Below are 243,793 nucleotides of genomic sequence, written 5' to 3'. Positions count from 1 at the left end.
TCAATCACCTTCGCTTACGCTCGCGAATAAGATTTAAAGAACGATTCTTGTCTCGTAGGAAATTATAAAGTCAACTCGGCTTCTGCCATCCTGTAATCGCTATCGCGCATTCCAACAATGCAAACTACGCCGTGATAATCCGCGATTCACCTCGACGCGTTCTTTAACCTCTCTCTTTCTCTCTCTCTCTTTTTAACTTTGATCGCGTCATCTCTATCTCTGTCACTTATTCTCTTTCATACTTGCGCGCATTCATAAAAAAGTACTCTTTCTCTGTTATATTTAGATCCATCGTATTTTCATGTTTCCCCCTTTTGATTTCTCTTTCTTTCTGCTCAACGATCGAAGCGAATTCAAATTAAAAAAATCTCTCTGATTAACCTTATATAATCATTTATAATTATATTATTGTTAAATAAATAATGATTATTCTGTGAAAAAAAAGGAATTGATAATAATTCGAGCTTCTTCAAAAATTCGCGCCTCCGAGAAATCTCGGTTGTCGAATTGAAGATTCCTACCCTACCGACAGCGTTGAAATCCGTGGTAAAGAAAAATACAAGAATTTGTTGGAAGTCTCGACAGGGTGCGTCGAATACGTCCGCCAACATGGCCACGTGCTAACGAGGGACGTGTTTACGCGAGCTAGTGTAAAAGAGAGAAAGAGAAAGAGATCGAATGAGCGTGAGTGAGAAAGAGATATAAAGAAAAAGAGGGAAGAGGATAGGCGTCACCGTTGTACTTAGATTTTAAACGGCACATCGTATAAATCGTCTATGGTGATTGGTTCGTGTTCCTAGTCGTGACGACGACAAAGAAAGAAATAAAGAAAGATAAAAAGATGTTCTTGTACCATTCTTAATCGTGTCTTTAAAAAAATACGTCCTCATCGTTGTCGCCGAGGTCGTCGTGTTGTCGTTGCAGTTTCTCGTCGTTGTGTTCGTGTTGATGTTGAATATGGCGAAGAACACCGACGTACCTAATCGCCTACAACAATTCAGCCCTACCTGCAAGGATAAAACTAAGGAAAATGAATTTGAAGATGAGCAATCAACAACGCGTTTCGTTCATTCTTGTACGACTTCATCATCGATTGCAACTACCACAAGTACAACTACGACGACTACGACGACAACAACAACGATTTCAAGAAATTATCGTCCACGTGGAAGCTTGGCAAGAATTCTTTATGATAAACAAAGAGCCGACGAGAGATTAGATGCCTATGACAAAAGACAGGTTAGTTTTTATTATTTAATAATAATGATATTAATTGATTTCAATCAGAGACGAGAAATGTAGGTTATACCGTGAAACTAGCTAATGTAAGACAGAGTCATCTGCTTTTCGTCCTTTATCAGAGACGTTCAATGTGAAACTCCTCTGATGCGATTGCGCCTGCGTTTTATGATTCCCGCCGCCTGAGGTCACGTCTGTCCTTCCAGGAACGTACTCGACAAATTTCAGTACCCTTTCTTATTTTTTCTCCCCCATTTCAATAATATTTTCTTTTTAAACATTATTTTGAAAACAAAAAAATGTATATAAAATAATTTATATCTATGATAATAGAACATTATTTTAACAATAAACGTACCGCAATCGGTCGAGTTAATAAATTTTTAATTTTCAATTCAAAAAGGGACAATTGTCATCCATTTAATTTTACGAATATTGTTTTACTTTATTGTTTAAAAGTTAGTAATTAATTATATTAATTATCTTTAATACGTTTAATCTTAAAAGCTCCAATTATAAATTATAAAATAATATTTGTAACAAAATAATCATATGGAAAATCATGAAAAACACTATGGAATCGAACAATCGAATCTCTGATTACATCAGACACGCATATCGAACTTATCAACCCAACAAAATCTCTTACAATTAGATTTAATCGTCCAACGCAACAAGCTTATAAAATTTATTTGCTTGTATTTCACACACACACACGATGTTTATTAAAATACGAGTCGCGTATTACGCACGCTATCGCTTATATTTAAGTACTCGTGTGAATCATCCATAAAGATAAATTATATTTATCCTTCTCGACAAAAATATTTTATAGCCTGCTAAGCAAATAAAAAAAAAAAGTAAAGGAACGAAATTTTACTTCAAAAGTAAAAATTATGTATGACGATAAAATTTCTGTATGAATTCTCAGTCTCGTACATTTTTCTTTTTTTTTTCTTCTCTTTTTCTTTTTTTTTTTTCTTGAGAATTTTAACGAAGGTCGATACCTTAATTTTATCCTATTTTTTTTTTACAAAGAAACGAGCTCTCTTTGAAATCTGACACACAACGAACGCATAAACATACACACACACAATTTTAACCAAACAGTAGATAATTGTTGTCGAAGAGGGTGGGTCGAGAGGAGAGGAATATAAGAAGGGGGAGGAGGAGGAGGAGGGAAATGCGAGATCCGTGTCGAGGTAGAGGAAAGAGGAAAGAGGAGATAGTAATAATTAGTACAATTACCGCACAAGGCCGACCACCGAGTCTATCCTCGCTTTTCTCAGACGATCCTGCTCGAGAGTCAAGACCGTGCTCGGTAATTATGGGATAATTACGTCCTCGATATTCCTGAAACATCTCCGAAAGCGCCTCCAGCATCTTGTCGAAGTCTGGTTCCGCGTGAACCAAACATGAAATCACCCCACCCTATTTACAATTGTAACGTCTTTTCTACGCCTTCTATTTTTCGAATCTATCATTCGATGAATATTTTTTAGCAGAAAAGTTCATATTAACTATAAAATTAATTTATTACTATTCCATTAACATAGTAATCTTAATTGATTTTCTTATACGTTGGTGTGTTAAAAAATTTTAAATCTTCCACAAAAACAATTTTGTTCATTCAAATGTATGCTCATTTTTCGACATGATTTTAATAGGTTTTGTAAAGAATAGGCTTGAATTTTTTCATCCGACTCTCTCGTACAAATCTTGATTATATTAATTCGAGAATATTTCTGAAACATCTTCGAAAGAGCCTCCAGCATCTTGTCGGAGTCTGGTCCCGCGTGAACCAAACACGGGTTCAACATATATATTTAGAATTGTAGTATCTTTTTTATACTTTTTATCTATCATCAGTAATTCTCTCATACATAATTTTGTTGTTATCGATATTATTAAAAAAAACACATGATTTTAAAAATTTAATTGTTTTCAATGTTGATAAAATTTAATTATTTGTATATGTCATATGAGGAAGTTTTTTGTAAAATGAAACACGTTAATTTAAAACTTGCATAATATACTCTATCATTTTATAATACGATAAATATCAAAATTATATTTTAATGAAACAAGACCATCCGATAGAAACATTTGGATTTTATAGAAACGATCTTATCAGAAATATTTAAGTGAGAACAACTAAAATAAAAAAATTTATACATGTACTCGGTAGGATATTTTTACGCGAACTGTTATCTTTGCAACGACCTAAAAACGAGTGAAATGATAAACAAATGGAAGAAAGTATAATGTGAACGCAATCAAAACACAACGGTCGCATTTAGAAGACAACAACAACCAAGTATAAACGTTCGTTTAGATCTTTTCTAATAAAATTAAAATTCGAAATAAAATTTTTCCCGTAAATTGAAATGTAATTTTACCCATTTACGTTAGACCTAAAAACAAATTAAATTAGAATTAAAAATAAAAAATATTCGTTTTAAATGGATATTTAAAAATCATTATAAAAATAACACAGAAAAAAATTCGTATAAAAGTCGTTGAAAATTATTCGTCCCTTATTTGGTAAAATTGGCTCGTGCATATTAAAAAGTTGATTGATTACGTCATTTAATTTTATTTAATTAACCGTACTATGTATGGTACGATAGGTCTAAATAGGTAAAAACTATCAAAAATAATTAAATAATTAATATTAAATGTACATACTTACTGACAATGTTCTCGTTCCGACGACCACCGAATGACTGAAGGTGATAAACAACGAGGAGAGAGTATAACCGATGAAATCAAAACACATCGGTTACATTTACAAATCAGCAACAGTCAAGGATAGACGTGTAGACATTCGTCGACAGTTTTTCTAACAAAAGTAAGATTAATAATAATATTTCACTTATATAATAATACATTATCAAAATTATTATATCCGAATAGTTTACTTATCGATTCTAAATGTATTTACGTGTTAGAGATAATTAATAGAAATTATTTTAAGAAATTTATCGACAAGAATAAGACACAAATTAAACTTAAAAAAAAAAGAATTAATAATAATTAAAAACACGCAAATACAATAGAACTTAAAATCAAATTCTTTTCAATTATCATCGATCGATTTTCTACTAATTTCTAATCATTTATTAATATTTTCATAATAATAAATAAATAAATAATTATTTTTACAAAAAACATTAGTTTTTTAAAGATTTCTAAAAATATGCACATACATATGTGCCCATAATTATGAAAGTGGTCTAAGTCATATATTTCTTGTTTCGAGATATTTAAAGGATTACGTTTGAACATTAAATGAATTCAATATAATATTGAAATAACAATCACTATATAACGGTTCATTTTTTACAATATCGTGAAAATTACATTGAATTAATTTAATTTAAAATAATGTGGTGTGATTAATTAATAAACTTATTTTTTTTTAATTTTGACTTAGACCACTTTCACAATTATGGGCACATATATATAATATATTATTAAGATTGTTTCTGTAATGAACAAAGTTCTACAAAATTTTTGTTTAAATTGATTGCTATACGAATACTATTTACGCTCACTGTATATAAGCGTGTATGAATGCATTTATGTGCCCTTACGCGCGCGCGCGCGCGCGCGTGTGTGTGTGTGTGTGTGTGTGTGTGTGTGTGTGTGTGTGTGTTAGCTGCGATAGGAACGTCGAACGAGAAGATGGAAACTTATTAAAAACTTTATCTCGAATAAAGAAAAAAAAAGAACTAGAGTGAAACTTAGTTGAAGTGTTTGGCATCGTACGAATATAAAAGGAAACAGCAGTGGACCGTATGGATTTTATAGATCCGAGGATCGATCGATCGATAGATAGATAGATAGATCAAGATATGTTCGTAAAACTTCTACCTCTTCTTTCTTCTTCTTCTTCCCTTCTTCCAAGTCGAGCATAGAAAAACAATAACCCTCTTTATCTGGAACGTTACGAAGGCACTTTCTTCGACGGTGCGCGTAAATCGATTCGAAAGGTCGACCGCGTCGCGTGGGCGTCACTGAGCGGATTCTCGCGGATATGAGAAGACGCTTTTCGTCGTCGGGGAGGTGTCTAAGGATTGAAGAAGAAAAAGGTAGAGGAAGAAGAAGAAGAAGAAGAAGAAATTTGAAATTCGTGCGAAGGTTAGAGCTTGGAGGGTTTCCACGTTGAAATCAACGCTCTTCTTTGTCGTCCTCTTCCCCCTTCTCCCCCTTCTCCTCCTGCTCATTCTCCTCCTCTTCTTCTTCTTCTTCTTTTCTCCTCATGCCTAAAAATCTTCTTCGACGCGTCGTCGTTTCTTTTCTCCCCCTTTTCGGAAAAGAGACTGCCGAGACCCTTCCGAATCCTTCGTCTAATATCCCTAAGCAAGTAACTCGCGCGAGAAGGAAAAAAAAGAAAAGATCCAAAAAGCGCGTATGTTTTAAGCTTTTAAAAATGGCGTCAAGAGGAAAGGAGGACCCACGTCAGCTGCTTCCTACTGCGTCCTATCTTTGTATGAGAGAGAGAGAGAGAGTGGAAGATGCTTCGGATGCGGCACAGGGCGCTGCTTTGAAATATTAAGTGACTGATGGATGAGACTCCTGAGGGGAAAGCATCTTACTCTTATTTTTACTCGCCTATGCTTTTTCGGTTTCTTCTCTTCTCACTCCCTTCTCTCTCTCTCTCTCTCAAGCTCACTTACAAACTTTATAAATATTTTCTCTCTTTTAACTTTTTCCAGTTACTTGTACACTAAGTTAATGTATTAATTAATGAATTATTTTATCTATCAATATATTGTACTCTTACAATTAAAAAAATGATACTTATCGTTAGTGTTGAAAGTAAAAAATTTGATAATGATTACAATATTGTGATTAGACACTTTTTTTTATTAGTAATTCAAACTAATCATATTTTCAAATATTTTTTCTCTTAACTTTCTAGCTATGTCTATATCAACTTTATTTACTTATTAATTCATTTCTTTTGATATATTCTTTATTCTTATAAGTAAAAATAACACTTTTTGTTAGTATACAAAAAATGTGAAGATTATTAAAAGATCGATATTTGATTGACAGAAGGATAAAAAAAGAAACAAAAATATATTTCACAGCATCGTTCCTCTTGTAAGTAATACTTGCTTATCTACCAAGTGTTGCCGATAAAAAATAAAACTATAAATAAATGTGCAAAAAAGATGAATAATATACTAACGTCAGAGTAAAATCGGTCGATCTCGCAGCATCCTTGTTTGATCGATGTATGATAACCGGTCGAAGAGATAGATCGCGTTTATACGATAAACACGTTCCCGTAATCACAGTCGACACGCATGGCAGCCGCTAAATGACAATGTAAATAATGTCGTTGAACGATATTCATTAACTACTTTGCCTTTTGAGAGGAACGTCCATGGTTAAAATAACCGTTATCGTGACCTGCAGAAAAAGATAATATAAAGATTGAAGGAAGATGACGATGAAAAAAGAGTCTATCGATGATACGCCTTCAAGTGAGTTACAACAAAATTTAACTTAGGCTTTTATTCTTGACGCTTCCTCTTCCTCACAACCAGAGAAAATCACGAAGATAGAATCTCGTCAATTCTAATATTCCGACGATATATACGTTACACACAAAAAATTAGAAATTATTGCGTAAATTCAATGAAACTTAATTTTTTATAAGGAAAAAAAATGAATTCCTTTAAAGCAACCACAAGGTAAATTTATTTATCTAAAATTTACGAATAATATGTTTCACATTTAGTATTATTTTTTTTTTTTTTTATTAAGGATTGATTTTATACAAAGGTATCCCCGGTAGGAAAGTTCATTTGAAGTGTTATAAAAACTGTATAAGAGCATTATGGACATAACAAAAATACTAAAAATTTTTGAAACATAATTTGAACTTGGTAATATTTGAGATAATAACGATATATCGTTTCTAAATACGACAGTGTGTTCGATTTTTAGAAAAATCAACAAGTGACTGTAAACTTTTGGCCAGTAGTGTATATCCAAAAGGGATCTCTTTTTTAATCTACCCATACGATTTGATTGAATCTTTCTGGCGTTTATATTCGTATGTTTACATATGTATATAATGTATTTATATACTTAAATACTTAGTAGATACGCATCCAGAAGACCGGTTACGACTAATCGAAAAACTGATTCTTCCACAACGTGGTAGACACGAACTGACGTACGTTTCGTATTTATGTCTTTATTCTTACAGAATGATACCGGCTGTTAAAAAAAGAGAATTAAGTTATGTATCTTTTATGTGATTTCTTTTTTTTTTCTCTTTTCATTATTTGGTTCAGATATCTTTCTGTATTTTTTTTTCATTGAAAAAATTAAAATAATTTTAATAATTATTTTTATTTCAAAGACAACGAAAGAGAGGAAGAGAGAAAAAAATCGAAATATTTTTCTTTATATTTTTAATACGACTCTAATATTTGTTTCTAATAAAAATTCTACTATTTTTATATAATATTTCAAACGTATTATTTTAATTTAAATAATAATAAAATCTTAAATACAATATGTAGGATAAATTTGTTCAGTTAACAAGATTCATTGATGCAATGTTAAAATATTTATAAGGTAATATGATTTTGATATTAAACTTATGACAATATGCGATCGGATGATTAGAATAGACGAGCTTGTTTCAAGGAATATTGTAAAAATAAGAAGAAGAAGAAGAGGAAGGAGAGAAGAGTCTCTAGTCAAGAGAGCACAAAAGTATGATAGAAAAATAAAAATTGAAAACGTGCTGTGCCTCTTCTGACACAAGCTTTGTAATTTGCAAGTTATTTCGCACGGTTCTATACATATCGGATAACATAGCCCCGAGGTTGAACGAGGATCGTTATCGACTCTCTTTTTCTTCCTCTCTCTCTCTCTCTCTCTCTCTTTCTTTCTCTTGCAAAATATTCCTCAAGGGTATGGCGTAAGTCTAGTGTTTGAAAGACAGAGAAGAAGAGAGGAGTTTAGAGACAGGTAGATAAGAAGATACATGTAGATATGAACGGACGGATAGATAGCTGGTAGATACGCTAATCTCGTTTTATCTCGAGTCTCGAAACCTTTGACCCGTGTCTTGCTCGGAGAATTAAATTTATTTCAAATAACACAAAAATTTACACTGAAAACGTGAATCTTCCTAATTCCAACGATCTCTTTTTTAATTTCGTTGTTTTCATTATATATTTTCGTAATTATAATTAATTTTATTTAGATCGAATCGTCTTAACCACTTCTGTCAATTTGAAAGATACTCGAAAAAAAATATATATATATTACATTAATTTAATCCTTCAATTATTAATGAAAGAAATAAAGGTATCTAAGATATATCTTTTGTTTTTTCTTTTTTTTTTTGTTATCTAATCTGATAGTTTCAATATTTAACTAAGTACCTGTATATCAAAATACATAATTGATAAGTATCTACAATAAAGATAAAGAAAGAGTAGAAAAAGGAAAAAAGAAGCGTTCTCGCACGTGTTTTCACGCACGATTGGTCTTGCGGCTCGCTCTAAGAAGAAGAAGAAGAAGAAAAAGAAGAAGTAGAAGTAGAAGAAGAAGTCGTGTAAAAAGATAGAGAAAGACGATGGTGAATGATACCTATAAGAATTTCTCGATAATGAGCAACCGCGACCAATGAACGAGGAAAAAAAAAATTAAATCTTTCTTTCTTTATCTCCGCTTTCCCACCCACACCCCCTCCCACCGTACCTCTCTCTTTCCGTCTATTTTTCTCTATCAATCTATCCATCTTTCTCTTTCGGTTAACCCTTTCCCCCCACCCTCTTTCTTTCTTTACTTCTCTCAAACGTTATCTATCTCTCATTGTCCTCTTCTTTCTTTCTTCCTTTCTTTCTTTCTTTCTTTCATTTTTCTTTTGGCACAAACGAAGTGATATTCTAGGCGCAAGGTAGCTCGTTAGTTGGATATCGTCGATCTCGTAGATCTCGTAGATCTCTCGCAGATCTCTAAACTTCGCTCACTCTCTCTCCTCTCACGGTTAGTTACACCCTCGACGCTTTTTCCAATCAGCCCATTTTACCGCCCCAAGACTTTCTTCTTCTTTTTCTTCTTCTTCTTCTTCTTCTTCGTCTTCTTCTTCTTCGTTCCGTTCGCATGATCCCTCTCTAAAAAAAGAACCACTCTTTTTATTCTTTACCTCTTCCTCATCCTCCTTTACTTTCCTCCAACTTCTTCCACCACCTTACGAGTCTTGTTCTATTTCTTCTTCTTCTTCTTCTTCTTCTTTCTTCTCGTTCGCCGAGTTTTGTTTCTCTCGCGATAGAAAGAATGCATTCAACGTTGGTTTGACGCGAGAAAAAGCCCCTCGAGATAAGCAGAACGACGTTTTATACGAGATTTCAAGACAAAGGGGAAAACGCTTCGACGAGGGTGCGACCAACCAACCAACCACCCACCCCTGTACCCAATCCCAGTTCCCCCACCACTATCTTCTTTCCCCGCGTCTATGGTGGGATTGATTTTTTAAAAGGGAACTCGACCTCCAACCTGAATATTTATCTTTTTATTTTTTTTTATTCTCTCTCTCTCTCTCTTTTCTTCCTTTATTTTCTCTTTGAATTATGTTTTTTTTTTTTACTTTTCTTTCTTTCTTATTACAACGTTAATGCTGGATAATCCAAATCTTTTGTAGGATCTTAACTTTGTTTGAGTTTTAGTATTGTGAAACTCTAGGGGATGTTTGAGAAGTAATTTGCTTTTGTATTTAATTTTTCAAATTATTTCACGTGCACTTTATCATTTTTCTTCTATTTTTTTTTAATTTAAATAATTCAATTCGAAATAGTAAATATTTTATTAGATCAAATTTATGTAACAAATGAGCGTATGACGTCATATTGTTGTTTAAAGTAAAATTATGAATAACTCGCTTGCGTGTATGTGATCAAAAAAAAAAAAAAAAGGAAAAAAACATTAATTAAATTAGATAGAAAATTTCGAATATAACTTCGAAGTTATTTTTAGTAGAAATAATATTATCGATGATGATGACGATGATGATGATGATGATGATGATGATGATGATGATGATGATGATGATGATGATGATGATGATGATGATGATGATCAAAACGAATTGAAAATCATATTTGAATCGGATTCGGTGAAGCCTTTTTTATACGAGAACATCGAATCTCATTTTCCAACCCCCTGACAAGACTATCGTCGTTTCACGCTCAGCACCACCCGCAGCAATAGCATAATGGCCTAAGGAAGAAGAGAATGCGTTTGACTCGCGATCCTACACGGCTTTGGAATCCAAAGAGCTCGACGTACGACCGGCCAAACATCCCCAGTATTCCTCGCGGAAAGCATAAACTCTAAAGACGTCGTTCTTTAAAAAAAAAACGACTTAGCCATTTTATGTTTTCAGTTTACACGTGCCTTTTCCTCAAAACGTTCCAAAAGTAAAACAACGAAATTGTATTTTCGTAATAATATTTTATTTTTTTCCCATTTATGTTAACCAAAACTTTGTTTCGATAATTAATCACAATATCTTTCGAGAAAAGAAATCCCCAACGACACGTACGTAACAATTTTTAATTCGTAGTACGGAGAGTGAATAGATTTCAAAGTAAATTTTCAATATAGAATTTAACACTCGACACAAAATTGAACTCTCTCGATAATAAAAAATACTTGCAAGTTTATGAGTTTCAATAACAACAACAAAAAGACGTTTATTTTGCTTTTTCTTAATAAATTATTTCTATAGGTTTAAAACTTACCATTCCATCCGCGTATATTTAATAATAATTACTAATATATATATATTATACATATAATAATATGATATAATATATTAAGTATGTTTATATAAAAAAAAAGAATTTAAATTGTAAGTAAAAATTAAGCGACCAATAATCAAAATAAAAAATTAGATAAATAAAAATATTACGTATACACGCAAATATATGGAGAAGAAGAAGAAGAAGAAGATGATAAAGAAGAAGAAGAAGAAAAAAAAATCATGATTTATTTCGTGTCGTATGGAAGACATCGAACATATGTATACTCTACGATCGATTATGTATGTATGTACATGCATACATATATACATATATATTAAAAAGAAGGAACAAAGCTTCGGATATATATAACTATAGTTCTCTTTCTCTCTTTCTCTTTATAGGATGATTTAATATTCGAGCGAGTTCTCTTCGCGTTCTCCACACGAACGACATAGAGGGACCGGAACCCTCGTTTCTTTCGTTCGCATCCAAGATAAGATGCGTTTGAAATGTTAGAAATCCTAACGAACTCGTTATTCATGAAACGTGCTCTTGATCCACCGAAACGTAACTATTTGCAACACGGCAAGAACTCGTCCGATCTCGGGATAAAAGTCGATCGTTCGTCCTCGTCGTCTTCCTCCTCCCCCTCCCCCTTCTCCTCTTTCTCCTCTTCTTCCACCTTCTTCTGCTGTTCATGCTCTTCCTCATCTTTATCCTCCCCCTTTTATCCACAATTCTCCTCTTTCGTTCCTTACGACTGGTTTCTTCGCGCTCCTTAGATGGCTCGATGATTCTCTCTATCTGTTGACTTTTTCAATACTATGGTAGAATAATTATTTTATATATCCAACGCGGTTATACATTCTCTCGAGATCTTTCTTATATGATAAATATATGTTTTATATGAAAAAAAAAAAAAAAGAAAAGAAAAGATAAAGAAAAAAGAAAATTCAGTAACTTATATATCGTTACCTGTGGAGTATCAAAGTGTTTGGGTACAAATTTTTTGAAAATAATTTCCAGTACGACAAGTGTCTAATGAATTAAGGTAATACGCGCACGACCCGTTATCTTATATATATATATATAAAAGTACAACAAATGCAAAATATAATTATAATAATTTTACACGCGTGTGTTATTCTCGATTTGTCTATCGATCTAAATATATTATTTAATTGAATGTGTGAATTAAAAATAATGAAAACTACGGTAAACACGTTAAGCAAATTACGATGAATTTTTAAGTTTTAAATTAATCGTATTGTTGTTTTATTTTCTTGTTGTTTTCTTTTTTTTTTCTTTTTTCCAATAAAGTCTAATAAATAAAAATTCTTCCATTGAGATTGCTCTAACAGAAATGAGAAGAAATTGATCGCATCGGTGCGAAGTTAAACTTGTCGTCGTGAGAGACAGACGAGTAAAGTGAGAAGCTACGCAAAGATCGGTAGTCATTTGAAGCGAAGTCGTCGGAGTCCGGTGAGAGACGTTGATTTAGATGGCTGTGATTTCCGAGTTGGCTACTCGTTCTACGAGAGTGCGAGAGGATCGGACGAGAGAAGACTATACACACGTGCACACATGTGCACACACACACACACACCTTTATACGTTTCTATATGAACACTATAAGAAGAAAGGTGCGTAAAGACGTCGAGATTGTCTCTCTCGTTTTCTCTTCCTACGAGACGATTTCTCCCCTTCTCACCCTCTCTCTCTCTTTTTCTTTCTTTCTTTCTTTCTTTCGTTACTCAGCGCCACGGAAAGTTGCCACTAATGACAGAAAGAGGAATGCTGTCCGGCAGCGCGCGACCACGTCGGTAGCCATTTGTAATTCTCCGTATGTGTGTGTGTGAGAGAGAGAGAGAAAGAGGGAAAGAGAGAGAGAGAATAAACAAAACAAACAAAAAATGGCGAAAACATCGAATCAAGGTGCGACGAACGATAGAGGAGGGAAGACCTGGAAGACAGGCTGGAATTAGCGACACGCTGCCGTTCGTAATTAAAATCCCTTTGCTTCCCCGTTGGGAAATCTTTTTATCTTCAAACTATTACTACCATCGATCGGATCGATGAAAAAATGAAGATTCCTTAGTCTTCTCTCCTATCTAACAAGAGTATTTTTCATTGTCAATTTCAATCAGAGACGAATCCGATTGGAAATTTTTTTAATCAATTTTTTTCTTCCTCTCCTCCTACGAAGACGATTAATTAAATACAATAACAAAAATAATAGAATAAGAAGAATACAAAAACGATCAACATTAATTAGACGAATAATAATCACGCGGAAATGTTTTAATCAATTTCTTTTTTTTTAACCGTACTAGGAAGGAAAAGCATTACGATTACCTATTATCTATCGATTTGATCTTATAATTAAATTAAAACGAAAAACACATGAAATATAAAAAAACGAGAGAGAGAGAGAGAGAGAAGAGAGAGAATAAGAGAAAGCAATCGACAGGACGTTTCTCGTAGTGGATTGTCGACCAATCGGAGTATCGCATTCGTCACAGTTAATTCTCCGTGGTCTGCAGAGGCGGACTGTTTTAATTAGAGAATCTAATTGATGGTCGGTGGCTTGGCGTGGCGGGCTTAGCGCTGCCGAGCGACCCATAAACGACTTCTTAGACCGGTGCACCTGGCCGGCCATGGTGTTAATTACTCTCCTTCTGTGGCCTGCTCCTTCTTCTTCTTCCTCCTCCTCTTTCTCTTCTTCTTCTTCTAATTTTTTTTCATTCATCCTTTTACCTTCTACCTTCAGACGTTCCCTGTCCGTGAATGGCCACGAAGAAGGACACGCGCGGCAAGACGAAAGACATGAAAGATAAAAAAAAAAAAAGAAACAAAAATTAAAAAAGAAGAAGGAGAAGAAGAAGGAGCAAAAGAAAAAGAGAAAGAGCAACAAGTGTCCCCCGTCGCGAGGCGCAAAAGCATTCCTAATTACGCCCCTGCCCTCGAAGCGAAACGAGACAAAAAGCCCCTTGATTACATTTTCGTATAATTTCATCGTGCGGCTCGCGCCATTAAGAGAGAAGAGAAGCTTACCCCGCGCAAATTAGATCGATTCCTTAATGCCTCCGGCCAAGTAATTGGTTCTCATTCTCGGAAGCTGACGGTGAAATCGGATATCTGTCTCTCTCTTTCTTGAACAGCTTGATGCTCCTTCGAGTAGACTGCTGTTGCTGCTGCTGCTGGTGCTTCTGCTGGTGCTGATGCTCGAGAGAGAAAGATACACGTAATTGCCTTCGCGACGTCTCTCACTACGAAAAGGTGACTCGTCTAAGAAAATATCGACGTTATCAAAGTCGATATAACGATGAGATATTATTATTCCTGAAACTCTAGAAAGCAGACAAGTCTGACACGTTCATACGACTTAAATGATTATCAGATATTATTTTTTGTTCATTTTGTGTTGTCAGTTTTTGTCATGTGGAATTTGCAATACGAAAAATCTTGCTTCCACATTTATTTCAAGATTTTTGTTTATTTATTCTTTTTCCTTTTTCTTGCGTGTATCCCCTGATGGCCACAATCAAACGTATTGGACTTGTCTGCCTCCGAGAATAATTATTGTACGAATCTCTTCGAACATTTAATTCATTTACAGATAAAAAACAAATTAGAATAATCATATAATTAAATGTAGGTGTATCTTTTCTTTTTTGAATAATCCTTGCAGAAAAGAAATTTAAATAAACATAAAGAGAAGAACGAAGTGAAAGGAACGAGAATCGAATGACGTTGATGTTTCTTCGCAGTGGTACAAGGTAGACAGCAGCAAGATCCGAGACGATTTGCTAAAGCTATGGGTTCCATTGGGTGCGGGTCCCTGCCGGGACCAGCCGGATGAAGCCACCGAGATTTTCTTGATGAGATCCACCGAGAGGTCTGAATCTTTACCACTGCAAGCTTGGCATTCGTTGGCGAGATCGGCCCTCTCTTGGTTCATCAGTCGCACCTCCATCAATGGGTAAGTCCTTTGAACCTAAAAAGTATAATTATTAACCCTTCAAACAAGAAAACAACACAGAAAAAAAGAAGAACAAAATGATTGAACAATCTCAAAATTAACTCTTCCCACTACTAATTCTTCTTCTTCTTCTTCTTCTACTTCTTTCGTCGATGAACAAAATTATTTGTACCCAAAGTATAACAGAAAGAAGAAGAAAAAACGTAATTCCTCGCGTAATCATTTTCGATAAAAACAACGAATACAATTCTAAAATTAAATAAAGATATTTTGTTAAGAATCAAGTACGAGGTCGAACGTATTTTCTTACAAAATTCTATAACCTATGATGAGAGAAAGTTTGATAATAAAAACTACGTTTGAAGAGAAGATATTGGTTGAAGTAGTTTTGGTATATCCTAAGGCTAGAGCAAGAGCAAGACCTACCAAAGGTAGGATCGTTTGCGAGGTGATGAAAGGGGGCCTTCCCTTCTCGCCAGTTAATTAATAACCACGGAGATACGATCTCCGCCTATCTCACTGTCCGTATAGTCTCGACAAGCTGGTGGTAAAGGCCCTGCCATGCCCGTTCCCTTTCCCTTTCCCCCTTCCTTTCCCTACCCTTCTCTTCCCCGTTCACTTCACCGTCCGTAGAGTGGAACCTTCTCTCTCTTTCTCTTTCTTTTTCTTTCTCATTCCTCTTCTCTCTTTCCATCTCACCTGGCGAGGTGGTCCGCAGTGAGAAGGTAAAGAGTAAGAAAGAAAGAGAGAGAGAGAAAGAGAGAAAGAGAGATGGAAAACAAATGGGGAAGGAGGAGAGGGTGGGAGGGGAAGAGAAAGAAAGAAAGAAAGAAAGAGCCACGGTTATTGATGGCCAGCTTTGTTTGCCCTCGAACCGTTTATTAAAATCCAACGCGGGTGATTAACCTCTTCTCGAGGCGCGTCGTCCTGCCAGCTACCATGCGAAACACCTCCGCAGCAGCACCAGCAGCACCAGCAGCCTCGTCCGTTTATTAAAATCCACCGTGGCTATGGTGGTTCTGGCTACTAGGCGGGTACGGGATCGTTCGTTCTTTCGTTAATCGTTTGGATCGAAGTTCTACGTCTAAATCCTTTTACAAATCCTTTATCTTACTTACACGAGTTAAATGTTCTTACCGATTTACTTCAATTTGTCTATTTATTCTTGTATATAAAAGATTTGTTAAATTAATAAGAGAGTAAGAGAGATAATTTAGTTCGTTAATCCGATTCGGATTGAAGCTACTAAATTTATCTAAATACTTTTTAAATCTACATATTCTTTATTCGAGTCAATCGTATTTATCTTTTATCCAAGTTCGTCTACTGGTATCTGAAGGAAATTGAAAAAAAAAATAAATAAATTTAATTAGTACGATCGAGAAAATATTTCGTTCGTTAATTGTACGGATTGAAAAGTTATCAAATTTATTTCAATTATTTTTAAATCATTTAATCGAATCCTTATTCGAGTAAAATGTAGGCGTTTACTTGTTACTTGTATTTAAACAGAAAATGAGTTAGATCGAAAAAGATAGAAAAAGAGAGAGAGAGAGAGAGACAGAGAGAGAGAGAGAGGATGGTTCTCGATAGGCAAAAGTCAAAAGTAAGAGTCAGAAATAAGAAAGGGTAATTCACGGTGAAAACGAACAACGACAGAAGAGTCACCTGGATGACGTACGCATGACGTTACAACGCGCTCCTGCTGAGAGTATTAATTACGTTCTCTCGTGGTTGATCCTCTCCAGCTTCTCTTCTTCGCCTTCATTTTCTTTCTTTCTCACGTGACTCCTGGCTGGCTGGTTGGTTGGGTTGGTTGGTTGGTTGGTTGGTTGGTTAGCTTGCTGGCTTCGAAGACCGCGGGCTCTCGCAAATTAATCATAATTAGCGGCGAGATGTCCTCCATCAAAGTGCTGCTTCTTTCTCTCTTTAGAAAAAGATAGATATATGTATGTATATATATATATATCAAAGTGGAACGAGAAGGACGAATTAACGTTAAGGATGAAAAGAGAAAGAGAAGATCGATCGATCAAATGTACTGGGTGTCCTGCAATTGGTGGTGCAAGCAAGCAAGCAAAGAACGAAAAACTATAATTGTATGTAAAAATGTCTAGAATACAATTTGTTCATACGAATATTTGCGAATTGTCCTTTATTTTGAGAAAAAAATGTTTGAAATTTTGTCAAATACGCACGTGCATTTAATTGAATTTAAAAGTCTCGATTGATTTGCTTCTTATTCTCGGATATTTCGAACAACAACGTTTATATATACTTCGTAATATTTTCGTCAAAATTTGTGTTAAAAGACAACACCCCGTATGCACCATTCCGTTTACAAATCCATGTCGAACCTTGAAAACAAAATTCGCTTGGTAATTTTAAACGGTTAGGAAAAAAGAAAAGGCAGGTGATTGCTCCTTTCTCTCTCTCTCTCTCTCTCTCTCTCTCTCTCCCTCTTTCTCTTTTTCTTTCTGCTTTCTTAGTGTTTCCTTGGTTGAATTCAGTGATTTCTGCATTTATACTCAACTCTACCAATGTCAATTAACATCGATCGAAAGAGAAATACATACAATCCCACTCGAAAACCGTAGACCAACGTCGTTATTACCGCTAATTGCCCAACGGAAATCTAAAATCTCCTCCTCCCGTTGGGTTGGGTAGTCTCTCTTACTTCGAGGAATCCTTATTTTACACTCTCCGTCTGATCGGTATCTCGATGCAAATTCGGTTGTTAAAGGTATCGTTTGCTTTCAGAGAAACCTCGGTAATTACTAGTCTGTCTGTCTACTACACTACTACTGCAATAATCGTCTCGAGTCGTCCTTTGCTTTTGTAATTTATCCACTCTCTTTCGTAAAGAATCGATTCTACCAAATCTTCCTTCCTTCCTTTTTTCTATCATACTTTGTCTTGTTCTTAACATATTTTTTTTCTTTCTCGTATGTTTAATAAAAGTTAGAAAAAGGTTTGCTGTTTATTGGATCCATATTTTCATACAACTTCGATCATAATAAATATGCAACCCTTAATGCAACCCTACTTATATTACAATATCCAATGTATTAAACCCCGAATAAATGATATATTGAAGATAAAATACCAAATATTCACTCAGCCTTCGAGAATTTAGAAAAGAGACGTAAAAGTGACACGTAACCGTCTAAGTCAAATCAACGAAAAGAAAATGAAAGATACAGAGAGAGAGAGAGAGAGAGAGAGAAATTCTGCAAAGGTTTGCGAGAGCAGACGGGATGGCTCGATAGCCAGTTTTTGTCTTGATCTCCGGCGTTGCAGGGAGGATAAGAAAGGGGGGAGGGGAGGGGTGAAGGATGCCGAAGTGGCTTGAGGGCACTCGGGATGAAGAGAGGAGTCCGTTTAGTCCCGCACGCCACCTGTTACCTCCCTGTCTCTTCACCGCTGAAGCTCCCTTTTTAAAGTCCGAAGGAAGCGAAGGGTGACAGGAATCTTAGCTTTGTCCTTAATATCTCCGCCGAATGCATACTGCATACGAATGCGATCCCCCATCCTTGATTCGAGGGCCTTGATTCGAGCCCCTTATTTGCCCTATTCCTGTGGAATCCAGCTTTATGCTTTTTCTCTTCTACCTTCTCTTTCGCTTTTCTCATCCTCTTCTTCCTCCTCCTCTTCCTCCTTCTCTTTCTCATCTTTCTATTCTTTTCCCTTCGTCTTCTGCTTCTTCTTCTTCCTCTTCTTCGTCTTCGTCTTCGTCTTCATCTTAAACTTCTTTCTCTTTTAACCTCATGGACCAAAGAATTATTTTATCTTTTTCAAGTTGATAAATGGCCTCTCTTTCTTGCACAAAATCAATGATCGCAAAACGTTAGATAGATCATCATTTCTATCTTCGATTTTCTCATGATTATGACGAATCGTTGCCGAACCTCCTACCTGACGGTGTAAAACCACGTCTGAAAGAAAAGTTTCTTTCGGTTAGGACGGTAGAAGAGGTGCAGTTTCATTGAATGCTTTTATCTCATCGTCGTGACAATCCGGATATGGACATCATGTTGTCGCTGTCTCTTTGTCGTTGTGTCTCAAGGTATAAGGAAAGAGGTAAATATGATTTTAATGAGCGAACAGAAGCCACGTGTAATTCCGTATCGCGTGGGAATCGGGCCTCGACTGTTTCTTTTTTTTTTTTCTTTTACACGAATCGCTCATTTTCCGGAAGCAACGTCCTCATCGTCGGGAATAAATGTTGGCGGGGAAAAATTACGCCGATTATCTCTGACGAGCCTGACGGAGGGTAAAAGCCGAGCTGTTACCAACTTATCGTCGAATAAGTCGATGATTTAGACTCTATGACGGTACACAATCAACATCTGTTTGTCTCCTCTGTGACAAAATATGGGAACGTGAGATGAAAAAAAGAAAAAATCAATAAGACGGAAGAGAGAAAATTCAATTATAATCATTCAATATAATAATATAATTGATGAACCGTCTTTTATCATTTTCGCTCGTACAATTTTTACTTCTCAATCGTGAATATTTGATTTATTCATTTGCCAAATCGATTATAATCCCCACCTCCTCATTCCTCACCTTAAAACGTAAACTCGAAACAAATTTATTATTCGACATTTATTTTAAATTATAAAAATATAAACATCAATCAAATAATTTCGCATCGTAATTTACACAAAAAAAAACATTCTATATAATAAAAATTAAGAAAAAAAAGAAATTATACTAATTAACATAAAATATATTAATATATCACTAATTAATATAGGAACCTGTAAGAAATCCCCCGAAAAAATAGGAAAAAATGTATAGTCGTTCTCGTAACTCGGAACGACGACCCTTCGACATCTTATTCTTCTTTCTCTTTCTTTTGCTATCCCGCAGCATCCTCCGATTGGTCCGCCAAGAGAGAGAGCCGTTAGTTCGTTGGTCAGTAATTATCATTAGCGCGTTTGCGCGCCGAGGGTCGGACTTTGGTGGTGTTTTCTTCCGATTGGCAACCCTCTCCGTAATTAATCGAAAAGCGCAGGCGCGGATTCTCGCACCCCCTCGAAGGAAAACGTATCAGCACCGCCTCACCCCTCTTTCTCTCTCTCTCTCTCTCTCTCACTCCTCCTTTTATTTCTTTCTTTATTTCTTTTTCTCTTTCTTTCTCGTACCAATTCTAACCTAACCCTCTCAGACAGAAGAAAGACGAAGAAAATTCTTTTTCTCTTTCTCTATCTTCCTTTAAAGAACTTTCTTCTCTCGTGGTTGGAGCATCTACGCTCCCCACTCCTATCCCAATCCCCACCCCCACCCCATCGTTAATTACAAGCCAAGTGGGTGGCGTCTCCTTCCAGAAGAAAGAGAAGGACAGGGATAAAGATAGAGGAGTTTGCGCTCTGCTAATTGCTCATTAACCCTTTTAGTAATCGCCCACCGCCCTGGGAGTGGCCAACTCCCATCTCAATTGTATTTTCTAATTGTGAGGGGAAAAAGGGGGCGTTTACTATCTCATTGAATTATTTCTATTAACTCAAAGTCCTTCCTATTAGATATAATTAAGTGAACTAATTGTACTAATGGAGAAATATCGTTAGATATAATTGAGCCGAGTTAGGCTAAAACTTCCTACTTCTCAATCATTAGATATTGAATTATATTAATTTGAGAAAATATAAAAATAGTATAATTAATTTACATAAGAGTGAATTGAAATGTTTTGAATCTTAACAAACAAAAACTATTTTCTTTTTTTTTTTTTTTTTTTTTTTTTTTAAATAAAAGTTCATTTGACCGGAAAAATAATTGTTTTTTCGTTAAGCTCAAAACTTTCAAACTCAATGACGTATTTTCAAATTTTCTTTAATTATATAAGCTTAAATTGAATTGTTACTTGGTAGTTTTGAAAAGTGTTTATGCGTGGGTTGATAATTCTGTTCAAAATAAATGTTCAAAAATTATAAAATCCTTACAATATTTAATCAATATTTTCTAATTTGAACAATTAGTAGATTTTTGCATAACGTGTCCAACTAATACTGTTCTTGTTATTCTTGTCAAGTAAAATAAAATCTAACAATTACGTTGTAGAACTTTTTTTTAATAATACGAAGTATTATAATTATTATGGAGGGGTTATAGTATTTGTCGTTGTCACCCCTTATTTTTTGAACTAACACGCAAAGTGTAAATTACATTTTTCATTCAAGAGATCCATCCCTTTTACCTCAACAAAGTGAAATGTCAGCATATGTCAAAGCCACCCCCTTTCGTGTTCGTTACTTACACATTCATTTAGAAAGGTCTCTTCTTTAAGTTGTTAAAAAGGGTTGGATTAAGAATCGTATACAGTATTTTCATTTTTACTAAATTGATATCTTTACGTTAGAGATCGATCATCCAAGTACAACCCTGAACGTATCGAAGGTAGAAACACATCGACGTGATCCTCGCAAACACGATCGAAGAGAGTCCTTTAGCGTTCACATAAAAACTGGACACGCTCCTATCTTCTACCCTCTTCCCCGCTCGTCTATAGACGCGTCCACTTTAACAAATACCCTCTTGACTCCATCGATTCCATGGTTGCTCGTATCGACTACCATCTTTCTTTCTTTCTTTCTTCATTTCTTTTTTTCTTTCTTTCTTTCTTTCTTTCTTTCATTGATATCATCCTATTTTTAATTAAATTTTTTTTTCTAATAGAATAAAAATAAATGTATGCCTATAATTTTTTAGAGGTGTTTTCATAAATGAAAGATTATTAATTAAACTTTCTTGATAGGGGAATAACAATAATATTTTTTTTTTTTAAATATTAAGTCTTCCAGTGATAATAATTCAACGATATTACGATTTCGAATAAAAATGATTAATAAAATTTGTTCGTTAGAGAGAAATGTTTACGTGGTGTTATTAAAAAAGAATAAAAGTATTTTAGTGAGTATGATACGAGAATTTTGATAATCCTTGAAAATATTTTTGTTCGGCGAAAATACAATTTTGCGAATTGGAGATAGAGAGAGAACGAGAAAAATTGAAGAAAAAGTCAACTAGAAGTTTGGTGTCACTTAATAAAGATTCGCAAAAGTCGTAGCATCATCTTAAAAGTGTCTCTTTTAAAAAGGAAAAAAGGTCGCATTTTATTCCAAGATGGTTGGATTTTGTCAAACAGTGAAAGGACCCACCACTGTACTACTATGACGCCCATAGTTTCACTCTTTATGTCCTTTTACGACTCTCGGCGGTGGTTTTCTCGAACGTCGCGCTCGAATCATGGTGTTTAAACTGGTCTAAAATTCAAAAATGTACCATACGGGATTTGCACTATGTGTGAGAATACTACTGCATATATATTTTTTATGATTTCTATCAAATATAAAACAAAGAAAAAATCTACGTTTCTATACTGAAGCAAAAAAAAAAAAAGAAAAAAGAAAAATCATAAAAACAAACACGAAACAACGAACGAATTTTATTTATAAATAATTAACAAACCAAAAAAAAAATACCACGAACGAAAGATCGATAATACCGAAGTGTTGTTGCTAAAAAACAAAAAAATGGTTCTCTTTCTCTGTCTTAAAAAAAAAAAGAATAAGAAGAAGAAAAAACAGTTAAAAAAAAATAAAAAAAAGGAGAGCTGCTGGAAAGATTAGAATACACTGTTAAAATCCCCGCACGAATAAGCTAGCTCGACACGACGAAGGATTTTACGATCCTACTTAATTCCATTTACCTCGCGCTCCTTTATCGATCGATCGACGATCGTAAAATCCGATGCAGCGTCGTCGCTGTTGGGATCGTTGTTGGAATACTGCGGAGGATTTCGAAGGAACAACTGAGATAGAAGCGAGGGAGGGAAAAAAACGCAGTAGTAGTAATAATAATAATAGTTAGTAGAAGAAGTAGAAGAAATAGAAGTAATAGAAGTAAATAGGTACTAGTAGTTTCTCGCGAGCCAAGCCGAGAAATTAAAAGACGTAGAGAAGAAAAGAAATGAGCAGGTCGTCGTCGTCGTCGTCGTCGTCGTCGTCATGGTGGTGATGGTGGTGGTGGTGGTGAGGAGAAGGAACGTGAGGAAGAAAAAAGGAAAGGATCGAATAGAAGAGAGGTTGTTCGGGGACGATACGAAAGCGATATGTGAGCGTAAGCGTGGCCAGTAGGACTGTGAGAGGGTTGGAAACTATGGGGGATGGAAACTATAAGAGTGGAAAGAAGATAGAAATGAAAACGAAGAAGAATAAGAAACAGAAAAGGAGAGAGAAAAATGAAAGAAAAAAAGAAGAAAAAAGGGGGGGGTTATGCATGTATGCGTGTGTTCCCGAAAGACTCGCATAACGATCCCGTTTAAGAATCCTCCCCCTCTTTCATTCTCTCTATCTATCTATCTCTATCTTCTAGCTCTTTCTTGCAGACACACACACGCACGCACACACACACACACACACACACACACACGATGCTCACTCGTGTTGGTTATTCTCGCAAAGCCGAGCGAAATAACGGGCGAGCACACCCACCCACCCACCACCACCACCCTACGACCATTCCTCCTCCTTCTTTCTCCCTTAAGCCCACTCCTTTCCTTCCTTCCTTCCTCCCTTCCTCCCTCCTTCACCGAGCGTCGAAGAAGAGCATTTGCAAAACTCTGCCGGGTATAATAATAATTATTGTCCGTGAGCGAGTCCAGGCTTCCCCACTCTTTCGTCTTTAACTCGTCTCCCTTTCTCTCATCTTCTCTCTCTTTCTTTCCTACGTCCAGCTCGACTCGGAGGGTCATCCTCCTACTCCGATCTCTGTCGATGGCGTGGCCTCCCCTCCAAATCTCGCGTACCGGGGTGGTCCATGGTCCACGCCTACCAGCGCAGCATCCCTAGCACAGGGTGACGTGCCTTTCCTCTTATTCTCCTCTCCTCTCTTCTCCTCTCCTCTCCTTTCCTTTCCTCTCCGCTTTTGCCTCCTTCTCCCCCCTCCTTCTCACACCCCTTCTGACAAGAAGAAGTAGGGGGAGGGGAGGAGGTTATAACTACGTCGAGATAGAAAGGGGAAGAGAGAGAGAAAGGGAGGGAGGGAGAGAGAGAGAGAGAGAGAGAGAGAGAGAGAGAGAGAGAGAGAGAAAGATCGAAGAGAGGACTAACGAGACACCGTCCTCCTCCTCCTTCTCTTACTCCTCCTCTCCTTCGTTTTTCTCTCCCTCCCCTTTCTTACTTCTACAGAGACTTGCGAACTTTCGCGAAAACGATCGAGGACGACCGAAGAGAAACGATTTCTCCCTTTCCATCTCACTCACTCTCACTCTTACTCTCATGCTTCCTTCTTACTACTACTACTACTACTACTACTACTACTACTACTACTACTACTACTACTACTACTACTACTACTACTACTATTATTATCTATTACTATTACTACTACACATTGCTACTATTCCTTTCTTACCTCATTCTATTTCCCCTCTTTACTTCCTTACTTACTTCTTTCTACTTCCCTTCTTTCCTTTCTTCTTTCCTTTCTTCCTTCCTTCCTTCCTTCCTTCCTTCCTTCCTTCTTTCCTTCCTTCTATACGTTCTAATAATAAGCATATTTTTCCATCTCATTTTGTTGCGCGTAAAAAACGAGAGAGCAACATCGATCATATAATAGCAAGAAAAGGATGAGAGAATAAGCTTCAAAGAATAGTCTCAGCCGTTGACTCTTCACCGATACCCTAATTGTGAGAAGGGTAGTTTTTATCTGACAGATTCAGGAATACCTGTATTTAAAACGCAATATGACTTTGTCGAAAACTGAAATTATATTTTGTCTATTTATTTATTAAGTTTTAATGGACTTTTGATTTTGTTGTTTGGGTTGAACGTAATTATATAAATGTTTGTAGGGTGATACAGTAGATATACTAAACTAAGGGAAGGTTTAGTATGAGTGAAGTTTAAGAAGTTAGTGAGGACTTACAGGAAATAAGGAAACACAGAAGATTATGAAAGAGGAAGTATTTAAGGTTAACGTTCTTTTAAAAATATGTATAACATATTATTAATTATAAATAATGATGATAGTGATAATAATAAATCCTGTGTATGGGCACAGTAATTCTTGCTTGTCGTAAAAGACGACTAAAAGAGAAAACCTTGGATAATGTAATAATAATAGTAATAAACATTATAATAGTTTTGCAATCAGTAATGGGTGGTAGTAGAAGAAAAAGGATTAGGTATGTGAAGTAGAACATAACAGTATAGTAGTATAATATATAGTACTTCTTCTTTTTAAGGATTTTCCTTCCTTCCTTCCTTCCTTCCTTCCTTCCTTTCTTTCTGCCTTCCTTGGTTACTTCCATTGAAGAATTCCGTTTACCAGTTCCATGGCTTCTATCGTAGAATCGTCCCGACTTGCTTTATCGTTCACCACCTTGACCTTTGACTCGAACGCACGACACGCCGTCTCTTATTTACCAAAAAATCGAAGAAACTTTCCTTTATTTTTCAACGAGAGAATTCGCAGTGAATACAAATAAATTCATATTTATTGTGTCTGTAAAAAAATTATCTTCGAATTATCTTCTTCGTCAAACGATAATCAAAAGATTCATATAATTGTCTAACAATTAGAAATTAAAGATAATAAAAAGATATTATATGTTATTTGTTATACGTGTATTCCTTCCGTCACAAATTAATTGTTACGTTTGGCGTATAAACGTTTATGCAAATATAACCAACTAATTTGTATAAATATTTGAGAATATTATTTGTATTATTTGAGAATATTTTATTTACTTGTAATATTATATACTATTAAGTTTGATAAAGGAAAAATATCAAAGTGTCCATTAATTTTGAATCAGAAACGAGATAGTTGTTCCCCTCTCCTTCTCTCTCTCTTTCTCTCTCTTCTTCTAACATCCATCCTTAAATTTTTGTTCTGTATCACAATAAGTTATCGTCGCACGTGTAGCTCGCATGTATGTAACTACGTTTCCGCGCGTCGTTCGACGAATACGTTTAGATTCGAAGAGGAAGAAGAGAAAGAGGAGAAAAAGGAGGAGGAGGAGGAGGAGGAGGAGGGTTGCTGGACCAAAGGAAGAAGAGAATAAAGGGAGAAATGCGAAAGAAAAGAGAGAGATATATAGAAAACAACAACCAACACGGTTCGAAGCCAAACGAACGAACGAACGAACGAACGAAGGATTTGCAAACAATAGACCTGGAGCAGAGTGGATTCTTTAGATGGCGGTTTCGATACGCATCGCATTTACATATTATTGCTATTATTAGGTAAACGATCCTCCGAGCGCCTCTTTAACACTACGCGTTCGCTCGCTTACCCCCTCGAGGGTATTTTACGAGCGACCAGCTTAGACCCCCCGGCCGATAAAAGCCAAGAAGACACACTGTGAAACCGAAACTTTCTTTTCCTCTCTCTCTCTCTCTCTCTCCCTCTTTCCCTCTCTCTCTCTCTCTCTCTCTGTTTTTCTCCCTTTCCCTCTTCCTCTCTTCCTCTCTTTCTTTCTCTTTGAAACGATAGTAGGTGGACTCTCTGATGTAAATAATTCGACTACGACTATAACATTCATTTTTATCGAAACATATCTTCAATGATCTATTCTCTATCAATCGATCGATCAATCCGTGGATCCTATCTAACAAAATGATTTTTATGAACTTTAGAGATCGTGGATTACGATGATAAACATATACACACTTTAGATAGAATTTAGAATGAATTTCATCGAGTTTTGAGATCCTGATGGATTACATTATTATTAACGTTTTTTACAGTCAGTTAGAATTTCAATGATGTTGAATTTTCGTGAAGTTTTTCAATAACATGATACTTTCGTGCTAACATTCTTTAAACATTGATACGATTTTTAATTAAATTTCATAAAAATTCTATATCATGTTGCGAGACTACATTTGAAATATTCTACAGAAATGTCTTCAAATGTTAGTAATGAGATCATGTGATATTTTTGCTTAGAAAAAAAAAACAAAAAAAGAAAAAATGAAATAAAAGTAATAATAAGAAAATAATGAAATTAATTTTCTTTCGAATTCGTCTAATTTAAAATACCAACAATATTTATGTATATTATAAATAGGCGTCTCCTTTTTTTACATAGCGTTAATCAAATTCTCTTTGAGTCGAAAAAGATCTGAACGGTCGGCTATAAATTCAAGGATGCGTTCAGTTCAGGGGAGGAGGAGGAGGAGACGGAGGAGGTAGGGGGAGGGGGAAAAGGGGGTTTAGTTCTCTCTAGACCGCTCGACGCCAGGACCGAAATTAAGGGCGCTTCTTTGGTCGGCCGCCCGTTACTTTCTTCTTCGTCTTTTCTCGGACAGGGCAAAGAGAACGAGCAAGGTGGACTAAAGTGGTCCGACGAGAACACGTTCCTCAGCGTAAATAAAAGAAACTTCTCTCTTTCTCTCTTTCTCTCTCTCTCTCTCTCTCTTTTCGTATGCTTCCTCGAATTATCTGATGTTGACTAAAAAAGGAAAAAATATAATATTGAAAAGCTAAACATATAAATGCATGTAAATATTCGTTTAATCGTTAAACGAATTCCAAAAGGAAAATGAAAGAAAAAATATTTTATTAATAATTAAAAATATGTTTTTTTTTGCTCGATTATTTAGAATGAATAAAAATATTTATTTAATTAAATTGAATAAATTTTGAATAATATATAGTACGTCGAGATGATTACAAACATTTTTCAATTATTTAAAATAACGTTAAGAATCAAACACGATTTGATTTACAATTGCATATTTTTTGCAATTATTATTGAAATAAAGTTTCGATAAATATTCCAATGCACGGTTGTGTGCAAATTAGAGTTCCATATGATTGATACTAGATCCATTTCGATATTTTATCATAAATGAGATTTATATAACAATTGGAATGTTTGAATCAACGTAATACTGATCCATGTATATTAAATATATGTTCTACTCTTAATAGTTGACTATAATATAAATACTAAACTAATAAATGATCAGACATACACATTTATAACAAGGAATCACGATTTACGTGTAAGAATTCTCGCATCTGTTTCTTTCGGTCCATCTCTTTCTCTTTCCATCTCTATGGCGTTGTCGCGGTGGTGGTTACAAGGCGTTATACTGGCTCGACGTTACGAGCAAAAGGACGATGGTAAAGGGACAGAAAGAAGGAAGGAAGGAGAAAGATAGAAGAGCTTCGTGGTGGATGCTACGAACAATGCGGCAAGTAGGGTCCCCGAGTGCTTTCCTTGGCCAGAAACACTTTTTCTTTTTCTCTCTCTCTCTCTCTCTCTCTCTTTCTCTTTCTCTCTCTTTCTGTGCTTCGTTGTCCTTTTCTTTTTCTTATTTTTATTTATTATTCAATGGGGACCAGGAGGTGCTCGTTAATCGATGCCACTGGCCCAGTCGAGTGCAGGAAAGAAGAAGAAGAAGAAGAGGAGAAGAGGAGAGGAGGGTGAGGGATAGAGGGTGAAGCAAGCGGATGGTCTGAAAGAGAAACAAATCGAAAAGAAAGATCGGTGGAAGAGAGTTCTGGGACCACCATAGGCCTTATTTATAACGACGAGAATAACCAAAGGCACCATCAAAATTCCGCATTCCTCGTTGAACGGACACATTGATCGATTTCTCGTGTGATGAACGTAAATTTTAAAATGGAGTATTGAAAACAAAAAAGAAAACAAAAAAAAGACTCGTAGACGTTGACAAAAACGAATCCAAGTTATTCGAAGTAAAATATGTTTCAGACGTTTTTCTTTTCTATACATTTTGATATTAAAGAAATGTTATGGTTTTAATGTGAGTTAATGTTTACAGATTATTAGGACGAGGTTCCATGCACGTATTCTCCAGCGAGCAATTTGAAAAGTTGATGGAAGCTAGCGGTTTCAAAGGTCCTTGGGAATCTCTCGTTGATTTGGGTGCTGGCGATGGTGCTACCACTGCTCACGTGGCTCATCTATTTGAAAGAGTTTACGCTACTGATATTTCACCGCCTATGAGATGGGCATTGGCCAAAAGAAAATTTATGTACGTAGAAATGTTAACAATTTCTTTTTTTTTTCTATTACATTTATAACCGGTTTCGTTAAATTAATTAGCAAATTTGATAGCGCGCGTTCCATTTGATTATAATAAATCGTGTAACTTCGATCTCTTGAATTTTTTAATTTGTAAAATTCGTGTCAATTTTATTACGATTTGAGTATTCCTAATTTATGTGGTCTTAGCCAAATATTGTTAATTTATTTTAAATATTAAAAGTTGATTATCTTTTTTTTTCTTTTCTCTATCAGAAGATTACTTTAGATGATAAAAGAATTAATTATCTTGTATGATAATTCTATTGGAATGTTCATTTCGAGTTAGATGTGCAGATAGAGAAGAAGATAGCTCTCGACAGTATAGAAAAGCGAGTTTATTACATCGAATTGATTGAAGTAGAAGTTTACGGTGGTTTTATATCCCTCGCGCGTCTCTTCTTCGTACGCGCGTCCTTACGTTCCTCGGTGGTTACTCGAATTTAAAGTGAGCAAGTCAAAACGAAGAGGGTGGGTGCGATGGACTCGTATAACATTTTATAGATATTCGTTCGGCCCTTACCAAAAGCGATTTGCGAGTCGCGACGAAATAGTTCTTTTTCCTATTTTGTCTTCTTCTCCGCTTAATGCTTGAAAATTGTCTTCTTGTGTTTCACGATCAAAGATTAGAAGGATAAACGAAAAATCTTTTCCACGCAGAGTATTGGACGTCGACAAATGGTACGAGGAAGCTGGTCAATTCGACGTAATACTTTGTTTGAATTTGCTCGATCGTTGCGACCGTCCTAACAGTTTGCTAAGACAATTTCGAAAATCCTTGAAAGCAGGAGGTCGACTAGTGGTGGCATTGGTTTTACCATTTAGTCCATACGTCGAGGTAGGTGATAGAGGTGATCACAAACCATCGGAGTATCTGCCAGTTAAGGGAATTGGTTTGGAAGGTCAAATAGCTGGTTTAGTCGACCGAGTCTTTGCACCACTGGGCCTAAGATGTTTGGCGTGGAGTAAACTACCTTATCTCTGCGAGGGCGACCTGGGCCAGGCTTATTACTTCCTCGACGACGTCCTCTTCGTTTTGGAAGTAGTACCAGTTAGTAAACTAAATCCTGCGACTAGTTCTTCTGATAGTACAATATCGTCATCTCGGTTACAACACTGATCGAAGAAGAACTTTTAGGACAAAGAATACGAAGATAACGTTAATGACACTCAAAATGGAACCAGGATTGACCTAACTATATGATCAAACCAAACCAATTGAATAATACAAGGAAATTCAATATTCTATGGATTATGTGGGACAACGTTTTAAAAAGGCAAGTACACACTTGTAAAAACTTTAATAATCGCAGTCATGGAATAGAATAATGCGAGAGTACAGAGGAGCAAATACTGATAAGCGACAACGAGAGAGCTTAGTGTGCAGACACAGGCAAATAGCGTTTCGGTGCACGATATCGTTGATCGTGTTATTAATCCGGATTCGAATTAAACCGGAATTTGATAGAACAACAATAACGGTGCGCGATTTTACAATCATTTTCTTACTGTCAAAGTTAGAGAATATGCTGCGGTAACGTGTATGCGAATTATTACGGTATCGATAAAACCACACGCGTGAGAGAACAATACTTTTTTTCTTTTTATTATTTTATTTTATTTTTTTTATTTATTATTTTCTTTTCAAAGAGAGGTATCCCTGAGGAATCTGTTTTCATCGAACCCCATTGATTTAAAAGGTTCTTTCAAAAGCTCTCAATATTCACGAGTTCTCAGATATACCTTCTCTTACGGATATTGCTCCCTTCCTCTCCCCCTTCTTTTCTTTCTCCCCCTCTCAATTTGGTATATTATAATTGCAAAGACTTATTTGTTAGTCATGGATATGCTTAATTAACGTCGATTTACTTCGACAGCAAGACAAACGGCCAACGCTTGCGGGCTTATTATATTTTTTTTTCCTTTTCTTTTCTTTTCCTTTTGTTGGATTTCTTTTTTATATTTTTTTTTTTTTTCGTTTTTTCCTTCTTTTTTTCTTCTTCTTCTTCTTTCGTAATAACTACTACAAGAAAGAAATGAGTCCATCTATTTAATCGGAAATACATGGTTGGTGTAAGGCCGGTTTCAAACGAGAATACGCGCATGAGATAATACACGTATGAGGATACGTGTATTTAAATAGGCCGGTTTCACACGAGGATACACCAATGATTAAATCATATCATTAAATGAAATATAAAGTCCCATTTATGTTCTTCTATCTTCTTCTTCTTCTTCGAATAAAAGTATGAAATACATTAAACGAGTTATATCGCAAAAATCGTCGTGTGAATGATTAAATTGATTTTACTAATAAATTCAGTAACCATCATACACGTATCCTCGTATAAAACTAGCCTAAATACATAGACGGATGCAACCGTCGTTGTATGTATATGTGTGTGTGTATATCAACGTTTAGTATTCGTAAATCTAGTAGCTTGACATATAGAAAGTATTCATAATAAACGTAAAAACGTTTAATTGTCATCATCATTATCATCATCATCATCATCGGCACATCTGTATTATTCGCTAGCTGCTACTTGCAGAAGACACATTTGTATGAAATTAGTGTAATTAGAAAAAACGTTAGTATTTCGATAGAGAGAGTTTGTTAGGTAATTAGATACTTGTATCCATATAAAATTTTGCTATTTTATAGCCAAAGATTTAACGCGTTCATATCGGCCACAGTCACACTTAAAACAAAGAAGACTTTTACACACGCGAAAATCTCATTTACACTTTTCACATTCGTAATCGTGCATACGCGTATATCTGTGTGACTTATACACATTTATATTTAATATTAATAAGAAAGAAGGAAACATTTCACCATTCGTAGAAATGTGTTATTGTTGCTTAAAAGGATAAAATTTTAAACTATTTTACTTTCTCTTTCTCTTTCTCTTTTTTGTTCTCTTCCTCTTTCTCTTTCTCTCTCTATCTATATTTCTCTCTTTTTCTCTCCCCCCTCCCCTTTCTCTTTTCATCAGTAACTGAATTTAATGAAAAATATTTATTGGAAGGAGCTAATTCTTTTCTTTTCCTTCTGTATAAATTACATTATAGTATCAATCGACTAAGGTAAAAAAGTTCCTAATCAATATTCAATATACGATTTGTAAGAAAATGATTTAACGTCGATGCCAACCACAATTTTTAAAGACAGCTACAATTTATTAATTCTTTTTTTTCGATGTGATCGTAATAATATAACGAAATTATTTATCATTCAATAAATATCTATCGAAAGTTATTTATTTAATTAGTTTACTTTTTTTTTCTTTTTTTAATCGAGTCAAAATGTGCAATTCGCGTGCCACATTTTTACCTATGGAGCTTAAAATATTGCGTTATTACCTAACTTTCCTTTACATATGTATTTGTATACATACATTTATAATTAATAAAACTAGAAATAACAGCAATATATGTTCTTCGTTTTTTAACTTTACAAATAAATATTAAAACAAATGCACCTTATTATCGAGAATACAAAAGTGCGTTATTTGTTATTGTTAGTAATAATTCATGAACGTTTAACTGTCGACCAGATCTCTCTCTCTCTCTCTCTCTCTCTCACGCATGCACTCTCTCTTTCTCTCTCTCTCTCTCTCTTTCTTTCTCTATCTATCTCTTATTATTTTTTATATAACATAAATAATAAATTCTTTCATTTACTAAGTTCATAACAAACGTACAAAATCTAAAATAATACAATATGAGTATTTATGAAATCACAATTCCTTCTTTGTGCTTTTTTTAAAGCTTCCAATGCTTTCATTTAATAATAATCCTTGTCGAATCATACAAATTCGAAAATCTTGTATTTATCATCCTTCAATGCCTATTCTCATTGCACCGATGATTAATTATAAATCCGTACGTACATCTAATATGCTTAAATAATTTTTTCTTTTTTTCTTTTCTTCCTTTTAGAAAAACCGTAATATATACCTTTAATCAGGTAATCATTGGAACACAATTGGCGAGTTATTAAAATAATCTACAATATCATCAACTATAAATAGACAATAGAACATAACTGTGATTCAATTTACATAAATAATATATTATATATTTAAATATAAGCTCCATAGGTAAATTTCTTTCGTCGACGAAAAATCAATCAAATGATAATAATAATTATAATAATAGTAATAATAATAATTATAATAATAATAATAATAACAAGATAATTGCTAGCCTGAATTTCTAATTTAACGCCGTGAGTGGTTTTTATCAGTTTTTACTACATATAAATTTTCTTTGCTACCCACGTTTATCACAGTCCACGCATGACTCGTTTTGTCTCTTAGTATTTGAAGTCCTAAATGCCAACAACTTTTTTCAGCAATCCCACTTGGGTTTTTGTTTAGAATAAACTAAACAACCCTCTCATATACACTTTCTGACTAGAACACCATAGAGCGCAAAGACGAAACATTGGTCTTATACTATATTGAGCTAAAAACTAGATCATCTAGTCTAACTTGCGCTGTTCGCATAATTCTTCTAATCCGCCAGCTTTTCTATAATAAAATAAATATTAATTATAAAAAATTGTTTTTTTAATATTTTTATTTAATATTTTTTATATTAAAATTGTATACCGGATGTTCCATAACTGATGATACAAACGATCAGAACAACCTGTATATTAAAATTATATTATATACTTACAATGCGGGAAGATAAGGAGTACTGGTATGATCTAACCGATGTTTATCTTCATTTTTCCAGCTCACGATTGGTATAATAGGTGGTGGTATAATACTCCTCAGAGATTGTACAAGCTGTATTGTATCGATCAAAGCTGCGCGGATTAATAATATCAATTAATGAATGCAACGATAAACATCACAATGAATAAAAGAAAAAAAAAAGCAGAAAAAATATATGTAAGCAAAAATCAGAAAAAAAATTAATCTATGTCTACAAATCTATCTACTATGATGCAGAATTATTTGTGTTAAGAAATATAAAATATAAAATAAATAATATATATATATATATACACATATGAAATTAAAAAATCTTTTTAGTGTGAAATTATTACTTTTTTGTAATGCTTCAGATTGTTTCCCATATGGCTTGCACATGGCAGGACGTATGCAAGTTTTCATCCTGGCCGTGTTTTTTATAACTTCCGCGTAAGCTCTAATAATCTTTTCTTGTCCAACTAAATGAAAATTCATAACAGTTAGTAAGTAAACAAAAACAATCTACTTTAATATATACAAAAATATTTCTTAATTATTTCCAATTTACCTTCCAAGTTAGAAGAACTCGAACGTGAACCCTTTTCATTTTCTAACGGCCAAGCACCATTGTGTAAAGCTAATAGATCTTTATTTGCATTGCTTAAACTTTGAAGATTACCTAACCCAAATCCACTAAGATTGTCCAAATTATCCAAATTTGTTCGTAAGAACTCTGTCAATTTGTGATCCGATATAGGAATATTAGGTATTAGCGATTCGTAATGCTGTTTATTGGTTGGTACTTTTTTTTCTTGAGACACAGGCCGATGTGGAATATTTAAAGATGGACGGCTAGGTGGACGTTGTATATTCATTTGATTACCACCACCTCTCATTTCCGACATATCCGCTCCACTTCCCATCGGTAAGTGTGTATTTGGATTACCACCACTTAATGCCTACAATACAATAATAAAATACATATCCTACACACACATGTATATAAATTGATGATCATGATTTTGTACTTACTGGTTGAAAATCTGTATTATGTGGAAAGCCAGTACGTAAAAGGGACGTTGTAGCTTCATTTTCTTGAATATACGTAGGTGCCATATGACCCATCTTCTGCATCTCAAACTGATTCTTGTATCGGCAAGCTGGATTTGGACAATTTTGTACAATCTCGATGATAAATTCCTTCTCCATTCCAAAATATTCTCGTCCAATCGTATAAGATTCCATAACAGCCCTAACTGTTCCCTCCAGTCCTAAATGTATACCCTGTGGCCCAGTCATGTGCTTCATCATCACCGCATTGGCAAAATGTTCATAAGGTAGTATTATTTTCCCATTTTCTCTCAATACCAATCTTCCTTGTGAATCAACTGCTATTCTGGATGCCATCATTCTGTATAAATATTAAAAATAATATTAAAGAACAGCTTGGTCGACAAAACATAAAAATTGTGTAAGAAAATATATTAAAATATCTAACAAAAGAATATATATTTTTATTCTTACTGTAAATACGCAGCACTTGGTATTATAGATCCATCCTTGAATTCAGCAAAGCATTGTAACAATTCAATGCTAGGATTCCAACTTTTATTTTGCAAATACGCTTGAATTAACATGTATGTTTTCTCCGTTACATATCCTGCGCTACTTGGGTTACCAGGGTATCCTGAACCTCCACCCGGTGGACCCATCTCTGTTTGCATACCTTTGGCAACAATATTTTTCATAGTTTCTGCCAAGTCCATTCTATATATAAGATAAAGTCGATATACATAAATCATATAATCATTGAATATTATCTTCGCATTAAAATAAACTATAAGAGTGAAGCGTGGCTTCATTCCACTCTTTAATTTTCTGGTATGCATACATATTCATATAAATAAAAGTAAAATAAAATAATAAAAAGAGAGAAAATGCACACACACACACATATATACAGACAAATAAAAAAAGAAAATTATGAAGTGTTTAAAGTAATCAAAATGAATATATTTCTCTGAACATAAATATTACAAAAAAATTGTATAACTGCATTAAAATTAAAGGAAAATAATTGAATATTGCTAATAAAGAAAATAAAATTTTAAAAAAAGTAGGTGGCTCATAGTGAAGAGAGATCATCGTGCATTCTTCAAAGTAAGCCGCACGTGCAACAGGGCGCATCAAAGTTGAAGATTCGTGCAACAATATCAGGCTATAGTGTCGCGTTAACAAGGTACTATATGTTTCAGTCATCCATATCGACAAAAAACTAGTCAATGGTAACGTAAACCTTGGCTAGTCTTACATATTCGGCCATTGTTATCGCGAGAGTGAGCGTGGCCAGGGTGTGAAGGCAACGAAACGATAAAAAAACATTTCTACGAGCCACCGCCCCCCTTTGGAGAGTAGCGGGAGGGGAACGAAAGTTTTCTTAAAACTCACCCCGCACTGGGCAGCCAGGGAATTCCTTTCACCGTAGACGGGAAGCTGGCAACGGCTACGACGCCCGTTCGCCTCCTAATCCTTTCTACTCGACATGTTAACGCAATTAATTAATTCCCGTTCGTATTTGCAAATAACATAAATCGCGATAATTATTTCCGCGAGTATAGTTTCGCCGGTTTGCCGCGAGAGTGCGCTCCCGACGCATCGCTGCTTCACACAACTTACCCCCACCCTCATGCCACTACCATCTTTTCCTACCCCCACTCCCTCACTCCTTCCCTCTCACTCACTCTTACTCACTTGCGGCCCAGCTCTAAAAACGGATTCATTGTTACGCGCCGACCAGCGCGAATCGTTTCTCGAGACAGGTGACGCGACAACGCTTTGCGCATTTATCAATATTACTTTATCTTTTGTAACCGATACTATATATGACAGTTTATATGCGCTACCTATGACGACTTTTGGAAACAGTGCGCAACGTCTAACCCCTTTCCTTCTTCCCCGTAGCACCAACTATTACTTCTTTGTTTTCATTTTTCCAGCCGCTTAATATTAAAATATACGTTACTTTGCGTTATCATCCTTATCATAAATTAATATTTATCAATGAATTATTTATTATATCATGTTATTAACAATTATTATGACTCTTATCGTTTATTCTAAAGAGGAAAATTACCATTAAAAAATATGCGAATCATACGAGTATATGTTTCAAAAAAAATATATTCATTAATTATTTATTATTTTTTTATTAATTATAATTAAACCAAGAATATTAGATGCGTATTTTTTTAGTTGCTTCGCGTGTCAAACGCAATCTATAAAAAATAAAAATGTTGAATAATTTAATAGATAATAATAGAAATATTTTCTCATGAGATTTGAATTTTGATGTGCATTGTAATTCGTTGACCGCATTAATTAATCGAAAAGCAATGGTACCAATTGTAAAATAATCTCGTCGGTACCAATTGATAAATAAAAACGTCCCTATCAAGCATAAACATGGCCTCGCGGTATAATCACGGTGTTCAGCGAGTTTTAGCTAAATTAGAAGCGTCTATTAATTCAGAAAATTATTATGAAGCTCATCAAATGTACAGAACTTTATATTTCAGGTGAGTTGGTTAGGATCATTAAAGTGTAGTGTTAAAAACATTAATTTTTGTACAATCACCATGATCACCTAACCTTTTTGTCTAGATATCTCGGACAGAAAAAATATGCGGAATTATTGGAATTATTGTACAATGGATCTTTGCTTTTATTACAGCACGAACAGGTACGTTAATGATGAGAAGTATTGTTATCACAATAAAAAAAAAATATTTCAAATGTTTTTTCAATAAAATCAACATATTAGACTCATACCAGTCGTAAGAAGTCGACATTTCTAATAATAGCATCTATTTCAACTGCATTGACATAAACATCATGAAAATTTTAAGTGATATTTCAAAGTTATTTGTCATCTATTTATACATTGCCATAAAATTCTTGTTTATTCAATATCTATGAAAATATATTAATTCTAGAACATTTCGCAATGAGGGAACGTTCCAACCTTTTGTCGACATTACTCGTATCAGAAAATGATTAGAATAGTTGCTCTTTGAAGGATGTCGTACATTAAAACTATATTTTTACAGCATGCTAGCGGAGCCGACTTAGGAATCTTACTTGTTAACGTTTTAATACAATCAGAGTCTGAACCATCATCAGAATATTTTGAAAAGATAACGCACTTGTTTAGTTTAATGAGCCCGTTTTCTCCTGAAAGAGAAACATTTATACAGTCGGCTCTTCGATGGAGTATTAAAGGAACAGATTATAAAACCGGAGATCCTGAATTACATCAAAGAATAGCACAAGTATTTTGGAAAGGTAAAAGATGAAACAAAAGAAAATGAATTATAAAGTTGTCATCTTAATTAACATATTGAATACATTTTCTTTGTTGTTTAGAAAAAAATTATATAATGGCTAGGCAACATTTCATACATAGTAAAGATGGTTCTGGATGCGCAGCAATGTTAGTAGAATTACACGAACAACGTGGATATTCAAATGAGATAGACCTTTTTATAGCCCAAGCAGTTTTGCAGTACGTATTCCAACATTGTTCTTCTTTTTGTTTTTTAATATTATTATACGGTATTAATTTAATTGATTTTATATCTTACAGATATCTTTGTTTACAAAATAAAAAAACTGCGCAGGAAGTATTCAATTCATATACTTCTCGACACCCAAAAATAAATAGTGGTCCACCATATCTTCTTCCTTTATTGAACTTTCTATTCTTTTTATTAAAAACAATCGATAGGTTAGTATCCACATGTACGTTAAAAGCATATAAAGAAATTGGAATAATAATTTTGAAATCTCAGCTATTACATTATAATTATTAAAATTAATTTTTCAGTGGTAAACTAGGAGTCTTTACAGTTCTTTGCGATCAATATCAAATATCTTTGAATAGAGATCCTTGTTATCGACAATATTTAGATAAAATAGGCCAATTGTTCTTCAATGTACCACCACCACGTCCTCGTAATACTGGATTATTTGGATCGCTTCTGCAATCATTTTTTAATGGTTTAGAAGAAGATTCTGATGACGAACAGCGAAATATAGCATCGACGTCGCATGCGACACAAGAACTTGACTGATTAAAGGTTAGACAACACTGTGCAGTGTGATCAAAGTAGTAAATACTGAATCTTTTTTATGCCTTCGTCCCAGATATTTTCAGCTCCTGTATCTCTCCATCGTATACCTGCAATCGTAAAACTTTAAAAGAAGTGGTGCAGTATAGGTTTCAGGAAACATAGATGCAGAAGCCTTAGGTATGAAAGTATGTGGGGGAAGATTGTCGAAAAGGATTTTAATAATATTGCTGCATGTATATACTGAATTCAGAATAGCAACGACAACAAATATAATTTGTTTTATTTACTAATATTCCAGTTTTTAAGGAGTTTTAGAGAAAAGAATATGAACACTAAATAAATATATGTAAACTATGAAATTATTCATATCCCTAGTTAAAAAATAAATAAAAAGAAGGAAATCATTTTGCACTCGCTGTAATGAATTCAGCAAATACAGGCTATAAAATAATAACCAACTTAAAAGTTTGGTCGTATGAATATGTCATTAACAATAAAATGTCCTATTTATCATACATAATATAATCATTATAAAATCATGTATTTGCGCGTAATTGTTAGATCAAAGATTTATTTTATATAAGCTACAATCGCAAGACAAATAAAAACCTGACGTAATCTTAACATTGTAACTTCCGACATAAGGGTTCTTAACGCATTCGCTGGTATTATAAATATTGAGTGTAAATTGTAATTCGTAGTAGCAAGCAATATACTTATCTATTTTAATCTGCCATTATATACCACAATACAACACAAATGGAACTTTTGCAATTATAAGTAATCTTATATAATATATTGCATCGTAAGTTTAAAAAATATAAGAAGAAAAGGAAGATAATGAAGATAAAAAAAAGGAATAAATAAATGAAGTTGATCGTGAACAATGAAATGATAATACTAAAAATAATTATAACATTGGCATGTGAATTGAAAAAAAACGGGCAAAAAAAAATAATATAAAAAAAAAACAAACAATGCTTAATTAAAAATCTTAGATTTGTAATAAAAACACATACGTATATGTTATATTCTATAAATATGTGTATATATATATATGAAATATTCTGTTATCACACAAAATCTATGAATTTAGTTCTCGTGAATTTGTGGGTGTAATTATTGAAATCAAATTAACACACATTTGATTATTTTATTTCGTGAGTGAATATATTATTAGGGGTTTTTTCATTTTTCCTTTTTCTTTAATAAGAAATAAAAAACAAGACAAATTTGTTAATATAATTGTAGGTATATAGAAAATCTTTATATAGGAAATATTTTTGCAATATTTAGAATATTGACGGATATGATAATGATTAAAAAGAAAGCAACATCATAAAGCATAAAACATTTATGTTTAAATTACAAATATTTGTCATTATTTATAATTTTGTTTAAACAATAGTAAATATTACATCCAGAAATATCAAATAAATTCATGTGTTTAATATTAGAATACTCTCTCTCTACATAATGATCACATAACTGGCAGAAAGAAATAATGTACAAATATATACAATTATGTTTAAGATTCGCTAAAAATTAACTCAAAATCATTTTTAATTATTATTCTAAGAAATTATAATTAAAACATTAAATATATTAATAATAATAATAATAATAATAATAATAATAATTATAATAATAATAGTAATAATAGTACTAATAATAACGGCAAAGTTTTATAAAGTAAAGACATAAAAAAAGAAAAGAAACACTGGGCATAAAAATGACTTTGACTATATATATATATATATAGTTCCTGTATATTCCTACTTTATTTTCAAACTACTATTGTAATTTGATCAAATATAATTGATTGATTGTTATAGAATAATATCCGTAAAGAAGTCATTCATATCAAATTCAACTTCAGATATTAGGTGTATAAATTGAGTGTGAGCTTTATTATGAATGTATCGGTTATAGGCTTCATACCATAAATAAATAAACAAATAAATAATTGATTAATAACAAATAAAATCATTTTAGCATGGTAACGAAAATTTAAATATATACGTATAAATATTTTATCTATTAAAAATATAATATCTACTTATTATATATACTATTTATCTATATATGAAAATAAAAATTAGATAATTATTGATATGTACAATTTATAGTAGGAATTGTCAGAGAACTATAGATAAAAAAAAGAAAAAGAAACCTTGCAAATGAATATCTCGAAAGAAAACTTTATTATTATTATTTATTTTTTGTTTTTCCTTATTAATTCATGTAACAATAAAAACAGTATAATCTTGAGTGTAAAATTCTCAGATATTATTGTGTGCAAAAAATGATAACATAAATGATCACATACGTGTTATATAGTAAATCAGTAAAATATACTAGACTGCAATATGTAATGCAATCTATATGATCCAAAACATTAGAAATAAATACTAACTCTTTTAATTATTACTTTCTTATTTAAATACCTTTTTAAAAAATCATGTAGAATCGTAAATGTGTATGTGTATAGAAGGAGGGATGAAAACTCAAACCCGCAACGATACTAAACTTTAGCATTGGTAGTTGTTTCGCATGCGCGTTTGGCTACGTTTCTTTATCTATTTATGTGTAAATATTTGTAACTTGTTTATAATCTAAACATATTTATAATAATATGAATATCTGAAAAGAATAATATAATTTTCTTGAAAGATCAATAATTTGTTTCTAAACGATACGTTTAAATATAACATAGATTTTATATAAAGTATTTATTATATCCTACTTAAACACTATATATGTAATATATATATATAGTTATAACATAATTTTTATATATATTTAAAAAAAAAATTGTTTTTATAAGAGAACATAAAAATCAAATTTAAAAGAAAATAATTTTTTAACCCTTGATGGACGTATCTCACCTCCCACGTAATATCTAAGATTTAACCTTATCAAACGCTTATCACCTCTCGTCTGACAAGGTTAGTTTTATCAGAAAAGTAGATACGCTAACGTCTACTAAAGGGTTAATTAAGTGAACATATTGCTAATATCGTTCAATTCCTGGAATTGGAAATTGGTAAGAAAAAGTTTCAATTTCGCTTTTTAATACAGCAACTTTAGCTTTAATATCAGGGTCAGTATTCAATACTTTCTTAAAGTCAACAAGTTTGGGTCCAGATATTTTTGTTATTTCTTTAGATAATAATAATCCTAGAAAAAAGAAGAAGTATAGTATAATATATATCATTAAACAAATTATTATATGATTAGATAAAATTACTTTCTCATTTATATAAACAAAATAGAAAATTATTTCACCTTTATGTATGAAGTCTGCGACTTTATCAATATCTTTTTCTTTGAGGCCACGCGTAGTCAGTGCTGGCGTTCCTAATCTAATGCCACCGGGATTAAGCGCACTTTTATCACCAGGAACGGTATTCTTATTACATGCTATAGAAATTTCTTCTAAAATTTTTTCTGCCTTTGAACCCGTAATTCCAAAGGGTCTTAAATCTACTAATAACATGTGAACGTCAGTTCCTCCGGTGCTGATCTTGTAACCAAAATCTTCTAAACATTTGCACAATCTCTTTGCATTGGCAATAACTTGTTTTTGATAAGCAAGAAATTCAGGTGTTTTAGCTTGTTTCATTGTTGTAGCGATGCCAGCAATCGCATGATTATGAGGTCCACCTTGAAGTCCTGGGAATACTGATTGATTAATCCTATTTTCTAAATCATACATTATTTTTGTTCCATCCTTTTTTACGCTTTTAACACCTTTTCTATAAAAAATGACACCAGCACGAGGACCTCTGTTTCAAAAAAAAATAAATAAACATAAGTACACAACACACACACACACATAAAATGTAAGTCACAAGTTGAATTACTTTGTTAAATGTTTTATTAATTAACCTTAAGGTTTTATGAGTTGTAGTGGAGACAATGTCGCTATATTCAAATGGACTAGGAATTAAACCTGCTGCGACTAAACCAGAGATATGAGCCATATCGCTAAACAAATAAGCATTGTTTTCATCTGCTATTTCTCTAAATCTTTTATAATCTAAACATCTGCTGTAACAAGATACTCCTGCTATAATAACTTTTGGTTTAAATAATTGCGCTTGCTCTGCTAATTTGTCATAATCAATAAAACCTGTTTCAGGATTAACTTTATAGGGCATAGATTCAAAGAAAATGGATGTTGCAGAGATCTTCTTGGTTGCAGTGAAAAATCCTAAAAATTAATAATAAAAATATGACAATTAATATAATTATGACATACAATTAATATAAAATAAGAAATATAATTTCAACCATGTGTAAGATGTCCTCCATCTGGAAGATCTAAACCCATGATACGACCATGAGGTTCTAACAATCCTGTGTAGACCGCAAAGTTAGCAGGACTTCCAGAATAAGGTTGTACGTTGCATCCCCATTCCTCAGGATTTAAATTAAATGCCTCTAAAGATCTTTTCTGCGCTAATATTTCTATTTCATCAATGTATTCATTTCCACCATAGTATCTAATATATAAATATCGCCAAATCAGATAGATATTATCGATATGACAGAATGAAATCTTAAGATAAGGAAGACGATGGATATGAAAAATAATAAGATACCTTTGTCCAGGAAGACCTTCGCTGTATTTATTATGAAGACAAGAACTTAAACATTGCAGTACACTGAGAGATGTGAAATTTTCACTGGCAATCATTTCAAGACCAGATTCCTGACGTCTCTTCTCTTTTTCCATTAATTTAAATAATTCTGGGTCGAGATCCCAGAGATTACCATACAAAATATCAGGCATTGTCTATAATTACACGAACACACGCATAAACAGAAATAAAATAAGTAATTAAACAATTTTCGCAAAATGGTCGAAAAATTCTTCAATAATTCGCACACGTGTGCAGAAAATAAAAATAAATGGAAGAAAAATAAATTACAAATTCTAATAGATATTAATAATTTGAAAGCTTAACGTCGAATGCCAATCTTATTTATTAATCTTCTTATATGTATTTAAAAAGTTCAAAAAGTTAAAGAAACGATAACCTTTGGCACAGTTTAATAACTCAATCATCAGCCGTAGTTACAAAATGTATTTTCAAAATGCCTCCTCATATATTAATATCTTCTAAGTATGAGAATATGCGATGAAAAAATTATTTTTTTTCTACATTTGCTATTCGTCATTTCTGATGGATCTAACACGCATAGATCGTTTGAAAGAAAAGAACTTAAACAGGAAGGCGCGAATTTTTTTCGATAAACTTTTCTTTTTCCATTCTCATTAAATTATTCATTCTAACATAAAATTTACAACAAAAACTAAAAAATTAAAGAAGAAGAAAAATGTTGATTTCTTACTTGTTGATTAGGAATGCCACAGGTGGTCGTACAAGTGGTAACATGAAAACTCCTATGGAAACTGCCATAGATGCCAAAGAAGTGTTTTTGAATACACTCAACGTCATTCTTTATGCCGTATTTAATAAATAGTTTCTTACTGGTTAACTTGAGACCTTGGTGACTTAAATGAAACCACGTACGAAACATTTTCTTCTCACGAAAATATATTTAATTTAATTCAATTAATTAATTAATATCGATCAATAAAATAATTAATACATAAGTGTTTCTTCGGTCAACACAGTAGAAATGTAAAAGTAAATCAATTTTTACAGTACATATGCTTTTTTTTTCAAAGGTGATCCACTTCTAATAAAAATGTAACTTCTTTAATCTAAATTAGATAGCCTATGAGATAACCTACACTAGATTTCGTTGATCACATGTGAAAAGAAGAAAAATAAATTCCAAATATTACGTCTTGTTCGTGAGTATGCGTATGTGATACCTATGCTTGTTAAAATCTTTCTTGTTCCATATAAAGTTTTTCCATCTAACTCCTAACTCTAACTCTAATAAACCTTTCTATCTACTTTCTTTATTACTTAATATTTACTTCATCCAACGTCAAGCACAACCAATCGTTTAAATTACCAACGACGTAAAGTATATATATATATATATATATATATATATATATATATAAAACATAAATAGGAAGAATATGTTTCCTGTTTTAATCCTAAATCCATTTATTCTATTTTATTTTTTTTCAGATAAGAATCTACTCGAATTTGATTTGATAATGTACATAAACGTATAACATATTTATAGATGTGTTATACTAAAGTATCGACTTATCCATGTTGTTCGTAAACGTTATCGATTTAAACGAATACAAAAATATATGCAAAATTCTAATTAATTTTTATCTTAAACATATTACCAAGTTAATATAAAAAATATGATCAATGAAATTTATCAAACATACGATCTATTAATATGTAAATATTGTTCGATCGTGCAAGATCGACTGTTTTCGCATGTATTCGTCAAACGCGAAAGTCAATTTGAAAGTAGTACATTCTAAATGCATATGTAAGATCACTGATTATTATAATTTCCTTTGTTGATTTTCCAGTTTGGTCGGTTCTGTTTTAAAGAATATTCTTTTTCGCAATACCAACAACATTTTCTTCGACTTACGTCAAGATACTAGTTTCCATATGATATTCGTTATTGCATAACTTTCAATGCGGGAGGTCTTAATATTTGTTAGTGTTTTTTATGTTCTTTTTTTTATTTCCACACATGATAATCGTAGCCATTTCATTATTTATTACGATTATATCGTATTTTATTAAATCGCATTCCTATGTCATAGATTATCGATCAATATACGTAATCATAACGTAGATTATACTCATCTCAAAAATAATTATGAATATATATTTTCTATTAACACTAGAACTACCGGAAAAAAAACAATGCTACTTCTACCAAGACCAGTCAAAATGACTGGTCATTTATAATCGTAAAAACAAAAGAATTTTTTTATTGTTTTGTTTTATATTATCATATAGAATGAATATAAGGGTATGGAAATACATCTATATGATGACAATTTTTAAAAATATAATAATTTAATTATAATAACAACATTTTTAATGATACTAACAAGTATAAATAGAACTTTTAGAAACAAAAAGAAGAAAATAAACATACAATAAAGTAAATATAAGAAGTATTTTATTATTAAAAATGTAATAGAATCTGAAATAGAAAAAAAAATTATTATTAATTATTTTTAATATAAAATATTAAAATGATTGTTATTTATCTGATTATGATTCGTCACATTTCTTACAAAAGTAATTTATCTTTGTAGTGCATTGTTTGCAAACATATTTTTTACATAAATTACAAATGACAGTAGTCTTATTATTATTGCAGAACCCTATTTGACACCATTTACGTGAAGAAGGTGAACTCGTTGATGTACTTGGAGCAGTAGTTTCTTGTTGCTTGATTTTTGATTGTACATATTCAATGGCAAGTTCATTTGCTAGTTGAAACAAGAAGTCTTGTCTAGATATTTTCTCACCTGTGGTTTCCTTATATAAGATCCAGGAATTTATGCCAGCTAAATCTAAAATGTTATAAAATACTTGGAGCGGCCATCTTCTAGATCCGGATTTTACGCTATATTTTTTTGCCATTTGGTCTGTAATGTCCACTCCAAATTTAGTTTTATTATAAAATTCAACCGTCTCGGGTAACTTTTTATTACTTTTACCAATTTTGATACATTTGTGTTTAGAACTCAATATAAAAACTTTCTTTTTCGGTTTACTTTTGTAAATTGTAAGGGTAATATTATTTGATTTATAGAGTAGTGATGAAAAACGAGTCACAGTATCCTTCTTTATTTTACAAATTTTTGGCAATTCTCTTTTGTTGCCACGTATAGTGCCAACAAGCGTGGCACTTCAAACTCATCAAACTCATCATTATTACCACTATAAACTGTTTCAATATCTTCTTGGTCACTTTCTTCATCCTCGATATCAGAAGCATCCATTGAAATATTGTTTATTTTTCGCAGCAAATCAGAGGTTTTTATACGTTTTGCCATTTTTTATGGATTACAAAAAATCGCTATATAACTAAAAAATAGATGCTATTCCCACGACTATGAAATAAAGAATGATCGCGTAAAACTACATCGAATTTATTATTTCGATACACTACGGCAACGATTATATCACTATGTATTATCGCCAGATAAGCAGTAAAATGAGAGAAAATATTAAAACAAAGAATAATACATTCGTCTAAATATCTAATCGACGGTGTTGATTTCAAAAAACAGATATTTTCAGATTTATGTCGAATTTAAGAAGTACCAGTCAAAATGACTGGTATTGGTAGAAGTAGCAAATGCCAAAATTTATTCGAATTCTGTTTAAGTTATAAAAAAATAAAAATTATTTTTACAAACCATTCCTTATATCTAGAAAAGTCATCGTATAATTTTGAGAAAAAAATGTAACGTGAGGTGGGAATTAAATAATGAAGTTGCGCGACCAGTCATTTTGACTGGTCTGGTAGTTCTAGTGTTAAATATTGTACCTTAACCCTTTGGCCTACAATCACGAGTGAGACTCATGATAAAGAATTTGGGCCATAAACAATAAGCATGAGCCTGACTCGTAGTATTTCGTTCAGATCAAACGTAAACAAAACGAGTCAAACTCGTTGTTCAACTGTTCCTCGATACACATGTCATAAGATGCATATATTTTACGTAAATTCAAGCACACGACTATCAAGATCTTATCACACATATGATAAGATTTTTAATTTACGATATAGGTAATCTATTGCTCCTGTTAATCGCTAACACGTATAGTGTCTAATATGTTATCTGTATAGATGAAGGATTTAAGAGAACACGTGGTTATAATAATAAAATGAGTTTATATAAAACATGGAATAATAATCCGCAGTGGGAATTCACAGTAAAACTGTATTAAGCAATCTAGTAATCGGCCGCATCTGATAAGAAGCGAACAATACAAACAGAGTAACCAATGTTTTAATTAATTTATCATTTAAAAATCCCCTTTTTTTATTGTTTCTTTTATCTAGTAAAGGAAGTAAAAAATTATCGATAAGACTGACAATGAGTTGTTCTCATGATCATGGAAAAGGGAGACAACTTCTCATCGTGGATGCATCAGCTCAAAATTTATGCTAAGCAATTTTCAAGATATACTACAGAAATGATTCTGTGAAGTATGATCTTAATGCACCTTTCATCTTGAATTTTATTTATAGAATGAAATTTACTAATTCATTCATGAAAAAGTATTTATAGAATTTGTTATCTAGTGTTTTATCGAAGAATTGACCGATTTACGTTTCAATTAATGATAGGGATCCGTATATATGTATGTATACAACAAGATTAACCAGCATGATCTGGGGAAAAACAACGTAGATAAATTCAATTTCAATGGATAATCGATACTAGAGTGGAATTATTAAAATACGTTTCTTGTATACAAAATAAGATTTTTTCTGTGGTTCTTTTTTATAGCAACATAAATATCTATATTTATGTATATGTGTATATGTTTAGTAATAATTTCTCTTTATACTGATGACGTTAGTATCATTATTATTCGTACTTATTAATAATTGGGTTATTATTTTATCATTTAATATCTTAACTTAATTGGTAATAAAAAACTTGAATGTTTGTAATAAATGCAAACAAATAGACAGGTTATTTACTTAAATAAGACAATATAATTATAAATAATTGTATATACAAATACAACGATTAATACGTAATCTTTCTTTTTCGAATCAAATCACTTCTCTACATACGCGTTCTCGCAATCAACAGCACACGGTTTTTGTTTCTTTGGGTGGGTCATCCATCCACGTTATTAACAAGGGGACCTTACACTGGGACCCCCACAGATCTTGAGCTTTAGTATATTAGTAGTATACTTTTAGGGTGTTATCGTGGTAAAGGGTTTTTTCAAAATGCCTAGCCATTTTTAAGAAAAAAGGTTTTAAAGTTTTTATTTTTTTGTATATATGATTATATTATCTCAATTTTGGCGCGATAGCGTCAGTAGTAGCGTTTTCACTTCTCGCGCCGTTAGTCAGTGTTCGATCCTTCGTGGAGGAAGTTTTTTTAATAATTTTTTTCTATCTGTTTTCTAATTTTGTTTTCATATTTCTTAATTTTTAAATATATACAGGAAAGAGAAAATTATTTATTACAAAAAAATTAGAAATAATAAATTTTTTAACATCTTGCGCAAATAATAAAGGAAAATTGATTACTTGAATTACAGTTAACACTTTATTTTTTAACAGGTATATAAAATAGATAAATCTTCAATATACTAACAAATAACATTCGTATATATTCTAATCATTAACAATTACATGTATAATTTTTTTATATCTATGAGTTTTAACATTTAGTTTACATCTATTATTATTTATTAGACGCAGGTTCCAGAGTGATAGTTATCGTAAAAGCATTCAAAACAATAAATTTTTTCACATTTCGCGCAATTAATGAAAGATGACTTGTTACATAAACAACGATTTTTTAAAAGATCTGTTGGAAAACAAACCTGATGAACGTTTAAAAATATTTCTCTTTCATTTGGTTTTAATAAGGCATGAACCTAATATTATATCTACATGAAATTGTCAATGATTAGAATATATACGAATATATACGAAAGCTCGTTAAGATTTGTGGGGGTCCCAGTGTAAGGTCCCCTTGTAAGTGTGCTCACATTGCTTGACAACTTTGGTGATTACCCGAGAACAAGTAATCCAGCGTAGTAAGGCCATTGACAATTCAAATGATTAATAATTGTATTATTAGACGCAGGTTCCAGAGTGATAGTTATCGTAAAAGCATTCAAAACAATAAATTTTTTCACATCTCGCGCAATTAATGAAAGATGACTTGTTACATAAACAACGATTTTTTAAAAGATCTGTTGGAAAACAAACCTGATGAACGTTTAAAAATATTTCTCTTTCATTTGGTTTTAAGAAGGCATGAATCTAATATTATATCTACATGAAATTGTCAATGATTAGAATATATACGAATATATACGAAAGCTCGTTAAGATCTGTGGGGGTCCCAGTATAAGGTCTCCTTGTAAGTGTGCTTACATTGCTTGACAACTTTGGTGATTACCCGAGAACAAGTAATCCAGCGTAGTAAGGCCATTGACAATTCAAATGATTAATAATTGTATAATTTAAAATTTAGAATAAATCGTTATTCTGCATTATGCATTAAAATATATCTATGTATAATAGTAAAGAAATTAATAATTATAGCATCGTTATATTCTACGATTTAATTATACAAATAATATTAGTAAATATTAAAATTTCTTATGCTCTTTACTGTTGTTTTATAATTTCAGCAATAAATTGTGCCGCTTTTGGTTCTTTGATTTTAATTAATATATCAAATAATTGCGTAAGTGAAATGTCACCTTGTATCTAAAAGAAAAAAGGAGAACAATTTTCAAAAAATCATAAATAAATTAGTTCTAAAAAAAATAATAATAATAATAACAGAACAACTTACATCTATATAATTTAAAATTAACAAAGTTGGACTTAACAAATTTTGGCGCGCTGTATTTATAAGAAATTCAATATCTAGATGTCTAGCTAATTTTTTCCAAGCTGATGATTTTTCTAAAATTATGGCTAATTTTTTTTTGTTCTCGTTGCTCAACCAGTTATCTTTTATATTCTCATCCAATATTTCTTCTTTTGTAGTAAAAGCTAAGTCGTAATCATTTTCTGTATTTTTATCATGAGTCTTAAGAACTTGTAAAATCTGTAAAAAAAATATACGGATATTGCATATAAATGTACACTATTTCCAATGTTCCAACTATATTATAAATGTTTATGTGGAAACATTTTTATTAAACCATTTACTTCTGGTTTATTAGTGGCTAAATCAAATGATGTCTGTCCACGTGTTTCTTCATTTTCTTCTTCAGAGTCTACTTCAAGCTTTATGTTAACAGCTTCATTTTCCTTTTGTTCTTCAGACTGGTCAGTCTGTTCAATCTACAAATATGTGGTTTATTACTTTAACAATAGATCTTATAATACGTCTTAAATTTTTGAAATAAAATATTCTTACAAAAAATTATTATGTATAATTCATATATATATATATATATGTCATGTATTTACATACATTATCTGAGTTCGTACTATTATTCTGAATATTTGGATCTGCTCCATATTCTATTAATAATTTACATAATTCTTTTGCTCTTGTTCCAGCATATGCTACTGCAATATGTAATGCTGTATTTCCAGTAAAGTTAGTTTTGTTTACATTAATACTAGTCTGTAAAAATTATGTGATTAAATATTATATGTATCTAATATATTATTATTAGATAGGTATATCAAAAATATATTTTTTATATTAATTTGTGTATACAGTAATCTTACGTTTTTCAATAAAAATTCAACGATTTCCTTATGACCTCCTTCAACTGCTATATGTAATACACTACGGCCATATGATTTATCCGTATTATTTACATTAGCACCAGCTCGAATGAGAGAACATACAGCATCATATGAACCTGCTTCAGCAGCAAGTAGTAAGGGTGTCCATCCAAGATCTGTGTAACTTTCTATGTCAGTTAATTTACTAGATAATAACATATCAACACATTCCACGCCATTATGCACTGTTATAAATATGAAAAAATACATAGCATTTATAAGAAATTTATTTGAAGTAAATATGATCATGTATTGTGAGTAGATTATATTATATATATAGCACTTACTTTTTACAGCAACATGTAATGGAGATAAACCTCGGTCATCACATGTATTTGGATCTGCTCCAAGTTCTAATAATGCTTTTATGATAGCTGGTTGATTTTGTAATACTGCATAATGTAATGGTGTCTAATTTGTGACAACAAAATTCATGTAATATAAGTAATCAGTATAAATAATTAAATATTAGATTATTAAATAAATTTTAATTTAGTATGTGTGTGTGTGAAATAAAAACATACATTGCCTGTACTGTTTTGAATATTTACAACTGTTTGATATTCTGAATCAATCCCCGTTAGTATCAAAATATATTTGAAAATGTCAAATTGACCATAACGTAGAGCTACATGTAATGGTGAGTCACCAAAGGTAGAACGATGCATAAATAAATTTTTTAATTGTTTTTTTTTACTAGGATTAATTTCTCCACTTGCTTCATTCATTCCTGAATTAACAATATTAATGGCTTCCATAAAAATATCCTTGGCAAACATGACATCGTCATCCGGCTGTTAAAAATAATACAAATATATATTAATGTAAATAGTATAATGTATAAAGACATAAGTGCTTGAATTAATTTAAGATCATATTTTAGTTACTTTAATTATATTGTTATGTTATGTTATATAGGTTTTTAAAAATTTTTTTCTTATAAATATCAAAAGTGAGATATATTGATCAGTTTGATCTATCTTTACACATCAAATTTGTGTTTTTATCTTCTTCTTCTTCTTTCTCTTATTATTATTATTAGGGGACTTCGTCCTGTTACATATTAGCTATATAGTTCTCTTTTTAGGGCGTTTGTTGATCCTGTCATGATGCATGTGATGAACTTGCATCGTCTGGGCTCCTTGGAGATGGTGAGTGATTCGGTCTTTTGTGTCGAAATAGTCATGTTAAGTTTGCCTGCTGTCTTTTCAAATTTGTACAGCATCCTTTGTAGGTCATCTTCGTCTTCCGATATGATGACTGCATCGTCGGCGTAGCATATTATTTTTTTTTTCTTTTCCTAACTTGACTCCTTCTCCAGCTGTTTTCACCTCCTTTATTATTTCGTCCATGATCAGATTAAAAAGGATCGGGTTTAGATTGTCCCCTTGTTTGATTCCACTTGTTATTGGGATCTTCTTCGTTGTCATACTACCCGTTCTTATTATTGTTGTATTTTGGGTGTTAAGTTCTTTTATTATCTGTCTTATGTTGCCGTTTACTCCTCTGGGTCTCAGGATCCGTAGTACGTCCCTAAACTTCACTTTGTCAAACGCTTGTTGGAGATCAACGAAGTACATGTATATTGGTTTGTCAAATTCTATCGCTTTTTCGGCTATTTGTCGTAGTATGAATATTGCATACACACTCTAGTACATTATTTTCGTATATGTGTTTTTATCTTAATAATAAATATGAGGAAAATAAATTAGTAAATGACTTACTTTTTTTGTAGATGCACCATCAGATGTGAGCACTCCTTCTTCACTATTAGCTACTAGACGCGTATACACTACAATTAAATCGTATTAAAGGATTTCTTACGTATAGATAAATCATTAAACATTAAGTAGGCACATATTTATTAGTAACTTACTATCCAGGTCTATATTGTTAACGAAATGACGTAATTCTGCAGATGAACAACCTTCTGAAAAGATTTTTTTTAATTCGTTAGAGATTTCTCGACTATCGTTCAATTTTAAAAACGAATCGTTTCTTTCCACAGGAGGTAAGAATTGCGTCAATTCCGTACTATTTGAATAAGACATACGTGGCCTTTTCCTTCCTGTAGAAAATAAAAGAAAAATAAATTAGAATTATATATTCAATCATTGCCATCGAGACAAGTGCTAACGAGATCATAGAAAGAGAGCTTTACTTTTTTTTTTAAGAGGAAATTCTTCAGAAAACAAAATACGGATATGTCACTGGATCTATACTGTGCATGACCAAACTGCATTTACTTGGCTTGTTGTTTTTTGTTTAATAAACAACACTTTTTACAAATATATATTCGAAAAATATTTCTAATAATAAAAGTAAATACCTAGACTTCTGTCACTTGGCTTATATGTAAATTTAACAGCTTCTGAATAATCATGGTCACTTGGTCGTTCTAATTTTATAAAAACTTCTTTTGAAGAAGTAATATTTAAATCTTTATATGGCGGAGTGCTAGAATATAAAATCAGATATTTTAGAGATAAACATTACCATTACTAATTCTGTATAAGCGAATGTTTACATACCGAAATACAATAGCATATTGATGATGTACATCTAATTCAGTAAAGCGACCATAATCGCACCAGATTTCATGATCATCTTCATCCAATTCAAAAAATTTTACTTTGATATTTTCTGAAATAAAAAATTAAATTAATTTAATGTATTTTCCATTATGTGTTATTGTTTTTTAATCATGGAAACAAAAATGTTTGTTTACTTTTTCCAACTTTTTCTACAAGCATAAATACTTCTTCTCCACCTTCGCAAGAACTTGTAAATTTATCAATTCTACAGATTTTCAGCTCCCCAGTAAGAGCACTTTCTAAAAGAATAAAAATTACGCAAATAGACTTACTATATTATATAGATATAAAAGATAAATTACATTATTTTTTATTATAATACTTACTAAGATTATTAATTGGATTAGAATAAACAGGCTCTGTAATTGGCACCATAACATTATTTCCATCTAAAATAAAAGCTTGAAAGCATAGAGCTACGCTATTAAGATTTATCGATTTTTGATAAAGTTCTGCATCAGCTTTAATCTGCAAAAATAAATATTTATTTTCAATTTTAATTTATATTATAAAGAATGTTTTATAAATTCATGCAAATATTTCAGAAGATAAATCTACAATGTTGTAAAAAATGGATGCGATATTCGATGTCGTAAAACTTTTAATAACATATTCAAAAATTTCATTCATTACCTATTTAGCACTCGGAGCGATAAGACGATATACTAAAAGCAATAATAAGTTAGAAGAACAAAAAGATGTGGGATTGAAAAAATATAAATAAGAAGCTTGAAGATTCGAATGTTCAAGAACGACAGTTGCTAAGTATATACGCAGTTCTAGTTTTTGTTGAATACGAATATTCGAGAATGATCAAGCGAAGTTGTAAGAAATATCATTTACTATTGTAGTATGAAGGGAATGAGAGAGTATATGTGTGTGGATGTGCTTAGCGTGGATGCGGGGAAGACAATAGGAAAATAGTATATAAGGTGAGAGAATGGGCAGAGAGGGACAGAGTCTTAAGAGTTTTGTATCAGAGTTTTGTATGAAGAATTATAAGAGAGTAACGAGCAATAGTAAAGTAAGATAATAAAAGTAGGGTTTAAAAAAAATAATTCCTACATAGATATACCCGTATTGTTAAGCTATGTATAATTCAGCAGTTAGTGGTAGTGTGAAATAAACAAACTTGCCATTACGACAAGTTTAAATCCATAATGGAACAAAACACCCAGGAGACCTAGTAAAAAATTAAATCTAAATGAAATAAATGACAATCGCGACGCTATCTCATTAGAGAAACCGTTCACGTGCTATTTTCTTTCACTTATATAACAATTTACCAAATGTCTATGGACAAATTGTAAAGATGTATGGAGTTAATAACAAAAAAAAAAGAAAAACAACATATCGAATGTACGCAGAACAATTTTTTCAAATAAAGTTTTTTATTTCAGATTTATCTTCTGAAGTATTGATATGCATTTATATAAATCATCATAATATAAATTAAATAATTATATTCCCATGAAATTATTTATACCTGTAATTCATCACGTGTTGAAATAGTTGCATTAATATTTTTCCTTCTACGTTTTTCTAGTAACTCCATCTTAATTTTTCGTACAAGTTCATCTTTAACATTCCTTTTTGCTGTATGTATTATACCCATTCCATAAAATCTACAAAATATTGAATACAGAAAATATATAATAAAATTTGACGACAAACATATGGACCTATGTAATATGAAGTTATTGTCTTAAATAATTCTTTATAAAATAAGAAATATTTTTTATCAACATACACAGCAGTATATCCATTTTCCTGAGAAACTTCTATCTCATGGGGATCATCACGATCCTTATGTCCATTCCTTCTGATCAAATGATGAGCATGTGGAATTCTTGGTCTTTTATCGTCCGATGTAACCACTGTACATCGTATTATTGCTTTATCACGATAATTTTTTAACTAAAATAAATTTTATAATCTTATTAGATCTTATCTATAAAACGCTATGAATTTAATCTTTTCGCTGCAGAATTCTCAAAAATAAATTGCTCTCTGAGTAGCTAGTGTGACTGTAGGAGATAGCTGAGCATTTAACAGCACTGTTCGCAGTGAAAAGGTTAAATTGTTTCTAATTACAAAATTAATTATACTTACTTCAACGGTAGGAGCACCCTTTTTATTGGCCATTATATTATTTGCACTTAAAGTTCCATGTGTACCGATCATTTCAGATTTATAGCGAAACCTAAATTTTTCTACCGGTTGATCTAATATGGCAATATGTGGTTCACCCACAACTAATTTGAAAAAAAGAAAATTTTATTCATTATTGCTTAGAACATCCTTAATTCCATATATTGCAATTAAATTACTTCAGAATTAAAAAAAAATATATATACCAGTGAAATTATCTAACGACATATATGTAGGCATATGTGATGGTGATGAAGTAGTAGACATAGGTGAACCAGAATTAAAATTGAATTGACAATCTATAGAATTGTTGTAAAGACTCATTGCATTAGTGCTGCTAATTAACATTGGATCTGAATAAGAAAAGAATATATTTTATTAGTCTACAAAAAAAAGTTTCTTTCATTATATATTTAAAAATGCAGATTGCAATCATAAAGATTATTTAAAAATAAAATATGGCACATGAATTAATCCTCAACGATCAACAATATTCTTTAAATGTTCGCCTCTAAGAAGACAAGGTAATTACTAAATTTCTATAAAACTATAATAAGAATGAAAATTAAAATAATACTTATAAAACATAGGTTTGTTTATATGAATATTATAGTAATGATAAACAAAGTTAAATTAAAAACTAAATTCTTTACATATTTTTCTAATAGGGCCTTGCATTTTCTATGGCATAAATGTGATGTTCTTACATTAAAGCTTTTCTTCTTAAGATTCTGATCAAATGCATATATAAGCTTTAAAAAAATTATCCAATTACCATTTCCATAAATGCCATACTCCTGCTGACCAGCAAATGCTTCTTTCATCATGTAGTTTTCATATATATCCGTCATTTTTAAATGCAATAATTGAAGAAACAAATAAATCCTGAAATGTGCAATTTGTTCCACAAAAACCACCACCTTTTTAACCCTAATTCTATATTTTATTCCTATATTCAAATGAACAGGCAGCGTGCAGAAACAAACGATTGCAATCTTTCAAAGATATTCTTCAAATCGCACATGATTTACTCACCAAACACATTATCACACTGACTCAATTCTTTACTGCGTCAACAAAACAACCTTGATAAATTATCGTGAGGTTTTTCCCCGTCAATTACTAATACAAAGAATTAATCTCGTGTCAGATATGGGTTTTCACGCACATGACTGTATACTCAATGTTCAGTGCCTCGAACTTTTAAAGGTTTTCTAAACGAATTGCACTTTTAACAATGAAGTTATATTGAATATTTTTATAGAGTTTATGTTTCTTTATTATATTATTTATTAATTAATTATTATATTATATATTTATAACAAAAATGTTCCTCATGGTCGAAATCGTACGACCAGTTATTTCGGAGTTATAACCTCAATAAAATCTCGACTAATCTAACTAACAATACTATAAATTTGCGGGAAAATATGATTTCCGTACATGGGTGTTACTATTTCACAGTAGTTACAATTAATTAATAATAATAATAATAATTTGATTGCTTGAATAAAACGAGACAATAGTTAAATTAAAAATGTTCATGCTCTAAAATGTATAATATAATTAAATTATTTATGTAAATGTAATAAACTGGTAATTAAATAGAATTTAATCTCTATTTTTAAAAATGTTCATGTTTGACGCGCTATAACTCCGAAATAACTGGTCGTACGGTTTCGACCATGAGGAACATTTTTGTAGAGAATTTAATTTCCTTCAAAAGCTATAAGAAGGATTTTTCGAAAAAAATTTTTTTTGACAGTGAAAAATTCAATTAAAACAAAGAAAAATTTTTTCCTGTGTTATTTAAATGGCAAATCGAATTTTTGAATGAGCTAAGCCGCTATTCGACTTAAAACCTTTTACCCAGCGGCAATATTTTTTATTTTCCATAAAGTATGAGATTTTCTGGTATAAAAGATGAAAAAAAAATATTGCCTAAAAATAAAACACCCTAGTATGTATGTTTGCTCATTTTAGATATTGCCAATAAATTGGCAGGTAGCATACTTAGGTGTGAATGTTTATTTAATTTGTAAGTAGGTAGAGACCGGAGAAGTCGCCCGATTGTAATTGTCCACTCAGGAGTGGACAATTTCTTCTCCGGATATTATACAAAGTTTCAGCAACCTTTAGATTCATTTATTCATTTAAATATTTCTTTTATTTTTTCCATGTATTGCTGATACTCTGTACCGCGAGATATAAATCAGTATCGAACGATTCAAAAGTCTTTGCGTTTTCTTAAAAATTAATTTTTTTTCGAAAATGTGAAGATAGCTGAATACGTTGGATGCTTACTTAATATTAAGTATATTAACGCTTTGCTCTTTAATAATTCCTATTGAATTCTTCTCATTTGTTATATATGTGTAGTAAATAGATAAATATTATATATGTAGAGTAAAGATAAAAGATAAAAGTAGTCGAATATAAGAAAGTAAGACCATAAGATATATGACAAAGTTTCTACTTCTGTTTGATATTATTTAATTTTTTAAATACAAAGTGTTAATAATAGGTTCATCGATTAGATCAAATATCTGTTAAAGCATTCGAGTAAATGTAATTGTACGATTTGTGAATTTCTTTCGGCTGCGATTGTTTACGAAATGTATCGTAAAATATGCTTAGAAAAAGCCTCACAGCAGTGTTTAGGGCATGAAGAAAGAAGAGGTTAAATGCCGAAGAGGCTAATGCCGAAGAGGCCCCCACTTAATTGAGGCTGAAGAGGGCAACTACATAGACTATTGAGTTATTTTCAAAGGTTCAACAGCAAGTTAGAACTTTTCGAGAATAGCTCTCTAATCATATTTTATATTTTATTATATTACATTCTTGCTCGTCATTAATTTGTAGTTGTAATTGGAAATGATGGACCATTCCATCTCCTCGGGACATCAAATTTGTGTCTCTATCGTCTAAAAGATGCATATGTGTTTAGTTACAGTCAGGAATATTACAATTTTTGTATTATTAAATTTGAAAGCTTAAATAACGTTCGGTAAATATTACAGTAATTTCTCTTTTCTTGTTTCGTCTTTAAAATTTTTTATTGTGATCGTATTTTATTAAATTTGCAATTTTTCTTTTTTATAAGTTTTTCGTAATAATTATTAGATATTATTTTTTGTAGTAACTTGATATTTGTACTTTTCCCTATTTTGTTGTTTTGTTGTATATACTTTATGTAAATGTAAAATCACGCGTTTAAATTTAATTTCATTGCAACGGTAAATAGAGATTTGATCAAAATAAATAGAGAATTCAATTGAAAAGTGCATATGCGAATTTGACGATTTATATGTCAGGCTTTTGTATCACTTGATTATATGATTAATATAGTTTCCTTCTTGTTACAGGTGATCATCGTTGAATTTAACATTGGACCTTTTTGATTTTCTTCTATTTGATCGCCTTGAATGATGACCTTTTAAAATATACGTTTAAATGCATTTCTGAAGGTACACACATGTTTATACATTAACAATTAAATATAATTGTTTCAATTTCTTTTACAATGTAACTATACTATATATATTATCATATACTATCAAAAAATATTGTGTTCTTTGATAGTATTGAACCGTCATCGCGTTAAGTACCCACTATCGCTTACTGGTGGTCCCGATAGCAAAATGAAACTCGGTAGATAAAAAAGGGGGACTTGTAAGCTTCTATTAATTCTTAATTCATTTTTAAGACAGAATTAAAAACTATATTTTTGAAGTCATATAAGTATGTTTATTAAAAAAAAAGGAACACTTCTTTTAACTTATATGATGGGTATGTTCTGATATAAAAACGAAATAGAACACGGGCGCCTTCTTATTTTTATATCCCATTTGTATACATGGAGTTCGTGTTCCTTGTATAGTCTCCATGGTTGTTACTTTGGAAATCAACTTCAAATATATCCCCTGCGGGTATACCAACTTTACTTTTATTTTTTTCAAAGTGCGCTCGCACCTTGAATTTATGGTTACGCATGCGTATAACATATAACCTCCTCATGACTTTTCCACATTTGTAATTAGTAATAACTAATAAAATAATTTAATTAAAGAGTTAGCAATTATAGATTTCGAATTAGTAAATATCTAGCAATTAAATGAATATTTTTATTTTTTTCAGATTTTAAGGTTTTATGCCAACTTTTTTGTGCTATGTTTAAACATTGTCGATAGATGTAGTACCGCTCACTGTTAAGATTCTAAGTAGAATATAGATAAATTAATGTGGACGTAGTGGGGATTAATATCGTAATGTTCTACCACCACTTAAATAAGGAAAAGGCACAGTGTCAAACAGTATGTAGTTTTAATTCATTACGACATCAACAACACTTTCACAGTTCTGTTTAACAGACATAACTCATTAATATGTCTAATAAAAATAAAAAGATCGGTATCGTCGGCAGGTAAATAAATTTTCACAAATTTAAATTGATTAGTTTAATTAATATGTAAATTTACGAAATTAACTTTATTTTAATTTATAAATAGATTAGTATAAATTAATATAATGTTTAAATGCGGCATAGTAATAAACAATTCTTTGCTTTTTTTTTTTTAATTTTTTAAGGTTTTGATAATAAAAATGAAAATCTTTTAATTAATTCAATGCACGATCGGTATCACACTTTATGTAATAATTTTTATGTTTTAAAGTAAAATAAATAGAAAAAAATGTTTAAGATTTTTTTATCGACTTCTAAGAAAGATAATTACGTTACCTTGATTATCTTTTTTCTTATTTCTTGTTAACCGCATGTAATGACTCTACTTAAATTCGTCATTCGCATTCCTTTAACTTTCCTGTATCTAGGATATTTATGTAATTCAGTCACAATTAAAAAAAAAGATTAAAAATCTTAAAATTAACAAAATTATTTTAAAAAGAACTCACTACTTTTTCCAAATAAAATAACACAAATGCGATACGCAGTATTTTTTCGGAGATAAGATAATGAAATAGAATAGTAAACATTTATGAGACTGGTTCTCCGTTTCTTTCATTTTATATGCTGTACAACGTGTATGCATATACATACATATAACTTACAATCATTATTATATCGTATTATTTACGATATTGTAAAGTTTTGAATTAACGATTTACACATTTACATATATTATATAATATTATTTTTATTATATATACATTAAAATATAAATGCAAATGGAATTTTCAGTGGTTTAATTGGCCGCAGTTGGGCAATGCTATTTGCTAGTGTAGGATACCAAGTGACGATTTATGATATTGTTGATGATCAAATTAAGAGAGCTCTTGAAGACATTAAAAGTCAATTACAGAGCCTTGAAACTGACGGTCTCCTTCGTGGTAATCTGTCTGCCGCTCAACAATTTCAACTTATTAAAGGTATAAGGTGATGTAATGGAAAAAAGAAAAATTATCCCATTGACAGTATATGTATAAGTATATAGAGAAAAACTTGTTCAATTTTCATTTTTATTTTTCGAACATAAATACCGTATGATACGCGTTATCATTAAGTTATATTATCTTCACTGGGAAAATAAAATCGATACTTCATCGTATCAATTTATCTACTTAAACTAGTTAAAAATCATGTTGTTATGTATAAAGCTGTTAAAAAGCATACATGATCATAACACATCTATAAAACGAGTTAAGATTAAGATAGACATATATAAATAGAAAAAAAATCTAGAGTAAATAGAAGATAATCGTGGCAAGTAAAATCGGTAATATTCCAGAGATTTTATTTTTTAAGAAACATATGGAAAGTTTATTGATTTGGTTCATTGCAAAAATAATACACAATAAGATTACTTACTTTTTCATCCAATTGATTTCAATACAATTCCATGTACTTGATGCTATGAATTAATATAAAAGTAATAATAAATCTACTAAATGATTTTCAGGATCATTAGATTTAATCGAAACAGTGAAAGATACTACGCTTGTTCAAGAATGCGTACCAGAGAATTTATTATTGAAACAAAAAGTTTACAACCAACTGGATAAGGTTGTCGATGATAAAGTTATTTTATCATCCTCAACTTCAACATTCTGTCCTTCGCAATTTAGCGAAAAATTGAAACATCGAGATCAAGTAATTGTGGCTCATCCTGTAAGATTTCTTATTTATTATAAATTATGAATTTTGATTTTTAAATTGTGATATATTTAATGGAAAAATATTTAATGAATTTAGGTAAATCCACCGTACTACGTGCCTCTGGTTGAAATAGTCCCAGCACCATGGACTCGTCCCGAAATACCAAATCAAATAAAAAATATTATGATTGAGATTGGTCAAGCACCTGTTGTTCTCAGCAGAGAAATTCCTGGATTTGCATTAAATAGAATACAGTATGATGCCCTCAAAATTTTTACATTTTTTTATGATATATTATTATATCATTAATTTTCTAATAAACTTATTATTTAAAAATAGAATTTAAAAAATCGCTAATTTTTAGGTATGCAATCTTGAACGAAGCGTGGAGATTAGTAGCTGATGGTGTACTTAGTTCAAAAGATATGGATGCTGTAATGAGCGAAGGTCTTGGAATGAGATACGCATTTTTAGGTGCTTTTGAAGCTGCGCATCTTAATGCAGAAGGTACATATAGGAGCGTAGATAAACAAATATATAAAACTAAGATGCAATCTTCTCTTATAGGTATGAAAAAGTATTGTGAAACATATAATAAAAGCATTTATGACGTAAGTATGACTTTCGGACCAGTACCAAAATTTGTTGGTGAAACGGCAGAGAAAATTAGTAACGAGTTAAACGAAATGTGTCCACTCGATAAATTACAACAACGACGAGCATGGAGAGATAAGGCGTTAACAAAGTTGGCAAACTTAAAAAAAGAGTTAAACCAAGAAAAGTAAAGTTACAGATAGTAACACTTCAGATGTTCCACTATGTTAAAAATATAAAATACTTTGATCAGAATAAAATAAAATTATTTTTATCATACTATGTGTATCTTCTTGAGATATGACTTCAACATAGAACCATTCTCTTTCATATAAATAATTATAAATTAAAATGCACGAACTCTTTTTAATATTTATAGTCGAATTTAGAATTTGTTAAAAAATAGAATTAAAAATTTTAATTAAAACGATTATTTTATTCGTATGTCACAGAATAATTAACGTTTTCCACCAACACGAGGCGCAGATTTTTGCGTCACCTTTGCAGCCTTCTGTTTAGGTAAAGCCTTCGTTTTAGGAGGTGCAACAGCCTTCTTTGTTGCTTTTGCTGCTTTCTTCTGTTCTTTTGCAGCCCTGCAAGCATAAACAACCATCAATTTATGCATTAATATCATGTTTAAATAAATTAAATAATTAATAATTTTGTATGAATCCGCAAAAGCCAGACAGTGTTATAATAATGCACAATTCTGGGTGAAGCAATCCACATTTATTCTAAGACATTCTGAAATCTAACACGATATAAAGATCTTGTCAGAGGAACAGCTGTCTATAAGGAAAACTATGTTGTAAATTTTATATTTTAACGTTTTAGAAAATCGAGTAATACATACTTGATAGCTTGGTCCCTCTGTGCTTTACGAATTTCTGGTTTCATATTACGTTTAGCCAAAATATCTGTAAGAGAAGCACCCACAATAGCACGTTGGAATTTTTGAGTGCGCCTTGTTCTTTTCTTAGCCTGTTCTTCTTCTTGACCCTTCTTGTGCTTTCGTCTGAGTAATTCATATTCATATGACAAATATATTATATAAACATTTAAATGAAACACAATAAAAATAAATCTAAAGATTAAGTGAACATACCTATACAAAACAGTCCATGTAACCTTTCTAGGGTTACGTCTCATCAAGTGAGCAGATTCACATTTTGAGTTAAGGAAAGTGAATGTCTATAAAAAAAAGTGAGGTTATGCTCGAGGATAATAAATAAATTTTGTATAGAAATGTAACTGTTATATTATCATAAAAGAAAAATGCATTCCGAAGTACTTAAAAATTAATATTTTAATACTTATAATAATTTAAATAGATTCAAATATACCTTTCCATCAACTTTGACCATGGTTTTACCATGGCCAGGATATATTTTATATCCACTATAAGCACAAAGACCGATCCTAAAAAGATTGACCACATATTAATAAAAATATTGTTTTTATTAACACTAATTATATATTCTAAATAAATTAAATAGGATTGCATTAAGTAAAATAGATACTTTTCTACATAAACTTAACTTACTTCATTTTGATTATACGAAAGACCGAACAAAAATGGACGATACTCCGATAGTTGGCAGCTACTTCATGCGAGATTTCAGGGCAGCCAATAGAATAAATATTTAAGAATTTGAAACATAATAACGAATTTTGGAAAGTTTATTTATACTAATATAGCTTACTAAAGTTTATATATTTATATTTGTTCAATTATTATATGAAATAGTGCCTATGAATATTTAATCTAAATTATTGACATTAATTGTATATGATAAATTTTTACAAAGTTGTCTGTTTGATATACAACTTCAAACTTCTTAAAAATCATACATGTGCATTACGCATGTGGACAATATGCGTTAGGTTACTGTGTTAGGTTATGTTATACAGTGTGTAGATTGACAATACGATTGACAAAACATCTAAATATTACTATTATTAATTAATTTATTGATTGAAGTATTTCTTAAGTAAGCATTTCAAATGAAAGATATGGAAATTATTGGTTTTGGAGAGACAGAGGAACTTAATGAAAATGACGAAGATGAAGAAATTATGGACATCAAGAAAAAAGCTTCTAAGAAGTCAGGTGGATTTCAATCCATGGCCCTTAGCTACCCTGTTCTTAAGGGTATATTAAAACGTGGTTATAAAGTTCCAACACCTATACAGAGAAAAGTAAGTATGATCTATATATTACTTTATATGAAGTTCTAAATTGAAATAATAATAATACTTATGAATATTTCTTTGATAGACAATTCCTTTAGCTCTTGAAGGAAGAGATATTGTAGCAATGGCTCGGACTGGTAGTGGAAAAACAGCTTGTTTTTTAATTCCATTGTTTGAAAAACTTAAAACTAGACAAGCCAAAACCGGAGCACGTGCTTTAATTCTATCACCAACACGTGAACTAGCAATGCAAACGTTAAAATTTATTAAAGAGTTAGGAAAATTTACAGGATTAAAAGCTGTAGTGATATTGGGTGGAGATAGTATGGATAATCAATTTAGTATTATTCATGAAAACCCTGATATTATTGTTGCCACACCAGGTAGATTTCTTCATATATGTGTTGAAATGGATTTACGTTTAAATACTATAGAGTACGTTGTGTTCGATGAAGCTGACAGGTGAGATTTTGTAGGAAGTTTTTCCATAAAATAGCTTTGATATTTAATGTATTAATAGTAATTTTATAAAATAGACAATATAAAGAACGATATAAAATTACAGATTATTTGAAATGGGTTTTGGTGAACAGATTCATGAAATAGCTAATAGATTACCAGAGACACGAAATACCTTGCTATTTTCTGCTACATTACCTAAGGTTTTAGTAGAGTTTACTAAAGCAGGTTTGAGTGATCCTGTCTTGATACGATTAGATGTCGAGAGCAAATTACCAGAAGAATTAAGTTTATCATTTATTATTTGTCGTCCTGAAGAGAAATTGGCTGTACTTTTAGCTCTGTTAAAGAATGTCATTGCGAATGATTCACAAACTGTAATATTTGCTGCCACTATGCACCATGTAGAATACCTTCATCAGATATTAGACAAAGCAGGAATTTCAAATACATTTATTTATTCAAACTTGGATCCCTCTGCGCGTAAAATAAATGCTGCAAAATTTCAAATGAATAAAGTTAAAACTTTAATTGTTACCGATGTTGCTGCTCGTGGTATTGACATACCTCATTTGGATAATGTTATTAACTTCAATTTTCCAGCTAAATGTAAATTGTTCGTCCACAGAGTAGGTATGTATAATATTAAATAGATCGTGTGATTAATTGATCACAACTATTGTTTATTCACAATTATGGATTTTATTACACAGGTCGTTGTGCACGTGCTGGTCGCACTGGAATTGCTTATAATATTATTACTCCTGATGAGTATCCATATCTTTTAGATTTGCACCTATTTCTTGGTCGTTCGTTAAACATAGTTTCTTCATCCGGTACAAGCAATGATAAGGAATATATAATAGGAAAAATGCCTCAAGCCATGATAGAAGAAGAACTTGCAGAATTGATAAATTGGCATAATTCATCCACTGATTTGGTAAATCTAATATTACAATTTATTTCAAAATAAATAGATATAATGTGAATAATTTGCGTGTTTGTGTATAGACAAATATGGAAAAAGTCTGTGACAATGCTTATGAACGTTATATCAAATCTCGGCCAGCAGCATCATCGGAAAGTGTTAAACGGGTGAAAGAATTGAATATTAATTCAGCAGGTATAATACCTGAATATTCTAATATTAATCCTGCCACGATGGATATATTAACGAAAATGAAACAATACAGACCACAAGGAGTATGTATGTTATAATAAATATATATTCTATTATGCATCTTTTTTATTATAAATGTATTTCTCATTTTAAAAATATTTTTTTGCAACAGACAATATTTGAAATAGATAAAAAAACATGTTCGTTGGATTATAAAATAATGAAAGAAAAACGAGCATTTCACAAGGAAAATATTTTAAACTTTCATAAAAAAATGGAAACGCTAGAAGCAAAAAAGAAAGAAGCAACAAAAGGTAAATTATATTTTATATAAACATATTTTTTTTAAATAAAATCTTGTACTTCGTTATATTCCTATTTTATACATCATTTGCAGATCTGTCTCAGAAAACTATATTACCTAAAAGTAGTGAGAATGAAATCAGTGAAGCATTTAATAAAGTGATAGTGCCAAAGAAACGAAATATAGAGGATTTGTATAAAAATACTAGGAAAAAAACACGTTTAGCTACAAAAGATGAAGAATTTTATATTCCGTATTCTGCTCCAGATAAACATACAGAAAATGGGTATGTTTTTAAAAGTACATATATATTTTTTTATTTCACATACATACCTAAATATATTAGTTATAATTTTTAAATTGTGTTATAGATTGGCGGTAAACAATTTCACGACAGAAGCAGAGAAAGTACAATTGGATTTAATGGCAGACAATGAAGAATCTTTACGATTACAAACACAGCTTAAGAAATGGGATCGTAAAAAGAAAAAAATGATAACTATTAACAATGTACGAATTATTATTTTGTATTTATAAACATATAATGTTTAATTTTGATTATTATATTTTCCTTTTTATTGTAGGATCCAAAAGCTGGTAAAATTCGTACGGAATCTGGAGCTTGGATTCCTGCTACGTATAAGACAAACCGTTACACGCAATGGAAAGAAAAAAGTAAAATCGATGCTGTGGATGATGAAGATAGTGAAGAAGAATTACCAAAATTGCAAAAATGTAAGTTTAAATATTATGCAACAATTTAAAAAAGATATAAGATACAAGATAATCATTGCGCGATTCATTATTGCATATATGATAAATATGTGTACAATGTAAATAGATTACGTTGCCAGACAGTGTCATTAATCCTTTGATCTATATAAAGGCACAGCATGATCCACATGTACGTTTCCATAGTACATACTTCTAATATAAATCGAGACAAGTTGACAAGTCAATCTCAAGCATGGTTAAATGCAGGAAGAAGGTCATTGATCTATCTACGCTCAGTACTGATTTATTTAGTTTCAACTTACGAGTAATCATTGCATAATCAAAATACGCTGAATATCATTGCAATACCTAAAATATTCTATTTTAAAAAAGACATTTTAATTTGAAATTAATTAAAACAAGATAAAGAAAGAGAGAAAGAGAAATAACTACAATCGCTCCAAAACATTTCTTGACTCGTTAATTTTTTTTGTTATTTTTGTCAACAATTATCTTATTTAAAATATTTTGTAATCATGTAACGAAATTGTGCATGTTATATTTATTTTGATATTTTTAACGAGCTCATTGCACACTCATCAATATAACAAAATAAAGAATATTTTTTATCAATAATAGAGACGACACTTAGCATGCAAACGTATTTGAAAATTTAATGAACTCTAAGTTTATGTAGTTGTTTTCAATGAGATTGCAGTATGAGCATAAACTAGGTCATAATTATTTCAATTATTCGCGTTTCTCCTAATGACTCTTGCATCTTACATTTCGTATAAATAATAAGATTTGCTGTAATAGTTAATTATATGCGAGCACGGTAAGAAACTTTAATTTGGCGCATCTAATTCTATAATTAGTACTTGTACCATAATTATGCAGACTAGAAAATACGATTGAGATCCAAAATATTCGTGGAATTTATCAAAGAAAAAATAATCTGAAATTTAATCACATTTTTTTGATTTCAATTTTACGTTGGAACTTTATTTTTATCTGACTTCGCGTTCTTTTGCGTTCTAAATGTTCTTTTCGAATACTGTTATAAAATTTCGTTATCTCAAAATCATGGCCTTGTTATGACAATAATAAGATAAAGGTACATTTGAACTTACGTTTAACAAATAGACACGTATTCAAGCGAGTATACCACTTCTTTCATGTTCTTGTTGATGATTTTCAAAGTGTGCAGAATGATAAAGTTTTCAGGAATAATATAGCGTAATGACTTGAGAGTGATATTTGTTAACGGGAATAAATAAATTCATACTTTCTTTCTTTACTTATTTTCTTAAATATATACACACTGTGTATATTATTCAGAATAAACTAAAATTGTTTCTCTGTACTTACGAGTAGAAAATCATCTTTAACGATTTTCAATTCTAAAATTGTATTTGAACGTGTCTGTAGACGCTTGTTTTGATATAAAAAAAGAAAAACGTTTGGTTACAGTGCAAACAGATGCCAATACACATTGGGCGCGTCATAATCAAAAGATCAAGGAGAAGGTGAAAGGAAAGTCAGAGCTGAAGAGACCGGAACAAATTTTAAAGGCTCGCAAATTGTTGGAGAGGAAGAAACGACGAAACGGTAGAAAGGGCCGAAAAGGTCAGAAAAAAGGAGGAAAGTCTCGTTAAAAGGTATCCAACTGTATATACATAGGTGTATATATATACATTTTTAAACATCTTCGTCTTAAAATATACATTTTTCTTACGATGATAAAGTAAGAAGAAGAAAAATAAAAACGAAATAAATAAAATTATTTTCAAAATAAAATTTCCGATTACTTTTCATAGAGTTCGTATAAAGTTATTCAAAATTATTGAATATTTTTATTAGCATTTTTCTCATATCTTATCAATTTCGAACGTAATTGAACTATGACAAAATTGCAGCTGATTTAAAAACGCTCGTAAAAATATAATAAAAGCATGGTATTTATTGTTCTATCGGAGTCGACGCGCGTGCCACTTCGTTGGCGTGCAATAATGCCAATATAGTTCGAGAATTTAATTCATAGCATTTTATTACGTAAGTACCTTAAGATGGTAATTCCTTGATCGTGATAATACGCGCGAAATTGCATAAGACAGCTTCTCTGTCAAGAAGAATATTCGCGTGTAAAAAAAAAGAATATTCGTCGTTTAAATTGCCCGCTTTTTTTCGTGACGCGAAATTTGAAAACGTGAACGACCGCATCGTTATATATATATATATATGTATATATATTTTGACATATTTCTTTAAAAAAAAAAAAAAATTACTTTAGTCATTTCTCCACTGGTCATATTAAATCCACGCCCTCCAAAAAAAAGAAAAAGAATTTTTAATTCATTGCCAAAGGTACGAATTTCGTGGACGTCTTCTCGCAGTTTGTCATTATATTACTGCGCAATTGCATGATAATTTCATAGAGCGTTTAAAATAATCAGCTAATTATGTTCGCGCACGAGATCTCTGGGACATGTTTGAATGTCGTAACACGACTTAACTAATCTTTTATCGAGGATATGTCGTGTTTACGATTAATCGATCTTCTCAATCTTGTCGTTCCTTTCGATAAGTCTCGAATATATTTTTTTTTCTTTTTCTTTTTAAACATAATCGAAGTCACTTGCAAATAATAATTATTTACGTATTCTCATTTCCTTTGAAGTTAACAGACAAATAACACGTTTCTTTAACAAGGAATTCATAAAAGTTTATCAAACACGAACATAGGAATACTTTTAAACTACGTTTCAACATAAATAACTGGCACATTTGTTTTCGCGTGCGGATTCATAGTAGGAAAGGATAATTAAGCTTTATAAAATTTAAGAGGATTCCTTTTTGTATCGTAGATAATACCGTTATACAATTTGCGATGTTAGAAACTGCCAGGGAATGTTCACTCGTCGCTAAAAGTCGGAACACAAACAACGAGGAAACCTTAAAAACTTTTCAACAAATCGATGCTTCGAAGTATTATCGAATTTTATGATCTCATTCTATTAATTAACTTTATATATATATATATAATATGCACCGTTAATTCATTTATTATTTTATGATATTTTCTTATTAATTATAATTTTTATGAATTAAAAACTTGAATCGTGTATATTAAAGGGATATTACATTAATTAAAAAATAAGAAATAATAATAATTTACAGAATTAACTTCGTAAAGTTAATGTAGGAAAAAATAGTAACTTATATTTTTAAATTTTGTTGAACGTTTAGATAAAGCACGAATAGGTGTGTACACATGAAACATAGTGTCATTTCATCGTTCGTACAGGCACACATTATCATATATGTGTACGCACATATATAAATATGCATGTATTCGTGAAAATGTGCAAGGGATCAACGTACGATGTGGCGGAAAATATTACAACGAATTGACAGTTTTCCAATATCGTTATGCCGCCATATGCCTGTCGATTACGTTTTACGATAGAGGATTTGTATGGGAATATTGAGAGAGAGAGAGAGAGAAATAGAAAAAATAGCGGATAAGTAGCTCGTAAAAAACGTCAGAATATTAAAAATCTAACGTATTTGGTACCATATTTCTTTTAATTTAAATAATTGATTTGAAAATATTGTTTTCTTTTTTTTTTTCTTTTATAAAACAATCAATGAGACTCATGAAAAATTTATCAATCGATTCGATAAATTATAATACTTATTGTTAGTTAACTTTATATGAATTGAAATTCACGTAATCAACTGATTTTCTGATTGCATAGTCTGACATATTTCTGTAACACAACGTTTTCATAGAAGTCTCATAATGAATTATAGTAATCGATATCTCGTACTCGAATGAAACTATTCACCATTATAGAAATTATTATCGTTTCGTTTCGCTAATATTCTTTAGGATATCGTGCGTTTTTCCTTATTCGTTTTTGTTTCCTCTTTTTATTCTTTTTAAATAATTAATACAGCATGGTATGGGGTAAAATTTTCCACGTGAAATTTATTCGATATGAAAATTATTTGAATGGAGAGGTAAAGTTGAGGCGAATGAACTCTCTATTGGGAGAAAACGCTTTGCTAACAATTTAAATTCGGAATTAATCGAATGCATTTTCTACGTGCAAGTGTTCGAGTTTAATATGCATTTTTGTTTTTCTTTTTTGGTTTTTATAATATTTATATAATATTTAGCAATAAATACAGCATAGCTACTAGTACATATATATACTTTGAGAAATTTCGTTTCTCATATATTTTCACGTGCATATATTATAAATCTATGTACGCTTTATCATCTATCTTACTTTACGGAGTCCAATCTTCTTTGGCATCTTATAACAGGTAAACGTCATCTATTTCCGTCAAAGAACGCTTCATTGCGTGCTCTTGACCCTTTTTACGTTTATTCAATATACCCTGAATGATAGATTGTTCATAAAATTTCAATAAATTCTTTGTAATTGACGTAACGTTACGGTACAAAGGATGAGATAGTTGATGCATTTTTTAATTGCATTCCTTAATTTGAAAAATTCTTGAATATTATTAAAAAATAGTAACAAATTATGTGAAATAATAAATCAATGATTTAGATCAAATTAAATCTTAAATTAAATCAGATTTTATTTGTATCATTTAAACGACACGTTTTTTTTGAATCATACATATATATATATTTCTTTTTATTAATTTAGTAGTAAGAGCTTTTTGACCTCGATCATCTGTGATTGTTAGATTTGCTTTTACAATTAGGTTCAAGGACAAATAACCTGGTGAAAAAGAAAAGCGTTATACTCGCGATGACTTGCTTCCAGGGACGTATCGATCCGTGGTACGCAGTAATTAACCGGCTACGTTGCGGTACGAAGGATTCAGACGATTCTTCTGACTTTCGTAGAAAGTTTCTTCGATTTAAGCGAAAGCTCTTTCTGTGTCTCTCTCCCTCTCTCTTTTTCTTTTTTTCTCTTTTTCTCTTTTTCTCCTTCTCACCATTTCCTTCGTATTTATTACAACTTTTTAGCGCATTAAGCGAGATCAAAAATTGTTCGTGCAAATGTTTTTAAGATTTTTATTAAACTTTTGTAAATATTGACAACAATTTGACAACAATTTAAAGAAATTTTTTTTTTATTCGACATTGTCATAAAAATACATCTCCAATAAGTTGTTAACATTTGCAAATGATAACATAGTGTTTTACTTCTCATTTTTTTAAATCTTCAGCTTTCTAAAAACCATTTATCAATTTTTATTCCCATTAGCATTTGCAAATAAATAGTTTTTTTCTGTAGAATTATTAAAATAATAAATGAATATTAATGGATACGGTAAAGTAATATTTGCTATATTTTCTTACATAATTATTTAAATTATAATACAATTTAAATGATAGAATATATATAAGAGTCTTCCCTTAAAATCATCGGTTATGAAATTATTAAAGGAGTATAAATCAAATTTTGTTCAGAGTCTTAGAACTCTGACGTATTCCTAATATTTCTAAATAACTTTGACTTTCATTTAATTCTTTATGAAATAAAGATTTCTAAACAAAACATCCTGGTAAAGAATCGATTAAAATAAGTTCGACAAAAGTTCGGATTACAAATGATGATTCGTTTATTTTTGATCATGCAAATATATGAATGTTTCAATAGAGAGGATAAGCATTCACTCGTGTTTGGGTAGGTATCGTAACACTTTAATGGCTCCTTAATATTATCTACCTAACAAGTATATGGATATATGTAATAGGATAGATCGACAGGTTCGAATAGCCGTTTCGCTTGGTGTCTAATATAAAAGGAGTGAAAGGAATCAGCGTGTTGTGACGTAATTTCTCGTACGTTATTGCGAGTACAACGAATACTGTCGGTCAGTTTCGGTAGCAAGGATATTGCTGCCAATTCGAATGTATCGAGTGCGTGGAATAGAAAAATACTTTCACACGACCTGTATCTGCCTCTGTATCTTACGTATATACATTCCTTTTTTTTTCTTTAGTAGTACTTAATATAGCTCGTAATTATATATGTATATTACACATATATTTGCTAATCCTTTTTCTCTTCTTTTATTTTGTTCCCTTTAATACTTTCACGAAGATACAAAAACAAAAAAGAAAAAAGAAAAAGGAGAGAAGAAAGTATTTCTCTCGTTTCGATTGCCAGCAATATTCCCTTTTGATTAGGAATTTGAAATATTTTTGTTTGTATTTTTATGAAAAATATTCGACGCATTGCATTGATATTTTTTTTTCCCTCGATTGTGAAAAAATAAAAACAAAAACAAAAAGTAAACAGAATTTGCGAGAATAATGCTTTTGCGTTCATGAATTTTTCAATCCATCGAAGAAAGAAAAAAATTTCTTTCGTGATACCTATGCACGTGTACAACCTCGAATGATACTTCGACCACAACTTCGACTACAAGTTTGCGGTTTTAAAATCATCCAAGCAGTCATTTCACCACAGTCTCCTCCCATATACTTCCTATCTTCCCGTTTGCGTCAATGCCTGTTGACATGTATCATAGAATTGTTCAGTCAGATAAATTCCAACTCGATATCGTTATTATCACTATCATTACTTCATTTACTTCCTTTTGCTCCGATTTAGTTAATGGAAATACCGTAATATGAATCATAGTTGGAGGTCATTAGAAATTGTCTAAACCCATTTGACAATGATAAATTATTATAATATTTCTTTTTTACGTTTAATAATTATTCATCTTTTGTTTCTCCTGTTATTCAAATATTTCTTATTGTTAGTATTGGTTCGTTAATTGAATATATATTAAGTAAGAATAATATAAATTACGTGTTTGTTCAAATATTACATATCTATTATACTTTGAATATTGGACAATTTCTATTTGATATTTTATTAGATGAAAATTTTCTAACTCAAATTATACTCTTATCATTGGCCACAGAACGCTAAAACAAATGTATTTTAGTTTAAGCAATTGAAAATATTAGTAGAGTATGATATAATATTAGATATAATTTAAATGATTGTTAATTAATCGAAGGAAATGTATATTTTAGTCTAGAAGCACGAAGTATAAGTTTAACGTATTGTCCTTTTCAAAATTCACCGTTAGATTGGTTCATTGTTCTCTATAAATGTTTTTTCATTTTTATGTTGTTTATATGACTTTCCGTAAAAGGAAATTCTATTTATTGCGAGTATTATTTTTGTTATGCATACGTAGCCTTCGGAAAGTCATATAAACAACAATCAATAAAACCGAATTTCGCAGAGGACAATGAGCCAGTCTAACAGTGGATTTTGAAGAGGAATGTACTCCGAACTTATATTCCGTGTTTTTAGACTAAAATATACATTTTGTTCGATTAATTAACAATTATTCAAGGTATGCCGGACACTCTTATGTACTCTATTAATATTTTCGATTGTTTTAACTAAAATACATTTATTTTTTACATTCTTGACCAGTGATGGACTTTGAATTGAAAGTTTTTATCTAATAAAATATCAGATAGAAATTGTTTAATATTGATTAATTAAATGAATAGATATGTAATCTTCGAACAAAGGAAGACCAATTGTTAGATATGAAACAACTAGATACACTATTTTCGTATATGTTTAGCTCACTTGTTACAAATAATACTTTCAAGTTAAAATTCATAAAATATGTAATAAAGTTATACTAATGTATTTCTAAATTGTCTTCATCATAAACACACTATATCAATAATTTTCAAAAAATAATTTAGCATAACGATGTACGATTTTAAGGAACATTCACTAATAGATACATATGTACTTACATAACTGATATTTAAGTACTATTATTAAATTGTTAATTATGAATAATCATCATGATATGACTGACAATATTAATCATCATCATCATCATCATCATCATCATATCACTTTTCAAGGATGTTATACTGTCAGATTTGGTAATATAAAAGAAAAAAGAAAAAAAAGAAAAAAAAAAGGAGGAAGAGAAAGGAACAGTCAAGGTCGTGTCTAAACAAAGCTCGTGACATCAGACAAGGGGAGTACATATAACCTCGAGTGGCCCGCATCATAAGGCGCCATTGGTCTTACTAAGCTTCCAATGAATTTTGTCAAAAGATAAATTGGAATGGTAAAAAAAAGGCCGCCATAACCCAAAATTCGATATCTTCCCAGTCCTCAGTGAAAAGCAAAAAACTAACGTGAATTGCTGGTTTCATAGGTATGGCCAGTAGTGTATGCTTACTATATATATACACGTACATATATAACCAACTAAAAAGGGAAAAAAGGTTTCACACGAAGAAGTAATATACATTTACATATAGTTGAAGGCATTGAAAGGTGAAGGAAAGGAAGGCACACCCTAAAAGCGATTTGACTCACGAAATGGTAGGTAGGATAGCCGACACGCCCTTTTCTTCCTCCTATCTCGACCAGATGTTTCCTCGTTCAATGGTAATTTATACTTACATCTAACAAATAAACTGTGTAGATCACGTATAACGTTATCCCGTACAAATAATTCATTTATTTAAGTGGCAATTTAACAAAATGTCTAGGGGGTTCGTTCAAATCGTAGGCAAACGTTGGTCGTTACTAATTTCGTTGGTAAGTTTTTCTTTTTTTCTTTTTTCTTTTTCCTTAATTTTTCACATAAATTAAAATATTAAATTTCTCATTTCGAAAAATAGGATAGTTATTATAAAAAGTAATGATTTCATATGGATTATATTATATGACGATTTGTGTATGTGTGATCTAGATCATCGTTTACGTATTCACCCAAAATATTATATGTTATCATTTCTCAGAAATTTTAAATCGTTCCTTCTTTATATCGTCGAGACATAGCTAAAATAATTTTATGTAGGTCTCTCCGATATTTATCAGGATATTTATGTAATGCTCGAAGGAAGAAATCTTTTTTTTTTTCTAATTTATTTTCAAATATCTCTTTAACGTTTATCGAAAGAGATCCTATATGTTTGTGAGTATAAATTTTAAGGTTGCCTTTTATGGAACAGGATGGAAAGCAAGCGGCACATTCGATGAAATTTACATTTTCTACCTGAAGGGAAACGAGTTTCCACGACGATTGAATTGACGTAACAACACGCAAAATGTGTTGCTGCTAATTGTAAGTCACTCGGTCGATTTCTTATTTACTTACATCGAACGAATAACATTTTATAAAAGATCAGCTGTTGCGAGCAAATGAATCTTATCGATTTATAATAAATAGAAAGTTATTGGCGCATTTAAAAATAATAAAATGTCGTAGAAAAAGATATTCTACAAATAAATAATCGTTAAATATTAACATCCAGTTTTCTATCATCTTCTGTAGTAAAAGTAATAGAAAGTGACTGACAGGATAGAAAGTAATCGTTTAAAAATTCAAACATCGATTTTCAATAAAAAAAAAAGAATTAAAAATCACAAATTAAATTACAAAATCAATTATATATAGAGAGGAAATGATCGGAGAAATGTAACGTACGATGAGATATAACTTTTACTTGTATTAACACAAATTAAAATTATTATTTCATTTATTATATTTATAGTTTCATTTAGTTCATTTCATATAGTTCATTTAGATATATTATAGTCGAGTAACTATCTAAAACAAAATACAACTTGTTAGAATAGGTGTATTCTCTTTTGAGAATAGATAAGAACTGTATAACTTTGCAGGTAAGTGTATATACCTTTACATATATGTATTTACATATGTATGCGAATCGCTGACTTTTACAATAAAGATCATGGCAAATTCAAGATAACGAAAAGAAAAGGAGTTGTTTTTTTATTTTCTCTTCTTTATCGAGAAATAAAAATAAAAAAAGACTTGCATGTATAGTACATGTATATGTATATATATATATATAAATATATTTATATAGAAAGAATTTGGACGAAAGTAGGATCTTGTCTTGAAACAGAGAAAGACCATGGCCAACGTCGATAACAAAGGTAAATTGATTTTCGAAGCCTCGAATGGTAGAACACGTTCGTGTAGAAACGAAGACGATGTGTTTCTTCCATCTTTTTCTACCTTCCTATCTCCCTCTTTTTGTCTCTTTCTATATTTTTTTTTTTTGTAGGTCACAGCTCAGACGCTCGATGGCTCACTCAAGCACGTTAGTCACGATCTCGAATTAACGATTAGCGTGTTCGAGGCATCCTTAATGTAGTCGAACGATATCAGGAACGAAAAGTTTGCTAAAAAAGATAGTTGGACAGTTCGGACAAAATTTTTGTTTACTTCATATTATTATATCGATACGTACTCTTATGTCCCTCAACGATTGGTTTCGTTTACGAAAGGAAAAAACTATCCGCTTGCGATTTTTATACGCACGATGTTTTTTGTTTCCTATCTTTTTTTGTAATCTTAGGATAGGAAAAAAAACGAATAAAAAGGAAAAGAAGAAAATTTTAATTTTTTCTTTAATTTTTGTATTAATTTAATCCAGTTTCTTATTATTTATCGCGTAAATTTGACAATACGTTAGAAAATATAGAAATATTTAGTAACTTTTGATATTTAAGGATTACAACGAAGGAAGGACTAAATTTATCGAGATTATGTGGATTCGTGCCACGTGCAAGCACTAAGTTATATATACATAACATATTCTTGTAAAATATAGCAAATAATAAAATCGTCTCCACGAAGGAACGTTTATTTTCTTACAAGGCTAATGTAAACCCTTCTATGGCACGTAAAACAACAAAGTATCCGTACAAAGACGACCAACGGAGGATGTGGATGTTATAAATGAAGTTCAATTCTGAATACGGCTCTTCTCTTGACAATAATTGTAAAACTAGCAATCTTATTAATACGTTATCAACGTTTTACTTTAAATTTATTCAATTAACCGAGACGTAAAATTATTTCGAAAGATAAACATTTATTCTAACTAATATTCTTGTGTTTCGTTAAATGATTAAAATTGTTGGATTATTATATAAGAATCTTTTTTATCTTCAATTTAATAAATTAAATTTGTATATTATTTATTTTCTCGATATTAATTCCGAATAATTGTGATATTAATTAATTAGTAAGATTTAAATTAAGACAAAGAGGATCGATTCAATTCTTTTTTCTTACACTTTTATAATAATCGTTATGTTTAAAATTATATTTATTTTTCAATGTAAAAGAATGGGATGTTTATAATTAAATTTAACAATGACTAAAAATAACAAACATTCTATCCGTTTATAAATGGCGATTATGGATTATGATCATTAGATTTGGAGAAGCTGGGTCGCGTACAAAAGTTCTTGCAAAATTTTGGCAAATCCTACTAGTTTTCATCCTGACGGGCTATTTGTTCGCGGAAATTTTAAACATTTTCGAATGTCACAGGATTACGCACCGCTTCATGACAGTTGCCAAACAAGAGACACTCTTTTAAAGTAATGATATTAAAGGTATCTACTTTAAGAAATACTTTCCACTTTTTTATGATCATTTTATACTATTGTTTTATTCTTAATAAAATCCAACAATTTCTATAATTTAACTATAACAAAATTCATCTCGAAATAAATTACTTTAACATCTCAATTTCCTTCGTAACTTTCTATTACGTTGATCTTCGATATTTCTTTTTATATTTTAAGTAATAAAAAAAGGTAAAAGAAAATCAATGAATTTTGTTATCGGTCTAATAAATTTTTACGGATTTTTTTTTATTATTATTACGAATTAGATTTATAGCAGGATAGATTATTTCTTATATTTTTTTCATTTTCTTTCTTGAACAATATCATTTCTTCATAAATTTATTGAAATTTAATAGAATCGAAATATTTTATAGAACTTGTGATGCTTGTCAAATTGATAACTTATTTTTCTCACATTTTTATTGATCCTAGAATAAAGCATTGAGAGAAATATGTCGAGCAACTAGTCTCTATGAGTTCGTTTAGTTGTCATCTATACATTTACATTCATAGATAGAAGAGAAAAAGAGAGAAAGAGAGAGAGAAAATTAGCCTGATTATACGGTTAGGCCGATCGTCCCGGTGATTTTCTTGCGGTGTGTTAACTTCCGAGAAGGATGAGTAGTTATCGGGACGAGCAAAAGCGTCGGTGGTTGTTGCTAATAAAAGCCACCTTTCGCATACTCTTCTCGCTTATCCATCTGCGCTTTTAATCTGCAGTTTATTCAGTAAACTCGGCAGGTGTCTAGAGCCGATATAGTATATAAGAAAAGATGGAAGATAACGAATCCGATTAAGATGATATTTTACGAAGTTGAAAATCATCTTGTCCGGGAAGATTTTTTGTTCTCTTTCATTTTCTCCAAGATTTAATCTTTAACCCTTTTACGTTGTCGAAAAATTAAAGCATACTAATGTTCAATTTTAATTTCATGATCAATGCAACACGCCGTGCACCAATTTAATTTTCCATTAATGATAATTAATCGAAAATAATTATAAAAAAAAACAACGTAAAACGTTATTGTTTTATATTTACTTTATCATAACCAACGTTATCGCGTATAGATAATTGAACAAAAAGAAAAATTGTATATATATATATATCTATTATAAATTGTATTCTGAAAATTTAACGTTGTAATTCGATAAATCAAATTTTTCTTCGATCGTCGCGATTTTATATTAATAAATAAATGACGAAAAAAAAAGAAAAAAAAATGATTTAACTTGTTAAAGTAGAAGATTATTATTATTATTTGCTAAGTTTAATAACTTTTATAAGTTATAACGAAAGAGAAAGAAAATCTCTTTTAAGAAGCTTTTCATTGTTTCGCTTCTGAGTAGTTTGATTTTCGCGAAGTTTGGCACGATTCGGTAAGAAAACAACGTATATAATACTTGATTCACGTTATACGTTTTTTAGAATCGGTGCCAAGGTAGCGGAAGCTGTAGGAAAGCTATACAGACCGTGTATTCGCGTCCGCCGGGATTCTAATGACGATTATCGTTGAAATAAGCTTGAATCCTCCCTCCACGTTTAAACAAACGCGTCATCGAGTTGTGTATTTAAAAATACACGTTGTGACGATTCTCTTAAAACAGAAAGAGAAAGATAGTAGATACATTGGCGGATGGCGCTGGAAGGGGTGAGTAGGAGGGGGGGAACCGGTGAAAGTTCAAATTTCTTCGTTCTTTGTTGTGTCCCGCGTAACACGCGTTCCGTGCTGATTCAGAGATGAATTCTCGAGGACAACGTTTTCGAGACACTTTTAAAGAAATTCCTTTGAAATTTTCCGCCAGTGTTAATAAATCTTCGAGATATTATTATTTCTTATGAGTTACGATTTATTTATTTATTTGTTATAGCAACACGTCGTCTTCTACGCGACATAGGTAAATGATTCCGCAAAAAAGGAAAAAATAAATATAATCGTTTTAATCATTCGTCTTGAAATTATTTTTTTGTTCGTAGAAATTTTATAAGATAATTTAGAATATAAATGAAATCGTATTATTAAATAAAATTCAATATAAAGGTATGAGATACACGCAGAGAAATATTGGAAAGCCATTAACGTCACGGTAAGATAAAAATTTTGTATATATATGTGTAATATATGTACACACATGTGTTATGTATATATAAATACGACAAGATATATCGATACGTATTCCGTATAAAAATCTCTTAGATTACATCGTATCTATATTTATTAACTAATCAAAGATCAACGAATGAGTAATCAAATATACTTTACGATTCATTGGTTTTAATCGTTAGTAAGAAAAATTCGATATTATATTAATAAGAATTTTTGTAAGTATTATAATACTTTTTGAATAATTTTTCTACAATATATAATGAAACTAATCTATATATATAGGTTGCGTCGAAATTTACAAACAACAACGTTACGATATATGCATCAATATGTTTGTATGCGTTACATGTGTAAGACGTACCGATGTGAATCAACTTTCCACGTTCTAGATGTTTCACTCTTCACGTTCTAATTAAACGATGCATCGAACGGCTTCCGCTTCTACGTCAAAGCGTCGCCTTTGTTGAATATTTTTCATCGCAAAATAAAAATATAATATCGATTAATTAAATACATGAAAATGAAATCAATATACAGAGTATAAACGTTTATCGTGGATCAACAAGAGTCCCCAATAAGGTCATTTATTCTATTTTTCTTTTGTTCTTTGAATTAATGATTATTTCAAATCAATTTGATCACTTGATAATTCGTAACAAGTTGTAAATAATACACACGTTATAAATATAATAAGTTTAAAATATGAAAAGAGAAAGAGAAAATGAATATTATATATTATTATTTATTCGTTTTTCTTTTTTTATCGTATACATAATTCTTGATTAGATGTTGTACGATAATTATCTCAGCCTCTCTCACTTTTTATCTTTAGATCTTTTTAATTAATTAAATAATTACTTCGTCATCGTAAGATCGTTATATTTATGATATAGATATTTTTCTTTTATTTTTTTTCTCTTTCTTTAAATAAACTTTAATAAGTTCGTTCGGAGTTTGGAGAAACACGATCGGTGGCAAAAGTTTATCACGGGTGCGCTTATCGTATATATTTTCCCTCGAACAAGATTTTGAGAATGCGTAGGACGTGACTCACGAGAATAGTTGTGGATACAAGAATGAACCAAGGATTTTCGTTGGAAACACGCTATCTTGAGTTGCTTCTTGCTCGTCTTTCACTTCCAGGTTGATTAAAGTAAACGTTAGACATAACAGTTCGACACGACATAAGCGTTCTACGAAAAGAGCATGCATGCATCATCATCGTCATTTTGCAACGGCTACTCTTTGTCTACACAATAACCACAATGGTGTGTGTGTGTTTGTATGAAATAATAAAGTATGTAATAAAAAAAGCAAGAAAGAAAGAAAGAAAAAGGAAACAAAAGAAAAGGGAAAAACATCGAGGACCTTCGTGTTTCTCGATGAAATTGCAACGGACGTTTGTATCATCATACGTTATCGAAGCTTTGATTATCAACTCTCATCCCTTCATTTGAAATTATTCCTATTAATGTGCCGTTAATTTTATATTTTTTCTTTTCCTTTCAACGATTCTTCTATTACATTACTATTGATTCCATTTTTCAATAATTTGCATCGAGTTTGTTATCTTTTTAACTATCTTTTTATTCGATCGTCGTACTTTTAATTAATGAATAACAATTATTCGTAATATTTCCCGCCGTTCGATTATTTCGATAATTTGATTATAATTTATCGATTTCGTTTTTTCAATCATTTACACCTCGATATTGATTATTTTTGTTATTTTTATATATATGTAATATTATTGTGTTATACTTTTGTGTTTTAATTAAAAATCGATTAGCTATATTTTCGTATCGGAAATATGAAATAAGAGATAGGGAAAATCAAATTCGAACTAAACGGTTCTACTTTCACGAATCGATACATCGAATTTTTCGTTCCGCAGGATTTTACGAAAGCGTCCGACTTTTCTCGTTACGGACTATCGAGAAAATCTAGTTAGTTTTGCATGATTCTCTGCGGGATTCAGAGATTTCAAAAAATATTTGCATTTCGAATATTTCAATATACAGGGTGTCCTAACTGAACAATTCCACCTAAATATGTATTATTTGTTTTGAATAATATGAAAACTGTTTAAGAAATACTTTGGTTTCAAAAAAAAGTATATATCACAGTTAACAAATTTTTTTGTAAGATCATTTCCTATGGATTTTTTCAAGCTCGTCCTTATTTTTTATCCTATAAACGTGTATTTTTTTAAATATTGTTTCAATTTACTATTTCTCTTGAAACTAATCGAAGTATGTTTTAAATATTTTTTACATCCTTAAAAGCAAAGAAAATATTTAGGCGGTCTCTTTCAGCTGGAACACCCTGTGTATATATCATCTGGTATATCGAAAACGAACCAATGCTGTTGTATTTCGCTTATCACGTTTATTTTTAAAAGTTTAAACATTCTCATGAATTTGTAAATAGGAATACTAACATTAACGATATAATTACCAAAATTTTAAGTAAATAATGAATTATAAAAATAATATTGAATATTTGATAAGTAAATATCGATACATTTTGACATTCATATATTATATTCATATATACAACATAATATATATTATTTATAGTTAAATAAATCAGCAACGATGTAGAAATTTTGTATTTTACCATGAAGCAATACGGCTAACATAAGCCGGAAATTCGATACCACGCTGGGTTTGTAACTTTAAGCTAGGTGCTATGTTTATGATATGTATTCGCACATGATTTATAGAGAAAATTGCTAAGCAGCTCGTGACATACATATATTCAAACTATATGGTTATCATCTTTACAATATCCTTTTTTTTCATTGGATGTGTACATATATATATTACTTTTTAACATGTATATATATTTCATAAAAAAATATATTTAAATATCTATTAAACTGATTCATTTTTATATATTTTATATATATTTTTTTCTCTGTAATTTTTATTTTTTATTTAAATTTTCACTCGTAACGCGCCACAATCAATCTTTAGCCACTCACGCGTTTAGGCTGGAAAATTCAACAATTTGAGTCCGGTTTATCGTATCTCTCGATAAAACGATGTTCTAGCGTAGACATTTAATTAAATAAGAGCCGTGACTGCTCTCGTTTATATCGTGGCCTCGTGAAGTAACTCTCACGATCCAACTGCACCGACCAACGGCCTGGAATTCGTCTGAATTGAAGTACAAAGAGAGCGCGAGAGAAGTCGAGCGTGTTCGTGATCACCAAAGACAGTTGCGAGAAATTCTCCATAAGATCTCTTCTTCATTTTTTTGTTGCATTTACTCGGACCACTTTACTTAATCCGAAGAAAATAAAAAGAAAAGAAAAGAAACAAAAAACAAAGTTTATTTAACTCCGTAATGCGTGAGAATATTTCTATTATTCGCTAGAAGTACTATTAAAATACGTATGAGTTTCAACTTGCTCATGTTTCAATTTCTTATTCTTCAATACAATTAATTTTAATATGCCGTTTTAAAATTAATGAAATTTGATTTAATCGCTAATTCCTATTTATCACAATTATTGTATATTATTTTTTAAATGACAGATTTGGCTAATTTGTCAGCAAGTTCACGTGGCATTTGAAGAACACCTAATTGATCAAGTCGAAACTAAAAATAAGAATAGTTTAATCTTCGTATTACAGTCGAACTGATGTAAGATGTTTGTAGATTTTGAACTCGTTCAAAATGCAGGACCGAATTAATCAACCGGATGCATTCTAAACATATAATAGGGTTGCAAGTTTCTCGTATATTTAATGCAAATATCGTTTATTCATCTACGTCATGTCGATATATGTATAAATTATCGTTCATTTCATCGTGTTGATCTTCTTCTTTAGATGAAGAGTCGATAAGTATATACCTATATATATACTTATATACATATATACATATGTATGGTCGAGTTCTACATGACGTTATCGTAACAAATCGCATAGCCATGCGATTACGTGGATCATGGCTAAGTCATATATCGTGTATGCGATTTTCTACATAGCATGTTCCAAAGGTGATTTCACTAACATAAGTATGATTTTTATGTGTATCGCGCGTTATGATTTTTGCATGAAATTTATTAAGAAAGTTTCTTCGTTCGATAACTTCGTGCATTCAAAATTGTACACACATAGTATATATTGTGGTAAATAAATGTACTTAACATTTTTTTTCCAAAAATATATATTATACATAACATTATAGACGGTTAATTTGTTTTAAACAAATCAGTAATAAATAATTTAACAAAATTTACGACGAATCCTTTTAGTATTGTCCGAATAATTGGTAATTTATTTTGATATATAGCAGATAGGTCTTATAAAATAAAATAAAAAATAAGAAAAAAATATATAAAAGTGGAGTGACATCGAGGAGGAAAAGTTTCGTGATCCGAGGACCGTTTTAAAAGGGTGAATGAAGAGTCTTAGGTTGTATCGACAAAAGTCGTGCCACTCCGCCGGTATTCTTCTTTCTCGTCACCCTCTCTCATCTATTATACTTCATACGGTTCTACGTGACTGTTTATCTATCCGCAATGTTAAGCTCGTACCCTTCGGTTTTCTATCGTCGTCGGGGGCTTGATATTTTTCTCATTCTTGCTATTTCTCAACCTCGAGGGCCGCCCGATGAAAAACATCTGCATCCATGCAGGATGATCGTAGAGATTCGTACGAACGAATGGATGGACAGACCCTACTCCTTCCAACCGAAAATAGAAACTATTATGGCAGAGCATCTGCCATCGACAGAGTTTTAGAGGGTGCAAGAAAAAGAGAGGGAAAAAGGGCCGTTCAACGAAACACCAAATGACGCATGTGCTACCTCCTTTCTTACCAAAGAAAAATAATTCTCGATTAAATTTAATAATAGTTATATAAGTTTTATAATTATAATTTAACATCAATATTTGTTTTCATTGTGTATGATATATACATAATACAATAGTTTTGATATTATATAAATGTTTTTATTATAGTTAAAATAGGTATTTTAAATTTCATTACATAATTAATTAGAGTATTATGACTTTACATTCCTTTTTTCTTTTGCTGTTTTTCTGAAATATTGTATATGCGGAGGTATATCTTTAATATATTAAAATAATTGTTGATAATTTTGACGTTAAATATAATAAAATTTGTGTTTTCACGATAGGTATATTAGGGTATATTATTTAGGTATACAGGATTATTTATTTTATTATAATTTCATTATAATAACAATCTTATTTATATATATATTACATTTAAAAATTGTATAGCTATCTAATATATGTAATGTTTCTTAACTTGATATTCTAAACGTATTATTAGAAAAATATTATTACATAGAATGTAAACATTAAAAAATCAAACACGTTTAATTTCAATACACATGTTCCGAGCGGAAATCAGACATTTGGCTTCATCTTACACGTCGACTCATTTCCATCTTGCTTGTATTTATGAGAATGGATTGTATCATGTTATATGTCGGTAGTTAATACAACGGACGGTTTTCCAAGCACGTAATACGTACTTTATTAAAGGGAACTGATCGATACTCTACTATGTTCGTATTGCATGCAGGTAAACCGTTACCCGATCGCGATCGATGTCTCGGTATGTGCAACATAGTTTCATTTGCATAGTACTGCAACGTGTTCGTATTTTCATACGAGTTGTCGTTGTTGTCGTATCATCATTTGACTATAGGCGTTGACTATCGAAACGGAAGGATGGAAAAAGAGATATAACAGGAAGTGGAGACGGAACTTGTAAACTCAAACGAAAAGCTTCGAAGATCTCATTCAATTAAATTCCATTTCGTTTAGTAATTAATTCGAACATACTAACATCATTATTTTACCCACAAATAGTTTGTCTTGTTGATGTTTCAAAAGTATTTTTATTTTTATTTTTATTTTTATAATTATTATTATTATTATATCTTATCAAGTCGTTAGTTTTACATAGAAAGAGGAAATCATTTGATTCTTTCATTTAAATACTTAGATTATCAAGCTACGTAGTAATACCACATAGAAATTCATTCATCTGGCGCCCAGCACGCGTACGCTTGTGAACGTGTATCGTAAAAAGTCCATAAAAGGTAACGTGCGGAGAGGAAAGGGAGGTGTATCATTCACGAGCTGTCCTTATCTGTAAGGCTGACTACTACAAACCTCGTTAGGATACGATAAACACCGGAAGCTAAACAGATCTGTCTGTGTAGGCCATGGATTCTCGTCACGTATTCTACATACATCTTTCCGTTAAGCTGTTACATACATGCGTGGTTCATAGGATGCAGAATATTTATAGAATATTTGATTTTTAAATTGTTTTAGGAAATTGTATTTTCGAGAAACAATGATATATATATATATATATATATAATTTCATTGGTTTATATAAATATTTAATTAAAAAATTATATAATGAAAATTATATTATACATTTATGGACAGATATTTTTATAGAGAAACACAATAATCATAATTATTTATAATAAATTTGTAATGACAACAATATTAAATATGCGATGTTAAAAAGTTTCAAAACGTATTAATAAATTGATCGTAGTTTAATATAGTATATATTATATATGTGCAACTTGTGTGGTATTTCGTTATCAAAAATTACGACAATATATAAAGATCTCATTATATCAGCGACAATATTTACTTAACATTGTAACAGGCATAATACTTTTTTGCTAAAAATTTTGGAAAAAAATAAAATCAAACATTAAAGTATCAAGATAGTGTATCAGAATGGAATTTTCTATTGTTTGGAGAATCTTATCTTTTCTCTTGGCACGAAACCAAACGTTCTCCAGCTTACATGTAATACAAATAGTGCCTTAACATGTCCCCATTCTGCATGCACAGGTAACCACCTCTTTCACGCGGATCATCATGCGTGTAATTCAATTTCAAAAGGCATTGGAGCGACCATATCTTTCCATACTTTAACCTGGAACACATCAGGTTAATAGATGACATCTTCACCTCGTTGTTCACAATACACATTATGCAGTAGGTAACAACATATGTAGAACATACAAGACCTCTTCTCTCTCTCTCTCTCTCTCTCTCTTTCTTTCTTCCTTATAAGTAATATACGATCGAACATGCTTTCTTTCTGGTCTTATCGTAGAAGCACAGTCAAGAAGACTTCAAAGTGATGAAAATCGATTATATCGAAAGGCGAACGCGCCAAGTCTGTTGCTTCATTTTCCAAATCGGTTGTCAACGAGGTTCCTTGAATTAGTTTGAAATTCATTTGTATTTTAATCAAATCAGGAAGTTTAAATACATAAACGTATTACGAACGGTTTAATGGATCGCGACTTTAAATTTGTAATAAAATTTAAATAAATACCGTGTTTCATTTATTATTTAAACCAGTATCAAATTGACTATTATTTATACTTAATAGTAAAAAATATAACTCTTGTTAAAGATTTCATTTGATTTGTTACGTTATAAATAGTTATATATTAACTCTGCTGGTAGATTTAATGTTAAAGGTCTTATCATAAGTGGAAAATGTATTCTTCCGGAAATACAGAGATAGTATTAAAATACAAGTAATGTATTCTTTATTAAACATTATTAATGTTTTTAATTGGAAGAATTATTATAATAAAAACAGGCAACATTATAATTAAATTATATCGAATTAAATCGTAATGCCAGGGACAACTATCTGTAGATATTGTAATCGAAAAAAAACTGGTGTGTGTACTTATGTACGCACGTAAGAAGTTATACTTCTTTGCCGTACCAAAACGAATATAACCTCAGTAACCTCAAAAATAACTTCAAAGAAAAAAAATAACTTAAAAAAAAATAATTATTATTATATATATATAAGAAAGAATAAAAAAAAAAAAGAAAATATCAAAATATAGATATCAGTCCACACTAAATATAAGAGAGATATATCGAATTACTTCACGTGTCAGCAGCCATGGCGTGGTTACAGCATTAGTTCTCGCTTTGATCATTTAAGTAAAGCAGCGCTGAGTACGATTAGTATTTGGATGGGTGACCCGCTTGAGAAAAAAAGGGGAAGAAGAAAAGAAGACAACTTCATACCGTATACTTGAAATCGCATTGCCGCGCGTCGTAAATACCGACAAACTTCATGGTGTCGTTTTTCCAAACGCTCGGAACAAAATCACTTCCCATTACATTTTCCCCAACGCGCCAAAAGATGTATAACTTCAAAAAACATTTTTTATGCATTCACGTGACATTGTTTAATTATTTTTCCGATGATATGTGAATGACATTGTTAAAAAAAAATTGATCGATTATTATCTGTCTGTGTCTATAAATAAAAATGTTATTACAAATGGTGGTGTATGCTTATATGTATCTCGTGTGTGGTCGTTGTCCTCGTTATCGAAGAAAAGGAAGAAACTCCTACGTTCGTGCGTAAGATACGACGTTGTTTCAGAATTTCTTTGGTATGCGGCAGAAGGTCAAGGATCGTCTAGCCTAGCATGCCCAGAGTTCAGCCGGTTATTCGCAACTTTTCATGGAAGATTCGAAGTATCTTTTCAACATTCGTATTCCGATAACATTTATATGAATAATTAAATACATATATTTGTGTTTATTCAATATATTTCCTTCATTTAAATACACACCATTATTATTCTGCAAGCTACGAGTTAACGCAATTTTTAGCTTAAGGGGGAAAAAAAGGAAAGAAATAAAGAAAGAAAGAAAGAAAAATAACTTCCAAAAAACAAAATGGGGTCAAATGCCTGCATAAAAGCTACGTCATAAAATTCCGATCGATCCTAAACTCAACAAACAAACGACGCTTGATTTACCGATAAAATAATCTCCACAAATCAATTCGATCTATTTTATTATTTTTAAATTGCAATAACACAACGAGTAATCCTAACATTATTGATCCTAATATACAGATTTGTACATTAAACTTTGGAAGATCTATCTTGTTATTACGTCAGACGAATTATCGTCATTTTTTTTAACAGATAACAAGTTAGTTGGATATAACAAGATCATAGATCTTTCTATATCCTTTCCTATGACATTTTGAGCGTGAATAGATCTAAGAAATAGCACTGAAACCATCGAAACATTCAATACTTTAAGAAACTCTATTATACGTGGAAAAAAGGATTGAAGAATCTAAGAGTATTTAGGTAGCCATCTTTCTTGAGGTTGATCGTCCAAGTGCTCTCCTAGGCTAGCACCTTGTGTATACGAGAGGAGGTCAAGGATTCGTGACACGTTTTTTCATCCGCGATTCCACATTCCATACTGCACACACTGTTGGCCGTTACATCGTAACGGCCTTCCTCGTTGCTCAACTATGGCCGCATTTCAGCTAATACACTTGACGAGTGTCTCCTTGTTATACTTGAAACTATGTGATAAGTAATATGTATATATGCATATACTTCATTATCTCCTTGTTTAATCTTTATTATATAATATCGAATAAAATTATAAAATGCCAATTAATTGTTATGGAGAAATCAGAAGATAGATTGACATAGTGAAATTATTTGGACACTGTGTATATGTAGCTCGATCATTGCTACACATTCTAAGTTTACTTTTTATCTTTTTTTTTGTTTTCTTTTTTATTTACTATGACAGAGCATACACAGGCGTACGTTTTATCGTAACAATAATATAGTCATTTTTTAATATTTAAGAAAGTAATGTAAATATTTGTTATGACATTTTTTAATCAACACGGAAATGTTGTATAAATTTTGTTATGTTAGATTAGTTTGACTTTTACACTTTAAAATCGGAAAAGATCGAGGGAGAGAGAGAGAGAGAAAGGGAAAGAGGATAAAATCTAAATAGTCCTTCGTAATTATTCGAAGATAGACAAAAAGAGAAGGTAAAAAGAAGAAGGAAAATCGTTATTGCAGGTTGAAGGTCGTAGTATGACTATTTTCTCGACTAATCGAATATCGCCAGACGTACTGATTCTCCGTAATACCATTGAACTATATTTAACCGTTCAATATGTAATCAATGTTCGATAATAAGCTAGGGCGCTATAGAACGTTGCGGTTTTGGTATTATCATTGACTCCAATGATACTGCTTCATTACTAATCCAAAGTTATTAACGCATCTCGACGACGCTATCCCGTATAATAGCAAACCTAATGTAATTCAATTGTAATTAAATTTGGTTGGCGCGTAATACAGCTCGATAGTAATTAGAAGTGACATTGATTGAACAATCGATATTTCTCTCACGATAATCCCGTCGTATGACTACAACATTTCCTTCCTTTCACGCGAATTTAATCAACCGTTTCTATTGTTTCTTCTTCTTCTCTCTCTCTCTCTTTTTCCTTTTTTTTTTATATTAAAGATATGTAAATTATAAGTATTACATTCTTAAGAATTTTATTACAATTCATTAACTATTCGGAATAAATGATGCAAGATGCATTTCACATAAAATTATAAAACGAGAAATTTTATCGATTCCGAGAATGCTAGAATGATCGTACAACATAACAACGTAAATATTCAACGACTACGAAACGTCCCTATCACAGTGTGGTGACTTAACGACTTTTGCACTTCGTGCTCTCTAAATATGACTAATATCTTCCGAGGTAGAACTGTAGACAAAAAAGTACCGGAAATTCGAAATCACCCATTACGTGTTTGTTCTAAATTCGTTGACATGACACATCAATCGTAATAAGAAAAATAAAGAAGCAAAATAGGGGACGCATTTTATTTTCTAAAGCGATAATAAATACTGGCGTATATAATTAATTTCTCGTTACTGTTATACGAAAAAACAAGTTTGTACAACAATTTTAGAATTTTCTTGACTCAAATTGTCATAGCTTATCGTGTACCGTTGGAATACACCAAGAAGGAAAATAAATAATTTTATTATTCGCTCGATCATAACAAAATTCTTAGAGAAACGTTTGAAGATTCCGAGGGTCGTCGACAAACATTAAGCGTGCAAATTCTCGTAGGCGCAGTTTGCTTTTATAGACAGGTAGAAAGCGTGTAAAATTACAGGAAGCATCAACGACTGACTGGTTTTATTAGAGAGAGAGAGAGAGAGAGAAAATATGATGAGAGGGGGAGGGACGTTCATAGTCAGTCGACTTCTCCAAAAAAAAAAAAACAAGAAGAAGAAAAATAATTTCAACATCCGCATCTCTCTCTCTCTCTCTTTCTCTTTATGCATCATGCAAATTTAGCATTGTTATTCCGTAAACTAAACCAACCTCTACACAGTCGAAATTGCATAATAGCAAGTTAACGAGCCATAAAGAAGAAGCAAATATACGAAGCGGTATATAAGAATTCTTTGTTGTGTCTTTCTTATCTATTGACAATTACTGCAACGACAAGTATTAGCAAGGATTATTATTGTTCGCTCTACGTATTTGCAATCGACGTAATTTATTTCTTTTCCTTACGAGTAGAAATTTTTAAATAGGTCCAAACGATAACCAACTGTACCGTTCGGTTAGTTTTGTACGTAAGAGTTGAATTAAATCGACGATATTTTTCATTCTTATCTCGTGTATATAATCTTAGGTATTAATTACGATAAATCTTCTTATGCATGATTTCATTTTATAATGTAAATGTATTTGCATAATAAATCATGAAAATTTTGAATCATTTCTATAATAAAATACGAACAATAACAAATAAAATTTGTAATCGTGTACACATGTATTTATATTTTATCGTTTACGTGAGTCGAAAAAAATATGCTTAAAATCAGACTCTTAAAAAAAGAAAGAAGAAGAACATATTCGGCGATAGTTGTTTTGCGACTTAAAAAGAAACTGATGGTCATAAAAATCGGCGCAAACCAATATCATTGCTTGCGACGTACGTATGTGACACCTGCGTGATTTCATGGATGTATATTTATATACATATTTATGAGTGTGTGCATATCGCGTACTTTCTAGTTAATTATCGTAACGTGTATCGCCGTAAGCGAACAGCTGTTTGGCGTATACCTGGCGTATATCAACGCACGTGGAATTGTAAAATTGTTCTATATACTATTTGTTTTTATCAAATATTTTAAGTATAATTGTATTCTCATTTGTCATCAAATTATAGTGTACTTTTGAAAAAATATTTTTCTCTCTCTTCGATGATAATGTTTTATTTCATTTTATTTCATCGAAATAACCCATAAAAATATCTTTCACTTCGATAAAAATTCTAACGGGTTAAGAGAAATAAAATTAAATCAGAGAGAGAGAGAGAGAGAGAAAAAGATGCGGGTATGAAAGGCGGGAAGGCAAAAGTGCGTGCTAAAAAGTCAGATCGTTTCGAAACAAAGAACTCTATAAATTTCTCATCGACGACGCTTTATCAGAATCGTGAACATTTTTGGAAATGAACTTGCGAAAACTAAAACTAAAAATACATTTACATTGTGCGATGAAAATAGAACAATTTTATATTATATGCAAAAATAAAAGGATCCATTTTGCATGATCGAAAAAGAATCGAAAGAAAACATGTGTTCGAAGATCTGTGGTCAAACAAAATTCAAAATTAATGAAGTTTTGTAACGAAACATAACCTGCTAACGCGGAAGATGATAAATAGTTTTTTTTTTTTTTTAAAGAGAGAGGGAGAAAAGAGAAACGAAGTAAAATAGTTATAAGATGCGAGAGAGTTTGTCTTGCGGGCATCGGCATCTTCTTCTTCTTCTTTTTCTCCTTTACCCCTCTTCCACCGTTCTTTTGCCGCCATCTTCCAAAACTATACTTTCGATCAGAGTTAGCGGGGAATGTGAGTGGAGTGTAAACGCGGCATAAGGCAGCACGAAGCTTTCGGTTCGTGTTCGGTACAGCTGCACTCGTCGCACAACGCGACCTTTCCCGTACAAACACCCAGCGAGAAACGTTGCCAACATTAAGCGAATCGAGAAAGAATGTAGAAAAGAGATAGAAACAGAAAGATAGAACGAGTATACCCAATTGCGTACGCCCCACGCGAAAAACGGGCGGACGAAGCCCTGCCGTGGACCACCCACGCGTCGTTGTTACACCTACACATACGTCTATTCCGATTCGATATGTATTCTCTGAGCGTATTCTACTCTAAGCGTGTCTACTATGTGATTTTTCAATCCTCTCATAGATCGGAATGAAATGCAATACGTTCACATATGTGACGTCCCATGCGATCGCTCTCCTACCGTTTTGCATTCTCGTTGTTATCTCGTTAGCTAGCATCGGTACAAGGCATTAACGTGTCTCCAGGAACGTAACGCTGTTATATTTATTTTCTCGAAAACAGCTCGGCTTTATCTTTCTATCTCTATTCTTTAAAAAAAAAAAGAAAAAAAAACAAAAAGAATAAACTTCGTCAAAAAATCTTACCAAAAGTATTATTTCTTTATTATAAGAATGAATTTCATAATCAATAAATAACTTTCCCGATAATGATGATAAATTATTAAACAAATATTTACGAATTGGTTATCAGTTTGAAATCATATCGAAGAAGATTCGAGAAAAGAAAAGTGCAGGGCGAAACAAAAGACGACAATTGACTGACTGACTGACTCGACTGACTGATAGGCTAGTGGAGAAAAAGATAATTGAATCGGGTATCAGACTCGACACGTACGGCCCTGGTACTCAGTACTGTTCGGGCCTTAGGAAGGCGAGCGTTCGGTTGGCAGCAGTGGCGTCGTGCCAGTCGGTGCATCGTGCGGCGCGAGCAGTCGAGCCTGGCGAGGTCGTCTCTCGCGTCGCCTTTCTCGCGTCTCTCTTTCGTTTGGTGGTCACACAACGTTCTCATCAACGTTTAAGAACGCATAACATTTCTAAGTGGTGAATCTGACTGGCGAGACGACGTTTCGAAGAGGAAAGAAATTTCTAAGTTTTTCGAAAGGTGAAGAAGAATAAGAGAGACTGACAAGAAGTAGAGAAAGAAGCAATTATACATACATATATATATATATATAATACGTATATATATATATATATATATATATGTATGTATATACATCATATATGTGTGTATGTATACATACATTTAAGTAAAAAGAAAGAGACAGATAGAGAGAAAGAGAAAGAACTCGGGAAAAGTCGTGAGTGGTTCGTGCGTTCAAAATGTACGTGGTGTGAGGCTATGAAGAAGAAACGAGGATCAGTGTTGGAAGAAGTCACCGTTGTCGTTGTTGGGCGTAGCCGGGCGTCGCGCGAAATCGCTTGAAAGCGGCCTCTCCTACGCTCTTAGTGCGTGACAGTACTGCTGGAGCTCTGCCATTGGGAAAAAGAATATACATATATACATATATACATACATATATATATATACACATATATATATCTTTCACTGGCAGCATCGTTACTACAAGCAATACTACTACTACTTATTACTATCAACTTTACGTTACTTGGATTCTTCTTCACCGTCCTTTCTATCTAAAGAGAGAGAAAGAAAGAAAGAAAGAAAGAAAGGGGGAGAGAGAAAGAGAAAGAAAGAAAGAGACATTCGAAGCTCGAGTTGAAAAAAGAAATAAAGTAAAAGGAGAAATAGTGATCGAGAAGATAGTATGCCGTCAATCCGATTGTAGCACAAATTTGGGATTTTCGAATGTGAGGTGAGTTATTTCACAGTCGCCGCCACATCATCGTCGTCAATGTCGCACCCTGATCGTGATGATCATCGACATTTCTCTTCTGACATATGTACATATATATGTATATCTACATGTATGTATATGTATATATGTATATATGTACGGCGTGCGACGAGTTTACTGTATGTTTAGTGAAAGAGAGATGAATAGAGGAAGACTATCCTTGTTTTATCTGTGAGAGATGTATAGAAATAAAGAACAAAAGCTAGCAGGCAGAGGTTTCACGAGTACGTATCTCGGGGAACCTCGTTCCCTGCAATGTGTGAAAGCGGGGATTCATCGTTTACTTACGCGTATACACATATATACACATATACACATGGGTATATACATATATATTCGATCGAGCATCGTGATATGTCATTTTGAGGAATGAGCATTAATTGCCGTCTCGTTTGTCAAATTTAACACAACAATAATAATAATAATAATAATAATAATAATAATAATCAAATCTAGGACAATGGATTTTCAAAAGGAATAAATTAGTTAAAAGGAAACACAAACGAATTAGAATTTGTTTTCACATAAATATTATTCTCGAATAAAATTCGTTTTATACAGAAAATAGAGAAAGCTGTCGTAAAGGAGGGGGCGGGAGAGAGGGAGGCGGTCGATGATTCTTCGGTGTTCATGCTATTCGGAGTTAGAACGATAACGCGTGTGGTGTTGTTCCATGTCGAGGGAGATACATAAATGGTGAAAAAGAATGATAGAGAATGTTTGTAGTTGTCATTGCAAAGTGCAGTGCCGGTAGGGGGGAGGGACGCGGACCCTTCCTACATTTTTGTTACTTCTGATGCTAGTAGGATTGAGGAAAATAAAAAAAGAGTAGGAGAAAGAGAGAAATGGCCTGACTTTGAAAAACATACGTACTTCTGCTTTTAAAAGTATGTACCACGTATGTTGAGATGATAATAATACACGTAGCAGGAAAACGATATATAAAAGAAAGGAATTCCTTTTATTGAAATTATTTCTCCTTCTCTTTTTCCTTTTATTTTCTTTTTCTGTTTTTTATTGTTAGAAGAGTTAAATGCAAAGCAAGAGAAACCAGGATGTGCGATACGTTGTAGTAGTAGTAGTAGTAGTAGTAGTAATAGTAGTAGTAGTAGTACGATTGTATATATACATATGTAAAGCCTTAGTTTTGGCTGGCATCGTCGACTTTCTCGAATCGATTTGAACGCGATATATAAGTGTACGAAAAGTTTAGCCGCGTTCTTTCGAAAGTCGTGAAATTCGACGAAAGTATGTTTCATAATATATATGTTTAATGAATAAGAAAGGAAGTAAAACGATTCAAATGGATTACCACTTTTAATACTTTATTAATACTTTATTAACGATCGAATCACGATCGTTAATAAAGTATTATTTAGTTTACATACTGTTACGAAATTAAAGGACAGAATGTTCATTCGTTCTTCGGATTGGCTCTTTTGGATCCTTGCCAGCTTGTTAGAATGACCAGCGAAAATGCTGAAAACGATGAGATGTTAGTCACGTGATAGAAACATGAATTTGTTTTCTCTCCGCATTTACCTATACATTTTCTTGTTCTCTTATTTTTTTTTGTTAATTTTCGATAAATATTGTATTTATGTATATACATTAGATCCTATTGACGTTTGTTTTTCTCGGTTCATATTTGCATACTTATTATTTTCCTTTTGTATACTTTTGTTTTTCAATGCCATCGCACATGGATTGATGACGTCAGCTTTGACGTAAACTCGTCCAAAGGGTTGAAAAAGTTTTATAGACGGGATGGATGCATCTCCTTAAGATCCTGCATGCGGTAAACGTTTCGTCTGCATCCGGAATTAACGTTTACTAATCCATCCTCTAACGGAAATGCTTTAATTTCATTCTTTTTTTTTTGTAACTAGTAATTTTTATTTACAATTCTATAAACAAATTGTTTGTTTAATCTTCATCTGTTCTGTGGTTTAATAAAAGTAGATTTAATAGATGAGTATTTACTTATATGTCAATATTTTCAATTAGATAACGAATAGATATTATCGTATATTATCGCATTACCGAGAAAATAGAAATGACTCTGCTGTTAAACTTATAAAAAGAAAAATTATATAGTTTGATATCAACAGCGTTTCTATCTGTCACTTTCTAATCGTGAAAAAAAAGCTTGATAGAAATAGTGAGAAGGATGTACCAAATGTTTCACTTCGAAAGGCACCTGCAATTTTGATACATCATTATAAATATGAAAAGAAATCTCATGAAATGAGCAGGAATATTAAACAACATGTATATATTACAACAAGGATAAACTTATTGTTAGAGTTAAAAAAAAATGATTATGATGATTTATTCATTAAAAAAATTTTCCTCGATGAGATTACATATTGTTTTATCGATTGTACAAAACGTGTATCTGATGTGTTTTATCTCGTATCTCTTGCATAATTTACGTTCCTTTGATAAGTGCATTATTAAACTGACCAATGAGCGTTCAAACGCAATACTACAATTGGATTGATCAACTCCCCCTTGACCAATCGGCTACTCGGCGTCGTCATTTCTGATTGGCCGATATGGAAAGAAGAAAAAAGGAATATTTGAAATATGGCATAGGTAGGAAAGAAAGCATAGGTCGGAAATAATTAAATTCCGATTTAGTTCGGTACGCTTGAAAGGGTTAGAAAAGAAGGTAAGATGTGGTTCAACCGACAGACGATTCCGTGAAATCAGAAGAGTCGATCGAATTCTCACGGGAGATAGGTAGGTAGGAAGGTAGGAGGAAGAGGAAAGAGGGAACGATCGTGGAAAGAGAAAGGAAGATAGAGAATCGTGAGCCCTTAAGACGCCGGCAAGGCGGCCCTTCGTTTTCTTATTTTTGCTTTTACTCCCTAGTACGCACACCTCAGAAACATAGCATCGCAATAGAAGCAGTCACGCGTGAACGTTGCCGGCAAAGAAGATTTGCAAGAAGGAGATGAAATGAACTTCACTAGAGATAGATGTGAGTGAGAGAGAGAGAGAGAGAGAGAGTGAGAGAGAAAGAAGCAGAGTAAGAGGAACCGGCCGAAGCGACGCTCGATCTCCCTCGGCTGTTCTCGGCTGCCTCCACTTTTCTCAATGTATGCTCTACTCGTTCGTAGATTATACGTACGTTCGTATATACGTTTGTATAATATATACGTTCGTACGTTCGACTGCAGACGCGACGTCGCATCCCCCCCCATCCTTTTTCGTTTTGATTTTATCTCATATTTCAATCGTTTGATGTGGTCTCTTTCAAAAAGGTTACACGCTCTCGCAAGACTTTGTTCTTTAACATTATTTCTACCACGATAATATATATCGTACCTGTTTCGATCAAAAAATGCGTATTTTAGATCCACGAAGAAGTAAAAGGGTAAAAGATACTACTAAATTAATAATTATTATATAAAATTAGAATGTTGAAGGAGAAAAAATGATGGAATAATAATTGGAAAATAATTTAGAATTAATATTTTAATTTTTTTTTTCATTAGTAGGTGTTTCCAGGCAAGTAAGTGGTAAACAAGCCGTGCCGGAAGATTTCCGGATTATGACCGAAAAGGGATAAAAAGTTTCCTTTTAATACTTTTGGTAGAAATAATGTTAATATTGTAATATGAAATATATCAGATCGTTCCAAAAGTTTCCTTTTTTTTCTTCTTACAACTATTAATTTTACATGCTTAATCTTTATTATATTATATTATTTTACTGAGTAATATTTATATTATGAAAAAAGGTAATAGAACAGAATGAATCGTATATTATTCAGTGAAATAAGATAAAATAAAAACTATCGTCCATGTAAAACTTATTATCCATCCTTTGTTTTCGTACATTTGAACGTTTAAAAAAACGTCCTTGATGTTAGACGATATCGAGCACGTTCCTTCGACGCATTCCCCCTTGATTACGTAGTCTTTATATCAGATTATCGCGATCGTGCTCGTTTCACCTGATAAATTACGTCGACTCGTAAAATTGCGCGGGCAAAGAGATATGGCAGATTGAAAGGTGTTTAGGCGGTTTAAACTTCAAACGTGCACACCACACACATTCACGTCTTATTTTCAAGAATCGTAGGTGATGATGGTGATTTGCACAAGTGTTTTCACCGAATACTTACGTTTTATTCTTCTATATGCACATTGAATCATACGTCCTTTTGAGCCTCGTGATTATGATTGTATAGTTAGGTCAAGTCAATTGGATCTACATACATATATACATATACATACGCGTAGGTTACATGTTTTGTCAGGAATGTGCATCCCTATAGTTTCGGAGAATAGTCTATCAATACTGTGAATATAGACTTGACTACACATAGATATATATATATATATACATTGAAATGCGATACATGTTAATAATTTTCTTGCTTACCTAATACCCATCGATTCATTTTGTTATGACTAAACATTTTAAATAGATTATTTTTATTCTATATATATCTGCCATGACTAAATACGACCTCAAGAAATATTATACTTATAATAAAATTTAGATAGTCACAGTACATAAAAGTATATTATATTCTTTACGTTTTAACGAATACGTCAATTATTTCCTTATCACAAGTAAGAACAATTTTATTACCATTCTTATCGATTTGATCTCATTTTAAATACCATTTAAGGATTTTATTACTACGATGAATAATTATTATCAATGACTTATTAACTTGAACGAAATATATGAAGATTTTACACTTGTGAAATTAATTTGGTTCGGAATACGCGCTAAAGATCAAAGTGCGTATGCATGGAACGACACGATGCTGTTTTTTTCTCTCTACCAATCACGTGCCATAATCATGATTGACGTTAATTCGTTGGGATCGAATGTTTGTCAATCAAGGAATACAAAATGAGAATTGCGGTAGCCGTGTCCTCCAGACTGATTTCTCACTGTCTCTCTCTCTTTCTCCTTTTACTTTTATTTTTATTTGTTGTTACGGCGTCATCATCCCTACCCTCTTCCGCCGGAAAGGACGATATTCCGTGAGAAATCGTTGGTCGAGAGGAGGTTCTTTGCAATTTCACACGCTTTGCTTCTCTTGCTCTTGATTCGAGATATCATGAGATTGAGATCAACTTTTCTGTGTATTTATACAGTAAAATACATTTATATTATTTAATTTTAAATTAATAATAATTTGATAATGAGATGTATATGGAATTATGTGAAAGCGAACGTGAGTAATTAAAATAGAATTTGAATAGTTGTTAGGATATTTCAATATTTGAATATGCAACTGAATAAACTTAATTTATTTTATAATAAACTTGTAACATAAAAACTACATCTGTTATAATTAATTCTACAATTTACGCGTGTTTAAACATATACAAATTTATTGAAAAATTAAAAAAAGAAAAAACAAGGTACATTCATATCTTTATTTTCTTTAGTTTATATTTTGTAGAGTTAGTAATTTTTGGCAAATGAATGTTATGTAAACCTGGTGAAATTTATTATCCAATTATTTTAAATGGATGTTTACGCGCGCCTGTGCACAAGGAACAACATGATGATTGGTTTAAATTTTTCTTATTTTTTGTTGTTGTGTTGTTGCTGTCGGTTATAATTCGAGAATTTATTTCGCAAAAAAGAAGTTAAGCGAAAGGGAGAAGGAGAAAGAAGAATAAGAATAAGGGAACTGTACACGAAGTGAAACTAGTGAAAGCACATGCTCGGCTGGACGCGAACATCGAGTTTAACACATCGTGGTACCGTTTTCGTGAAACTCGACGCTCTTTTGTGTTTCACGGAAGAGTCTGGTTGTTTTGTAAGAGAAGACTACGATATGCGTTTCTTAAGAGAGTCTCCTCACGAAATGAACTTGCTTTGTCGAATATGGATGAATATAACACGATGTTTTCTCTTTTTAAGTTTACCGTGCCAGACCGTGATGAGGTCAAGAAGTTTACGAGCGTAATGTTAGAGAAAAGAATTTTTCTTCTCTCTCTCTCTCTCTCTATCTCTCTTTTAAGTTGTATATCGACTTTTCACGACATAAAAAAGATATACTACGTAATTATAAATAGATATGAAATATAGTATAACGAAGACAAAAAAATAGGAGAGAGAGAGTAAGAGAGTGAGAGAGAGAGAGAGAGAGATCCGTTTGTATGATAAAACCGAATACGGAATAATATAAATACGTCGTATTCAGTAACATTTATATTTGTTCTGGAAAATTTGATTTCGAGAATAATTCAACCGTAAAGATTATTACGTTAGAGCATAAAATATCTTTACGCGATATAGAAAAAAAAACGTTTATTTATCAAGAGTTTGTGTTTTAATGAATTTATTTCCTTTTCTATATTGAACATTAGCATTTAAACTTTGTTTATTCGTATTCGAGGAATTTCAAAAAGTAAAAAGAATTTCAAGATATAATAAATCCTTAAATTCTTGAAAATCCTTTAGACATTCAACAGCGATTGATTGTGTTAACACTTGTGTGAACACAGTTAATTCGATTAAAGATTTCAAGTCCTGGCAGTTTGCCAAGTATCAAGCGTAAGTGGATAAATCATGCACTTCAGAAAATTGGCCTTATCGAAAAAAAAAGTTCATTAACTTGTTTAAATGACTGCAAAGTTTGTTTTCCTTCTATCGATCTACTGCAAGAACAAAGTTACGAGGCTGACAATATTTAAATATTCAAATGACATTGAAAAAAAGAAATACATTCTCTAGAGTGCATAATAAATCTAATCATTTTCGAATGATCGTGGGCGTAACTAGTTCGAAGAATTTTATCTCATTTTCCTACAGTAAATTATTATTCTGAAACATAACCATATTAAGAAAAAAAAATCAAATAATTTCAACGTAACATTCCAATAACGCAACATGTATGAACGTATAAGCTCAAAACTTATTTGATAAAGGACATCGAAGAAATGATTTCAATCCTAGATCATTCCTTTGATCATAGAAATAGGTGTTAATTGTATGATTGAGCTCGAGGAGACAGTAAAATAGAATGAAACGTTGATTGGATCTAACCTTTAACTTATATAGAATCGACGTTTCACTTACCTACCGGAAATAGTTCTCAACTTGTGTTGAAATGTTCCCTACGATTACGTGTCTCTTTTATTACGATAATACGCAAAATCTTTATTTTTTTTTGTTATATCGATTGTTTCACTCTTATATTTAAAATTTGTTATTTTCTCTTTTTATTTTCCTTATAAATTTTACGAAAAATAATTTTTGAATTATTGGGATGAACCGATAACGGAATTTTACAGTATATAAATATATCATCTATATTTTCGTAACTTCTTGATAGTCGACAAATGACGAAACTTTTCTTTTCATTTTATTTATATCATTTATCTGGTGGCTTGTCAGTAATGATATATTATTTAGATCTTTCTATGTTCTTCTTCTATCATTTCTCATCCATAAACATACATGAAACCTATTTACAAGGATCTTTGTGTTTCTCTCATATCTAGTGGTTTCTAGGTTATATGAAATTTATTTCTCGCAATATGTTTTATGCGATGTTCTTTTTCACACATCCCATATATACATGCACACACCTACATGCAATTTTGTTTCGCTCATATTCCCTATTATAAATTTCTCTAGTGCCACCATTTTCAAACAAAGCTTCCAACTCCGACACGACGATTGTATTCCCAAGTATATGCAATTACTTATGTTTTGTTTTTCCCTATTAAACGGCGTCACGACGAGAATCTCACAATGGGTCATGACAAATCAATTTGCGTGTAACTTGTACAACGAATTAATGCGATTCTGTTCGTTACTTTGTTTTTACGATATATTACAGTGGGATTCCCAATATGTGCGTTTCTGAGAACCCGCAACTTCCTCTTCAGAGGGAAGGGGTACTACGAAATATTACACTAATTTTCATAATGTTATTTTCATTTGCGACTTCTTATTTTTTACGAACCTGAATTTTTTCGGCAATTATTGTAAATAAAATTTACACATCGCGCGAAAATCAATGTAGAATAAAAAATGAGAATGGTTCCAGCGTCCAATTTATAATTTGCGATTTGAATAAATAAATCAATAAGCTCATCCATCCTACTAATTATTATAATTAGTTGAATTTGTTCAATTATATTTTTTTGTTCTGATCTAAAATGCGTTTTATTTATTTTTACCTAATTCTTGAAAAAAATTTAATTAAATTCGCAAAATGTGTACTTGTTAGAATTAAACTTGGATTCACAAGGCAAGAGCGGCACCGAGAATCGACAAATTTTGAGATTCACTGGATATATTGTAAAATTATATATTATATATATCGAGAATGAAAAAAGAAAAACAAAAAAGAAAGAAAGAAAGAAAGAAAGAAAATAAGGAACCGAAACTCGACCCGACTTCATGACGAAGATTTTTATTCGCGGAGAAGTAATTTCGGTTGCTCTTTTTTTTTTTTTATAAAGTCGACATATATATATATACACATGTTTCGTTGCAACGTTTATAAGACTCATACTCGTTTGAGTTTAATTAAAATTTTACTCTAGAAACTAAGCGTGCCTCGCATTTGTCTCGCATCACAGTAAACTTTTCGTGTTTTTCCACGAAGAAATAGTGTTTTCTCGGAAAGATATTCGTCATTCACCGAAAAAAGTGTGTACTTTCTACCACAAATTGTTTGCTTCTTAAGAAAGAAATACATATATACACATCATACATATATTTGTATATACATATATATATATTCACGTAGTACGTATACAGGTGTTAGGCATTCACCGTTAAAATTGGCAGCGAATAAACCGATGTCAAGCGTTCTGTCTTCTTTTGGGTTATGTATGCAGATTAGAAACACGATTACATAACTAACGAATACATTTCTTTAACACTTCTCTTAATTTGTTACGATTCATTTCAATTGAATCGGTCGATGTTGACTAATAATAATAATAATTATTATTATTAATGCTAGCTGATAAAATGTTTTTTCATGTTTATTTTTTTTCTTTCTCTCCTATTTGTAATAGGTGAGCTGTCAACATGAACAGCAGATGACTGTTGGCTGAGCTTGTGCTCGTTGTTTAAAAGTTTAATATGAGCGAAGTCGTAGCCGTAAAAGTGCCTACTGGTGGATCATCGACACGCCAGGAAAGCGTGGCACATATCAAAAGGCATAAATTATTTAATTGTAATGTTCCTCTCGTTCACGGCCGGCCAAATCCATCGATCAGCACTCGCAATAGGCTGACAACTCATCAACGAAATCATAGCTTGGACTTCAGGTATTACAGGAGTTTCTGTATTACCTTGTAAAATAGTGATTGAGATTATGTTGAGGTCGGATAATTGAATCATGAAATAAGAATGATCCAAGGGCGGTAAACTTGAAGACATTAATTATAATATTGATTACAGGTCAATGGGTATCTTACTTCCACCGGTGCCTCAAGTGGCCGCGACAACATTAACACTACACCATAGAAACAGAAGTCTGGATTCGGCTTTACAACGAATCCCTGAGGTGGACGTTACTCCGAGTCCAGAATGCGAGACGAATCCTACGCCTGTTATTAAGACGACGGTGCCAATCTGCAAAGGACGTAGTCGAGAACGCGAAGACCTCGCTAGTCTTGGATCCGATGACTCTGGTATACTTTGTGGTTCCGACAGCGGTTCCAGCGACGCCACCAACACAGCTACCAGAGAGTCAAGTATAGATCATTTACATAGTAGAGAAAGTCTCGATTCTACCTTGTCACAAGCAGGAGATATGGATGGCGTTGATGTTATCGATGGAGAAGATAACAGTGGGGTGTCTGTATCAGTGTCTCCTGTGGAATTAGTGCTACTTAGTGAGTCCTTGTCTGATAAAAATGGTGATCGTGAACTCTGTAAACTAAAGAATCTCGATAAAACTAATCATGAAACTGAAGAACATTCTGGTATAGTCCTTTGTCCCAAAGAACTTCAAAATCATGAATACCCACGTGAGGAACCTTGTAATAGCATATCTGAGAAAGCTATGGAGTATCAGAACTCTTCCTCCGAAGTGGCTATGGTACAAGGAGAATTGGCAGGTGCTGCTATGACTTTATGTTGTGGCACCTCTGCACAACCTGACAAAGAAACTGTAAAAAAACAACCAGAGGTTCAAAGACAAGAGACGGTTCAGCCAAAGCCATCGGAGGGATGTTTACTCAGGTTATTCGAGAGTCAAATATTTGATATGTCTATGGCGATATCCTATCTTTTCAATTCCAAAGAGCCAGGTGTTCAGAGTTATCTAGGTAAATTCTTTAACAAACATTCCTCATTGGTAGTTTGTTAATTGTTAATTGTTAATGTTTTATAAAAAAAAAAAATTGATATGAATTTACATACTTTTAGATAAATCTTGCATTATGGATTCTTGCGTTGAAACAGCAAATTCACACATATTTAGTATATTTTTAGGTAACAAGATGTTCAGTTTTCCTGATAACGAAGTGGATTTCTATTTGCCACAATTGGTGTTAATGTATATACAGCTTCATGATGTTACTGAAGTCCTTTATCCATATCTTGTCCATAGGTGAAAATATATATTTTTAATGAATGTATTTAACATATATTATATAATATTTCTATTGAATTAATATTTTAATTTTTTTTTATAGATGTAGACAATCGGCCGATTTCTCGTTAAAATGTGCTTGGCTATTAGACGCGTACAGCTCTGATGCTCATTTGCCATCTAAAAAGAAGTCTCACGGGACCAAATTAAAAAATCTCATTTTGTCAGATGAACTTAGGTAAAAAATTTAAATATAAAATACTGTATAAAATTATAGGAATATATTTATAATACATTTAATATAAATTCAGGCCGAAAGGAAATCTGACACGAAAGCAACGTTCTTCCGCGTTGCAAGTTCCTGCTTCGCCGCCATTACCTTTAACACAGAACGTTACATCACCTAACAAGAAAACTCACCAAAGATCTCAATCGGATGCTACTGGATTGTTCCAAACCTTACGTCGTAGTCATTCCGGTATATATAACATTTTTTAAATCAAGTTTATATTTAAAAATACATAATGCGTAACGGAAATTCATGTACTTATTTCTTTTTGTTAAGGTACAATTAATAAAGTAAGCCTTGGGGACCTGAGCTCTGGTCGAGCATTTGACAATGGTTGTACCTGTTTTTATTCCTGCCAAGGTGTGGTAAATGATTTAAGAGGTGAAAAAACCGATTGCTTCTGCAATGTAAGTAAATGGGTATTCATAAAAGAGTCACTTAATTTTAATAATACATTATGATGAATATTCTCCTTTTGTCTCATTACAATAGGCACCCCGTCTTGCTCCAGAACTTGAATTTATTCAAGCATTGATATCTATTGGTAAATTACTTGGAACAATTCCAACAAAGGAAAGTAAGACTGTACAGTTGGTAGCAGAACTTAACACTCTTAATTTAAATCTTCCTGCAAGGGTATGGTTGCCTTTGCATAGTATAGTACCGCATCATATTGTACGAGTCCCTCCGCAGTATGCTGCTGTGCTTAATAGTAAAGATAAGGTTAGTATTTCTAGCTCTTATATTTCTACAAGTATTATTTATTTCCTATCTCATTTATACATTGATAAATTTTATGATTTTAGGCACCGTATATTATTTATGTCGAAGTATTGGAAGTAGAAGATTTATATACATCTCCTGTACCGACCAAAATTATGGGAAGTTCATTAAGGCATACAAAGTCTGAAGAAAATTTAACTGGTGGTGAACAGTCTAATGTAACGTCATCATCTAATATGGTTTCTGCTGAAATGCAACAAAGTGTAGCAACGGCACTGAGACAGACTCCTGTTAAAAATATCTCTCCGTATTCTGTTAGAAGTACAGATATAGCATTTAATTTTCCCGATGACGATCCAAACGATTGTTGGAGTCAAGAAGACGATGAAATAACTCAACAGGTAATAATATTAGTATATCTATATGCAGGGTGTCTCAACTAAATGGAATCACCTAAATATATCGAGAATAAATGTGCTTTTGTTTTTGTTTTCATATTAATTCATTATTTAATCTTTATTTTTTACTTTAATAGTATTTACAACTTCGTAAGCCAAGAGATAGAGATACGATATCTCAATTAAGTCAAGAATCATCTGACAGTCGAGAACCAGTTTTTGTACCTGGTGATATAAAACGACGTCTAAGTGAAATGACTGCTACACCTAGTGCAACATTTAATCATGATCCAGAGGATCCATCAGCCGCCGTCCTTAAAGAGCCATGGGAATTAAAGCAGAAACGTATTAGAGCATCCAGTCCATATGGTCATTTAGCTTCTTGGAAACTTCTTGCCGTTATTGTTAAATGTGGAGATGATTTAAGACAAGAACTTCTTGCTTCCCAATTACTTTCAATGTTACAGAAAATTTGGCTAGACGAGAAAATTCCACTTTGGGTTCAACCGTACAAGTATAACACAAATTATTCTTTCAAACATTAATTTATGTTCTTCAATAATACAGAATTTATTACAACTTGACATTATTTTTAGGATTTTATGTTTATCTAATGATAGTGGATTGATAGAACCAATATTGAACACTGTATCTTTACACCAAATAAAAAAACACTGTCAGTTGACTCTTTTACAATACTTCGAACGAGAATTTGGTCCTTCAAATTCCGAAGCGTTCATCATTGCTCAAAAGAACTTCGTGCAAAGTTGTGCTGCTTATTGTCTCATAAGTTATCTCATTCAAGTGAAAGATCGTCACAATGGAAACATTTTATTACACAGCGATGGACATCTAATACATATAGATTTTGGATTCATATTGTCAACTTCACCTAGGAATTTGGGATTTGAGACTAGTCCATTTAAGTTGACTCCCGAATTTGTTGAAGTGATGGGTGGTAGCCAATCGAAAATTTTTCAACAATTTAAAACTCTCATTCTTCAAGGTTTGATTGCAGCACGAAAGCACATGGAAAAGATCGTTAATCTTGTAGAGATCATGTTATCAGGTATAAACCCGTTTAGTAATCAATGCATAATAATTAATATTTTGTCGTTGTTCATAAAAAGAAAATCATTTCTTCATTAAATTCTAATATTTTTTTGTTTTCTCGTTATAGGATCTCAACTTCCTTGTTTCCGCAGTGGAGGAGCTGCCACGGTTCAAGGGTTGAAAAACAGATTTCATCTTACACTGACGGAAGATCAACTACGTCGTCATGTCGAAGATTTAGTCGAAGGTAGCATCCATTCTTGGTCTACTAAACTGTATGACCGGTATCAGTACTTCGCAAACGGTACTCTTTAATGCCGAAGCGAAGCTATTCATCCACGCCCAGTGTCATAATTTTGTGGCGTCGGAAGATATTTTTATCATGGACAAAGAAGAGGACAGTTGCAAATAATATCAATTTAATAATGTAGCATTTCTTCCACACTTTTAAATACACTTTTCAACATTCCACGAGCACAAAGTACTTTTGAATCTTTTCGATGATCAAGGAGATATAGTTCTAGTGCGAACAAATTGCTCTTCGTATTTTTCTGTTTTTTGTTCTGTATTTTTTTTGTTTCTATTTTTTTTCCTATAAAAAATTATAAATAATCGAAATCGACCCCATTGACTTGATTAGGTCAATTACGTCTGATTTTCGAATTTACTTGTCGCTTTGGCAGCCCAATGTGGTGGGCATGGTAGATAGATCATTTTAGAAGAAATTCGAGGCATTTGAAAGGAAAAGTTTTACGCGAATTATGCTGCTTTAAAAGGTATTGGATTGTAATAAACAATAAGTACAGTTAATATATTTATTATAAACGCTATAAAACATTAAATGATAAAGTATTTGTTATGACTATGTTAATTTATGATAAACAAAAAACATATTAAGAAAATTGAGAGAAGATGACTATACCTGTTTGAGAGAATGCAAACTTTAAACGGGAGATGATTTTTGATGTTTACAGTGCCCAGTTAGTTACATAATATTTACATATGCATATCGTTTTTTGTTCAATGTATTAATACAGCAGTTTATGTAAGCCTCAATTGACAATTACGAGTTATCTACTATCGGTGCAGATCTTGTAACATTGTATAAGTGTTGGACTGCTATATCGTTGTAGCCTATAACAGCGTAATTTGTTAAAGGTGCCTTATTTATAGAGAATGGTGATTACGATCAAGTCTAAAAATGCAGTGAAGTGATTACAGGGCTGTCTGTCGATGCTACCTTTATAGTGAACTGGACAATCTGTTATTTGTAAATAAACACTACGTGGACTTTTGTCAGATCGCAAGAAAAAAATTCAACCGTTTTGGCAATAAATAAATTGATCCGGAACGCTAAGAATGATTAGAAATGCGATGGAAGAATCGTATGTGCCGTGTAAACGTATATGGGCTTCATGTACATAGCTCAGATACTAACCGAAGACGAATACTCAAAAAAAAAAAAATATCTCCTACTTTATAGATCAATATTACTATATATTAATATATATTATGTATTATATACTAATATATATAAATAAATAAGTATAAATAAATATATATATATATTATATTTAATAATATAATATATATAAATATATACGAATATAATTGTAACAATCTATTAAGGATAATTCTTATAGTAAAACTTAAGAACCACATTTGAAAAGTTTTTACATGTTCTTATTACGTACATTCATAATTATAATACAAATTGTCTTAGCTATGTGGAAATAATTATTTAATACTATTCCTGCGTTATATCTGGTTTTTTTTCTTTTTTTTCTAAGTAACTAAATTATAAATTTTAAAGAAGTATTGTACATAAAAACAAAACAACAAAAATTTAAATCAGTTATTATTTAAGGCTAATAGTGAATGAATGTTCGAAACAAAATCAAAGTCATGGTGAGCCAGCCCAGAGTACGAGAGACCTGGGCCCTCTGACTTCCAAGTGTCTTATATCTCTCTCTCTCCTATCATAACCGTCTCACGATAGACAGGCAGACCAGAGTTGATTCATTTATTCAATAGTAATTGTCAATTTTGTTATATTTTAATATATATAAATTAATTTATAATGTAATGAAGAAAGTATCTTTATTTCTAAATTTGTCGATACTCGTTGTATTACGTATATTTAATACAATTGTTCAAGATCAGATTTATTACAATTGTATTTATTTCATTTATGTAACATTTATAAGCTATGTTTTACATTATCAATATGCAAAATATGAATATACCTGGTCTTGTTTGTTCTCTCAACTCATTACGAGCTATTGATAATATGAAATATCGAATAAATACGAATGCAATGATATGTACGTGTACTCTATCTACATATCCTTTAAATAACTATGCAAGCAAGGTGCATCCAATTCACAACACAAAAAATTAAATTTATAATTTATCATCGAATAATTGATTCGAAATCATTTATATCATTACCGTTCTTTTTCGTTTTTATATATATTATACAAAATCCAATAACAATACAACAAGCATAAAGTTCCATAATTTTTCTCTGTTCTCTTGATAGAAGAAAACAGAATAACAAGTTATGTCGCTTATGTGATTATTCAATTAAAAAATTGAATATAAAAATATAAATATATATACCTAGGTATACATCAAAAATTCACAATGAAAATTTTGTATTAATCATTTCTTTTTTAAATTTAAAAGCTATATACGTTATTGCACAAACTATTTACGGCAACAAATAAATAAATAAACAAAACAGTAAAGTAAGAAACGAAAGTCCAAAAATGGTAAGTGCCGTAAGCATTTCTACATGTTTTTTTTTTTAATCATTTCTACCTGTTCCAGTAGGTTACTGATTTAATTGACTTATAACGCTAAATAATTAATTCATACTATAAATATATGCTATATCCAATCATCAGTCATAAAAATGTAATTAAGGAAGAAGACGTGTTACGTGAACATCTAAAATATGCTTCTCTGAAGCATATCTAAAGAAGAAAAAAAAATATAAATATCACAATAGGTCTTGGTTAATAGAGATCATAAGAAAATTTCTTATATTCTAGAGAGCTGTTGCAATAAATTAGACGGCAAGACAGTTTCTAACTTATCCAAAATGTAATAAAAAGGATGAGAGAACCAAGCGAGCATTGCTCGTGCTACTACACCCATCGTATCAGGATATTGATGAGTCAGCAAAGCCAAGAGTGCTGTAAAGGAGCACAAACCGGCTGTAAATAAAATAAAAAATGGCAATTCTTTTTTCGGATAGACGCTGACATCATGGAAAGTAGGTAAAAGTTCTCTATCTGCACATTCAGTACATGTTGGATATGGATAAAATAAATGTCCTCTTTCTAAAGGATATGGTAGCATTCTGAATGTTCCTTCCCATGTACAGTGTAATAAATTAAGAGCTCCTTCCATTTGTTTCCAATGTGCAAGATGGAAAAATGCATAAGCTATAGCTTCTGAATCTCCTCTTTTTAAAACATGCTCAGGTGGTAAAATTAAGGGTTTCATTTCTAATAAATATTTTGGTACATGAGGATTGAATTCTACTGCTCTATGAATAGCTTCTACCGCAGACATTTCTGCTGTGGTTAGTCCTCTTTTGCTAGCTATATCTGGTGAAAACTTGTCAGCTACCAATCTTGCCTTTAATAATGCAGCTGTGTAACATATAGTGGCTGACTTTGGTAGACTTATGTCATCGTATTTTGCTAAAACAGCTTGAACATCAGCATATGCTTGCATTTCTAATAAAGCTTCTATTAGATTTTCATGGATATTCAAAACATTCATAATTGGTGGTACTTCTTTCGTTAAGTCCCTGAACATTTTTACTGATTCTTTCAATTTTCCAAGTTTCCTCGCACACATAGCCAAACGTCTTTTGATATAAATAAGTACATTTGTGTCTCTTCTGTGTATCGTTTCTGCAATAGAGCCTTGATGTTGTGTACTTTGAGATTTTCTATAATTACTTTCCGCTACTTTCAATGCTTGTTTTAAAATTTTTTCTGCTTCTACGATTGTAGTAGCTTCTTCTTCTGCGAGTAAAATATAAGCTGGTGCACAGTCTGGATTACTTTCTAAAGCACTGTGCGCAGCTTTTATTCTAATTACAGGATTCCGTTCTCTCCAAGCTGTTTGCATAATTTCATATTCATCTTTACCTACATGATATGATCAATTAATATAGAAACAATGTACCATTTTATATCTAAGTTTTGTCAGCTATTACTTATAAATATACACTACAGAGACTCTTTTATTATATTTACCTGTATCACCTTCGCAAGTAAAAAATGTTTGATGATCTTGAGCAGATAAATTCATATCATAATATGTTAGCGGCTCTTTATTAGTTGCCCAGAAAAATCTTTGATATTCTGCACCCCTAAATAAATTAATTGGATTACGCCAAACTTTACATTCAGGAACGTTCTGTTGATTAGAACCATTGGAATTATTTAAAGTTGAGTTAGCATTATCAGCTCCACTGTCACCTCCACCAATCCAAGGTGAAATATGATTCAAAGATACTTGTTCGATAAAAGAAGTACCATATTTTCTGAAGTACCACCATTCGAATATGAGAATAAGACCGGATATTAACGATGAAGTTCCTGTCAATGCTACGTAGAATTTCGGGGTTAGGGTGCTCAGGAACATTGAGGAGTCCCACATACTTGTAAATAAATGTGCCATTTATGTGACTGTCAACGATGTTGGCAAATATGTCTTAATTTTGTTGAAACTTTATAGAGAGATAATATATTATTGAAGATTACATCAACTGACATACAAAATAAAAAACACACCAATAACTTTATACAATAAAAAATTTCTTCGTTTTTTGTTTAATTATATGATTTGTAAAATAGGTTCTGCAATTTCTTGTTTTGGATTTTAATAATACTAATACATGTTTATAAAGATAGAACGTGTAAATATTCTCGTTCGAGCAATGAAAGCTCTCAAACTTATTCCGACATCTAGTACATTTCGATGTATGGTAATTTTGCACTGTTGCTTTCAAGAAATTTCGATTGAGAAATATAGTGATAAGGATTATTTTACAAGTATTATATATATCAATATTTGACAGTTCAAATTATTATTCAAATAACTATGCTTTACATATAATTAACGAAGATTCCTTTATGCCCTTTTAAATTTAGTAAAAAGTCAAAAATATATTATAAAATAAATTTTATATTACTCGACATTAATCAAACGTGCGTTAACCAATCAGAAAGAAGTTTTTTATTGATCTTTCAAAGCGTAAAACTGATTGGTCGATTATTGGATGCTTTCAATAAAGAACGAAGATTTAAATTACATACGATTAAGAATTAATTTTTTACAAATTGTATTTTTGTTTATTTAATAATTAATATTTAATAGTTCAGATATACATGAAGAAACAAAAAGTAAATACAAGAAAACGTATAATTATATACTTTGTCAGATTAAAAATAATTAGTATTGTATTCGGAATTGTGTAGTAATTATATATATAATGTTTACAAAAGTAATAACACATTTAACTTATGTATACATTTTATTATGTATATTAATTAACACAGTGGAAATAAATGTTATTTAAAGAATTATTCTTTTATCGTAAGCAGTTAAATAAATGGTTTCAAAACGCATAGTTTAATAATTAATTATTGAATGAGAAACAGAGAATAATCAAGAAAAGAAAAGAAGCACAAAAAAAATAAAAAAAAATAAAAGATAATAATTGATTCAATTCTACAATATGTTATTTCAATATATTGAATTTTATTACAAAATGTTTGCATTTAGGCTACAACATGTAATATAATAATTGCGTTTGGTCTAGACCCTTATCAAAACAAAAGCTAAACTGCACCACATTTCCTATCGTCTTAGCAAGACACTTTTTTTCTTCGGTTTACGTTTCAAGGAAACACGTTCTATTTAAATGCGAATAAATCTACGCGCGATTTAAATTATCCAGATAAAAGACGACTATACAATCGGGTATCTCTCTCCGACGTTGCATCTCGGTATCACAACGTACACGAAATATTAAATATCTCACTAAATGCAAATACGTTTCGACTAATAGCAATATTCATTGTAATATTCGTAGTAGATACATCTCTTTTCTTTTTATCTTGTTAAAGGTAAGAGACATCTGAGTATGGATCTATATAGAACATAATATTCATAATGTATGTATATATAAATCGAGATACTGCATCTCGATGAATAACGGGAGAACAATTAAGAAAGAATTGAAAATTATTTCACTTTAATAAACGCGACAGTAATGATGTTGACGTTAATTATGAACTAACGAGGAGCTCAGGCATATACGTATGTATTTATATATGTATTTATATATATATATATATGTATTTATGTATGTATGTATGTGATTCATTTTCCTTGAAGCGCACCCTAAGAACGAATGGTCCAAAGACATGTGTTCTAAAGAAGAAGAAGAAGAAGAAGATGAATAAGAATAAGACGATAATAGATCGTATTATCAAACTGTGTACAACCGAAAAATACATATAGGTGTAAAAAATAATCAAATGAGCGGTAGTAAAACACCCTCTATTACGTTATACGGTGTGCACGTGTATAAACGTTCAATTACGTTTCGTCCTCCAAACGTTTTTCTCGAAGTAAAAGGAAACTATCCCAAGCAGCTAATTCTAAGATAATGTAATATCCTTTTTTGTTTATATAGCTTCTATTTATATTAGGTATGCACGTACGTGTGATAACTAAACAGATACAGATTTTTGCAAGTGCTACGTCTGTTGTTATAGACATAGCGATGCATTAAAGATCAGGAGGCTGGATGAAATTGTACGAAATAATAAAATAAACAATAAATTGCATTTAAAAAAAAACAACCCTTCTCTTTAAACGATTGTATCTGTTCAGTAAACACTATTCACCGATCAAATTCCGTTTAGGCCTTCCTCTTGATAAAAAATATTCATATAATTTCAGATTCTATTCTGACTTGATTTACAAGAAGAACACCTAAACGATCGTTTTTCTTTGTTTCAATTACAGAAACAATAGCAAAATCTTCACATTCATTCATGAATATATTTCAATATTCTCTCTTATTCACTCTCATCCATAATTATCTTTTATTATCCTCTACGTAATTATTTGTTATCTTTACGCAATAGTAACGAATATTCTTAATAATTCATGCTCGATTAATTTCTTTAAGGAACAAAATAAGTCCCATTACGGTTGCACGTGCTTAAAATTTTCTTGAATTATACATATACGTACATATTATTATGTAGTTCATTGCACGCAAGATTATAATAAAATTTGTTTCATTCCATATATTCCTTCTTAACTTTGCCGATTATATTAATATCGCTAATATATAGGTGTGTGTGTGTGTCTCTGTGTGTTATATATGAATATCGCTTTTTAATAATAGTTTTTTCTCACTTTTCGTAGAACGCGCACAGCAGCCTCCTGTTCTCTAATGTATAACTATATTTAATGATTTAATCGTAAAATTATCAAGTAAAATTTGTAAAATACAATACGTGCTAAATCCTATCATAGAATTCTTAATCTTTCTTTATAAATAATTATAGTAGTAGTCTTCACACCATTTGTTAATTTATAATAATCAGATACCATTTCTTCTTTTTTTTCTTCTAATTAATTTAAATATTACAATTTGTGCCCTTTGCACTAATTCATTTTATATAGTATTTTGCTTGACTATATTATATGATACACGTAATATATATATAATCTAAAGAACTTACGGTATTTACATATGTACACGTAACAACGGCGCGAATTTGTCAATAATTTTTTTTTCTTATTCTTTTTGTTTTTAATAAGATTAACGTTCGTTCAACGAGGAATGCATTGATCGTAAAAAGATGCACCTGATTAGAAGAAATGAGTTCGAAAACGAACGGGAAAAGGTTAAAATTCTAATCAGATCCGTCTCCTTCACGAATGTTCTACAATACACTCAACGTTGAACAAAGTTATGGTCGCTTGCTTTTTATATTAATTCAAAATCGAACTGAAACTAATTACAAAAAGCTTATAATCCTTAAAAAATAGGCTCCATTGTTAACGATTCGGACATTTTCCAAACTTTACACTTGACCAACCTCAGATTTAGTTTCTACGACTTCTTTTATGTTTCAGATCCAAAGTGCAAAGGCTTTTGTTGTTTTTCTTTGTTGACACGACTACTTGCTGAAGAGAACCAAGAGGAAGACGATCCTAACTTCTATTTTACACATTCTTATATACTGTAGACATTAACATATGCGTATAAAACAACACTAGATAGTATTATATCTCATTACATTATGTAAATACTTCCATCAATTCATTTTCAAGTATCTTGATGTATGATATAACTACGTTTTTTAACCCGTAACTACAATTTTAAGAATTGTAAAATACGAATTTTATCGTGCAATCGACCCTTATTTTGATACGATTCGTATAACGAATTCGTTCGTTCTTCAAGAACAGGCACACCAATGTTCATTTATTATCTACTTTCTACGCGCTTAACGAAGCAGATCCATAACGATAAACAATAATACAAATAAATCTCAAATTTTCTGCGTATTGTACATTTCTTGTTTTGATCATTACTGCAATTTTTGATCTTGTCGCTATATGTATATTCCCTACGTCACGTGATTCTATTATATTTCAAATGAATACGTTTAAATAGAATATCTTATCCTATTATAAAAAATTATAGCGATCGATCTGCTTCGTTTAGCGAGTTATCAAAGGTAGAAAACAAATGAACAATTTAATATGGGTCTGTTACTTCTTCGAAGTTTCAGGAACAAGAACCTCAAGATAAGGATTGATTAGTGCGATGGTACCTACGGGCTAAAATATATCAATAGGATATCAGAAACCTGTCTTTCTCAAGAACCTTCTTTCTAAGCAAGAGTCGAGATCACTTTAAGAAGGAGAACTAAAACGTACATCCTGCATAAAGGATTTATACTTAAAAAACGTTTTAGGGTTGGCCAAGATTTCACTCATGCTACGAATCCAAATCGTCCTCCCTCTGGCTACTGAAATAAGACACCAAACCACCAAACTCCCCAGTACCTTCGTCGTCGTACTGTTTATTTGCAACAGTAGCCGGGTCATTAGGATGCGTTTGCGATTGTTGTTGTGGCTGCGGTGGTTGAGACTGTGGAGGTTGCGGTTGCGGAGGTGCTTGAATCTGCGGCTGATTGTCCGCGGGAGACGAGAAATGTTCCGTAGGATAGGGCGAACCTTGATAAGCTGCTGCATCGTCCGCCGTAGACATAGGCGGAGGAGGAGGATAAGCACCGTAGTGATAATTGGGTGGTGGAGGTGGATGATACGGCGAGAAATTTCCTGGCGGTCTATTTGGAGGTGGAGAAGGTTGTTGCAACGCGTGGTTAGCCGGCGAGGCATTCGTAAATGGTGGCATCTGATGCCTCGGTCCCATAGGATTATCGGTAAACCTGGAGATCGGTGGACCACCTCTTACATAAGAAGGTGGAGGTGGCGTTGGTCCACCTTTAGCCAATGGACTACCGGCTGCAGGTGGTATCATGGGTGGAGGACCCGGTGCCAAAGGAGAACTGCGATCTCGACTACTTATGGATATAGGACCACCACCTGATGGAGAGGGATCCATAGGATGATGAGGCGTATGATACATTTGCGGTCCTGGAACTCTCATTCTCATGGGTGGTGTGCCAGACCTTACAGCCGCAAAATGAGGTGGCATGGAAGTTTGCCCTGGCTGTCTATATGGCGAAGGTATCCTACCGCGTGGCTGCATCTCATAACCGGTTCGTGGACCTGTCATCATTTGTCCAGTTGCATTGGGAGCACCGAAATATTTATGACCCATTGCAGCCGCCGCTGCTGTGAATGACTGCGGATTATTAGACGACACCGGTTGTGACTGCAGCATCCTCGTGATCACGGAAGACTGTTGACCGGGCGGAAGAGACGAATAGACAGACTGCGCGTTCGGTTGCGTTGAAGGTGGCAACTGCGTGGGTACGCCGCTCGCTGGTGGTGTGGACGGTGCCGAGCCGGAAGTACTGCTACCTGGAGTGGGAAGTACGTTTGGGATATCGCTCGACTTAACTTCTGGATTCGAATCCGTGCCCATGCCGAGCAAACCAGCTTCAGCCGCGGCTTTTGCTGCTGCTTCCGCGGCCCTGGCAGCTTCGAGAGCAAGAGTTTTCTTACCCTTGCCACGACCTCTCCTTTTTGGCTTCATCGGGGTTCCGTCGGGATTGAAGAGCTGCCCATCTGGTCCTGTCATCATTGGAATATGCCCTTCGGGTGTCCTGTCGGCCTCAGGTGTGATGACTGTGGGTAAGTTAGGGTTTATATTAGGTGATACGTTACTCGATACATCCAATCCAATCAAGTTACTGCTGTTGGCTGCCATAACACCTGGACTCGTATTTGCCAATCCAGGAGATCCCAAAGTCGGAGCTCCACCTCTTCTCATCTGTTCGGCAATTATTTCAGCTTTGCTACGACGACCTCGTTTCTTTTTTTTAGGTACTTCTCCATCGGTTCCTTCGGGAGCGTTTGGATCTCTCTGTCTTTCTGCAGCCAAAATTTCTAATGCTTTTAACCGTGCTTTCTCTAATTTTTTAGCTTCTCGTTCTTCTTTCTTCTTTTTCTTCGCTATTTCAATAGCCGCTAACTCCAATTGCCGTCTACCGTATTCTTCATCTTCCATCATTATCTGCTCTAATTGTTCGTCGTCCAAATCAGCCAATTCTCCGGGTCCAAGACCTCCCAATGAACCTTCTGGTACATCTCCGGTGAAGGAACTAGCTACTGATATTGTTGTACCCGTCAATCCAACATTATCCGGAAGACCATCATCGATTTTCGACGTTAATTCTCCCATTGGATTATCCATTGTATGAGATAAAACATCTTTATCATCTATGTGCTGACCATCTGTCGATCTTATTACCGAACCCATTAATAGTTTCTCTCTTCGTGCTTTGTTCTTGCTTCCAGGTTTTGGTCCAGGCTTTTTCCTCGGTTTTGGAACTCCATCAACCAAAGTTTTGCGATTTGCTGCAGGACTTTTACTTTTTCTTGGTTTTTTACTTTTTGGCGATTTATTTTTCAATTTGGTTACGTCTTTTTTAGGAGTGTAGATATCTGTTGAACACAAATACACATTTAGAGGTATTAGTATAATATTAATTTAAATATCTTAAAACAATAAAAAATATATATATATATAAATAGATAAATAAAAACAATTTACCTGAATCAGAATCTTTTTCTGCATCTTCATTTACGTCATCTATTTCATTGACAACAAATTCGTCTTCGCTTTCTACAGTTTTCCTAATAGCTTTTTTTAATTCCTGTAGAAAGGAATAAAATAGTACTATTCATATATAAGCATTCTTAATTATTTATTGATTAATTAAAACATTACAGAGAAGAATCTCAAAAGTTAAATACGATTCATTATAAATATCATTAATAAAACGAATACCTCTTCGCTATCTGTTGCTGTTGCTTCCTGATAATTGATCTTACGTCCTCGTCTACGACTACGTCTATCTAATATCTCTTCTTCCTCTTGTTTATAATTATCGTCTGGCAAACCACCGTATATAATCTATAAATAGAAAAGCAAAAAATAAGCCAAATAAAACAAAAACAATCTATGAAATAAAACAATATGCAAATAAAGTTACCTTTCGTCTAATAGTTGGAGCTTTTTTCTGTTTGGGTGCACTTTCCTATAAAATATTTATATTATTATTACACTATACTATACTTACTAGGTTTTTTATTTATTTGTATACTATAATATATTATAAGATAAGTATATCCTAACTGGATACTAAGTACTAATAGATTATTAGACTATACAAATTTATGAGTGTATCTATTTACTTTTTTCTTTTTTTGAGCTGTAATTTCATCAATTTGTGGAAGAACCAATGTGTCCGTATTTGCAACGGTATTTTCTATCAGCTCTGTTTTCACAGCATCAGTATTGTGCGTATTTTCGGTATTTTCAATATTTTGAAGATCGGCAATATTCTCTACGTTTTCAACCTTAGTAGATACCGCTTCTTCACCTTCTTGGAGAACGGTATTTATATTTTCTGACGTATAATTATCATTGCTTCTTGGCTCTTCTTCCTCTTCGTTATCACTTTGGTTATCTGACTCTATTATACGTTTTCTCTTTTTTTTCTTTTTACTTTTTATTTTAGAAGTTGTCCTATATCTTGAAGTTGGTATAGTTCTACTCCTAAAAGCAGTACATAATTTTGATGTAATATTGCTGCAATATAATATATTATATTCTTTTATATTATATGTACAATATTACATTAAAAAAAAGCTTACTTCTTTTTTCTTTGTCTCCAAGAATTATCACTATCTTCGCTATCCGAATTTTCCCATACAGATCGAGATTTTTTCCTTTTTGGTCGATCACTCTCATCACTATCATCATTAACTATAATAACATGAATCATGTAAATGATTACATTCTGTATTTAAAAAGAAGTATTTTATAGAAAATAATACAATGTATTATATAGAGTAGGAGTCCAAGAATATAAAAAATGGAAATCGTTACAGAATGCTATTGAACACACGTTAACATGTGTATGCGATCATTTTTGTATAAAATACGGAAATCTTTAAAATCGTAACTTCAATTGTATCTTTCTTTAAAACACACCAAACCGATGGAACGCGAAAAACTCAACTAACTTGTGTTTAAACATAAATAAATCTCAACAAATCACAGCAATAAATATTGTACGAATGTAACCTAAATGCACACTTTCCCCTTTAGGAAAACACAAACAAACTATTTAAAATCAAAGATTAACGGACTAGTTTTAAAAGAAATAGTTATGATTTTTCTGGAATTAGTTTTCCTTACTACTTCTGTTGATCATCAGTACAAAACATACGAATTGGACGGTAAGATGTTATTTTTTTGGAAGAAATATTCCAAAAAGACATAAAGAAAACCTTACAGTATAATATATTATATTAATACAAACTTACTAAAGTCTGGATCATAAGTAGTCGTTATTCTGGCTCTGGTAGATCTTCTAACAGGACGCGAATCTCCCCTTCTACCACGACGCCTAGAATCAGTAAAACTACTTTCATCTGATGATGTCATATGATCGTCGAAATCTTCTTCGTCATCCGAACTAGTTCCTTTGAAATCTTCGTCGCTTTCTGGATCATCCTCACTACTTATATCCAAGCTATTCAATTTACGATGTTTCCTTCGTGCTAATAATCGTTTATTAACTCTTTTCCTTTCTTCTTCCTCTTCATCGGCTTCTTCCTTTTCTACTTTATATTCCTCGTCACTTTCTCTTTCAGATTTTTGTTCAAGATCGTTTTTATCATCATTTACGTCCTTCGTTTGTAATGCTTCAACTTGTTGATGAAGCTTTTTATAAAAGAAATAAAGTCAGAGTTAAAGGATTCAATTCACATATCTTATACATTAGATAAAATATTTGTCTGTTTTAATTTACTAACCTGTGCTTCTTCTTTTTCGGCATTAACTATTGTCGCAATGTCTTTACCTCTTCCTTGATTACCAGCACCTTGGACAGCTTCTACTTCATCTTGAATTGCAGCATTAATCATATCATCATATTCGTTGAATTTGTAAGTATTTGCGCAACGTCTTACTCGTAATTGATACACCGGTTCACTTTCTTCGCTGCTTGATGTTTCCGAACTTGAAGCAGATGATGATTGTTCAGATGAAGACTCTTTAAATAGAATAGAAATAAAGAATAAAATTAATATAATGTATTGTAAATGTTTCATAAATACAAAAATATCTTACTAAATTCACCATTTTCAGATTCTTGGCTTGACTCTTTTAAATCCTTTTGAAGGCGTTGTGTCTCATTCTTTTGTAAAACATTATCTAAACTTATACCAACATAGGCCAACCTTTTTTTTCGTAATACTTCATTTTCATGACGTTTCGACAATTGATCATATGTTTTTAAACTTTCACGTAATTTAGATACCAATATATTCTGTTAATTAATATGACAAAATTAATATTATTTTATAGAATTATTTCTAGGTAAATGTCATATTAAAAATATCTTACATGTTGACATGGTGGACAAAACCAATCACCTTCTGGGATTAACATGAGTGCAGGCCTCAAACAAGAGCAATGCCATCCTTTATCACAAGAATCACATAAAAGAATCCATTCGGGATGATCAGCCTTGCCACATTTTTGACAAGCATATTCATCATCTGCTTCTTCAACATCACTTTGAGCTACGAAAACATAAATATTTACATAATTTATAATTAAAAGTATTTCATCTCGATTTTAAAAATTGCAAGATCATTTTTTAGATTCTATTTCCTATTTACAAAAATTTAAACTATATTTTTATTTTAACTAATACCTTTCTGAGCAGTTCTAGCCCTTCTTAATGGTTCAGATTCTTGATCCTTCTCAAGGTCACTTTCGGGTGAAAATTCGTGATCACTTTTGAAAAGTAAAGATCCTTCAGTTTCTATTTCTTCCTCCTCCTCTTCATCTTCATTCTCAACATCATTGTCAGTACTAGAACCAGATGAACTTTGCCATGGATTAGCCTCGTTAAATTTTGCAAGCATTTTCTTCTTTTTTCGCTTTTTTCGTTTTCGATTAGATTTTATATCCTTATCGATTTCCTTCATCGTAACTTCTTCTTCACTTTCGTTCTGTAAAATACGTATATAGTTTACAATAATGACAAAATAAGTAATTGAGTGAACGCTTTTTCATTATTTATATCTATTTTATTATTAAACATACTTTTTGTTTCCTTCGCTTTTTCTTATCTGTAGTATCCTTTTTCTCTTTCACATCAGTTAGTGTTTCTTCCTCAATTCTTCTCCTATCTGCTGCCTCTTTAATCTTCAATTGGGCAATTCTTCTTGATTGCCTAACAGGTGTTTCACCTTGTAATGCACCTTCTTGTTGTTCAGGTGCAATATCCCTTCCTATTTCTAAACCTAATACCATTTTTCCTGTAAGTAATTAAGTAAAATGTTAATATAAATATTTATTTTTCCTTAATTAATTAATTATATTATATTAATAATTGTTTTAATTTTATTTACATACTTATGATTATATTTTCAAATAGTAGTTTTCTATACAAATATTATTTTTATATTTTTAATATTACTTATCTTGTTAAAAAATAATATATAATTTAAACACGTTATAGTTAATATAATTTAAAAGATTATTTTAAATTGAGAGTATTCATGAACTTACTTTTCTTTCTCTTTTTCTGAGATGAAGATGGTGTTGTCTCTAATGAAGAAGCATTGGTAGGTGTTCCCTCAAGATGTATGTTAGGAGATTCCTCAGTTGTTTGGTTTACATTGACTCCTCCCGAATGCTTTGGACGTGAACGTCCACCGCCTCTGCAACGTCGTCTCCTTCCTCTTGGACGTCCCCTATTTTTACGTCCCATTGGAATAGAACGCGTAATCCTAACATCATCATCATTGCAATCTTTATTATCTTCTGCTATTTTACATTTCACAGCCTCATCCTCTGAACTTATTGTTACAATGCGACTCTCTTCGACGGATTTACGCAATTGTTTATCTGGTATACGTTTCGCGCGTAATTTTATTCTTTTACCACCCATCATTTCTTCTTCCTCCTCTTGTTTTTCTCCTAAATCTTCGACATTCGAATCTTGTGCACTATTACGTCGTTTACGTGAAACTTTTGGAATTTCTGTATCATCCATTTTCCAACCTTCGTATACTAGTTCAGAAACTGATCTAACACGAATAGCTATTTTTGCATTACTATTATCTTCACCAATGTTTATATTTAAACCTTTTAATGTATCATCTTCGGTACACGCTAGTGGATCAGGCTCTTCTGATGGTGCATCAAACACATCTTCATGATCACCTCCCATAGAATCATCTGATGATACTGTAACTGGTTTTACTTCAACATTTTTAATTTCTGAAAGATCCTTTTTATTCTTTACGTCTAAATTATCTTTTGGTAAAGAGTCCTTTTTAAACTTATCTTCAGCTTCAATATTGCTCACAGCTGCATTGTATGCATCTATGATAGGTGGTATTATTAATGATTCATTTACTTTATTCAGTATGTTGCTTTCAAGTTTTAATTCCTTCTTTTCTATTACCGTTTCCATTTTTGTTTCCGATTGTGAATTATATTTTATATCGGTAGATAAAGTTTCTACAAAAGGTTTTATATAAGGTGGTTTAGATTTTAAGGGTGGTACATCTTCAACTTCTGAAATATCACTTGTTCTTTTATTGCCTTCTTTCTTAACATCATTTCTTAAAATTCCTAATAGTTCTTCTTTCTTTTCAAATATTGGTTCCTGTACAGTGCAGGCTGTTATGGTATTTTGTATATTGAGTACAGATTTTGTATAAATATTATCCTTATTTGTATTGGAAATATTAATAAAATCAGTCTGTTTACTTTTATCATCACTTATATCGTAGGAGACAGTTGGCTTATTAGCAATGAAATTTGTATGATTAATATTATCAGAAATATTACTGTCTTTTAACTGTACTAATGAATGAGTTTCAAAACTTTGTGATGCTTGTTGTATATCATTGTCTAATTTAATTGTAGAGGTATTTGGTACAGACTGATTACATGTTTCAGCCACAGTAAATTCATTTACAGAATTATCAATGTAGTTACATTCTTTTGTTTCGAATTTTTTTTGTTCACTTTCATTTTCAAGATAGTTAGTTTTTAATCCCTGATATTGTTGCGATTTTAGTAATACTTCTGTAACTTGCATTTCTTTGCTTTTAGTAACGTTATCTTTATCGTTTACTTTTTCTGTAATTTGTTGACCAATAACACTTACAGTATTATCTAATATATTTGTTGGTTGATCATTGATGTCACCTGATCCACTATTTTTTTGAACTTGTATTAAATTAGCAGTATTTTCTGTATTGTCTGTATTTTTGTTACTATCTAACTTTTCAAACACAGAGTTATCTATATCTTGCACTGATTGAATAATAGAAGGCTTACTTTCATTTTGTAATTTTATTATTGTGGTTTCACCTAAGACGCTTTTATTATTCGCAGTATTGTTCATATATTCTTTAACAATTTGATTAGAAGTAATTTGAAACTCTGCTTCAGTTTTTTCATTTACAAATGTTTGTAAGTTAGAATGATCTGATGATGCTGTTAGAATAGTTGTAGTATTATTTACTTTGCTCGAACTATCAAGAGGAGATGTATTATGTAATACTGTATCCTTCCTGTATTCATCTGTATTTGACTCATTGATTGTTTGTTCATTTTTGCTTATGTCACTGCATTTATTATCATCACACTCATAACTTACTTCAATATTTTTATTGTTGGAAATATTAATTACTTCATCTGAATTAACATTACATGTTTCCTTTTTATTTTCTATCTCGTTTTTAGCAAAAACCTTGTCAGTTGCAATTTGTAAGTTTGATTCTAACTCTCCTTTATCGTGTACAAATTGCTGTGACTCGTCAAGTAATATATATTTTTTGTCATCTGTACATTCTCGTTCAATATTTGTGTTTTTTGTTATTTTATTATCATTTACTGTATGTTCTTCTACGGAACAATTAGGAATATCTGTAGATTCATAATCCTCTATCATGTCTGCTTCAAAAACATCGTCACTGCCATCATCATTAGAATCATTACTATCATAATTTGCAACTAAAGATTGCTTATTAACTGAACTCTTTTCAGATTCATTTGAGATTAAACTTATTTCATTTTGTACAACATTTTGTTTTTCAGCATTATTCATATCTTCTTTTAGCTTTATATCTGTATCTTCATAACTACTATTACTTATGGCCGTTTCAGATTTCTCTGTATATGTTTCAGTTATTTGTACATTATCACTTTCTTTACTCTTTATTTTATTATTTGAATCTTTTTGTTCAACAAAAATTTCTGCAGTAATAGGGGAATTACTTTCCTTATTACTTGTCGTAGAAATATCTAGTGCATTTTTCTGATTTTCTGTGATAAGAGGTAAATTATTTGGCATACAAAAATTATCTTCTTTTCTTATATTTTGATCACTCAACAAATTATCATTGCTAACTGTTGATTTATCACTATCGGATGGTATTACTAATTTCTCACCATTAGGTGGAGTTTCTTCTACCTCCTTTGAGGACTCATTAGATTCTGACATTCTATCATCAATTATCATATCTTCATTTGAATCTTGATCTATACAAGAACTTGGATTTTCTGATACATCATCAGCATACTCATTCACACTCTGATCAATACTAGATGAATAATTTTCTTTTAATGATGGCATATTGCTAATTTCTGCAGATTTTATAATAGAAATATTAGATGCTATTGGTGCTAGTACGTTAAATGCACTGTTACTTGTTTTAGCAGAGAATGGATTATCAATTTGTTGGGATACTACTGGTATGTTGCTATTGTCTTGTAAAAATATATTTTTAACGGATCCATCGTTTGAACTACTTATAACAGAAGCAAATGATTCTTTATTATATTCTTGCATACATGCAGAACTACTAACAGTTGCATTATCAACGAGATCAGATTCTGGAATATCCTCAGATGCGTTTGTTTTGATAAAAGAATTAATTAATTGTTTCTCTTTAATTTCTTCTGAATCTCCTGAACCTTCATCTTGCACTCCTAAATCTGACAATGTATCATTTCTTTCACTATTTTTATCATAATTGACTGACATTGAATCAGCATCCGAACTAATTTGTCCTTTCATTTTTTCAGTATCAGTATCCATTGATTGCTCTTCTTGTATATCAAATTCAGATAGATTATCATTTTTATCACTGTGTTTATCATAACTTTCTCTGTTTAAATCTACCTCATCTTTTTTAAGAGCTTGAAACTCATCAGATACATTATCTATTTCTTGCACTCCAGCAGAACTGTGTACTTCTTGGAAATTTGGAGATGAAATTAAATCTGTAGATTCTAACATATTAGCATTATCTTCAACTGCACATTCTTGAACATTTTTAGATTCCATTTGCACATCTTGATCCTGATCTTTATTACATGGTGACATACACGTATTTGTTGTAAGATCAGATTCTGTTTTTTCTATAATCTCATGAGAAGTTTCTTCTTTTTTCAAAGATTTATATTCAGCTTCATTCTCAGAGTAAGTACTAGGTGATTCTACGGTTTCTTGTATATTGTCTGATATATTAAGGTTGGCATCCTTTTCAGCATTTGTTGATTGATAAGATCTATTATCCATAAATCTCGATTGATCATCAGTTGTAATGTTTTCATTGTATTGTGTCACATGCTCGGTCTTCATATCATTATCAATCACTATGTTCTTTTTATGCTGAAGATCTGAACTATTCTTTAATGATTCTGCTGTATTTAATGTTACATTTACATTATTAGTAATAAAAGATTGTGAAACAACGTCTGTGGATTCAGATTTGTTAAATTTTACAGTAGTTTCCTCTGATTCTTGTACAGTATTAGATTGTAAATCATCTATTTGTGTTGTTCTTGATACATCAATAGCATTACTGACACTTCCTTCATTTGAATTCCATGCATGACTTGAACCCTCAAGTTTTTCTCTCTTGTCATTTGTACAATATATATTATGAGAATCAAATGAGCTAGCTTTTAATGAATTATTATTTGTTTGAGTAACATCAAATTCTTCTGATTTATATGACAGCAGTGTATCTTCTGAAGGTTTAGAAGAAGAAACACATTCATATTGTAGTGTATCAGATTTACATTGAATTGATGTAGTGACAATTTGATCCGATTGAGTTTCCAGATCTGTGGATTTTGAAGTATATGAAATGCAATTTGGTCCAAAAAAAAATCTTGGAGGTGATGCAGATTTTGGCTTACACTCGTTATCGATTTTGTGTAAAAATTCTGAATTTTGTGTAACTATGTTACATGAATCTGAAACATTTGTAGAGACTTTTTCACTGCTTAAAGAGTAGGGTACAAGTATAGCGTTTGTACTAGATTCTAAAATTTCTGAAGTATCTGCTTGGCATGAAGATATAGAGGAATCACATTGTATAGTTTCCAATAATTTAGAATTTTCTTTAGATTTTTTAGAATTGCTATCAATTGCATCTGTATCAGTAATGTTAGATTCTATACTATTTTGATCTAGCGTACTAACTTCATTGGAAGAATTTGCATTCATTTTTTCATTTAAATTATCAGTACTAGAAAGACATTCAAAGCCAGCTTTTGACAAAGATAAATCTTCGCTTGTTTGTAAAGTGCTTTCATCTGTATTGCTACAATTCTGATTACTAGTGCCTTCTTTGGGAAAATACTGCTCCTTTTGTGATATGTCTTCTTCATTTGATATGATACTGCTGTCACATTCCGTTTTCTCTGCAGGTTTACCTACATCCCACCTTGATAACCGTTTAATAGAACCACTTGTACTTTTCGGAATTATTTGAACACCCAGAGTTGGTTTAAATTTTGGCTTTTCTTGTGTAGAGCCTACTATTTGGCTTTCATTAACATCGACATTAGATTGGGAATAATTCCTATTAAACCTTACAGGATTTTTACTTGTCTCCATCGAAGCAGTTGAAACTTCCTTTATTAAATTTTCTTCATTTAAGATTTCACTTGAGGATAAACTTGCAGTCGCTGAGTCAGCTTCACTTTTTGACTGACTGCTTTCCTTATTATCGGTTGATGTATCATCACCAGGATTACCTGTGTCACATTCAACTCCAGAACCTTCACCATAGAAAACCATAACAGGTTCTTCTATAGGTTCACCAATTTCAGGATTAACAGCATCACAATCACTACCGGATCCTTCACCTTGAACCATCATTAGTGGTTCTTCAATCGCTTCACCTATATCTTCTCTCCAACTATTATTGATTATTGTTCTTTTATCAAGGGATCCTCTAATAGGTATTACATCTGGTCTTATTCTTTTTAAAATATCAGACTGCGCATCATCCCCTTCTAATGGCCTTTTTAAAGAAGTTGGACCCATTCTTAAAGCAGTTATTTTACTTGGATCAGGAAGCAATGCATAGCTTGGTAATCTATGCTCTTCTTTAGGAGGTAATCTGGGACTGGTGTGATATGCAGCAGCAGACATTTCATAAGCTGTAAATGGCATCTGTCGTTTACTTAAGTCTGCTACCATAGCATGATTACGCATCATCACTGCTCTAGAATCATAGGATAGATTTTGGACATCTGATTTGCTTGATTTTTTAGTGCTTAAATCCATTTCTCTATGTTGAAAATTTTGAGATCTATATCCAGGTGTAGATAAATCCATACTTTTGGTGAATTTTCGACTAGAAAGATTACTTCCCGAAAAATCCACAGGAATACTTTGTTCATTTACACTTTCCCAACCACGAGGTGACGTAGATAAGTCCATGCCTCTATGTCCTCGAAGTATAGCAGGTTTTTCAGGTTGACTTCTTGGACAAAAATCTTGTGGTAACCTATCATCATCTCCATTGATTGTTGAATTAAGTATACCCCCAGATCTTGCCAGATTCTCAGCTATTTTTTCTAGTGATTTTGCTCCACTAGGTTTTTCAAGTTTTTCAGCTTGTATTCTTACAAGATTGGCAGCTAATTGATCTATTGGTTTAACAGACAATTTACTATGTCCAGATGTAATATCTGTAGGTGCAAAAGAAAGGCTATTTTTACCAGATAACTTTTCTAAAGATTTCATTACAGATTCTGTTGTTTCCTCCATAGTATTATGTTTTTTAGATATATTTATTGGGGTACTAATAGGCAATATATGATTTGGGTTCTTTTCTTCCTGTATTTGTTTCAAATCTGCAATATTTACAAGTTTAAGAGGAGAAGTGATCACAGGTGTTTCTATTGATTTCAAAGGTACTAATTCTTCATTAGTAATTTTATTGATATTTGATTTTGTTAAATTTTCAGATTTAACAATTTCCAGAGGCTTAGTATCAGATGTATGAGATACAATAGCTTCTTCTGGTAAGGTTTTCTTTGCAATTATTTTCTCAACTGGTATATGGGCACTTCCATTGGTCACTTTTAAAGTACTTGCAAGTTGTATATTTGATTCTGTAACTTGACCTTGTGCTACCTCTAAGGAATCATCTTCTTCTGTATTTTGTTTGGAACTTTCATCATTAGTTACACCATCTTCTTCATCTTCTTCGTCTTCTTCTTCTTCTTCTTCTTCATCCTCCTCCTCCTCTTCCTCCTCCTCCTCCTCTTCATCATCATCTTCCTCTTCCTCGTCCTCCTCATCTATTTCTTCCTCATCATTTTCAATGTCTGCATTATCTTGATCAGCGATAATACCATTTTTTCCGTGATCATCAACATTTTCAAGTGCATCTTTTTGTTCGTCTTTATCTTCTAAATTACCATTATGAGTGCCATTTTCTAGTATAACTTCATTTTCTTCCAAACTGGGCGATGTAGTTACTTGGCCAGTGTCTATAATAGGTTTCTCAGATATTTCTAAACTATTACTATCTTCATTAATTGGTATCGATTCAGCTTCACCATTTGATAGAGAATTTATTAAATTAGCAACACCTTCCCGATCTCTAATATTAGAAAATATTTATATTAGTTTACAACAACACCAGTTAAAAACATTATATAAATAAAACTTACTTAGCTACTAGTTCCCAATTTTCTTCATCTAAATCCTCCCTGTATACTCTAATATTACATTCCTCATCAAATTGACACCAATAGGCTAATCCAGTTTTATCCTTCCCTAATGGTTCCACACGCAACTCATCGGCTGCAAGTTTATTTACTTCATTTTTAAATTTTTGATTCAAATCAAACTGAGTTTCCAAGAGTACCTAAGATAATGATTGTAACATTAGCATAACTATTCGTATACAAATAAATACCACAAAAGTAACGATATAAGAAGAAAATATTAATGTACCTTAAGTAGACGTAATTTAACAGCGGTACGAGCTTTCTTGTAACCAAAACGTTCAAGTTCCCACCCATCCTGATTAGAATACGTATGACAAAATTTGACCAATGCTCGCTCCCACTTTTCAGGAGAGACTGTCTTACGTGTTTTTCTTAGCAATTTTATATGTAAATCTACTAATTGTTGAGGTACTGAAAGAAAGATAATATCAATATGATAAACTGATACAATTCTAATAACAATATGATGCATGTATAAAAAAAATCAAAGAAAATCCTGAAGATCAAACACAGCAAAATCATAAATACATTAAAAATAAAAAATAATATCTTTATGTAAAAGAAATAAATTTAATGTTACATTTAAAACTACTACTTCATTCAAAGAAATAAAGATATTTAATAAATGTGCAAAATTGCATTTAGAGAAGTGTCTCTCATAAAGCTAACAATAAAAAATAAAGAAAAGAAAAATCAAAGAGTTAAAAGATTTACAATTGAAACGTCAAAATATATCATGCCTATGAGCAGACTGAAATACATCCATAATTCGTAATCACGTGTAACCACGATTGTCAAGAAAGAAGGGAGGTGGCAGCACGGGGCAAAACAACAACACACGACGGAACGATCTCGGTGGGGTTTATCTGTCAAATTGGCAGTCTTTTTTTACACCATCCATGTAAGAGAGAAAGAGAAATTGTTGGCTGGAGTAAAAAAAGAACAACGAAGAACACGAATTGCGTGCTTTCTTCGGAGAGATTCACCCAACGTTACAAATGGAATGAAAGAAAAAAAAAGAGGCAAAAAGAAGAGAGAGAAAGAATGGGCGGAGGGAAAATGAAGAAATAAAGAAAAAAATAGATCCGTAGATTCGCAATATAGTAAAGATTAGCCACAGACCTTGTAGTCCCTGTGGAAAGGGATGAAAACATAGGGAGGTCGCGTGTATTGCGCACGCACATATGTACATACATACGCATATGCGTAGGTATGTACAAATTACATAGAAATACATACGAATAGAAGTATATGGATGTAGTAGAAGCGAGTAGGCAAATGCATGAAAGGTAATTTTCGAACTAGCATCCATCTACGTCCTTACAAAGAGTTTAAGTCGCGCTACTAACATCGGCAAGAAAGAGAATCGTGAAAAAAAAACAAAACTTTTGTGGAGAGTTCGCGCGAGACTTTTCGTCTGGCGGGGGCGGGTCGGTTATTCCCTGCCGCTTCCTCTCCAACCCTCTTTGTCATCCCACTCGTGCAGAGAGCATTCGTTTTGTCTCATTCCCTCCCACCCCCTCTCTCTCTCTCTCTTTCACTCACTCTTGTTCATTCGCTCTCTTACATGAACCATGCGCGAGCGCGCTGGTATATAGCAGAACACATACATACATGTGACAAGCATATACACAAAAAGAGACGTAAAGAGCAGCAGCAGTAGTAGCATAAGTGAGCGCGCGCGCGCGCGTGTGTGTGATGCGCGCGCGCCCATATACGTACGCGTACTACGAACGACGAACGAATGAACGAACGAACGCGGTGGTAAGATATAAGAAATACATATACACACATAAACATTAATTCGACTCACCTTCCTGCGTATTTTCAATCATCTCTTGCAACCTTGCCATGTCTGGATAGACTATGCCACAGGATTTGCCAAAACACTCGAGGAAGGAGCAGATCACGGCAAAATTTGGGTCACTCGCGCAAGAGGCTTCGTTATCGGCCGCCATTTTTCCACAGCTAAAACTCTCTTCGCAGAGGGGCCCGTAGCCGTGCTAGGGCCGATACGCTACTACGCTAGGCGGCCTCACCACTCTCGTATCGCATTTTCGGTTCTTCGCCGTTTTCTTCTTCTTCTATTTCCCTCTCTTTCTCTCGTACGCGTCCTCGCGCGAAATCCTCGAAGAAAGTCAAAGAAAGAGAGGGGGTTGAATAGAGAGAAAGAGGGAGAAAGGGGGGGGAGAGAGAGAGAGAACAACTCACGAGAGAGCCGCCGGTAGACAGAGCGAGAAGCGTCGATGCACACACCGAGAATCTCGCTTCCCGCTTTTTCGTTCCTTCTCTCTCTTGTCTCTTCCCGTCCCTTTCCACCTTTTCGTTTGTTTGTTCGTTCGATCAACACAACATTACACCAACGATAATGTCGACGGCAGCGGCGACAACGACGACAATGCAACGACACAACGCAACGACAACGACAACGACGACGACGACGACAACGACAACGACGTTCGAACAATTCTCTTCTCTTCTCTTCACACTTTACTTTTCACCTTTTCCGCCGTTATTCGCGCCCCACTGATGACGATACAGCACAACACCGGAGAGGCATAGAAGGGACGACACACACGCACAGAATATCCAATTTTATATTTCGTCTTCAACCTTCTTATTCTTTTTCTTCTTTTTTTTAGGGCCTTGTTCAAGACAGGAGAAAAGCAAAGGCGCTTTCAAACGCCTCGTCCGCCTTCTTCCACGCACTTTTCACATATCACAAGTCTCCTTGTACACCGACGCACGCACGTATAGACGACGCACGCAAGACGAACGCACACTGAGATCCGTTGTCGGATTCGCACCCGCTTCAAACTATTCTTTCTTTCTCTCTTTCTCTTTCTCTCACCTCCTGTATTTACGTCTCTGTCTAACAGGGAAGAATGCGCACGCAGCATACGATTGTAACGACGTCGCGCACGTAACACACAGCGATTGCTTTCCTCATGTGTTTGGCACCACTCTCTAGCCTCGTTCGCTGCTCTCTCGTGCCTCGCCTTAGAGGAAACACGAAGACGATCGTTAGCGCGCAACTTCTACGACGTGCAGAGATGTGGCGGCGCAAGACAACGGCGGCACAATCGTCAACAATAACAATAACAATAACTATAAACTCGACTTCTTCTTCGACGACGACGACGACGACGACGACAACGATACAACGACGAAGACGACGATGACGGCGTAGACGACGAAGACAACTTTGCTGATGATAAACGCGTTCTCTTTCTTCACAACGAGTCTCATTGGACATCACCGTCTCCGCCTCCACCTCTTCCTCGGCAACTCTCCGGGCCTACGAAACGTTACGAAGGAAAAGGGGTTCTCAATTGGCGACATTTCTTTCTACCGAACTCTAAGCTTATGATCGAACCGTTCGATCGTACGTTCGATCTTTACTCTCATTCCCTCTCATCCTTTATTTTTGATTTTTTAGCATCTATAATATCGATTGAGACGTACTAAATATTGATCGTTACGAACGATCTTTTTCTAATATGTTTTCCTCGAATCAACACAATGATGTTTCGCATTTTCATCTCTACTCTCACATACGAACCAAACGAATTTTCTAGAGCCTCGTACCAACGGTTCTCAACTTATTACATTTAGCTTTCGTTTTTGCCGCGTTTTACTATAGGCAGCACCATCCCCTTGCCCCACTACTTGCTTCTATGTAATACATACGTACATATATATATATATATATATATATATAAATATATATATGTATATATATATATAAATATATATATGTATATATATATATATATATGTAACCTTCTTATTCTATGGACGGACGCGTTACGCCCTTTTCTCTCTTATGCACGTATATACCTCTGTCTATCTATTCTCTTTCTCTCTCTCTCTCTCTTTCACATTCCTCATCCTCTCTATTCATCTTCTCATTTTCTCTCTTTTTTCAAGCGTCATCGAAAGATCAAAAGATTGATATGTATAGCTATTTTTATGGATAGAAAAAGAAAAAGAAAAATTAGAAAAAAAGATAGTGAGAGAGAGAGAGAGAGAGAGAGAGAGAAGAAAAAGGTGGGTGCGAAAAATTATACTTGCGGAAGAAAAGCAAGTGATATTAGGTAGGAAATTTTCAAGGCTCTCTAGTAACGACGCCTCATTTCAATGACGTAGTCTGCTTATTGTTAGTTGGATATAAGTTCTGGAGGGGGAGGCGTCGAGTGGCGGTCGGCTTTTTTTTCAATGTAGAGGAAGAGGGAAAGGTGTTGCCAGCGCACGATTCCGGATCGATTGGTGGAAGATTATGAAACTATAGAGCCGTCGAGTTAAATTAAAAGTTTTCCATTTGTTTTCTTTCCGATAGAATCTTTATTTTGAATACTATTAAAGATTTTATATTTAAAATCATTATTCTTAGTAATATTACAGAATATGAAATATACTATTTATATGTCCTTTAGAAAAGTATTCGCTCGACAAGTATGGCGCTGCTGTATCGAGCGACAAGGCTTTACGAATACTTGGACGTCCCGTAGCGCTCAGAGATTGTGCTACTACGCCGATCGATTGCTGCTACGCATGCTGTTTTGTCTATATATGTGTCATTAAGGAATACTCGATAAGAGAGGGAGAGAGAGAGTGAGAGAGAGGAAGAAAAATTATACATTGAGAATGAAAAACAATTGCGCATTTTCTTATCGTACAAATTTCTTCTATTTCACTTAATAATTAATATTTCGAAAATATCAATGAACGTTTTTTTAATTATTCAACTTTTAAAGTAGGGGTGACTTATCATTCACGTTTAAAAGCAACCAATAGTACGGTGCTGCCTGCCATCGGGAGAATTTAAATTTAAAAATTTAAATTACATGGAAATGAATATTTGAATGACTTGTTTTTATTTTTTTTCTCTCGATTCGACAAATTGTACTTTTTTTTCTTTTAATAAGGATAACCAGTCGTAAATAACAATTTTTATTGATTTATGTGTATAAAGTCGTATATTTACAATATATATTATTTGAAAAAATTGTTATATTTCTTATATCTGTATAATTTGTTGCATTCCACGATGCTTCGTTACGTCGATATTTGGTGTTTTCCTTGCTTCCATAATGTATGTGTACCTGAGTAAAATATTCTATTTCAAATAGAATTTGATAAGGACATATAATGTCTTAAAAACTCATTTCGTTTACATTAGCACCAATCCTTCTGTTTAAATATCCAAAATTTTCTTTTTTACATTTTTATAACAATAAACGAAGTTCACTTTTAGTACAAATATATGAATGTTGTTGTGAAAGTATTTGGAATGCAACTATCTTTATTAAATTAGTGTAGTATGTAAAATGATAATGTGTTTTTGTTAATATGAATTTATTTACTTCTTTTATGTTACACTCATGAAAAATCTTGAACCATTTGCCTTCTACATTTTGTACTCTTAATGTAAAATGGTACAAATCTAAAAAAACATCTTTTATGCAGTTATCTTTAACGGATTTACAAGTACCCTGCTGTACATCTGGATGATTTATCTATCATATTAAACTATAATTTACATCCAATTCATTTGTACCAATATATTTATAAATAGATCTGTATCTTTATATATTAGAAAATGCTATTCATAAATGATTATTATTGTATAGATAGAAAAAGAATAAATAAATATTTTTTCTTCTATTTTATATGCTAAGGCAAATATATAGGAAAATATTGTAAATTGATATTTTTGTTATATTTAAAAGATTAGGATTTTAAAATTACAATTAGGAGACATAATGTAGAAAGCACTTCTATGTTAACTTGTTTATCTAAGTTATTTTTTTAATCAATTATTTTCATTTGCAATTTATCATTATTAATTATTGTAAATGCACCTTTCAAAATTATGCATTTATTAAATTAATATTGGTTTATGCGTCAGAGTTATGAATTGATGATATATAAGAGATAATATGTGAGTAAATAGTATGATTTGTAAAGTTATCAGTTATTTATATAAGTTCAAATATATAAAAACAAATTGAGCAATATTATAAACTTTATCGATTAAGATTTTGCAAGAAAAGAAAAAAAAAAATGCTTGCGCTTATTGTAATATGAAACCATATATGTTAAGAAAATTTATTTATTTAAAATTATTTTAATTTTCTTTGAGATGTGATATTTTTAAGTTGTTGTTTATATATTTCCGCTTCTTCTTCCTTTTTCTGTAACTGTTTGCGATATTCGGCGGCTTGCCTTCGGGCTTCTGCTAACTGTCTATTGAGCACTGCTATATCCATAACTGGCTCGTTATTATCCACATTATCTTCTTCTATAACTTCTTCTATATCATCATCCAGTTGTAAAATTATTGGTTCTGTTATCTTGGAAGGTGAAGTGACTATTTTGTTCTGTAAACCAAATAAGTTTAAAGATGTATTTGAATCCATAAGCATACACATAAGATATCAATTTATATACCTCTGAAGCTGTTGTATATTGTGATTGCGTTATCGTTGGAACCGTCATAGCAGTTGAAAGAGAGGAGATGAATATTTTTCCACCTTTGTTATCTACGGAAGATCTTTTTAATATATTCGGACCACGGGATGTAAGGCTAGGTGTGCTTTGATTTAAAATCTGATCTGCTCTTATAGCTATAACTTTCCTAGAATTCCCTTTTTTTGGAGATACTTGAAGTCGTTTCATACTTAACGGAGAACCTCTGGTTAAATTTAAGGCAATCTTACCAGCTTCTAAGAATAAGAAACACAATTTCGTGATTTATTTTAATATTATAAGGATTAATGTGTTATCCTTTGATGAAATATTTCTATTTAATCTAAAACAAGTATACCAGTAAGAACAACAGTTCTTCCACTTTCCATTGCATTCTCTACTATGGATGCATCATCATCCATTGGAATCATTGTAATTCCATGTGCTTCTAATAACCTGAATTGATTTTTAACACCACTCAATGTTGTTAAATCTTTTCGTTTTTTATTAATATTAATACTATTCGTATTAATAATTTCTTCCGCATCTGTCATTTCTTTTTCAGTTTCTACTTCAGTAGATGGGGATACATGAATTTGTTGAAGAATCATTCTTGGTTTTTTATTACCTCGAATTAAATGATCTTCATTAAATAAAGATAAGAACAATAGTTCTTAAAAATTTATTACGTACCTTGAGTACCTTTACGTTTTGATTGTGATTGTTGCTGCAAAAGTTCTAATTTTTGTTGTTCTTCATTAGCTGCTTCTTCTTCTGCTTCTAATTGAATTAAATTGTGAGTTGCTACTTCTAATTCCGCCGAGCTAGCTTGATGTTGTTGTTGAGTTTGTATTCCAATGATTTCTCGTTCTTGCTGCAGTATATCCATCAAGTAAGATCTGCCATGCTCCAAAGCTAAGCTCATTGGAGTTTTATCGAATTTACTATTTGCATTTTTATCCGCACCATATTCCAACAAAACATGCATTACTTCTATATGCTCTTTTTCCACTGCCCAGTGTAAAGGAGTCATTTTAAGCTAAAAAAAAAAAAAGAAATTATTAATTACATTAAATTATTTTTATTTGAAAGAGTTGTATTTATTTCTTTTAATTATAATTTTTCCTTTTACCATGTCTCTACTATCAACATCAGCTCCATATTTTAACAGTAATTGTGCCATTTGATGATGACCTTCATAAGCAGCCAAATGCAGTGGCGTTCTGTCCACCTTGGTTCTTGCATCTCTGGATATTCCTGCCCTGAGTAAAACTTCAGCAGTTTCTGTGTGATTATATTTCGCTGCAAAATGTAAAGCACTTGTTCCAAGCTAAAAATTAAAATTCATAATAATAATGTATTTTTATATGCAATAAATGAAAAATTTTATTTTGTAAAAAGATATACATACACAGTCTGTTGTGAAAGGTGCTCCTTTACACATAAGTTCACGGACACTCCCTGTGTCTCCATGTTTTGCACTATGTAACAATTGTTTTCCTAATTCTACTATCGATAAGGCCTCTTGAGAACGTGAACGTTGAGAGACATCACATGACAAAATTTCAACCTGACAAATGTTATTCAAAGACTTTCATAAACACTGATTTTCTTGCATAGGTTTTACATCGAACTTATATACTTTAGATTCTCTTATTGTATTTATTGGATCAAATCTATGAATTATTTGGATCAAATCTAGTTTACGTTTATAAATTGTTTAAATTCTCTAACTATAAATGCAACTAACATGAGAAGTAATCTTACCGGTATAAGAGTGTCTTCATCGAGTCCTTCGATATCATTGACACAGATATTCTCAGCTTGCATGTTTGTATACCGAACTCAATTCCCCTCTCTCTGATGCACACTAAAATCAAATTATCCATAATATTTAAACAATGCCACCAATTTTTCCAAATAAATAGTGTCTGCTCTGAATGTTCCATTTTCCAAGTATCAGTCATTGTACTTCGACCTTGAAGCACCGAAATTGAAAGTAGGTCGTAAAAATAAAAACGGAACTTAATTCGAAAGAAACCCGCTATCCCGATCACTTTATTCCTTTTCTAAATCACAAAAGCATCGCACGCTTATTTTTCGAAATTTCCTTCGATACAGGATGTTTTTAATTTGCCATCTCAGTTCGCGAGGAACTTCCTGTTCCTGTTCATTAAACGGAAGTCCCATGTCATAGGCCCTGCATTTCATGACCAAAAACTATCCAAATCGATTCGCGATAGCACGGAACAAAATTATACTTACGACCAGCACATTATTCACTCGTTTTGCTGGTTTTTCGTGCAAGTTTCTCTCGTCCACGTAACCTTTATCAGAATTCTTCCTCTTCACAGCCTTCTCGATTTATGGACTGGCTAAAGTTTTATAAAAATGGCGACGCATTGGCGCCATTCCTGATATAATTTATCCAATATTTCAATGACCCTCAAACACGAACCAAAGGATATGCTTTAAATTCGATGGATTACAATAATACGTGAATATTTTATTTTATAAAACTTATTTATTACGACATAATAACAATTCCAAACAGAAAATATGTCCAATAACAATAAAGCTTTGTAGCGCCGCATAGCGGTGCACGTGGAAATTATTTATTTTTGATAGAGGCTATGTTCGTGATACATGCGTTAGGTTAGTTCGTCAATTAATACTTTTGGATCGACTGTGAATTTTTATGCATTTTTTTTTGGTTATTTGTATTATTATGTCAATGAGAAATTTTTATATATAAAGATATAATTAAGAAAGTAATACTTTTTTATATCATGTATTAAGTATTTTATATTTATAATAAATGACAAGTATCTTTTATTTTTGAAATATGTATTTAAAAAAACCAAGCATTATAATCATATATAAATATAATTTAAACGATATATTATTCTTGTTATTTAAAAAAAATTCTTATTATTTGTAAAATCGATGGAATAAGTAAATTAATTCGTTTTAGCGCCAATATCATGTGACCATCGTGTATTGTATCTCACTGACGACCAAGTCCATGTTACAAGATGTCAGTGTAAAATGATGCACGCTTGGATCGTTGCCAAAGCTTTCAATTTCCTATTATTTAACGCGTGCTATGCTATCCATTGCATGTACCATATGTTGTATAGTATTGGAAAGGTTTTGTTGAAAGTTCCTATGAGGTATCGTAACACAAGAGACATATTTTTTAAAGAAATAAGTTTTATATGTTATTAATCATCAATCATTCCACATTGATACTATAAATAATTTTAAAGATTTGGCATTATTTTATAATTCATGTTTGTCGAGAATAAGTGATTTCGATAAAATTTACTATTTTAATTTTTTCGACGTATCTAAGAATGGATGATAAATATGTTATGAGACACTTCGTTTGCGATTGGTCGACATTTTAAACTCATGCATATGATTGGTTGGAAAGTATTACAGCATCATCATAACAAATTCATGTTCGTTATAATGTCTGATTATTTATAAACATCATGGTGACTTATTATTTATTTTTATGTCTGGAAGTGTGAAGAATAATTCGAATTAGCAGGTAAAATTTTGTTGCATAAAAAATTACCGACTTACGATCAAGGTGGTTGATGGTTAACGTGGCAAATTTGAAACTATTGTAACCTACAAATGAAGACAGTCGAGGATTCTTCGTACAAATTGTTGATTCGATTTAATAATCTTAAAGTTTATTTTTATGCGATAATGCAATTAAGGATGAAGAGATTGCTGTTCATTAATTATTCGAAAATATAATAACATACTAATTGTATTTGACCGAATCTTTCTATTACCTCTATATTTTATTCCGGTCGATTCGTCGCATATATACATGTGTAAAAATACTAGAACTTTTCACATTTTTTTCTTTTTCTTTATTTGCTATCTTTCTTCATCCTGCAGAACATATACATATATATATAACTCATATATCATTGTTTTTCATCCTTCTCACTTTCTCCGTCTAGCTACTATTGTCTCTAAATCTCTCGTTTCCTTCTTTCTAATATTTTTTCTCTTTCCTTCTCTCTTTCTCCATTTTTTCTGTCTCTTTTGTATCCCTTGTTCCTTTTCTCTTTCTCTCTTTTACACACATATATAATACTATATTCGCATCCATTGCTTTCTACCACGTTTCCACTGTGACTGGCTTTCTCCTTCTCTGTAGTTGACCTAGAATCGTGGAGATAACGGAGTATCAAGGTGCAACACAATGAATCTCCATGCCTACGTATACATACGCGAATAACTCTTGTGTGTGTATATAATATGTGAGAAACAGATGGGCATGTAGAGAGAGAGAGAGAAAGAGAGAGAGAAAGAAAGAGAAAGAGAGAACCGGCTGGTATACGTATGGATTACTGTTGGTGGCTCGTTATCGCAATTGATAATATCGTGGACTCTGGCTCACGGTTGAATTAAACAAATTTCACGGAAATATCGACTAGAAGGATTTTATTGGCGAACGGTTTAACCAACATAAATGGTCCATTAATATTACAAAATAGAAAAAAAGTAATAAAAAGGAAAAGAAAAGAAAAAGAAATAAAGTAATTATTGAAAAAATTAAATTTACAATAGAATATATGCCGACGTATTGTATCTATTAACATTAAAAGATTTTTAAAATATAAAAAAAATGATTAATTATATCTCCGGAAAAATTTATCAATAAAAGAATTAGAACCATAGAGATTTTTGGATCGATTTATTGGCAAGGAAAGATATGTTGTTGTAACTTCATAAATAGCTCGATACGTGTCCATTATTCTAACGTTTCGGGGACGTGTAAAATAACTGACCTTTGAACTCTGTATAAAGTAAAGGTAGCACAGGGAAGGATTATGCATACAAAGTTTACTATCGAGTGCGTGCACCGCCACATCGGGTTAACCATTCCTTATATCGTAATCTAAGGAGGTGCCTGGCCGCGCACGGTCACGGGAGTGAGCTTGCATGCTTTCAAACGGAGTAGGTTAGAAGGTTCGTGAATTTCTCATGAAGGAAAATGCATCGTCCATCGTTGACTGTGATCAAGGTGTGTATATGTGTGTATCTTTTTCTTTGCAACGAGAAAGTAACGAGTGCTTTCATCCCTCTTGAATGTCATCGTCCGAGATTTATGTCGTCCGTCAGTAGTCTTTATTTCGGATTAATTTTTATCTTATTCTGTTATCTCCGAAATGATAAAGAAATAGAAACAAATTAATCGTATTCTAAATTAAAAATCATCGAGAAAAATAATAAAGGTTGAACGTTTGAATTTAAAGTAAAACATTCGATACGTCAAGCGGGGATTAACCTTATAACTTTTACATCGGAATTAAGGGTCGTTATGCACCGTGCTAACGTACCTTCAAACTAAGCTACGATATATAGCTTTATACGTAGACGTAGGTATACATTTATAGACTTACATGTATATACATATAAACGAAGTTTCGTGCCGCAGTCGCCGCACGGACTATTACGGGTTCTATGCGGTCGAGACCGTTGCAGGATTCAGGAAGTGTTGCACGGGAAATGAGATTCTTGCGTGAACAATACTCGAGACTCGAAGACCATTCCCTATTTGCATCGTGCGAAAAATAAAAAAATATAAGAATTTTATATAAGAATTTAAGGAACCGTCTCTCTCGAAAATACGAATTTCTTTAATAGGTTTCGATATATTTTTTATTAATCCAATTTTTATTGGGACTATGTATTTAACGTACTATATTTTGGATATGGTGTTAACATAATTAAAGGAAAAAATAATTTAACTTATAAATAGTTAAGAAAATTGATTTCCAATCTTGAGATATATTATGGATACATATTATACATGTCTATTAGAAATAGTTACTTCAATAGTGAATTATTATCATTGTTACAATCAATTATTTTAGAAACCTAGCAGAAATGCAATTGTTTTATTGAAATTCCAGTAGACATATTGTTAGCTCGGAAAATAAAATAGCGTATTTGTCATTCGAAAGGTTTGTCTTCTATAAATTTAGTTTGGTCAACGTACGATGAAACTTCCTTACCTTTCCAAATGTAAACAAAAGGGCGAGTACGTTTGCGTTAAGTAAATTTTGTCCTCTCTAATCGTCAGTTCTATGCAGGTGCACTTACAGAAGTGAAACTAACCGAAAGGAAATTATTTCTTCGTTTTAGGTTGACGTTTCTTTTTTTTCTCTTCAGGTCGATACGGACCCAACTTCCGGCGTACCATAACACCGCGCCACCAAGCTTGGATCCTGATGGCGCATCCTCGCACGTGCTGTTCGTGTTCCTTTTGTTTTTTCACTGCTTCCTTTTCCGCGAGGTAAGTGTCTATAAATTTTTGTTTTTTGTTATACTGTAATGGAAAATTAAAAGAACGAATTTCAGTGTATTTTCGTATCACTGCATAATAAATAATTAGGACGTTATCCTATCGTTAAAAACGAATTAGAATATCGAACCGATAATTATATTTTTCTTCTTCTTTTTTTTATTTTTGTTTTTTTCCTAATGCAATCTGTTACAGTTATTAGTAAATGTGTAAGCGACCGTACGAATACATGCGTTATTAATAACAAAATAAATTCTAAATTATTCACAATTTCATATTTACAAATTTCTTCATTAATTATTTTAGTTATGTTGTTACTTTAATAGTAACGTTCTATAATATATGAATCGTTTATATTACAAACGCATAGAACGTATGGAATACGTTCTCCTGAATGCGATTATGTTGCAAGTGCCTAAGGTCGCTTGTTCTTTCGTATATAAGTTGTTTGGATTCAGAACAAAGTCTGTGTAGTCATTTTGACAGTTAAGTCTTTTTGGATTCTAAGTTGACAGTGAAGTATGTAAAATTTAACGTAACTCTATAATTAGTTATATGTTTTCATATATATATGTGTTTTTCATATATACGTGTATGTATATGTATATAGATAGATGATACACGTGTTTTATGTTTCTTACATTTGAAATTCACACGCGTAAGAACGACGATAAAAAGTCGTAAGAGTTAATCGTAAAGGTTCGTGAAAGCGAGTTCCGAGCGTGTTTCTTACATCTAAACGTAAAATTATGGATATCGCTCGATTCGAAATAGTCACGAACGAGTTTTCAAGCCGAGCTTATCGATTTTTGCGGATATGCCGAGTAACAGAACATCTAGTTTGATTTTTTACGATGATCGATGATTCTCTAAGTTTACGTAGCAAATATATCGATCCTCTTTTACAAAATAAAATTCGTCTCGATTTATAATACAATATTTATAGAAATTTTGCTCGAAAGGAGATGCAAATATTCCTATAGGTATCAACAGTACTTTCAGTCGTATATTTATCGCGTTAAACTATTTTGATATTTTTCTTTGTGTTTGAAGTCTTTGTCGGGAATAAGGGAACCTCTTTCTGTTCTATGTTTAGAACGAAAACATTACCTCTTGTGAAAGTTCAGCTATGTCTTTTTGTCGAGTTTCTATCTCTATGTTCACTTCACGGATTTCTTCCTCATACATTTTCTTCTCCCGATCGTACCGTTTCTGCCATTCTTCGATCTTTTCTTCGATATTCTATAATTTGGTAAAAGTATACTTTATTTATCAGTTGGTATGTACTATATATACTGGATGTTCTATTTAACTTTATCACGGAAAATATTTCTTTTTTTTTTTTCATTTAATAGACTAAAATGTTCAGAATTAGATTAAACTTTTTCAAGATACACATCTTACGATGGAATTTATTTTTTCGAAAAGTCATCGATATCTTATTCAATTAAATTGGACGATTTTTTGTGTTACTTATTTCTCCTACTAATTTAAATAACATATAATTAGTTCACGATGTATTTCGATAGAATATCTGATGATTCATGCTTCTGTATAATTTAAATTAGAAAAAAATGTTAGAGAAACAACGATTAATAATTTAAGATGGACTACATATTTAGAATCATATTTTTTCATAAATGCACGTGTATTATTATTTTCATAAATTCACGTGCACTTAATGCGATAGCGTAGCTTAAAACAATGTAATTTACATTGAAGTATTTTTTTTCATGAAACTAAAAATAACGGAAATATTTCAGGCGATAAAGTTAGGTTTACCTTGTATATTACTTGCCATAATATGTATTTGATATAAAATGTAAGACGTCCAAAACTGATTATAAAATTTTCATACTCACCGCGATATCATGCATAAGAAACGTAATCAATTCGGTAGATATAAGTTGTTCAATTTTTTCACGCTTGTGAAGATCATCGAGCAATTTTTTCAATCTTTTCAATTCTTCCTCACACTTGATCAAATTTTGTTGGCACTTAGCTTTATTCCACTTACACGAATACTTGTATTCAACGTCAGAAACTATTTTCTGTTTCTCATTTTCATTCTAACAAGCATTGAAAAGAAGAGTGGAGTTTCAAGGGGAGGATATCGTAGGAAAGAACTTTTTCTTTGTTCCGACATAATACCTTTAAGTCGAGCAGTATATTCCTTAGACGGGTTCTCTCCACTTCATTGCTCATTTTTTCGTTGGCGAGAGTTCGTCGAAGCTCCATCGCAGTTTTTTTCATTGCCGTACATTCCTCGAATAAAGTCTCTTCTTCTTTTCTTCGGGTCACGATTCTTTCAATTTCTTTAGTCAACACATCGAAACTACAACGCTCACGTATTTCTTCCTTCAGTTTTTCCATAATACTTCTTACATATAGGCTAAGAGTTTAAAAACAAAAACAAAAATCGAACGAATTAAATTTTATAATATAAATTATTAGCAACAGGATTATAATTCAAAATGTGGCTTATCGTTTAAACCTATCATTTTGTAGTTTAGTATATGTAGCTTGTTCCTGCATATCTTTTATCATTTTTTTCATGTCCTCGTTAAGTATTTGCTTATCTGTTATTTCCAAGTTTCTATAAAGAAAATTACGAAGAAAAAAATATGAGAAGTTACGTTGTAAGAAATATTATTATTATATATATTATATTATTTTTATTTTATTTAATATGTCATACATACTGGAGTTCGTAAAGAACATAAGGAACTGTCGTGTTCTCCGAGCGCTTAAAAACCTTTTTGAGAGTTTCTCGATAAATAACGAGTGCATTCGTGCAGTCTTCGAATATCGTTGAAAGAGCAGCCATTTCCGAAGGGGAAGGTTTGGATAAATTATATACTTGCTTCTCAGCCATCGAGTACCTTACAATTAATTAATTTCTCTCTCACTTTTTCTCTTTTTTCTTTTTATTAATTTAAAAGAACGCAACAAGTAGATCGGATCATTAGCGCAATACTTTTTTATCTTATTTCAGGAAACTTATAAAATGTATAAATGAAATATTTGTAAGTATAAACGTAGCTTGTATATATAATACATTCAAACAAAAATTTTATTCGGTTGGCCTAGTAGTAAAGCAGTTGAGCATAACTGACACCACGCACACATACGTCCTATCGGTTTAAATTCAACAGACGAACCAATTTATCATACGTTCGTGTAGTTCGTGAGAAAGCCGTCTCGTTTCGATTTTTGCTACTATACCGTTTATCTATTATTTTTATCCAACATCTCTACGTAGAGTTCGCCGCAGTATTTCAAAAGTTTCTGTACGTTTCGCGAGTCACAAGTAACGAGACCTTTTATTTTAATGCGCGACGTTTAATCCATGATTCCTGCAATTTTACGAAGAAACGTATACCTTTGTATGTGTATGTGTGTAGATATGTGTAGGCGTGAGATTAATTTATGTATGTACGTACAATATTGAATTACGTCGATTGTATGACTAATCGAAACGATTCGAATACGAATGGTTCTACTTACATTGACGAATTTCAAGATATCCGAAATAAGATAAACATTTGTATGACGTATATTGATCGGTTTCGATATAACTAATGTTTTATAATAGAGCACCATAAACTTCACCTGGTGGAGTGGTTGCTGAGAAACGTTTTTAATGGTGAAAACGGTTTGATCTATCGCTTGTCGTTGCTCTAGCAACCATACAGTCAGAACGCAACTTCCACGTATGTATTTACAGTATTTATCATCATGGTCATGCTTGGCACTGTGGAAAGCTTTTTTAAATAATTAAACGTTAATACTTTCATTTTCCCTTTACGTTAGAACTCGTCTATTGTATAAAAGAGTATTACAGAAAATAACAATTTAAAAAATGATGATTAAATAAGACGAGACTATTATTAAGAGTAGGAATAACATTTCGTTAAATAATATGAAAAAGTCGTTCGATTTTTTACCTACCATTTTAAATTGTTAAAAGTTACTTCAGTAAGAATCATTCTGTGTGATAAATCGATCGTTTTTAATTGAATAAAATTTATACCCTTAGAACAGAGTTGTGTTTCCAAAACTTTTCTTATGACGGAACATTTTACTAATCCTGAAATTTGAATTGAATAGCCTTGGCTATTTTATAGAGTTAGTTAAAAATAAGAAAATTAAGCAAGTTAATCTAAGAGTTAAAAAAACAAACATTCAGAGGATTTACGAAAATGAAAAATGTTATTCTCGAAAACGAATCTATTTCATGTTATATAACAGTCTCGTTACCTGAAAAACTTTAATTATTAATCCTTCTTAAAGAGTTTTTTAAATGTCAGGGGTATATTAAGAAAGAAAGTTCGAGGAAATCAGTCGAAGTCGACAGCTGTTGAGCTGACGGCTGTCATATATATATATATATATATATATACGTATTCTTTCACGTTAGATCTTAGGGAGACAATTTCATTGGAAAAAAAGTCTTGTGGACAGAAGGACTTTCGCTTCCGCTTAGGTTCGTTGTCGATGGAAAAGAAGAGGCCACGGAGCACGTACAGCTTTGATTGGAAAAGTTCCACACTCAGGAGACTTTAATTGAATCTGCATTGTCTAGGAGGTCCCTCTTGAACTGTCACAAAATTAGTCTCGTTTTTTCCCTGAAGGACGTTGAATTCTTCGAAAAATAAACAGAAAAAGAACTTTCGACTTCTCTCTTCGCTATGATTTTACCGATCGACCAATAAGATCGAACTTCCTTAGACGGATTTTTACCTAATTTAAGAGAAGAATAAAGCTAGAAGATCGAAAACATTCTTTGTTCTTTAATTAACATTATAATGACGTCTAACGAGGAAAACAGTATCGTATAAATCACATGAATGTTATACTTCATTATTAAACTTATTAAAATAAATTTCATTTTTCGTTTGTTTGTCCTTTTGCCGTTCGTATTTACGATTCTAAATCTATTGCGAATTTCGTAGGTCCAAATTCGTCTATCGTTTTAAACTCTGTGAGGTAAGATACCAATAGAGAAACAACGTAAATCAAACAGAACCCCTTGAATTCAATCTTTAATTTTCCCAAGTTTGACAATTTACTAATAGTGCTTTGACATTTACGAAACAAACAATGAAAGAAAATAAATTAATCCGTTTACGATTTAGACAAAATGAAATAGATTTTTTTGGCTTGTAAGTATTAACAATTGTCGAAATTTTGTTCGAAATTGAAAAAAAGAGGCGGGAGAGTGGGCGAGTCGGCGAGGGTGGCGCGCTCTGCCGAATGGCGCGGTAATTTCGAAATGGGCCAGAGAGGGGCGCGGTGGAGGGTTGCGCGAGGGAGGGGAAAACGAGGGTGTTCGGCGTGTTTTGGCCGGGACGCTTGCGTATTCGCGAGGGCGGTGTCGGTGGTGGAAGGCAGCAGTAGCAGCAGCAGCAGCAGCAGCAGCAGCAACACCAGAGAAGCAGCAGCAGGACGTTTTTGAGGCTTCGTGCCTCACTTCCTTGCTCGCTCGCTCGCACGCTATTATTTCTCGTCTCGTCCTCGGCGAGACGACGACGTGACTCGTTTCCTCCATTTTTATCGTCGTCATTGTTGTCGTCGTCGTCGTTGTCATCGTCTCTTCGTTTACGTCGAACCTGCTTTTTCATCGTCCTCATTTAAAAAAACGAATTTTTTACACACGTACACATATATTTATATGTATACGTATATGGATATGTATATATTATATATATATATTGTTTGAAAAGGAGAGATCAAAAGAGAAAGAAAAGGAAAGAAAAACAGGGGTAGTAGTGCCGGACAGTTCTCGTTGTCGATGTCGTCGCGTATCGTCGCGCTTCGTGCACGTTCGTCGCTCGCGCCACACTCGAGAACGCGTCGTCGTCGTCGTCGTCGCGAGAAGACCGCCTCTTCGTACGGTGTTCGGTGCGACACTCGACAGTCGTCTCGACGCCACGAACGAGCGCGCTTCTTATTATTCCTTCTTGCCGCTTCCTCCTACAATTCTTCTAGCTTCTGTTACTCCACTGCCACCACCGCTGTCGCAACAACCCTAACAGCAGCAATCGTCGACAAGGATTCATTACATTTCGAGCTGAGACGATCGAACAGAGACGACGACGACAACAACAGGAAAAGAGACTGAAGTTCCAGTAGTATTAACGGAAATAACAATACATTGCCCAAAATCAACCGTGTCGCCTACAACTGTTCTCCACAATTCGATTTATTTCATTATTTATTATTCTCTTATTCTTATTATTCATTTTTATCGCGTGACACACACGCGCGCGTGTCGATGCACTCCTACTACTATCATAATTACCACCACCACTACCACCACCACCTTCACCATCAGCTGCCACCGTTGGAAGCTCGTTGCCGCGGCAGGAGGCAGCACAGCTCCACGCAATACACCCTTCTACATGGTGGAATTTAAGGTTATAATCCCGACGTGTATTATTTTTACGCGTTGATACGTCCACCTCGTCGTTTGGCTTCTTCTTCTTCTCTTCTTCTTCTTCTTCCTCTTCTTCTTCTTCTTACTGTTATCGCCCACTACGTCGTCATCGTCGTCGTCGTCGTCGTCGTCGTCGTCGTCGTCGTGGACATCACATAGCGTATCTGCGAGTGAGTAACTTATTCTTTTTTATTATTATTTCTATTATTTCCTTTTTACTGTTTTACATCAACCACCTTATTTTGTTTCCCTCTTCGTGGTAATTTTTTTTTTCTTATTGGGTCGAAGCATCCCTCTTAGTTTTAAGGTAAAAATGTGTAAAAACGTTGTTCTCGCTGTTTCCCTCGAATCTTTCTTGGATTTATTATCGTCCCGCGCCCAACAGACAGACAGAAAGAGAGACAGGGAGAGAGAAAGGAAGAGAGGGAGACAGTCATGGTTAACCTAGTTGCGAGTTTTTGGAACGCCCTCGTGTTTACGCCGCGCGACAACGTATAACTCGTTTAAATGTGTGCGGTGAAAGTTTCGCCCGCGGTGCGCCGATTACGAATACGTCCAAGTAGATCTTACGATTATTATTTATTCATACATGTGAGAAACAAGCCGAGAAAATGTCAACTTTTATCAATTAATTTTATATCTCATATTTGTTTATTTATTTATTTATTTTCTCTTTTTTTAAGAATAAATATTGTAACTTTTTGGAAATGTCGTTCCCCTGTTATTTTCCTTTATTTTTTTTTTTTAGTTTTCTTGTTCCGCTCCAATAAGATTTCTATTTAGATTACGATGATCAGTTTATACCTACCTTTCGAACGAAACTCAGCATCGATTTTCGAAGGAAGAATGACAAGATATGTATGCACTACGATGGAAGAAATGTTGACATACACAAGAAATGAAAGATCCCGGTTGAGAAAGGGGAGGAGTTGGAAAAAGTTTTCGATAAAGTTTCTTCGAGAATTTGCTGACGAAAGAACGAAACCATTCAATTTGATAATTCGACGAAACAATTTTGCGAATTTTTCTTAAGATAAGTATACACATATTGTATTGAAACGTTTGAAAAAGAAAATCTGGAAACGTTATTTACTAAAATCTTTCCGATTATAATTGTTAATTCTATAAGAGATATCGAGCATAAGGAACATAATGTAAACGAAATATTTTGTTTACTCGACTTTAGAGAGTAGACCGATTTTTTTCTGTTTTTATTTTACAGTTACAAACAGTTTTTTTTTATTTTGCTTCGGTTTTTCGGATAAAATAGATCACGGTATTTTTTGTTTTAAATTCTTTTGAAGTATTTGATACAATGACGTAACGATGAAAGAGCCTCGTTAACGTAGACCCTTAATGCATTAGTCCCTTTAATTAGTCGATTGACCAACCAATAAATGGAGCCTATGGATGATCGCTTTAGCACTTACCTACAGCAAGTCGTAATCCTTTGATTGACTGGTCAATGATCGCAAGCAATCAGGTTTAATGTTGTCTCTCGGAATTATCGTGTTAATTGATACAAGGCACGTGTACTATTCCGTTTGTTAGATACGAAATAAAATTGAATAGTTACATAGTTTATACATATCTCTTGTTTACTCTGATTAAAGTTGTAGATAAAAGCATAACTTGTTAAGACTTCGCGTAGTGTAAAAAACATGTTCATATACACACATGTATATGTACACATATATAGATGTATATACATTTTAAATTCGTATTGCGCTAAGAAGCTGCTTGAGCATTCGAAAAGCGTCCGTAACAGTTTCGAGCGTGAAACGTCTCTTTCAAGAGAGCATGGTCCAAGAATCTGCAGTTAGCGTAGAATGGAAGCGTCATGAGGGTGTGATTCTCGAGATTTTCAAGTGGAAAATCGTAACAGGCAATTGTCTAAACGTGTCCTTATCTTAGAATCTATTCAAATCAACTTTTATCTACATGATTAGACTTTTAATCGTATTGCAAATGAAGGTACTTTATTTTTATTGCTTGTTCAAGAAAATATGAAAGAAGTGTTGCGTGTGTGTTTGTGTGCGAATTAATTTGGGAAAAAACAAATATTATGCTTTGAGAATCGTTATTACACGTAGTATTATTTGTTTGTTTTTATTTTTATTTTTAGCGAAATATTCAATTTGTTTGTAATTTAACGTTTATTTTAATGAATTTTTACGAAAGCAATTAAATTTCTAACTTGATTATCAAACATGATTTTCTTAAATAGCAATATTTTATTTTTTATTCTACAGCTATAAAATTTGGAGAAGTTTAGGTAAAGAAAAAAAACGAAAATTAAAATATTCGATTTAGTGAATTGATATTACTCGTACTATCTGTTTTTCGTAGCCTTAGGGAGAAACAAGGGTAGGTATATATACGGTTTTTATATTCGTTCTTGAGTTTTGTCCTTCCGGCGGAAAACTGTGGAAACTTAATATTAAATCCTGAATTTAAAAGCACAGTACCGCTTGACCATAATGGAGGTTTTCCAAGTGGCTCTAGGCAAACGGTATTTCTGCTTTCGTTTCACCTTAGAAAATGGGGTTCCCTTTACGATACGATTCTATGTAGTTTAAGTCAGCTGAACTAAGATGGAATGAAATTTTTCAAAGGAGATTATGATGTTTGATAAAGTAGTTTACCGTTCTTAAATATAATATACCGTAATATTTATACCTACTGTGATATTATCACAATTACATCAGTAAATTTATTTCAATAACATTTCTACCTTTAATTGTTTATTCGTTAATATCTATTAAAATTATATAATTACCATTTGATTACAATTATATTTAAAATTTATTTTCGGTTAATCCTGGCATTGACTTTTTCTACTTTTGGATATATTATATTATGTATACGCGTGAAATGCATTTACCTGGACATATACTTTAAAAACAATTTTTATAATAACTACTGTTTTTTACTGATTTCCTTTAATACATAATTCAAGAGTTTTACGAAAAAATATTGTCATAATACCGGAGTGATGATCCCATAATGGAAAAGGATTAAATTCAAATGTTTTTTTAACACTTAGAAATACATACATATTGCTTTTAAATCTGTTTTGAAAAGGATCTACCCTTTTATCTCGACCTAGGCGTTACGTGTATGAAATTTGTAAACGAAAAGCAAACATTTCTTTCAATCTCCGTTAACGTCGAACCTACCAACAAAAATATTTTCCCAACAATGATCGATGTTTCTTCATAAGCGCGTTCTTCTTAAAGTGTATACACACTATCGTACGATAAACCCTCATGGAAGAATGTCGTACAATTTTCGAGTACAAAGGGCTTCACGAGAAGATAGCTGTCATTTTCCATTTTATATACCTAATAATTTAGCAACGGCTTTCGTCGTTCTACTTTTCTTTTTTCCTTCGTTAAATCCTGTCTATTTTTTTCTTTTTCTTTTCTTTTTTACTATGATGAAACCTTATTATCTTTCGTTACATATCTTTTTCATCTAAAAACTAAGATTTCGATCTCCGATCAAGAAAGAAGGAAGTTTGAAAAAGAAGCAAAGAAAGAGAGAGAGAGAGAGAGAGAGAGAGATAAATAGATAGATAAAAAATGATTCTTACGTATAAGGTTAAAAAGAGCATAAGCTAAAATCTGAAAGAAAACAACGTAAACGTGAAAAAAATTCACCCCTCTTTCTGATAAGAAACTATAAACGAGTTTAAAAAAACCGACCCTCTTTTTTCCCATCGGCTCGTTTTGCACTTTCCTTCTTTTACTTTTCTTCTCTCTCTTCCTCTCCCAGTTTTATTCCAACGATAAGACCATACGTGTCTTTGCTCTTTACACCTTTCTTCGATAAAAATCAATGATCTATCGTTGTACGGGATATAATGTTCCTTTATTTTTTTTTTATTCTTTTTTGTCCCTTCCTTCCCTCGATTCTCGCCGCACATCTCGCGCGCACCTAAGAATGTCGTTAAATCTTGTCAAATGGTTTTACGAAACGATCCGAACTCATGGATCGTAAGTTCGAACGTTACGTTTTTTATCTTACATTTTGCATTTTTTTTCTATAAAATTGAAGGCTTTAAAAACGACGGCATTGACTTTATAATGTTATCGTTATTATTATTATTATTATTATTATTTGTTTTACAGTGTCTACGATGATTAGACTTTTTTTCTTAGTAATCTTTATTTTGTAATATAAGTTTAATCTCATTATAATGTTAATTGTCTTATTATACTTACTGAGTAATAAAAACGAAGAAAATAGAAACAGAAAATGAAATGGTCTCTTTTAAAATGTAAAAAGTATTGTCTGATTAATTTTGACCGGTAAATTTTTGTTTTCTTTTTTTTACAAAGATTGAGAAAAAATTTAGGGGGATGATATTACCATATTAATGATCTTATTATATATATACCGAAAGAATAAAGAAAATAAAATAAATAAATCTATATTATTTATAATTTATAGATATAATCTAATTTATTTCTAAAAATTATTTAAAATTGTTTAAAATGTTAAAAAAAAAAACAGAATTTTGATTTGTATTTTGGTTTACCAATATTGTTTGTTTATCTGTTAAATATGATTTCAAAATGAAAGAAAAAGAAAATATGTATCACTCTTAACCAGTAGATATCAATGTCTACAAAAATGTCGCTTTTCAGGGAATGTTCACGCATGAGAAACGTCAGGAGATATCTACAAATGTATATAAATACATACATACATCCATCTATCCATCTATCCATACATATATACATATATATATATATACCTGCTTACATACATACATACATACATACGTCGGACGTCACTATCGAGTTGTGGCGACAATAGCGATGCCGGAATTGCTTCGCTCGGTTGGTCGAATACCGCGACGGGATAAAAAAATCCGGACACGTAGGAAGCTAATAACAGCCCTTGTATGGCGGATATTAATCAAATAAAGACGACAATGCGATTGCGCTTTAGACTATATGTATATATAGAAAGAGAGAAAAGTTAGATTTCATAGTTGAATAATTAAACGTTCAAAGTTTTCAAATGAGGTTTAAATCTATCATTCCTTTTTTGGACGTTCTAAGTAAATATATATATATATTTATTTGTAATTTTCTGTTTTTATTCTATTTAATTTCTAATAGTAATTATACAATATTTTTTAAGAATATCTGGCAATCTAGTATCGTAAAAATGGTACATATTACTATTATTTTTTATTTGAAGCAACTTTTTTGTCGCACAATCTAATAAATTAATTTGTAATATTGTCCCAAACGTTTGTAATATACGATTTTGAAAAATTCGTTAGAACGGAACCAATAATGTATATTATTTAAATGATACGATTATGGCTGCAGTATTTTCGTTTGACGATAACTATGTAGAAAATATCTTATAAATTCATTATTTTCTTCGTTTTTGGAGTCAGGTGGAAGCTATCAGTTCGTGGTCTATTAAAAATGAATGCAGCTTAATATTGGGCCGTTGAGGTTGAGGAACGCTGATATAGAGTTATATGTATCATATGAGTGTGTATGTATATAGATTTATATTTAATACATACATATATATATTTAAATATATATAGAAATATATATTTACACATAACTACACATTGTTTGTTTGTATGTGTATCTAGGAAGGTATACAAACAAAGTTCGCGTTGTTGGTTCTCAAGCGGAATGCGGGATAGGTAGCTTGCGTATATCCACGTGCATTAAGAAACTTCCTTTAGAAGTTGTAATAAATTATACGACAGAAAGGTACATCTCGTCGTTTGGTTTTGTCTTTTCGTTCTTTTATCTTTTATTTTTACCTAGACATTCTCAGAATATTTTTTGTTCTCTCCATTTTTTATTACTTGGACTTTATTCCTTCGAGAATAAGACATGTGTTTTATGATGATCAAGGATAGAAGTGAATTACAACAATTTTTCTTCTCTTTTATCGGGTAGTATTTTGAATTACTCGTTTGAAAAATTTTTATTGGAAAATACGAAACTTTATGATAAAAAATAAATAATTTTTCTCTCTTTTCTCTTCCTCTCTCCCTTTCTCTTTCTTTCTCTCTGTGATGAGAATACCTGCAATATCACAGCAGGATTTTGAGATGCGATTTACATTGGACTCTGTTTGTACAAAGTTTGGACGCATAAAAAATGTGAAAGTTATATATCGTAGTCGATAGAATAGATAGTTGAAAATGGAAAGAGAGAGAGAAAGAGAGAGAGAATTGATGAGTTTTCGTTCATGTTGCTTTCGCGAACGATAAAGGTCGTTTTACAACTAACGTTTGTATTTTACTCGGTAATGTCAAAAGTTAGAAAAAAAAAAACAAGAAGACTTAGAAGAAGAAGAAGAAGAAGAAAGAAAAAAAGTAAAGAAAAAGCACAATATAAAAATAAAAAAAAGATCAAAACACAAAGTATACACAGAGGACAAAAATGGAGATTACGGTATAAACGATGTTCTACGAACTCGATTCAAAGTCCATTCTCGCCAAGTTACTGGGTGTCGTGATGGCGATGATAAAAAAAAAATAATAGTAAAAAGAACGAAAAAAAGAACACGTAGGAATTTCAGCATTTTACCTTTACCTTTGTTCTTTCTTTTTTATTATTATCTTTTTTTTTCAAGCAGGATAAAAGATCACACCGAGAAGCGTGAACTAAAAAGAGAAAGATATATAGATAGAGAGAGAAAGAGAGAGAGAGAGGACGGTAGAATATGTTTTCAGAGGCGTAAAATCGCGAAAACACGATGAAGCGGGTTATGGCTGTCCGCGACGAGGTGCCGACAAGATGTAATTGCATAAAGCGATACAAGGGGGATGATAAAATTGTCTCTCATCCCTTCAACATCGTTTCATAGCTTTCTCTCTCTCTCTCTCTCTTTCTCTCTTTTTCTCTTCCTCTTTCTCCTTCTTTCTTTTGCACGCTTATTCTCTCTCTCTCTCTCTCTTTCATTCATTTATACTCTTTCTCTCTTTTTTTCTCTCTCTCTTTTTCTCTCTCTCAGTGTCTCGACTTTTGGCTCGACTAATGCGAATGTCGTTCCCCGGGTGAACGCAATTAAGTATCCTAATTCTCCTTCTCCCTCCCCCTCACTCACTCATTCACTCATTCACTCACTCACTCACTCACTGTCTCTCTTTCTCCCTATTTCTTCCGTCTTTCTCATTCCCTCGTTTGGCATTACGTAAATTGTTCAAAGCTTTGACGTGATTTCATCGTAGAAAGAGAAAGTTGGATGATAAATAAAAAAAAAAAGAAATAAAAGAGATAGAGTTTTTATCCAACACTTTCGTTGTGTATTTTATAATATATCGTGTTAGCAAGGAGCTACGTATATATATATAATATAATATAATAATAATAATGAATAGAATAAACACAAGACAGAATATATTTCAAAAAGGAGCTTTCTTTTGTATTCGTAAAAGGTTTAAGTTAAATTTCTTCATAATTAATTTTATAAATATATTAAATGAAAAAATAAAAAATAAATTTTTGCGTTCCTTAATTTCTTTTGAAATCATACAGAGATACATCGAAACTTTAATTAACGATCAAGTTGATCGACTATCGACGTAATTTGAGACTCGGCACCGAATATGCTTTGTAATCACGTAACATGCGATTCTAGTATATAGGTACGATCGTTATAGTAATTCCTATAATTTATGATAAAGCAGTGTTATAACTTAAGTACTGCTATGAACCCAGGTATGAGATATTAATAATCGGTATGCATGCTGTTCGTGTAATATGGCACGAGTTATTAACGATTGATAATAATTATTAATGATCATGTGGACATTAATTTAGGATAAGTTAGAAAAAAAAAAAACATTAAATATTGGATAATAACGAAGAACAAATCCTATTTACAAATATAAATCGATATATATATATATATATATCTATGTAAATCCTTTCGTTCTAGGGATAAAACAAAAATTTATACGAGAGTTGGCAAAAATAATTGATTCCTCTTTACAATCCTGGGGGAAGGGGAAAAGAAAAAAAGGAAACATAGAATCAGATAAAGAGTTATTTGAAGCGCGTTCGTACGAACGGTTGGTTGGTTAAACGGAATATCTCCTATCGGGAACCGCAGCTTGAAAATTGTTCAATTTACCGATGCGGAAATCGGGATTAATATAGTTTAAAACGAGAGTTAAAGAGTTTTTTTTTGGGTGGAGGTTGGGTAGAAGAATTTGTTTCCTTTATTTTTGTTTCATCTCTGACTTTCTTTTATTTTTTTTTGTTTTTCTTATCTTTTTTTATCATTTCTGTCTTTCTCTTTCCATTTGACTTTTTTTATTTTCTTTCCCCCCTCTCCTACCCCTTCCCTGTTTAATTGTCAGAGAACCGGTATCAGAGAGAGAATACAAAAGTACCGTACGTACAAAGGAAACCGGAAAGCGGACGGTACAAAGTAGTAGCAGTCGACGGATACGTTATTTTCGGATAAAATTCTTTTCCCTTGTCTGTCTTTCTGTCTTACACTACTGCAGGCCATTTTAATGTTCTATTATTTTTCTTTTTTTCTTAACACTTAATATATAGGAATTACGATTATTATATTATATGTATATTATTAATTATTTCTAAAGGGAAAGGGTTGTCATGAACAGAAATATATCATTGCTGTAAGCTGAGGATAAATATAATTGCAACTATCTATCGATTGAGAAATACGAAGATTCGATTGAAAACTTTTCAAATTTGTTTTATTCTTAACATTATTAATCATTTCAAAGAGAGCACGTTTTATCATGAAAAAAGAAAAAAAAAGAAAAGAAGAAAAATATTTTCTCATCGATGTAAACTCAGGACGAATATAATCGCGAGTATTCGTCGATTAAGAAATTCGTATATTTTAATTTTAATAAATTTTCAATTTATTTTCATTATTGTATTATACGTTATAGAAACTTTTGAAAAAGGTAAAAAGTTTTATTATTAAAAAACCCCCAAAAACAGGGTACGGAATAATATCTTTCAGTTCTTACGATTCATGATTGAATGTAATTTACATGTGTGTATTTCTATAGAATGAAAAATTATAAGATGACGGTAACTTTTGAAATTGTTTATTGTTATTATCGAGTGGGCCGACTGTTTTGGAGGGTAAGTAGTATCAACAACCGGTGAGATTTGCTAAAGTTACAATGAATGCCTCGAAGCGCACCCTAGAGACAAGTAATAGAGAAGCTTAAAGCTTTCCAAGAGAATAAAGTCTCGCGTACCCTCTCATCTTCCTTGTCAACTCTCGTCTACAGTTTATCTGTTACAAGTGTTTTGAACATACCCGTGTATAACGTAAACGGGCAACAAAGGAATTGAAAAAGTATAATATACTATGTCTGCTCTCGTCATTCATTTTATTTCAACGAAATTTTACTTTTCCCTGCCAATTTTTTCCTTTTCTTTTTTTGTGTGTGTGTTTTTTTTTTCTATTACGTTTACATAAGTATATGTTTTATATAACGTGTATGGTGTGAGAGCGCCCACCAACGTAGAAAAATTTCAAACGCCTCCTGTGAAACTTAATAAGGCACGACCAGTTATACCTCAAGCAGGTTGCTTGGTTATAAGACCTCTGGTATTTAATATTTATTGGATCTTCCAGTTCACATATATATATATACATACGCATACATATACATGATCGAGCGATATGAGGACCGGTAGTCAAAGAAGAACATCGCGAAGCCTTTATCAAGGAGCAATCTTTTCAATATCGAGAAGTCAAAGGTAGAGACCGATTGAAAACGATTCTCGATCCTATCGTTGATCGTTCAACGATTTTATGATTTTTCCTTTTCTCTTCTGATCTTTTTTTCTTTTATTCTCTTTCTATGTATATATATGTATATATTTTTTTTCTATTTTTATTTCTATAAACGTAGTACTCTATATAGGCGTGATACTAAACGATTCGTTGTTTTTATACGTTTAAATTTTGTGTTATTTTTTTTTTATAAGTACACATTTCTATCCTCCATTTCATTTTCAACAACCAACCACTAATTAAATGCACATTATTTTTTATATTTTAAATTTTCGATATTTACGTAGTAAATTGGACGTAACATTAGAGGTATTAATGATTCGTTAATTTTCCTTGATTCACATTACTCTACTTTCATCGTACATTTAATCACCCTTTTTCCCCTTATTCCCACTTCTCTCTCCAATTATACGTACGTTATGTTTTTTCTTTTTTTTTTTTATTTAAATTTCAATAAACCCAGGTAAATTGGGCAAGCAACGCTGGACTATTCGTTAATTTTTTTTTCATCGTTCAAGTTTACATTTAGAGAGTTTCTACATATTCCATCTGCTTTAGTTTCATTTCTATCAACCACACCCGTCCAACACTTAATTACACTCAATTAGGTGCACATTTATATCGAATAAACATTTTCATGAACGTCTTTCATTACTCGGGCCGAAGAGAAGGCACCCCCTTCTTCCCCCTCATTCAGCCCCCACCCCAATCCCCCTCGCATCACGCGGTGTCGTCTTCCATAGATTTGAAATTTACTAAAACTTTCGCCGTTTCTAGTTGAAGACATTAAAGTGAAGTTTCCTCTGCCACTTCATATTAATTGCCCGTGAGCTTAGACGTCGCGCAACACCTGCGTCCGTACCGCTCGTGAAAAGTGTCTACAACGAAGACGGGTTTCAGTCGGTTAATATGAGAAGAAGAAGAAGAAGAAGCAGAAGAAGAAGAATAAGAAGAAGAAGAAGAAGAAGAGGAGGAGAAAGAGAAAGAGAAAGAAAGAGAGATAGATAGAAAGAGAGATAGATAGAGCGAGAGAGAGAGAGAGAGAACGTACGAAAAGCATTTCTCGGTGTAACATTAATGAGTTCGGTTAATTATACCGAGGACTGTGCAATTTTATTGCGAGAAGATGGCACGAGCCTGCCTGTTAAATTATTCATGCCGTCCGACCATGGTGGTTAAAGCTCGTGAAATTTGTCTTTCTACTATACATCTTATACATTTATGTATAGGTATGTGTATATATATAGATATGTGTGTTTGTGTAATAAAAAGAAAACTTTTCGAATGGTAGAATTAATTTTACAGTCTAATAATCCATCACAGCGTTCACTCGTTCGATTAATGTTGAATTTTACCGGATATCATCCCCGAATGAGATACTTTTTTTTCTTTCTTTCTACTCTTTTTCTTTTTTTTCTTCCCCGTCAATTTTAACGTTTTCCCATCAACGACTACTCGTGTGTATATATGTGTAGATAGATACGTAGAATCGTACCAACTGTAAATCGTTTATCTGGGGATGATCGATCTTTCGTTACTCGTAATCGGTCATATCGGTTTTATTTGTCGAGTTTATCTTCTTTCTCTCATTTACACACACATACACATACATGCGTATTATTTTTCTTTCTCATTCCATTATTTTCTTTAACGTTGTCGACTCACTTGCACACCTAGCGCGATGTCAGTCGTCTTAAAAAAGGGGAAAGTAAAATAATAAAAAAGAAAATAAAAATAGAAAGAAAAAAGAAAAGAATAAATTATGAGCGACGGTACGTTAGCCTCGCTGCGTCAAGGGTAGAAAAAAAAATAAAACCGGTTAAAAAAAAGTCGAATTCGCGAGATGTGCAAATTTATTCTAATGTTAAGCCCTTGGCTTTGTTTATCCTTTAACACTAACGAGAGCCATCACTTTTAAGCTGTTTCTTTTATGTAAAATTGACGTTCAAAGTAGATGCTGCACTTTGTTTCGTAAAAGACTCTATTACCTACGGCCTCGATTTTTCTACGGGTTATTTTTCTTTTTATTTCTTTTTTTTTTTTCACGGGGAAATTCGTTAAAGTTTATATAGTTTTTTCTTCCTCCTTTTTATCTTTTTTTCTTTTTTCTTTTTTAGGAGGATTTTTTTATTTTTACAAATTTTGTCTTACCGTTGGATTTTTTACCTCGCGGAATTATTCGCATACATTTTAATATTTAATTTGAAAATGATCCGGCACAATTTTACGGTTCATATCTGTCTGGCGACAAAGAAAAAAAAGAAAAAGAAAGAAAATCTTTTCTTTCTTTTTTTTTATGTTCCAAGTACGAGAAGTAGCGTTTTAAATTTTTATTAGTATAATAAATTCGTGCGTTACAGTTTGGAAGATGTATCTACGTAAACGCATAACAACAACTTTAAACTAACGAGCTTCATACGAATTTTGTTGTAATATTAAATAAAACTTACAACTTTTCTGTGTGTGTGCACAATAATCTGTTATGCTTATAATATGTAGAGCTTGTTAATAGAAAATAATATATCTTTAAATAAAAAAAATTATGATAAGAGAGAAATTTCGAGAGAGGAATAGAGAGAGAGAGAAGAATATATAGGATGTGGGTCGTAGGAACAGTAAATATAATTAAAAGCCCTTCGGGACTATTTAAATTATATTAATAATTAGAATAATACAATAGGAATAATAATAATAATATTAATTACTATTATAACAATGATTAGAATGACGATGATTGTAATAACGATGATTGTTAAAAGATTATTACATATGGAAGAAAATAGAATGGAACGTAACCTTTCACAAAAATCATTGGCTTCTTTGTTAACCGTAAATGACTCGATATTTTCTTTTGAAATGAAAACAAACGAAGATAAAGAAAAAGAAAAAGAAAAGAAAAGAAAAGAGTAAGGGAGAAAGAATCATCGAGTCCATTCGGTCGAATGTAATTTCGATCAGTTGGTACGGATCAACACGCGATTCTCACGAATCACGATAGTTCTTCAATTCAGTGAAACGTATGCGCAAGAGAAATCGATAAATTTCAGGCAGATAATATTCAGAAAACTAGAGCGTGTTTGTGATCGCCCATCGCCCCCTGTGTCTTCTACTTTCTGCATGCAACACACTCGGTTATATACCAAGCCGTATTTGAAAGCTCTCCCGTTTGAATCGAGACATTTGTAAAGAATGCAAGAGAGAGAGAGAGAGTTTCGCCTCGTACGAAACTTTCCGTACTTTTTTGCATGAGATGTAAAGCTAAATGAAAAATATTGATTTTCCGTGGAGAGAAAATTTGCGTTTTCGGTATCTTTTCGAATCTCTGAGAATGCTGCGCTTCTCGAAACGACAGCACACCGTTTTACATTTACCAGCCACTTTGAAATATCTTCTTCGGTTTCCAAGGGGGTCTTTTCTTCTTTCTTTTTTTTTTTTTTGTTTTTCTTCCTTCTCCTTTCAGATTTCAAGAATTGCACAATATTTACGGATAGTTTCTTCGCTAGAATTGTCAGTGAACAAAAATGTATATATTTCGTTTATGTATTTCACTGTCTAATGTCTCTTTTTGTAAAAGTTTTAACGTTTTTCTCGACCTATTATGGAAATTTGTTTTTCTTATCTTTTTATATTTAACGGTAACAAAAAACAACAGACTATTACTATCACGATTATTTATCATCAAAATGTATTCCTTATGTCTGATTAAAATATACCATTACTACTGGCAAGATGGCTTAAGCATTAATGCATCTGTCTGACTAAAAGCAGTACATTACTACTGTGATAGCTTGCAGCATAAACGCATTCGTCTGACTAAAAACGTAGCATTATTACTTCAATAATTAAATCTTATATGTATATGTCTGATTAAAAACGTAGTATTACTACTGTGATCGTTTAATCTTATATACGTGTATGTCTGAGTAAAAACGTAGCATTACTACTGAGATTATTTAATCATATATGTATTTGTCTAATTGAAAATATACTATTACAATTTCAGATGTTGGATTATATACATTTATATAATTTCTCTCTCTCTCTTTCATTTTCATTAATACATTTACATTTCCTTTGATTTTTATTAAAGACGTATTGAGAAATATTGACTTATTAAAATTTTCTTAAAAAAAACTGAGTTTTATTTTTTGAAACGATTAGTAAAATATCGAGAAAGAAAAAATGAGAAAGAGTTGTCTTCTATGGCATCGAACAATATCTTGATTTATGTTCTTAGGACGTTGTATCCCGTCCCATAATGATGTTCCCGCAGCGTTACGATCACAATTTCACCAACCATTATCCTTCGTACGTAATATATCCCTCAAGGTATACCGCTTTATTAAGGACGAAATGTGAAAACGCATTCCCGTGCGTTACGAATTCGTGACTTCACTTATTGCCTTCATTTTGATCATATTATCACCTATTTTTTTTTCTCTCTTCATCTTCATTTATCGTCTCATAGACACGTTCTCGTAAAAAGTTTTAATGATTTCAATGTTTTTTATTTGTAGGTGTCAAATAATTTACAAATGATATATTGAAAAGTAATTTGTAATTATTTTCTAAATTATTTTTTTATAATTAAAATTGGATTGTTTATTATTATTCGTGGGAGTCCCATAGAAAGCACGATTGATATGCTATCGGTAAAAAAAAAGAAACAATTCAAATAACTTGCAAAAGTAATTCGTTATTATTTCCTTTTTTTTCTTTCTCTTCGAATGATTTTGATTAATTAAAATTTATCATGGAAATATGATATAGACAAATTTTCTGATCTTCGTCGTTTTTTTTATTTTCAGGTAACCGTCCACTCACGGCTCTTTCAAACGACCTCACAGCAACACGGCTTAAGGTAAGAGATTTTTTTTCTCACGTAGCTAATTTCATAAGGCTCTTATACGCAGGAGAAACTTATACGCAGGGGAAGAAGTGTCGAAGTAAACTAACATGAAACTTGGCTTTACGAGCAAACTGCTGGTCTCTTCGTATTACAGTCTTCTAGTACGTAGCATGTCTCATAGTTACCTGTAACTTTTCTTCTCTATAGTATATATATATATTCTTTCGAACAACTAATGAAAAAATGTGTTCCCTTTTAAACTATCGCACTACTTCTTCTTCTTCTATTCTATTTTTTGTCTTCCCGTTCTAAACATTCTTTTAGGAACAAATCTAGAAGGGACGTGAAATTTATAGACTTGTTATTTTTTGTTATACTAAGAAATACGTTTAACAAAAATTAAATAATAATATTTAAAATAAAACTTTTGAAAATATACATTACAGTATTTAGCATATTTATCATACTCGAATTAGGAAAGAAAAAATTAACGATCAAAGCTATATTCTGCAAAATATTGTTTATTAAAAAAGGAATAAAATCTCTTATATTCGACCTGTTGTGTTGTTCACAGGTATTTGTTTTTTTTTTTTAATTCGAACGAACGAACGAGCACACTGGCAAAATATATTACCCGGATAATCGTTCGATTCGCTAGAGAACGATTATTTCGATCGTTATTCGCATAAAATTCATATTCTCGGAGACACCTACGGGTAGTTTCGTAATACAATCGTATCGGATATACCAACACCGAACAAGCTAATTTTACAAACGCGTATTACATTTTTAATGTAGTGGAATTTTTCTACAATCATTTGAGATAGGAAAGAAAGATAAATAGAGAAAGAGAAAGAGAAAGAAAAATCGCAATGAGTAAAGGAAATTGCTCGAACAAATTGAAAAACGGTGCCTCCGCCATTAGGCCAAACGAGCAAGCCACGATTTTTACGAGCAGACAGAATTATACTTTCAAAGTGCCTCGCGAGCTTGCAGCGGGCCCGTGCAAGGCTACAAATTCCGATTCTTTTCTACCGCGAAAGCTCGTGGAAAAAAAGAAGAAAAAGAAAAAAAAACACAGATAACCTATCTTCTTCCCAAGGCAGACCACCAACACTCTTTAACTTTACTGATCTAATTGTCGTAGAACTTTTCTGTGGGTTTCGATTGGGATTTCGTCGACGCGTCGAATGCTTCGAGTTTGTAGGATTAAGTTCTCAATGAAATTTTTTTCCTTTTTTTTTCCCCTCTTCTTCTTCTTCTTCTTCTTCTCATATACTTTTTCAGATGTAGAAGTTCGCGCGCGTAAGCGTTTGATCCCACAGAAAAAAAAAAAGAAACTGTTTTAGAGTTGGTCGAAACATTTTTATTCGTTAACAACGTATATAGTCACGATTATATTTTATATATTTAAGAAAATGATTCATGTATGCTTTTTATCGGTGATAAGTAGAAATTGTTTGGGCTAATGATTTAATCGAAGTTATGTTGTTTATGAAATATTAATTGTAATAAATACAATTTGTTATTTTCTTTAATATAAAAGAACGGATAAAACGTTTATTTATTAAGAAAATTAATGATTGAGAATTTTTCGATAATTTTCAAAAGTTAAGAAAACTATGATCTAATTTTAAATTTATTTTTTGTTTGCAATTGATCTGGCTAACTATAAATATGAAGGATACAAACGTTTCGGCACACGTCTCGAATAATTGTTTCTGGTATTTGGAAATTCGATGATCATTAAATGGATTCTAATGGATTACCATCGGATTTTATGTTTATCATTGTCATTATCAAAACTACAATCGATTGTTGTTATTATTGTTTCAATCGGAACTCTCTCATCGAACTTATCGATCGATTGTACGAAACCATATAACATGTTACCAATTATGATTCATAAATATCTACTTATAGGAATGATTATCCTAGTAACAATCTAATATCTATTATCAGTGTCCAAGGAATGAAAAGTTTAAACTTTTAATCAGTTAAAGATATCGTATATTACGATATCCACAGTAATTTCATGTCCAACCCTTAGAGAATCGTAGTTTGAAATTTATATTTTTCTTGGGATTAACACATGTTGGAAATTCAAAGCATTTGCTCATTCATACTAATCATCGTATTTAGTATTCCTCTCTCTCTTTCTCTCTCTCTCTCTCTCTGTATCAATCTTTTTCTCTATCCAGTAGAAAATGTTCTATGCGTTTTGGATGTTACGTTGGTTAGGCCGTAAGGTTGGTAAATTTAAGCAGAGACTAGAGTAACTGCAGTTTCAACTTTAATGGAACTCGTCAGGTAGGTCCGACAAGTTTTCCACCATAGAAGAGAAATGAAGAGAAGATGATGATGGTAGTAGTAGTAGTAGCAGTAGTAGTAGTAGTAGTAGTAGTAGTAATAGATGCATCGGTGACGGTGATGGTGGTGGTGGTGGTAGTAAAAGTGTTATACAGGGTGGCCCGACAACGGCCTATTTTCCGTATTTTCACTCTCGTCCTCGTCCAGCTCGTCGCTTTTGTTGCTCCCTTTTCATCGCCCCAGTCGTGGATTCAGGTCAGCTCCGGTCGTTGCTTTTACAGCAGCACCAGCACCAACACCAGCACCAGTACCAGTACCAGCACCAGAATCAGCAAAGCAGCAGCAGTAGCGGCGGCAAGGCAGTACTGACTCCTCCCACTTCTCACCCTCTTTTCACCCACCACCCACCCATCCACCGTCTCCTTCTTTACCAACTCGAACTCGAGTTCCAACATCGTAACCCTTCGTATTAACTATTCGTACACATAGAGCATCCTAGGCTTGGCTGGCCAGTTTGGTTATCGAAAATTACCGGAAACGTGCTACTTCGTATCGGTTAATTGTCATTGACGAGTTATCGATAAGTTATCGATCTTTCTTGTCAATTTTTTTTACTTTGTCTACTTTTTACTTTCATGTTTTAATATTTCTTTTTCATTTTTTTTGAAACTTCATTCAAGTCTCTTCATTTTATTCTTTTTTCTCTAATCGATTATGTCTTTATTATTTATCGTGATTTATATTTTATATATAGGTTATCAATATTTTATCGTCATTTTATTCGGGTACTTTTACGTTAATACCTCTTATGTTATATTTTTATACGCTTTCTTTTCTCTTTCTCTCTCTTTTTGTTATTATTATGTTTTATTTATTTATTGCTTATTGTTCTGAATTATATTACATTTCGATAATCATTTCTTTTTTTCTTTTTTTTTTTTATTAAAAACGTTATTATTATTATTCCGTTTTGTTAATAAATCTCTTTCTCCCTGTCTCTCTTATATTATTATTTCATTATAACTTCGTATAATATTATTTCATTCAAATATATATCCGATTCATTATTCGCACACGTATTAATCGCCAGATTATACGAATTTTCCTATATAAACGTACAGAGAATTTCGTGTAACTGAATGAAAAGAGAGAAAGAGAAAGAGAGAGAGAGAGAGAGAGAGAGAGAGATGAAAGGACGATTAAGAGATCGATTCGACGTTTAAAGTCCAAGAGATTTAAACCCGGTCAGCCATTTGACGATTTAAAAGATCGAGGACTTACTGGCTAGCCGTAAGAAAATCTCAAGCTTTTCCTGTGATTATAAACGCAACGAAGATTTCAAAGCTTTTACGTTAAACCAAAAGAAATGACGAAAAAAGAGAAAGAGAGAGAGAAAGAGAGAAAGAGAGAAGGAAAAGAAAATAGTATAGTAAAAGTAAACGTGAAAAAAAAAAGAAAAAAACTCACGACGAGAAGGATACGAGTCGATATTTCCTCCTTCCCCCCTTCCCCCTTCCCCTTTCCTCTCCATCCCTTCACCCCTCTCTCTCTCTCTTACTCTGTCTTTCTCTCTATATATATATCGTTTTTTTTTTTTTGAAGGGCAGAGAACCGAAACAGGAATATTTCGGAATCGGTGTGCGGATGTAACAACGGTTGGTGATTTTAGCGACATGCATCGAACGTTTCAAAGCGGAAACTAACGAGCCTCCTCTTTCGATGATCACTTCTCTTTTACAGTTTCATCGATCGCTTTTGGTTCTATATTCTTTTTTTTTTCTTCCCTGTACATTATCTCTCGATCATCTACCATATACATGCACACATATTTTTGACGGGGTTCGTATAAAACGCTTACAACTCTCTGTGTTTTTTCTGTTGATATTTTAATATCGATGAGTAGTACAAGAATATTCTATATAAATTTATTATACACCGATTTTGTTTCTCGTTAAATATTTTTTAAAGCAGCATCAATCATAAGCTTTGGCAATTGATTTATCGAGTACGTTGATTCGACGGATTTTCAAATATCATTTTGCTAATTAAATTTATGAAAATTGTAAATAAATATGATTATTACTTTTTAGTAATTTGCAATAACTTTGATTAATATAACGATACGATGTAATATTTTAATGTAGAAAATAAATAGAAATAGGATTTTGATATATGTTACTCGTTAGAATGGAATAGGTTTTAGGTAAAATAATAATCGCGCGCGCGCGTTGTCTGTAAATCTAGTGTATTGTTTCATTTTTATATGTATGTTCGTTTACTCTTGTTAATATTATGTTTTATAACATTTATGTTTATTGTTACAGTACGATATATTTATTGATTAATTATCTAAATAATTTACGTGCTGTTTGCAATGTTTATAAGATGATTATTTTATATTTCGTTTTTAAGTTCGTTAAATAAAATATGGTAAAAAAAGTAATATGGAAAAAAATTATAATATGTATATATATTATTATTATTATTATATATTATATTATATTATTAATCCTATTTTTTATTTCTTTCCTATTGTTCATTTAAAGATGATCGATGAAGAATAAAATATAATGAATCATAACGTAGATAATATTATTGTGAAACAAATAAATGTTATTTACGTGACATACTACGATCGTTGAAAGTTACATCGTAAGATTTATATTGTTCACGAAAGAGGTAATTAAACAGGATATATATAATTTACAAGTATGACACGTTCCATGTCGTTTGCAATTAAAACTAAGGTAGAAAATAATAAAATGTAGATCCATGCTTGAACTTTAAATGTTCCCTTTAAAGATGAGATTAAAGGAACGTCTTCTCGAGTTTGAACGAGCCCAACGATACTTTGCATGTTCGTAGAATATTCTGTCCACGGGCAACAGTTACGCGACGACGGGGAAAAGCGAAGGGATTTTAATGAAGTCTAATGAAAGAAGGCGTTGGTATTAGGTAGGTGTAGTAGGTTCGATATCGTTCTTATGAGAAACTGAGTCCTGCTAGTAGTGCCGATCGTAGTATTGCCCGACATTGAAATTTCCTTGTTGAGTTAGAGAAATTCCTGCAGGCTAAATTGGTTTAGACTCGAATGTTCTCGCAATCCCGTCGGAATACTATGATATATATATATATATATATACCTATGTATTGTAAGGAAAATACGTTTCTAATATAGATATGTAAGTGTATAAACACATACATATTCACACATGTACATATGGTAACTTTGCTAACTTCGTAACAAAGATTTAATAATGAATTTTACATTAGGATCATTTAGAATATGAATATATTTAACTGATCAATACTAATCATTCGAGTATGAGATTGCTTAACTGGAACAACATGTAGGTGTTAGATACAAAATTCGAGTGAGAGTTCTTCGAAGATAACTGGTAGGAGTCCACTTCTCTGTCATCGTCTCGAGGCACGTAATCGCGAAGTCAATTATCTAGCTCCTACCGAAACTCGACAATACACACACATACACACGCATACATATGGACGTGAACCGATCGATGAGGAATTTCGATTGATCTCGAGAGCTGGAGCATCATCAAGATTTTCAAGAACCCATCGTACGTGCATGCTAGGCCTCGTTTGTCCCCTCTATCTCTTCTCACTCTCTCTCTCTCACTCTCTCTCTCTCTCTCTCTCTCTCTCTCTCTTCTACTTTCCCACTTAAAGAGAATATCTCGTTGCATAGATTAGGGATGGCCAACGCGTCCATCGTGAAATTAAATTTTTTGCTCGATCATAGTCGAAACAGGAGACGATTTCTTATACATTTAATGCTGGAAAAAAAAAACAAAAATCAAATCTGTTACAAAATGAAATGATAACTCTGCAAATTGATTTAATCTTACGAGTCAGAAAACTTGTTTGAAGATTTTTAGATATCATTAAATGTAGGGAACATATCTATTCTGGTTTGGGATCTACGTACTTGTGTGAATTGACATTTTTATACTTAAAATTCACAAAGATCAAACAACCGATTTCCACATGGAAAATTCGTTATCATTAATTTTGTCTAAATACACATCAAATTATTAACGCTTGATTGGAGACACGCAGATGCAGATTTCCCACTAATTACATTATAATTAAAAAAAAAAGGACAAATAAAATTTAATATCTAAGAATCCACCCAGGAGACTTAGTAAAAAATTAAACCTAACCGAAATAAATGACAATAGTGACGCTATCTCACTGGAGAAACCGTCCACGTGCTATCTTTACTCACTAATATAAAAATTTATCAAATGTCTACGGACAAATTGTAAAGAAGTATGGAGTTAATAAAAAAAAAAAATCTAGGAATATATTTGAATTAATAAATGTTAATAAAATATCATGTTGGTTTAATAAATCCTTCTCTCTCCTATAGTCACCTTATTAGTACACAAGATACACGTTTGAATGTGTTATATGACAAAGTTTTATTAGATAAATTCCGATATATTTTTATGACAAAACAATCAATATAGCATATAGGATAAAATTGGTCACCTCTGGTGATAGATTATGAAAATCTCCTGATGCAAGAAATTCTCGTTTGATCTAATGAAGCAAGAAACATCTTGACTTAATTCTCCCGTCTACTTAGAATGAGTTTTCCTTAACGATGATAGACTGAACGAGTTTAACTGGCAGAATGAACAAGAGCGAGAGAGAGAGAGGGAGAGAAACATGCATACATATGCATACACACATAGATACATACACACAAACACACTAAGAGATAGATAGATGACAGATACGAGGTTTGGGCCAGTTTGAAGCAGGAGACAGCTTTATCTTTGCCGCAAAATCGAGCCGTTTGAGGGTCTCCATTTCGTTGGAGTCCCTCAGGCAAAGCCACATAATGACCAGTCGGTGTTACACGCGTTAGAACAACCAACATTAACGGCGACAGAACTAACCAGCTTTGAAACGTATTAACCCACATTCACCACTTCGTCTTTTACTATCCTAATTTTCTTTCATCTCCTTTAATAATTTCTCTTATACTTACGATATTTTTCTACGATTTATTATTCGACGATTTACAAATGATCGACGTTTACTTAACGCTTGACACTTTTACCGTAGAAATTCATGAGAACAGTTTAAAAAGTAGTCTCCTCTTGTCGTTGATGATTTATGATTCTACTATGCTCGGTGTAATATTCTTTTCATTTCCTATAAGAATATTTATTTCGTTTATTACGCGTCTACGCGTGTTGTAAAAAATAAAATAAAAAAAGAAATAGATTCTTAATTAGAACGAGACTTTCGTACGTACTATAAAATACGTCAGTTTTCATTATTATAAAACGGTATAGTTTATATAAACCGAGATTTTAAATGAATAATTATCATTTTTTTTTCTACTTATCTGTTTATAGTTCTATATAAGTAAATGAGAAAAAATAGAATTTATGAAGAATTATTATAATAATGTTCGTTGTAATAAAATTGAATACGTTTATGCTTTATCCCATGATTAATCATTTTTAATCCTAGGAATATAGATAATCCTTTATAAATCTTCAATTTACGGGAACAAATTTGTAAAAGTGCCTTATGATAGACAACACGTTGTACATGATTGTAATACGTGTTACCACCTATCGTACAAGGCTTGAAAAAGTTTCTTACCGATAGACAGCGGTCACGAGCAATATTAACGACGTAGTATAAAGTATTGCCTATCTCCAGGCGCAACGTTTAATCTTCATAAAAAATATTATTTACTATATAAATCTCTATAAGTTTATAGAATGTTTATACTATAAACTAAAGAAATATTATCGCGTAAATTCTACGGCATATTTGAATTTTTGATATAAAAATTCTAACGTCGAGTTATACTAACTTTTAAAGTAAAACGTCCAAAAGATGTTGTTAGTGTTAATGTTCTTGTTTTTTTTATTCGAAGATATCCTAAGTTACCCTTACCTATCCGAACTTATGCAAACTTACCTGAAGTTATCCGAACTTACTCGAATTTACCTGAACTTACCTAATTTCATTCTTCTTCTCTCTCTTTCCTCTTCTTTTATTTATATTATTATTTTTCTTTTTTTTATCGCTACGAAACGGAAATACAGAAAAGTCGTTGAACGTTAAACGAACCTTTGGCTGTGCGGTTCTCGCACTTAGCAACGCATTTACGAGACTCGAGCAACCACGTAGTTTCGCTCGACTAATTTCAAACGGATTTTGATAAAGCAAGCGCATACGACGCGCAACGCTGCAGGAAACCTGAAAGTGAATTGCGGCGAAGCCGGGGTGGAAGGTATAATAAAAAAAAAGAGAAAGAACAGAAATATGAAAAAATGGGAGAAGAAGAAGAAGAAGAGGGTTTTTGGTTGGACGAAGAAGAGGGATAGGGTAGGACATGGAAGGGATGGGAAGGGAGACAAACTTTTCCATCTATCGCGAAAACTTTCAGCATAACTGACATGAGTTTTCTTTTGCCTTTCATCGCTCTTTCTCTCTCTCTTTTTCTTTTCACTCGACGTTAAATAATTCGAGAGAAAGAAGATACAAACGCTTTCATCTTTCTTATTGACACTTTTAAAGTATTTCTATATCATACACATCGGATACATATAAACATTGTTAAATATTAGGATGCAGGAATGAGAGAGAGAGAGAGAGAGAGAGAGAGAGAGAATTATGGTAACTTTTTTTTAAATAATCTTGAATCTTGCCCTGCTTCTTACGGACAATTATTTAATACATTAAAATCAGATTTTATCAAATAATTTATTATCGAGTCACTTAATTCATTTCTAGTTCTAATAAATTGAAACAATGCAATAAAATCATTACTTATAACATATTTATTTTTACTTTTACTAATTACTATCTTTTTCTTTTCTCTATGCTGTTATTATCATTCAAAAAAAATATGATATTCATGTACCGATTTGTAAATTAGTTCGTTCATGTTCGTGTTCGAGTATTTATTTATTTTTTCAGAGAGATAGAAATGCTTGAAAAGTTGTTCACGAGGACGTTGTGTACCGGATCGTCGTGCTTGGGGGTTGGGGTTGATAGACGAACGCGAAACGGAAATAATTTGTCGATTGTGAAAACAAATGGCAGTTAGTTTCGGCACCTGACGCACCTCCTACTATTCGCCGATACGTCCTGTCCTCTTTTGTTATCGACTTTTCTTCCGCGTCGTGTGAAAAAGAAACAAAGAGAGAAACAGTGAGAGAGAAACATACAGAGAGAAAGTGAGAGAGAGAGAGAGAAAGGAAGAAAGAAATAAAGCAAGAGGGAAACGTCCATATAAATTACGTCCCTGGGTAGACTAAACTCTCGTGCCTGTTGTAAAAAGGAAGACAGAGAGAGGGTGAGAGAGAAAGGTGGGGAACTAAAGAGAAAGACAAGCCTATATATCCTCAAAGAAAAACGGATGTTAGGTACGTTACACGCATCTCCTGTTGAACAACAAAGTTCCTTTTTCTCATGAGAACGAAGAAGAAAAGTATATCGATGTCGTTTAAAAGACCATTGACTTGTCCAAACAATTATCGATAAAATATATTAAGTCTATCTGAGTCTTTTTATCGTTATTTATTTATCCTTTTGTTTTATTTTATTTTATTTTATTTTATTTTTATTCTTTTCCCGTTTGAATCAATAATAAAGATCGCTTTTAATATATTATTATTATTATTATTATTATTATTATTATTATTGAGCCCCCCTCTCCCTTCTTAAACCTGACCCTGTCTTTTATCTTTCCACGGTTCTCACTTTTTCTCTCCTGTATTTCTTTTTCTTTTGCTTTTTCTCTTTTTCTGAATATCACAGAAAGAATATTAGAATTGTAATGTCGGTGGATTTTTATTTGCGAACGATGAAGAGGAGGAGGAGGAGGAGGAGGGGCAGGAGGGACGAAGAGGGAGGATGAAATTACAAGACGAACGTGCGTCCTCTCTCTTTTTTTTTTTTTTCGAATTCCCGAAGGTATTTTCATGAGGATTTAGATGAACGAAGGGAATCAGAGACAATGAAAAAGAGAGATAGATATAGATAGATAGATAGATAGATAGATAGATAGATAGTAGAGAGAAGATCTTTTTACGGTGGTAATGAAGAAAATAAAAGGTTCAAAAAAAAGATAGAGAGTGAGAGAAAAAGTGTAAAATGAAAGGAGAGGAGAACGACCGAGAGGACATACACAGCAGTAGTGGCTGCTAGGTGGACATTGCAGTTGTCAGCAAGCATTCGTTTGGTCGTTGTTGTTATTGTTGTGAAAACTACGTTTTAACCGAAGCGTTTAATTAAAAGAGTACTATCTTAACGCGATGTGAACGTACGTATATTTTTTATCCCCGTATGACAGCCATCACCAACCAAAGAGCTGTATTTCGATTTCTACGTTGGTTCTCAAACCGATTTTTTCTTTATTTCTTTCTTTGTTTCTTTCTTTGTTTTTTTCTTTCTTTTTATTCTCGGAAAGTCAAGAGAAAAATTAAGTGGATAGTATAATAATCCCTCCTCCCTTACCCCCGTGGATGTGATCACAAGCGACGACAAATACGTTCGATAATTCCTTCTTCCTTCCTTCCTCTTGTTTTTCTTTTTCTTTCTTTTTCTTTGCAATGTTAATTGAAAAAGAAAGAGTGAGAAAGAGAGAGAGAGAGGGAAAATTGAAAGAAAGAAATTAAAGAAGAAAAACACAATTGTTTTTTTCCGTTAAGATCAGCCGATACTGCGACAGACCACCCCCTCCCCCTCACGGGTATATCTAATCGTGAATTTAACTTTCTTTTTTCTTTTCTTTTTTATTTTTTAATAGTCAAAATTAACCGAGGGGCCACTTGACCTCCCATCTCCTTGCATCCCTCCTCTACCATTGAGGAGAATATTGTTAGGGGTTTAAACAAAAAAAAAAAACAAAGAAAAAAATTTGTATATATATTAAATCTTGCGTTAAACTTTTCTTTCTTTTCCGTTGTTTCTCGAACCCATTTTAGTCCGCAAATTTCATGTATGAAGAGTCCTTCTCGACTTTGAAAGAGCAGGATTAATCGCTTGCCAGGCACATCCGAGGTCGGTTCTTGAAAAACCAGCTACGTCTCCTGAGAGAAAAAGAGAGAAAGAAAGAAAAAGAAAGGAAAAGGAAGAAGAAAAAAAGTAGGAAGAAAATTTCTTTTCTTACTTTGCTTTTTTCTCTTTCTTCTCCCCCTGCGTTTTTCTCCCCCTCCCCCCCGTTTCATTCTTTCTCTCGTCTCTTTTTAGTTCCACTTCCTTCTTATTTTTCTTTTTCTTCTTCTTGCTTCTGCCCTTTTTACGTTTTCTTTTAAAACGAATTTTTCATTTCGTTCTTCAATCCCCTCCCCCTCCCCCCTGCTCCCATATCCCCATATGCCCCGATGTGCATTCAATTCAATAGAATCATCGTCGCTGGATTTTTATACACACAAAGAAAAAGAATTAAAATAAATACAAAATTGTCTTTTCCGTCGTATTGTTTTTCCTATAAAATCTTATTTATTTCTTTCTTATATTCTTTAAATCATTATTCTTCGTTATATACCCTTTTTCCGTTTTCCTCTTTCGATATTTCTTATTTATTGGTTTTTCTTCTTTTTTTTTTTTTTTAATTTAAAACGAATTGTCTCTTTCGTTTTTTTATTTGCCAATTATATTAATTTAGAAAATCATTATCTTCCCATTTGTTATATTATCAATTTAATTGTTTATATTATCAAAATGTTCTTTTCTCTTTCTAATATTCTTCATAATCCTTAGCAAACACGCGTTGAAACTCTCCAATTGGTGAAGCCCGATGAGATACGCTTGTACGATTAAAACGATCCATTTCGGTCGGTTCTTCGGTAGTATTTGCACGGTCAATATATGTATACCCTCGTTTGTTAAAATAATACTGACCGGATGAATGAATGGATAAACCATTTTCCTACGTGTACATATCTAAGTGTCATATATTAAATATCAAACAGGGAACAATTTAACGTAAACTTTATTATAATCTAAAGTAAATTTATACATGGGGTATATATTTAAATATATATAACAATAATAATAATCATATATATATAAACACATGCGTATGTATGTGTCTTTTAGTATTTGAACAAATTCAATTACGTATGTATATATAATATAAATTAATCGATATTACACACAGTGCGTGTTAGAATGAATTTAACTGACGGCACGTATCAAATAATAATAAGATATATATATATGCGTGTGTGTGTGTGGTTTCTTATACATATACATATTTTAATAGTACGAACACCGATAAATTTTCGTAGGATCCCAAAAGGAGTTCCGAGAACTCAGGGGATTTCAAGTAAATTTGCGCGTGCGCGTATCGTCGATTCGTGATCCCTTTCGATTATGTCAATAACGCTGAGAGAGAGAGAGAGAAAGAGAGAGAGAAGACCACTACCTCTTGTGTTCTCTTCATATTATATCTAAAATCCTTCTCCTTTATTGCTTACTTACTATCGTGCTAAGGGAAAGGGAGTAGGATACTCGATTATAAAGGTATAGGATTATCTCACTCGAGTTAGCGATAATGAGCCAAGTAGTGGAGAATCTTCCTTCTATTCGATCAAACAAAACGTATATCGTAGCAAACTATCTCTCTAAGGTGGTCAGAAGTTCGTTTTGTTATCCTTGAGAGCCTGGGAAACTCCTGTTTGCTTTCTCTGACGAGAGTAATTTGCGTGTTTGCGATAAAGGGTCCATGGATGCTTCTACCTATCTACCAATGGGTATCGCTAGTACTTAAGAAAACGTTCTCATTTTCAACACCTAGATAAAAACACACGACCACGAAAATGTTTTTCTAAATTACTCTCGAAAAATATCTACCATTTCTTATCCTATTTTCTTTTTATATCTTAGATTTATCAAGCTATTCAACATTGCAAAAGTATTAAGTGTTACGTATTAAAGTATTAAGTATTAAGAGTATCGTTATTGATAATAATTTAGCAGTATTGCTTGTATTTAAGAAAATGTTCTCGTTTTCAAACATCTCGATAAAAACACACGACCACGAAAATGTTTTTCTAAATTACTTCCGAAAAATATCTACTATTTCTTATCCTATATTCTTTTTATAGATTTATCAAGCTATTCAACATTGCAAAAGTATTAAATATTAAGAGTATCGTTATTGATAATAATTTATCAGTATTGCTTGTATTTAAGAAACGTTCTCGTTTTCAAATACCTCGATAAAAGCACACGATCACAAAAATGTTTAACAAAACGATATAATACATATTCATCATTTTAATTTAATAATAAATAATAACGTAAACTTTTTAAATTAAATGTATTGTTAATTTCAATAATGTATAAAAGATGTAAAATATAATATAATTTAATATAATATAATATAATATAATATAATATAATATAATATAATATAATATAATACAATTTCATTTTCGCGATAGCATTAACATGATTTTTGTTGATGATAGCTTTTAAGGATTAAGTTAGCAGGCGCAACTCTTTTATATTATGGCTTATTTATACTATTTTATATGAAATCTGTGCCAAGTAAGCAAATCCCGAAGTAATTTTAATTTAACAAATGCATTCCATTTAGAGGTTACGTATTGTGAGTGCAATAATATGAAAGGGCTCCGTTTTTTTTTTCTTTCTTAAATCGTGTAATATGAAAATTATGTTAGAAGAGGATTTGAGCAATTTTTTTTCTACACTATAGCGTATTAAAACTTTGCTCCCAATATATAACGTTACAAAAGAATTTTGCTTACATTAGATGGTATTCTTATTGTAAAATATTATTCATCAAGATCTGTAATAATTAAAAATTAGAATTTTATTAAGATTTTAAACTAAATCGAAATTATTTCATTAATTTAATGTCAGACAGCTTATAAGATTATTTTCCAATGGAAAATTTTTTTCGTTTGAAATACAATATGAATATATCTATCGAAGAGTATTGAAAAGATTTCTAAAAATAAAAAAAATAAATAAAAAAAACTTCACCTATGATTACATAACGTTCTCATTCTTCCGTTCACCTACGCCATTTCAAAGAATATAGTGCTCTTGTATGAGACATTTCAAGCCGGATAACTTGAATCATTAAACGACAAGTTATACCGGGAATGCTATTAGTATCGTTCGTTTAATGTCAGAATTCACGGATAGGAGTTTTCCTACGAACTTGTTGCTCGCTAAAAGTTAATGTACGTTTTAATCTTATAAATATACATGCAAACTTTTTTTATTTCCTATACATCTCTTTCCTTTTTTTTAATCTCAAAATTTAATGAAAAAAAAAAAGATATAAAAAGTTCGCGTTTATATACATAACATTCTTGTTTTTTTTTTTTATTTTAACGCATAAAATATGCCGATACAATCATGCGAACAAAAAAGCAAATAAAATTACGTAAAATCCTTTTGTATAACGTAATTTTCAACGATTTAACATCGTAGAATTTTGTATCGGTCGAAATATACGAAAATAAGAAATAAAAAGAAAATAAAAAGAAAATACAATAAAATAAAATAAAATAAAATAAAGTAAAAGAAGAACGAATAGTAGGGTGAAAAGAAGAGTAGATTGGCCAAAGGCGTTGTGAAGTATAAGCGAAAGGACCTCAGGGTTCGATCAGAGAGTTCGAATTCAGGTTTTCCCTTCTTGTGGCTGTCGAAAGGTGGTGGTGGTCATTCGAAGTGTGGTTAGAAGTTCCTCCTGAGGAATATCGAGTTCGAAACCTTTTTTCGTTGACCCGTGGGAAAAATCCATCGAAATGGAAAGGGCCTAAAAGAAATTCCAAGAGAGAGAAAGAGAGAGAGAGAGAGAGACGATAGTGCATGTATGCGTGCGTGCGTGAGTGAGTGCGTTGCTTGCCCATCTGTGTGTGAAAAGAAAAGAAAAGAAAAGAAACAGAATCTGAACTCAATTTGTTGGGCATGTTACTTCTGGAAGAGTATCCCTTTGGAGAATTCGATGAATCCTGCGATCTTTTTAAAATCCCTTCCTTCGTGTATTTCAACGTTCACCTATCTAGCTAAGTACTCGAATCATTTTCTTTTTTCTTCTTTTTCTTTTTTTGTGATTCAACATCGGCACGCGTTCAATTAATGTTTTAATTTCGTTTAAGATTCATAATACTAATATTTGTATTCGATATATAATATTTTATAATATAATATAATATTGTGTGTAATCGGTACACGCGTATGAAATGAAATAATGTCGTTAATTATATATTATGTTTTTTATTTTTTTTTAATTTTGTTAGGATTGATAATACTGCAACACATATTATTTATTTCGTGGCGAATAGATAGATTTTATTTTCTGTTTTCTTTTTCTTTTCATTTTCCAAGATTGATACGAAACTTCTCGTGTTTTTTTTTCTTTTTATAAAAACACGTCGGAAGTTAATTCTTTACTTTTTTACAATAGACGATAAAATAAGTTATTTAAGAATCCTCACTCTACCGTATACCCTTTTCTTACCCTTAATTACTTCTCGAGGTATCATCGAAATGTTTCATCGTACTTTAGACAAGTGTTTGTAAAAAATATAGAAAAAGAAACCAGGTCGTTGGTTAGACGTTGGTAGAGTTACTTCGAAAAGGTCGTTACGTGTCCACTCTTCCAACTTTACAGGAACGTTCATCTGTGTATTTACGGTGACCAACAATAATGCTGACTCCACACGAGAGGTGTTACCGTTTGCCATTCTTCCAAAGGAGTCCTGTGGGTGGAACTTGAATCGTGTCTTGAATTACGAACCTTAACGTTACAGTCCTTCTGGATGCTATTATATTAAATCGATGTCTGATATTTCACGAGCGAATGAGGAAAAGAGAAATAGAGGGCTAGGGTGAGAGAGAGATGGGGAGGAGGAAAATAAATAAATAAAAGAAAATGATAGATTCACGTGTTCGACATGTTTGACTCAATTTCCGTCTATTTCGTTTTCAGTATTTTGCGAGTGCTAGAATAAATAGTAGAAAAATGATTAACCCTTATATACAATATCGTGTAATTTTAAAAGTTACATATTCCTTCTCTCTCTCTCTCTCTCTCGTTTATGTGTATTTTTAAAGTCGTAACTTTTTCATTTAGTTAGCTAACGGTTATGGTTTTAACTTTGTTATCACATATTCGAAAAGTTAATATTTGCTAAATAGTTTGACAAAGTTATATTGAGTAATATAGCGTAGTCGTATTATTAATTTTATATTATTAATATGTATATTATTTTTTTATTTAGGCAAAAAGAAAAAAAAAACGAAGTTACACAGAGTCGATAACCTTTTACAACATCATATAAATAATTAACGCCCGAGAATTTTGATATAATTTTAATTTAATCTTTTCCAAAATAAAAAAGAAATGAATTGTTAGTTCATTTTCCAAGGATTAATATTTGCCAAATATAAGCGCGAATTTTACATTTAATATTATATTTTTTTTCAGGCAGGAAAAGTAAATTTGGATTATATTATGAATAGTACAAAGTCGTGATCTTTGATCATTTAGGAAGATTTTCCAACACACAAATTGAATTATACTTTTTTTAATCTCTCTCTCTCTTTTCTTCTTCAATTTTTATTGATTACATTTCAAAAATGCAATTGACGTATTTAAGATTCCCTATCGAATTCATATAGCCGTTGTCTCGTATCACTTTGACGGTGTATTAACTTATCGTAATCATTATAGGGTTTGAAAAAGGGGACATTGCGCGAAGGAATCCGATAATAATTAATCGTGAAGGATGATCGAACTAGGAATATCGAGATAATAAAGCGATGCTCTCTCTCTCTCTCTTTCCCTTCTACTCTTTCTTTCTTTCCCTTTCTCTTTCTTGTTCCCCTCCCCTTGTACCCCTTTCTATCCACGTCTCGTTATCTCGTTTGTTCATCGAACCAGCCTTTTCGATAGGCGGCCGATGCCTTTGGGGAGTAGAGTGCAGATTAGCTTGGTCGAGAAGATTTAGAGAGGCACTCTAACGATTGTAAGCATGAAGTGGCCGAACGTGATGAGAAAATAGAGAGGATGGTAGAGGGAGGGAGGAAGGAAGGAGCTTTAACTGTGGAAATGCGGAAGCACGATTACGATGGACTAAAGAAATTGTTTTCTCCGAATTTCTTTCTTTTGAGATGAATAGAAAGGGAAAACGAAAAAGGTAAGAGACAAGGAATGAAAGAAAGAAATAGAGATAGACAGATAGATAGATAAATAAAAAAAAATCTAGAAAGTGGTGAGTAGAGAGAGAGAGAAAGAGAATAAGCAAGCAAGCAAGCAAGTACTCGGTTTCATCGAGATTGGAATTTGTTGAAATTTTTCGAGTTGGTATTGTGCGAGCTTTTAGAAGAAAGCAGGCCAAAGGATAGGAATGAGAGTACAACAGCAGTAGCAGCAACAGAAGCAGCGGTACACCAACCCAGAGTACAAAAAAGAGAAAGTAAATAAATGATAATAAATAAAAAAAAATCAAAGATATTATTGTAAAAAAAAAGGAAAAAGATTTACATAGAATTCGAACAATATTTGACTAGCGTAAAATATGATAATGGTCAAACCGACCACGAAAAATACAAAGCTACAAGAATGGGGTAAATTGAAAGGTAACAAGGATAAGCATTGCAAAAGGATAACGAGTTTCCTTCTGAAATCTGAAGGAAAAAGAGGAAAAAAGGGAAAAGCTCGCGGACTCCATACCAACGCTGGAATTCCTTCTGTTCCTTTTTTTCTTTTTTTTTATCTTTTCTTCATTCGTTTTTTTTTTCTTATTTTACGTTTCTCTTTCTTCGTTCTCTTTTATAGGGGTAACTTCAAACAAGACTGGATTTTATTCTTGATCAAAGGGACATATATATATATGTAGGTGTATATACGTTTCTTCTCTTTTCTTTTTTTATTTTTAATTTTGTTTTTCTTTATGTATTCTTATTTTATTTTTTTTATTTTTCGAAAAAAGATATTTTAAGTTTAAAAAGATATAATGTATAGGCACAATTCGCTAACAAAATATATACACACTTCAAACTAACTTTTTCATTTTCCTTGGACTTGAACAACATTTTTAAAGTATGAAATACAATCATATTTTAAAATAATCTTACGTTCCCCTCGATCGACAATCGTACCGCTCAGCCATTTTGTCATTACCGTAGATTTGTCACTTGTCGATACACAAGCAAATTACGTATAGATTTTCGTTCCAGATTCTCTGCGTTTAATTTAATCGAATAGTATATAATTTTTATTTTTTACGTTATATTGAAAAGAAAAGATAGGAGATGAAATATCCAACAAGTTTGTGGTGTGTGTGTGTGTGTGTGTATTCAAGAAAATTAGGCTTTATCAGCGTTTGTGCACTTGACAGAATGTAAGAATCGGTAGTAGCACGTGAAATTCCTACATGAAATACATGGATACATACTCTCAAGCTCGTTAATGGATTAAGCAAAACTCATTAAAGGTCTCTTTGTACTATGCAACTATAACGCGAACGACTTGCTCTCTTCTCTCTCTTACACACACATACACACACACACATATGCACGTATATACATACATTCTATACACTAGAAGATTATCTGACTAAAATGAAGCTATCGCCAAACTAAGTAACATACAGGTATAATGCAACTCTCTCTCTCTCTCTCTCTCATTATTTTTAGTCTTCTTCGTGATGGAATGAATATTAGAGAAAATTACATTTGATGAGATAAAAATATAAAAAAGCGAGATTGTATTTGATGGATAATTCATATTTTTGAAAAATCTTCTAATTCTAACTATTCGTTTAATCGGTGTTTCCTAATATTTATACTTTAGTAAATAGTAGTTTTTGTTTCTTTTTTTCTTCTTCGATTAGAAGCTTCCCCCGTTAATCGTTTATATATTTCGTACTTAATTTTAGTTAATTCACCGATATACAGTAATATTTTTATTTAATAGTTCTTTTTATCTTTATAATCCTTGAACATTTAGAAATTGTTATTGCTTTCTGTAATTATGCGTGTAAATGAAATCTAATGAAACTTGTTAAAAATTTCGTTATCAATGGTATCTCAATTTACATGTCATAGGGATGTTCAAAACAAGATAAAGTGGGTTGGTTACATTTAGAACTATCTCGGTAATTATTAAAAAAAAAATGTATCTTTTAATTACTTAGGCGGAATGTTTCTTTTTATATTAACCCTTTCGCTACGAGCGGGTTATCCGCCGCGGTACTTCCGCTGAACGGGCCGCCGCGCCAAAAGTGTGCACGGTGTGCTGGAGTTAGATCATGAACGGTCGCATTTATGAAGAGCGACTATAGTCGTCCGTGATAGCGAAAGGGATAATAAAGTACTTTCTTTGTTTCTTCGTTTTCTAAATTCTGTTTTCAAGCACTCTGTATATTTTATGCGTGTAACTTATGATACGACGAAATATATATTCAATGAGAATGAGCACGGCGCGATAATAGCAAAGTTTCAGCATACGGCGTATGTCACAGAGAGAGTCTTATCTAGATAATAAGTTTGTTGCTTATATAATAATGAATGGGAATCTTATATATTTTCTCTTTTTCTATCTGAGCTGTGTTGAGTTGTGTGTAACTTCCTCCCTTCTCTCCCATAAGGATTTAATATAATAAATATGTATTATAAATACATTGTTGATATTAAAAGAAAGTTCTAAGATTAAATATGTCAATTTAGTTTTTTAACAATAAAGAATTTTTACTTTTTAACAAATATATTATATTCAAGATTTATTTAAGGGTTATTAATGATTTCAGAAATATGTAACTGTAATGAGTAATTAAGTTCTATTATTATATTGATGTATTAATTTTTTTATAATGTATATAATTAATTATTGTTCTCATCATAATATAGCATCAGAAAATTCTGATTTTTACGTCGTTGCTAACTTTGTAAAAATCAGAAGCGGAATTAATCATTAAGATCATATTCCACGATCATCATTTGCTATATTTCGGGTAATTCTCCCTACTATGTGACGAATTGAAGTCTCACGGAACAGTTTTATATAGTAAGTAAAGTATACTTTTACTTCCGAGAAGTTTACAACATCTATCGGTGATTCTGGGAACTAGAATCAAGTGTATCGGTGGTAGCTTCGTAAGTTGTACGATCTAATCGACAGAAACATGGATAGTTGGTAGAGTAGTAGAAAGAGAAAGAGAGAGTAAAAGAGACAGAGAGATAGAGATAGGGAGAGGAGATAGTGGAAAGCGAGAGAGAGGCATATAAAGTAACGCAGCACGTGCCAAGCTTAAATGCGATATAGATGTGGCCCATAAAGATTACTCACGCTTCTGCAGTATTAATATTTCATGAGGCCCACTTGTAAAATGTGGTGCTCCGAATCTCTATATTTTCTGAAGAAGAGATAGACTGTATATCCTTTAAAATTGAAGGTCGAATAGCATTACTGATTATGCCATTAGTAAAAGAACCTAGTGGCTAAGAAGAGAAGGTATTCATTCGTTCGAATGTGTGTTTATTCGGTGTTATCAGAAAATGCTGGAAATTTAAATATGTGACGTATAAATGGAATAAAATATATTTTATTTGCAAATAAAATAGATAGATGATCGTTCATAACAATACGGGCATGCGAAAATTGTATTTACTTACTTTTGGAAAAAAATACGTCAAGGATTCACAACGAATAATATGTATAAACGTTTGAAATTTGCGTATGAAAAATAAATATGGAAAAAATAAAAAAAGAGAAGATATGTATATGTAAAATTCAAACAACAACAACGGTTTGTACGTATATGTGATATTTTTTATTTTCTAAGAAAAAAAAAAAAATTCGCCCCCGGGTGGGCTCGAACCACCAACCTTTCGGTTAACAGCCGAACGCGCTAGCCGTTTGCGCCACGGAGGCGGTTGAGATTTCTTTCTTAAATTGTACATTGGTTCTGTTACTTCAAGAATACTTTATTTTAACTTCAAGACATTCGACGTTACATAGTATACAAGATTATACATTTATGGTATCATTATGATTGGTAAATAAAAATTATTTATAAATAACGTCATTAAATCAAATTGTAATTTTTATTATTTATTTATATATATATATAGATTAGTAGATAAGTAGATTTAAGATATATTATCAATTTGATACCGATTTTATTTTCGTTTATTATATTATAATACTTACAGTAAATAATTTATTGTTCTTTCCTATATATTTCCCTATTTCTTTTATCATTTTCTTTCTTTTGAACTGAACTTGCTTACTCACTCATTTACTATTAGTCACACGCTGGTCAGTTTGAGGGAATCATTCTTTTGAATCGTAGGAGGAGATAAGTAAAGGAAAAATGGAGGATGCAGCAGTTTTCCAACTGTTTTTGGCATCTTATTTCTCGCTTTGCACTTTTCACGTTTGGTTTTCATTATTTTTCGTTTCCGTTGTCGCAATAAAGATGGAAACGAACGACCGTATACGATTTGAACTTTTTCACGATCGTTTCAAGTGTACACGAATGTATATAAATAGAATATTATTTGGATCAATTGCATAACTTATGAATATTTTAATTTCTTTTTTACTTATAATGTCATGTGAAAGTTATACGAAGAAAAAAAAAATAACTTTGAGAAATAATTTTTCTTCTTATAATATTTGCTTTTATGGATTAATAAGAAATATTAATTTTAAAGTTAAGAAGAATATCCTGTATAAATACATATGTATATGTAATATCTAATTTATCAATCTATTTCATATTACGATATAATCGTTCATCACATGATATTCCATAGAAGTCGGGGGGATGGTTAATCGATATCTGCAGAATAATTTACGTCGCAAGAATGCTCGCGGATTAATAATACCGGTGCATCGAACCGTCGTCGTGAATTTAAAATACTAGAAATATATTCACATTGTTAAATTTCTCACGTGTTGAGAGCACGTTTGAAAAGAAACGAGTGATAGCATTTGGAAAAATACGATAGGGTACGAAAACATTAATTCTATTTTCTTCGTTTGCGTTTTTTCAAACTTTTTTGATATTATATCTAATTTTCTTTTTTTTATCTACTGACAAAACAGAAGTATAAGAAATGAAAAAATAAAAGATAATAGCAATAAGTAGATAAGGAAAAAAGATAATAATAAAAGGAAAGGAAAAATTCTTGTATTCGATTTTAAAAAGAAATACGAAATATATACTATCTATTATATACTTATATATATACGTATACGTATACGTATTTACGATGACAAGATCGATAACGTTTTTGTAAGTGGACTTATTGGAATATCGCGACATTTGCAGGACACATAACAATACCACATGTTCTGACTACCTGTGTACATACGTGAGTCACGATCAAACTCGCGAAACTTCGACAAACATGCCAATTTCCGATCGAACGCTTTTCATCACTATGTCAGCAGAACCTTATCCTTAACTTCAATCATTCGTCCGAAAGAAATCCAGGTTTAGGTGCTACCTTTTGTCAGGTAGTCGAAGAATTTTGTATTGGATATTTGAAATATTCACCCTATAAAATAAAAGCTTCCAAGAGCTTGGATGTTAGAATTTTTCAAAAATTGTTTTTATCAACTTCTCGTCTTTTCTTTTTTTTTTATTATAATAACAAAATCTTTTCAAAATATTCAATAATATTGTTTTTGATAATGAATATATTTATTTGTATTATTGAATAACATTTTTTACGATATTTTTCTTTATGTTATATAGAAATATTAAGAAATAATGTTTTTATGCGTAATGGAAATTATAAAAAAAAAATAAAATCCGTTTTATTTAAATTTACATAGAAAAATATTAAAAATATTTTTTAACAAACTTTAAACGAATTCGTTTCAAAAAATTCGTATCCATTCTGATCCGAATAAATAACAAAAATAAATTGTATTTTCGGTTGGTCATGTTTGCTGTCATTTCATTAATATTATTGCAATTGTTGTCGGTTCGATAAAAAAATTTGACGTATTTATTTGTTACGTTATTCGAGAAATATTTACTCGTTAATTCGTTGAATTTTTACAAGATTGGTTCTCTCAGATATATACACACACACACGCGCGCGCGCGCGCGCACACACACACACATACACACATATGTACCTACAAACATTACATTTTCCTGTTTTATACAACATATTGGTTTGGTCAAAAAAGAAAAAGTGATTCGGAAAAAGGTTTATTTTTTTACAAATTAATGCTTTGCATATTTTTATTATTTCTTTTTTTATTTCCAACAATTTATTTATCTTTTTGTTTCCCTATTCACGAATAGAAGAATACTATCGCGGTAGATTTTTAAGTGTGTGCTTTCGCGTGACAAACCATAAAGTCATCTTTACGATAGACGACACCCGTTGGAAAGTAAAAAAATGTTCACCGAAGGTTTCTGTCCAAGCACAAAGAGATGAAATTTCGGCCATAAAGCGGAACGTTCGTTTTTCAACAAGTAGAAAAGAACAAACGTAAAACTTGAGATCAATTTTTCCTTTTTTTTAATTTCATGCCCTTGTCCTTTTTTTTTTATACATATACGTATCCTACGTTCAATAATTTTATCTATTATATTTAGTTGATGTGTAATCAACATTTTTCAATATCTTATATATATATAAGCATTTTATATGTTTATATCTATAAACGTCTGAATTATTTATTGACGGTAAGATAGCGGTGATACTTTTTAAGTATTTTCTATTTTATTTGTATACGACATAAGAGACGTTTACTATTATCGGTAACAAATTTATATAAGTATCAATATTTTTTTCTTATCTTCCTCTCTCTTTTTAATCTTTTTCTTTTTATTTATAAGAACAAATAATATCGATATTATCATTATTATCTACTATAAAATAAATGCGCCGTTAATTAGTATAATGGACTAGATAAAAAAAAAATGAAAATTAAAACAAAGTATTATATATCGATTTATATTTTCTAATAAAAAGATAATTATAATACAAAATAAATGACACGACCTATTTGAAAATGTAGGTTAGGTGTGAGAAGTAGAGGTTAGGTATTAGTAGTAGTAAAGTGACTCGAAATCATAAAAAATGATAGAATAATAATAAACAAAACAAAAATAAAGCAATATAAAATAAATGATAAAATATTAAAAAATTCATTGACATTTTTGTATCTTAAACAATTAGTCCAGTGCCAATGTAATTATTAGTACAAATAAGAATGAAAAAAGTTTGAAATATTTTTGGCGGTAAACATCATGGCGGCTTATATTTGACCAGATTAATCTTGAATCAAGCTTACTTGGACGTTTTATTGGCTGCCCAGGAAAACGTTGACACGGAAAAGTTTCAGGCACTTGAGACAAATCATGATCTACGAGAAACTCGTGCGTTAGGGCTCGGCTTAGGTGTTTAAGGGAGCGCCAACGATAGTTATACCTCCAACTCTCTTTAAAAGGCTGGACGGCTCCTGACCCTCGTTTCAGACCGAGCTACTAATTAAGAAATACTTTCCTTAATGTCTACCTTTAACGATCGAGAGACGCGTGCTTTCAACCTATCTCGTTTGTATAATACTTCTTCTTCTTCCTCTTCTTTTTTCTTCTAATCATTATCGTCATTGTTGACTTTTTATGTTCATTGATTTCTTTTTTTGCTTTTATAGTCCAAATTTCCTTGGTACTTATTTTACTCTATTTCTCCTTTTTCTCTTTCATATTTTTTCGTGTCGTTATTTATTTATTATTTTTATTTATTTTATATATATATATGTAATATTAAAATAAGATAAAATAATTTTTAAAATAATATTTTAGGCAGCTTATATATTATATTTATAATATATAAAATAAAATTACGTCATTTTTTGTTTCAATTTTTATAATTAGATTAAACGAGTAATTATGTTCATTGCATATAGCATATAGGTCTAGTTACTTTTATCTTATATATATATATATATAATCAGTCAATTCACATTATTACAAATTATTCTTCAAATAATAATTTTTGTTTAAAAATGTTAAAAAATAATTACTTTTACTTTTATTTCTTATATTTAAATTTATAACGAAGAACACGAAGTTTCGTGTATCATTGTTATCTTTTTAAAGATATCATGAAACATGATATTAATTTGTATAATTGAAATGGTTTGTTGTTACAGATGTTATTCTTTTCATAATTATTTCTAGAAATCTAGGTACAATTTGTTTCGCAGAATATGAAAAATCTTGGTTGTGTTGTATGCAAAATTCGTTTTTTTTTTTGAAGTTTTAAATATTTTTCATCCTATCTCGCTCGTCCACCTCGACTTATCGTCCAGTGTGTTACTACACAGTGTACTACCCTTATTTCTAACAACGTAAATCTCAAGCAAGCTCACGGGGATTAATTAATTGAATACACAACGATAGTATTCGTCCGAGGCCTCGTTAAGGGAGAAGCATAGGAGGTCTTAATGTCCCTCCTTTTTTTTTACGTAAATCTTAGAAAGGGCACATCCTTTCAATTTTTCTTCTTTCTCTTTTTTTTCATTTTTATTTTACATTTTTTCCAACTTATTTTTTTCCCTTTTTTATGTATTATAAATCTCCAACCGGAAATCCTTGCTTTCGTCGGAACTTCGTCATTAATTAAAAGATAATTCCGCGTTGCTAGTTCTTTTCTAAATAAAATATTAAGACATACCACATCCTTTCTTTCATTTATCTACAATGTTCCTCCTCTTATTGCTTTTCTTTCTTCTATCCTTTTTACACTCTTTGTAATTTCTTCGTAATTATTTTACTACCTACACTTACTTTTTTTCTATCCTTATAAATTTTATATTTTATACTTATATTTAAGTATAACATGGCTACCTATATAATATATTTCTTTTTTTTTGACAACTTTTGTGCTTTTTACTCGACTTAAAGTAAAACAGACGATTGTCTTCACACTTTATATAAAAATCTAAATATTTTTATGCGTTCTATTCGCATAGATAAATTAATTAATTTGATAGAACAAAATAAAAAGTAATAATTCAATAAAGATTCATAGATAATTTCGGTTCAATCAAACATTTTTTCTTTTTTTTTTTCAAAATAACGGACGGTATCTAGAAAAATGAAAAAACTCCTGATAAAAATTTAATAATTAAATAGATATTAGCTTTATTTCTTTTTCTTCTCTTTGTTGTCGAATATCTATTTTCTTTAATATGTATGTATATGTATTTAATTTATATGATTATTTATTTGTTATTACAAGATATTTCAGAAGTTATTTCAAAACGTATTGAAGTAACGAGAGAGGATTCGTTCTTCTTGAGATTGGAGCGTGTAAGAGTAGTACAAAGGAGAGTGTTCAAGGGAGCAACAGGTGATTACATGAGTTCGGCAAATATCATCCAATTAAGCATTACCAACCTAACGTGTATCATGAGCCTTCAATGTAGCGCTTGCAACGTCGGCAATGATGACGTTCGCGATGCAGTTAACGACGTTGTTCTCTGAATTTCAGTCATGTGGAGAACTTTCCCAATTGATAGTGTCGTAATTAATTCCGTTATTCACCTATACAAATTATGCTAGTGCGTATATATATTTATCGTATAAATATATATATTTGTGTGTGTGTGGGCGTTAATTGAAATATATATGAATTTCTCGAAATGTGATAGGAAATGATAATTCATAATAAAAGTCCTAAATAATCATCCTAATAAAAGTTTGGAAATATTACAAAAAATCTCAGTGGAGTGTGTGTGTTTATCGAAATTTGAATTTTCTGTTATACAAGGATGGATGATTTTTAGGAAGATTAAACGAAGAATAGATAATTTGCAAATGTTTAAAGAAATTTCGGTGAACATTTTTCTAGCTCTTGCACGATTTATCCTTGTATATATATATATGTGTAAGCACGTGTGTATGTGTGTGTGTGTAGAAAATAGCCAGCAAATTCCAGGACAAAATCGTGTCACGAGAACAACTAGCAAGGCTCTCGCGAAACACGTTGTGCTTCATCGATGACGGAGGAATATTGGGATTTTCAATTGAACAGTTGGACGTCCTGGAATTCAAGTGCTTTCCGATGGTCGAGGAATGAAGTAATCCTCGAGGAATGGACGACTCTTTTCAAATTTAATACGCACACGTATCGTGGATATGGAGAAGTGTGATTAATTTTTAATTGCGTTTATCAAGAACGATATTTGCACATTAAAATATTTCAATCAATTATCCATCTACCTATATCATCTCTCGTTTGTATTTCATTATTATTTGATATATTATATTTTCAAATATTCTTGTTATATTATTTCATTGAATTTCATTAAGTACAGTTAAACTACGAAAATAAAAACATTTTTCTCGTTGCGAATAAATAAATAAATATATATAATATATAAATATATGTAAATAAATATTACAAACGAATATATTGTAAATGTAGTTACATTTGGCTCTTGTAATCTGAAAAATAATTCACGTTACAACATGGTATTGTGAGTTAAACGTGTTACTTTCGTTTCGATGCTATCGACGAACAAGAAAATAATGTTGGAATTTACAAAGTTAAATCCTCTTTTACATAACGCGTTCGCGAGCGAATTATCAATGTCTCTTTGAACGTATGCGATCTCTCGTATTTGGAAAATGCTTTGAAAAATAACTTTAACGTAGGGTTTAAACGTATGAATAAACTCGACAAGATTGTTCGAGACATTTCTTTAGAACGTTGAAATTTTATAAGACCCTCCGTTTATATTTTTCTCTTCTTGTCTCTTTTTTTATTTCTTTCCTTTTTATTTCTACTTCTTTTTTACTTCTTCCCGTGTTCAGCAATGTTCGCATGAACTACGCTCGACGTTGCAATCGCTCGAAACCCCGGAGGCTTCCTTTTTCCCCCTTTTTTACTTATCACATTTTCAATTCCGTGACCGAGTCGTTTTTCGTATTATTCCAACATCCTTCATTTTGATTCTTTTTATCATTTTTATTTTATTTCATTTCATTGCTTCTACTTGAATTTTTAGACACAACCGCAGGGGTTTCTTTATTCACTTTAATATCGTGAAAATTCTAACGTATGAATTATTCAAAAAGTAATAGAAATAACGAATAATTGATCATTGAAACTTTGTTATTACAAGCATATTTAAATATTCATTTTTGAGATAGACAATATTTTATATCACATCGACACATATTCATTATCAGTGATTTTTTTAAATATCTTATAATAGGTAAACGTCAGGTAACGTACGTTACCTGCATAAAGGTACTTAATAAATTTTCTGTTTCATTAATGTCAGTAATTATCAATTTTATTGACATTGTATGCAGTGAGATTGTTAAAGCATAATATTTAATATTAATATAAATATAATGTTTTTATATACAGAACAAAGTTCATAGGAAAGTAATACATTTCCTATCCTAATGTTAATGTTAATGTTCCTATCCTAAAATTAATTTAATATTGTTTCATACAAAGTAGTAATAATTTTTATTATTATTATTATTTTTTTCAATTAAAAGATTATATGAAATTATTGAATGAATTTTTGCGAAATAACGAAATAAATGTTATTCGTCGAATTATGAAAAGCATTTCAATTTGTTGCCTCTTTTCGTTAAAATGAAAACACGTGTGGTATACCTAATCGCGACTTAATTCACAGTAGTATTCATACGGGACGTTAGTATGGTTCCTTTTCATTAACGAATGAGATTTCATCTGCTCTCTTTGGATATTAGACAGGTTTCCATCTAATTGCGCATGTAATTAAGATAATTATCGCGATTTCATTAGAGATCCAAGAGACGAATCGAAATCGTAGAGTTGTATTTTCCAAGAGGTTATCCATCGTTTATCGTGTAAATTGAGAGCACTTATGGTGTTACAGTAATTACTCAATTTTCCACGATGGACAAGGGATTACTCGAAAATCGAATAGTACGGTTAACGACCAACTCGAGCACCAATGAACTTCGAGTATTTCTCACCTACGATAAATTCCAATTTAATTAAACTAATCTAAATTAATATTTAGATTTATCTATTATATTATTATTGATAATATTCATTGATTATAAAATTAACGATGTCACGAAAGCCTGATCAATTAATTCAAATATTTCACGTTTATTATCTTTTTATAATCATCCCTATTTTTTTTCGAACACTTTTTTACATCTATCCTTGAAATTATTCGAACGGGTCATCCATTATCTACAAATTATACTTATCGTTGCTTGACTTTAATGATTTGATGGTAACTAGTATTTCAACGTATCCAAGTTTTTGATTATATTTTACATTTATTAAAATATAAATTTTTCCTATAGTATTAAGAAATATTTTCATTCAGTTGCAAACAAATTTACTTCCATTTTAAATTAACTTTGTATTATTTACTTTGTATTATTTACTTTGTATTATTACTTACTTTAGTTCAAAATTTGATAAGAACAAATATTTAGATGTAAATGAGAAAACTGAGTAAAATTGAAAGAAAAAAGAAATAACGAAGCAAGAATGATAGAGAAAGAGAGGGAAAGAGAAGTGGTGTGGGGAGGAGTGGGAGGAGGGTAAAAAGACGAGGACTTAAAGTTCGAAGCCGATAACGACGCTCAGGTCGAACGTCACATTGAATTACGACTTTGCCAAGTTGAAAGTTCGAGGCTTCACTTTCCACGGAGTAACATCTGAGGGAGGAAGATGCTGAGAATTTTAGCAGACCTAACTCGTGTTCGTGACCAAGTCGATGCGACAACGCGATTCTTACGAGCGAGTAAACAAGAAAGGTGCGATTACGTTAGTTTTAATTATTCATGCCTTACTTCAAACATTTTCTAATAGGAATAAATTATTAAGTACACTTCATTTGAAAATCATTACACACAATTTAATTAATTAGATGAATTTAATATTCATTTCGCGAGATTCTTTTTCTTAAATCATGAAATTGTTTAATATTGTAAATGTCAGATACTTTGTTAAGATCTTAATTGAATAAACTTAATATTGAATAATAATTATTTTGAATTCGTAAAGTGTTAAATATAATAAAAATATATGAGTTACACACGTTTCGATGCTCAGTTCGTAATTAATCATATGAATTGAGGATCAACGATTTATTACGATGTTTCATTGTTACAATCATCGAATTTTAATGTAATAAATGTTTGTGAGTTTTATAAGACAAATAGAATGTTCAACAAACAAATTTCGTTACAATCCGAAAAATGGCATATCCACAATATTGTATTGAGTATCTACGTATATCGATTTTCTATTGGAACTAATATTTCATTTTTCTTTTTTTCCTTTTTTTTTGAATAAAATCCTCTCCAGAGAAAGAAAGAAAGAACGAGAGAGAGAGAGAGGGAGAGAGAGAGAGAGACGTCTCGATGAATAATGACGAAAGTTGTGTTCGCGTTGAAACCTCGTAACTGTGAAAAACTTACCATGCACTTTTACATATAAAAGGGGAAGAAGGAAAAATCGAGGAGAATTTTTTTTTCTCGAAATTTTTGATCGATAATAAAGATTGACGATGCTAGACGATCGAATATTATTTATAATATAATAAAAGAACACTAACGAAGATAAGAAGAAAAATTAAGAGGGCTTGGTAGAAAGAAGAGGAGGAGGTGAAAAAAAGGGGCGGGAAGGGGAGGGAAACAAAAGTAACGGAAACAAAAAGGAAAGGAAACGAACGGACGACGAAAATTTGTAACTCGTGAAATTTCCAAATATCGAAGATAGAACGAAATGTTTGATTCCGTTGCTCGTATATTCTCGAATATAACGTGAATATATCCATACGTGGAAAAGAGTTGCCAGAAATATGATCGGGATATGTATTTTTCCGGATATATAACAAGTCTGTATATGTACAAGACAGATAAAGAAAGGAAGAGAGAGAGAAAAGGTACTCGGCTTATAATATAAGAAAATGAAACACGTTCACGATAAGATTTCTTTTGTTACGTATAATTCTTTTCCATTTTATTCTTTCTTTTCAAATAAGACTTTAGTATGTAAATATAATAATACCAATAATTTTCTAACCAAATGATTATTTCAAACGACAATACGGAGAAGAAAAGAAAATTGAAACGTTTTAAGTACGTATAACGAAATATAACGTATAATATCAAATTTTAATATCCATTTTTTCTTGACTTGTAAATAACGGGGATAATTATTTTTACATTACGATGTAATAAGATATTTTTATGAAGTTAATTGTATTCGTTGAACGTTTACACGTTAATATTATTTTTTTTATTTTCGTCTTATTAAGGGTTCGAACCCTTAGTCAGATTGGTTGGAATTTGATAGAAGAGTTGTATTGGTACATCGATTGGAAAGTTTTATCGATGAATTTTAACCAAAAAACAGATAACTGTTCTTCGATTTTCTTCTTTGGTGCAAAAGTAAAGTGGAATAGTTATTGTTAACGTCACGATAACAACCAAACGTGTGAAACTTTTAATACAAGAAGAACAAAAAACAGAAATACTAATGGAGTATAGTACAATTAACACAAATAAAATATACCCATTAGGTTGTTGATAATTATCTTTATCTTATTATTTCAAATTTTTTTTAAATTTGTACGAATAATTCTCGCACGAATGAGAAAAAAGAAAAAAGAAAAAAAAAACAAACATATATAAAGAGAGAGAGAGAGATAACTAGTTAAAAGAGTAGGAAGTATCCTTAATTAAATTACGTTCGATACCTATTTCGGTGCAACTCGCCACGAGATTTCTCGTTCGCTATCGCGATCTTTATTAAATAGGCGAAAATGCTTTTCAACGTTTGTAATGGTATAGTCATAGACGATAATAATAATAACGCCTCGTTTCTATCGTGCTTTTGATTCTGTGCACGTTACGACGATAAGAAGCCAATCAGCGATATTCACACCCTAATTTCGATTCCCTCGGGTCAATGCTACTCATGTTTTTTATCTACGCCCCTTTTTCTACCCTCTTTCCCATCCCCCTTACATTCCTTTCTCATTTCTTTTCCTTTTCGTGTCAAACTGAAGGATAAGGAATACTTGTTCGCGTAATGCACACGAAATTGCATCGTTTAATTATTACGATCAGTTGTGAACAAACCGATACGAAAATACGTCGTCCGATCGACGTTTTAATCGATTCATTCTTCATTTATTTTTCCCCTTTAAAATATTCGTCCGAACGATAAAATCGATGATGATTTCTTTTCTCGTTTTATTTTTTCCTTTATTTTGAAGTTGGAAAACGATTGACGTTATTTCGACGATAAAACATTCAAATCAATGCACTCGTACGTATATTATAAATTTGTTTGAAGACATTTATTTCACTTTTTTCGTTCTTCTCTCTCTCTCTCTCTCTCTCTTCGTGTATAGATTATATTTAAGATAATACATTTATGCTAATGTTAATGATAATATAATATATAAGTTTGAGATTATATTATAGGACTGACGTTAATTTGGTGATATTCATTTTCAATTTCATCATACTCGTGTGTATATATATATATATATATTTATTTCATTATTTTCGACCTATCTATAAAGCTATTCTAAAACCCATATGGACTTACGGAATCCAACTATGGGGAACTGCGAGTAACTCCAATATAGAGATTTTACAGAGGTTCCAATCAAAAACTCTACGAAACATCTGCAATGCCCCATGGTACGTTACAAACGAAAGAATTCATCAAGATTTAAGAATATCTACAATAAAAGAAGAAATTGTTAGCTTCAGTGAACGCTACAACTCCCGTTTAGCCAAACATCCCAACCCTTTAGCAAAAAATTTACTGGAAACAAATGAACTAGTACGAAGACTAAAAAGGTTCTACCCTTCTGACCTTAAAACAAGATTTGAATGATTTAAAACATCGTAATATTATTTGAGTCTAATGTATTATATCTACACTCACCATTGTATATCTTATTTATTTACATTTCATGTTATTACATCACGCCAGCCTAAAGTACTTATAATTCTCGTCGAGAATTGATTGTATGTTCTGTAATGAATAAAAAAAAAAATTATTTTCGACACTTCTTAGCATAGTATATAGTTATGCTAGCACATTAATTATAATGTAATTTAAGATTGAGATTGTATCGAGTAAGGAAACGGTTGACGTAAATTCAATTGAATGTTACTTTAAAATAACATATATCTATATTTCTTATGTCTTATCTCATTTTGTTATTCGATACTCGTTTGATATATTAATTATAATAAAAGTTTGACATTTTAAATCATTATCTCTTAGACGTGACAAAAATTGGGTCATGAAATGAAATAATTTTCATTAAAAAAATAAATTGTTTTTATAATCGAAAAACTTATTTGTATAATATACAATACGTATGTTTGACGATCATTTATACTGACTATCAGATTTCTGGAAAAAATATCATGAAAAATCTTGAAAAGAAATTTCTTGATTTCTAAAATTCACTGTTACACTATTTAAAAAGAAAAAGAAAATAAATCGTATAAGCGTAAGATTGAATTTATTTATCACGAATAAAAAAAAGTAAATGAATACATTACGTTAAATCATGATTCTTTATCGATGGGGACGAGACGTGTTAAAGGAAGTGCATTAACCTGGCTTAAACGTTGTTCGTTAAAATCGGACGTCGGTTTTTCGATCGACCAAAAGTATGACATTAAAATTCCGTAGATTCTATAAAAGTGAAAGAACCCTCCTCGGCCAGTGAGGCATCCCCGTAACCCAATTTAACGGCGAACACAAAAGAGTATTCGACGATATCGAGCCGTGAGATGCGACCTACTTTACGAAGCGAGCAATCTCTTTGGTCTTACCTTTTTCCTTGCCTTTTACTCGAACACTCTCTGTGTGCGAAATCTCTTCTTCCCTACCTTCAAATTTCCTTCTTGTTTCCTTATTTAAAATACTTATGTTAGTCCTGTGATTTTGTCAAGCTTTATTTTTTTGTTTTATTTTATGTCTTCGATTAATGCATCCAACATATTTATTTTATATTGTTGAATAATTTCATCTTTTGGACATTACGATAGGATAACCAAGTTATTTGTTTTTATATTTTCTTTTTATAAATAATTGATTTTTAACACTAAATGTATTATGACCGGTCAAATGATCGACTGTCAATTTTTTGGCAGAATTTCTTACAAGTTATTGCGCTATTTAATGAGTCATAAATTCTTATTGCATAAATGGTATATATGTTGCTATACATATATCGTAAAATATATATGACTTTTTGAAGATAGGTCATTTGATCCGTTGTGGTAGAAATAGGTATACATGAAACTCGGTACGTTTAGTGTTCATTTTGAAAATTATAATTTTATCGCGAATAAGGTAGCCCCCGATTTACTATTTTTATCGTTGTAACTATAAACGTGATTTAATTCTGTAGATATTATTGTAATTATACAAAAAATATATGTGTAGAAATGAAAAATAAAAGAATAAAGGTAATAAATTAAATATTTGTTTAAGTAAAATTAAAAATACGTAAAAGTTATTAATTAAATAATTTCTATTGGAAATAAATCTATAAGTCAAAAAAAAAATCCAAGAAAAACGTATTCTAAATTATGCGAAAATATATTTATGTATATTGTAAGCGTATTAAGCGTGTCCGTTTCACTTTGATAGAATTACAAAATAATTTGAAACGACAACGACTATGTGAGAGAAAAGTGAAGAGGAAACGAGTTCGGACAACTCGCGTCTGACCTTTCGTTACTACCGTTTGTATTTTTCAACGACATTTCCATTCCCGTTTGAACGATACACTCTTGTACGTAGTTTTCTCTCGCGGATTCGAACGAGTATGCAAGAGAGAAAGAAAAAGAGAGAAAGAATAAGAGAAAGAAAGAAAGAGAGAGAGAGAGAGAGAGAGAGAGACAATTCGGCACACAGGGAAACTCAATTTACGGGAAATCGTAAATCCCTCGTGGAAAGGAGGGAGAAATGAGAGAGGGAGTGAGAAGAAAAAAAAAGAAAATATACATGGACAGACGGACAGACGTACGAAGAGACAGGAAAGTAGAGACCAACAAAAAGAATGGGTCAGAATGAGAGAAACAGATGGAAAAACAGAAAGACGGAGATACAAAACAAAAAATAAAATAACAAAATAAACAAATGAATAAAAGCAAACAGACATACAGGGAGGGAGGGGATGGTAAAGGATAGATAAATCGACGTTATGCTGTCCATCGTTGGGATGAGGGAGCCTTTCGGAAGTCCATTACGAAGTTTACGTCGGGTTCCTATCATTCTGTCCGAATTTAACGACTGGTAACTTCTTCCGGCACATCTATTGTCAACAAGCGCGTATGAAATACGGATGACACCGGCATATGGACAACCTTACGGTACTACCAGTAGGGAAAGGCGGGTATGCGGTGCTAGTGAATTTATTGCTTCCTGAAAATCGCGTTTAATCTAAACTGAGTTCTGCTCCTTTCCGCGAAATATTCCTATCTTATCGTAACGTTATCGTATAGTTTATCTCTCTAACCGCCGTCTAACGGCGAATATTATTACGCGGAAAGCTTTAAATATACTCGAGATAATAATGTATTTATTACGATCTCTTGACGATGCTTAAGAAACTAAGAGACGACCACGACACGACGAGAGTCATGTTTTCTTATAAAACGATTCGAAATTTTGTATACTATACAAATTAACGCGTTTCAAATTCGAATGAATTTAGAATTTAACGATCAAGAAATTCGTCACATTTACGAATAAACAAGCGTCCACCCTTTCAATCAAATTTCACAATGTAAAATAGATTTTAATCAGGGTAAAGAATATTTCGAATTAATTATAGAATTTTGTAAGATATTATCATACGATTTGATACATCGTGTCGATTAATCTATTGAGATATGGGATTTAGAATATACACATTATTCGCGTTTAACCGAGTATCGGTTATTATAACAATACTATTAATAACAATAATAATATTATCGATTTTGTTACCATCCAAAGAGTTAGGGAATACTGAGGTTTCAACAAAATACTGTTTCCGATATCTGCGTTATATATTAGTGATTCGTATTCGTATATAAACAACATCCGATGATAATTTATTTGCTATAGTTCGGAAATGATTTCGCTGATTTCGCTAATGAAATCATAAACGATTGCATCTCTATACACAGGATACATATAATCGTGATACATTGTAATGCTAAGCTACTTTGAAGCATCTTCCATCAACAATCGGCCTTCCCGGTACGGTCGGCTTGATTTCTGCGTGACTGAGTACTTCCACTTGGTCGCATTCAGGGGGGATGTTACAAGGGGGTTTGGTAATTCCGGGGTTCTATCTTATCATGCATTAGGCTCGCGCGCGTAGAATCGTTTGGATAGTTGGATAGATAGATCTATCTATCTATCGTGTTATCCTGTATATCGGATTGTCGTAAAAAAAAAAAAGGAATTGAAAAAACACCCTTGGGAATTTTTATAATTACGAGATAATGATAATTCATTCGTTTGAAATGTTATACGAAAGAAAAATATACGGATAAAGAATATAATAGAAAAGAATGAAGAAATTTGTTTACTGTTGTTACCAATCAAACTTATTATTAGAGATCGAAGGAAATATAAATCATAAATAATATAATAATATAACTTCTCGAGTATGTAGATTATAAATAAAAATTTTTAAATATTTATATATTCCATTATAGTTTCAATAGAATGAGACAAACTTTAGTTATATTTTGTTGAAAAATACAGAGAGAGAATAATAAAAAAAACAATTTCCATTATAGAAAACGAACGATACATAGACGAGATGAGATATCGCAAATAAATATCCGAGGTTTCGAATAAATTCTAACTTATAAATAAGTTCAAATATTAGTTAGAAAATTTCTCTTGGAAAAAAGAAAAAAGATGAAATAAATCAATGAAAATAGTAGAGCGAGGATATAGAAAGAGATATACTATCTAGGTATACATATATATATATATATATATATATATATATATGTATGATCGAGTCCCTTTTATTCGAGGATAATTGAATATCAGACGGTAAATGGGCGTGGGAGAGAGAGAAAGAGATGAAAATGGTTCTCTTTTGTAGGAATCTCACTATCCAGCGGCGGTGTCAGTCGATATTCGGCCGATTGGAGTAAGGTTAGACTGTAGAACGAGGAACGAGGTAGTACGAAAAGGGAAATCAATTTTTTGCCGGATGGTACGACTCATGGAAAATTAAATATCCGTCACCCTGGGACAGATTGTTCGTATCTTATATTTGGGTTCCTACCATCCTACTTTTTCTTTAACGTCCCATGAGAACTTTTCTTTCCTAGCTTTTCGGTAGACAGAAAGAAGGAATGAAAGAAAGATAAAACGAAAGGGAGAAAAAAGGAAAGGGAAGAGAAAGAGAAAGAAAAGGATAAGCTTAGAAATCCTTACTTATCTTCCCTTTCCTTTCTACTTCTTCAGTTCGTCGTCGCTTTGAAAATTTATATCGATCTCTCGACATGCGAGACACGAGAAAATCGAGAATTCTATGAATCATAAATTTTACGCATTTCCCTTCTAACGATCTCATGGTGGTAAGACGTTTCATAAGATAAGGGAAGAACATGGCTCTTCTAGTTCTACGTATATACATACATAAGTATGTACTATTCAAGCGTACACGAAGAGAAACGTGAGAGATTTTCTACGAGTTTCGTATAAAATGTTACACGTTAAAATATATATAGGGTTTTCTAACTATGTGTATATTTAATTTGTAGAATATATAATATCATCATTACTTTTAACGATATGAATAAATGTTAGTACAAAACAAATTGATGATTTACGAAGAAACTGACTTAATCTTTAATAAAATCTTTTCTTTTTTGAGACTTCTTAAAGTAAATGGATTAATATTTTTTCTTGTTATTGTAATACGTTGTTGCAGTTTATAAAATAAATGATGATCCATCGATTACTTTTAAATATTGAGATAAAATGATATCGAACAATATTTGTTATTATTAATATTATTATTATTATGAAAATTGTATCCTTTATAAATCACGTGATTCTCTTATCTGAAATTTTGTTCGCATCATTACAAGTAAAGGAAATATAATATTTAAGATGCTTCGGTTAGGTAGCACATCCTGTATATATAGGCAGAATCCATCGTGGTTGATCAAAAATTAATTGGATTTTCTCCGCTGATCTTCGTGGAGAAGTGTCAGACGTTTTCGTGTATTTACCGTGTAAGAGAATATACTTTGTTAAATTTGTTATTTATTCAACGTCCCGAAACTTAGTTAATCGCATCGTTAAACGGTGATAATAAATGACAACAAAGTAATAATGATCCATTATGATCCATCTTCTGCAATATTTTTCTAATAAGTGTATGTCTCAACATCAATATTTGAAAGATCATATTTTTTTTCGTTGTAAACAATAATACAATAAAATGAATAATGAAACTATCACACTAATCAAAATGATTTTTACAATGATTTTTTTTTCTTTTTTTCCTATTTCTCCTTTTCTTTTCGGTAGTTCTAATGTTAATTATAATATTTGATGGAAAAGATTTAATTTCAATGATATAATATAATATATTGAACTTTGACGTTTCTCTCCTCTCATTGGTATTATCATCTATAAATATTAAAAAATATAGTTATTCGTTGGTATGCATATTGTATATCAAAGAAAACTACTTTTACTCATCTTCAACTATTATTCGAAGGTACAGTAACTATTGACAAACTGCGGTCGATTGCCTTTTTGTAAGTTGGGACACTGATAGATGAAGAAGCTTTCTTATAGGCTAGGGCAATAAATCATCTGACCTCCAATCGACGAATTCACCAAGCTTGGTAATAACATGACAAGTAAATTTTTATGCCTATGCGAAAAATATAATATTTAAAGAGATGAGAAGGGGAGATATCTTTCACAATCGTTTTTTTTTTAATCAATTTCAAATATTATCAAAGAAATATTATAAATATGAGAATATATTAGATATTTCAAATGTATATAAAATCGACAGATTTATATATATATGTATATGAATGATTTATTTTAAATAATATTCTATATAATATCTTTTCTTTTGTAAATATTCTTAAGAGAATTATAAAAATGTTCTTATTATTTTTCTTTGCAGTTTCTTTTCTTTCTTCTTTTCAATTTCTTTTCCTTTTCTCTTTTATTGTGTGGAACGAATATAAACACGAAATGACATTACAGTACACGTGGTTGGATTTGTATTAATCGGTAACACAACTACACGCTTATTTCGGAAAATTGGACAAATTAGAAAATTCTAATTGTGTAAATGAGAGAGAAAAGGAGAGAGAGAGAGAGAGAGAGAGAAGGAGAATGCTTTGCGTCGAGGTTGCGAACAATTACCATTCAAATACTTGGAAACCGAGAAAACCGTGGGACCGTATAAAATTGATGAATGATGAAAAGAATAATCGTGGCATACTGGATTCTCGATGAATCCGACATCGCTTTTTCGTTTGTTTCTACATTTCGCTTGAAGAATATATTTTCTCATTTGTTCACTCAAACAATAGCGTTTATAAACATGTTCCCTCATATGCATATACATACGTTGGTATATACATACATATATTACATATATACATATTTATATTATATATATAGTACGGTCTTACGAGATACGTTAATTTTTGACTTTAATTTTAAATCGTTTAACAGACAGCTTATCAATATATCTGTATAATATTACTTGTATATTCATATTTAAATTATGCTAATCATCTAGAGATTACAATATGTAGCTATTAAGAAATGCTAACGATTATAAAGCGTGTAATTTATTCTATATAAATGATGAACTACGATTAAATCGAATAAATGACGATATATCACTTTTCTTTTTCTTTTCTTTTATTTTTCCTATCTTATAGAATATTATTCATCGCACTTTATTTAGTTCCTTCTTCTTCTATTTTTTTTATAACAAAGAATCAATGATTTGAATTTGGTTGATGTTCTCTCATTAAGAATTCTTCTTCGGGGATTTTCTTCTCGTCTCGTATAAAATTCCGAATACCTTTTGGACTTTAAGTAACATCAATTAAAAATTCCAAAGTGAAATATAAATACGAATGAATTTTAATCGATTTTATGACAATTTTAAGGAAGTAGAATATCAAGAAAGTTAGACGAGAAGTAAGAGAGAAAGAAATAAAGAAAGAAAGAAAGAAAGAAAATGAAGCCACGAGAAAGAAAGAGATTGACATAGGTCACGTTGCATTCTTCCATGTCATTCTCGTGAAAACTTTCATCCAGTTTTTCTTGTCTCCTACATTTTTTTTCTATGACACGTGTCCCTTAGTATCACCGAATTTTTTTCTTTTTTTTGTTTAATAAGAACGATAAAAATAAACGAACCGACCTGGAACGTTTCAACGATCAATAAATATCCTAAATTCGATCAAATTATTCGATTAAAAAGAAATCTTCTCTTTCGAGAGATCAAAAACAATGAGAAGTTTTGTACATATTCGGAACAATAATTTAATCCGATAATTCATAAAAATATTTCTCGTTGAAATTGATCGTTGTTTTTAAATTGGATCTTAATGAATTCTTACGTTCAAAGATGAAGAAGTTAATGAAGAAATAAAAAAAGAAAAAGAGAGAAAGAGAAAAAGAAAAAGAAGAAGGAAGAAGACGTAACTAGGAAATTAAGGGAAAAAAAAGAAGAAAAAAATGTAATATATTATCACCGAGTTATTTGTCGTTGGTACGGCTTATGCAGCCATTTATACGAGACAGGTTTATCTTTGTTTACGTCATCAAGCCCTTAAGGCAGAGCTGTACGCGAAGCTTATTCGGAGCTTAACGAGTAACCCCCCTCCTCCTCCACCCTTTTCATTCCTTTCTCTTGGATCACTTCACCCCAACCCCCTCCCCCCACTCTTTCTTACTCCGAGCTGGTAAGAAAGAGAGAGAGAGAAGGAGAAGGGGGTTCGTATTGTTCTCTCTTACAGTTTTTTCACTCTTTTTTTTTTTTCTTTCGATATACACGCATGATATCAAAGTGGGGATGCCGCGCAACTCGAAAAAAAAACTTTGATAATACTACCGATCTTGTTAATTGAGTACTTTTCAAGTGATTTTTTTCTGAACAAAAATAACAATAACGAGATACGAGAAACGGGGAAACATATTTTTCCTCGTGATTTATTGAATTTAGTATGTCATTTCAAGAATTAATAAATTTCACGTTTTAACAGTATATATATATATATATATTGACATAAGTATTTGATAATATTAAAATTCTATTTTCTAAATTTAATATAAACATATTAATGATCGTATTATACGTATATGTATATATATATTTGAAATATTAAAATTTCATTAGAAGAAGAAAGAGATCATTTTTAAATCACTGGTATATTAAGTTTATATTTCTAATGTATCTCGGGAAGAATAGATAGAGTAAAGAAAATTTTTTAAACTGATCATATGTTAATGACAAACAAAAGTTATAATGCTTAGAAAAAATATACGATCAAATTTGGAAAGTATACATTTTTTACTTAAAAATATTTAATATCAATCATTCAAATTGTTCGTTAAATCTAACGTTTTAATATATAAATTATATCCAGGTATTAAGTACCTGGTATTATATACCTGGACTGATTAAACTATCATATGTATATATAATTACACATTATACAAAGTGAACGTGATTTTCATTTAAATACGATTACAATGAGAATTCTAAAAGAATCAAAGTTAAATGAATGTAAACAGTAAAACTCGATTGAATTGATGTAGTAATAGATCATCGAATAAATCAGATCTTTTTCGGATAAGCGTCAAAGCAAAAAAAGTTAGGCAGCAAATGAACGATTCTTTACCATTAAATTTAATTATTCACATTATTATTTATTTTCTCTTACTCGAGTTAATTAATAATAATAATAATAATAATAATAATAATAATAATAATAATAATAATAATGTGAAAACAAACCAACGTGAAAAGATTATTTTCATTGATTTCCCTTTCGATTAAATTTTCTATAAACAGTTCGAATGTATATTTTATCGATCACTATAGAAGTTCCTTACGTTGTAATTTAGAAGTAAGAACCGACCCGTGTTCGAGGAAACTATCATTCGTCCTTTTCTCGCTTATATTCTTTTTCATTTACACAAACTCGTAAGAACCCTTCATTGTAACTCGAATGACGAACCGGAGCTTGAAACGTTTACGTTGTTTTCTAAGATACGATAACGTTTCCTTTTTCTCTGTTTCTGGCTTTTTTTATTCTTTTATTTTTTTTTTTTATTTCTTTTTATTTTTCCTACGAACCACCAAGTCAATTTTTTATTCTCGAAGGGTTATTTTCTTTCTCTCTCTCTTTCTTTATTTCTTTCTTTCTTTTTTCTACACTTCGAAAAATCAGATCGTTCCGTTAAAAGAGTCAGGTTTGAAAAATCGACAATTCTTTGATAAAAAAAGAAAGAATATAGATTGCAAGGAAGGAAAAAAAAACTCTCACGTATATCGAGAAAATAAGTTTACGAATGTTTTAACAACGTTTAATATTATAACTAAGTTTTCTTTACTTTGGGGGAAATGAATTAAGTTCTTGATTAAAGTCTATCTTCACAAAATGATTATCTTTTAACACTCGTCTAAAGGTTTGCTTTAAGAAATCGAAATTATTCCATTTGTAATGTTAACTTTATGGGAAAAAATATTTTTCAATCATTTGTGTTTTGTTTAATTTCTAATGTGAAATACACAATGACGGGGGGTGGGGTGAGGGATTAGATTTATATTCTTCTGAAATAAGGCGAACGTAGAAAAATAAAGAAAATAAAAAGAAAGATGATAAAAGAGAGAAAAAGAACGAGGAAAAACGGGAAAGGAAGATGAAAAGAATTATAATAATAAACGAGAAGTAATTCTTCTTCGAGAATTAAGATAGGACTATTCAACTAGGACTTCTTCGACGTTCTCAGTAGTATTGCGCAGAAGCAAAAAGTTCATTACCTTTTTACCGTGTTCCTTTTCATCGACTTAAAGCGTAAAACTAACGAACAATTTTGTCTATCTCTCTCTAACTAATTCTCTCTCTCTCCCTCTCTTTCTTTTTCTCTCTCTCTCTGTCTGTCTGTCTGTCTCTTTCATTTAGCGACATCTGCTAGAAGTATTTTACTTCAGTGCAAGTTTTGTTAAATGTTCGTTTCATGTATTTAGCAATTGTGTGTTATTTCCTAGCTTTAAATTCTCACTGTACTTTTCTACGATTTGTAACTTTGTTATTAATAATTTAAGATTTTCTTTACATTACATATTTTATTTTTTTCTACATTGTTAATTTCCTTTTTGTTCCTTTTTTGTTTTTCTTTTCTTTCTTACCGTTCTTTTATTCTTTTCATCGACGTTTCAATTTTTTGCTATTTTTTGTACGAATTAGATTCTTGTTCGAATTTTTTCGTTTTGTAATTTATTATAATATATTTCTATTATATACAGGTATTCAATTAAGATACAATTGTAATTGTTATATCATATTATATATGTATTTTAAATTTGATCTTAAGATTGATTTCTTTATTATTTTCAATTTTTTATTAGTTATCAATATTATTATCTATAGCAATAGTTTTTGCGTTAGAATAGAAGCTTGGTAATTTTAAATTCTCAAAAGGTTACAAGATAAAGCAAACGATAATCAAATGTGATTAGTAATTTAATTCGATTTATCATAGAAAAGAGATACGTTAACTTAATATTTATCTGAAATATAAGAAAGATCCTTGTAAAAGATTTTATCTTGAATTATCGTAAAGAGAACCACTCTCTTTTTTACTTTTTTTTTTTTAAAGACACCTAACGCCCTTTCTATCTCCTAAACTTCCCCGCACATATATAATAAGAATTTTATTCGATAAAAGGGGCATTCGTAGGAAAGGTAAAGGAACGATCGTTATTTCAAAGGGTAAAATTCTCAATGGTGGTAAAGTTTGAGCTAAAAGTTCGATCGAAGACGTTCATCGAAGTGTGCGAGAAAAATCGGATAACTCGAGTAAAAGAGGAACGGGAACGCATTGCGAAGTGGTTCGATTGAAGTAAATCTTTTAATGTAAGAGTGAGAAGAAAAAAAAGAAAAGATAGAGAGAGAAGGAACGAAAAAAAAGAAAGAAAGTAAGAGAAAATAAGGGTAAGAGAGGAAGAAAGAGAGGAAGAAAGAGAGGAAGAAAGAGAAAGAGAGAGAGAAAGGAAAAAGAAAATAAGAGAGAGAGAGAGAAGGGGAGAAGAGAGACAGAAACTACTATTCTGTCCTACTACTGTCTCAAACAAGGACTCGTGTCTCGCGTTTACGATCGAGGGATGAAGTTTTCGACTAACTCGAAACGTGGTATTTCTGTGAAGTACCAAACCACCCTTCGAGTTATCCTGGCGTATTTCAAAGCGTCGTTTCCAGAATGATACTCGTCGTCTTTTTCTTTTTCCACCTATGAACATGCTGCTGTAGGAATACCCGCGAACATCAAAATCATAGATGATTATTTTCATGACTTAATTATTATTTCTTAATTGTATGATATTAATCTTATATTATCTTCGATATTTCAAATCGGTGATTAGAAAAAAGCTGTTTATATATTTCGGAAAAAGAAAGGGGTCATATTTTTTTCGTTATTCATTTTAATCGGTTTTATGTATTATGTAAAGCGTAAATAAATGTGTAAAGAAATTCGTCGTTCTTTCTCGTAATAATTAAATATATTCTAAATGTCATTTATCGTTAATATCTTGGCGTTCGGAAAAATGAACGTAAAAAGAAATTTTGTTTTTCGATCAAAGCGTATGGCCGGCGGGCTAAATGTGTGGCCCGATGGGTGATGAGATGGGGGGAGGTTAAAAGAGGAGTGGAAGGAGGTATTGTGATACTATTTAAAAGTTGCGTCAAAAATAATTTTCTTTCCGTGCTATTTTTTCCCAAACCTCTTAAGTAATGGTGTAAGTAATCCCTTAAGCATATATTATAGAAAAATTAAATTATATTTTAAATTACTTTTGAAATTATATGTAAGAGTGTTATGTTTTTATATTTCGAAAATTGGACCTTATTTAAATAGATAAAAAAAAGAATCCTCGTTGTGTAATCGAATGAATAACGATTTGTTCAAGATGTTGCCCATAAAATATATCGCCGTGGTCGAAGCCAACGGCATGATAATCGACATATTCTCCAGCAGAAGATTTATGTTATACTCCGATAACGCCAGTTTCAGTATCTACGAGAGTAATAATCGTTTATATAGTCCGTAATTTTGATTAATCCTTCGAAGAAACGAAACATTAGAAACTTAAGATCAGAAAGATCAAATGGTAATTTAAATATTAACTAAAATTAATAGAACAATTAATATAGAAACAAATGCGAACGTAAAACGATTGGTTAATAAACATAATTATCTGATTGTTATATATACAGAACAATTTAATGTCTATTAAAATAATCTATGAATTAAAATAATATAATATGATACGTTAAGTGAAATTCGTAATGTCGAAAAATTAAATTATACATTATCCAAACGCAATAAATAATATTACAATAATATGGACATACGCACACACAATATTGTATTCTTTTAATAATTAAATAAAATTACTTTCGCGTGCACGAATACGAATACATTCTCGTGCTATTAATGATTACCGTTTGCCATAATTTCGAACGAATATTCGAATATGATCACACGATGATTATAATGAGTAACTGTTACGATTACTTTTGTAATAAAAATTTTCTTTCAAAAGAACTCCATATTCTTATCTCGAAGGAGTCTAGAGATGCTTTTTCCCTTTAACCCCCCTTCTCTACTCCATTCTTCTTGGCCACCCTCAACGGTAAGAATAAATCATCGATTTCCATCGGCAATAATTCTTTCTCACCAAATTCTTTCTTTTCTATCCTTAAATTTTTCTCTTTTTCTCCCTACTTCGGAGGTTTTGTTTGAGTTTAAATTCTGAAATAACATTGATTATTACTGCGTAATGGATAGAATTCATTTCGTACACATTGAAACTTGACATATGTTAGAGGGTTATAGGGTGACTTGAACGGTTGAACGTTTTGTTACTGTGAAAAGCAATAATCTTATCGATCGAGTTTGTATTTCATTTATAAGAAGAGTACTTGCTTGACCAAACACACAGTTTACTACTTACGTTATTACTTCTAATTCGAATGTTAAAAATTGTCGTTTTTTATATTCATTAAATCTTCGACGATTTCAAAAATCATTTAAATTTGCTTTTTTTTTTTTAAGTATCAAAAAACTTTCTTCTATTCGATCTAAAATTAAAAGTATTCGATTACGTACGTATATCGATAATTATGTTATTATTCTTATAAAAAAAAAAACATGGATAATTTAATCGTAAATATATTGTAATTTAATTTTATTTGTATTGTTTTTAATGCGAAATGTCTGTTACACCAACGAAATTGATTTTACCGTTAGTAACTATTATAATAATCGTGCGTGTGCGTAATGGATTAAGAAAGGAAAAGACAGGTGAAAAGATAATGAAAGACGTTGAAGAGTAAGAAATACTTGGTAAGGATTATTGCGTATACTACTAAAAGAGAAAATAACTAAACTGAAAGTTTTCAGAAACGTTTCAAGTTCCCTCGACGGTTAATTAAAGTTCCTTGGTATTTACCGGTTACTTGATACAGAAGTCTCAAGACTCAGTCTGAGTTGGTTTGAGACAACGGGAAGGAAGGGTGTTGTAGGGGGTTGAAAGGAGGAGGGAGAGGGGAGGGTTGGTTAAGGAGAGACCAAGAAGTCATGAGGAAACTGTTACCGCTTGGCAATAAGATACGAGGGAAGATATTTTAAAGCACGCGAATGTATATACATATCACGATCCAAAGTTAGATCTTTTTTGCGCTCGACTTTGTTCGTCATTCCACTATTGTATTATTTCTTCAGGATTTAAACTTAAAAGCCTTCATTTCTGTATTATTCAAGTATACGGTGTGTTTATTATGAAGTTTTCTTATTTTTAGTATTGTACAAAATGTTCCCTGGGATTCAAATTTAAGAAAATTGTTTTCATTCGTTTTCGAATGTACGTATCTATTGTTGTAATTTTCTTGTTTTTTTTTTTTATATATATATCCGTATATTTCTTTAAATCTTTATTTAAAATCTATCAAATGTTTTTATTTCCTTCTCTTGTATCAATTATTACATATTTTATTTGTAAATTATTATTTATATTAAATTTAAGCTATTTAAAAAAAAACAAATATCCTTCACAATTATAGCAACGATCTGTCAACGATCATTATCCTTTCGATCGATATAAAACCGTTATCTTGATCTCTTCATTACTGCGGTAGTAATACTAGTAGAAAAGAAAAGAAGAAGTGAAAAAAAAGAAAACAACAAAAAACGATAGAAAGGTGAAAAAGAAGATCGAATCGATCCATTGAGCTTTCTATCGTGAAACGTAGAAGAGTATCCAACTTGATCGACGTTGAAGGAGGCGAGAATGGGGAAAGGAAAGCCCCGTTTGGTTGGATAGGAAACTGGCAAAGAGGTTGAAGAAGCAAGATAGATAGAGAGAGAGAGAGAAAGAGAGAAAGAGAGAGAGTTACTGTGGGTGAAGAAACGTAGTGGAAGTGTGGCCTGTAAGAGGCATTTTAAGGCCCTCGTCACTCGTACCAACCAGGACTAGAACGAACGTGGCAGATAATTACTCCCTCTTAAGCCACGGGTGCCCTGAGCACTGACTGTGAAGGTACTGCTGATAGAGCTGGTGGTGGTGGTGTAGATGGGGAAGCAACGGGGGGGGGATAGAAGTTAGAGGGTTGCTGGTAGAAGTGAAAGAGACTACCAGTTTGGAGCTTATCGATCGGAGCCGTCACACGTTCGCGAGAATAACTCGATGCTGGATTTAAAAATAGTGAGAGAGAGAGAGAGAGAGAGAGAGAGAGAGAGAGAGAGAGAGGATGAGGAGGGTAAGAGGGAGTTGACGGGGAGGAAACTCGAGTGTCGTTCTTTAACGTATTTAACCTGGCTGGTTGGTTGACTGGCTAGCTAGGTAGCTTGCTTCTTCTTATCAACCATTTCAACTTTCTGCTAGATAGTATTATACTTTTTCTTTTTTACACTTTACGTCACCGTTGTCTCGGGTCTATCGTCTTCGATTTCTTTTCCTTACATTAAAGGAACGGTAAAGAGACTTTAAGATTGTAGCTATCATTTTTTTTTTTAACTTGTTGGAGAAAGAGGCCACGAAAGAGATCGGTTCCAATTATGTGTTCAACAAACTCTGACAACTATGTTATCTTCAAAAGTTTCTTTTGATTTTGTTTTTCTTTTTTCCCATCGAATTCTACGGTATATATTATAATACGTCGATTATGATGGCTATTTAAATTTGTCGCTGTTATTTTCTCTTTTTTTTTTTTTTAAAAAGAAGGATTTTAAAAACGTATTTTATTTATTATAGTATTATCAAATTTAATTTTGCAAGTAATCAATAACGATTACGTTTATCGTATTAGTTTCGTAAAGAGCGTGCAATTTTTTGTTCTCCATCGTTTGATGTAAATTTAATATACATATACATATATATGTATATTATCACGAGTAAAATGTTATTAATTATATATTAATCAATTAAAATCTTTGACGTGATCTTTTATCGTTATTATCTGACAAGATTATCTCCAGGTATTGTCAGAGATTCTACTACAACGTGAAAAGGAAGTTTGATCGTTTGATCGAATCAAATGTCTTTTACTAGCGTATATGTCAACGAATTGAGGATAACGATAAAAGGATCGGAGTATGGATAATGGAAATCTTTTTATTGCGTTTTCTCTTACAAAGAGTTCAGACTATGGGACGCTAGGAGCAAAATTACAAAGCTAACAATTTCCACTCAAAATCCTCACGGCTCTTCTTTATATAGGTACGTTTGCGAATGTTCGGAATATGTATGTGTGTGAGTGTGTGCGTGCGTGGGTGGGTGTATTTGTTTTTTCTTTTTTTTTCATTTCTGTGTTCAACTGCGGAAAAATTACAGATGCGTAACGATTCTGTTCGTTCGTTCGTTAGCGATCATAGCAATGTTTTTTTTTTTGTTTTCGTTTATCTGTTTATAACGTCACAATGCATTCGTGCATTGCACACATTTAGTGGGTTTTAATATAAATATAGATCGGTATTGGAAATCAATCAATAGAAATTGTTAATACGATAAATCGATTAAAAATATACTGCTATATGAATTGTCTAAAGTTGTGATAGAAGTAGTTCGTCGAGATATCGATGATTAAAAGTAGCAATCGTTAGTTTTTTTTTTAATTGAAATTGAAATATGTCATTTAATTGAATATCCTGTTGAATTGATTTATTAATCGTATTAGTGTGTTTTCTTTTGTTTATATTTAGAAAATATTAAAAAGTAAAAAACTTATTTAATGATTTTATATTTAAATAATAATACTCATGACTATGAGATGAATTTGATTTGTTATTTAATATACTAATTAATAGTAATAATTACTTTAATAATTATTCGAACTAAATGTATTAGCTAAGAATGAATTATTAAAAAAAAAAAAAAAAATAGTCATACAAATCATATTTACAATATTCAATTAATTGATTTATCTAACAGTCAAATCGAAGAAAAATGTAATAAACTTTTGCATTTCGTATAATCGACGTTTAGATTTCTATTGTTGTTTTTATTCGATCAAACGTAAGACCGAATTGTTGTAAAACATCGCGAAACTGACGTAGAAAATTCGATATTCGAACGATAGAAACTGTTTGAAAGGCAGGAAACCACGATGTCACTTACACCCTTTTATAGATTTTTCGAAGGACAATTGACAGGTGCTTGAGTACCAGCATCTTTTATCTTCGATTACCGATCTCCCAATTTCTCTTCATTTCATTCAGAAATTCCAGATGCCTCTTTTTGATATCTTCTTTACGAGAGAGTCATTTATCTACCTCTTGTTCATTTTGAAACAATATCAAGGTTTAATAATATATTAAGAAGAAAAAAATATAGATAATTCATATTATATTGAATAATAATAAATAATAATATTTCAATAATAATTAATTAAATAAATAATCCTTTCCTTAACTAATATAAATTCTGATCTTTATTATTAATTATTTTTCAGGATCGATGAATCCAGAATCTATTAATATAAACTTAACATAAATTCGTCAGATCGTAATGAGCAAAGTTTATATAATCCGATGTACTAGTTAGTGAGATAATTATTATCGTAAGTTTTAAATATGTAACAGAATTTATAATCCTACAAAATATAACATTGAATATTTTGTTAACGATATTCTAAACAATCTGTCTCTAATTAACCGTTCAATAAACGTATTCCGTACGATCTACAATTCCTTATCACTTTAATTTATTTTATAGAACTTTGAAGTTATTTCCGAATTTCTGGAAATTAATCAAAAAAAATTTTACACACGAAATATATAATACTTAGTTTTTTAAATAAATAATTATATATATACCATCTATGCTTATACGTATATATAATATAAATAAAATATAATATAATATAAATATATATTTATATGTATAAGGTTGTGAAAATATAGTTGAAAATACTGGAATATTAATTACAAATTAATTGAATTTCTTGACACTTATTTATTTTGTTTCTTTTTTTGTCTATTGCAGTTCGAGAACTGAGGGGTCAGGAGGGTAAGAAGGCGAGAAGAAATGAGGTGGACGTGACACAATGACATGATGAAGAGCCTGGTGGGGATCATGTGGATAGTGTTGGTGCTCATATCAGGTAGGTACTATAAATCTTGGTATCACGAATTTTGTTGGTGTGACTCGGAGTAATATCGATGTCTTCCATACTGAAAAGATATCTGATATTTCTTTTCTTTTTATATATATATATATATATATATATATTATCAAAGGATACGTACATATTTTCCTATCAAACACATTTAAATCATCTATATTATTTAAAATGACACCCTGCTCTTTGAAATGAGAAATATATTGTACGAAAATCAAAAAATAAATATAAAATAAATAACACGTAAAATGATTTATATGTGTGATCTAATAATTTTTTATCTTTATATACACGTGTGTTCGTTTTTTCTTTTCATTCCTTTTTAATTGAAATTTATGAGATAGAATAAATAAGTGTATTGAAATATTCTTGATGATTACTTGGCTGAGTTTCGGAATTTTTGAATTTCATATAAATTCAATGTTTAATCGATTAGGTGAGATTTCATCTGGATTTGATCCAACCACCCTCTCTCTCTCTATATATATAATTTTCTTATCATAAAGTTTCTACTAAAATTCAAATAAATTTGAATTTAAATATACGTAAACATATACAAAGATATTAAACATGTTAAAACTTGAGAGACGTTTATTCGCGAAGGCAAATGCATTATTTCAAATTTAATATACAAAAAATTTAAGATCGTTGTGGGAATAAAGAAAAATATTACATTAACATTTTTCATTTTATACATTCCTTTTGGCTTTTTGTTTTCTTTTTTTCATTCATTTATTTTCTTTCTTTCTTTCATGTATTTCATCGAACGAAATCGATATACCAGTTTTCTCTCGTAAATATATTTCTAGACGCGGAACTAAAATTCGTTCTTTTTCGCAAGAAGTGTCGTGGGATTTGCTACATAACATCGATCTCTAAGTGTTTCCTAAATTGGGTATACTTTTTGATATTTTTCTCGATACGTTTAGTTTATCGAATATATTTATTCCGAATAAGTAAAAATATCTTTCCTCGTAACTATGTTTCTCTTCGTAATAAATCTAGTAATTCTTATAAGAAATAAAAACTATTTTAATATTAACATCATATAATTGGAGACGATAAATATTTATTGCATAAAAAAAAAATGAAATTTTTAATACTTCCGATTATTATAAAATACAGGCGAAGATATTCCATTTACTTTTTTATATCATTATAATAATACTAACATATTTTTTCGTCTCCCCCTCTTTTATTTTCTACCAAGTTTACCAACCATAATTTTACTCAGGAATACATTTTTTTTTGTTAAAACCCAATAAGATTCACGTGTAATTTTAAAATTCTTTTAATAAAATTAACAAAATTCGAATTATCGTATTCCCCCGTAGGATAATCGAAGAGAAAAAATAGAAGATAACGATAATTTATTTTCGTTATATTATAATAATAAAAATGCATTGTCGATTTAGGAGAAATAAAAATACTTGAGTATATATAGAAGATTGAAAGGTGATCATTTCTTGTTAAACAACGCAATAAGATAGTTCGATAATTCTAAAATGCGATTTATCGATACTCCGAGAATTTTGTTTGACCAAAAATTCTAGGTAATACAGAAACACGAGAGAATCGTTATTTAACAGTTTCCAAAGCCACACATTATTCATCTACGATACTTTACGAGTTTCCTGCGCTACCCTTCGACCCTTTTGGCCTGGGGGTGGTTGTTCGATACGACCAACCACGTTGGCAAGGTTTTTAATTTTTGAAATCAAGCCAAAAAAGTAAAGCTTTTCGAATCGCGGATACACGCTTGGTGTAGTTGAGACCTCGTGCGGAAAACACCCAAAAAAAAGACCTGTCGCGAGTTATCAGAAAGGGAAAGAAAAAGGGAAAGGGGGTGATGTGGGCTGGGGAAGGGAGGGCAAAAAACTGTTTCACAAAAACAAGAGGAAAGAAGTGAAAATGGTTGAAAGATACCAAGAGAGAAAATAGGGAGAGAAAGTAAGAAGAAAAAAAAGGGAACGAGAGAGAGAGAGAGAGAGAGAAACAGAGGGGGAAGGAGAGTATAAAAAAGGAAGAAAGATTGAGAGAACAAGAGAGAGAGAGAGATGGATAAAAAGATATTACGAAAAAGGAAGAGAAAGAGAGAAGAAGTGTTAAAAAAAAAAATATCTGGAGAAAAATATAGAAAGGGATAAAGAAAAGAAAGTAAAAAAAAGCGTCAAAGAGAAAGAGAAAAGATAGATTCTGGTTTCTTCGAAATCCAAAAGAAATAATGGAAAAGAAAAGATATAATATCTCGTTTTTAGAGATAACTCTCTCTCTCTCTCTTTCTTTTAAGTTCTTCACTGGGTGCTCTTATCAATCGTTTTTTCTTGCAATCCGCGTATTTTCTAAAGAAAGATAGAGATAGAGAGAGAGAAAGAGAGAGAGAGAGAAAGGAAGAAATATTTCTTCCCTGTCGTTGATGTCGTTTAAGAAGTTTGAAGATTCAAGAGTAACGAGTGAATCGCTTAAATCTCGTCTCCATTAGACTCCAAATATAAAATGGTATTTTATTCGCGCATTAGGATTTTCAAATGATACTTTGAATTATCATTCTATTTGCGTTGCTACGAAAATGGAGGCCGAGCCGAGATATTTTAATGGATTTATTTCATTTTTTTTCTTCATTTTATTCCTGACCCTTTTAAAATACCTCCTCCTTTAACGTATAATAAAAAACTTTAAAATTATTCTAATAGATGACACTTAGAATAATTTTTATAATATATCATTTGTCCACGTCATTGTTACAAGTTTTAATATACGGATATTATTTTATTCGGAGGATCGTATTATGTCGATGAACAGTTCAAAAATAATTTCTATTGAGATAATATGTTAACAAAATTTTAAAATGTATAACGTATATTCGAATAATATTTTTGATTCTAATGATTAAATTATTTCACTTTTAAATCAATTAATTATTATTATCTAGAATGAGATAATATTTACATTAATAGAAATTAGCGATTAATTTCGCTCTTTTTTTTTAAACAAAAACTAGAGAAAGAAACATTATTCAGAAGATCGATGAAAGTTAAGTTTCATTCAACGAAAGATAGTGGAAACAAAATTAACAAAGTTGAGGATATTATAGCAATGAAATATTTCTTAATGGAACTGAATATATCAAGAATATATATTTAAATGTATTAAGAAGGAATACCGTAAGCGTATGTTTTATCGTGAAAAACGAGAAATAGGTAAATGAGGATGAAAGTAAAAATTCGGGAAAAGTGAGGGGGAAAAAAAATAGAAATAAAGATACGTTATAAAAATGTAAAACTCGTGCTTAAAGGTATAAGGGATTCTCTCTCTCTCTCTCTCTCTCTTTCTCCCCTAGTATCTTTTTAATACAGTGTTATTTCGAATTACAAGAGCGCAAGGACAAACGTATACATTCTTTTGATCTTTTCCCTACATCTAGTTCTCCATTCGTTTTTTTTTTTGTTACTTTTACTCTTTTGGTTCAACGTGTTCTTCCAGCGAAATTAAATGTAAGGTGTAATTTTCAACATTGTTACGCTCGAAACTCCCGTTAATGTCCCTTTGAGCGATCCGTGTCTTGATGTTCTGAAAGGCTTAAAAATTTAATTACAACTGAGTAATAACGGGGAAATTCTTCGAGGAATTTTATAATACAATAATCACTTCTCTTTTACGAATCATTGACAATTTAATAGGAAAAAAAAAAAGTAAATCGTTTTACTTTTTTATTTTTCATACCTTTCTCGGTTCTTCTTTGAGCTCGAAAATTTTTTCGTTTGCATTTTATTTCTGTTTAATTCGATTACGATTAATATAATTGATCGAAGAAATTCCTTCCTGTTCTTTTTATTTTGTATTAAATTTTGTTATTGTTTAATGTCAAAATTTTATATACTTGAATCTCAATTTACCGATTTGATCAATCGTTCATACCAGCTGTACAGGATTTTCGTGAATTGTTTTAGTATATTTTTATTTTTTTTTTCTTGTTTCTTGTGTCATATTTAGGATGCTCAGGAAATCCAGACGCAAAGCGACTTTACGACGACCTCCTATCGAATTACAACAAATTGGTACGTCCGGTGGTAAACGTCACGGATGCCCTCACCGTCAAGATCAAGCTCAAACTCTCGCAGCTCATCGACGTGGTCGGTTGATGATGATGATGATGATGATAATGTGACGATGATGATGATGTTGTCATCGAGTAATTCACGTAAAGTATATCATTAGTAAATCACATACGATCGTTAACGTCTCTTCCGTTTTGCTCTTATTTCAGAACTTGAAGAATCAGATCATGACAACGAATCTTTGGGTCGAACAGGTATAATATATTTAAAAATCATTATATTCAGATTTATTTTTTTTTTCTTTCATTTATCATATTTAAACGATCTGTAATATTATTTTGTAAATTAAAGAATATAGTTGACTAAAACGTAGACAAAATATTATATGTATGTATAAGTAATTACGAAAGTAGATTAACAATTAGTCAACAAATTCATTCCATGATTCATTTTATATTATGAATAATTTGAATGTAATTTTTTGGTAATTTTCTAAACTTATAATATCTCATAATTTTAAACTTAAATATTTACAATAGAAAAACCTTTATATTGTTTGTGATATAAGACAAATCATTACTAATCATTATTAATGAAATAAAATGTAAAAGAAAAAAACAATAATGATGATACTAAATAAGATAAAGACAACGAGATATTAAATATTAAATGGCAGGGTAAGGGGGTCGGGGAAGGAAGGGTAAGGCAGGTGGTGGACTGGTTAAAAGCTGTGCGGTTATCGATGGTCGTGCATACATTACCGTTAATACAAACGGTATGCACTCGCGTTCGTGCAAAGAACCGCAAGAGAAACTTCGTCAGTGTGTACACGCTCATGTAGTTCCATGTTGCGTACAACCGCTCTTCTAGCTTCAACTTCCTCTGCTTCGTTACATCCTCTTAAAATCGATCATTTTCGTTCCTGTAAAGGGTCTTCGTTCGAAAACGTGAAACACCATAAAACATAAAAGGAAAGAGGAAAAGGAAAAAGGAGAAGCAAATAAATAAATAAAAAGTTATCTAACATAAGCTGCCGTATCTTCCTAATATTGCATAATTATATATGCTATTTAATTAAATACTAAAATAATAATAGTAATAATAATAATAATTATGAAAACTTTTCAATCATATTCACGTAGAAAAAGGGAAGAAACGTTATTATAAAAAAAATTCTTAATTCTTTTCATAAGCGCAACTTATGAGTTTTGGTTTAACACAAAGCCATGTTCCGGCTTGTTGGAAAATAGAAAAAGAAAGGAAAGGAAAAAATACAGAACGCTTACGTGCTAAAATCTCTTTCGTTCTCGTCGGACAAACTCTGAAAACTTTAACGAAGTAATTCAAGGAAAGTCGGCTTATTGCCTTAATATACACACATGCATACAATATATACATCTATTTTTTTTTGTTTCCCTCTTTTCCTTTCCACAGTTTTGTTGTTTCGGTTTTTTACCTTCTTTATCCCTCTTCCCCATCCCCCCTTCCCTCTCTCTTTCTCATTTTTTTGGAAACTAGAGAAAAAAAGAAATTTCGTTGCACGCGATGGATTGAAAACATCCGGAGAAGCGAAACGGTCGTACGAAAAAAAAGAATAAAAAAATCTTTTTTCTTTTTCGTTTTTTTTTTTTTTCCGTTAGTAGCAGGTCACGCGAAAGCAGATAACGCGCCGAAACATACGAAACATCCCCAAAATAAAAAAAATATTTCTGTATATACAAGTGTACATACATATGTTTATATATATATAAGTACGTATATATGTATGTGTATCATGTATATTAAATGGACATGATTTCAACAGAAAACACCTGCAAGCTTTTTTCGTAGAGCACGATTAAAGTTTTCCATTTTTGCTTTTCACATTGTTTTTTCAGTCATGGTACGATTACAAATTAAAATGGGATCCGAAGGAGTACGGCGGAGTGGAAATGTTGCACGTGCCATCCGATCATATATGGAGACCCGATATAGTTTTATACAACAAGTAAGCTTTGTGTTGTAAATGTTTTCTTTTTCTTATTTATATGTATTATATATATTTTAAATATGAAATAAAAAATATATTTATGGTATTCCATATTTCATATGATAAAAAGTGTATATATCTGTATTAAATTATGTTATTTTTATTTTCATATTATATGGTTTTTTATGATATATATATACAAATTTTTGCTCAAAAATATTATCATCGATATATTTAAAAATGTATAAATTTGTTTATTATTTTGTCTCTACTATGCAATTAATTGTATTACATAAATTAAATTTATTTATTATTATATCAAACAAACAATCTGATTAATAGAATTTTAATTTGATGATGAATTTTATTACATTAGAACGTTTCAAAAATGTACATTTTTGAATGTTTATATATTTAAAGTGCCGACGGTAACTTCGAAGTAACATTGGCCACCAAGGCAACGTTAAATTACACGGGAAGAGTCGAATGGAAACCACCGGCGATTTACAAGTCTTCCTGCGAGATCGACGTTGAGTATTTTCCTTTCGACGAGCAAACCTGCGTTATGAAATTTGGATCGTGGACCTACGACGGTTTCCAAGTAAGAAATAATCGATTACAATTGAAAATTGTAATTATTTTTCTTCTTTTACATTTTATAAACTTCTCAACGAACGACGTTAAAACGCAAAACGTACGTTTAATGTTTAATATAATATAAACAAAAAAATTACAAACCGTAGTTAACGATTGTTAGTAAAATTATAATTTATTTTATGGATAAAATAATAATATGTTCGTTGTTATTAAATTAAAACAAAAACAAGAAAAGGTAGTAATAAGTAAGAAAATTTTAATCAAGTTATTTGAAACGAGAATTACGAGAATATTCATTTTATTCAAAGAGTCTATTGTTAATCGATTGTAAAAACAAATTCTCTTATATCTTCTTTAACTTACTCTCTATTTTTCGTCTTTCTTCTAATGGAACAATATTTTATATATATATATATATTTTTATGCTGGTTTATATCCCCGAGATTTTTTGTTTTCCCTATACGAGGATAACGAGAGGCGAATAAATATGATGAACGCGTAACAAATGGACTCTTGGACATCACAACGAGGAGAGATATTAATCGCTTGAAAATCGATTTTCCTCGTTTGCTCGTTGTTGTCATTATTCGTGGCCACGAAGTAGGTGATTTGCGAATAACGATAAGTGAACAGAAAGAGAGAAAGGGGGATAAAAAGAGAGAGAGAGAGAAAAATTTATTCTCTAAATGATCTCGTTTTCGTTATAAGCTTCATCGTACAATTTATAAACGCTGCGTAATCTTCAATTATGTATTTCAAATAAATATTACATTTCTATATATATTATGATATAATATTTCAAAATATAAAAACGATCGAGATACTCTATTTAATAATTACACAAAATGCATAATAATAACTAACAACGTTGTAAAAATATTTTCAATATACGATATAAAATCATTACCATTATCATTATCATCAATATTCTATATAGAGAAAAAAAATAAAATAGAGAATAGGATAAAGGGTATGGATAGTAAATTTGAATATTGGATAGAACACTAGATTTTAATATTACGTCGTTCAACGTTCGTTGTTGTTCACTGACGCCGTATTTACGTTTTCTCTCTCTCTCTCTCTCTCTCTCTCTTCCTCTCTCTACCTTTGCATTGCATAATACTCACACCGGAGTTATATACAAGTCGGTTATGTAAAACTGGCGAGAATTTGAATATTCGAATGGTCAATCTCCCTGAGCATTCTAATATTCTCCCCTCGAGAGAAAGAGCGAGAAAGATAGACAGACAGACAGACAGACAAACAAACAGAGACAGAAGAGGCATCGAGTAACGCTGATTGATAGCTTCTCCGATGCATATTGTATATCGTATATCAGGCTATTTCAATATCCTAGACAATTGTCCTCTCTCTCTCTCTCTCTCTTTCTCCCTTCTTCCCCCTCTCCCTTATTTCTCTCTCTCTCTCTCTCTCACTCTCTATCTTCGTTTCTCGGACGAAAATCGACGAGGACGGTTTCTCCAATGTGGTTTAACCGAGAATCTCTCTCTCTCTCTCTGTGTTTCTCTCTCTCTGGATTGGAATAGAGATAGGGATAGAGAGTAAGAGAGTAAGATGGAGAGACAGCTTCGGATTTAACGTGCAGATGGATGCAAATGTCAAAGATATCGAACAGCATTCAGGCCGTTCAAGGAAGATCGATAATATCACGAATGACAATTGTGTACGTGTTGTATTCTTTACTTACATTTACGTACAAATCCATTTCCTATTCCATTTGACTTTTTTTCAATTAATGATTATCCACGGTCGACACGAATTTGTGATATTATTTCCTTTTTTCGTTTTTTTCGTTCATTGTTTACGTCTCGGTTAAAAAATCGATCTTTTGTTTTATATATATATATATAATAATTTATTAGAAAGAGAGATTAATATATAGATTATATTAATATAGATATAAATAATATATAGATTAATCTAATATATATATTTATATAGGGGAAAGATTTGTGTAATCGATAAAATATGTAAATAGTTACGCTAGTACTTTATCTAGTTTCCTTCCTTTTATCATTATCTTCACTGTTTTAGGTCGATCTCAGACACATCGACGAGATGCGTGGCAGTAACGTCGTCAATATTGGCGTCGATCTGTCGGAATTTTATACTTCCGTCGAGTGGGACATACTCGAAGTTCCGGCTGTTAGGTAACGTTGAAACTTCTAATCTAGTTTAAAACCCATACGTATTAGGGACAATTCTCATTTGAGGGTTCGAGATAATTAATGGTACGGTACGCGGGATGATTTATTTCTCCTAAGTAATATTATTAAATTGTACGGAAAGAGTTTATGACGATTTAATAATACAGCATATTTATTACCGTTTATTTAAATTTAAAAAGTAATGGATTTACTTGTTTTAATTTAAAAATTAATTTAAAAATGCAATATAATCATAAGCATTTTTTTTTTAATTAACCAAACTGATTTATATATGATCACGTAAAAGAAAAAGTATATCAAATTGATGATAATGTAACATACATCGTCGTATCAAATTTAACTATTACAATAAAAATTCTTGTCATTCAAATAATATTAATCTTCATTATTAAATAAAATTCCTTTTTAAAAATTGAAATTTAAGCAATAAGTACTTTCCCATTGAAAATTGAAAAAATTTTAATTCGTGGACGATTCATATCGTGGTTTTGAAAAAATAAAAAAGAAATATAATTTTATCGATTAATATAATAATACAATATGATAAATATTCCATTATATAATATAATTCCAAGAGACGACGATATGAAATATGGTATAAAAATACATAGTATTATAGATGAACGATTGATCGATTAGTTGAATCGAATGAATAACCGTGCCTTCTTCTCCTTTTTTTTTTATTTTTCCTTTCAGAAACGAGAAATTCTACACGTGCTGCGACGAGCCCTATCTCGATATCACATTTAACATCACGATGAGGCGGAAGACACTCTTCTACACGGTCAACCTCATAATACCATGTATGGGTATATCATTTCTCACGGTACTTGTCTTCTATCTGCCGAGTGACAGCGGCGAAAAGGTAAATTTTTGTCTGTTTTGTTTCTTCAATATCAAACTAAACACAACACTTAATATTATATCTTTTCTTATTAAATTTAATCCTAACTACCATCGACGAGATGCTCTCACCTTTATTCGAGTATTTTATAATAAAACCGTTTCGTCGTCGTAGTCCTCCGTGATACGTTAATAGATCGAAAATATTTAAAAAGAAGTCCATTATCCTTTTCACGGTCGCTGAAAGCTTAAGGGTCCTTGACGTTTATGAACAAAAAAAAAGAAAAAAAAATAGAAGAAGAAGGAAAGAAAGAGAGATAATAGAAAGAAAGAGAGAGAGAGAGAGAGAAAGAAAGAACAGGATCGATCGACGTAATCGTGAAAGTTTGCCGTTCGAGTTCACCACTTGAGGAACGTCACTTGGTGTGCAACCGTTGATGCGGTTGATGTCGTTGATTCGGTAGGTCGGAAAAGTTAAAGTACCATCATCCAGCGTAACCCCTCATGTCCTCTTTTTTATCCTCCTCTTTCTCTTTCTCTATATATATACGTATCTATGCATATATGTATGTACGTATGTATGTATGTATGTATGCATGAGGGGAAAAAGGGGATGGAAGTTTGGGGGAGGAGCAGGCGTGTCCCACCCCTTCTTGGCAGCTAGATGGTTCAAAGAAACCACCTTTACGAAGAAACTAGATCATGATCGAGCGTGACTCTCTCTCTCTCTCTTTCTCTCGTTGTCGTCCGTGAAAACCAAACCGATCAAGAGACAATCGTACCCAGTCGCGGCCTTTATACCTTTCGCGTGGACTCTTGACCTCGAACCAATAACCACCGAGAGTGTCTCCTATGTATAATTCAGTCATATTGTTCGTTGGCTTTCGCCAAAGAAGTGGAAGAAGAAGAAGAAGAAGAAAAAAAAATGAGGAAGAAAAGAAGAAGGTGAAAGAAACGGAAAAGATGATCTCTCTCTCTTTCTCTGATGGTCTGGTGGAAGAAGGTCAAACGTCAAAGAAAGAGAGAGAAAGAATATTATATAACTGTATAGTGAATCCTCGATACTAGAAGTATTTGAGAATGAAATAGAAGGAGAGAGAGAGAGAAAGTTGGTGGTTAAGAGAAGAAGATACCTTAGACATTGAACATTGTCATCTTTAGATCAAAGCGAGAACCCTGAAACAATGCCTTCTCCTATCGTCCTTCATCCTTTTTCTACCATCGCCAACAGAATAAACACTATTATCTATACGTATACGTATATATATATGTATCTATGACTACATCGAAGAGAACACTGAAACGGCATAGGCGTATGTATGTTTTTCTACTTAAATACGTTTATATATATATATATATATAATTTGTTATTATTATCAACGAGAATGATTTGTGATTTTCTATGATAATATAACGAATTTTAAATGAAATTCATATAAAGAGAAAATTTCTAATGTTTTTATAGAAATGAAAGAATTATAATAAATTTCATATTCGTCTTTCTCTAGAATCTTTTCTTTCAAAAGATAATATTTAATAATGCTTTTCTTTTTTATCGTTTTATCATCTACGATTGTAAAATTCTTAATTGAAATTGTGATTAATTACGTCTCATTTAAGAATAACATTTTAATTCTGATATAATAATATAACTGATCATCTATAAATCCTATTAACACTCGTTTATATTTAATTATAATAAGAGATCTTATTTAAAATAAGTATAAATCCGATCGATTGTTACAATAATCGATAAATCTTATTAAATAATGTATATCAATCGTATAAGAATGAGTAATAAATTATTAACGAGTATTTAATCCGAGCAATTCTTTTTGAACGAGAATGCGAATATCTCATCATTGGTTTTTCGTGGATTGAATTTTTAATAGTATTACCTATTGCCGATGGGAACTCTCTTTCTCTCTCTCTCTCTCTCTTTTTCTTTCCCCCCATTATCGTTTGTTCCTTTCCTTTTTCCTATTCCAAACGTATTCGGTGGGTTCGGGTGAATCTTGCAAGCCGCATATTCAGCGAACGAATCGGCGAACACACACAGAGATCTAGTAGTCGACGCCTATGATTGCATGTACATTTGGGGTTACTGGTGACGTCACGACCTTCCCTCATCATCTTCTGAAACGTGACACGGACTCTTAAGTGTATTGGAAAGCGTTCTCATCATTCCTTTGCCTCGTTCTCGAGGGCCTTTCTTCTCCTTATTGTAACAGATTTTTTACTTTGACGAATATCCTCTGAAGTTCGACGAAGTAATCCAATTTCTTTTTTTTAATTATTATTATTATTATTATTATTATTATTATTATTATATCTTTTTATTTATATACTATCTTCTCTATATCTGTTCTCATTTTTTATGAATTCAATCTTTTTTCATATACAATTTATTAAATTATTCATTTTTGAATTAATCTAGAAATATGATTTTTGTTAGAAGATTTTTTCGGAAAATAATATTATATACTAATGATTAATGTATCATTTTTTTTGTAAATGAAATTAATGAATAATTAAATCGTCGCACAAATGTTGTCGCTCAATATTAATATACCTGTTATCGTGTTTTACTTTAAAAAATTTGATGACGAAGTAAATTATTGTACAATATATTACATTCAATCGAATCGAAATAAAAAAGAAAAGGATAAATTTTTCAGAATAATAATTCGTAGTTACGTTAGTAGTCGTAGAAAATTTTTCGATATTTCGTTTTACAGTATTTGCATTTTCTTTTTTTTTTTTATATACCGTTTTATTCATCGTTCGATATTCATTAATCAGTCACACGCTGATTATATAATTACAAGATTGAAAGATCTGACAAGCGTGTTACATTGACGCTTTATTCACGTTGCAAGTTTCGAATTAAAATACATTTATTTGTATGCATATATGCACACAGGTCAGCTTATCCATTTCGATTCTACTATCGTTGACTGTGTTCTTCCTTCTTTTGGCTGAAATCATCCCACCCACGTCGCTCGTTGTACCTCTTCTTGGTAAATTCGTCCTTTTCACCATGATCTTAGATACCTTCAGGTACATATCTATTTTATATGATGATAACTATTATTTATATTAATATTAAATTAAGTACACATAATATATATACTAATATTATATTTAATGTATAATACAATATTAATATAATCAAATTAAATAAATAATTTTTATTTGGATTAAACTTTTGGAAAACACAATGTAATAACAAAAAAGATGTGATTAAAAGAAAAGATAAAATTAATTTTTGTAATCCATTATCTTAAGAACTCAACAATGAATAATTTAAATCTACGATGCACTTTTCGAAAAGATCAACAATGAAAAATAATAAATATTAATATCATTTTGTTTACTATATAAATGATTACAGGTTCGTATTAAAAATCTAAATAAACGTTCACGTTAAATAAACATTTTTCTTGTAACTTTGTTTTCAGCATATGCATCACAGTGGTAGTACTCAACGTTCACTTCCGTTCACCACAAACTCACGTGATGGCACCATGGGTCCGTCGTGTCTTTATCCATGTCTTACCAAGATTACTCGTGATGCGCAGGTATAATACGACTTCGAAGAGAACCGATTACGATTCCAGGCAAGATATATTCCACATTGGAATCATGCCATGATGCATTAAATCGGCATTAGCGTGTTGTAGGTGATGACCTTAATGTCATCTTTGTCCATATAATACATATATATATATATATATATATATTCATACGCACATATATTCTAATATATATATAATTCGTATATAATATTAAATATATATAATATTATCAACAATAGTATAAAAAGGTGTTTTTTAGAGAAAAAATATGAATATCTTATAATATATTATATATGCGTATATACATATATAAATATAAATACATATCTACTTAAATACATTTATACGTATATAATACACCGTAGAGAGCATGAAAAGATATTATTCGATGGGACTATGTACACCCTTCGGCACATCTTTTTTTCCATAATATCACTGGCATTTCCCATGTAGGAACTTGAAATATTAAATGTTTGGATATCTTATCTTAGAACGACATTCGGACGCCTTTAAAAAAGATGCAAATGTGGTTATATTGTCGGCTTGTATATAAAAAGAAATCTCATTGTTAAAGGATAGCTTTATTGTAAGACCCTGGCACCGTAGTCATTTTTTATACTTATCGAACATCACCATATTCAAAAAAATTCGAGTTAACAGATTCACGTTATGATCGACACACAGGTCAATATCTATTTTCAATTTTCACTCATCGTAGTATCATCACGCACAGCGTAATATATTATATACTTTATATCTCTTTACTGTTAAAGCATGATGTTCGTTCATTTACGATTTTTATCAAAATTGTAGTTATTCAAGTTTATTACCTATTTTTTCGTCATTTTTATTAATAAGATTTGATCCATAAATGCTTTCTTCAAATATCTCTTAATATATTTATATTCGAATCGTTGTATCATATTAATAAGAACAGAGTGATCGAAGTTGTAATGATTTAATTTTTTTTTTTTGTAATATCAATTATAATCTATGGTATGAAAAATATTTTTATAAACGATCACTTTGTACGTTCCCATTGTATTGACATTTTACCGTACGCCCCCTTGAAAATATTTATTAATTATTATATAATTATTAAATATTCAAATGTATGGATATTGATAACGAAAATGAGTATTTCGCGTGTTTAATTAATTCATTCATTTTTCGATTATACGTTTAATTCAAAGCTGGTAAAGTGTTAATAGTGATATCAAAGTTTTCCAATTTTTTCGTTAATTAATTATTTTTGATTTTCTATGTTTTTTTTTTTATATAGGCCGCAGTATCCTATAGATAAACGTAGTATAAGCGGACAACATGGACAACGCGTTATGGTTAGAACATGCAACGGTCTTGAATTAAGAGATCCGTCTATGTTCGTTGAAACTTCGGCTTCGGAGTTGGTTGAATCCTCTGTTCTCTTTCCAAGTTTAGACTCGCAAGATGAACTACATCCTCGGTAAGAATTTAACAATTTATATATTAACTTCGTAACCATAATTTAGTTTTTTTTTAAATAATTATTTCCGATTTTTTTTTACTTTTATTAAAAATAATTTCTATGTTAATATTTATCTAAAATTAAAGATAAGAGGTTTAAATATTGATACAATTTATATTATAATTTATAATACACTCAATCCTCTCTTATAATACGGTTTGATCGTTTCGCGTTCAATGAAAACTTTGTTAAAGCAAAACATAACATAGTGTAAGAGAAATATTTGTCTTATATGAGAGAATTATCCGAAGTTTATTAAATTGTGCTGTATGAAAATCGTGTTATAAGAGGATTAATTGTGATTACGTTATAATTTATAATATACAATTTATAATATTAATTATTTCTTTTAAAAATATCATAAAAAAAGAATTACTAAATTTTTATTATTGACAAAGAGACCGTTCTTTTTATTTATCATTATATTCTATCCTTTCCTTTTCGTTTTCTTTTTTCCAGAGAATTAGAAGCGGTAAATCTAGGAAGTGCGTGTCGTATTCACGGTTCACCTGCAACCACTGTGGCACCACCACCTCAGCTCCCAACGGAGGAAAGCGTTGATGCACTTTGCAACACGCTTCATCATTGGCATCACTGCCCAGAACTGTACAAGGCCATCGAAGGCATTCGTTTTATCGCCGAACACACGAAAAGAGAAGAGGACTCTACAAGAGTATGATGATGATATATACCTTTGCCAATTAAACCATAATCAAATTCAAATATTGTTCTACTTTAACAATTTCACGTTAACGCGTAATAATATCTAAATCGAACATCGAATTTTTGAACGAAAATTCAAGCTAATCTTTAATCATTTATGTAAATTTTGTTCTACCTATTAAAAAGCCTGCAAATTTTCATACTTATGATTAATCGATAATGTTGCTACGCGAATGCTCATATATAATAATCCTTGCAATAGGCAACATGTGTTTCTAATATATAGGTTCATAAAAATGAATAAATATTTATATCGACAGATACCATTGGCGAGCAACACGTTATTGACTAAGCCTCGAATGATTAATATTTGCATAAATAATAATGACAAATGTATGCACGAACTTAGATCGAATCTTTGGCAAAAACTCACGTGTAAAATTTTCATGGAGAAATAATATAAATTAATATGAAAATCAAAAATTATTTGTTAAATAATTAATGTTATGAAACGATCATCCAAAAAATAAAATATATTTAAATAAGAATAATAATTAAAATCAAGACGTTTGTTGTTCGTAGGTTAAAGAAGATTGGAAATACGTTGCCATGGTGCTCGATAGGCTATTCTTGTGGATTTTTACATTAGCCGTGGTTGTCGGTACGGCTGGTATAATATTGCAAGCACCGACCTTGTATGATGATCGCATCCCTATCGACGTACGACTCTCCGAGATCGCCTCCACCACTGCCAAGCCACACATCGTTCCGAGCCTCTGAGGGCCAATTGCTAATTTAACCCCTTTACCCTTTGCGTACACCTACGAACAAAAAAGACACACACCTATTATAAAACAGAACAATGTGTTGTCAGAAGTAACGACTGAAAGACTGAAGTCTCGGTGAGTCTTCGACTTTTATTAACGATTAATTCCTTAGGCTCGTACGTTCAATCGTACATATATACATTTACGTGTATATGTATATATGTTCACATATATTTAAGAGCTTACGTGTACGACGAGCTAAGAGGAATAAGAAATAAAAAAATAAAAAGAAAAAAAAAGATAAAAAAAATTAAAAAAAAAAGTAAAATTATGATATAAAATTAAAATTAAAATTAAAATAAAATAAAATAAAATAAGAAGAAGAAAGCAAAAGTCGCGCGTACCAAGCTTTCGACCCGTGACACAACGAAGATATAAAAAAAAAAAGAAAAAAACAGGAAGCTTAGAGAAGACGAGGTTGTGAGAAAAAGGGGTGAGCCGTGCGAAACAAAAATTCTCAGAGCATAGAAACATAAGAATAATCCTTTTCTTCTCTTTTTTACTTTTACTTTTTTGCTTTCCTTTCTTTGATTTGTTACGTCAACATTCTTTTTTGTCCCGTATGATTTTCTTCCAACAACTGTTTACACGTTTTACAAGTTTACAAGCGAAGCCAATTATCGTCCTCCACATTTTATATTGTAATAATCTCCATTTGGTGTTCTCTCTGAGAATTGTGTCATGGGTATTAGCGACGTGTCTGTGTGTATGTGTGTGTCTGTGTCTGTCCTGTGCGTATGCGTCTGCGTCTGCGTATGCATGTGCGCGTGTGTGTGTTTGTGTTTGTGTTTGTGTAACGGAAAAGAACGTTTAGGAAAAGAAAAACCAAGTATATTTATTCGGCGCACCGTTCGACGCAAGCACGGCCTCTCTTTTCGGGGACCGTAATTTATGTTGCGTATAGAAAGTCACGATGACGTTTAACGAAGGTAATAAATAAATTAAATTAACAAACAAGAAAAAACAAAAATATATATGTATTATATATATATATTTAGGATCAAGTGATTGAAACACATACATACCGTAGACTTAATATAAATGAGAGAGAGAGAGAGAGAGAGAGAGAGAGAGAGAGAACGAGAGAGAGAGAGAGAGAGAGAGAGTAAAAAGTTCAAGTAAGTTCAATTTTATGCCAGATACATTTGAGAGAAACGAAATCTCGTCGTAATTATTATTATTATTTAATTTTTTTTTGTTTTCTAAATATTTTCCCTTCTACTTTATTTCATCGAATATTTCGCCATTGAAAGAAAAAAAAAACCATGTCAATTTACGGAGAAAGGGGTGACGGGAGTTAATTGTACCGAAGGATCAAGGATTCAAGACTGAAAGTTAAGGAACGGATAAATATTCGTTCGATTTTCCTCGCTTTCCTCGCGATCGTTGTTATTCGATGCAGACAACATTCGTCACCCTAATTTTTAATCTTCTTTCGTAGATAAAAATATCGTTTACAAGCAGGATTGGGTACATATTTTAAATCAGTCAACAACTCTTTGTCGAATATAGTTCTTCAGTTCTAATATCTATTTTGTAATAGTTATACAAGTTAAAATAAAAAAAGAAAAAAACAAATAAAATAAAATTAAAAAGAAAAAAAAAAGAAAGAACGAAAGAGAAAAAAAAAGAAAAGAAAAGAAAAATAAGGAAACGAATATCCGAACGACTGATGCAAGTGGAGTTGAAAGGAAAAATTCAATTTTGGACGATAAATATTTAATTATCAACCGTCGCTTGTTCGGAATATATGAAAAGTAATCTTAAAAATTTCGAATTAACGTCCGGGTTACTTGAATAATGTTCGTGAATAAAAGTAAAAAAAGAATAGTATAGAAAAAAGTAAGCAAAGAACAGTAACGAACAAAAATTAAAAAAAAATGAAATCCTCCGAAAATGTTTAAAATACGTGCTCATCCTGTCTCTAAACCACATGTGGAAATTCTTTATATTTATAATAACTATATTAAAACGAGACTTCCTCGTCTTGTTGTACAGAAAAAGGAAATTGTAAAAAAATGGGACCGAAATATATTTTACATTTATAGCTTTGGTCATTGTCGTGAAAATCACGCTCAGTGCGCCACAATGCCTTTCAACGATAACAAAAAAAAAAAAAAGAAAAAAGAAGAAGAAGAAAAGAAAATAAACAAAAAAAAATATTTACGCTGAGACTATAAAAATTTTTGCTTGTAGATTTTAAACAAGAATCACGATCTAGGACTGTCGTCAATATTCAAATTTCCGTGTTCGATTCGCGACAACGCGAACATACTGAAGTGTCTAGCGTTTATTTGTAATAATATAACAAACACGTACAAACACACACACACACACATACATAAAGAAATACTATAAAGTATAAATAATTAAACACGAGCATAAATATATACAAACGAATATATTATATACATATATACGAATATATGTATATCCTTATTTGTAATAAAATTCAGCGTTACTTTACGAATGTGGGGAGGGAGGAATGTAATCCTTAGAGAGCTTGTTGATATATTCGGAATTATGGTGCCTGACAGACAACTACGATTGAGTTTTAAGAATACTTTTATATATATTCTGAGAAGAGGATAAGTGATATGTTATTAAAAAAAACAATTCGTTGATCGCCCAACGTTGTACGACGCGATGTTTCGATTGCTTGCGTAAGTCGTTCGGATATATGTGTCTGTTAAGAAAAAGTTCATATATTCGAATATACCGAATGACTAAAATGATTTAGACTCTTGGCAGGCCTATTATAAATGTAAATGGCATGGAATTCAACGACGCCTGTTGCAGACTCTGAAAAATAATCGTTTTTCCAAATGTTCACATTGAGCCTGTAACATAGGGGCCATTTTTTCACAAAGAACGAGGTGGCGTGTGTGTCTCTCATTAAAATGAAATTCTAAATAATACTATCTGCATCAATAAGGCGCAGAGAACTGGGTGGGGCCTAAACAAAATTTAGCCGACTCAAATTTTATTGACTCATACACACATATATACGAACATACATACATACATACATAAATGCACGTATATATACGTATATACGTTGTAATAAGATAACTTTCATATTTATATTCGTTCCGAAATCACACATGAATAACTTGTCGATATTTATTATACATTTTATCGGAGTGTATGAAGACAAAAAATTGTTTGTTATATACAATCACGTTCCAATAATTTACTGTCTTCCCAAGGTACTAAATTTGCAGTTTAATTTACGATGGTAGCCAAAATCTCTATCGTGCTGCTATCCTTGCCAAGAAAAGTAGAGTCTGATTGGTATTGAATCCTTAATTAAAAAAAGTATATGTACGTGTAGGTGCGCCTTGGAGGTAAAGTAATAAATAATGTGCTATTTAGCGTTTGAATCTATTGTATCATTTTTTTTTCTATAATCTATTGTTTATGAGATGAAGCTCTGCGAATGATGAAGCTTTTATAAAATACAAAAAGGCACAAAACTATGTTATGCAATATAGTAAACCTTATTAAAGTAATTCTATTGCATAAAACACTGAATATAATTATAGACATACATTAACAGAAGTTAAAGAACCGTTCCTTATAACTGTTACCGAATAATGCATTAATTGACCTTTATTTAAAATGCAAGGATTGCAAATAAATAAAACATATAAAGAGAAGAGGGCTAGTTTCATTTATACTTAACGTACTCACTAGCGTTGGATTGACATAAGTTTCAGAGATATTTAATTTTTATCAACTAACTAAAAGAGTATGAGAGCATGAAAGAGACATATGAATGTGTATGCAACTAAGGAAAAAGAAAAATGAAAAGAAAAAAAAAACATTGATTATTATGAAAAAGATTACATGTTATGGAAGTAAGAGCAGTGATAGTTATTTAATGTAAGTTGCATCTAACAATATACATAAATATATATATAAATAACCATTACTCACTCGATAAAATAATATAGCAAGATATTTTGTGAGTGTGTCTATAAACTCGATTAAACTTATATGATAAACAACTGAACGTTGTATTGATTTACGAGAAGGATATATTTGTTCCGATAGAGAAAGGAATTTTATAAAGGTGTTGTATATGTGAGTGTCATCATTTATGAAAGCGCCTTATTCAGCGAATTTCGTACAAATTTCAAAGAAAACATCTCTCCATCATTTCAAATCATTTTCAAACGTTGCAGGGATCTTTACCAGGTTACGCGTAGCGCATGGCAGATATATTATATTTCTTTGTTATTTGTATATATATATATCAATAGTATTACATTTCCATTTTCTTTCATTTTCTATCTGCTTTTTCTAAATTAAAAGAGATAATAATAAGTATTTTGTGTGACTTAAATCACTGTTTCCTTATATTCAATGATACTTGACTGAGCCACCTTTATAGAAACCTTTCTTACGAAAGGACATCGTAATTTTAGTAGCAAGTAATATTTAAGTATTTCATGTTAATATATTTTTTAGCGCAGTGTATCTAAAAAAAAAAAATGAAAAGGAAAGGAAAAGAAAAATGAAAAAAAATTTTACCGAAAACGTTTTGAGAAACACGTTATGTCCCATATGAAATATATCCACTCTCATAATTTTTAACAGATCAATTTTTGAATATTAGAAAGTGCAATCACTTATTGTAATAAACGACCGATAAGTTTTAAAATAATACCTACGTACGATATATTTTAAAGTTTTAAAATGTATTACATGATTAAAATTATATGATCTTCTTACATATCTTCTTGATCGTCCATTATGTTATATTTTACATTTTTACATTTTTGTTGCTAGTAACGATTTAAAAAAATAATATAAAAAAATAATAATTAATAATAATAAAAATCTATTAATCTCTAGACGTACTAGAGCAGTTAGAGAGAAAGAGACTCTAGTTCAAATGGCGAAATAAATAATGGAAAAAAAAAATGAGAATAAGTAACTTTCTCCTCGATGCGTAAGCTCAAGTGATATGAATCTAATCTATATATCTAATATAATTATAATTACGTTGAAGGAAGTAATTTACGTTTACACGAACTTCTGTATACTGCGAACTAAGGATATCACACTGTTCATGTTTTGAAATAGCTACGAAAGAGATTAATGCAAATAGTTCTATCAGATGCGCTGTAACGTAACCTGCTCATTATATACATATATACATCAATTGTTCACTATTACAAGTAAATACAAGTTTATTTTCAAGCCCCCATAATATTCCACAGTTCTTTGTGTCTAATAAAAAAATACTTTTGCATAGATATTATTATTTATCATCCATTATATATATAATAAAGTCTTGTTGCAACAAAAGGAAGCTCAGATTATATAATCTGCATCGAACGTATAGAATTGCACGAAAATAATGGTTATTTTCAGTAGCATTTAAAAAGTATGTCAGACAGATAAAAAGAACAATGAACGAAATTTTTATTTGCACAAACTTTTGGTGCAATCAGATAAAATGTCACCGTCGACAAAAATTCACCTAAATGTTTGACAAACAAATTCATGTTATTTCTGTAATAGCATTTACTAATATAATTATTAAATATTTTAAATTCAATTCATAATTATAACGAGACAACGTTATAAAATAATATTTTTAAATACCTGCCCCGATAAAAACAAGCCTCATGATTATTTGTAACATTGGAGCATCTAGCAGACTGCTTCATTTACTTTTAAATAATATAATGCATAGTAAGAGCAATTGGCTAGATGCTCCGTTTAATTATGAACATATAAACGATGATGAAACTTTCTACATAACAGGTATATATCAATAAAATTGTCGAATAAACTTGATTTTTGTAAAAAAAAAAAATAAAAATCGTGGTATTGTGAATTCATTTTAACGTACATTATTCACTTTATTTAACATCTGTTAATATCTTTTCTGCAAATATTCATATTTATACAATTGTAAGTACAATCATTTTTATTTATCAATTTATAAGATATTAACGAATATCCTTATAAATGACAAAAGAAAAGAAAGTGAAATTTGAAGAAATGTACATCTGAAAAGGAAATTAATGTTACATGGTAAAACATGTAATATATATCATAATTGTTTGAATTTATTTCTTTTACGATTCCCGTAAATTTTTCGTCGGATACGTAGGTTTTAAATTATTTTGTTGAAATTTCGTGTCTTTTTCACTTCGAATCCTATGAATCTTCTTCTTAATCACCATTGCACCTTTTTATATAAATTATATACAGATGAAATTCCTCAATATTGAAATAATCATTACATAATTGAACTTAAAATAAACTTACATAGTAATGCTTTCGCAAGGTCATTTTTCTTTGGTTTAACATTAACTGATTTCTTCATAGATTTTTGATGCCTTTTTTGTATATTAGCAAGTTCGATTGCTTCTTTAGAGGGTGGGGGAAAAAGGCAAATTTCAAGCCAATGAGTTGCTTTAGCGCATTCGCATAGTTTTAACAATACCTAAGTTATTAAAAATTCTTATAAATTATCATTTTTCCAAAATGATAAAAATGTAATATTTATATGATTGTTGAACGCATTTGAAATTAATTTACACTTAATTCTTATTTGTTCTAAAAATCTTTACCGAATTTGAACATTCCGCAAGAAACCATAGCAACAAAGCAAGATCCACTTTTTCTGGCCACATCATTTTAGGTATAAAAAATATGTATAAATAGACCCTGATTCATAAATTATTTATAAATTTGTTCAGGTAATCATTCTTTTTGAGAATATGTATACATATTCTTTTCATACTGACCAATTGAGACAGTGAATTGAGAATAATAGGGTAGCAGTCCATTTAGCAAATAATTTTCCAGCTTCACCGATAACTTGAGTACTACATATCAAAATCCTGCAAATATCTATTAATATTATGTCAATAGCTCTATAGAATAGGAAGGCATTTTCTATCTTACACCGCCTAGAAAAACAATAATATAGTATATTTTTTTAACATAAAATTCTAGAAAGATATAAGAGTTCAATTACTTTTCATAAAGCATATTTAAGATGTACGATGCAAATAATAGATTTGCTAAACCATGAATCCAAGCGCTATGACATATAATAGCAACACCGGCACGATGAAAGAAGAAACTTTTATATAAAATAATAGCCAATTCCTGATGCGTTATATTCCATCCATTAAGAGAAAAATTTAAATTCTTGGTAGGCATAGACATAATATACCAAATGCTGCAGAAGCAAAATCCACAATTCCATACCGATTCAATTATCCTATACCTCTGCGTCAATGGAATACACATATGACGAAGCAATGACTATAATAAAAAAGATTATTACTATGGAACAACAGTAATAGATATAACAATAATAAAATTGACATTAATGCAACTTACATTTAAACATTTTTTATATGCAAGATAAAGAGTTGCCCAAAGTAAAATAAAATATCCTAAGAAAGTGTTAACATTTCTAATCCTATTATTGTTTTCAGTAAGATCTTCAGTTATAACAATCTTGTTCCACATATTTAATGGATATGGTAAAAAATTAGTGATATCCATTAAAGAATGCCATTTGATTGCAGAACTTGCTTCCACATATTGAGTCATCTTTAAAATCTATTTTAGTCAGTGAATGCTTTTTATTGTCAATAATACTTATTGATTTTAATTAAATTTTATTAGTGCTCGTGATTTTTTCATGCATACCTACTTAATTATTTCAATATTACACGCAAAATAGTGATAGATATATAGCTATGTAAAACTAATTTAAGAAATTACAAATAATAAATGCGATTGAACGATCATACATTAAAACAAACAAATGTTCCAACAGGTTGTATAATTATTTGTATCAAACTGATAAATACGTTAAATTTTAGGAACTTGGACAATACACCGTGCAAATGAAATAATCTTTTTGATTATAAAAGCGTACACCTGATACTTCTGACCTAATACAAATAACCTTAGGAAATATATAACAAGGGTGGAAAGCATGACTAGTGTCATCTGTTGTAGATAATAAGAACTAATAAATTACTATCGATAAAACTCGTATCGAAACCTGCAATTATTTGCAATTAAAATTATCCTTCAAAATTGCAACGTATGTTATGGGTTATAATATTTAATGTAATATTAAATATTTTATATAATATTTATTTATTAAATATTTAAAGTAATATTAAAGTAATATTTATTATTGTTTAATATTAATTATGCACTCTGCTGACTACACATTATAATAAATCTAAATAAGTAAAAAGTATAAAATAATTAAACCTGATCGTGTGTGTGTTCGTAAGAAAAATTTTTCTATGTTAACACGCCGGAAGCTGGAAGAATACTGACACGATATAACTTTCAAAGTTAGAAGAGCGTTTGTTTTTATTGAAATTATGGCAATGTTACGTGCGCATGAGCTATGTATATTTTAAACAGAGACGTACTATCTATAAAATAATAAACAAATATATCTTAATTTTTAATATTCGCTATAATAAATATTTTCCTTACAAATTTTGAACACTTTCAAGCATTTACCTAAATTCAACTTTACTAAAAAAGTAATCCTTACGTATAAATAGAAAACTATCGAATGTTTTTCATTATATTGAAGGAACTATTTAACAAAACAATATAATACATCGTACTGTTTTACAAAGTGAAACTGTATTTTTTACATTTATAAAAAAATTAAATTTAATATTTATTAAAGAATGATAAAAGCAAGATTATTTTTAAGTGAAGCGATCTTGATTCGTTACTTTTAAGCAAACTCGCTTCAGAGTGTCTTCACGAAATTATCCCTACGTGATAAATCAATTAAAAAACTAAATCTTCGTGATTTAATTTAATAATTTTAATCCTTCGTGATAAAACAATTATGATTTGGTCAGATGTATACGTCAATCTAAAAAATGATGGCTCTAACGAATAGGATTATGTTACCAATTACGAGTCCTACCCATCGAGACCCTTCAAAATCAAGAATAAGGCTATCATTGGAACCACTGATAAGGTTTCTTCGATCAAGAGCGTGTCTCAAACTTTCTCGACCTATTTACCGGGATGTAGATATCTATCTTTATTACTTGCAGTTATATTTTTACAGTATATGATTAAGAAAATAAATAGAATTAACAAGGGGAGAGCCAAATTGACAGGACATCGGATTTTGTTTTTTAAATTTACACAATTATAGGAATTCATCAGGATCATCGACTGTGCAAGCAAAAAGATTCAACAAAAAAAAACGAAGGAAGAAGTTTCACATGCATTCTTATATACCAATTCGTTTTAAATGGAAAAATAAATTCTTTACAATTTCATTCAAGAAAAGAAAATTGTAAAATTCACTTTTCCCTTGTAAGTGGATCGAGTATTAACTCGATTGGTGGGAAATGTTTAAAGGTTCCTATGATTTTATTAAATCTGGTCTCTTCAGACATCTAAACTTTTGTAATACGTTCTATATTTATCATTGGAATGAATAGAAAAATAGATCCCCTTTTCATGTGTTAAATTCCTTGATACATTTAACCTTCAACAACAAATCATATTTGCAAATGATCCATCACAGGATCAGTCTGCTAAGATGGCAACTTACCGGTTTAGAACCTGAACTTCTTCTTTCATTGTACGTTCCTTGATGATCACGAACAATAATTTCTTCCCTCGTACGATCTTCTTCTTCGTCTGCTGGAATTTCAAGGACTCCCTCTGCTAAGAGTTTAGATCAAGAGATCACGTAGAACATAATGGCAATGTCTGACATTCTATTATTGTATACCTTGCTAACTAACTGTTAAAAAAAGTTTATGCTGATATACTATTATTTTTATGAAATATGTATGATCTAATAAGTAGTATACACCAAGCAAATTGAACGAAATAAAAGAAAAACATGGAGAGCAATTAGATTATTTTTCTATCGAATCAATTATTTTTCCACCATACTTACAAATTATCTTTTCTGAAAAAACATTTCGGTAAGATCTGAGAAAGAAAGAAAGAAATAAATAAATATACCGTTTCATATAAATAACTTTCTACAATCGAAGGTAATAATTTTCGAAGGAAAGTATGTACACGCTTTTTTTCTCACAATCAGATCGCTACAGTAAAAAGTTTAAATAACAACGAATGTCGACGGAACCTCCATTTCCTTATTTCTTATACGAGTACAAGTATTGAAACCAAAAAATCAAAGACGTGTAAATTTCTTTCAAAGCTTGATACAAGAAATTATCCATCTATTCTAGTTCAAAAAGAGGATGTAAAAGACAAAGGAGAAGCATGATCCAAGGAAAACGAGGTGGAAGTGTTTCTCGACATGCGAAAGCGTACTGTCACCTCTCAAGTTAAAGTGAAAGTCGACTTTGTTGTGATCGTTGATCCAAATCGACGCGAGAGATCGATAAGAACGATTCCCGATACGATATTCTCTTAAAACAATTGTAAATAATTTGTGTTTCTTTATATTTCTTTTCAAATTTGAATATATATCTCTTATATATGCATATATATATATATATATAATATAAATTTTTTAGTGTATATGTGTGTATGTGAGCGCATATGAAGTATACACACTCGTATGTGGTGAATATGCTATCGGTGATAGAAACAAATTTGTTATACGAAACTTAGTTTTTTTTTCGAGGTTGGCATAATACCATATTAATAGTTTTTCCTTTTTTTTTTTAAACGAAATGATATATTTTTGT

General features: G+C 31.5%; 15 protein-coding genes, 2 long non-coding RNA genes, 2 other non-coding genes and 1 pseudogene across 37 annotated transcripts; 7 read left to right on the top strand and 13 right to left on the bottom strand.

The window, feature by feature from the left end:
• Positions 1-478: 478 nt before the first annotated feature.
• On the top strand, positions 479-30,401 carry LOC122516911 (protein-L-histidine N-pros-methyltransferase). 3 transcript variants are annotated; one of them, XM_043635125.1, is made up of 5 exons: positions 479-1,239; positions 14,795-15,006; positions 28,818-29,030; positions 29,741-30,131; positions 30,219-30,401. In XM_043635125.1, the coding sequence occupies exons 1-5, from the start codon at positions 949-951 to the stop codon at positions 30,282-30,284; spliced, it is 1,173 nt and encodes a 390-aa protein (XP_043491060.1). In that variant the 5' UTR covers positions 479-948; the 3' UTR covers positions 30,285-30,401. The 3 variants fall into 3 exon arrangements, with proteins under 3 accessions (XP_043491060.1, XP_043491061.1, XP_043491059.1); XM_043635126.1 differs by having other exon boundaries at positions 30,210-30,251; XM_043635124.1 differs by having other exon boundaries at positions 480-1,239; positions 29,741-30,251.
• A 1,686-nt stretch (positions 30,402-32,087) lies between these two features.
• Positions 32,088-36,808, bottom strand: LOC122516909. 2 transcript variants are annotated; one of them, XM_043635123.1, is made up of 7 exons: positions 36,238-36,808; positions 35,314-35,515; positions 34,822-35,200; positions 34,358-34,748; positions 34,146-34,268; positions 33,770-33,902; positions 32,088-33,618 (listed from the first exon to the last, which is right to left on the bottom strand). In XM_043635123.1, exons 2-7 carry the CDS (start codon positions 35,511-35,513, stop codon positions 33,570-33,572), a joined length of 1,275 nt encoding a protein of 424 aa, XP_043491058.1. In that variant the 5' UTR covers positions 35,514-35,515; positions 36,238-36,808; the 3' UTR covers positions 32,088-33,569. The 2 variants fall into 2 exon arrangements, with proteins under 2 accessions (XP_043491058.1, XP_043491057.1); XM_043635122.1 differs by having other exon boundaries at positions 35,314-35,556; positions 36,238-36,807.
• Positions 36,809-37,035: 227 nt separating this feature from the next.
• On the top strand, positions 37,036-39,647 carry LOC122516912 (Golgi to ER traffic protein 4 homolog). 2 transcript variants are annotated; one of them, XM_043635129.1, is made up of 7 exons: positions 37,036-37,364; positions 37,450-37,528; positions 37,896-38,130; positions 38,212-38,350; positions 38,432-38,572; positions 38,672-38,924; positions 38,992-39,647. In XM_043635129.1, exons 1-6 carry the CDS (start codon positions 37,252-37,254, stop codon positions 38,916-38,918), a joined length of 954 nt encoding a protein of 317 aa, XP_043491064.1. In that variant the 5' UTR covers positions 37,036-37,251; the 3' UTR covers positions 38,919-38,924; positions 38,992-39,647. The 2 variants fall into 2 exon arrangements, with proteins under 2 accessions (XP_043491064.1, XP_043491062.1); XM_043635127.1 differs by having other exon boundaries at positions 38,672-39,647.
• A 2,064-nt stretch (positions 39,648-41,711) lies between these two features.
• On the top strand, positions 41,712-43,603 carry LOC122516907. Its single transcript, XR_006303688.1, has 2 exons — positions 41,712-41,964; positions 43,063-43,603. It is a non-coding gene; the product is annotated as an uncharacterized LOC122516907 (long non-coding RNA).
• LOC122516904 (serine hydroxymethyltransferase) lies at positions 41,932-44,440 on the bottom strand. 2 transcript variants are annotated; one of them, XM_043635118.1, is made up of 6 exons: positions 44,280-44,440; positions 43,526-43,719; positions 43,215-43,426; positions 42,810-43,134; positions 42,207-42,706; positions 41,932-42,098 (listed from the first exon to the last, which is right to left on the bottom strand). In XM_043635118.1, the coding sequence occupies exons 2-6, from the start codon at positions 43,714-43,716 to the stop codon at positions 41,932-41,934; spliced, it is 1,395 nt and encodes a 464-aa protein (XP_043491053.1). In that variant the 5' UTR covers positions 43,717-43,719; positions 44,280-44,440. The 2 variants fall into 2 exon arrangements, with proteins under 2 accessions (XP_043491053.1, XP_043491054.1); XM_043635119.1 differs by lacking the exon at positions 44,280-44,440 and adding an exon at positions 43,965-44,053.
• A 3,442-nt stretch (positions 44,441-47,882) lies between these two features.
• Positions 47,883-48,069, bottom strand: LOC122517257 (annotated as a pseudogene).
• Positions 48,070-50,190: 2,121 nt separating this feature from the next.
• On the bottom strand, positions 50,191-57,476 carry LOC122516900 (nuclear factor NF-kappa-B p100 subunit). 3 transcript variants are annotated; one of them, XM_043635109.1, is made up of 19 exons: positions 57,143-57,476; positions 56,883-56,992; positions 56,314-56,460; positions 56,069-56,211; positions 55,707-55,873; positions 55,443-55,581; positions 54,283-54,424; positions 54,091-54,195; positions 53,894-54,005; positions 53,692-53,819; positions 53,239-53,430; positions 53,087-53,154; positions 51,887-52,156; positions 51,650-51,773; positions 51,303-51,547; positions 51,040-51,195; positions 50,772-50,906; positions 50,410-50,667; positions 50,191-50,321 (listed from the first exon to the last, which is right to left on the bottom strand). In XM_043635109.1, exons 2-19 carry the CDS (start codon positions 56,956-56,958, stop codon positions 50,220-50,222), a joined length of 2,709 nt encoding a protein of 902 aa, XP_043491044.1. In that variant the 5' UTR covers positions 56,959-56,992; positions 57,143-57,476; the 3' UTR covers positions 50,191-50,219. The 3 variants fall into 3 exon arrangements, with proteins under 3 accessions (XP_043491044.1, XP_043491045.1, XP_043491046.1); XM_043635110.1 differs by lacking the exon at positions 56,883-56,992; XM_043635111.1 differs by lacking the exon at positions 56,314-56,460 and having other exon boundaries at positions 56,883-57,476.
• Positions 57,477-60,363: 2,887 nt separating this feature from the next.
• LOC122516905 (lambda-crystallin homolog) lies at positions 60,364-63,092 on the top strand. Its single transcript, XM_043635120.1, has 6 exons — positions 60,364-60,530; positions 61,305-61,492; positions 62,023-62,231; positions 62,316-62,473; positions 62,584-62,726; positions 62,787-63,092. Exons 1-6 carry the CDS (start codon positions 60,493-60,495, stop codon positions 63,002-63,004), a joined length of 954 nt encoding a protein of 317 aa, XP_043491055.1. The 5' UTR covers positions 60,364-60,492; the 3' UTR covers positions 63,005-63,092.
• Positions 63,093-63,228: 136 nt separating this feature from the next.
• LOC122516906 (60S ribosomal protein L24) lies at positions 63,229-64,459 on the bottom strand. Its single transcript, XM_043635121.1, has 5 exons — positions 64,357-64,459; positions 64,157-64,232; positions 63,919-64,004; positions 63,667-63,828; positions 63,229-63,406 (listed from the first exon to the last, which is right to left on the bottom strand). The coding sequence occupies exons 1-5, from the start codon at positions 64,359-64,361 to the stop codon at positions 63,271-63,273; spliced, it is 465 nt and encodes a 154-aa protein (XP_043491056.1). The 5' UTR covers positions 64,362-64,459; the 3' UTR covers positions 63,229-63,270.
• On the bottom strand, positions 63,474-63,604 carry LOC122517260. Its single transcript, XR_006303764.1, has one exon. It is a non-coding gene; the product is annotated as a small nucleolar RNA SNORA79 (small nucleolar RNA).
• A 117-nt stretch (positions 64,460-64,576) lies between the features above and the next one.
• Positions 64,577-69,941, top strand: LOC122516901 (ATP-dependent RNA helicase DDX54). Its single transcript, XM_043635112.1, has 10 exons — positions 64,577-65,012; positions 65,092-65,468; positions 65,572-66,098; positions 66,179-66,405; positions 66,477-66,668; positions 66,758-66,899; positions 66,983-67,175; positions 67,261-67,399; positions 67,474-67,624; positions 69,077-69,941. Exons 1-10 carry the CDS (start codon positions 64,818-64,820, stop codon positions 69,259-69,261), a joined length of 2,328 nt encoding a protein of 775 aa, XP_043491047.1. The 5' UTR covers positions 64,577-64,817; the 3' UTR covers positions 69,262-69,941.
• A 17,965-nt stretch (positions 69,942-87,906) lies between these two features.
• On the bottom strand, positions 87,907-89,141 carry LOC122516908. Its single transcript, XR_006303689.1, has 3 exons — positions 89,103-89,141; positions 88,210-88,407; positions 87,907-88,120 (listed from the first exon to the last, which is right to left on the bottom strand). It is a non-coding gene; the product is annotated as an uncharacterized LOC122516908 (long non-coding RNA).
• Positions 89,142-94,824: 5,683 nt separating this feature from the next.
• On the top strand, positions 94,825-109,318 carry LOC122516899 (phosphatidylinositol 4-kinase beta). Of its 2 annotated transcripts, XM_043635106.1 has the most exons (12): positions 94,825-95,787; positions 104,853-105,107; positions 105,241-106,112; positions 106,279-106,396; positions 106,482-106,616; positions 106,690-106,856; positions 106,944-107,074; positions 107,160-107,390; positions 107,474-107,791; positions 107,926-108,302; positions 108,385-108,857; positions 108,969-109,318. In XM_043635106.1, the coding sequence occupies exons 2-12, from the start codon at positions 104,920-104,922 to the stop codon at positions 109,154-109,156; spliced, it is 3,198 nt and encodes a 1,065-aa protein (XP_043491041.1). In that variant the 5' UTR covers positions 94,825-95,787; positions 104,853-104,919; the 3' UTR covers positions 109,157-109,318. The 2 variants fall into 2 exon arrangements, with proteins under 2 accessions (XP_043491041.1, XP_043491042.1); XM_043635107.1 differs by lacking the exon at positions 104,853-105,107.
• A 1,920-nt stretch (positions 109,319-111,238) lies between these two features.
• Positions 111,239-114,170, bottom strand: LOC122516903 (protein ST7 homolog). Its single transcript, XM_043635116.1, has 2 exons — positions 113,119-114,170; positions 111,239-113,010 (listed from the first exon to the last, which is right to left on the bottom strand). Exons 1-2 carry the CDS (start codon positions 113,543-113,545, stop codon positions 111,887-111,889), a joined length of 1,551 nt encoding a protein of 516 aa, XP_043491051.1. The 5' UTR covers positions 113,546-114,170; the 3' UTR covers positions 111,239-111,886.
• Positions 114,171-116,693: 2,523 nt separating this feature from the next.
• LOC122516898 (titin homolog) lies at positions 116,694-135,356 on the bottom strand. 3 transcript variants are annotated; one of them, XM_043635105.1, is made up of 17 exons: positions 133,495-135,356; positions 131,908-132,092; positions 131,622-131,818; positions 124,188-131,551; positions 123,720-123,934; positions 123,325-123,625; positions 123,012-123,190; positions 122,736-122,934; positions 122,420-122,658; positions 121,928-122,327; positions 121,253-121,364; positions 120,791-121,154; positions 120,589-120,633; positions 120,384-120,509; positions 120,147-120,249; positions 119,096-120,037; positions 116,694-118,951 (listed from the first exon to the last, which is right to left on the bottom strand). In XM_043635105.1, exons 1-17 carry the CDS (start codon positions 133,637-133,639, stop codon positions 117,900-117,902), a joined length of 12,168 nt encoding a protein of 4,055 aa, XP_043491040.1. In that variant the 5' UTR covers positions 133,640-135,356; the 3' UTR covers positions 116,694-117,899. The 3 variants fall into 3 exon arrangements, with proteins under 3 accessions (XP_043491040.1, XP_043491038.1, XP_043491039.1); XM_043635103.1 differs by having other exon boundaries at positions 116,694-120,037; XM_043635104.1 differs by having other exon boundaries at positions 116,694-120,037; positions 122,745-122,934.
• Positions 135,357-137,639: 2,283 nt separating this feature from the next.
• LOC122516902 (GA-binding protein subunit beta-1) lies at positions 137,640-140,761 on the bottom strand. Of its 3 annotated transcripts, none has more exons than XM_043635115.1 (8): positions 140,418-140,761; positions 139,920-140,022; positions 139,564-139,722; positions 139,285-139,482; positions 138,846-139,191; positions 138,511-138,780; positions 138,135-138,409; positions 137,640-138,064 (listed from the first exon to the last, which is right to left on the bottom strand). In XM_043635115.1, the coding sequence occupies exons 2-8, from the start codon at positions 139,980-139,982 to the stop codon at positions 137,807-137,809; spliced, it is 1,569 nt and encodes a 522-aa protein (XP_043491050.1). In that variant the 5' UTR covers positions 139,983-140,022; positions 140,418-140,761; the 3' UTR covers positions 137,640-137,806. The 3 variants fall into 3 exon arrangements, with proteins under 3 accessions (XP_043491050.1, XP_043491048.1, XP_043491049.1); XM_043635113.1 differs by having other exon boundaries at positions 138,511-138,795; positions 140,418-140,759; XM_043635114.1 differs by having other exon boundaries at positions 138,511-138,795; positions 139,920-140,760.
• An 871-nt stretch (positions 140,762-141,632) lies between these two features.
• On the top strand, positions 141,633-233,342 carry LOC122516896 (acetylcholine receptor subunit alpha-like). 4 transcript variants are annotated; one of them, XM_043635097.1, is made up of 15 exons: positions 141,633-141,708; positions 144,357-144,480; positions 165,526-165,578; positions 216,712-216,829; positions 220,841-220,980; positions 221,115-221,159; positions 222,783-222,892; positions 223,295-223,475; positions 225,527-225,642; positions 226,357-226,525; positions 229,427-229,563; positions 229,965-230,123; positions 231,364-231,546; positions 232,048-232,261; positions 232,834-233,342. In XM_043635097.1, exons 4-15 carry the CDS (start codon positions 216,778-216,780, stop codon positions 233,029-233,031), a joined length of 1,704 nt encoding a protein of 567 aa, XP_043491032.1. In that variant the 5' UTR covers positions 141,633-141,708; positions 144,357-144,480; positions 165,526-165,578; positions 216,712-216,777; the 3' UTR covers positions 233,032-233,342. The 4 variants fall into 4 exon arrangements, with proteins under 4 accessions (XP_043491032.1, XP_043491034.1, XP_043491030.1 ...); XM_043635099.1 differs by lacking the exons at positions 141,633-141,708; positions 144,357-144,480 and adding an exon at positions 149,841-151,098 and having other exon boundaries at positions 229,965-230,084; XM_043635095.1 differs by lacking the exons at positions 141,633-141,708; positions 144,357-144,480 and adding an exon at positions 149,842-151,098.
• LOC122516897 (dynein regulatory complex protein 9) lies at positions 143,943-148,347 on the bottom strand. 3 transcript variants are annotated; one of them, XM_043635101.1, is made up of 7 exons: positions 147,997-148,347; positions 147,192-147,845; positions 146,984-147,085; positions 146,641-146,881; positions 146,352-146,558; positions 145,600-145,731; positions 143,943-144,513 (listed from the first exon to the last, which is right to left on the bottom strand). In XM_043635101.1, exons 2-7 carry the CDS (start codon positions 147,362-147,364, stop codon positions 144,313-144,315), a joined length of 1,056 nt encoding a protein of 351 aa, XP_043491036.1. In that variant the 5' UTR covers positions 147,365-147,845; positions 147,997-148,347; the 3' UTR covers positions 143,943-144,312. The 3 variants fall into 3 exon arrangements, with proteins under 3 accessions (XP_043491036.1, XP_043491037.1, XP_043491035.1); XM_043635102.1 differs by having other exon boundaries at positions 147,192-147,371; positions 148,102-148,347; XM_043635100.1 differs by having other exon boundaries at positions 147,192-148,347.
• Trnan-guu lies at positions 186,728-186,801 on the bottom strand. The gene has a single exon. It is a non-coding gene; the product is annotated as a tRNA-Asn (tRNA).
• A 5,587-nt stretch (positions 233,343-238,929) lies between the features above and the next one.
• LOC122516894 lies at positions 238,930-241,047 on the bottom strand. Of its 2 annotated transcripts, none has more exons than XM_043635093.1 (7): positions 240,768-241,047; positions 240,453-240,677; positions 240,082-240,374; positions 239,849-240,013; positions 239,672-239,768; positions 239,367-239,544; positions 238,930-239,286 (listed from the first exon to the last, which is right to left on the bottom strand). In XM_043635093.1, exons 2-7 carry the CDS (start codon positions 240,666-240,668, stop codon positions 239,174-239,176), a joined length of 1,062 nt encoding a protein of 353 aa, XP_043491028.1. In that variant the 5' UTR covers positions 240,669-240,677; positions 240,768-241,047; the 3' UTR covers positions 238,930-239,173. The 2 variants fall into 2 exon arrangements, with proteins under 2 accessions (XP_043491028.1, XP_043491029.1); XM_043635094.1 differs by having other exon boundaries at positions 240,772-241,047.
• Between the last annotated feature and the right edge of the window lie 2,746 nt (positions 241,048-243,793).

This window comes from Polistes fuscatus, unplaced genomic scaffold, assembly GCF_010416935.1.
Source record: "Polistes fuscatus isolate 324 unplaced genomic scaffold, CU_Pfus_HIC Scaffold2, whole genome shotgun sequence".
NCBI lineage: Eukaryota > Metazoa > Arthropoda > Insecta > Hymenoptera > Vespidae > Polistes > Polistes fuscatus.
Note: the sequence above shows the minus strand (reverse complement) of the source record. Positions and strands in the feature narration are given on the sequence as shown.

Coding starts and splice junctions, on each gene's coding strand:
- LOC122516897 (XM_043635100.1), bottom strand. CDS start 147,364: ATGGCTGAGAAGCAAGTATATAATTTATCCAAACCTTCCCCTTCGGAA. Junction 145,732..146,351: donor TTCTTATGCATGATATCGCG/GTGAGTATGAAA, acceptor ACCAAATTATAG/AATATCGAAGAAAAGATCGA. Junction 144,514..145,599: donor TAGCTGAACTTTCACAAGAG/GTAATGTTTTCG, acceptor TTTCCATTACAG/TATAACAAAAAACAAAAATT.
- LOC122516894 (XM_043635093.1), bottom strand. CDS start 240,668: ATGACTCAATATGTGGAAGCAAGTTCTGCAATCAAATGGCATTCTTTA. Junction 240,375..240,452: donor CATATAAAAAATGTTTAAAT/GTAAGTTGCATT, acceptor TTTTTATTATAG/TCATTGCTTCGTCATATGTG. Junction 239,545..239,671: donor TTGCGGAATGTTCAAATTCG/GTAAAGATTTTT, acceptor TTAATAACTTAG/GTATTGTTAAAACTATGCGA.
- LOC122516902 (XM_043635114.1), bottom strand. CDS start 139,982: ATGCAAGCTGAGAATATCTGTGTCAATGATATCGAAGGACTCGATGAA. Junction 139,192..139,284: donor ATGTTGATAGTAGAGACATG/GTAAAAGGAAAA, acceptor TTTTTTTTTTAG/CTTAAAATGACTCCTTTACA. Junction 138,410..138,510: donor AAGAACTGTTGTTCTTACTG/GTATACTTGTTT, acceptor TCTTATTCTTAG/AAGCTGGTAAGATTGCCTTA.
- LOC122516903 (XM_043635116.1), bottom strand. CDS start 113,545: ATGGCACATTTATTTACAAGTATGTGGGACTCCTCAATGTTCCTGAGC. Junction 113,011..113,118: donor TACTTGCGAAGGTGATACAG/GTAAATATAATA, acceptor CATATCATGTAG/GTAAAGATGAATATGAAATT.
- LOC122516898 (XM_043635103.1), bottom strand. CDS start 133,639: ATGGCGGCCGATAACGAAGCCTCTTGCGCGAGTGACCCAAATTTTGCC. Junction 131,819..131,907: donor TTAAATTACGTCTACTTAAG/GTACATTAATAT, acceptor TCATTATCTTAG/GTACTCTTGGAAACTCAGTT. Junction 131,552..131,621: donor AATTGGGAACTAGTAGCTAA/GTAAGTTTTATT, acceptor TTCTAATATTAG/AGATCGGGAAGGTGTTGCTA.
- LOC122516904 (XM_043635118.1), bottom strand. CDS start 43,716: ATGCCTGATATTTTGTATGGTAATCTCTGGGATCTCGACCCAGAATTA. Junction 42,707..42,809: donor ACAACTCATAAAACCTTAAG/GTTAATTAATAA, acceptor TTTTTGAAACAG/AGGTCCTCGTGCTGGTGTCA. Junction 42,099..42,206: donor CGCAGACTTCATACATAAAG/GTGAAATAATTT, acceptor TCTTTTTTCTAG/GATTATTATTATCTAAAGAA.
- LOC122516896 (XM_043635097.1), top strand. CDS start 216,778: ATGATGAAGAGCCTGGTGGGGATCATGTGGATAGTGTTGGTGCTCATA. Junction 221,160..222,782: donor CGAATCTTTGGGTCGAACAG/GTATAATATATT, acceptor TTGTTTTTTCAG/TCATGGTACGATTACAAATT. Junction 231,547..232,047: donor CAAGATGAACTACATCCTCG/GTAAGAATTTAA, acceptor TCTTTTTTCCAG/AGAATTAGAAGCGGTAAATC.
- LOC122516911 (XM_043635124.1), top strand. CDS start 949: ATGTTGAATATGGCGAAGAACACCGACGTACCTAATCGCCTACAACAA. Junction 15,007..28,817: donor AGTCGCACCTCCATCAATGG/GTAAGTCCTTTG, acceptor TAATGTTTACAG/ATTATTAGGACGAGGTTCCA. Junction 29,031..29,740: donor TTGGCCAAAAGAAAATTTAT/GTACGTAGAAAT, acceptor TTTTCCACGCAG/AGTATTGGACGTCGACAAAT.
- LOC122516899 (XM_043635106.1), top strand. CDS start 104,920: ATGAGCGAAGTCGTAGCCGTAAAAGTGCCTACTGGTGGATCATCGACA. Junction 106,397..106,481: donor TATCCATATCTTGTCCATAG/GTGAAAATATAT, acceptor TTTTTTTTATAG/ATGTAGACAATCGGCCGATT. Junction 106,617..106,689: donor ATTTTGTCAGATGAACTTAG/GTAAAAAATTTA, acceptor ATATAAATTCAG/GCCGAAAGGAAATCTGACAC.
- LOC122516909 (XM_043635122.1), bottom strand. CDS start 35,555: ATGGACTTGGCAGAAACTATGAAAAATATTGTTGCCAAAGGTATGCAA. Junction 34,749..34,821: donor ATAATACAGATTTTCAACCA/GTAAGTACAAAA, acceptor ATTGTATTGTAG/GCATTAAGTGGTGGTAATCC. Junction 33,619..33,769: donor ACTCCTTATCTTCCCGCATT/GTAAGTATATAA, acceptor ATTTTATTATAG/AAAAGCTGGCGGATTAGAAG.
- LOC122516912 (XM_043635129.1), top strand. CDS start 37,252: ATGGCCTCGCGGTATAATCACGGTGTTCAGCGAGTTTTAGCTAAATTA. Junction 37,365..37,449: donor TACAGAACTTTATATTTCAG/GTGAGTTGGTTA, acceptor CTTTTTGTCTAG/ATATCTCGGACAGAAAAAAT. Junction 38,131..38,211: donor AGCACAAGTATTTTGGAAAG/GTAAAAGATGAA, acceptor TTTGTTGTTTAG/AAAAAAATTATATAATGGCT.
- LOC122516901 (XM_043635112.1), top strand. CDS start 64,818: ATGAAAGATATGGAAATTATTGGTTTTGGAGAGACAGAGGAACTTAAT. Junction 66,099..66,178: donor ATTGTTCGTCCACAGAGTAG/GTATGTATAATA, acceptor TTTATTACACAG/GTCGTTGTGCACGTGCTGGT. Junction 67,176..67,260: donor GATAAACATACAGAAAATGG/GTATGTTTTTAA, acceptor ATTGTGTTATAG/ATTGGCGGTAAACAATTTCA.
- LOC122516900 (XM_043635109.1), bottom strand. CDS start 56,958: ATGACGGATATATATGAAAACTACATGATGAAAGAAGCATTTGCTGGT. Junction 55,582..55,706: donor GAAAATGGATATACTGCTGT/GTATGTTGATAA, acceptor AATATTTTGTAG/ATTTTATGGAATGGGTATAA. Junction 51,196..51,302: donor TTGAATTTTTATTGAAAAAC/GTAAGATTACTG, acceptor TAATTTTTACAG/ACTAGTATTAATGTAAACAA.
- LOC122516905 (XM_043635120.1), top strand. CDS start 60,493: ATGTCTAATAAAAATAAAAAGATCGGTATCGTCGGCAG. Junction 62,232..62,315: donor AAGTAATTGTGGCTCATCCT/GTAAGATTTCTT, acceptor TAATGAATTTAG/GTAAATCCACCGTACTACGT. Junction 62,727..62,786: donor TGCGCATCTTAATGCAGAAG/GTACATATAGGA, acceptor CTTCTCTTATAG/GTATGAAAAAGTATTGTGAA.
- LOC122516906 (XM_043635121.1), bottom strand. Junction 64,005..64,156: donor TGGTCAAAGTTGATGGAAAG/GTATATTTGAAT, acceptor TTTTTTTTATAG/ACATTCACTTTCCTTAACTC. Junction 63,407..63,666: donor CAGAGGGACCAAGCTATCAA/GTATGTATTACT, acceptor TTATGCTTGCAG/GGCTGCAAAAGAACAGAAGA.